The sequence below is a fragment of the Misgurnus anguillicaudatus genome, chromosome 19, assembly GCF_027580225.2.
Source record: "Misgurnus anguillicaudatus chromosome 19, ASM2758022v2, whole genome shotgun sequence".
Taxonomy (NCBI): domain Eukaryota; kingdom Metazoa; phylum Chordata; class Actinopteri; order Cypriniformes; family Cobitidae; genus Misgurnus; species Misgurnus anguillicaudatus.
Genome location: NC_073355.2, coordinates 14,860,829 through 15,146,172, shown reverse-complemented (window position 1 = coordinate 15,146,172; position 285,344 = coordinate 14,860,829). Strand labels below are relative to the sequence as shown.

The following is a 285,344-nucleotide window of genomic DNA, read 5'->3' as shown; positions in this document are numbered from 1 at the left end:
TTTCATGAATTTTATTTTTATTTTTTATAAGTATGCAATGTCATAGGTACATCTTTGACGTTTATAACAAACTAAATCGTTTGAAAATCGATAAAAAATTAAGCAAGTTATGGTCATTTAAAAGTACCTGCATCATTTAAACTCAATGCTACCCTGTGGTAAGATGGCCGCCAAAATGCAGACGTTCCACCCAATTGGCCAGCAGCGCGGGGGAGACATCTAGCCTTTATACATATCTATGGTCACCGCAGTGATGTAACCTTGCGTCCTCACATTTAGTCATTGAATTTTAAGGTATTGGACCTGGAAAGTCCTTGAAAGGTCCTTGAATTTAAGGTTAAGTAAGGTCTGGGAACCCTGTATTAACTCTTTCCCCGCCAGCGTTTTAAAAAACGTTGCTAGCCAGCGCTTTAAAAAACGTTGCTAGCCAGCGCCAGCATTTTGTATGATTTTCACAAAAGTTTAATGCCTTCCAGAAAATTTTCTTCTTTAAATATATAAACAAACAATATATCAAATGAAAGAACAGAAAAAATTGAGGTAGTTTTTTCAAAAATACCAAATTTTGAGCAAAAAGCTAAAGAATATAGCTTAAGAAGATAAAGGACTTAGTTACAGATCAGATTCAGATTGATGATCAAAACATACTGTTTTTACTGTTAAAATTTACTGTTTAAATGAATCAATGCTTCAGTGTTTTATAAGTTGGGTAAGAGCGCCATCAAGTGGATGATAGTGGAAATATGGATTGCCATAAAAACTCGTCATCGCCAGGGAAGTGTTTTCTCTTAATTGACGAGATAACTTGTCCATGGTGGGGAAAGAGTTAAAAGGGCATAGGATGAAAATCAATTTTTTTCTTCCCTCTTTGAAAATATACAGCCGCACAACATGCAAGCTGGTTGGAAGGCTTCTGTCTGTCCTCAGTACACATGCTTCTGTTGCAAAGAATGATGGTCATATCACGATACCTTTTGTACTCTTTCAGGTGCCTCTGACGGAGGTGGTGGAGCCAATAGACTTTGAAGAGTATGTCAGCAGTCATCCACCAGGAGCTGAGTCAGGGTGCTTGAGACAGCTGCTGGAGTTTCCCAGTGATGATCTGGAGCTGGTTCTTCAGGAGAGAGAGTGTGCTACCATAGAGCCGCCTCTACCTGACGAGGAGTGAGTCGACCATCTCACATACTGTATACACACATACACATAGACACCACTGTATAATCAAGCTTGCTCTTCCTCGCACCCTCATTGGTAATCACGTAATCTCATTATCTTGGATAAGTTTGTCTGCTGTGCTACCTGTATGTTGTATAAATGGGCGTTTGACGTAAAAATGTTTTTGTACTCCCTGCTAGCTGTCTGGATGCCAGAGTGAGGGATGCGTTGAGTGTCTACACTGACGACTGGCTCATCATTCAGAGAAAGTAAGTGATCTGCATCTGAATCATATTTTAGATTCCTGAAAAAGATATATTCATACATTTTCTATCTGTGAGGCTTTTGAACGTTGACGTTTTATTGCTACCTTTTTTTTTCACTGTGCCTAAAATTTTTTAGGGTGAGTCTCAATCAGGGGCTGGTTGCATAAACATAGCCAGTAAGTTAAGTAACTAATCAGTCTTAATTTTCAAATTGAAACGAGATCAGACTTGAAACAGTCATGATCAGTTTTGAAGTAAAAAATTGATGACTAACTTGTAAGACTAGTCTAAACAGTTTATGCAACCGGCCACTGCTCCCTTATTCATTAGTCAGGGCACTGATCAGGAAGTCGGACATTTTAAGGGCTGTCTTGCAAAATCCACACAGTGCACTGCAAAGTTCGTTCCATAAAAATTCCCATAATGCAATGCAAGAACAAGGTAGCATCGATGCTCCCTATGTTACCTTACCAGAAATCATCTGTTCTCTTCTGAAGCTTTTCAACCGAAATTGTGTGAGTCAACTCATTAGAAATAATAGCAGTTTCTCAATATTACTGTTCTTGGTCACAAAATGTAGTTTTAGTTTAGACGAGAAAATATATATACAGTACTGTGCATAAGTCTTATGCTGCGTTTACACCAACCGCGGTAGATGCGTGATTTCAATGTTAAGTCAATGTGAAGACGAGTTGACGCGCGTCTTGAGGTCCCGCAGTGCGAAAGAAGCATTTGGCGTGGTGCAGAAGACGCTTTTCCGCCTCATTCGTGCGTCTAGCTCGCGCGAATTGAGCGTTGTGCGCGGTACGCGCGAGTGGTGCTTTTTGTGCATTTTGTGTTTGACGCGGATTGCCGGCTGACGCCCGAGTTGAAAAATTTGAACTTTGGCGGAATTTTGCGCCGCATTAACCAATCAGGAGCCTGCTTGCTGCTGTGGAGGCACCCCCGCCCGGATCATTTAACATGAAGGAACGCTTGATAGTTTCCGTGAGCAGTCACCAGGATACAACACAAGTTCTTATTTCTATAGAGATAGGACCTCTCTTGGAAGAGTGTCAATGAGGACATCGGGCAACCTGGTAAGTTGTAATACACATTTCACTTTTGAGTCACGTGACGTTTATCGACCTGCGCCGTCTATTTTCCAGGTTACCAAAAACAAACCGATAACTCACAATCAACATCAGTCATCTTGCAAACAGACAACCGCATAGCACTTGCCCCTCCCGCAAGAAGCGGATTTTGCCTCTGACGCACGTCAAATGCTTGCTTTTTCGGCGTGTCTACTCTATACACGCGAATGCATTCAAACTGTTCAAGCGGCAAACTAGGCACTTTAGACACGATTTTGACGCATGAACGCGGTTGGTGTAAACGCACCATTAGGCCACCACCACCAGACTTGTTGTTTTAGAAGTTTAATGTCCATCCATATTTATTTTTCAATTTATTTTATTAAGATACAAACAGAAAATACAGGAAATATGTACAAGAAATAAAAAAATTAATTTCAGGACTTCTTTAAAATTAGAAATTAGGAATTAATTTTATTTAGGTTTAAGAGATTCTGCAGTTTCCTGCTATTGCTCAAGTGGAAGGGGAGTTTACCCTAAATACTTGACACATCAGTTTACATTTTTATACAGTTTTTAATACTATATACACATTTCCTGTATTTTCTGGATGTATTCTATTAAAGAGACTGAGAAATAATTATATATGATCACTATAACATTGCAAAAACAACAAATCTAATTGTGGCATGGCGGTCTAAAACTTTAGCACAGTACTATATATATATAAATCTGCTGCCGATACATAAAGATAGCACCTATTTAAAAATTTCCTTCAATGTATTCTAAGATGTGAGTTCCAGGTGTGACCAGTGGACTTTTTTCTTGTCTGTATTAAATGAAACGGAATAATTTGTGTTTTTCATTGTGTACTCTAACCAGTTTATAAAAAGAGAGATGTCGTCTCTGCGCGTTGCTTATGAATATTAGTGGTAACTTCTCTCATCATATTTTTTTATAGTCATGTCATCGGAAAATAAGTCAATTTATAGTGAGCCAGTGTCCTTAACAGTGCCCTATCCTATGTACACAATATACTCATTCACCACCTAGGAAGCTAGGGAACTGTTTGAGACGCACGGTTAGAGAAAATACATCAACATGTTTAGGGATTATTTATATTTGTTTACAAATTAATTTAAATGAATAGTTAATAGTCAAATATGAAAATTCTCTCAGGTCAAATCTGTATGACCTTCCTTTATTTAGTTGAACGCAAACTAATAATTTATATTAAAAACGCCTTTATGTTATCATTATAGTAATACAAATGAGTGTGTTAATCAATAATCAGTGTCTTTTGAAGGGAAACATTAGGTTTGTGAGAGAAATGGAGTTTGCAGTTAATACATTACATATTCATGGTAACATATGAAGAGTTCCAAAACGCAATAAATCCATTTTGACTAATTTGGGTAAAAACGTGTTTTCTATACCAAGAATGTGACAAGATGAAAACCACTATTTTCTGTTACAAACTTTCACATAGCATATTTAGGTTATAAAAATATAAAAATTCAAATCCATAATTTTAAAGATTTATTAGAAAAACGTAGAATTTTTTCCGCAAAATGCAATAAATCCATGAAGTTTTTTTTTTCAAAATGCTATAAATCTATTGAATCAATATATAAATGTGCATTCATCTTTGCCATGTTATATTCATTGACTAGTGGTATACACTGATTAAAAAAAGAAACATTAATGGCATTAATCAAAACACTTACTTTGTCATATTAAGAACACTGTCATTGAACTTTTTTGACATGGATCAGCTGTAAAATGTTATGTTCCTGCTCGATTTTCGTGACTTCGCAGAAAATAATTGAAAGTTTTTCATAAGATCCCCTGAGGTCAATGTGTTAGCATGACAGAAGCTTGATGCTGTTGTGTGAGAACAAGCAACAGCCGGCATTTTTCCTTCCCCCAAATGCCTCTTACGTAAATTATTCGCTTTTGATGGCTTATGTTTCTTCCCCGCCATAGAAAACCACCACAGGTTTAGCAATGCCATCAAAAGTATTATTTCGTTTTTGTTTGTTTGTTGATCACGAAGTAAAAAGTAGATGAGGAAAACTAGGATTATGTTTGTATTCAACGCGCCGCCATTGTTCTTTACAATGCAAGGAATGGTGCACTGTGATTGGTTTATTGCATTCTGCAGAGAAGGAGGACTGGCGTTTGTAGCGGTTTGGAAAAAAGGAGAAAATATGACAGAATAACACGGCGGATATCGGATTTTGCGTTAAATTAAGAATTGACTTTTTAACACTTACCTGATGCAATATTGATTTTTGCGATAACTTTTTTTTATGTGGTTTCACATCGATAACATTGATTCTCATTGGTTCTTGACTGTGACAATATCTAATAGATAATTGTCATGACACACATGTTCAACGAAATAAATAAAGTTCACATATGTACATATGTGATTGCATGAAGATGAATAAATAAGGAGAGAGTTTTTGCATTAAAGCATTAAAATAAAAATCTAGGCATAAGCCATTTGAAGTAATCCGTACACATACATTTGTTTCATAGGGCAAATGTGCCCAGATTTGTTACTGGTTATATGCAGCATAGATGTGTACTAGATGTTTTATGATATTTTAGGTATCAGAGATACAGCACAACTCAGACACCTCACAACTCTGAGCGGCAGCGGGAGAAGCAAAAAGGCCTCGTGAAACAAACCTTTGAGCTCGATGAAGCCTCTACTGACCGCCAGGATGAGCAGGTACTACCTTACTGCAGTAATATTACATCGAATCTCACAAGTTTTCCCTTCCTCTACCAATCATTTCCCTTTATATCAGTAATGACCTGAAAAATAAAATCATCTAGAGGCCAAAAAAACTCTGCTGTCATCGAGTATTTCTAAAAATAGTCAGTTTTGTCTAGCTGTGTGTTTTAACAGTGAGTTTTGTCTGTGTCAGGATGACTCAAAGAGGCAGTCTGTGTCGCTGGATGACACACCGCGGGGCAGCTGGGCCTCCAGTATATTTGACCTAAAAAACTCCACGCCAGACTCACTGCTGCCCTCTGTGCTGGAGCGCACGGCAGCCGAGGACATGGACAGGCGCAACGCTGAGAACCGCCTGCAGGGGCGCCACGCTAATCTGCTGGGGCTTTACCCCGCACCGGATGAGGTCTGAATTGATTCAAACCGGAGTTAAAGTTTGTGCATGAGCAAAAGAAGGAATACAAGGGAAAGTTGAGTTATTATATGTAGGAGACGATGAGTGACATCCAAGAGTCTTTCATGTAGGAGAGCTGTCAAGCTGAAGTTCAGAAGCATAGACGTTTCCTCTCTTATTATCCATCTGTGATGTTGTGTGAACTTTCTTACATGGCATGTTCTTTGTCTCTTCTCCTCCGCATTGCTCGTCCTCTCGCTTTATGTCTGTGTACACATTGTTTCTGATGACTGTGCAAACGTTTCCATGGCGTTGGCTGAACCGTAGTCTTAATGACAGTGCTGTGTGTTTGGCAGGATGAAGCCGTGGAGAGATGTGTCATCCCGGAGGTGCCCAAAGAGCACAGCGGCCAGAGGATCATGGTCAAGTGTTTGTCACTCAAGTGAGTCACAGAAACATCTGATCCAAGTCATTGTTCAGTAAGAGATAGGGCTGGGTGAAAATATAGTTTATCGGATTAATCACTTTTCTTGGTCTAATAATGATCCCCAAGTCAGACTTTTAGCTAAGCAAGAGGTCACAGTCCTAGATGTGTGCTCAGTTTCATCACTGATTTATTGTTCTGTCTAATCAGATTCACTTAAAATTCGGGGCAAATTCATCTGTCCCTTTTGCCAAAAAATAAAATAAAAATTTTCCCCCTGTTTGCTTATGTCCTTATGTTAAAAAAGTCACTTTTTGCACATGCATGTCAAAAGGGATGGAAGAAAGGATGTTGTGGACACATTGGGTCACGTCCTACCCTGTTTTTATGCAAATCCGTATTGAATCATGAAATGAGTGCCAGTGCCCACCCTAGTGTCTAACTAGATTTATTTTAACCTTAACACGCCCTCTGATTTTACATCCACCCTGAAGATCTAAACTAAATGCAATGTGTTCTGACTTGCTCTTGCTGTTTCTCCAGATTTGAGATTGAAATTGAGCCAATCTTTGGATCAGTGGCTCTGTATGATGTCAAGGAAAAGAAAAAGGTATTACTGTCAACATTGTAACATTTTGACCAATAGCAGTGTTTTAGGCAAATATTTATGTTGATAAACCTTTATGTCAGTATCATCTTTAAAAGTCAGTTTTTAAACCCATCAAGATGCTCAGTCCCTCCAGAAATGTTTGTATCTTGATGTTGTATATTTTTATCCTATTTTGATGTGTTATTTGAGGACTTTTTATTTGTATTAGGCAAGCATTTATGGTTCCCTAATTAGTACAAGCATCACACTTTTCTGTGCAAATTTCTGAAAATTACTGCCACAAAATCAGTTATTTTGATCACAAAATATCATGGATAAATAGCAGTAAAATTAGTAAGATCACCCAACCTTAATTTCGAAACGCAATGAGAAGCTACAGTAGCTGCCACATGACATCGGCCGAGACAACGTGTGGACAATACGCGCTCTATAAAGCAGTTTGTCCATTTAGGGCTACTGTAGAAACATGACGGCGACTTCCGTGTTAGGAGACACATGGTGTATGTAAATAAAAACGACTCATGCCCAGGTAATAAAAACAATGCAGTTCATTTTGTAATGTCTTTATACAGCACTGATAATATAGTTATGTATATTATATTGCATTTCTGTCAAGAGATTCTTCAAAAAGTTACACAACGCATATTTAAAGGTTCAATAAATCTCTCAATAGCAAAACAATGTTGAAAAAATATAAAAACTCTGTCATTTGCTCACCCATTTGTGTCACCAAAAACTATGTGGTGTTTTAGCATTGAATATTACAGAACATATTTAATTAAAGTCAGCATGTGACGTAAGAAAATCATGATAAAAGAATCATGATTGAAGTATCTCATATGACTTACAGTCTGTTTACACCTGGTGTTAAAGGTGCAGTGTGTAAATTTTAGCGGCATCTAGTGGTGAGGTTGCGAATTGCAACCAACGGCTCAATCCACTGCTCACCCCTCGCTTTTGAAACACATAGAAAAGCTATGGTAGCCGCCACATGTCATCAACGGAGACAACTTTGAAAAAAGTTTGTCCGTTAAGGGCTTCTGTGGAAACATGGCGGCACAAATTGGCAACTTCCATGTAAGGGGACCCTCTGTGCATGTAGATAAAAACGTCTCATTCTAAGGTAATAAATACATAACGGTTCATTATAAAAAGGTCTTTATACACCCCTGATCATATAGTTTTGTATATTATTTTGCATTCCTGTCAAGAGATCCTTTTAAAAATTACACACTACACCTTTAAAGGTGCGTTGTGTAACTTTAGAGGGATCTCTTGACATAAATGCAATATAATATATGATCAGTGGTGTATAAAGACCTTACATAATGAACTGTATTGTTTTTATTACCTTAGAATGAGCCGTACACAGTGAGTCCCCTTACATGAAAGTTGCCGTAATGTTTCTACAGTAGCCCTAAACAGACAAACTGTTTTAAAGAGTTTGTCTCAGACGACGACATGTTTGTGCTGTGGCGGCTACCATATGGGTTTTGAAATTCAGGGGTGAGCTTTTGGTTGCAATTTGCAATCTCTCCACTAGATGCCGCAAAAATGTACACACCACCTTTAAGATGCGTTTTGGTTGATCGTATCAAAAGTGAATGAGGCTAAAAACAGGTGTAAAACGCTTTGAGCATGTCGACTTTCGACCACATTTAGAGGTTGTCGAAAACATATTCGAGCGGATTGCTTTTGTTGTGTAGACCAGCGGTTCTCAAACTTTTTTGGGACCTCACGCGAGGGATAATAAGCTAATAATTTCATAAGCTCATATCTCCATCCCCTCGAAATGTAGTAATATTTTTATACAAAGAAAATAATACTGAAAACATGTAATGGTTTCATATGTTTATTATGGTTTGTTCAAATAACTTACAATGTGTTGAATTAGGAAGCTGCTGTAGACTGTTGGACCGCATAAAGCTTGATGTGTCGCCATAAAAACTCACACCAGAGGGACTTTTAAAACATCGCCCAAAAAGTATAAAAGCACAAATTCTTGGTCTATTCCAAGTACAAACACTCGACTGACTTTCCCATTGTAAAGATGGTGGGATGTCTCTGTGGTGCTAGTTGCGCATTGACGACCCGTCACCCAGAGCAACAACATGAAATTATTCAATATATCTTCATATGATATACTGTATCAGGCCACTTCTTCATTTTATCCTCACGCTGGGTCATACATGACAGGTGTAGTAAATATTTACCATAACTGTTTAAATCATGTTTTATACGTGGTCCAACGACACTGTTTTCTACCGGCCGGCTATTTATACGAAGGTCACGCACAAAAAATGGAACTACGTCACATCGCTTACGTTTGCGTTCGAAAATAAGATGATTTAATCGGAAGCACGCCCATTGTCGAGGTTACACGTCTGGACGGAACTTAACTTCGAACAAGGGAAATCTACTTATTTAGCTTGTTATCAGAAATAAACTATTCTAAAAGGACTATATGTTTATTGATTATTAGCCGAAGTTACCGGAAGTTACGTTTGTTCCACAAAAGTCGTTTGTTTATGTTGTTACTGCTAAAATCATCTATAGACCATCCCCTCGAAATAATCAGGACAGAAGCGGTTGAAAGTGGACAAAGGTGTGACACCAGGTGTGAACAGGAATGCTTCTCTCTCATCCATTTTATCCGATCGAGCAAAACACATCTTAAAGCCTTAGGTGCTGTATTTCAATATTCTGAAGCTTTGTGTACAGAACAGATTGAAATTTATGTTCTTTCTCGATGAAAATGTTCCCCTGTGGTGTAACTCTCTAATCTCATTTATGTAAATTCAAACTTCCCTCAAGATGTGCTGCTCAATCTTCAAAGACAAGTGACATTAATATTTGTGATATTTGAGAGCGACGGCTCATACTAAATCATATAGGTTTGGAACGACGTGAAGGTGAGTAAGTGACAGAACTGTCATACCTGCTTGTGGATTTAAACCACCAGAGTTTTTGAGCAAACACTCGACCCCAGGTTGTTACAGAGGGATTATCCGTGTAATAGGAATATTGCAAGTCTTTTAGGATAAAAGCACTAGCAAATTAACAAGTTACTATCACTCGTGTCCACTGTCTGCAAGCTTATATACCACAGAAATATCTAAACAACTCATGAGATCATGTTTTCTCACATCCTGTTTCTTCACCTGCTGCAGTTTTAACAGTGCTTCGTTTCTCTTTCAGATTTCAGAAGATTTTCATTTTGATCTGAACTCGGATCAGATGAAAGGTTTGCTCCGCCCACATAACCCCCATGTAGCCATCTCCACCCTGGCCCGATCTGCCATCTTCTCCATCACGTACCCGTCTCCTGACATCTTCCTTGTCATTAAGGTACGGCCAGCAGAGGGCGCTACACAGCATTGCCTTTAGAGGTCAAAGAAGGTCAGAGTACAGTAAAAATGGGCTAAAATCTGTGTGTGTGTGTGTGTTTGTTTCAGTTGGAGAAAGTTCTTCAGCAGGGGGATATCGGCGAATGTTGCGAGCCGTACATGGTCATGAAGGAGTCTGACTCCACTAAGGTAGAGATGTGTCCTTGTGTGCGTACATAGCGATTTCATCAGGCACACCAGGCGGGATTATGATATGCTCTGAGGATTTCTCAATCTGGTCTCGACTTTTGCAATATTTGTCAATCTTTTCTAAAATGAGCAAGGTCCAGTAGATGCTGGAGTCTGACACTGTATCATTCGGGTGCCAAGTAGCTTTTTTTGGTTGTTTGAAATGGCATGATCAGATTACCTTTACACTGGCGTTGCTCAACCAACCAGATGGTTGCGCTGAAGTAGTTCAGTGGTTTTGACCTTTTGTCTGTGTGTGTGCATGTGCAGCATAAGGAGAAGCTGGAGAAGTTAAAGGGGCAGGCTGAGCAGATGTGCACCAGGTTGGGTCGTTTCCGAATGCCCTTCGCCTGGACAGCCATTCATCTGCTTAACATCGTAAGCAGCGTTGGCGGGCTTGAGCGCTCAGATTCAGACTCGGATACAGGTATTAACCAGTGACATCTGTCACAGCGTTGTTATTTTAAGCACTTCTGCTGAGACAAGCTCTGAATAGACTGTATTTAGCATTTTAGAGATTGCTGATCAAATTTTTGGCACAAATAGTATTAATGCACGCAGTATGGAGAATGTTGGTATTAAAATATCTTAAAGGAATAGGTCATTTCAGAATAGGAATTCTCTCATAATTTACTCACCCTCATGCCATCCCAGATGTATGTGAATAATGAATAATTTTGTTATAAAGTGCCATTATTTTATTGGTATGTCGGAGCCAACATGGCAAAGCACCTTAAAGCTCACATACCCATTATTAAAGTAATTCAAGTGAGTTAATATGTCTTCTGAAGCTATTGTTTTTAAAGGGGACAGATCAAGAAAATCTGACTTTTTCCATGTTTAAGTGCTAATTGAGTCCCCAGTGCTTCTATCAACCTAGAAAATGTGAAAAAGATCAACCCAGTAACTTAGCTTTGGCAAACCATTTTCTGCAAGCATGTGAAAAAAAAGGTCATTCAAATTTGGCTCCCCTTGTGATGTCAGAAAGGGAATAATACCGCCCCCTTAATCTGCACTATCCAACAACGGCACTGCCATTTAGTTCAGAGATCAGCTCATTTGCATTTATAAGGACACACCCAAAAACGACACATATTTGCTCACACCTACAAAGCGGGCCATTTTAACATGTTATAATAAATTATCTATGGGGTATTTTGAGCTAGATCTTCACATACTACCCTGGGGACACCTGATTTATTTTACATCTTAAAAAGTATTTTGAAATTTCCCCTTTATGTCCCCTTTGAAATTATAAACATTTTGAGCTTATTTTGTAATCAATACATTTTTTTGATTCTTGCATGTCTTTTTACGACAGGAACCAATGAAATTCTACATTATAAACATGAAATTACCACATTTCCAATATGCTGATATGTATGTTTCCTTGGATATCCAATTTAACAATCGCTAAATAATCTCAAAATAAGATTTTTTTTCTCACAAATGTTTTATTTCACTTCACACTACAAATATTAACGCACTTGAGTCATCATCACTCCTGACGAAGAGTGTTGACAACTAAAATATGCAATACTAAATAGATATATAGAAAATTATATATATATGACGTAGTGTTGTATGCACTTTTTAATCTCTACAGAACGTAAAGGGACATGGAACGAGAGGAAGAAAAAAGGCTTCGAAAGGATGAGCGTTGGAGACGATGTGTGCAACTTTACCAACTTCCGCCCAGCAACTCTCACCGTCACCAATTTCTTTAAACAGGCTCGTTTGCTATGAACATATCTGTGATGGTAATTTATTATCACGCTGTTATTGTTTCGCCGTGAGTGACTGTTGGTGTTTTGTGTTACTGTTTTAGGAGGGGGACAGGCTGAGCGATGAGGACTTGTATAAGTTCCTGGCAGACATGAGGAGGCCGTCATCCGTCCTGCGTCGACTCAGACCGGTGACAGGTACCAGAATTCACTTGTTATTCACTTAAATAATGTGCATTATAACGAATTGTAAGAGTTGTCTGTTATTATTCTAGCTCAGTTAAAGATCGACATCTCTCCGGCCCCTGAGGCTCCTCACTACTGTCTGTCTCCGGAGCTGCTCCACGTGAAGCCGTACCCTGACCCGCGCGTACGCCCCACTAAAGAAGTGCTGGAGTTTCCTGCTCGTTACGTCTACACACCTCACACCACCTACAGGTCTGTCCGCACACTTACATACATGTATAGATGCAGTTAGGGCTGTCACAATGATTCAATAATAGTCTTATTGCGATGATTTCAGATCACCGCAATGATTGCACATCTCTCTAAAAACACAAGGGGGAGCTGCAGTGCCTGTATAAACGAGACAGTATCATATTACTTTTAAATATGTGTTATGTGTATTAATATTTACTGCCAGGTAAACCTTGGAAAATGTATGAGAATTAACTGTCAAAGCAACAAAAAGACAATTAATCGTCATAACCGTCAAAGCCCTAAAACCGGCAATTAATCTTCATAATCGTCACAGGTTAATTAGACAATTAACCGTCAGCAAAGTTTCATAATCGTGACAAAAAAAGGCACTACCGTAGAGTTAAAGGGATAGTTTACCCAAAAATAAAAATCATTTACTCCCCCTCATGTTGTTACAGACCTGTATAAATTTGTTTTGTGGAACACAAAGTAAGATATTTAAAGCAATGTTTGGCTAAACCGTTTGTGAGCACTATTGACTTCCATAGTAATTTTCTTCCCAACTGTGGAAGTCAGTGGTGCTCCTGTTTCCTGCACAAATATCTTCCTTTGTGTTTAGCAAAACAAATACATTTATACAGGTATGTAACAACTTGAGGGTGAGTGAATTATGACATAATACAAATTTTTGGGTGAACTATTCCTTTATTTTTTATGGCTAAAGATCAAAGTCTCACTATCTAGACAAAAAAGCATAAAAATGTTCAATTATATTCCTAATTATATTTAAGACATTCAAAGACATCCGTTTTTTTAAATAACACTTTTATTTTTGTATAAATAACAAATATATGCACATTATAGATTTTTTTTGTATTTTGTCATAATAATTAGCGTAGTTATCAAAGTAGTATAAAAATAAGGGTTTTAGGACATACTGTCTGGGTTCATGAATTAAGTGAAACCTTTCATCTAGGAATGACTTTACCAGCATTTTACACAGTATATTGCATGAAGAGGCTCAATGTTAAAGTGAAATTATTAGCAAAGACATCATCTGTCTATGTGAGCTATGTTTTTAAAGACACAAATGGAGTGTTGATGAGGGTCACGTTTCCATATCCTCGCAGGTAAGCAGTTGATATTAGGGAATCTCTTTGGCGGTTACACCACATTCTGAAATGAGAAGCAAGTACTGACATGAGCTTATGGTTTTATGAACTGAAGATCACATGTTTATCCATCATCATCATGAGTTTAAATCTGCAAGGTCTTACCTGTTCCTGTAACTGGGCCAGCTGCTGGGTTTGATTCTTTAATTTTATTTTCTGTTCCTCTGCCCACTTCATCAGATCCTTCAGAAGTGCTGTGTTTTTAAATGTCTTATACTGTCAGAAGAGCATACGTCAGTGTAATGTGTACAGTTTTAGTGTAACTGAATGAAGGTGTCATTTTTCTGCATCTTCAGTACCTTGATGATCTCCGGCAAAGAGCTGTTTAAGTCTTCCTCCAAATTTTTTAGTTTTTTCTTTAGCTCCGCCTCTTCCTGCTCCAGCCTAGTAATCTTGCTTCTGCTTTCTTGGGTCTGGGCCTGTAGACTTTCCATTTGAGCCTAAAAACAAAACAGCTGTTTAACACACCAATAAAAAAAACACTAGCTGCGTTTACATTACAGATGTGCGCAAAACTTATCCAATATGTTCAAATGTCGATAAAAATGATAAGTCATTACAAACATCACATACACGGATTTTGGCTATTTTAAGCCATTAAGAAAAGCCCCTTATACTTGGGAGAGGCAACATTTATTAGGTGTTTCTCAGAGGTAATAGTACATTATTTTAAATCAAAGGAGATGTATGATTGTTTTCCAAACAATATTTGCAAAGAAAGCCTGCTTTACTTGGGGCCAAACATGTATGATGTGTTTCTGGGAGATTTTGTTTAAATACTGCGTCATCTTCAAGTAATGATTGTGATTTAACATCAGTTGACCTGAAAATGTGAATAAACTGTTTCCATTGCAGTTTTGCGAAATACAACTTTTCCAAATTGCCTGAAAAACCATCTCATCTAAGCGTAAAAAGTATTTTGTGAAATGTATGTGTTTCCATTAACCGTATTTTAGGGATGCTCCAATCGATCGGCCGCAGATCGATATCGGTCGATATTTGCATTAAGTGACTCGAACGGTACCCGCTAAATTTGCCGATATCATGAATCGATCTTTCTATTTACTTTTGTCTTCAAAACACGTGAACAGAAGGATCTCTCTCACGTCTTAAAGCTACAGTAACCTAATGCATCTCTTAATAAATTCACTCTCTGGTCTTGACTAAAGAACTGATGTACTTCATACGAATGCGTGTATGTTTAATGCATACAGTAAAAACTGTGATGTGTTTTATTTTCATTACATAAACCTTTTTAAAGACAATTTAAATTTCTCTTTGCAGAAGAAATATTTGTTGTGCTAATTTATTTGATTCTCTATTAAAACAATAATTTACCTAATTACTGTAATATAAGTAACATATCAAAGGAAACATCTGTGGTATTACTTTATCTAGAAAAAATGTTAACAGTTACAAAGAGCTTGCATATCAGCTTGAAGAATCGGTGATCGGCATTGGTATCGGTCGATCACGAAGACAACAAATCGGTATCGGCTCAAAAAATCCTGATTGGACCATCCCTACCGTATTTTTAATTTGCAATATCAACTTGTGCAATTTGAAGGCTAATGGAAACGCATCTATTGACTGCTTTCAGATAAAATAGATCTGATTCCTGTGAATCCAGTTTGAGACAATAGTACCTCACTATTGAAACATGGTGCACAGCGTACAACTCGCTAAGTGCGGAAATTATGGTAATGCAGGACTGTCATTCAGTGGCTGTGGGCGGGGCTTTATCAATGTGACCTCACATTAACAAGAGAATCAAAATGTCATGTCTAATGAGACTGTTTTGTAATAATATAATAATGGGGATTAAAAAATTCAGAATATACCAGATTCAGTATTTCAACAAATTCAGGCTAATAGACCTGTTGCTGTCTGTGATGTCATAAGAAGAATTAACACAAAGTTGGTCGACACAAAGATTTCATGTGGCCTTTTATCGTACATATTTTTTGCTTTTTGTTGTAGTTTTGTTTGTTACAGTCTTTTTGCAGCTATAGTTTTGATATAGTTGTTATAGCCATTCATAGGTAAGGTATAATTTACAACAAGCTGTTGAATTATAAGAAAATAATGCACACCCGGGGTGGTAATGTTGCCTCTTTTTAATTATTTTGTGAATTATTTTCAAATTATTTGTTTTGTTAACACACATTTATGCTTTATTTGTTGAAATTAAAGAAATCTGTTATTCCCGTTAAACTTGTCGTAGTAATATGGAACTATAATTCAGTCAACAGACCTAGAACTACCTCATAGGTGTGCGTTTCCTAAAAAATAGAGTGAAGCATTGTAACAGCCCTTTGGGTTTTAAAGCCCCATCATGTTCATCATCTTACTGTATAGAAAACAGCTGCATAAAGATTCTTGAAATATCTCCTTTTGTGTTCCACAAATAGCATAAATGACACAGTAGTTTTACCTGAATAAGCTTGAGCTTCTCTTTAATCTGAAGTTCGGTTTGAGCCGCCTGCTCTGTGTCAAGACCCAGCCTCTTGACCTCACTCTCGGTTCTTCTGATGGCCTTCATCACGCGCTCCAGCTTTGCTTCTGTGCTTTGATACATGTGATGCAGGGACTCGCTGAACTGCAAAACGCCATACATGAGAACGCTCACCTCATCCACAGAAGCCAGATTTCCTTTGCTCTGAATATTTTTCAATGGAGATGAGATGACACAGTTCAGACACAGAGCCGCACACAGCACGCATAAAACTGTCTGCATCCTGGGCTGCAAATTCACACCGTCCTCCTGTGCGTTGCAAGCAAACTGATGGCCGATGATGAAGGAAACAACCTTTTAATGCGTAGATTACATTTCTGGTGCTGCTTTTATAAGCCGTGACTGTGTGTCAAAGCGTGGACATTGGGAAATCAACCGAGATATGGGGTCCTATCAGAGCTGTGCGTGTCTGGAAGAGAGGCAGAGAGAGAGACCTTGAACTTATGACAGTTAGACAGAAGGTTAGTGATATTGAACCAGAGACGTGCAGAGTGCTCGAACGGTTGCCAACACGTTACTCACCTTTAACTTCTCGTGTCATCCTTTATCCACCAAAACTGGTTCGGGTGCCAGAGCTTGTGCTCATTTAGAGGTCTTCTAAGGCTAACCTGCGAACCAGCCCATGCTTTCACTGATCTGTAAGACAAGGCTGACTGTTGCATCATAATCTACCCAAAGACAACTAGGCTACACCATAAATCATAGTTCATAAATTGTCAAGTTTAAATCTTAAAATCTTAATATTCAAAGTGATTTGATTCAGCAAAGATCAAAATGGGCACCAAATCTTTTACTAAATCAACTTCATTATACAGTAAATTTGTAAAAACACTGAAACTTTAAAATGTGACTCAATAACTTAAAAATACAGTATTTAGTATCACATGCAGTCTAAGAGATAAAGGCCTGTGTGTTCATGCCGTTATCACCTCCTCGCTGTTTGATTTGGGCTAAAGTGATGCGTTTCAAATCTATTTTCGTCCACTGTTACTCAAACTTTTCAGGAGTTGGATGCGTGTCATCTCGTGGTCATACGTGCCTGTACCCTGATTTCAACAGCTGGTTCTCTAAGAACGTGTAACCTAAAGTTAACTTGGCAATTTACATGTTGTCTGGTGCTGCTCTTTTACTGTATTGAATAGGTTTCATTATCTTTTTCTAGACCGCTTACAGTAGTACTGTAGTTATAAACTTGCTTTAGTACATTATACTTTACATCAGGCCCCTGCTTTACATAATATATTTACAAATGTGGCATTAAAGGAGCATTTCACCCGTAAAAACATTAATCTTTATTGAAATTGTGTCATATTTGTAGTCGAAATGTAACATACATTTCGAATTTGGTGCCTATTTGACCGAGAAAAGGGGTGTTTTGTAGTCTTACCCCCTCAACAAAGATATTGGACTTCCTTTTTTCAATGATGCAAAATGATGATTTTTACATCATTGAAAGAAGGAAGTCTAACACTGAAATCTGTATTTATCCTGTCTCAGCGGAAACTGAGGAAATGATGCACAACCATTTAAAAACATGACTGGGGTTCTAACTATACAAACCTAATGCAAATGGGGGAAGTGTCCCTTTAAAAACTATTTTAACTGTGATTCCTGTAGCTTAATTCGTACACCATTGCGTTAGCACTGCATAGGTCGTAAGTTAAATCAAAGATACTGGATCAAAAATAAGGCGACCCTGATTATAAGATGCCACCCCCCCCCCCTCCAAGGTGTACCTTGTCTTTTATAAAGTTAATGCTTTAATTACAAAATACTTTTCATAAGTCAAAGGGGACCCATTTGCTACCCCACGTTCTTTATTACTTTTTATATGCCGTACAGTACCATATATAACTTACAGACATCTGGATTTATTTTATAATTTCATTAACAGTAGAAGTCTGCGTTACTATAAACGAGTGTAGTTGACTTGTAATCGTCATAAACACTTCAGCATCTTGCCGGAAGTTTCTACTGTTTTTGGAATACAATACTATGCATTCAGACATACTACTTGCCTCGCCTATTGATTTTCGCCTACTATATAGTATGGAAGTAGTCAGTTTCGAACGTAGCCCTGGTCTAGAGCTCTAATATAAGATGACAATGTTTATTGAGATGCATTTCCGTTAACAAAAATCTTATATTTGGGCAACAAAGTTACAAAATTAAGCACTCCCATTACTATGATTGGGGACAATGCAATGCTCAATATGGCCACTCTGGCGCTTTTCAGTAAAAAAAAAAAAAAACATTATCATTAATCGATAAAAACTGATGATTCTCTAGGGGAGGGGCTTTGTAAAAAGTCACGTGAGGCATTTGCAAAACTGTGTGCATGCGCAGTAGCAGACCTTCAATTAATGTGTTATAGCATAATTTGAGCTTAAAGGGACACTCCACTCCCTTGGCTGATCTCCGGGTCTGGCGCTACCACTTTTAGCATAGCTTAGCACAATCAATTGAATCTGATTAGACCATTAGCATCACGCTCAAAAATAACCAAAGCGTTTCGATATTTTTCCTGTTTATAACTTGACTCTTTTGTAGTTACCTGGTGAAATAAGACAGACGGAAAATTAAAAGTTGCGATTTTCTAGGCAGATATGGCTAGGAACTAAGTGATTTTAGAGATATCTGTCTTTCCCCATTTATGACGATGTGACTTTAGTCTTGCATGACTAAAATAACTGCCGGAGGCGTTGCCAACATGGCTGCCTATTGATGCACTTAAATTCCCAGAAAACCCATACTAATAAAAAATATCACTGGAATTCACTGTTGGTCACTTTGGATAAAAGTATCTGCCAAATGCTGTGAAATTTAGGCAAAATTATTATAATCTGAGTATAAGATCAAGAGCATCAGAGTTTGATTTCAATCATGGATTTCACATTATTTGGTCAATATTAAAGATATCAAGGTTATATTTTCACAGGATGTTCTTTACGTTATGTAGGATGATTTTATGTAGAAAACCGTATATCACAAAAATGACTCTCTTTTTAATACAGATTCACAATTTTTTTATAATTCGGTCTTTACGTATGATACTATAGGATAACCTCTGCACCTGTTCTTTCATTCTACAATTAAAGCATTGGTTTAACTGATTTATCTCACCTTTTCCTCTTTGATAGTTACTTAATACTAAAGCAGTGCTTCTGAACCCTGTACTGGACTTCGGATTGATTGACACACTTGCACTGGTTTACCACATTCATCTTTTGGGAGATGAAGGAGGTTTACCCTGTGATTGCCTGGTACTGTGTTAAATAAGGGAAACATTATTAAAATAGGACAAAGACAGATAGAGCAATGGACGGCCCAGATGCACAACAAGCTGACAAGTACATCAGTCTGTAGTTTGAAAAACAGACCCCTGACAGGCCCTCAGTCGACAGCTAAATGAACAACACATGATAGATTGATTATTGCTGAGGCAGTCAATCTAAATTTGAGGTGTTGTGCTGTTTTGGGAGTTTGATCATAAAAATCTTAGGGTGTGATATAATCCGATAACACCTATGGGAAGTGCTACAGAAAGCAAGATGAAACTTCACCTGAGTGTCTTATTAAATCATTAAAAAGGCCTAAGGTCTGCACAACTGTCAAAAGTGTCAAACTGAACAAAGTTTGAAGACGCTGTCATTCATCATGCCATTTGTACAGGCTTTTTCCAACCGTTTTTGAGGGTTTCTATCATCTCATCCTGTCATCCATCTCTTTCTCCCTACAGGAACCTGCTGTACGTTTATCCCCAGTCTGTGAACTTCAACAGCCGGCAGGGTTCTGTGAGGAACATCGCTGTGAAGGTCCAGTTCATGGCAGGAGAAGACCCCAGTCAGGCCATGCCTGTAAGTCGCCGATCACAACCACACCCTGTCCTCGCTCATGGCAATGGACTAATGTAAACACATCTGATACGATGATTTCATCCATCTGACGAACCTAATTGTGAGCAATAAAAGCTCTCCAGATGTGTGCAAAAACCACGACAGGACCTTACTAAAATCCATCAATCCATCTGGCAGTATTTTGCTTCATCTAAAAGCACAGGTTACGCCAGTCACTTGAACTAATAGCTCGGTCTCCAGAGCTATTAAGCAGCGCTCGGGGAAATTTCGGAGGGTATTTGGGGATTACTCCGAACTGGCAAAACCTTTTACATTTTGGTAATCTAATCGCAGATGTTTCGAAACTCCCTAATTGTGTTAGAGCTGTAGTTCCACACCCTCCGCTCACATTTCATAATTTGTTTAAGGCTCGCGTGAGGCCAAACGTAGAGCAAGTACATTAGAAGCTAAATTCAGTTTGAGATGATTATAAAATCCATGTGAGGTTTTATATTGTTGTAAAGCACCTCGCCGGTGACATCATGTGGACTGATGATGTCTGTCTCCCTCAACAGGTCATCTTTGGAAAGTCAAGCTGTGCAGAGTTTTACAAAGAAGCATACACACCAGTTATCTACCATAACAAGTATGAACTCTTGACTAAATAAAATCCTACTGTTTCAGTTAAAAGTATTTAGCTATTTATTTTAACCATGGTTTAATTATAGTAACTGTGGCAAAACCATAGTTAATTTTTGCAAATAAAAGTTTGACTAAATGTACGATCACTTTTTCTTAGTTGTGTATTTTTTCTCATCTTTGATTCATGCAGGTCCCCAGAGTTCTACGAGGAGGTAAAAATGAAGATTCCTGCCAACCTCACGGATAACCACCACCTGCTCTTCACCTTTTATCACATCAGCTGCCAGCCCAAGCAGAACACCCCATTGGAGACCCCCGTGGGCTACACGGTGAGATACAGGCTATGTTTACATTAATGCGTTTACCCTCTAAAACACATTACTTTTGCCACGTTTACGCCTTTCATTTACACTACGCCACCGTTTTCGACCCTCATAAATGCTGCAGACCCTGTTTTAGTTTGAGAACTCAGACGTTGTGCTGCAGTGTAAATGAACCTAGACGGAGTCTTATGCAAAAGAACAGTTGATGTTAACGTGACAGCACATCATTTTCAAAGTAAAAATTAATTTATTCAGGTAAATGGAGGTATGCAACAGAGGTTTTGCCAAAAATAGTAAACATCTACCAACCAGCTATTAAAAACCCTATATCGGATTGTTTTAACATTATCTATAAGGATACATGTCTATTTTATATTTATGTTTGAGTATTGTTGGGTTTGAAAATTGTTGTAATATTGTTTATGTTTTGTTTAAATTTAGTTAGCTTATTACGAAAGATAGACTGTAGTTTTAAACGCCATATAGGGCGTTATAAAGGCCAATATGAAGGGAGAATTGTAATGGGTCAGACATTATTTTCAAGTTTAATTTAAGTTTTGTTTGCTACTTTAAAATGAATTTCGTTTCATATAATTTGTCTCTTACTTTTAATCCATGTTTTGTTGATAAGTTTTGTGAATATAAATGAATAAAAACTATAAAATCAACGGCATGTTAATATTTAATGCTTATTTAGCCGATTGTGCTTTTTGCTATTTCTGTGTGGCTAGCGGAGGACGTGCACGGACCTCGCACACTTTTAAAAATTAACGTCATATTAATTTTTATTAATTAATTGCACACTGAACAGCGACAGGTAAGGGACGTTTTTCTGAAGAATACAGTCAGTTCGTACGAAAATTTTCAAATGGACTATAAGATCATAAATATGAACTGCGAACAATGAACTATTATAAATATAACAGCGTGAAATGGCTGAAGAGGAACTCCCCATTTCTGTAGGCTAAAGCTATACTTCACATCTTATTATGTTTGATTGAAGTTTCCATTTGCGGAAATTGATTTTTGCTTCAAGTTCGCTACTGTTTAGTACTGTTCACTTGAATGCTTCCTTTTAAAATCATAAAGACCTTTCTGTTTGGTTTATAACATAAACATTAACCTATTAATCATATTAATATGTTGTAGGGGGAGCTAGAACAATATAACATCATTTTTATAGGTTCAAAAATAGTGTTTGTTGTAGTTGCCGGCAAAGGATCCAGGTATGAATTTTTGTCAATATCGCACACCCCTTGGCTGCATAAATGCGCAAAGGTAAGCTATTGTTAGAGTAATAAGTTATTTTACACTTTTATGCGCATACCCAGTTACGTGATTGGTCATGTTTCATGCATTTATGGTCGTGTATAGTGTGGATGAAGATTCTTTTTAAAATGCCAGTATAAACGAGGATCGTTTTCATTTTAAAATGCTGTTTTTAAACGCAAATTCTCTAATGTAAAAAGGGCCACAGACCCTCTCACTTCCCTTTCTTCTCCTGACAGTCACCCTCCCATAGTACTTAAAAAGCGCACCGGGTCACTCCATGAAACAAACACCTCTGTGTGACCACCCCCCATACCATGAAAAGCATGAAACCTCTTCATGCATCATCTTCCCCACACTCACATTCACTGCTGTGATACTTAAGATTCCTTTAAAGTTGTAGGGTCACGTGTACACGCTGCCATGCTGTTGAAATGTGCGCTTCAGGTTAAGGTAAATAATGGTTGATGTTGCTCTTTGCAGTGGATTCCTCTCATGCAGCATGGCCGTCTCCGCACCGGCACCTTCAGTCTGCCTGTGTCTGTGGAGAAACCTCCACCCAGCTACTCTGTTCTCACTCCTGATGTAAGTGATCTTTTTGTATAATAGCTTTCATGAGTCAAAAGTAACTGCACCATAGGCTGTAATGAGAAAAGTTAATTGTGAAAATTAATAATGTGAGACTAGACTTAAATATAAGATAATTATAATAATTAAATACATGAAATCATGATCAAGTGTTATTATCCCCTTGTAATTATACATTACCAAAAAAACTAATGTAAGGGATCTCAGGTTTCGGAAGGAGAACAAAACTGCAATCGTTCCCGGGTTTCGGACACTATATGTCAGAGAGCATTGCTAGAGTATGAATATTGTATTGCAATACAGTAGCATTTGCGTATTACCATCAAATCAAAACTAAACAACAGATTTATGAATGAAAAGGATTAATAACGGTACTGACTTACAGGGTCCGAAATTAACACCCGCCAAGCGCCAAATGCGGGTAGATTTTTCGTTTGGCGACTAAATTCAAAAGGCTACCCGCCACACTGGCGGGTGATTTTCATACCAAAATATTAATGCAATATAATGTGTTTGACACAGTAACTAATCTGGGAACGAGGTGAGCTAGCCACAGAACGTCTCTAGGCTCCAAGTCTCGCACTAGAGACGGTCTGTTTAGTACTGCAGGTAACTTGCGGTCTGCAGCTATCTGCTGCATATTAGCTATCAAAATGCATCCCCGCCCTGCCCGTCGGGCTATCTTGACTTATAGGGAGGAAAAAATATATTTAAATGCTTATGCATTCTTTCACAGATTTGGATGGGTAATAATGGTGTATGAAATTCAGGCATTGGGTATTTAAATTACGTTTGAGCCCGCGCTCAAGTTTTACTTTCACTTTCGCGCGAAAAGACGCAGTACAGGAAGCAATCCGTCATGATTTGTCATTGATTTGTTGGGCCAATCCTCCAACTTCGTCCTGTCAGTCATTATCCTCACATAAGAAAATTAAATCTCTCGCAGCAAGCTTTAAAGTATAGATTGTACGGGCAGTGAAGAGAGTGACTCTTAAAGCGACAGTAGCCCCTGTTTTTCTGATCGAAAATATGATCCAATCTGTAACTGGATGATCCAAACTTTTGTGACCCACTAAACCACTTTTAAATGGTGAGTATATCTGGTGTGGGGATGAGCAGGAAAAGTTGGTTTACATGGAAATACAGTCTTTTTGTTTGTTAAAAAAACAACAGCATCAAAACAACAACAAGAATAGCAGATTAAACATTGTGGTTAGATGCCCTATTGATTTTGAAATTTTGCGAGCCCTGCCATGAATACAGCAAATTACATTAATGTACATGTGACAAAAAAAGGCTGTTTATTATTCTGGCTGGTAAAAAATGTGTTTGGCTGGTGGATTTTTTCATCTACCAGTCCCCGTGGCAGGTGAGCCAAAAAGTTAATTTCGGACCCTGCTGACTTAGTTACAATTGAAATGGTTACACTACAAATGTGTGAAATGGTAAATAATACATAGTACAATTAACTGTTTCCAATGTATGTAAGATATTACCTGATAGTATAATGAATAAAGAAAGAAAGTAAGTCACACTTGAGAAATGGAATCTAGGCCTAAAGGCCTGAACCCAAAAACTCAGGTGGAGAAGAAAAATATAGAGAATCTGTAAATAGTCAATGAGCACAGGAATGCAAACGGTACAGGATAGAATGCAGATGGTACAGGATGGATATAGGGGTTGTGACGGAGTAATAAATTATTAAATTTTCAATCTTACCCTAAGGATTAAATAGAGGCAAAAGAAAAATATTAGAAATAAAAACATATCTCAAAATTAGACATTTTTTGTATTTATTTCAACTACTGAATGTTTGTATTGGGATAATCCGAATGTATTGTATGTATTGACATGACAGGGTGGGGATGACATCTATGGTCTGTATCTATTTCAGGTTCAGCTACCAGGAATGAAATGGGTGGACAACCACAAAGGAGTTTTTAATGTGGAGGTGTCCGCGGCATCTTCAGTACACACACAGGTAATGTTTGTTGTCCACATCTTCAGTACATCATATATTTTCTCATTCATTGCAGTTTTTTGTTGGTAATATAAACTTAAAGGATCATTGTTTTTTTGTTTGTTTTTTGTTCTCTAAGGTATAATTATAACTAATTAATTATAATATTACTAAAGTTAAAATCATTTGACCATTTTCTAATCTTTTTTCATCCTTTGACTAAAATCACCTTGTGTGTTTCCCTTTTAAGAATTAGTTTTTTTGTTGTGGTAAACGCCTGCTTTAATGATTGACAGCACAAATTATCAACACTAAAGATAGAAGTATAGTTCACTTTTCACGCATACGCGAGGATTCGCACACAAAGTGCATGTCGCAAATTTCGTCATCTGGGGCCGGTTGTAAGTTACATCGAAACTAGGCTACGTTGTTAATGGGCACTAAAGCACTATTCGGACAGGATTAGTTTTCCAAACAACGTTTGAGTTTCAACGTGTCCCCCAGGACGTCTGTGATTTTTATGTACCGATTCGGACATGATTAAAATGATGCAGGATATTCCAGAGATGGGAGTGTCTGTTTCATGCATTTGAGCGTTGCAGAAGAGCACGTGCTCTGGATACGCGTGTTTGTAATGTTTAATATTTTGCTTTAAATGTAAAATTATGACAGAACATGTAATTTATTAATTAAATTTTAACAAATCAAAATAGAATATACAAATACTATTAACGTAACGTTAGCCAACATGTTTTATATAAGTGGCTGCTTATAATAAACCCAAAGAAATGAAGAAATAATTGATTAATAACAATTTATTATCTTTATTAATTAACATTACCATTCCGCAGTTGAACAACTTTGAACGGAGTTTCTTATAACTTTAATGATATTACAGTGGCCAGTCTTAACAGTGTTTGATATTCAGCTAATTATTTTACTTTGCCGAATGCAAAAAAAATCCATATTTGAATGAATGGGACTCAGGAAATACAATATACGCCCATTAGTAAGACCTTACGGCAGATCACGTTGACCAAAACATGAAATGAACCGCGTTTTCAAAAGATATTGCGGGAAAACACAGACATGGCCGATTCGGACGGGATTAAAAACACAGAGGACCTCTGAGAAGCACGATTCTCAGAGGTCCCCCTGTAAAACTAATCCCGTCCGAATAGGGCTTTAGTTACTTAAATGGTTTTTGCGTTGCACCATTAAACTTAGTTTAAACGTAACTATATGTTGTATCTAAATATTTACGTAAGCCTCTGTCGATGAATAACGGTCGGAATAAGATGTCAGCCAGAGTTGATCACATTGATGATCTCGTAATTGATTATGAAGAGCCGCAAGTTTGTCAACGAGCTTTCAAGAACTGTTTTGTTTTCTGTGTATCCGTCTATTAAAATAAGAATTTCTTCATGACTGAAATTTTTCTTCCTGTTTATTTTCTCCTCCATGTGTGGGATAGATATTTTCAATTAAAAGTGTAATGTTTGGAGTTTAATTACGTTTGCTTTTTTTCTGTGTATACGTACGAGGTAAATAAACTGCATTCACTGCAAAAAAAATGACTTTCATAGTATATGTTTTCAGTCAAAATATCTAAAAATTCTTCGATCAAAATGTATTTTCTTGATGAGCAAAATTACATAAGAAAAATCTAGTTTTTAGACAAAAAAATATACAATTTAAGTGAATGTGTGCTTAAAACAAGCAAAAAATCTGCCAATTGGGTGAGAAAATCTTTCTTGAATTAATTGTTTAAGAAAAAAGTTAACTTATTTTAAGATTTTTTTCTTACCCCATTGGCAGATTTATTTGCTTGTTTTAAGCACAAATTTACTTCGATTTGATTTTTTTTGTCTACATTTTTTTTTCTTAGGTCATATTGTCCATAAAGAAAATTCATCTTCATTGAAAAAAAAAATTAAAAAAAAAATATTTCTACTGAAATATCTAATTGCATTGTTGTATGGCTTGTGTGTTCGACGGTGTACTTACATTCGTGTACATGTAAAAAATAAACTATACTCGGGCTTATGACGATGTCTTTCTAACACACATACACGTGTATGTGTGTATATATAGTGTTATTAGATCTCCCACTTACATCTTACGTGTTGCATTTCAAAACTCACAAATTAATGGGTCATTGTGGGTTGCAAAATGCACAAGTCAGCATTTTGCATGGATCAAAAAAGTTCATTAAAGTTGTCCTAAGACAAGAACGGGTATTGTTTAGAATGTTTATGACATTTTTTTAAAAAGTTTTGATCCACTTGAAATGTTGACTAGTGTAGTATTTAAATTAAATGCGTTACTTTCTTGTTTTGTCCAAAACCGTTGGCAGATAAGTCAGGCAGCATTAATATGACAAGGACAATTGTTTAAAATAAACAATTCATTACTTTTTTGACATCAGGATCCTTCAGAAGCTTAGCAAAAATGCATGTTTTTCACTGTCTGCCAGCAGCAGCAATGTTTGTCTGATATGGCAATCTTATTAAAATCTTAACGTAATTGCAAACAACTACTCTTTCGGGTTCACACGCTTCTCAGCCTGAACGCACAGGGTGGGGCTAATGATACAATGATGTGGAAATATGTGTTGTTAACTTGCCCTATGACAGGTCATATAAAAATGAGGTCATATTAAAATTCTCCAAACAAGTTTCATTATCAAAGAGTAATAACATTTTTATGTTGAATGTGTTTGTAGGACCCTCATCTGGATAAGTTCTTCACTCTTGTGTATGTTCTGGAGGAGTACTCATTCCCTTTTCGACTGAAAGACGTTATAATCACAGAGGCAAATGTGGAGGCGGAGCTAAAGGCCAGTATGGCTGCTCTGAAGGGGGCACTGCTGGACACGTGTGTGCGCTTTTTGCATCAGCTGATGAGCAAACTTATACTGTTAATCGTCCACCCACCTGTCATAGCAGGACAAATTGGTGAGGAACACTATTCGAGCTTCAGACAATTCTTCAATTTGTTCTCTTCATTTATTTTACATGATATTGCAACATCTTGTTCTTTTATGTAATTGTGTGATGTTTCAGAAAAGCTACAGGAAAGTGCAAATAGTGTACAGATCCAAACTGAACAAATTGTTAATGGAGCCCCATTTTTGGACACTGAGTGCAGTTACATGTACCACATACATTTTTTGATGACACTGAAAAATCAGCTAACTACTAAGTTAACAAATTGCATATATGATCTTTTAGGGGATTTTTTTTATTTAAATACAGTTGTGTAAATATATATTGTGTTAACGATTTTGTCTTTTAATCCATTTTATCACCTCACAAATGTAGTAAATCTTGGCCGAGCTGCTTTTGAAGCCATGGCCCTGCTGGTGAACCAGATCCATAAGAACCTGGAGGGGAACCAGGACCACCAAGGCCATAACAATCTGCTGTCCTCCTACATACACTACTGCTTCCACCTCCCCACAACCGAGCCTGTGGCGCCCCCTGCAGGTTAGTGATCTTTACAGCATATGGATACTTTCTGTTTGGCTAACAGTGTTCATTGTTATGTCACATATCATTTGTTACAACAGTTTGTTAGCTGTTTACAGAATAAATGAAAAGAGGATTTTAGCTTTCTTGTTCAACTTCTAGCTTATATTTCTTTAAAACGGGTAATTCTAGCCTAAACCCACACCGTTGTTTGAGCTAACCCGTTGGTTGACCCAAACATATAGTTCTTTGGTGTTGCTACTGGCCCAAATATTTCAAGCTTTACCTTTTACGGCTAGTAAATACCCACTTGACCTTAGAGAGTCTGTGAATCATTACCAAAACTATAAATGTTACTCAAGTATTCGTATCACACAAGGAACTGATTCTGGTTCACTCTCACTTTCATTTGGTCTTAAGCCTGATGCATGATGTTTATTTACGGTCAAACAGTGGTTTGCTTATCTTGATTCCTTATTAGGAGCTGCACAATACGAGCTCCCCATCCATTATGCAACGCTCTCCAGGGCCACAGGAAGACCCAGCACCCTGCTCCTGTCCCGCTCCAAGAGCATCAGTAACTCCAACCCTGATCTGGCCTCCACCCCTGCCACCCCCGATGAAGAGGTGCAGAGAATTATCGGCAGCAAGGTGGGCTCTGACTTAATCATCTTATTGGTTGTTCAAGTTGGATTGGTCCGTCCAGTGTTGGTATCTTGATAGGCAGCTACAAAGACTTGCATTTGAAATTTCCTACTGTGCTGTTTGCTGGAGCTTCAGAATCAGAGGCCTTATTACACCTGGTACCAAAATCTGTTTAAGCCAGTCTGACTAAAAGTGGACAGTCACAAATATAGCTCTAAATGAGGTTTAAATCTTTTAGAGTTTTAACCATTAAACTGCATATGAAGAGATCAGATGTGAAACCCTTTAAGTGCCTCTGATATGATTCTACCAACAAACCGGTATTTCTAAATGAGGCCGGCATTAAAAGGTTTTGAGGTGAAAATATTAGGTGTATTCTGTGATCTGTCTCGCTCCTGGCTGACCACTTTTTAGCTGATCAACTTAAATAGATATTTTACCATGTGTAAACAGGACCAGAGATTAATGTGTTTATGTCTGTCTGTGTTTAATATTATTTATTTACCAGCTAATAGTGCTATGATGTTCTGTTGTGGTTCTGCTGTCCCCGCTTCCTCCTTGACTGCGTTTCTGACCTCTCACCTCTTTCCCCTGAATGAATTCCCCCGTTCCTGTACTTCCTGCCCCTCCTGTGACACCCATTTATGGATGATCAACTGTTCCTGTGTTGCGCTGTGATGTGTGTTTGTATCGTCATTGAATAAGCAGGGGATAGACCGGTCACATTCCTGGGTAAATTCTGCTTATGCTCCGGGGGGCTCCAGGTCCGTACTTCGTCGGAACCCAAACTCCAGCTGTGAGCTCAAGCAGGTGCTAATTACAACCTACACCCTAATGCCCCTCCCTACTGTCTCAGACCCTACAACCCTAATGCCACTCCATACTGTCTCAAACCCTACAACCCTAATGCCCCTCCCTACTGTCTCAAACCCTTCAACCCTAATGCCCCTTTCTACTGTCTCAAATCTTACTCGCTAATCCTGTTCCCTACTGTCTCAAACCTTACAACTATAATGCCCCTCCCTAATTTTTAAACCCTTCAACCCTAATACCTCTTCCTACTGTCTCAAACCTTACAACTATAATGCCCCTTCCTACTGTCTCAAACCCTAATGCCCCTTCATACTGTCTCAAACCCTACAACCCTAATGCCCCTTTCTACTCTGTCAAATCTTACTCCCTAATGCTGCTCCATATTGTCTCAAACCTTACTCCCTAATGCTGCTCCCTACTGTCTCACACCCTACAACTCTAATGCCCCTCCTACTGTCTCAAACCTTACTCATGTATTCTTCTGCCTACTGTCTCAAACCCTACAACCCTAATGCCCCTCCCTACTGTCTCAAACCTTACTCCTTGATGCTCCTGCCTACTGTCTCAAACCCTAATGCCCCTCCCTACTGTCTCAAACCTTACTCTTTGATGCTCCTGCCTACTGTCTCAAACCCTAATGCCCTCCCTACTGTCTCAAACCTTACTCTCTAATGCTGCTCCCTACTGTCTCAAACCCTACAACCATAATGCCCCTCCCTATTGTCTTAAACCTTACTTAATAATGCTCCTGCCTACTGTCTCAAACCCTACAACCATAATGTCCCTTCCTACTGTCTCAAATCTTACTTCCTAATGCTGCTCCCTACTGTCTCACACCCTACAACCCTAATCCCCCCTACTGTCTCAAAACTTACTCTTTGATGCTTCTGCCTACTGTCTTAAACCCTACAACCCTAATGCCCCTCCCTTAATCCCCCTTCCTACTGTCCCAAACCTTACTCCTTGATGCTCCTGCCTACTGTCTCAAACCTAATTCCCCTTCCTACTGTCTAAGACCATACTCCCTAATGCTGCTCCCTACTGTCTCAAACCCTACAACCATAATGTCCCGTCCTACTGTCTCACACCATACAACCCTAATGTCCCTCCCTACTGTCTCACACCCTACAACCCTAATGTCCCTTTCTACTGTCTCAAACTTTACAACCCTAATGCCCCTCCCTACTGTCTCAAACCTTACTTTTTGATGCTCCTGCCTACTTTCTTAACCTTTAATGCCCCACCTCTAACCTTACCCCCTAATGCTGCTCCCTACTGTCTCAAACCCTACAACCATAATGCCCCTTCCTACTGTCCCACACTCTACAACCCTAATGCCCCTCACTACTGTCACAAACCATACACTTGGATGCTCCTGTCTACTGTCACACACTCTACAACCCTAATTCCCCCCTACTGTCTCAAGCCATACTCTTTAATGCTCCTGTCTACTGTCTCAAACCCCATAACCCTCATCCCCCTTCCCACTATCTCAAACCTTACTCCCTAATGCTCCTGCCTTCTGTCTCACACCCTACAACTCTAATTCCCTTCCATACTGTCTCAAACTCCACAACCCTAATACCCCTTCCTACTGTCTAACACCAAACAACCATAATGCCCCTTTCCACTGTCTCAAACCCCACAACCCTAATGCCCCTTCCCACTGTCTGAAACCCCACAACCCTAATGCCCCTTTCCACTGTCTCAAACCCTACTCCTCTAATGCCCCTCCCTACGGTCTCAAACCTTACTCCATAATGCTCCTGCCTACTGTCTTAAACCCTACAACCCCAATGCCCCTCCCTACTGTCTCAAACCCTACAACCCTAATGCCCCCAAACTGTCTTAAAGCTTACTCCCTAATGCAAATTGTTTACTATCTGAAACCCTACAACCCTAATTCCCCCACACTGTCTTAAAGCTTACTCCCTAATGCTAATTTTTTAATATCTAAAACCCTACAACCCTAATGCTCCTCCCTGGTGTCTCAGACCTTTCACCTGAAATCTTGTCCTTGATTTCTTAAACCCAATACCCTAAAGTCCCTCTGACCCATCTCAAACCATACATCCAAAATGACCCATTACTGTTTTAGCCAAATGTTACACAATACTTCCAATAAATTCACCCCTACCAGTAGCCTACGCATTGTTTTTTACCCATTTTCTTGATAGTTCACCCAAAAATGTAAATTCTGTCATCATTTACTCACTGTCATGTGGTTCTAAACCTGTCTCTTAATTATGTTAAACCAAAAAGAAGATATTTTGATAAATGATGGTAAACACACAAGTGATGATACCCACTGATTTGCATAGAATTTGTTTTTCCTACTAGAACAGTCAATGGGTACTGTCAACTATGTGCTTACCATCATTTATCAAAACATCTCATCATCTCTTATCAACATTCTAATACATCCTAATGTCCCAGCCCTGCACCCTAATATTATATACTCTATGACATTGCCTTCAGTGAAATTGATCTCATCAGCATTGCTTGCCCGTCTTCGGGTGATTTATGTGTGTTTATGTGAATGTTGGTGTGGAAGGTTTCGTGTGTCTTTGCATCATTTACCTCTTCAACCTCACCTCACCCCTCTCTCTCTCTCTCCTTCTGCTGACCAGAAATGTAGATAGCAACTATGCTTCATGTCTCTCACAATAATGGAAAATAAAACCCAGGTTGCATAAATAGATTCAGTTGTACTAAATGCACTAAAGTATTACAAAGTCAAAGCCAGTTGTTGTTTTTTATAATAAAAGCATAATATCGTTGATTATTACACTTTGCATTACTTAATTCTTTACATTTATACATAATTTACTGTATGGAGAATGTTCTGTTATTTTGAGTGTGTTCCTAGTGTAGCTGATTTCAGGACCTGGGTTTGTGAATCCAGCAGACATTCTTTTATCTTTTTTCTCATCTTCCTTTCTTACCTATTCATCTTTCATCATCCTTATCATCATTCTTATGTGTTCACCCACTGGTCTGTAGGCCAGTGAGCGTGGCTGTAACCGCATGTCTGCCTTCATCGAGACCTCCTCCATTATCTGCCCACCCTCCAGGCATATAGCCAAGAAGGTAGAGCCTCATACTCACTCATTCACTCACCTCTTTTTTTTAATTAGTTATTCATTCATTCATCCACACATATATTGTTATAATTTTCAATCTTGAAAGCTAGTTTACCCATTCTGATGGTTTTTGAAAATAGTGTTTTCAATTAAGGTCTGTGGTTAACATTGCTTGACAGTATTTTCACCCATCTGTATTTTTTGTATTAACTTAGAATAAGCCATTTTTATCTACATACATCACGGGTCCCCTTATATGGAAGTAGCCATTTTGTGCCGCCATGTTTCTACAGTAGCCCTAAACGGACAAAATGCTCTACAGGGAGCATTTTGTGTTGTCTCAGATGATGAATGGTTTTAGTCCCTAGATTGCAATTTGTTAGCAACTTAAGGACTGCAATTCTCCTGTGTGGGGACATAAATTGAGGGAATTTCTTTTTTAGTTTTAAAATTCACATTTTGGGGTATGAGTGTGTGATTTATGTCACAAAATAAAATGTGAAGTGCTGTTAACTTCAGACCGCATTTATAAATCAAAAATCCTATTTTGAAAACCCATTAGAAGCCAAGGTGCCTGGTAGGGGTGTGACGAGACGAGACACGAGATAAGGTTCACATAAACAAGACAAGATGAGATGAGAGTTTTGCACTTTAAGAAATCCTCAATGATAAAATATATAAATGGGAAACTCAAATCACATTGTTTTGAAATGCTTAACTAATCTAGAACTGTTCCTAACCGTTATTTTGCAAATTGATAATGGAGTAATTTGATATTTTTTGTTAAAAATGGACCCAAGTGAATAATAACCTTTAAAATTACATAATAATTACGATGCAATAATAATTTGTTTAAATAAGGTATCAAAAACAAGTTAACACATTACATTAAAGGCGTTCTAAGCGAATCTGTGTGAAGTCACTTCTTGTTGACGTTCGAAGTGTTGTCAAACAAAACGGAGCATAGCTAACTCCTCCCCCTCCCTTCCGTGCTTTCTGAAAGAGTCATGAACGCACCCAACCCCCACTCACAAATCGAACACTTTATGTTTCGTGGTGGTAGGTTTGACCACTTTGTTTTTGTTTCAGTCAGGGCCGTGCACAGACCTTTTGAGGGGCACAGACCTTTTGAGATGTTTACTTTATGAAACAAAAAAATGTTTTATGGCCTAAAACGTGTGAATTTGCTTAGAGCGCCTTATGATTCACTACATGTTCATGTCGTTTATATTATGTGCTCTTACACAACGATCTCCAACATTACACAGAAGTCTTACTTACCGCATGCAACTCATGACCTGGTTGGGACTTCCAGCGGTAACGAAATCCAGCGGTAATCAAACACACACGCAGAACTCTGCTGCAACCCAGATAAACAAACTATATCCATTGTTTCCATAATGTTGGCTTACTTCTCCTTACCTCCAAAAACATATTTAATGCCATTGTTAAGTCTTGATATAAATCAAAGCTGTCGTGTGAAGTAATGCCTGTGACTTCTAGCGTCCTCAGTTCTCGCTTTCCCGCTGAATGACGTGTGGCGAAGTGCCCATAAAAATAAATGATACTGGACCCGTATTCGAAAAAACTTTTCAAAACTTGTACGAACCCTGGCGAAGTGCATTTGGCACAGAAATACTCTGTAAGGGGCTGATCACACCAAAAGCGTTTATGGCAGTTGCAGGCGGCTTTTTTGAATGATATTCTATGGGCAGTGAGGGTTTGCGTGCTGTTTATGTGCGCCGAGCGCCTTGCGTTTTTTGCCGCCAGCCACAGCACGCGCTTTTGAAGGAACGCTGAGTGCGGAAAGCAGCCTGCGTCATTTGCATCTTTTCATTGTCCAATCGAATGAGGGGAGAGGCGGGCCTTACGTTGTGGTGAGGGAAGTTTACAGTTGCTTTGAAGAACCGGACTCCACTCGTTTACTCTCTCATGCGTGTTTGTGGACCTCTCACCCTCAAACAAGGTCAAAGCAAACGCCCTCTTGTTAAAGTTTCTGCTAATATGCGTTTCCAAGCATTTAAAGTGTGTTTGGTGTGATTAGCCCCTAATACGTCCAACTGCTTTTTTGACACTTTTACTATGTTTAGCATGAGGAAACAACTCTATAACTGTGTTAATAAGTCAGAATGCATGAAATACCGTTGAACCCCCCCACCCCTTTAATATGTAGCCTATGTAATAAAAACAAGCATTATGTATTATAAAAAATGCCTGCAGAGGGCGCTAGCGGATGCATGTTATTTTTACTTTCACGTTAAAATGAGAAAACGCTTACTTTTAGCCAAACAACATTTAAATACATTTAAATCTTGAATATTGGTCCACATTTTTACAATAGAAATGATACAACCATTGTTGTTCTTGAACATGCAGTCATATTAGGGTTGTTTCCTGGACAGGGATTAGACTAAAATAAATGTACTAAATGTAATAAACTTAAAACAACCTGCACTGGTATATCTTAAAATCAGTGCCCTTAGTTTTGCCTCAAAAGTAATGTTTTTAGTAAGCCATGTTTGTTAAAACTAGTTATATTTCAGGCCTAGTGCAGGTTTAAGATAATCCCTGTTCGGGAAACCACCCCTAAATCATGTAAACTCCGAGTGAGGGTTTAATCTGCTGACACTGATCTCGTCACACCCCTAGTGCCTGATAAATACTAAATCTCCAGACTGAGTGTGTGTGTGTGTCCGTATGTTTTGATAATGCCCTGTGTGTGCAAGTGGTTCATGAAGAACTGTGTGCATGTAACTGTTATCTGTTTTTTGATAATGCTTTGTGTGTTCAGTTGCTTCATGAAGAACTGGCTCTTCAGTGGGTGGTGAGCACCAGCAGCGTCAGGGAAGCCTCTCTGCAGCAGGCCTGGTTCTTCTTTCAACTCATGGTCAGTTCATATCTACACATTATGTACAGCGACAATATAAAGCAGTAGTCCAGTCTAATTTTATATCATAGATCAAATTCTCACGTGATCATGCTTGTGAAATCCAGGCTAACGTGTAATAATCTAATGATGATATTAGGAGCATTAAAGTTTAAGCTTGACTATTGATCTCTTCTATTAATATCACATTGATTTAAATCTTTGACATGACCTTACTCAGCCAATATTAAAGATTGAACAGGTGTTTTGTATGATGTTTTTGAAGCACTCAGATGTTGATATCACTTATTCTTCTGTATGTGCTAACAGGTCAAGAGCATGGCCCATCATCTCTTCCTGTCCTCACGTCTGGACTTGCCCCGACGACAGCGCTTTCCAGACCGCTTTGTGGATGACATCGCCGCCCTAGTGTGTGCCATCAGCGCAGACATAGCCAGCAGATATCACAAGGTAAGACAGGCAGATCTGTGATTTTACTGCTGGAGGAACATAGATCGTCACGAACACATGCAGCAGATAAGATGGTGGCTTCTGCTTCGTTTTATGACTGTTTACTTGAGCTGTTATTTAAGTCGACAGGATACATGCTTATCTGTGTTTGGCTCCGTGTCTTTGTCTTTCAGGATGTCGAGCTAGTGGAAAGGTTAAACAGCAGTCTGGCATTTTTCCTCAATGACCTGCTCTCCCTTGTAGACCGAGGCTTTGTTTTCAACCTCATCCGCTCTTATTATAAACAGGTTCATACACAAATATAGCTACTTGCACGTGTTTTTGTATTGCATGCATTTTACCCAATGCTGTACCAATGGGGCTAGTAAATTTACCCCAGCGCATCAAATTAATGTTTTACTTTCTTATGACTGTGTGTTGTGTCTTCAGATTAATAACAAACTGCACACAGCTCAGAACCCAAGCTCTCTAACAGCACTGAGGATGGACTTCATACGTATCGTCTGCAGTCATGAGCACTACGTCACCCTCAATCTGCCCTGTGCCACACTCAGTCCTCCCGCCTCCCCTTCACCCTCCACATCCTCCACCACCTCTCAGGTACAACCACAGACACAGTCATTCATTAACTCTTTACCCGCCATTGACAAGTTATCTCATCAATTAAGAGAAAACATTTCCCTGCTCTCCTGACAAGTTTTTATTGTAATTTGTAATTCCACTATTAATTATGTTTTGATAATCTGATCAATTATTTTAGCTTTTTGCTCAAAATTTGGTATTTTTGAAGAAACCTACCCATATTTAAGAGGTTATAAAAAGAGAACAAATTAAGATAGCAATGCAACGTTTTTTCCCATTTTTTATTTGTTTATTTGAAAGCAGATGGTCTGTTCTGTCATTTGATTTATTTGAAGAGTTTGGTTCCAAAACGCAATAAAATGCGTTTGGGTAAATTTGGGTACAAATGTGTTTTCTATACCAAGAAAGTGACAAGATGAAAACCACTATTTTCTTTTACAAACATTCATATCTTTAGGTTATAATAACATTAAAAATTCAAATTCATAATTTTATTTTTCTAAAGATTTATTATAAGTTTTTTTTTCAAAATGCTATAAATCTATTGAATCAATATATAAATGTGCATTCATCTTTGTTATGTTCATAGATGGCGCTTTTCCATTGCATAGTACCCCACGGCTTGGTTTAGTTTGGGTCGGGTCAGCTTACTTTTGGGAGCTTTTCCATTGGGTGCACGTGGTACGTAGTACCCAATACTTTTTTTCGTTCCACCTCGGTTGGGGTTCCAAGTGACCCGAGCTGATACCAAACGTGACGCAAAAACACTGTAGATCACTGATTGGTCTGAGAAAATCGCGCCATCATACAGCGTCATCGCTAATAATGTAGATTAGCTTTACCTGTGCTAGCTTGAGCTGTCTCGAGCAAACATGTTGTCATCTGTGCTCTGCTATAAGTTCCCAAAATCCCTTTTAGCGATGAAAAACATCCACAGGTTGAGAATCAGGAACACCATAACAGTTTTTTCCAAACTTGCAGTTTGTTGGCGAAACATTCACATCGAGCACTTCAGCATTATATGCTTAAATGCAACTTCAATGAGGCTCAGCGGAGCGCCGTCGACTGACGCCGCGGTGTTTGAACAGAAACTGTCATGTGAGACAGAGGTAACGTTAGTGATAAATCTATTTGTGGTGGCCAATTTTAATTTTGTGGCGGACTGAGAAATAAATAAATGTATGGGAATGTACAACGACGCTCATTTGTATGATGTCACAGCCGTATGCAGCGCAAATATAACGACACACCTATAATCCCTCCCACTACGAAGTGATACTAAACTCGATGGAAAAGATAACCAAGCCAAAGTGAGGTGAGCTGACCCGACCCAAACTAAACTAAACCATGGGGTACAATGCAATCAAAAAGCGCCAAGAGTTGACTAGTGGTATACACTGATAAAAAAAAATAAACATTAATGGCATTAATGAAAACACTTACTTTGTCATATTAAGAACACTGTTATTGCTGCTGTCATCCTTGGGACATCGTCGCTGAACTTATTTGACAGCGATCAGCTGTAAAATGTTTTGATCCTGCTCGATTTTCATTGACTTCTATTAAAATAATGTAAAGTTTTTCATAAGATCCGCTGTGGTCAATGTGTTAGCATGACAGAAGCTTGATGCTGTCGTGTGAAAACAAGCAACTTTTTTCATCCGCCAGCTCGCATAAATGTTTCGATTTTGATGGCTTACGTTTCTTCCCCCCACAGGTTTATCAGTGCCATCAAAAGTATTATTTTGTTTTTGTTTGTTTGTTGATCACGAAGTACAATGTAGATGAAAACTAGGATTCCGTGTGTATTTAAAGTACCGCCATTGTTGTTTACAATGCGTGAAATAGTGCGCCGTTATTGGTTAAGCGGATTTATTGCATTCTGCAAAGAAGGAGAACTACCGTTTTATTGCGTTTTGGGGATAAAAGGGAGAAAATATGAAAGAATAATGCGGCTTTTTAATACTGACCAGATACAATACTGATTTTGACGGTAACCAATTTTTTTTAAATGCCGTTTATCGCGTTTTGGAACCAAACACTTAATTTGTATGTTTATATATTTATAGAAGAAAATGTTCCTGAAAGGCATTTTGTGAAACTTGTGAAAATCACAAAAAATGCTGGCGGGCAACTTTAGGCTGGCAGTGAATGAGTTAAAAGTGCATAGTTTCATTAATGCACTTACAATGTTAGTAAACTTTTTTTTAAGAAATAGTTAACTCCAAAATGACAATTACCAAATTTCTATTTGATGCAATGCAATGTTTCTATTAGAGTAATGATTACCGGTTTAAAGGTTAACAGCAATAAAAACGTGCAACAGTTAGTATTACCTTGTCTTTGTTTTAACCACTTTTTTAACCAACCTTGTCTATTTACGTTTAACCACTGCTCGAAAACCAATGGCATCAACCAATTTAAGCAATAATGTAAGACAAACACATTCATTCACGTCTGCTTCCATGTATTTGTGATGACAGTGCTTTACTGACTGAATTTAAATCCAACATTTTTTTACATTTAGGGAAATCTAGTTGTACTGACACATGTTAACTTAATATTTATTTAGACAGATCCATCTTTTCTTTTCATTTTCCATTAAATGATGTGATTTTAAAGCTAATTTCTACTCTCTTTGTTTCTTCCGCGATTGTTGTGAGTGCAGATGTCATGCAGCTTTACTCCTGGGTCCTAAAGTACACCTGATTTCTCACAGCATACGCAGACAGATGACTTGTCCTGATTTGTCCTGTATTTATATGAAAATCTTGTGTTTTATCTGAACTTGATGAACATTTATCTCACCACCCCAGATGTGCCATGATTAATGTTACTTATTTGATGCTATGCAAACAAAAGTGCACTTACATGTAAAATCACATTTAAATTGGGTTTGCATCAGTACTTTTTACAATTCTAGAAGTTGTTCACAAAACCATGATAATATTGATAATCGTGGGGATTTTGGTCACTATAACCGTGATGTAAAATTTTCATACCGTTTCATCTCTAGTTTAGATGGCTAAATAAGCTCTAAATACAAATAATTTTCTCTAACAAACATATAGTTTAACTTTTATCATATGTCATCAAATATTTTTGCTTCAAATTCATTTATTTATTTACTTTTTCTCTTTTAAGAGCTGGAATGACATGTTCTCTTGAGAAACAATTTGTAAATGTTTATAAGTGCTGACCTCAGTCCTCAGAAATAAAGTGTTAGTGGTTGAGGTTTTCCTGCTGTGTTTGTAATTGCACAGTGTAAAGTGTTTCCTACAGTCACGCAGGAGTTTAAACTCTGTCATGATAGATGCGTTTTGCTGCTTTCTGGCAGCCAGATAAACATGATTAATCAAACTTACACTTTCAGTTGTAAATCATATGTACTTTGTGCTAAATCAGGTTTTCTCTTTCTCCTTTAGAGTTCAGCTTTCTCCAGTCACGTTCAGGATCAGGGAGTGGTCAGCATGTTTGAACTGTCTGTACCCTTTCGCCAGCAGCACTTTCTTTCTGGTCTACTGCTCTCTGAACTGTCTCTCATCCTCGAACCCGATGGAGAGGGGTGAGCATCACACAACACATTAACTAGTGATAGTTGTATCATAGTCATTTTTGCCTTTTACAGATATCTGGTTAACAATCAGTTCAAGCTAATAAATGAATTTTATATAAAATATTGATGGATTTATGCAGACAGTTTAATCTTAAGTCACTTTAAGTGCATTTTATTTGTGTGTTTTCCCTGGGAATTAAACTTTGCTCATCCAACATAATCGTTCCTGTCCAACAGAAACCTTGCATCTCCTTTTTTGGTCATTTTTCTTTTTTGCATAAATCATTTCTATTAATCAGTGGTGTCAAAAGTATTCATATCTATTACTCAAGTTTAAGTATAGAGACTAGAGTTTAAAAAGACTTTTGTAGAAGTTGAAGTTTCAACGCAAGCTTTTTACTCAAGTAAAAGTGTAAAAGTACTGGTGTTAAAACTACTTAAAGTATAAAAGTAATGTAAGGAAAAAATGTCATTAGGAAAAAGCCTAGGCTGCGCCACAGGGTCCTATTGTGCACTACCCTATCTTCTTAAAAAAACTTTTCTAAATGCCATAACTGTAGTGTTATATTAAAATGTAAATGTAAAAAAATTGGGATGCACTAGGCCAGGGGTAAGAAACATCAGTCCTGGAGTGCCGATGTCCTGCAGATTTTAGCTCCAACCCTTATATAGCCAAGGTTTTATAAGGGTTGGAGCTGAACTCTGCAGGACATCGGCTGACGTTGCTTACCCCTGCACTAGGCTATCTGTTTCAACCGCATACGGTATATGCCCGTTGAACGCATTTTAGTATAATGTAAACAAATACATTTAAGCAGTTCTTCTCAAACTGGGGGCCATGAGATGGTGCCAGGGGCCCCAGTTTTATAATATTTAATAAAATACATTAATTTATCATAAATTCTATGTAATTAAACCTCAGAAATAAGGCTACTAAGAAACAGCATTACATTGTATCATGTAATATATTTTGTTTAATTAAAATGTAAACGTTTTAGATTGTTTTATGTTATATATTTTCTTTGGGGGGTGCGAAGGAATGCACCATACACAAGGGGGGCCCAAAAAAGGTTTGATAACCCCTGCATTAAAGAACCATATGTGTACTACTGAGCATTAACGTATGTTCCATGGAGAGGAAGATAATGATGACTAGTTGCCTATAAGTATTGTAATGGTGCTAAAAGTCTAACTTCAGAGCAGGGCCGCTGCTGGCCAAATGGGGGCCCCAAGCAGACTTTTACAGTGGTGCCCTCTTTAGTTAAAAAAACAAAAAACAAAATCACACACAACTATAGTATGTGTGAGAATAGAACTTTATTAAAAAGCTATTGTTATCATTTATAATTTTATTTTGACACCAAAACAAACTTTAATTATACAAATATGCAGTTATATATTATAGCCTATATTTCTGCATCTGTACTTGTGTAGCTAGTCGACTTTAGCTTAATCTAATGTGACAAAGCTGATCTTACATTTCAGTATAAATTGTGTTAAATAATTTTGGAGATTGACTTAATGTCTTTCTTGTAAGTAAATTGAAAGTCAGCATCTCATCCAACCACAATCCCATTCATCCGGATGACGGATTTATCAAGATAGGTTTTTTTTTAACGATGGCAAGCCGAAATGTAATAGAAGTGGCGAGGCGCTTTTTAAAATGCAATGAGTAAAAAAAGTACAGATAATTGCGTGAAAATGTAAGGAGTAGAAGTAAAAAGTCGTCTGAAAAATAATTACTCCAGTAAAGTATAGATACCCAAAATATCTACTTGAGTAAGGTAACAAAGTATTTGTACTTCATTACTTGACACCTCTGCTATTAATAATCTTTTTGTCCTCCTGTGGGTTTTGCAAACATTTAACAAAAGTATTAAAGGTATCAAAACTTGTTACGTTTATATTCTGTCCTCATCTGCTCATCTGCATGTACATAGTAGCCTATGCTTCATAAGGTATGTACTGAATTTGGTTTATACTGTTTTGATGCACCTACTGCCTCAAATGCACTCTTCTGATGATGGACGTAACATGAAGCTCCACCATCTGCTGGTCAAAAAGTATCTTTGTCTGAGCTTGCGCCTGATTCTGGATAAGCAAGTGTCTAGCCATATAAATATTTAATATATTGTGTTTAATTGTTTAGAAGAAAGTAGCCATTTTGGAGATGAGAGGTTTATATTCGACAGCAATGGAATGCTTTACCATTTGAGCTACAGGAAATCAAAAATGTACAGAAATATACAGAAAAAACTATATATAAAATAAAACATAGTACAAAGTACAATAAATATGTGTTATCTATGCAGTAAGCTTATTGACCAGCCTACAATGCTTACTAGAAAATGAAAAACTGAGAAAACCTGGTGTAGAAGAGTAGGGTTTAGGTTGAATAATAGAAAAATAAAAGTAGTATTATGATCTGGCTGGGTAGGGCTGTTAAACAATTAGTTGATTAGTCGCGATTAATCGCATACAAAATAAAGTTTGTAAAGAATAAAACTTTTATTCTATATATACATAATAATCACACAATAAAATTTAAATTATTATATATTACAATACACACACATTATGCTAACACAAACTTTTATTTTGTATGTGATTAATCATGATTATTTATTTTTTATAGCTCTACTTAATACGGATATGTTGGCACACATGGCATTCGCACCCACAAAAGACTCTCCCTGTTATTGCCACATTCTGCATATTGCTAATTGTACTATTTATAACTATATTTTGAAAGGTTGCTTTGTTTAACACTTTTTGCAATGTTTAAATCCAGTTCGCAGATCCCTCCCAGAAGGTAATTCCCTAAAATAAACGGCACTAACACCTCAGCTAACACCTTGCTATATTTCTCCTCTCTTGCAGCTTGTTTTTCCTACACAAGAAAGCTATCAGCGCGCTGCATTCACTGCTGTGCAGTCACGACGCGGACCCCCGCTACACCGACCCCCAGGTCCGCTCGCACATCGCCCAACTCTACCTGCCACTCCTTCCCATCGTTATGGAGACGCTGCCCCAGCTTTACGACTTCACCGGTCAGTTAGTCTCTTAAAGCCGAGCACCCACAATAGAACGGCCCGGTTATCTCTCGCGTTATTTATATGAACTCTTTGTTTATGAGTTAAACAGTCTTTCAAAGGTCAGAGCTCCAGAGAGCCATTCAAAGAACTGAACAAAAGTGACATTTCAACTGAGATGTGTATCTCTCTGCTTTTGTTTGTCACAGACACATCCGCTCAGCGTGCACGTCACGCCGCTGCGCTCGTCGACGATAGCGACTCGGACAACGGCACCATCAGCCAGTCTGTTGCTATGGCGATAGCCGGCTCCCCACTCCCTCATTCCAAAGCCAACCCATTCACTTTACCTACAGTGGTGAGTACCTGCTGAGAGGTTTCCTTTTGTAAATATTTAATACATGTTGCAGATATTAAATGATTGTAGCTCATTATGCAGCCTATGCAGGTTCAATAATAGCCTACAACAGATATTTATACCACTGTACACCATCAGAAGTGTTAGACTTTTAACACTTTTTGCCACAAGGGGGCTCTGCCATGTCATTTTCCTTCATTGGCGAATATTAATGGCTTGTGTATTGCAGAGGAAATGAGAGTCGTTTGTGTTTGAGTGTTTATTGGTCATTCGGGTGTGTAAGGACATCCTTTGTTTATGACAGCTCCTAACAGGCTGCCGGTTATACCGTCTAATGTTGCGTGTCAGTGTATGTTGGGTGTAAAGCTTTGTTTGTCTCTCCTCAGACAGCGCGCCCATGCAGCGCCCTCTCCGCTGAGTGCAGCCGGACTCTGTTGGTGTGTTTCTTGTGGGTGTGGAGGAACGCAGATGCAGGTCTGCTGGAGCGCTGGGTGTCAGACCTCTCAGTCCCTCAGATCAACCGTTTGCTTGATCTTCTGCACCTGTGTCTGTCCTGTTTTGAATACAAGGTACATTCGTTGTTCTCACACATCGACTGATGTGTATTATTAACAGTCAGTGGCGATATCTGGAGGATAGCAGTGTCTAAGATTAATTAATTGACCTGTGCCCATAATCTAAAAAATGGTTGGCATGTTATTCAGATTTCAATAAATGTTTCAATACTGCTACATTAAAGGGCAACTATAATGGCCTTTTTACAAGATGTAATATAAGTCTCAGTTGTGCCCAGACTGTGTCTGTGTTTCAGCTCAAAATACCCCACAGATCGTTTATTATAGCCTATCAAAATTGCCCCTATTTGGGTGGGAGCAAAAACGTGCTGTTTCTTTAAATGCAAATGAGCTACAGCTCCTCACTCCCTTACAAACAGATAGTGAGTGCTTTCAGTTAAAACAGATCTGATTAATACAGTCTGAGACAATAGTATCTAGTGGACAGGGTACAACTCGCTGAGGGTGGAAACTATGGTAATGCAGGACTGTAATTGGGCGGGGCTTTATCAATGTGACCTCACATTGATAAGAGAATCAAAACAGCATATCTAATTAGACTGTTTTGGTTTAATGGATATTAAAAAACAAGGAGCGGGTGGATTTTATTCATCGTAGGGTTGTTGTGTTCACATACTGCTAGCACACATTGTGTCCAAACACCTTGTAAAAGTCTTTTTTTTCGTAATAGGTGCCCTTTAAGTTTTTTTCAATATGTTATGTCTTTTTTATACAGTTAAGATGTTTTTATCTAAATCTTTTTACTCTTGACTTTCCTGTTCCCAGGGAAAGAAAGCCCTGGAGCGGATCAACAGCCTGACCTTTAAGAAATCTCAAGACATGAAGGCTCGTCTGGAGGAGGCCATACTGGGCACCATCGGAGCCAGACAGGAGATGGTCCGCCGCTGCAGAGGTACAACCAAGGCTCTTTCTCTCTGTGTGTGTGTTTTGTGAATTTAGCAACACTGGGCTTCATACCTCTCTCTCCGTGTTTTTCAGAGCGAAGTCCTTATGGAGGTCAAGAAAACGTCCGGTGGAGAAAAAACGTCACCCACTGGAGACAGAACGCAGACAGAGTGGACAAGTACGTTTCTCAATTTTTTTATGTCTTTCCATTACTCTTCCCTTTCACTTGATGTCTGTATTGCTGCTTTTTAGCTGTCTGTGGACCTAATAAAGCACATAATCACAGGGTGCACGTCAGGCTGAGTGTGTGTGTCGGGTGGGCACTATGAATAGCTTACTGTAAACACCATCTCTATGCAGAAGTAAAGCAGAGGTGGAGCAGGAGTCTGTAGTGGATGGAAACTTGGCGACAGAAGCTGCTCTAATAGTCTTGGACACGCTGGAGATTATAGTGAAAGTAATGGATGCTTTGTCTCTCTCTCTCCCTCTCTCTGGCTCTTTCTCATTAATGTGTTTAAATGCATTTTCAACAAACACGTGTTTTACAATATCCATGCCAGTTTCATGCTGGTAAACAGTGTTTTGTTGTTTGTGTCAGACCGTGGTGATGTCCGAGCTGAAGGAAAGTGTTTTGGGTGGAGTATTGAGAGCGCTGCTCCACAGTATGGCAGGAAACCAGAGCGCCCTCTTCCTGCAGCACTGCTTCAGCACACAGAGAGCTTTGGTCTATAAGGTTTGTGTCTCCTGATTTGTCATTAAGGTTGTCCACTTATTGCTCATACTCACACACAATCGTGAGGATATTAAAGAGAGATGTGCTGTTATTCTGTGTATGTAGTAAATCAGAAGTCTTCAACCTTTTTCAGGCCAAGGACCCCTTAATGGATAGAGAGAAAGACCAGGGACCCCCGGTACATTAATCAAATTACGAATGGATTTACATTATTATGTTTACATAACAGAGATATCAAAATTGTTTTGGATATACACAGTCACATACTGTTAACATACTACATAAAACATAATTTACATACTTTTAACCTTAATTTTAATCAAGTTTTTTATTATTTAATAAATATGTTAATATTAGTCTATTAATACATTTTCTTGCTTTTTCATCTCCGCAAAATAATAATTACAATAATTTTATTTTGAATTTAAACAATATTTGGAGGACACCTGGTAACACCACCAGGGGCCCCCGGACCCCCTTGCATAAAATCAGGGCTTATTCAACAATTTTGTTTACATTTTATTTGCAATTATTACATTATTTATAAAATATTAACATATAATGTGAATATATCAGCCACCCTGCTCTATAGATATCTTAAAGGTGCCTTTATTTTGCATTGTTCCCACGGGTCCTTGAAAGTTTGTGAATCTGGGGGGGAATCAAGGCCCTGGGAAGTTTTTGAAAATATACATGCATAGATACAGGTCATTGAAAGTGCTTGAATCTATTTTATTCAAGAAGTTTTCTGGAAAAAATCCATATTATTCGCTGTGTTGTGTAGGATAATATTATAAAAATTCTAGCCTTTTTAAGCACATGTGCTAAAATGTTTGCTTTAAATGCTTACATCTTCTGTTTGCGAATGTTGATTCATATCAAAATGCTTTTTTGCATAGTTGTGTTTGACACATGAAAACGTCTCGGGTTACGTATGTAACTGTTGTTCCCTGAGAAGGGAACGAGACGCTGCGTCTCCCTTGCCATACTTCCTGCGTCCCTGTAATGCCGTCTTTGGCAATATTTCAGAGAGCGATATATTTCCTGGCTCCCACGTCACCCTGTCTTTTTCATGAAGCCTCACCATTGGTTGAATTTGATATACACATTCAGACACACTTACCCCTGGACATGTCCCCAAAGTGTCACCGAAGTGGCGCAGCGTGAGTTCCCTCGAAAGGGAACCGTAACAATGTATCTTTAAAGGTAACACAATGTAACCTTGCTCAGTCACCGAAGTGGCGCAGCGTGAGTTCCCTCGAAAGGGAACCGTAACAATGTATCTTTAAAGGTAACACAATGTAACCTTGCTCTCACTTGAAATGTGTCCCCACATTTAGTCCTTGAATTTGATGGTATTGGACCTGGAAAGTCCTTGAAAGTTCCTTGAATTTGAAGTTAACTAAGGTGTGGGAACCTTGATTTTGACACTGTCCACGTCCTCATTCCTTGACGTAACTTCCATCTATATTTGCGTCAAAGAGCACATTTTTGTTTATTTTTCGTCTGCAAGTGAGCAAAGTTTATTTTTTCTACTCAGTCACTGTTGCACATTTTGGCACAAAATACTGAAAGACTTTGACTGTTGCCATCATAAGCTTGATTTTATGTGACATTTTTCCCTCATTATTTTTGTTTGTATTAGTTGTTGTTAATGTTCCAACTGGAAAATGCAACTGCTTAACAAGGCACATAATATAAAAATATTGATAAATGAATCAAATCACATCGAATTATTGTAAATTACCACAGAGAAAAATCTATATTGTGTATGTGAAGCAGGTGTATGTGAGCAGTAGGATGTTATACTATCTGTGCCTGTCTTTTTATCAGGGATTTTTTCAGAGATTCATACTTTTAAGTTTATTTATTAAAGATGTTCAGGTTTAGTCACCTGTATGTATTTAACAGATTCTTGTACTGTATTCAGTTGTAAGGAGAGGCTTAACTCCTGCATGTGTTTGTAGTTTCCAGAGATGTTGTTTGAAGAGGACACAGAGCTGTGTGCAGACCTGTGTCTGCGGTTACTGCGTCACTGCAGCAGCAGCGTGAGCACCGTACGCAGCCACGCCAGCGCCTCCCTTTACCTGCTCATGAGACAGAACTTTGAGATCGGAAACGTAAGCCTCAACTCCACCTTAAACCGCTGGGTTGGATACCTGTGGTTACTGTAAACGCTTGTTTAGAGATTGTGTAGTAAACTTGGTTTATTTTTTGTATTCTCTAGAATTTCGCCCGTGTGAAGATGCAGGTGACCATGTCTCTGTCTTCACTTGTGGGAACCTTTCAGACCTTCAACGAAGAGCATCTGCGTCGCTCCTTAAAGACCATTCTTACCTACGCTGAGGATGACCTGGAGCTCAGAGATTCGCCCTTTCCTGAGCAGGTACGTAAAGATCTCGAGGCATAACTCAAAGGTTGTTGCTTTAAAATCCACATGGTGTTCCATTTAATAAAAATAGCCAAATAAAAATATTTAAAGGTATAGTTCACCAAAAACTAAAAATCTGTCATTATTTACTTACTTTCAAGTTGTTTCAAACCCATATTAATGACTTCTGGTAAACAAACAGGAAGATATGTTGAAGAATGTTTGTATCAAAACAGATCTGGGGTACCATTGACTTCCATAGTAGAAAAAAATAATATGCCTTAAATTATCTGTAATTTCACCTCTACAGGTGCAGGATCTGGTCTTCAACCTCCACATGATTCTCACCGACACCGTGAAGATGAAGGAACACCAGCAGGACCCAGAGATGCTCATAGACCTCATGTACAGGTCAGCATTCTTCTTTCTTAAAAACCTCAGGAGCTGCGTTGATCCCGTGACGTGCTTACAAATCCTTATTTTCCTTATTTAGGATCGCTAAGGGTTATCAGAACTCTCCAGATCTGAGACTCACCTGGCTGCAGAACATGGCAGGGAAGCATTCAGAAAGAGGGAACCACGCCGAGGCAGCACACTGCCTGGTTCATAGCGCCGCCCTGGTGGCCGAGTACCTCAACATGCTCGAAGATTGCCGCTATCTTCCCATCGGCTGTGTGACCTTCCAGGTAAACCATGTGTTAGGCTAGTGTTAAGTATTGTGCTTGGTATGAAATCGTATTGTTTGAAACGTAATGAATCAAACAATAAGCTTGTATACAAATAATGTTTCATTAAATGCTTTTAATATATTAAAAGAATTGTTAAAGGAATAGTCCATTTTCTTTAAAAAAATCCAGATAATTTACTCACCACCATGCCATCCAAAATGTTGATGTCTTTCTTTGTTCAGTCGAGAAAAAATTATGTTTTTTGAGGAAAACATTCCAGGATTTTTCTTATTTTAAAGGACTTTAATGGACCCCAACATTTAACAGTTTTAATGCAGTTTAAAATTGCAGTTTCAAAGGACTCTAAATGAGGTCTTATCTAGCGAAACGATTGTGATTTTTGGCAAGAAAAATAAAAATATGCGCTTTTGGACCACAACTTCTCGTCTTCCTCCGGTCCTGTGACGCGCCAGCACGACCTCACGCAATACGTCATCACGTCAAGTGTGGAGAAAGAGGACCGTTCCAACATTGTTGTATGTGGAATGATACTAATTAATGTCTTTGTGTCAGTTTATTGTTTAAAATGGTCCGCAAATGTGTGTTTCAGACCTTTCGACGTCATCACGCAATTACGTGAGGTCGCGCTGGCTCGTCACACAGCTGAAGGAAGACGAGAAGTTGTGGTTTAAAAGTGCATATTTAAATTTCTTGCCAAAAATGACAATCGTTTCGCTAGATAAGACCCTTATGCCTCGTTTGAGATTGTTTATAGTCCTTTGAAACTGCAATTTTAAACTGCATTAAAACACTTAAATGTTGGGGTCCATTAAAGTCCATGTAAATGAGAAAAATCCTGGAATGTTTCCTCAAAAAAAACAAAAAAACATAATATCTTCTTGTCTGAACAAAGAAAGACATCAACATTTTGGATGACATGGTGGTGAGTAAATTATCTGGATTTTTTTTAGAAAATTGACTAATCCTTTAAGAAGTATGACACTGTTTTTTAGCACCTTTGACACTCAAGTTACATTTCACAGAGTATCTCGTCAAATGTGTTGGAAGAGTCAGCGGTGTCCGATGATATCCTGTCCCCAGAGGAGGAGGGCATCTGTTCTGGGAAGTACTTCAGTGAGTCGGGGCTCGTCGGGCTTTTGGAGCAAGCAGCTGCCTCTTTCAACATGGTGAGAGCTTCCCTTTTTCCAAAATCACTTTAAATGCACTGGTATCCAAGCGAGTCAACGGGATTTAGACACGTATCCATATTTTAGTGTATTAACTCTTAAATCAGTGGTGACCTGACCACAGCCTCTGTCTCTCCTCCAGGCCGCCATGTATGAAGCCATAAATGAGGTTTATAAGATCCTCTGTCCTATTCACGAGGCCAACCGAGATTTTAAGAAGCTCGCCTCCGTCCACGGCAAACTGCAGGATGCGTTTAACAAAGTATACAATCAGAAACCTTTCAATGTGTGTGGTTTACCGAGATGTTGGATGTTTGATTGATATCCTTCTCTGTTTTGGTGACGATGCGTTCCCTGCTGTGTTCACGCACAGAGTTCAGGATGGGAGGTAGGGCTTACCGATCTAACTGTGCTTTTGGATTTATCAGTACCATGTGTTGCACAGTTTGTTTTAGCAGATGATTTCTCTCCTCCACTAAAAACTTGTTTTTCATCTTGTTTCATTTCTCTTTGGGCTCCCCCTTTCGTCTCCGTGTGGCCTGGCCCGTGATGTCTGGATGTTTTTCTGGTGAGTGCACAGAGATGAACTTTGCTTAGCCAAGCTGTTTCATTTCACTGTCTGACACACTTAAATAAGTAAGGCCATTTCACAAGGATGCAGTCAGTGTTGTTGCAGGGCACATGTGTACAGATTTGCATATGAAAACCCATCAGTGCTGTTCCCTTAGGCATGAAGTGTCAGAGTAAAGTGATGTCAGTTTAGCTTTTATGTGTCATTTAGTACTCAGTGCCTCTGATCTGTCTTTGTGTCGTCAATGTTTAGGTCACAGAGGATGTTTGGCACCTACTTTCGCGTGGGCTTCTACGGTTGCCGCTTTGGAGATCTGGATGAGCAGGAGTTTGTTTATAAAGAGCCTTCGATCACCAAACTGTCCGAGATCTCGCACAGACTGGAGGTATGTCTTCAGTTATCGGTGATTCAGTGATGATCATGACAACAAATATGTGACCCTGGACCACAAACCAGTCATAAGTAGCAAGGTATTTTTGTAGCAATAGCCAACAATACATTTTATGAGGGAAATTATAGATTTTTTTATGCAAAAAATCATTAGGATATTAAAGGGGACATATCATGAAAATCTGACATTTTCCATGTTTAAGTGCTATAATTGTGTCCCCAGTGCTTCTATCAATCTACTAAATTTGAGAAAGATCAAGCCAGTAACTTAGTTTTGGTAAACCATTCTCTGCAAGCATGTGTAAATAAATAGGTCATTGAAATTTGTCTTCCCTTGTGATGTCAGAAGGGGATAATATTGCCCCTTAATCTGCACTATCCAACCACAGCACTGCCATTTAGTGCAGCTATCAGCTCATTTGCATTTAAAAGGACACACACCTAAACGGCAAATTTTTGCTCACACCTACAAAGTGGCAATTTTAACATGTTATAATAAATTATATATTATCTATATGATATTTTGAGCTAAAACTTCACATATGTACTCTGGAGACACCAAAGATTTATTTTACATTTTTAAAAAAAGTTGTGAAATGTCCCCTTTAAGTAAAGGTCACATTCAATGAATATATTTTGTAAATTTCCTACCTTAAATATATAAAAAATGTATTTATCATTAGTAATATGTGTTGCCAAGGACTTGTTTCGAATAACTTTAATGGCGATTTTCTTAATATTTTGATATTTTTGCACCCTCAGAATTCCAGATTTTCAAATTGTTGTATTTCGGCAAAATATTGTCCTATTCTAACAAACCATGCATCAATGGAAAGCTTTTTTCAGCTTTAAGATGATGTATACATTTCAATTTCAAAAAATTTACCCTTATGACTGGTTTTGTGGTCCAGGGTTACATATGAAGAATAATGCTTTGTGTGCGCACACTGGTACATTTTCATGACCCAATTTTAAATGTGCAGATTTTAGACCGGACCATTATTAGGCCAAATGGTACTCCTAGTGGGTCAGACATGTCTGTCTCATATGATCATTTGTTTCTGTTGTAGGAATTTTACTCTGAGCGATTCGGTGATGATGTGGTGGCGATCATTAAGGACTCCAACCCTGTTGACAAGAACAAGCTGGACCCCAATAAGGTAAGATACTAATGGCATACAGCCTTACCAAACAAGGACACCAATGTGATCATGTCTGTAAAAACCTAGCAAAAATCAGTTTTCTGCATAAAATCATCCAACATAAAGGACATTCTGTGAAAATATAACCTTGATATCTTTAAAGGGGACATATCGTGAAAATCTCACTTTTTGTATGTTTAAGTGCTATAATTGGATCCCCAGTGCTTCGATCAACCTAGAAAATGTGAAAAAGATCAACCCAGTAACTTAGTTTTGGTAAACCATTCTCTGCAAGCATGTGAAAAAATAGTTGAAATTTGACTCCCCTTGTGATGTCAAAATGGGATCTTACTGCCCCTTAATCTGCACTATCCAACCCCGGCACTGCAATTTAGTGCAGAGACAGAGAGAAAATAATTGACAGCACAATTGAGTTTTAATTTCAACAAACCACCATCATGGCGATCAGTGTTTGCATTTCATCAGCTCCTTTGCATTTAAAAGGACACAACCAAAAACAAAAATTTTTTTGCTTACACCTAAAGTCAATGGCAAATTCAACATGTTAAAAAAAGGATCTATATGGTATTTTGAGCTAAAACTTCACATACCTACTCGGCAGTGTTGGGAACGTTACTTTAAAAAAGTAAGTAGTTATAATTACTAATTACTTCTCACAAATAGTAACTGAGTTAGTAACTGCGTTACATTATTATAAAAGTAAATGTTAAATGACTAAATTGGATACTATAGAGAAACCACTATTTTGTGGCAGCATGTGACGATGTGAGGTGCTTTATTAGATCAGAATTACTTGCCACAGACGTGGAAAGACTTTTTCTTCATGGGCATTAGTTGCACATTACCAGAGTTGGGGCTAGTTACTCAAAAAAGTAATATATTACGTATTACATATTACTCTCAAAAATAGTAATGCCTTACTTTACTTTATTACTCCCTGGAGAAAGTAACTAGTTATATTACTAGTTATATTACTAGTTGCATTTTCTTTTCTGGACAAGAATGTTTATTTGGGCAAGCCACGGCCAAGAAAATGCTGGCTTCCTTACCCGCTACCGGACGCGGGGCACAGCGTTCGGAGAAACATTAAAGAGTGTGCACTTCACCGTCAAGTTATTTTCCTTCCGTTGAATATAATAAAATATGACTGAATCTCCACCCGTCGAAACTAGCTTTCTGTTGCTGGGAACCTTCCTCTGAAAAAGAGCTGTTGTTGACGCTTCCATTTTACCGATCTGTCTTTGAGTGTGCCGCTCTGTGCTGCTGGCTGCCGGGTGTCGACCAATCGGTGATGGTAAATGATACCTTGTGCCAAACTTAGACCAATCACTGTTCCATTCACGCCCTCCTCCCCTTCCCCTTTGTTCTCTGTGTTTTGTGCCTTGTGTGATGAAGGTGCTACTGGCGAATGTAACTCAAGTAACTAGCTCGGGAAAACTTTAATAATATTACCATTTTCAGACGGGTAATGCCTTACACTACTAGTTAATGAAAAAAGTAATATTATTACAGTAACTAGTTACTTTGTAACTAGTTACACCCAACACTGCACATTACACAAACATTCTTGCCTTTCACCTCAACAATGGAAAAGTAGTGCTTTATACTTCGTGTTTGCGACTGCTACCTTTGAGCTTGTTGTACTTGCCATCGCCCTGTCACCGGTGTTTTCGGAGTAATTGATGCGCGATGACCGGGCTGCATGCCAGTGCTTTGAGATGGGGCACAGCAGCAGCACCGCTGCTCGTTAAGAAGAGAAAAATTACGTATTTTCATGTCAGTCTACAAAAGTCTCCAACCACGCCAGAAAAGATCGCTAGATTTGTCCTAGTCGCTTTTTTCAAATAAAGTCGCTAAAGTGATAGAAAGTTGCTAAATCTAGCGACAAAGTGATCAAGTTGCTCAGACTTTTTAACACTGCTCGCGCTCGGACTGTGCGAGTGGGCGTGCCTGTGTGTGAACTCTGCCTCTGGTTGGCTAACGATGGAAATTAAGCCAATCATCATCAGCTATGTAGTTGTCCCACCCTCTCTAACACACATGCTGCCTTCACGTGCTATGGGAAAGATGATATTTTCCATTTGTGAACTAGAATTTACCAGTTTGCTGCGTTCAAGTGCATTTTCCATTTGTGAACTGGTATTTACCATTGCTTTTGTTGTCATTAGGAAAATGAAAGATGGACATCCGGACCTGTTATTTTGGTATTTTTAAAACTGACACTGAGTGTTAACCTATTATATTACAATTGTCAATGACACAACATTGTATAGGCTATAAAAAACTATCCGCTAACAGTAGCAAAAAGCGTTTAAAAGTGTACAATGCTTACCATTCACGACGTTGCTGCTGCTCTCCGCCATTTTGAAAAGGTCATAGGTAATCTCATCTCGGCAACTCGGCCATCAAAATATTTTACGAGTTGCCCAGTGGAAAATACCACATGAGGGGTGTTCATGTGCATTTTCCAAGTGGGATTTTGGTATTTACCATAATTACGATAGCATGTGAAGGCAGCAACAGTGTTTGGCTGAGAGAGCGAGCCTACGCTGGTGAAAATCACTTCAGTGAGATCAATTTTAGTAACGCGCAGCATTTTAAAGTCAGTAGCGATAACGGCGTTATAACAGGGGAAACAGTAATTTATTTGATTACTCGTTACTGAAAAAAATAACGCAGTTACTAACGCAGATTACTTATAACGCCGTTATTCCCATCACTGCTACTCGGGGACACCAAAGATTTTTTTTTAATCTTTAAAAAAGTATTGTGAAATGTCCCCTTAAATATTGTCTGAGTAAGGTCATATCAATGATTAAAATCAATACGAGTCACAAGTTTGTTTTCATTTCAAATTGTCATGATTCATGACCCTGAAATTAAGATATCAGAATTTTTCAGGGTAAAAAATTTTGTATTTTGTACACATTGTAATATGGTAAACGTATTGACCCTGTGCTATGTTCTCAGGCATACCTTCAGATCACATACGTGGAGCCCTTCTTCGACACTTACGAGCTGAAGGAGCGCATCACGTACTTCGACAAGAACTATAACCTGCGCACGTTCATGTATTGCACGCCGTTCACACTGGACGGCCGGGCCCACGGCGACCTGCACGAGCAGTACAAACGCAAAACCATCCTCACCACCTCTCACGCCTTCCCCTACATCAAGACGCGCATCAACGTCATCCACAAAGAGGAGGTATGGGTTGCTTTTAAACTGGAGATTATTATATTGTACAAAATACTGATTTTACAACCTTTGTGCTGTAGATCATTCTGATGCCAATGGAGGTGGCGATTGAAGACATGCAGAAGAAAACACAGGAGTTGGCCTTTGCCACCCATCAGGAACCCTCTGATCCAAAGATGCTCCAGATGGTCCTCCAGGGTTGTGTGGGCACCACTGTTAATCAGGTAATCTTAAAAGTAAATACGTTTTTCCCAATGATGTTGCCTTATCTGTAGACGTGAACCTATCATTGTTGTCACACAGGGTCCGCTGGAGGTGGCTCAGGTCTTCCTGTCTGAAATTCCAGAGGATCCCAAACTCTTCCGGCATCACAATAAATTGCGTCTCTGCTTTAAAGACTTGACCAAAAGGTGCACATATTCTTGAAAACACATTCATGCTTGATAATTATATAATGAGACCTCTTTCTTAAAATCTCAGATTTTTTTGTTTTGTTTTAATATTGGTCTTATTTTTTGGCGCCTAATGGTCTTGTCTTTGGTTTGGTCTTGGTCTCAGTTTGACTCCCACTGCATCTGTTATGCGAGGCTCTCTTCATGCATTTAACCAACTAACTACAATATTATGTATTCAGGTGTGAGGATGCCCTCAGGAAGAACAAGTCTTTGATCGGTCCAGATCAGAAGGAATACCATCGAGAGCTGGAGCGCAACTATACTAAACTGAAAGAAGCTCTGTTTCCTCTTATCAACCGCAAGATCCCTCAACTCTACAGACCACTTCCTTTACCAACCCCACCAACACAGAGGTAACACAACACGCATACACCTTACATGACCACTAAACTGTTTTCCATCTACATAATACCTCCATCATGCAAGTTGGGAAGGAAATCAGATTTTTAAAAAGCTGTGTTTTTTGTGATTGCATGAAATGGCCCGTGGTCGTGCCGTTTGTGGCTAAAACAAAACACCAAGGCTGTGTCCGAAATAGCCCTCTATACCATTGTTCACTAATATAGTCCACTTGAATCAATTTGGCATGTACCGTTAAGTAGTTACGGGTAGCTAAGTGTATGTCACAGTACATTATGGGATTGAATAAGTGCACTCGATGATGTCCACTATCATTTCGGACACCACTTCAAAATGGAGAGCATCACCCAAGTGGATTTATTGTTTTTTTGCCCTTCTTCACAGGAATTCTCTCAGCCGATCCAGTTTTCGTCGGGTGGAGTGCTGAGGTGTGGCAGATTGGAACGCGGGTGGATGTGGAGCCAGACGTGATCTCTCACTCCACCATGTCACCCCTGCACCCACCACACACTAACAAACTGCACATTCCTCTCATGCTCTCTCTCTCTCTCTTCCTGGGCGAGTAAAGGAGCACGAGTGTGTTTATTCTGAGGAGTCATCTACTGTAAACATAGTCATTATAATCTTCATGGGCAAAGCAGCTTAGCTGGTCAGAGTAGTCATTAGTAGGGAAGTCAACTCTTACTCGACTTCTTCAGAGATAATTTTAGGCTCTGGCCAGCACACGGCATACTCCTTTACACTTCCTCCTCTTGTTTGTTTGTTTGTGTTGTTGTTGTTGTTCTGTGCGAGTGCAAGAAGGGAAAGCCACAGTCCTTCCAGGAATTGTTCTGTGAATGTGTTGTTGTAGAAATCCTCGTTATGCTGTTTGATTTATTAAATCATTCATGATGTCTTTTTGAAGACTGACCACTGACAGACTCGCTTTGAGATGAACTACCAATTTAATCTAGTTAGCATCCTTTGTTAAAACTTGTTCTGCTAAATTTAATACTAAATTTGTTTTCAAGACTAGACGTAGCAGAAGAAGAAAAGAAAAGCATATTTAGTCATTAACTATGGAAGTTTCCAAAGCGCACTAACTAGCAGATGAGCACACTAACTTAGTTTCTGCACTGACTGCTATGAATATTTACTTTAGCCAACGCTGCACAGAATCACACATTTAGACGAATGTTTTAGTGTTAATGTTATGTTATTATTTACGTTATGCACAAGTATTGAAACTGGAAAAAGATTAATGATTTACATAAGAGCATTTTGTAAAGATAAAGGATTTGGTTTTTGAATGTAGCTACTGCCTTGAATTAGCAATACTACTTTAGTCTAATATACACTGCTGTGTTGATCTGTCTTGCACTATTTTAATGTTTTTGTGACTTCTCCTGTTTGACTGTGTACTTTGCAAATTGCTGGACGAAATACTGTATTTTTAATATCCAAAATGTTTTTTTTATTTATTCTGATATGTTCGTCTCTTTTCTACATTTACTTTTTGTATTAAAAGAGATTTCTTCTAAATTCGTGTGTTCAGTAGCAGCATGCTGTTAAAATGTTGTCTATGTCAAAATAGTAACATTGCACATTTTTCATTACTTTTTAATCAAGTCCAGTATACGAGAGGTATGCTAAAAATCAAAGGACCAATGTCATTGTGTTGATACATAACGAATGAATTCGGTTGTCTGGCTAGAAATAATTTACAGGCCGGCTTACAACCGGTTTTTACTAATTGACTATAATAAGGCGGGCTTTTAGGTTTTTTATTTAAAACAGATGCTTGAAACAGATGCTTTAACGATCGTACCCTCGTTTACATATATACATCACGTGTCTGCTACGCACAGCACCTAACTCCATATGGACGATGCTTTTTTCACATAAACGAAACGCATGTCCATCTGCGACCTGATAACACATTAACCTTAGCCATATGGAAGACGAACAACCCCTTTATTACTTGTCTGTAGCCGCCGGACTTTTGTATCGGAGCATGACGTAAGGGCGCAATGACATCATGGCTCAAGGGTATCACTAAATGTGTTTGATTGCGTGCTGCGCTGCGCAGTGTGACATCAAAGTACTGCGAGAGCGATTCGATGGCTGTGCTTTCCAATAGCTCTCGCGGTATTTTGATGCCCCACGCCAACGGTCTGCGTTAACACACCTTATAAAGTTAACACACCTTATAAAAACCTGTGCATTATTATTATCAAATTGCATATTATTGTGCGGTATAGTTTTTGAAACAAACATTTTCAGTACATAGTAATATTATTTGGATTACATTTTTATTTTTTATTTTTATTAAAATTGCATATTTATTTAACAACATGTTGACCAAGCATATACATTTTTGTGATACTGAAATATACGTCGCTTAAATTGTGAAGATAAAAAAGCAAATATTTTATGAGGATTATGGAGAATAAAGTGTATGGATTTGTTGGCTCTTTAAGAGCGGGGGGAGGAGGAGAATGGGGTTTAGTGCATGATTTGGCTGCAGTGTTTTTGTCTCGCTCGCTGTCAGTGAGACTGCTGGCCTTAACCGTTGAGGGGACTGGACGGGGGTAGGTAAGATTACGTGCATGGTTTATGGTTAATCTTTTGTTTTTAATCCATTTGTTTAATCTAAAATTATTAATTTAGATATACATTGTGGGGTTCAATTTGCTTTCAATGATGCTTCAGTCTTTGTGCTGCACGGTTTTACCTTGAGTTTCAAAGTAACGGGTCAACGGTGGGGATTCACCATTTAAAGCGGACTTCTTTTAACCTTTGTTATTGTATGACGTATTACTGGAGGTAATATGGTGTTTATTTGAAAGGCAGTAACGTTATCTGTTTTGCATTAGTCGATATATGACTGTTATTGCCATGGTATTTATATGGCATCTGCTAATGGGAAGCGCGCACAATGCTTTTGGTAATGTGGCGCAAGTGTAAAACTAGTTTAGATAAAAGGGTGCAGAATTTGGTTCATATTCGATAGTATAACTAAAGTGATATTGTAGAAAGGATGTTTCATGTGCTGAGGTAAGTTGCGGTCTTGGAAATAGCCGCTCGGTCGCTTTTTTGTCAAATCATGTGTGAAAACACCTTTTGCATTATCTGTAAAATTTTCTTGTAACGTTTAGTCTTAATGGGGTTGATCATAAAGACGGTTAAACGAGTACTAATGGCGGTTAGGGGTAAATTCTTCATTAAATAAAAACCCCGTGACTGCTGTGACTCTGGGGAGAGGGTGGGACTGCTCGAGCTCTTCATGACTTCCAGATGTTCATCACTTTGAAATCATTGGCTTCGTCCTTTTTTAATTTGGCCGGCCAGAAATGGTTTGGTTAAACACATGCCCTTGGTTGTTTATTCGTGTTGTCTTACACTGTTTGTGCAGCTATTTTAATTGCCATGCTGAAGATTATCACCTCGAATGTGTTGACAACTTGTTGTGAAAATGCAGGGGAATATAAATATACAGCTTAATTTAAGGTCTTCATTGTACTTAAAATACTTATTACCTCATTGTGAGGGAATTAATTTAAGCAAATTCACGTTTTTTCTTAGTAGTAGTACTATTTAATTTGTTGTGTGCCTTCAAACTTTAATACATGCAACTTTCTGTTGTGGGTACTTGAATCGTTTTCTCGCGCATCGTATGTTTACGTTAACTAAACTAATAGCTAGTATATGTTGTAAAGCGGTCACATCGTTGTGCCAGTGAGAAGAAGCGCGAGGCGGTGGAATGCGTGTCGTTTGGCGCGCGCGGAGTGAGCTCGTGGAATTCCTCGCGCAGGAATGCTCGGCTAAAAAGCCCATTTGTACGAAGGACCACACGCTGGGCGTCAAAGTGTTTGCAAGACTAATGAAATTAGCCACATGGCTACGAGAGTCAGACGTGATTTGTTGTCGTTGTTTACACTTTTCAGTGTGTACTGTGTACCTTTATGACGGACATCCTCAAGATATCAATTGTTTCTAGACACTAATGAGATTAAATGGAGACCAGCTGGAGACCTCTGCATATATTTCCTGCAGCTTAGATTTTTGTGCTGAGGAAAAAAAACGGTCACATCAGGTACTGAGATCTCAAATGTTTTAAACTTTGTTTAGATTTACCAAGATAAGTCTACAAAGTCAGAGATTTCAATTTCCCTACTGAAAAGTCAGATTTTAGCTTAAGCTGGTGTAGCAGGCTGGTTTTGAAAGGGTTTAGACAATTTTTTAGTCAAGCTGATCTTACCGTGTCAGGTTGGGAGACCAGCTGACCCACCAGCTTGAGCAGGCTGGCAGACCAGCTTACCATCTTTGCAAGGCTCGGAGGACCATCTTAAACCAGCTACTTCCATCTTAAACCAGCTAGCCAGCTTAGCCAAGCTTTCAGCCGGGTCAAGTTGGTTTAAAGGAATACTACACTTTTATAAAAAAATCCCGATAATTTACTCACCCCCATGTCATCCAAGATTTTTGTCTTTCTTTGTTCAGTCGAGAAAAAAAATCATTTTTTTGAGGAAAACATTCAAGGATATTTCTCCATATAGACCGTTTCATCGGGCGCACGTGCGGTGACGCGATAAGCGTCTGGTCCGAACTTTACTTCCGGTTTTTGTTTGTTTAATGGTCTTGACTAGTTGCTGAAACTGAACTCTTAAAAAATACCTAGTCGAAAATAACAAATGTTTTGGGTTCCTATGTAATCTACGTGTTGTTTATTTATAAATAAACTACTTTAAAAGGGTTTTTATTTATTCCTTGCAGAGTTTACCGGAAGTTACGTGATGACCACGAAAGCCACGTGTTAATGTTGTTACTGCTGAAACCGTCTATAGTGGACTCAACAGTTTACAGTTTCAATGCAGCCTTAGGGGCTGTTCACATGTCGCACCTAACCGTGGGTTCACACCAGCCACGCTTGAGGCGTCAAAATCGCGTCTTCCGTGCCTAGTTTGCTGCTTGAACAGTTTGAATTTACTCGCTTCATTTGTGCGTGAACGTTGCAGGTGAAATTCTAGTCATCGAGACATTCACGCGAAGATTTGCGTCATGGGAGGGACTTCTGCGACTCCGCTTGTTTCCTGTAATCACGTCACTACTAGAGCATTCAAATATTTTACTCATGCGTTTGCCGCGGCAACGCTCAATTTGTGCCATTTGCGCGAACTAGACACCCGAATGAGGCGGATTCGCGTCTACAGTGCCGCACTAAACGTCTCAATGTAAATGCAGCATAAAATGTGTGCAAAACGCTAGGTGCGTACTAGGTTCTTGTCACATGATGTGCGGTGCGCTTGCAGCGTTCTGGAAAGTTGAAATCTTTTAACTCGATGTGGTGCGGACATGCCTGGAAAAAACTAACGCAGCGCACCGCGTGCGCATCGCGACTGCATTACTTCCATTATGAACGCGCATACATTTGAAATAACGAACTTGAGCTCGCAAAAGACGCAATATGTAAATCACCCCTTAAAGGGTTTTAAACGATCCCAACTGAGGCATAAGGGTCTTATCTAGCGAAATGATTGTAATTTTCACCAGAGAAAATAAAAAATAGTGAAATTTGTAATATAGTTTTAAACCCCAAGTGGAATATTCCTTTAAGCTGGTGGGTCAGTTGGCCTCCCTGCTAAGTGTCCAAAACTTCTCAGCTTAACCAACTAAAACCAGGCTGGGAGATCAGCTAAAACCAACGAACCAGTTTATGCTGGTTTTATCTGGTCTTTTTAGTAGAGAACCCCAATATTTTTTGTATTTCTTCTAAATCCAAATTGTTTGGACTGTGCTGTCCACTTTATTTGACAGCTTTAAAACTCTATACTGTACGCCAGCAATTGTCTTGTGTCTTTATTTCACCTAATGTAAAAACTAGTATCGTAAAAACAATGTTATTAATTTCAGGTTGCATAACTGAGATCACTATTTCTTATGAGCTACCACATGAAAAACGAAATGTTCCTCTGGACCTGTATGACAGTGGGAAGATTTCTCTCCAAATAAGCACTTTCTCAGCACTTTTATGGCATGTCATGTTCACTCTCCTGTACACTGAGTATTATTCGGTTTGATAGGTGTGTAACTCTGATTGTCACTTCTTCAGTTCAGCCTGTAACTAATGTACAAAACTAAAATCTAGGACACAAAGAGTCATTCTGTTCATTCAGCAACAGGTTTAGCTTATTGTACTGAATCATTATAATGTCCTTAAAGTATCATGCTTATTATAAGGCATGCATGCTATTGCTAGCTCTATGTTCCTTGCTTTGCCATTTGGTGAGACAAGAATGCAGGGAGCTATTATCTTCCATAAAGATCATTCTCATCCGGTTTGGACATAACTGTAGAGGAGGATGGAAATTTTAGTACAGCCACGAGTCCCCCGAGTAAAGGTGTGTCTAAAGACGTGCTTGTTTGCTCCATGTGTGGGACATGTGTTCAGAGGTGTGGGCTGCTGGCTGCCTTGATCGTCTCATGTAAAAATGATCAATGACCTTATTTGCCCAAAATTTAAACTCACGGTTTTTATCAGTTTAGGTGTGCATCTTTTCTTGGTAACTCTGGATTCAGCCCTGTCAGTGTAGTATTTTAGAGTAGGCTATTCTGAAAAAGTTTTGGTTTCCTCACAAAAACTGTACTAGGCTGGAACCTGTGAACGTTCCTGTGCCTTAGTCATGAAATCTGCTTTCTTTACTCTTTGTTTACATTACCAAGCAGAGTCTGACTAAACCCCGATGTCGCCCCTTCACAGCTGCTCCAACCGCAGTGATACATTGGCACCCTTTGAACACTCGTGACCTTACCGCTATTCCATGACACTACACTTACAACACGTCTACTATTATATTTCCTCTCTTCCGTTGATCACCCTTAATCCCCGTGCTCTTAGGAATTTGCCTTGAATAATTTTTCGGAGGGGTAAATTTGGATGTCTGTGGTGATTCCTGTTGCCTAACTCCACCCTGCAGGACATTTCCTCTCGGAGGTCGGCACAATGACCAATGGCGTCCGGCGTGTGTTTGTTCTTCTCCTGCTCCGTCCGTAACGTGAGTAGGGAGAAGCCCCTCCCAGGACCTTGAGCTTTGGCTTCATCCCATGCTGTTTCTGTGGATGCAGTGTTTTTCCCCACACCACTCCCTAATGTAAAAAACAGCACCATATGTGCTGGGCATGCTGACTTCAGTGGCAGGACAGTTTCCAGGATTGGTAATAATGTCTGCGGTCTTGTATGAAAGACTGCGACAGCCTGAAGGAAGTTGACAGGTCTGTTACGTAACATCTAAATCAAATCTGGTCAGAGAAGCGCTAAGCCCCGTCATGGCCCATAGTGTAGATCACTCATTCGTCCGCGATTGGATATCGACAAGATCTGTTATCACTACAACAGCTTTGGACCACCAATGGAGATGTTACCACCAGAGCAGCTTTCTAGCATGGAATAGCCGCCATTTCACCGTCTAGGTTAACTATAGACCTAATGCAGTCCGGCTAACCCACTTCTAGCCAAAATAAACTTGAGATGTATGATGGAAGTGAAGTCAACAGTGACAGGGTGTTTGGTTTTATTTATTTATTTGATGTATTTATGGTAAGACATCAATTAACTTTTTTAACTTCCTGCCCAAACTTCACCTTGTTTTAACTTAGACTTCTGAGCTGTGTTTGGACAGCTATCAGACGTCTTTTAAACGCAAAATTGCTTGTTGTGTTCTTTCCCACAGTGACACATTTTCACCATATGTTGTATTTTTATGTAGACTAGACATGCATATACACACAATCTGTGTAAATTTATTAGGCTAGCATGAATTATTTAAACCCTCAGGACCGAGAATTATTAAACATCCTTACTTCAAAGGCACGACACAGTTTCCGCTTTGTCTGTTGGTTTTCCTGAGTGCGATGCAGAAAAAAGGATCTCAAACTTTGCAGGCAAATCACAGTATTATTCAACACACAGGCCTGAGATTTAGCTAAGATTTTTTAAGCCTCATCTTGTCCTGCTGTGCTTATTTTGCAGCATATGGTCAGCAAGAAGCGCAAAACCTAAAGCCAATGGCATTTGCTATGACTCACACTAGGATTTTCTTACTTTAAAAGCAGTCTGGATCACTGTTTCACTGTGAAAGTATTTTTGTTCTAGACATTTCCAGAGATTTCACCCTTTGCTTGCTTCTAGACCTACACTCCCCTTCACTTCTTCCCTCATCTTCCTGACAAATTTGCTTTGTTTTTACTCTCTCTATTTTTCTTTGTCTCTTTTTCTCTTGTTCCCTCCATAATCCCTTCCTAATTTTTGGTCTGTCTTTCTCCCAGGCATGGAGGAAGTGACCAACTCGTTTCGAAGCCTTTGGGGAATTGCTTTCCTGTAACTCTTTCTGAGGCTGAACTCATACACTGTACAGTATGCATGCACGCAGTTGTTTTCAGTCAACCATTACCCCCGTAACTACCCTTGTGTAGTTATCATTCATCTCGCAATAGCTTGAAACCTTTGTTTAGTAATTGCTTTGCTCTACAGTATACGTGTTCATTTGTGGTGGGAAATGCGCAGTGGTATGGTTGATCTATGATGTTCTGTAGTCTTAAATGGAAAAATGACGTGGCTGTGTGTATCTATACAGTATATATGGGTATTGTATGTGACCCAGAACCACAAAACCAGTCGCAAGTTGCACGGGTATATTTGTAGAAAAAGCCAAAAATACATTGCGTGGATCAAAATTATAGACATTTCTTTTATGCCAAAAAACATGTATAGATCATGTTCCATGAAGATAATTTGTAAATTTCCTACTATAAATAAATCAAAACTTTATTTTTGTGAGTGGACGCAACTAAATTGGCCAGAAATTTACCTACAAACTTGCTCTTGTCGCTACCTTCTCTTTGGGGATTTTTCAATCAAGTTTGGTTTTTATGTATCCCCATTCAGTCCACAAGGTCATTACAGTGGGAAGCTGATAGAAAGCGCTAAAACAAATCTTTTAATTAGTAATATACGTTGCTAAGCAGGGTTTCCCGCGTGGCAATCAAAGGAGCGGGGTGTACGTGTCATGATGAAAATGTAAATATTTTTATTAAAATCATTAAAATAAAATAAAAATTTGAAGAAACTATGACAGAAAATGAACACATACTAGATTATTAGTGAATTAAATGTTTTTAACATATACCTCGGGAATAGCTGCGTGATGAAGTGAAACTAAAGGGTTAATAAACGCAAACTGAAGCAGATGTTGTAGAACGTCTGGCAAATGATAATAGATAGCGCAAAGATTGTAAAAACTGAATATTTCCCACTATTAATTACATTATTTTATAGGAGTGTAACTACTGTAGCATATAAATAATGCACATAAATAACGTGAGCAAGAGCGCTCAACAATTATATCGAATCAACAGGCACGTGAAACCTAGCTAGCAGGTTGCTCAAACAACAAAATCACCAGCTTACTTACTTGAAATTTGCAAGAACTATAGACTAATACAATAACAGGCTTAAATAAACCCAAAACATAAGTCCACTTACAGTTCTCACGGACACGCGTTTTATCAACTGGTTATCCTCCAGACAGTGACAGACCATGTCTTTCTCTCATTTCAGCCGTGTGGCGTGTGCGCTGGCTATTTTCCAAGATGCACTTGATGGCCTTTTGTGCAGCAAATTTTTTCTTTTTTGGACGACCTAGTTAAGTTGGTAGGGTTTCCCAGCTTAGGAGGGCCGCCCGAACTGCAAAGTGCTGCGGGAAACCCTGCTAAGCACTTTGAACTTTAAATGCGATGTTCTCAATATTTTTATTTTTCCCCCTCATATTCCAGATTTTCAAATCGTTGTATCTCGGCTAAATATTGTCCTATCCTAACAAACCATACATTACTGGAAAGCTTATTTATAAATTGACCCTTATGACTGGTTCTGTGGTCCAGGGTCAAATGCTGTAAATAAATGGTTCACCTGTGTTTAAGTAGTCAATTTCTTTCTAGTTTCTAGATAAGGATGAGTTTATGTGTGTCTGTAATGTTATGTGTGTGAAAAAAGATGAAAACTATATATAAAGTTGGCACACCAACAGTATCAAAAATGATACTTTCACATAGTGTGTGATGTTTCAAGCATACAGTTTGATGAAGAAATAAAAATGCAGCACACTGAAAAACATGATTCATTCATACTCAATTTTTTTAAGGTAAGTGGTCGCAATCAATTTATTTAAGCTACATTTAAACAAAACAATTAGAAAAACAAAACAAAACAAAAACTTTTTTTAAATGTAGCTTAATTAAATTGATTAAATTGAGTAATTTGAATGAATCATTTTTTCAGTGCATCATCGTCAAATCAACATATATTATTATGCAACTTTAACTTAGAAAATTAAGTTAAACAATTTAAACCTGTTTGTCTTAGGTTATGTCAACTATTCACAGGTCAAAACTTAAAAAAGTAGGTTGAATTGACTTGCAAAACAAAGTTGTTTTAACTTCATGGTTCGTTTTTTTTTACAGTTTTACTTTTTTGTCGTTTGTTTTGTTTTTGTCGAGCACCCACTTTAAGTTGATGTGCGTGCTTTTGTTTAGTTTTTTTGTGAAAATGAATCGCATCCATTCACTACATGTCCTACACCAGTGGTAAATGTATTCATAAAACGTAACCGCTTATGATTACGGTAAGTCCTGTCCCCTTTTTGTTTTCCAAAAAAGAATAGAACTCTCGGCAGTGGACAAGCGAGAACTTACTGTGTTTTAAAGGCAGTCTCTCTTTCTTTCTTTCTTTCTTTCTTTCTTTCTTTCTTTCTCTCTCTCATTCTTTCGCTCTCTTCTGTCTGCTCCTCCCAGCTCTGTATTAGAACCAGCTGTGGAGTTTTGGGTTGAATGAATGGCTCTTTGTGATTTGGCCGTCACTCCTGTATAAAGCTCTGTTTCGTTCTGCCTCTAGATATTGCCATGACAAAAGTGTTAGAACAATGTAGCCTAATGTTCCCACTTTGACATTGTTACCCAATAAACATATTCACCACAGTCTGCAGAAATGGTGGACGGTCAGATTACATGGTTACATTTTTGAGGAGAATTTTCAGGTCGTGGATATTTTAAACACACAGCTGGTTGGTTAGTGAAGTGAGTTCTGGTTTTGAGGAAGTCATTGAACTGTAGTAGTGTTTGTGGAGCTCTATGATGGCCTGGAATGTTCCGAGGGTTCTGGGTGTCGTATGTTACTGGTGTCCAGTAGGGGTGTGTCTGTTTCTCGGGATTGGGGCGGGTTACTCGGGGAACTCGGAACCAACACACATTGCTCACAGTGCAGAGGTGTCCCAGGATTTGCCAAGTAACATGTTGTTGGGGTGTTGGAGTGGTAAGCAATGATGAAAGCGAGCCAAGATGAGCAGCAGTCACGAGAAGCGGACTTTCTAAAATGAAGGGTGTGGCCAAAGTCTTAGTCATAATTTGAGCGGTTGTGTAAACAGATCATAATTTTTTCCCCTTTAGGATTTAGGTGGCACCTTTAAGACGCAGGAATTGAAAGAGGAGGGAGGGGAACCTGAGCGAGGAGACCATCGTTGCAGCACAGTGAGTTATTTATTTATTCGAGGCTGACAGCTATCTTTAGACAAGGAACAAATCACAGAATTGGTAGTTCTGCGTTTAAGGAGTCCATTTATTTTCTAGCATGTATAGATAAGGACCTCAAATTCCATGATGTAGGATGGTTTTCATTATGGACCTTGAGTTTCACACAGTGATAAACTGACCTTTGAACATGCCACAAATCAAAACTAACCAGCCAACATTTATCAGTCCCACACATGCAAACTAATGATCAGACATTCTCCTTGATATGTTTTCATAATATGACAAAATTACAAAACATTTTAATCTTGCCTCCTCCAAAAAAAAGTGGGAAATGATTCGTACAAGTTACTAAATGTGCTACAAAGTTTAAGCAGCAGTGTAAGGTACTCCACATCCTCGTTTCCCTTGATTGCTAATCTTAATAATTTGGCCGTGGGTGGGGGAGACCCTGGAGGCAGGAGATGTCAACTTCCTCCGCTCTGGAATGTAAAGCAAGGGACGTTTGGAGAGAGGTACCGAGAGAGGGGCATGAGTTTAGGGCAACGCATTCCTTCCAGAGGGTTAGGGTAGAGATTGGCCGTGCTGGAAAGGTCTGCAGGCATGCCAATAAGAAATGGCAGAGGGAGGGCACACTGTGCTCTGTTCACTGTCAACTCAATGAAGCACTGTTTATGAGCAGACAAAGAGGGTGGAAGGTCACAACCACACATGCAGACATGCCTTTGCCCAGTAGTAGCCAGTCCTGCCCTGTTCTTGATCAGGAGAGGGTGGACATGGTGGGCTGGGGAAGGGGATTGTCCTGGAGCGCAAAGCACGGTGTTGAAAAGAGGAGAAGATTCAGTCTGAACCCTCGAGGGATAAGTTTACAGGTAATGTGTACATTAGCCTTAAAACTAGGATTAGGTGTATTATTTCAGAGTAAGTTATGTTTAGGTTTTATGGATTTGAAAAGGGTTTTCTACGGTCAACAAGCTACAGTTTGTCTCTTACTTGGCAAAATCAGGCTGAGCTTAAAACAATGTGGGACTTACTGATGTTTCTGCAAGGATTGATTTTGAAGGTCAAGAGATTGTTAAACTACTTATTAGTGTTGGGCGATATGCACCATTTTGATCGTTCTGTCGTCAGCCTGTAAGATTGCCGATACACGATAGTATCAGGGGCGGGGAAGTCGTTTACTCAATTATTTATTTGTTAATTTTTGACTCTTTTATGACTAGTCATTTGATTGGTGGACAAAAAATAAGCAAGGGCAACACTGTCATGACCAACCTTCTTAAAACTGATGCCATTAATTCGAGCGCGTTATTAAATTCCTGCGTGCCAGGGAGTGGGAACAACACAATTTGACCTTTTTTGTGATGTGACACTGAATTTGAAAACAGCACATATTTTCCGCATCTATCCTTAAAGTATTTATTAGTAATACAGTGGAAATTAGTAGAAATATGAATATTTGGTTAGCCTGTTGATTTTTGGTGTGTGCCCCTAAATTTTCTCGTTGCGCCCCTAAAATTTAGTTGGGGGGCCACTGTGCTCCTAGTGAAAAAAGTTAGTCTGGAGCCCTGCTAGTGCAAGGAAATGTCAGAGCATTGAGCAAGAGTCCAAGACGCATGCAATACGTCCATTTGCGTGCAAGAATGAATCTGCACATGTTACAAGCTCTCTCGTGCAAAGTAAAGCCCACAAACCCTCTCATGTGAGGGAAAGCACGCAATGCGCATGTTAATGTGAAACTATAATGATAATAATAATAACTATCGCCAACTATCGTTATGAAAGCCTGCTATTGGCGATATGTCTGACGATCGCCGATACACGATACTAACGTCTATCGGCACAACCCTACTACTTATCCTTGGCAGTATAATTAGAATTTTTGCTGAATTGGGCATGCCTGAATTTAAAGTAAATTGATAAAATTGTCTTATTTAACAGAAAACTTTGAGCTCCACAATTGTACAAAAATGAATTTTTGGACCCGCTGGTGGGTCCGCAGAGTTAAAGGGGTTTTAAATCGCTATATCTAGGTATGAGCAATAGTAATAGTGATGCTTGCCTTAGTAAGCCACACTGTTTTAAAGACCTGAACAGTATTGATTTGAAGAGACCTGTTGATAATTTGGGTTGGGTCGTTGCTTTGTAGCTTGTTGCTGTTCTAAATATGGTTCATCAGTGTCCAACTGTCAACACTTTCCAAAGCAATGGTGCTTACTTTTCACACGTACATGCAGAGATATAAGGACATTCAACATTCATCTTAGTGTTTTTAATTCCCGTGCTGCAGCACGAATTAGGATGCATTGGATATGCATTTGGATGTTGATTTAAGCAAAAATAAAAAAATCCCAAAACTCCACAGCTGGTTTTAATATAGAGCTGGGTAAATATCTTTTTTGTGTGTCATTTTTAATTGATGAGAATTATGGGAGGGAAAAGCAAGCTAAAAGCACACAGAATGGATATTGGGCAAGAGAGTTTAGGCCTCTGAAATACCAAATCAGTTCAGTCAGTGTTTCCGTACGCCCTACTTTCCCTCATACAGTCAAGAACATAAACAGACTCAGAGGGTCATGAGATTAGACAGAAAGGAAAAGTTTTTGTGTGAGGCAGCGAGGTATAAACTATTTTGGTTTATCAACCAAAGTGCTGAGAAGTTCTTTTTAAAAAGTGAGGTTAAGCCGAGCCTAAACTTCTTAGGGAATTAACTAAGAATGACTATAATAATAGTGTTGGTTGGTTTTACACGCTGTCTGCTGTTTTAACACCCTGGAGTTATGCAAATTGGGTAAGGGTGCAAACACACCACCAAATGTTGTTCCAAACCCAGTTTGCATGCCCACAATTTCTGATCCTGCCGGCCAGTATAAGTACTATGTTATAAAGGATTTAACAGTCTAGAATTATATATTATACTGTACTGGCGCTGTACAGCATCACTACATCATAGGTCTGTGTGTTATTGAATGAAATAGCAATCTGCGATAGCTAACTTTATAAAATATGTGATACAATAATGCTTTTAGTTTGTGAAATAAATTTGAACTTATTAAGATGTTTAAATATTGAAAATCATATGAGAAATATACGTTTAAATATATAAATAAATATATATATATATTTAACATTTTGTCTGATCATCTTCCACACATCAGGGCACACTCATTCGTGTGTTTGCTAAAACTTTGACTATTCGTGACCTTTGGAAGAATTATTGCTAAATATTTTGATATGCATATTGCCAGATGTGACCTTGGACCACAAAAACAGTCATAAGGGTAATTTTTTTATTATTATTATTGAGATTCATCAGATGAAAGCTGGATAAATAAGCTTTCAGGACTATATTTGGCCAAGATACAACTATTTAAAAGTCTGGAATCTGAGAGTGCAAAAACTCAAAATATTGAGAAAATCGGCTTTAAAATTGTCCAAATGATTAAGTGGCTCTACAACATTTACGAAATTGTATTCAGCTTAAGCATTACCTGTCTAAAAAATTATTTTTCTTTTTGTGCATTCTTCCCTCAATTGTTCTGTTTGTTTTGTTTTAGATTTTTTTCTCTCAGATTTGTTGTCTTTGTTCTGCAAAAAGAAAAAGCACTAAAATAAATGGTTAAAAAAATTGTCCAAATGAAGTCCTTAGCAACACATGTTATTAATGATGAGAACACTTTTTTTGCAACGTGATCTCACAGCAAGTCGTGTTATACTCACGCAAAATTTGATTAATTTATTAGTGTCCATGGTACGAAATTCAGCTTTTTTTCGGGCCTTGAGCACAAATGTTTTTTTCGTGAATTTCTTTAAATAGTTTCTCGTGTCTGCGGCATTGTTGCTTGGGGTTGGATTTGGGGTTTGGGTTAGGATGTTAGGTGTAGGTAAGAAAAAAGGAAAAAACTATGAGAAAACAATACATAAAATGAAACGAAAAAGAAAGTCGTGCACCGGACACAAAAAACTATTTATAGAAATTAGTGCGAGTGTCACGAAAAAGACATTCGTGCTCAAGGCATGAAAAAAGCGAAATTTCACAGACACAAATAAATTAATCACATTTTGCATGACTAAAACACGACTTCCATGAGATCAGTCTGCTTTTTATATATTTACAGTAGGAAATTTTCTAAATATCTTTATGGAACATGATCTTTACTTAATATCCTATAATTTCAACCCATACAATGTATTGTTGGCTATTGCTACAAATATATCTGTGCTCAGGGTTTCCGCGGGGTAGTAAAAGGTAGTAAAAAAAATCTACCAAAATTAAGGCCCTTGAAAGGTAGTAAAAGGTAACAAACGTAAGTTGACTTGGTAGTAAAAGATTTTTGCTTAATATTTGTGTCTCCATGTGTTAATATTTGTGTCATGTGTTCTCTATGTAGCATAGTTTAAATATATATACGGTCGTAACAGGACCTGAGTGAGTCGGAGCAGTCTGTGCAAATTGATCGCACACACTTAACTTCTCATTCAAGGTTACACGCCCATGTCAAGTTGCTGCGCGCTTGTTGACGAAAGCTTAAAGGAACAGTATGTAAGAAATTTATATCAATTAATCGTAAAATGACCCTGATATGTCACTAGACATTAAGAAATCATTTTCAGTTCAAATACTTATATCACTGACAACAGTGGTCTGGCCAGGATATTGTCATTTAAAAAGTGGAGTTGCAGCCCTCAACTGATGTTTATGTTGTCATTTTTTGTATTGGCCACCAGTTGTGTGATTGCAGTACCAGTTTTAGCCACAAGTTTTGTGATTGCAATACCAGTTTTGGCCACAATCCTACATTTGTATACGTATTTACTATTTAAGCACCGCAGTTTTAAATTAAGTGATTTTAAGCCGTTGAAACACAAACAACAGTGCTATATGCGCACGCTGTTTCTGTTTGAAAGGAGCGTGCAAGCCGCGCATCCGCTTCTCATTGTGCTTGTGAGTATTTTTGCCGCTGTATTAGCCTTAAATACGCACATGTGACAAAACTCCCGGCTTTTGCAAGTATCCTCATAAACGCGACCATTTAGATCTAAAGAGAAAGTAAACAGCTATAAGAGAAAACGCATGTGTAACACATGGTATATTATATATATTATATAAAATCTCTTACTGCTCTTAACTAAATCACTTTTCTACCTTTAATAAGATTTGTACGTCGAATTATACATGAGTTTGATTCGAGTTGTTCGTCCAGGGTTCATATTCATACTGTATTAGAACTATGAAACCCTAAATAATTTGTTTATGTGTACTGAATAATATGAAATACAAATTTCTGTAACACAAAGGTTGCAATGTTTACAAAAAGGGTGTATTTGTTCACATTAGTAAATGCATTATTAACAAAAAATGAACAATATTTTGTATATAAGCATTTATTTTATTCTTGTTTGTGTCATTAAAGTAATTGATGTTAGTTTGAGATGCATTATTAACTAATTTTAACAGTTTCAAATTTGATTTAAAAATTAAAATGCTAAAGTAAATAAGATTTACAATAAATAAATAAAATACAAATTATAATTGATATATAAACTGTGATATATTTATGTATGTATGTATGGAGGCTTGTGTCTTTGTCACCTTTTTCACCCCTGATGAGTTTGCACCCCTGGGCTAAGAGCTATGGTTAACTCGAGGGCTAGATTAAGATAAGGACAACTAATACTCAACTTGACACTAAAAAAACACATAATTGACAACGACAATACTTAATGATTACAATTAAACATTACTGTACCTAATATGTATGATGGGTATGACACTTATACCTTATAGTAAGTGGTGCTTTGCATACCCCTCCCACACCCCAAAAAACCGGGCTGCTGCTTGATGTCGTGTTGGTAGTAAAAAATATTTTGGAGGTGGTAAAAAGGTAGTAAAAGGTAGTAAATTCATCTCTATGCTTCCTGCATATACCCTGGTTCTACTTATGACTGTTTTTGTGGTCCAGTCTCACATATGCACATTGCGGTATTTTGCCAATTTCGATATATTGTGCCACCCTTCTACATCTATTATCATAATTTATGGTACAAGCACCTGCTAATTAAAATCATGAAAATGTGCTTAACTAGACTGCATGTTAGCTATGGAAATGGGTATATGTCATGATTAATAAAAATGAACACACATATTATTAGAGCTGATATGATGCATTGCGTTCTCCATTAAAAATACCTGTCTGAAATCGATTCTGTATCGCAAGGCTTCGATTCTGTGTTTAATGCACAGCTTGTGCATGTACTAAAACTCAGTAGGAAGTTCTTATCAATCTAAAATCACTATGAGTTTGAGTCGTTTATAACGTGCATTTAAAAATGCAACACTCGTCAAACACAAAATTCAAAATATTTTTTATTATCATGAAAATACCTGAAACAATCTGAAACAGCGATATTAATATGCTTCTAGACATTTCATGTTATAGCGTTTGTAATGGTTCTTCTTCTGTGGCACAAATGGCGTTTCTGCACGAAAGCACCCTCTGGCGTTTGGATGTGGCGGCATTTCACCGTAATTCATTAAAATGCATTCATTGAGAAAACGAGCATTTGTACGATTATTTGTCACAGCCCTACAAAATGAATGTATTGTTGATCTAATTTAATTACCTCTTATAAGCCTACCCAAAATTTTCGTTCCGCTTATAAATGTCTGCTGCATGATCCACAATGCCGTTACAAGCGTAAGGGTGATTGGGCATTTTCCATTGCCGGGCGATTATGGAACGATCTTCCGTCAGCCCCCTTTTATAAATCTTCAGATTTTCTTTATTGAAGCACTTCTATAACTTAAGGGTTGAATTGGATTGTTGAGGGTATCACCACCAACCGATTAGCCCACTTCGTGTGCTTGATTTTTTTAATTAACATTCAATGTTTTAGTTTTATTGATTTACTTGTATATTTTTAATGGTCTTCTCAGCCTTATCTCCATGTAACAATGTTTTTCCATATTTTAGTATTTTAATGTTTTTCTGTACAGCACTTTGAGCTGTCCTATGTATGTGCTTTATAAATAATAAACCAAACCAAATACTGAAATACGGTGCGAAAAAGTGTTGCAACTGTTGCGTGAATTCATCCTTCTATCTTCTAATATGCTATGAATGTTGGGAACATAGATAACACAGGTCCACTGCCAGACTACAGATTGCTAAAGCACACAGCACTTTCCTCACCCACATTAAGTAATGACCTAGAAAGTTAATCTTTGGCAAAGAGGAACACTAGCTTAGAGAGATGCAGCATGGATTAAAGTGAACATCATGATAAAAACAGCGAAAATACTGTTAGAGAAACATTCACACACACATCGCATTGCTTTCATTTTAACTAATTGATTTAGGGCTGGAATGAATCCTTTCAGCTAAAACAGGCCACTGAGAGAGCGGAAGATGAAGGAGCAGTCAGCTGCTATCTCCTGATCATCAGCTGACATTATGAGAAGAAAAAGGGGAAAGAAAATGAGATAGAAAGCATGGAAAAACTGTTGGAGAGAAGGAGTCAATGATAGTGCCTGTGCCTGTACTTTAATTCTGAGAACCACAGAGAGGGTATTCAGATGATTCCTAATAAGGCTGTAACTAGAGGCTCTTTCTCCTGGAGCTGACTGCCAGGGAACTTTCCACTCTTTTTCTTTTCTTCAAACAAGAGTAACAGAAACAAACCGAAACCGAACAGGCAAACTCTAGAAGGGGTTTGACCACACCTCCACATGTTAATTCGTTATACTGTAAAGTATCAAGAAACACAAAAGTTGCACAGACTATATGTGTGACCCTGGACCACAGAACCAGTCATAAGGGTTAATTTATGGGCTTTCCATTGATGTGTGGTGTGTTAGGATAGGACAATATTTGGCCGAGATACAACTATTTGAAAATCTGGAATCTGAGGGTGCAAAAAATCTAAATAGTAAGAAAATTGCATTTAAAGTTGTCCAAATAAGGTCCGTAGCACTGCATCCACTCACAAATATTGACAGTAGGAAATTTACAAAATATCTTCATGGAACATGATCTTTACATAATATCCTAATGATTTTTGTCATAAAAGAAAAATCAATCATTTTGACCCTTTGGGGGTGTGCACCAGAGTTATGTATAAAGGCTAGATGTGTTACGGCGGAGTCTCTAACGTCATCACCTGGCAGCCATTTTACCACAGGCAGTTCGCTCATTCGGAGCATTGAGTTTTAATGGTGCAGGTACCTTTAAATGACCATAACTTGCTCAATTTTCTACCAATTTTCAAACGGTTTGGTTTTGTATAAGTATGCAGTGTCATAGGTACATCTTTGACGTTTATAAAAAACCAAACCGTTTGAAAATTGGTAGAATATTAAGCAACTTATGGTCATTTAAAAGTACCTGCATCATTAAAACTCAATGCTACGAGTAAGCGAGCTGCCTGTGGTAAAGATGGCCACCAAATGCGGACGTTCCATTCAATTGGCCAGCAGCGCGGGGGAGACATCTAGCCTTTATATCTATGGCGTGCACACCAAAGCTTTTACGTTGGTGGCCAGCGTATGTTCTCAATAGTTTCCAATGCAAGCATTCTTTTTACTCTATCCCCGCCAGCGTTTTAAAAAAAAGCTGCCAGCCAGCGCCAGCATTTTTCATGATTTTTACAAAAGTCTAATGCCTTCCAGAAAATGTTCTTCTTTAAATATATAAACAAACAATATATCAAATGAAAGAACAGACCCTCTGCTTTAAAAAAAGCTTCTCTTTTATCACCTCTCAATTATGGGTAGGTTTCTTCAAAAACAACCAATTTTGAGCTAAAAGCTAATTTGAGATAATTAAATTTTTATGAAGGACTTTTGATAGTGATTAGATGCAGAGCGATCTTTAAAACAAACATGGAGTTCTTTCTCTTTCACGTGAGGCGCTACTTCCGGGTTGTATGAGTTGTGGAAGTGCGGTGGATAATAGCGGTATTGCGAAATTCTCGTCATTGGCAGGGAAGCGTTTTCTCTTAATTGACGAGTTATCTCGTTAATGGCGGCGAAAGGGTTAAAAAGCCAGCAGCTGGCGGGTTTTTTTCGCGCTAAAAGCTGGGATTCTGTGATTTTTCTGCGCTGAGCGTCGAGAATTGAAAAATATTCAACTCTGGGTAAAAAGCTCAGCTCGTCAATGTCACAGTGGAGGAGGGGCGGGACAAATATCACAACAACCAACCGGCACATCGTCAAAGACTGATTAACAAAGCAGAAGTATCACAGCAACTAAAGCATTCAGCTGAAGAAAGCTATAGCAGTCAGCGTCCACCGGGCATTTTCAGCCACATAAAAAAGCTTTGGTGTGCACTTCCCCTTACAATGCATTTTTCCCTATTGCTTGTGACTTATGACTTATGGATTGTGGTCCACATTCACATATGGTTTATTGCTGCAAATTGGTAAACTTTGGGCGGCCAAACTTATTTTGAATTGATTTAGATCAGGGTTTGTTTGTTTTTTGCCAGCTGAACCCTCTTGACCTAAATTATTTACTTGAAGTACCCCCTGAGATTTTAATGTATATTTTTCAGTAATCTAGCTTATATAGTTGCATTTGATTGTTAAACTTCAAAAACATGTATATTTTATCCATTCTTAAGTTTTTACCTTAAGTATTTTACATAGTAATTATTATTACCTGACTGTTATTAAACCTTTCTTTTATTAGTGCATAAATCGTATCTGTCCGTTTTGCATTTTGAGTTCTCATTTTTCTGATATATTGTAATGTTAATGGTCACATGACATGCAGATTAAACAAAAAATATATATTTTTCTTATTAAAGGAATAGTTCACACAAAAATGAAAATTCGAATGAAAATATTTTTTTTTGTTTTGAGGAACCCAAAGGAAGATATTTTGAGGAATGTTCGTAATCAAACCGTTTGTGAGCCCCATTCACTTCCATAGTACTCTATTTTTCTACTAAGGAAGTGAATGTGGCTCACAAACTGTAGGTTACAAACATTTCTCATACTATCTTCCTTTGTGTTTATTTGATCAAAGCAATTTATGGTAAATAATGAGAGAATTTTGGTTTTTGGGACTATCCCTTTAGGTGTTTATGTAGATTTTTAATTTCGAATTATTTATTTACATTTTATGATTTATTTACCACATGTAGTTGATACATTTTGTTTATCGACTTATGAACCCCTGCTATTCCTATGCGAACCACCAGGGGTTCACAAACCCCAATTGTACAATTACTTACATTATCACTATTTTCTAGGAGAGATTGGCTGGTGAATGACAATCATGGCTCAGGTGCTACATATGGACTCCAGTTTTCCAGGTACCATTCCCGTTTTAATTTGTCAACTACACCTACTGTAAAGCTCACATAGTGTGTTTACATTCTGTTATCCTTTACCTATTACATCTCCACTAAAAGTCAATGATCCAAAGTCAATTATTTTCGCTCTTGTCTGATTCAGAGATTAGACTGAGATTTCCTGCAGTTTAAAATGGTTTCCTCTGCCCTTAGGGAAGATTAATGCTCCGGCTCCCCCAGTACATGGAAAGGAACAAGAGGCTCCGTACTCGGTAGAGACCCCATATGGCTATCGTCTGGACCTGGACTTTCTCAAGTACGTCAATGATATTGAAAAAGGCAACACTATTAAGAAGGTGCCGGTACAGCGCCGCCCTCGGTATGGCTCACTTCCACGTGGCTACAGCTACACTGGATCCTGGTGGACTTCCACTGAGTCGCTGTGCTCCAATGCCAGCGTGGACAGCCGTCACTCATCGTACTCCTACTGCGCGCCAGGCTTCCACAGCACACATCGGCCCAACTTCAGTACAGCACGCGTGGAGAAAACCTTGTTGGATGCTCGCCGTAAGTTGGAAGAGGAAAAAGATGGCCGTCAGTTCTCTAACCTCGGCAGCATGCACAACAGCATGGCCGGCTCCAACACCTCCTTGTCCAGTGCGCACAGTTTCAATCGCGCTCAGGGTAGCTCCTACACACCAATAAGCTCTGGCTTGTCAACACCCGTCTCACCCACACCCGCCCATTTGCAGCACGTACGGGAGCAGATGGCTGTCGCCCTACGGAAGATCCGAGAGTTGGAGGAGCAGGTGAAGACAATCCCGGTGCTTCAAGTGAAGATCTCAGTGCTTCAGGAGGAGAAGAGGCAGCTTAGTGTACAGCTCAAAAGCCAGAAGTTCCTGGGTCACACGCTGGGGTTCGGCCGGAGCCGTCCGCGTGGAGAGCTCTACATTGACATACCAGAGGAGGAGGTGGCAAATGGTGGCCCAAACAAAGCTGCAGGAAGTCTTTCACCTACTACCCCAGGGTCTCTTCAGGACTCTGGCTGTGAAATCGAGGAGACGGTAATTGTTGGTGGAGCGCGTCCAGGTGCAAAAAAAGAAGTGCGAACCGTAGGTGTGGGGCCGGAGGTGGGGGACAGGAGCTGTCGTCATGTAGGTGTGGAGGTTCGGGAGGAGGACTTGGGGTTGCTTCCTGAAACTGAAGCCCTAAAGACTAAGGTGGGGTTATTGGAAGTTCAGCTAAGGAAAACTGTGCAGGAGCTACAGAGTGCTCAGCAGCAAGTGGAAGCTTCTAAGAAAGAAAAGCAGGCTCTTCACCCTCAGGTTGACCATGCAGTGAAAGCCACCAGTCTGGGCTGGCAGGAGCAGCATGGTCAGGCTGGTGCAGGCTTGCACACTGTTGTCAGTTTTACCCAGCAGCCACATCAGCAGAGGACAGTGGGGATTCAAGTGTACACTTTGGAGCAGCCCACAGTGGTGGGTGTGGGGTCACTGCTGAAAGCCCAGAGCTGCAGTTCTCCTGCTCAACCTGTGTCTGTAGGCACACTGGAGGGTTCCCGTCGGAGACCTGTAGAGTCCCTAATAACAGAAGGTGTGTTTGAAACGGCATCAAAGAGTCTCTAAGAAAGTTATGTTTCATAGTTTACTTAACCTTATGTATTTTCAAGTCTGTCTTATTTGTTTCAGCAGTAACAACATAAACAAGCGGCTTTCGTGGAAAACACGTAACTTCCGGTAAACTCCGCAAAGGATAAATAACAACAAAATCTGTTTAAAGTAGTTTATTTATATAACAAGCAAAATAAACAACACGTAGATTACCTAGTAAACCAAAACATTTGATATTTTTTTTGCGGCGAGGTATTTGTTTACGAGTTCAGTTTCAGCAGCTCCCTTACGAAAATTAACCATGGTGTTATTGTATTTTTTGGGAAATGGATTACTATCAGCAAAACTATGGTTTTACCACACTAACCATGGTTATTTTGTGGTTACCATGGTTTTACTACAGTAACCATGGTTTTTTGGTTTTAACTGTAGTAGAACCATGGTTAATTTTCGTAAGGGCTAGTCAGACCATTAAAAAAACAGAAACCGGAAGTAAAGTTCGGACCAGACACGTGGGTCCGATGAAACGGTCTATATAACACTAGGGGAGATGTTAGGTAGAACATTCCCACTTCATGTCCATGGATACTGGCACAAAAAGCAGCATAGCCACCCTAAAAAAGTCCACAGGATTTTTTTAATTATACTTCTGCCAATTTTTTAATACTTCTCCTCTTCAAATCTGGTTTGACAGCCTCAACATTCAAAATGATTTTTTGGAGTTTGACAGCATTCTTCCACATTGACTTTAATTATATAATTATAGCTTAAGTTGCTCCTGTTTGTGTTCCACCTACTATATTTCAGAAATTCATATGCATGTACATAAAGATAATTAAATAATGGTAGATTTTTTCACTTAAATAATTACATTTAGGTATTTAGGAAACACTTTTATCCAAAGCAACTCACAAAAGTAAGGAAAATAGCATAGCGATTCATCATTGACAATCAATAATATGAGATGTGCTATACAAAGTTTCTGCATTCTTTAGAGACACAACCTGTTTATAAAGAGAGAAATATTAGAAGAATGTTTTTTGAATGTTGTGAGAGATAAGTTTGACCAGACAGATAATTTTGTTTGTTTGCTTTGTTTTTTCCATTAGAATCACCACGCGAGTTTCCGATTGCAATAAGCTCCAAGCAGGTGCGAGAGGTATTGAGGAGTGAGGTTTCCAAATCAGTTCCAGTGACCAACCAGGCAACTGCCATGGAGACAAAGTGCAACCAAGTGCCTCCTGTCTGCCAGCGGCTAAAAGAGGGAGAGATTAACCAGAAACCAGCCGAAGACGACGTCCAAAAAGATGCAACGAAACCAGGTTTTCTATTTGAATGTTCAATATTTGAGGAAAACATATACAGCCGTAAAAAATTTAGAGACCACTTTAAGATTATTTTCAGTTCTTCTAAATTTACTATTTATAAGTTTGGATTTAAAAATGTAAAACTGTATTTATCTAGGCATAGATGAATAATAAGAGATCTGTACATGGTAATGACATATTGTGGCCCTCAAGACCACTGAAAATCTCAACATAATACTAAATTTTCTTTTACAATTAAAATTACATTAAAGGTTTAGCGGAAGATTTTCACTAATTTTTAAAAAGAACCGCCCCTCCACTTATAAAAAATATGCACGTGGGCAACACTCTAACTCCTCCCGAGAGGGAACGCCTATTAAACGTGTGCACGAGAGAGAGCATGCAGGAGCTCAGTTCTTCTCTTCGCTCTGTTTACAAGTTGCTGTCGGCATGTTTACAGTGACTGCGCGGTTCGTGATTTGTGCTAGGGCTAGCATCGCTAATCATAGCTTACATCAACTTTTACTAGCAGTGATTTTAAATGGATTTCTCCAAATATCATGCCAAACTTTACCTGTCGAGTAGATACTTTGCGTGGGAAGCCCAACCTGTGCTTTTAGCGCATGCCAGCGTGTGAAATAAAACTCCCAAAAACACTCTGGTCTTGTTTCTTTCTTCAGAGGCCTTTTTTTTGTCATACAATTCGTAGACACTTTTTCTCTTGCGACCCTCAGACATTTAGAAAAACACAGTGTAAACGCGAGCTTCAATGAATGGATGAAACCGTAGCCCACCACACATATACACCTGAAAGTGCGCATGTGCAGAAAGCGAACCTAGGGACGAGCACGTATGACGGCCTTACGTCAAAATATCATCAGAATCCCTGCTGAAAAAACTAGCATGGACCACCATGGGAATTATGCTGGTCTATGCTGGTTTAGCTGGTGGTCACCAGCATACCAGCACCAAAACACAACATATGCTGGTCTTGCTGGTATGACCAACATGGGATGCTGGTACTAGTGCTGGTTTAGCTGGTGCTGATGCTGGGGCTGATGCTGGTTTTGTGCTGGTTTAGCTGGTGTTCACTAGCAAACCAGCACCAAAACACAACATATGCTGGTCTTGCTGGTATGCTGTTTTTTTCAGCAGGGATGATTGACAACTGGGATGACCAATAGTCTTGATGATCCACCCGGAAAAAGAAAATCTTCCGTTGTACCTTAAACCTTCACTTTTACAATGTTTTTGACTGCTGAGTTAGCGCCATAGATATATACACTAGATGTCGCCTTGGGGATCTGAGCATGCGTCAAAACCGCTGCCATCTTACAACAGGGGTCTTATCATAGGAAGTATCTAGGTAAAGCTGCTATCTTCGCCTGTACTTCGAATTCATGAACGATGCCGGACTTTTGCGCTGCTTATGGATGTAAGCACTATGCATTACAGTTAGAAAAAGAAAATTTTCATAAAATCAAAACTTTTATTTTTTCCTGTACTAAATGCTAAATACATGTCTGACTGTTGAACGAACCAAAAGAAAACCATCATGACGATTTATGGTGATTTTATTTCGGTTACACCATTGCCTACAATGACGCTGATGCGGGATCCCGTTTCAAGATGGCGGCTCTAGTTGACGCATTCGGTCCAATGAACTGCCGTAGCCAAGGGGACATCTAGTGTACATATCTATGAGTTAGCGCTACATGCTAATTAAACCTATATGCTAGCATAGCATTTAGGCTGAAGTTCTACTATTGACTTTAGAGTTAGGTTTTGCAGGTCCATACTAAAAAACACACACACTTACCATTCAGAAATGTCCTGTAACAATCTCCAAACAATTGATTATTTTTCAAAATCTGTATTTTTGTCTGATACAGACTCAAACATAAGGTCTGTTTGCTTTGAGAGCTAGTAAAGCTCTTTTCACACAGACATTCCGGAAAATACACGGAAAATGCATCCTGGAGTTTTCCGGGATCGTTAGATTTTTTGTTCATTCACACTGCCATGATTAGCCGGCAGTAAGTAACGAGTTAACTTACCTGATATCTGCTTCAGTCCAGTTTGCTGACATTTCTCGTCGTGAATGTTGTAAGTCCCTCATTTTAAAGAGTTAAACCAACTTCATCTTGCCATGACACACGCGTCCTCACTACAGCACGTGCGTCATTGTTTATGCGTCTCATTTATCATTTTCTGATTACTGCTTCAATCTAGTTTGCAACATTTCTCGTGGTGAATGTTTATATGCATGTTATCTCTCGTTTTAAGGAGCTGAACCATAACTTTTGTTGTGATGACGTGTGCATCATTTCATTCTTAGGGAAATCCTAGGGTTGTAAGTGGACATGTAAAACTGTTTCTGGATAATTTTTGCATTTAAATAAGTCACATACCTTCTAGCCCAGTCTCCTGAAAATGCGTATAAATAGCACGAATTGTAAAACTCGTGCAATACATACGCCAAATTCCACTTTGGCGTGCATATGATAGGCAAGTCCTTCCCATTCACTTAAACGGGGCACCTTTTTTGTCGTTTTATTTATTGGTTTCTCAATTTTTTTGCTATTTTTTACCATTTTCGCTTGGGTTTAGGGTTAGAACAACTTTTTGTTATATAAAAATGACATCCTAACCCAAACGCCAACTCTAACCCCAACTCCAAGCGACCATGGCTTAAATATGGACAAAAACATTAAGAAACCTGTATATTAAATAACCACATTAAGCAAATCTAAAATCTAACCCTAAACCCAAACGAAAAGGGTTTAAAAACAGAAAAAAATTGAGAAACCAATAAATAAAACGACAAAAAAGATGCCCCGTTTAAGTGAATGGGAAGGACTTGCGTATCATATGCACGCCAAAGTGGAATTTGGCGTATGCATTGCACGAGTTTTACACTTCGTGCTATTTATACGCAACCTCAGGAGACTGGGTAGTACCTTCTATGTAGTTTCAACATATTGTGTCAATGCATTCTTTGGCACCTTTAAGTAAAATTATATATATTTTTAATTCTGTCAACTACCGACAACATTTCTGCCAAATTCCTAATAAAAAGTTTAACTGAATCCAGACAAACTAACAAAAAGATGCAATGTTTTTAGATCTTGAAAACCACAAAGAAAACATTTTTAAACAACACAATGCTAATGTTTTACATGTATTGAGGAACAATTCAAAAATGAATATTTGATGGAATAACCATAATTTTTAATCACATATATCATGGGTCTTGGCATGCGCTCAGTGACCTCACTCCCGAGGTTTGCTTTTGTTGGAATTCAATGGACTGAAATAGTCACAATGATGATCATTAAAGGCAAAACTGAAAGGGTCTCTTTATTTTTTTCTGTGGCTGTATTTCATCATATATTGTTTTATTTTTTCAGACATTAATTTTTGTGCTATAATAACTTTGTTTTCAATTTCTATCTGGTAGCCTCCCCTCAATCCACCCTGAGGTCAATCATGAAGAGAAAGGCAGATGGAGAACCCGGCTCGCCCTACACCAAAAAGAACCTGCAGTTCATAGGAGTCAATGGAGGGTAAATCATACAATAAAATATCATATAATATGCAACGCAATAAATACAAAAGGGGAATCATTCTTTATCATTCACTTGTCAAATTTTTAACTGAGACAAGAAGATTTTTTTATGACAAAAAACGGATCACTTTAATGCTAAGCATTGTTATAATGTGCATATGCAGTTCGTCTCCCTAACCACTAGGGGTCCCTTTTTATTTTATGTGGTGCGAGAGTAATTACAAAGCATACTTTGATGTCATATGACAATCGCTCTGTGCAAGTGCTGCATGCAGTTGAACACTAATGCATCTTGATATAATGTGACTATATTGAAATATTCTGGTAAATATTGTGCCCTGCAGTTACGAGTCGACATCTTCCGAAGAGAGCAGTTCGGAAAGTTCAGAAGAGGAAAGCGATGCGAGCGAGTACCACGAGGCTACAGAGAAACTCCCTGAATCTGCAGCACAGGTGAACTCCTGTAGCATTGCTACAACAGCTACCCTAACATCTCAACACAGCACTGCCCAGTCACCAGCCAATGAAACTGCACCACAACAGAGCACCAGCCAATCGCATTCCACGGATGCTGCCAACCAGCAACAGGTTACCCAATCACCAGCAACAGAGTTGAACACACAGCACTGTGTAAGCCAATCACCCGTTACTGCCGGGGCTCATCCGGAGAGTGCCGTTCGGTCCACTGCCACTTCTCTTCAGCAGAACTCTGCCCAGTTACCAGCCACCAGCAATGTAGCCAAACAAGCCGTTGTTCAATCTAAAGCCACTGATTCAAACGTTCAGCAAAGGCCCGCCCAGCAAGAGGTGTCAGGCTTTGCTGGTCCGCAGGTAACCACTCAATCGCAATTCACTGATGCCAAACCTCAGCAAGACCCAAGCCAATCAAAAACCACTGACCTCACTGCCCAGCAAACAGCTACACGATCCACTGATGCCTCGACGAAACAGGAAACAGCCATATCCTCCACCACTGATGCGGCTGGGAAACCCTGCGCTATTCCAGCTAGCAAGTAAGTTCATGCTCGAACAAATCAGTTACACAAGCTATAAAGGTTTTGTAATGATATGTTGATAAATAAGCATTGTCATTTTATTTTCAGACCGGAGTTGAGCAGCAGTCTCATGGCAGTTCTTCGTATTTTGCAGAAAGCTCTCAGTGAACCAAATGCATTTAGCCATCAAGACGCGGTATGTTCATTTTGGTTCAATATATCCAATTGTAACTCTGACACAAAAAGAATATTTAGGATAAATAAAATTGAGAGCGTCGTTGTACATTCCCATACATTTATTTATTTCTCAGTCTGCCACAAAATTAAAATTGACGACCACAAATAGATTTTAGTTTGCGCATTAAGTTTATCACTAACTATGTCTCACATGACAGTTTCTGTACAAACACCAGTGCCGTCAGTCGACACGCTGCGCTGAGCCTCAATTATGTTGCATTATAGCATATATGCGGACGTGCGCGTCGCAAATGTCCCGCCACAAACTGCAAGTCTGGAAAAAAACTGGTATGGTGTCCCTGATTCTCAACCTGTTGATGTTTTTCATCGCTTAAAGGGAGTTTGGGAACTTACAGCAAAGCACAGATGACAGCATGTTTACTCAAGACAGCGCAAGCTAGCACGAAGATTATATCGATGACACTGGTAGTGACGATACTCTCAGACCAATCAGTGATCTACAGTGTTTTCCCGTCACTTTTTGATATCAGCTCAAGTCGCTTTGAACCGCGACTGAGGTGGAACTAAACAAAGTATCAGTACTACGGACTGGAAAAGCCCTCAAAAGTAAACTTAAATGACCCAAACCGTGGGGTATTATGCAATGGGAAAGCGCCATTAAAGAGGAAATATCGTGAAAATCTGACTTTTTCCATGTTTAAGTGCTATAATTGGGTCCCCAGTGCGTCTGTCAACCTAGAAAATGTGTCAACCCAGTAACTTAGTTTTGGTTAACCATTCTCTGCAAGCATGTGAAAAAATGTAAATTTGGCTCCCCTTGTGATGTCAGAAGGGAATAATACCGACCCTTTATCTGCACTATCCAACAGCACTGCCATTTAGTGCAGAGATTGACTCATTTGCATATAAAGGACACACCCAAAAACAGCACATTTTTGCTCACACCTACAAAGTGGAAATTTTATCATGCAATAATAAATTATATGTGGGGTATTTTGAGCTAAAACTTCACATAAGTACTCTGGGGACACCAAAGATTTATTTGACATCTTAAAAAAGTTTTTGAAATTTTTTGGGAACCCCTTGGAACAAACTCCAATTGAAAACCCCTGATAGTGTACACTAAACTAAGGACAACATATGCAAATCTATAAACAATCCAATTATTATTTAAAATCTTTCTTGGTATTTTTTCTTGTTTCCACTACAAATATAGAGGAATTCTTGGATCAAGATGCATTTTCTTGGTGAGCAAAAGGACCTATGAAAATAAGTCTAGTTTTTAGACAAAATAATCAAATTTAGGTGCTTAAAACAAGCAAAAATCTACCGAGCCCCTAAGGTGACATTGGAGTAAAAAAATCGAAAGTTTAGTTTCATGTGCTAATTTAAAACTTTCATGTGCTCACGCGAAACCTTCAGATGCAGAATTCTTTAAAAGTTTAGTTTCGCGTGCTCACGTAAAACTTTTGTGCGCACACAATTGTTTCACGTGAGCACGCGATAGTTTCATGTCCGCACATGAAACTAAACTTTATTTAATTTTTGCTCCATGTCCCCTTAGGGGAAAAAAATCTGCCAATAGAGTAAGGAAAAAAACTTGAAATAAGTTTACTTTTCCCTTAACCTGATAAGGAACACTGTGCTGTACACGCTACACCCCCTCCCTTGCACGTGAGGCTGCATTACGTCATTGTAACTTTGAAGCATTAAATCTTCAAAATATACGGTCATGCGGCACATCGTTGGAAAGCTTAGACTTTCGGGATTCCATTAAGCGCACACACAAAGCATAATATGATTTTTAGCAGTCATAAAACTGTAATCTAGTTGTTAGTTACCTGAACCGGGCGGCGCCGATTTAGGATATTTACTTACCTTCAAAATCTTCCCTTTATCTGCTTCGGAGAAATTGTCCAAAACAAATTGTTCATAAATCCCCAAGGAAATGGAATATCCAAGCCTTTTAATCCAAAACTATTTGTTCATCTCACAATCTTGACGTTTCTGACCGAATTACGATATAAATAGTGTATACAATTAGTTCACTAACGGACATTCGTTCGAATCTCACTTTTCATTCACGATTTATAATGAATATATTCGGATGTCACGTTTATTGTGCAACGTCTGAGGAACAAATACGCCCCCTTGTGGAATTTCAGCCGTTCCATAAGAGGTTAAAATTTTCTTACCCCATTGGGGGATTTATTTATTTTTTGCTTGTTTGAAGCACAAATTCACTCACATTTTATATTTTTTTACTTAGGTCATGTTGCTTATCATGTTGCTGCATCTTGTTTTAAGAATTTTTTTTATATTTTGTACTGAAAACGAGACAAAAATACTAAGAAAGAAACTCTTCTTTTGCAGTGTTCACTTTAAAGTCACAATGAAATTTGAAACCTTTTTTTGTGGGCTTCATTATTTAAAAAAATATCATCAAAAACACAAATCTCCTCTCCTCCTCGAATTGATCTCTTTTTACTACTAGTCACAGGGTATGGCTGGTTGGCGGGCCTGGGAAAAGCGCAGTGGTTTTCAAATAGCAACATGACCCAACTTCCAACAATCCGATCAGTTCTCGATGGACAAATTCAAGTCCAGGCCTACCTTTTTTCATTTCAGAAGATTTTCAGATTTCACTCGAAAATACGCCATGACAAAAAAACAAGACAATCGCTACTTCCATTTCATTGTGCCTTTTAAATTTAATAAATTGTTCATATTAATGATCTGTAAGTAGTTCAACGTGACTGTCTGTTCATTGCTAATACAGTACTAAAAATACATGTCTGTGTCTGACAGAGGACGGCCTACACGACAGTGTTACAGGAGTGGCTGAGAGTGTCCTGTCATAAAGCTGCTGACACTGCGGTGGTCAAGGCGCACATGGACACCTTTGCCTCCATTTCCCCACAGCTACTGGAGTTTGTTATTAACATGGCAGACGGCAATGGAAACACAGCCCTGCATTATACTGTCTCGCACTCGAACTTTCCTGTAGTCAAACTGCTGCTGGATACTGGTTAGTTCCCTCATGCTCATAGCTGCCATATTATATTTATATGAGCAATAATAGACATGCATCTGCTTGATGAACAATATTTATCATATGAGGGTGCCTGTGAAATTACACGTATTTGTGTTACAAAAATAGCCTTCATTTAGCATGTGACAGTGCTATATCTGTATGGTGTATTTATTAGTGGTGTCCTTGTCTCACAGGTCTCTGTAATGCTGATAAGCAGAACAAGGCGGGTTACACAGCAATCATGTTGACAGCACTGGCTGCCTTTAATTCCGACAGTGACCTTCAAACCGTCCTACAGCTCCTCCGCACCGGAGACGTCAATGCCAAAGCCAGCCAGGTGCGCCCCCTACTGGTCAGTCAGTGTAGAGTTGAGCTACAGGATCACTGTATAACCTTTGGCGTCTTTGTGTTGTAGGCAGGACAGACGGCGCTGATGCTGGCGGTCAGTCATGGCAGAGGTGATATGGTGAAAGCTCTGCTGTCCTGTGGAGCGCAGGTGAACCTGCGTGATGATGATGGATCCACAGCGCTCATGTGTGCCTGTGAACATGGACATGTGGATATCGTACGCCAGCTGCTCTCGGTGCCGGGCTGTGACGCCACGCTCACTGATAATGTGATTATTTCATGTTCATTTTTACCTCCTTTTTGTATTTGACACCATCATTATTTACAGTGACAGATGTGATGCAATTAATTACTGTAATTAAATTCTCACCTAATGACAATAATGGTTATTTGAAAAATGTAGTGGCATTAAATATTGTATACACTGCAAAAAATGAAATTCTTAGTATTTTTGTCTTGTTTTCAGTAAAAATATCTAAAAATTCTTAAATTAAGATGCTTTTTCTTGATAAGCAAAACGACCCAAGAAAAAAGTCTTGTTTTTAGACCAAAAAATTAAATTTAAGTGATTTTGTGCATAAAACAAGCAAAAAAAGCTGCCAATTGGGGTAAGCTAATTTTTCTTACATTTTTTGCTTACCCCATTTGCAGATTTTTTTGCTTGTTTTATGCACAAAATCACTTAGATTTGATATTTTTGGTCTAAGAGCTGGACTTGTTTTCTTCTGTTGTTTTGCTCGTCAAGAAAGGGCGTCTTGGTTTAAGAATTTTTGGATATTTTTGCTGAGAACAAGACAAAAATAATAAGAATTTTTTTCTTGAAAATTATTTTTTGCAGTGTATACTTTCAATAATTTTAGGTTAAGGTTATTTTTCATTACAAATGAGTTAGAAATGCTTTATTAATAGTTCTGTTAAAAATTCTTATGAGGCATGTATGACCCTGGACCACAAAACCAGTAATTAGGGTCGATTTGTGATATTGAGATTTATCTGAAAGCTGTATAAATATATCCAATGATGTATGGTTTGTTAGAATAGGACAATATTTGGTCGAGATACAACTACGGTATTTGAAAATCTGGAATCTGAGGGTGAAAAAAATCTAAATATTGAGAAAATCGCCTATAGAGTTGTCCCAATGAAGTCCTTAGTGACACATATTATTAATGATAAATACATTTTTGATATATTTATGGTAAGAAATTTCATGGAACATGACCTAATGACTTTTGGCATTAAAAGAACAACATTTTGACCCATATAATGTATTTTTGGCTATTGCTACAAATATACCTGTGCTGCTTATGACTGGTTTTGTGATCCAGGGTCACATTTTGTGAAAATATGACCTCGATATTTTTAATACTGACTAAGTTCATGTAATCCATGAATGAAGTCAACGCCAAAATCTCAAAATGTTATGAAATATGTTTTGGAGTATTTTCTTTGTTAACTAAAGAGAGATACATTTCTCATATTATTAGACATGTTTAAGCATATCAGTTAAGATGTTGTTAAGTCATGTTAAAATCAGCTCGGTTGATACAGATTTCAGAGTCATTTGTAACGAGTATTACAATTACGTACTGTGACGGTGTAAGACTACTTAGACTACATAAACAGTGAATAATTTGAATACAATGTTAAAGGAATAGTCTACTCATTTTTAATATTAAAATATGTTATTACCTTAACTAAGAACTGTTGATACATCCCTCTATCATCTGTGTGCGTGCACGTAAGCGCTGGAGCGCGCTGCGACACTTCGATGGCATGTGGCTTGGCCCCATTCATTCAATGCTACCATTTAGAGATAAAGTTAGAAGTGACCAAACACATCAACGTTTTTCCTATTTAAGACGAGTAGTTATACGAGCAAGTTTGGTGGTACAAAATAAAACGTAGCGCTTTTCTAAGCGGATTTAAAAGAGGAACTATATTTTATGGCGTAAAAGCACTTTTGGGAGTACTTCGACTCGTCTGAAAAGTCTGCTCCCCTTCTCACTCTCATAATAGGAGAGGGAGGGTGTTACTGCGCCGAGTCGAAGTACTCCCAAAAGTGCTATTACGCCATAAAATGTAGTTCCTCTTTTAAATCCGCTTAGAAAAGCGCTACTTTTATTTTGTACCACCAAACTTGCTCGTATATCTACTCGTCTTAAATAGAAAAAACGTTGATGTGTTTGGTCACTTCTAACTTTATCTCTGATTGGTACCATTGAATGAATGGGGCTAAGCTAAATGCTATCGAAGTGTCGCAGCGCACTCCAGCGCTTATGTGCATGCACACAGATGATAGAGGGATGTATCAACAATTCTTAGTTAAGGTAATAACATATTTTAATATTGAAAATGAGTAGACTATTCCTTTAAAGATGTTATTCGTAATCTAACCAAAATTTTACATTTTTTGAATTTTCTGGTTTCAGGAATTTTCTCAATTCCTGAATCTAATTTTTAATATTAAATGTGGAAGTAAAAGTATAGGATGCTAAATTGTGATTAAACTGAAGTTTTTATTATGTTTTTTTTTATTATGGTTTGTGACACTGGTGTGCTTTGCTGTTCCACAGGATGGCAGCACGGCTCTATCTATTGCACTGGAGGCCAGTCAGAATGACATCGCTGTGCTTCTGTACGCACACCTCAATTTTGCTAAGCCGCCTTCCCCTGTAAGTGCTCTTACTGTTTGAAACACTTCACCTTAAAGGGACACTCCACTTTTTTGAAAATATTCTAATTTTCCAGCTCCCCTAGAGTTCCATTGAGCTGATCTCCGGGTCTGGCGCTACCACTTTTAGCATAGCTTAGCATAATCCATTGAATCTGATTAGACCATAAGCATCACGCTAAAAATGACCAAAGAGTTTGGATATTTTTCGTATGTTTCCTTATCTTCTGTAGTTACATTGCGCCTCCTGCAGCCATGTAAACAATGTTATTACGCAGTGCCCGAAAATAGTCCCCTTGGTAACTTTCAATTGCGCCTGAAGACCCGAAGATCAGCTAAATGAATTCCAAAACGGTAAAAATCAAATGTTTAACTGTAGGGGAGCTGAAAAATGAGCCTATTTTCAAAAAAGGTGGAGTGTCCCTTTAAATATACACACAGTTGCAGTTTCTAATATGGTTATCATATTCAACAGGTGTCACCAAAGTCTCCAATGTTGGGATCTTCTCCTCCCTCTTCATAAATGAAGTGACCCTTTCATTAAATGGATGTCATAAATTTGATGTCACCTCTTCCAGCGGATTTCTTCATCCATTCCTGTGTGTGTGTGTGTGTGTGTGTGTGTGTGTGTGTCCATATACATATGTGTAATATGTATATCATGTTACTTTTTTGCATATTTTAAGCTTGCGTGCCATTAGAAGTGCACTCTTAACAAGAATCTTAAGACTTGTCTAAAAATTAGCACTTGACACCGTTGTTTTTTTATTGTTGTTTTCTGTGTTCTTCTCATCTGAATAGATGAGTTTTAAATTATAACAACAAGCGTGTAACAGCAATATCATTTATCTATCAATCTATTTCTTGCGATGAAACGTTAAGTGTCACATTACATAGTAAAATGATGCAAATGCATTTACTGTACTTTAGACAATCCATCAACGTTTGAAACTGAAATCATCATCCAGTGTCACACAGTAACCGATTACGTACCTTGATCAAGTGTCCTTTCGTGGTTTTTACTGTTCACAATTAAATAAGGTTTTTAATTTCCAATCTGTATAGACATCATAGTGCATATAAGTGCACTCACACCAGCTGTTTTTGATAGACTTTACATCCTAATTTTTAGTATGTGATTGTATACTAGGTTTGATTATACTGTGCAGTTGTCTCTTCTCTTGGAGATTTTTAATGTTAACTTTCACAAGCAGTAAAACACTTACTTTGCTTTGTTTTTACTGAATAGCTGTATATTGTCAGACATCAACCTGCTTCAGAAAGTGTTTATATTTAAATGCCCGGCTTGTTTTTTTGTGTAAATTGTATAGATTTTATAGGTATCAAAAGATAGCATAGATTATTTCACAGTCAATGTAGTTTTTTGAGGGTGTTCTTTGTGTATCCTGACTGGTATAGAGGACTGCGTAGTTTTGCCATTTGTGATGATTTTAAAACAGCATTTACAGTAATTTAGTGTACTTCAGAGTAAAAACAATGACATACATTGGACTTTGGTCGAACAAGGGCTCTCAGAAGACATTATACACTAGTCAACATTTGAAGTCTTAAAAGTTTGATTTGTCTTTGATTCACTTTTTTGATCCACTTCAGTTGTTGACTAGTGAATAAACATGAGAGCATTTTAATCTCACTGTTTTTTTGTGTGTGTGTGTGTGATTACCAGTTGCAATGATACATAGCCATTAAAGGTAAAATGAAGGTACGTGAATCCTGAAGTTTCTTTGGTGAATGAGACCAGACGTCGTCTATCAAGTGGACTTAGCTTGGTATAACTGATATGCACAGTTTGGTACGGGTTCACTGAGTGCGGAAAATCATTTGATTTGGTTATTTTATGCTCGGTAGCTAGTGGTTTTAAGGTCCAGAATGTGTGTGGAAAGGTCTATGACGAATGTAAGATGTTTTCCAAAATGAAAATAATATATAAATGTATCATCTCCAAAGGTTTGGTGCAAAGACTATAGAATTTTCTAGCTATTTTAACTGCACAAGTTTTAACATTTTAAATGGAAGAGCTTTTTTAATTTGAATTTGAGTTTTTTCACTTTATACACATGCTTTCTTATAACCAGTTTAGTAACAAATTAATTTGATACTCTTTTGTATTTGATTTATTTAACTCTCTTTGAATATCTTTGTAATATCTGTTCACAGCGTATGTATATCTTTTGGCACATTTGCCTGCCTTGTACCTTACAACATGTACAGAGCTCACATTGAAAGTTGGTTGTTTGTTCCTTCCATTTTTAAAAAAAATAAACAGAAAAACAATTAAAGAATATGTGTCACTTGGATTATTTACAGTCCAGTTCAAACAACATCTGAATTCAATGAAATATTAGTATTTGTTAACCAATTATTTTAAAAAATATTAATAGACATACACTCGTTAATTTTTTACACATCTTTTTGTGGTATGCTTTTAACACGTTATGTGTAATGTTAACACATTATATTGTGTTAAAATAAAACGCCAGTTGTGTTAAAAGTAACACAAAATGTGTTGTTTCAATAATAACACAGAAATGTGCGGATTCTGGAACAATGCATTTAGTGTTGTATTTAACACAAGAGTGTATATAGAGAAAATATTGTTATCCAGGATAATAAATGCTGTAAGTATTGGTCTTTATTAACGTGTTATTTAAACCTTTGCCTAATGTTAAGGTAAATCTGCAAGGTGAAAGGTTCACGTTTCAGTGCATGCGCCAGGGGGCGCAAAAATACAAAAACTGCAACATCCAGTCTTTGCCCATACACTATGGGGTGATTTCCCGGACAGGGAAAGACTAAAATACATGTTTGAGCTGCCTTAATTTAAAAAAAATCTTGCACTGACATAGCTTAACATATATCAGTGCCATTGTTTAACTCAGGATGCACACCAGTATTGTTTTGCGTATGTTTATACACTGCAAAAAATAATTTTCAAGAAAAAATTCTTTGTTTTCAGTAAAAATATCTAAATTTTCTTAAATTAAGATGCTTTTTCTTGATGAGCAAAACGACCCAAGAAAATAAGTCTAGTTTTTAGACCAAAAATATCAAATTTATGTGATTTTGTGCATAAAACAAGCAAAAAAATCTGCCAATGGGGTAAGAAATCTTAATTTAAGAATAGAAGGATTTATCTAAAACCTTTCTGGGACACTGCCCCTTTATATTTTGGGTCATCATCAGTAGACCTAGTGATGAATGAAGGTCTAATGGCTCATTTATAAATCAAAGCTGATTTGAGAAATGATATGTTGAAACGGCAAATATGGTAGCAAACAAATAATATTTTGGCTAGCAATGTTTAAATATATAGTTGTAGGAAATAAATATAACAACATTTAGTGCTACAGTTGTTTTATTGTATTCACTTGTTCAAATAGATATTGCAAAATATACTGAAAATGTATTTAAGGATATTGCATTTTAACATGTAAACCCATTTGTAAGCAAACGCATCTGTTTAATTGGATAACTGAATCCAAACCTTGAGGTCCTGAGAAGCACTTTCATGTGACAGCTAATAGTCTCCCTTATATATCAATAGTTTATAAACGTTAAGCCCAAAGTACACTGCAAAAAATTACTTTCTTACTTAGTATTTTTGTCTTGTTTTCAGTAAAAATAAATAAAAATTCTTAAATTAAGATGTATTTTCTTGATTAGCAAAATGACCTAGGAAAATAAGTCTCATTTTAAGACAAAAAATATAAAATTTAAGCGAATTTGTGCTTAAAACAAGCAAAAAAAAAGTGCCAATGGAATAAGAGTGTTTATGAAAAAAGTAAACTTATTTCAATAAAAAAATACTAATTTACTTAAACTTTTCCTAGGTCATTTTGCTCATCAAGAAAATACATCTTAATTTAAGAATTTTTTGATATTTTTACTGAAAACATGACAAAAATACAAAGTAAGAAAGTCAATTTAACAGTGTACCATTGTTATCCTACTGGCAGATTAACTTGGGATTCGGTATGTTTACCACATACCCTGCATTCTTCATAAAACATATCAACACTTTGTGTTCTCAGAAAGAAACCTTCACAGCATGGTTCAGCTGAAAGATCTCTACATCAGCCAGTTCTTTGTAATCAAGATCAGTGTAGTATGGGTGTAACTCCTGCTTCCAGACGATAAGACTTGAAACCCAGCCAAACCCCTTCTCTAGAAAACCTAAAGACTAAATTCATCAAATATTAATGTGAGGGCTTTTATCACTCTTGGACAGTCTGTAAAATCTCTAATTTAATGTCAATACTGGCAATGTGGTTACAAATCGCTGTTTTTTAATAAGTGATTGCAGTACTATCAGTTTTTACTGAAACTTACTCATACTCTTAAAGGGATAGTTCACTTTAAAATGAAAATTCTGTCATCATTTACCCATCCTCATGTTGTTCTAAACCTGTATGAATTTCTTTTTTCTGATGAACACAAAAGAAGATATTTTGAGAAAGGAGGGTAAACACACAGCAGTAAGTTACCATAGACTTCCATAGTAGGAATAAAAAAATATGATGGAATTTAATGGGTATTGTCAACTGTATGCTTAACATTATTTATCAAAATATTTTCTTAGTCATTTATCACAGTACTTCCAAAATATTTTTATCCTACTATGGAAGTCAATGGACACTTACTGCTGTGTGTTTACCATCATTTCTCAAAATATCTTTATTTGTGTTCATCAGAAAAAGAAATTCATACAGGTTTAGAACAACATGAAGATGAGTAAATGATGACAGAGTATTCATTTTAAAGTGAACTATCCCTTTAACATGCTTATTTCGTTAACATGCTTAGCCAAGTTTCAGATACCTCTGCTATAAAACAAATGAATGCAAATAATTTTCATATTCAGTTTTTTATGTAATAGTACACTTTTGATTATTTTAATTTTGTCATTTTTTTTATTATTTTTCAAGGTGTTCATGTTGGGTTACACTGCAAAAATTATTTTAATAAAAAAAAATCTTAGTATATTTGTCTTAAAAATATCTAAACATTTTAAATTAAGATGCCTTTTCTTGACGAGCAAAACGATCCAAGAAAATAAGTCTAGTTTTCAGACCAACATTATTTAGTTTAAGTGATTTTGTGCATAAAACAAGCAAAAAAATCTGCCAATGAATTTTCTTGAATTTTTCTTGAATTTAGTGTTTAAGAAAAATTTTCAAGATTTTTTGCTTACCCCATTGGCAGATTTATTTTGCTGGTTTTATGCACAAAATCACTTAAATTTGATATTTTTGGTCTAAAAACTAGACTTATTTTCTTGGGTCGTTTTGCTCATCAAGAAAAGCATCTTAATTTTAGAATTTTTAGGTTTTTTTTACTTAAAACAAGACAAAAATACTAAGATTTTTTTTCTTGAAAATCATTTTTTTTGCAGTGTAAATAGACCAAAACACAAATAGAGTAAGCTGCTAGAATGGCACAATTTCTGTTATTTATTAATAATAAAAAAAATAAAACAATTATAGCCAAACAGTGGGTGAAAGCTTCAGTAATATTTGTCACATAAACATTCATCTTCAAAGGTTTGAAGATAAACAGATTGATTTCTAATTTTATCAGATATACTATTTAGTGGTTGCCTGCACAGAGTCTGGGTGCCTGCCAAAGCACATTCTATTAATAGTCTCAATTGTAATATTTATTTATTACATATTTTTATATTGGCTTCTTTTATGTAGGGGAGAGCGGGGTATGTTGTCACACTTTTCACACTGTCTAACATTTACTGAGCACCATACATCAAAATGGTATAAATCTCATACCAAATGAAAGAAGGAAGTCTTGGGCACATATGTTGTATTCATAACATCTTTATATCTTATCTCATTACAGAGTTGTAGACTGTTGAATAGTGACTGTGCACTTGTGACAATTTGCCCCATCGGAGGGTAAGTTGTCACACTAGGGCGGGTAAGTTGTCACACTAGATTATCTAAAAATAAGAACACAACTACTTAATTGTGAATATTGATTTTAATTTTTAAACTCAAACCAAACTGGAAATATAAACATCCGTGCCTGGAGAATCTGGAAAAACAATTATTTCAATCCAAATAATGCACATTTCAATTAAGTGGCAAGACCACTTTACTTTGAACTTTGGTTCAAATGTTCTATGGCTTTCACATAAAACCAGATAACTGAATGGAACGCTGCAGATAACTTGCTTAACTTAACATGTTTAACCTCTGAACAAAACAGATGCCCTGTATGACTAATAGGACTCATCTCCAGAATCACAATTCTGACACACATAAATTGCCTGGCCTGAGGTGCAAGCATCATGGGCCCAGTTGTTGCATTTTGCACATTTTGCCCAGGTCTCCTTTGGACGACTCTTTGAAAATGGCTCTACACAGACGAGGCAGAAGCACTCTTCATCATCTGATGATGACTCTTGCATGATTTTTCTTCTTTTAGCTGCCTTGTTTTTCATAGGTCCAGATTTCTGCTTCCCTTTCTTTTGAGGCAGCTTTTTGCTGGATTGAGGCTTGTTCTTTTCTGTGTCATGTTTTCTGGGCATGTTCGATGTGTTTGTTTGTGCAGGGGCGGGTTGTCGGATGTGGCGGCTTGCCCCAAAGTCATTGAGACAACTTGCCCCATACTTACTTGTGTGCTAATGTTGTCTAAATCTCAAGTTTAGCTCATCATATCACTTTAGCTAAAGTATCAAAAGACACTTTACGGTCTCCTCTATTTTGTGCAAAATAATCATTTTAAACATTCACACCTAACAAAGTTGTATTGCATAAAATGTAAAGTGATTTTTTTTTACTTTTTAAGCAGAAAAATAAGAAAATTGTGCTAACCTCAGATTACAGTGATCTTGACCACATGTGAACAGGATCTGTTTCGACCTCACTCTGACCGTCACTACGGTCTAAAAAGGGAATGATCACCTTCGTTCTGCCTATCACCGAGACCATATGTCAACAAAGTCATGTCCATGACCTCCGGAAGCAGAACGACCCGCGTCTATAAATAGCAGAGAATGCTCCCGGTTCAGTCTCTCACCTTGATCGCCTCATACGAGACCGTGAGTAAGAGAATACGTATTCAGGTAAGAAATTCCTGACTGTTTTCTTGTTGCATTCCACTAATTCGCTACCTAAACGGTGCGGGTGCCTTGTGCCCCCGAGAATTGTTGTGGTTTGTGTATTGACTTATTATTTTTAGGTATATACCTTTCATTTAAACTTATATGCACTAGATTTCCGGGTAATTTAAGTTGTTTATCCGTGTGCCTCTACTGCTGTTCGCAGCCGTGGGCTTTGTGCGAGCCCACTAAGTGCGTTCGCGCGCTGGTGTGGGCCGCCATTTTTACCTGTGTTTGTATTTACTGCTGTTTTCAGCTGGTATATTGTGTCTGCTGCTAGTGCTATTTTTTGTTGAATTATTTGGTTGGGGGCTGTTTTTTCCAGTACATTATAAACAGCCCTGTTATTATTGTGTTTTTTGTTCACTATTTCAGTCTGTTAGGTGCGTTTACGTGCTGGTGCGGGCTGTGGCAGTATTTCCCCACACCCTATACCCCTGTTCACAGCTGGTAAGGGGTTAGTGTGTGCCTGCTAAGTGCATTCGTGCGCCGGTGCGGGCCATCATAATACTGTGTGTTGTGCTTTTCTGCTCTTAGGTGCTTTTTTTCGCCTTGAGTGGCGGCTACAATCACACTTTTTCCTGCAATACTCCCCTCTGACACACCCTATACCCCTGTTTGCAGCTGGTGGGGCTAGTGTGCGACCGCTAAGTGCATTCGTGCGCTGGTGCGGCCCACCGTATTACCTTGGCGGATTGCTGGAGGAGGACTCCACGCATTATATTGGGATTCTGTGTTGCTGCAATGGCTTCCCACTACTGCAGGATCTGCAACGCCTCCATGAGTTCCAGGGATGGGCACAGGGAGTGCCCCACATGCCTTGGAGCTGCCCACGTGCTGGAAGACGTGGACAATCCCTGTAGTGCAGCCTGCGATCTCTCCAGGGACGAGCGACGGCGCCGGGCCAGCCAGGTGCGCGGCCATGTGCGTGAGGAAGGGAGCGGGAAGCGGCGCTCCCCTGACCAGCCGTCCCTCTCCAGTAGGCATGGGCATAAACACAAGCGCAAGCGTTCACGTTCGCGTGATCGACAGCGGGATTTCCCCCATGGAGTTACCCAGGTTGAGCCACCCAAATCTGTTAAGCCCCCTGCCTCAGCTGCGGTGGCAGAAAGCAGCAACACGGGGTCACTCGAGATCCTTGCGGCTCTCCAGGCTCTGTCACGGAGGTTGGACAAGTTAGAAGGTAACCAACAGGACTTATTACATGAGGATCCCCTCTCAGCCAGGCCTGAGAGCTTCGGCGAGGAGGAACATCAAGACAATGTAGATGTGTTATCCCTATGCGCTTCACACACAGTGGTGGACGACACCACAGGTGGCGACGACCTCGAAGGGGAGCTATGTTCCAGCTCTGCTGAGCCAGCTGACGGCTCCACGGAGACAGGAGAGGCCCCTGTCAGTTCCCTGATGTCACGGGTGCTGAGCGCTGCCAAGGTTTTGGGCCTTCAGGGGCCTACATCTGCCCCGGCTCCCGCTGGAGGTGTTTGGGAGGGCATCTCCCGACCTGAACCACGGCCTTCTATACCTGTAGCAGATGACTATACTGCAATGCTGAGGTCATCATGGGGTACAAATTCGAAACGGCCCCAGTTTAATGCAGGTTGTCGCCAGCTGGCAAATGCTAGTTATCCGGTTGAAACTGGACTGGGGAACATGCCACCAGTTGAGTCGCCTATGGCTGCATTGACGTCTCTGGGGTTTTCCCGTGTATCCTCCGATCCACGGTGCCCTCGCAAGGAGTGTGCCAAGACGGACCGTCTGGTCACTAATTCCTTCAACGCATCAGCTCGAGCGGCCCGTATGGGTAACGCTCTAGCCATCACCCTGGCGGCTCTACGGAAGACACTGGGCCCAGACGATCATGATTCCAGGGCCCTGGTCGACGCGGCTCTGTCTTCCCACTCCCAGCTGACACGTGACGTGGGGGATGCTATGGCCTCTGCAGTGCTGTGTCGCAGACAAGTTTGGCTGGCACAAACCTCCCTGCCAGATGCCATCAGACAGGAGCTACTCAACCTCCCTGTGGTACCAGGACACGTCTTTTACCCTGGATTCCAGGAGGTGCTTGATCGGATTGAACGGACTGCAGCATCTAGGGAAGCTGTCCAGAGGGTTTGCTCTAGGTCTGCTTCAACTGCCGGCCGCCCACCTGTCAGTAGGTATAGGCTGCGGCAGCCTACCCGGCCTCCATCAGCAGGTGACAACCCAGAGGCACGGGACTGGCGATTTCGTGCACCTGACCGACGTACAGCCTCAAATTCCAGAATTAAGGGACGACGAGGACCACAGCGGGGCACAGGCAGGGGTGCAGGCCGCGGTGGCGGTCCTGCATAGGAGTTCCGGGTCGCCCGTCGATTGTCCTTCCCAGCTGTCACGGACCTCCTGGGAAGGCATTGTGCCAGACCCTTGGGTCGTGGCTACGGTGGCTCGCGGCTACCGATTACAATTTCGGCGGCGACCCCCAACGTTTTCAGGGATCAAGATAACGTCCGTAAAAGACCCTGTTTTAATGTCCGTCCTCGTCAAAGAGGTCCAGGAGTTACTTCTGAAAGGGGCCATCTCAGAAGTACCGCCCAGCGCACAGCTCACTGGGTTTTACTCCAAATACTTTATTGTTCCAAAAAAAGATGGCGGTCATCGGCCTGTTCTCGACCTCAGGCCCTTGAACCGATATCTCAAGGTGCTACCCTTCAAAATGGTCCACACAAGGGTGGTGATGCAGTCTATCCAGCAGGGGGAGTGGTTCACGTCCCTGGATCTGAAAGACGCCTACTTCCACGTCCCAATCTGTCCAGAACACCGGCCCTTCCTGCGCTTTGCCTTTCAAGGCAGGGTATTCCAGTTTCAGGTCCTTCCCTTTGGTCTTTCTCTGGCCCCAAGGGTCTTTACTCGCGTGGTGTCAGCTGTGCTGTCCCCCCTCCAGGCTCGAGGGTTGAAGATCTTGCCCTACCTGGACGATTGGCTCATGTGCGCCCCCTCTCAGGAGCAGGTAGTACGAGACACGAGCACAGTTCTGGCCCACATTCAAATGCTAGGCTTCACGGTCAACCACAGAAAGAGCAACCTGCAACCCCGCCAACAGACAGAGTTCCTCGGCATCTTTCTGGACTCGGTAAGCATGACTGCATCTCTCACTTCACAAAGAGCAGACAGCTTGATCAACATGACGAAGCAGTTCCACTTGGGCAGCCTTGTCACAGCTCACAGAGTTCAAAAGCTACTGGGCTTGGTGGCCGCAGCAGCAGCAGTGATTCCTCTGGGCCTGCTGAGGGCACGCCCCCTGCAGTGCTGGTTCAATGCTTTCCATCTTCACCCCAGAGACGACAGGCAGAGGAAACTGCGTATATCTCAAACCTTCATCAAAGCCCTACGCCCTTGGAGCAACCGGGAGTTCATTTTACAAGGTGTCCCACTGGGGGGCCTTCCCCACAGGAGGCAGGTCATCTCAACGGACGCGTCCCTGACAGGCTGGGGGGCTGTCTGGGAAGGAAGGGCAGTGAGGGGCACATGGCAGCCGCTGTGGATGAAGGAGCACATAAATGTCCTCGAGTTGAAGGCCATTCATCTTGCTCTTCAGAAATTCCTGCCAGAGTTGCAAGGCCAACATGTTCTGGTGAGGACAGACAGCACTTCGGCAGTGTATCATATCAATCACCAGGGAGGCACGAGGTCCCAGCGATGCCTCCAGGTGGCAGAGGAGTTGCTGATATGGGCATGGCCTCGATTTTCCTCACTGAGGGCAGTGCACATCCCAGGTGTGGAGAACAGAGCGGCCGACATTCTCTCCAGGACAGGGCCACTCCCGGGAGAGTGGAGGTTGAACACCGACGTAGTTGTTCAGATCTTGATGCGTTACGGTGTGGCCCAGATGGACCTCTTTGCTTCAGCGGAGACAACACACTGCCCAGAATGGTACTCCCTTATGGGGCAGGAGGGCAGTTCGGGCCTGGATGCTCTGTCGCAAGACTGGCCAACAGGCTTGTTATACGCTTTTCCTCCACTCCCTCTCATAGCTCAGGTTCTCCGACGGATCAGAGAGGGCCAACACTCAGTCCTGTTGGTCGCGCCACGGTGGCCGGCGAGGCCATGGTTCCCAGAACTCCTCCGGATGCTGCAGGGTCAGCCATGGCAGTTGCCGTGCAGAGCAGATCTCCTGACGCAAGCAGACGGGCGGATTTGGCATCCGAACCCGGGAGCCCTGCGTCTATGGGTTTGGCCCCTGCAGAGCCCATCGATGGACAGCTAGATAAGGCTGTACAGGAGACACTTAATAATGCCAGGGCCCCATCTACCAGAGCTGGCTACGCACTCAGATGGAGGATCTTTTCGGAGTGGTGTTTTGGCTTGGGCATCGAGCCAACGGTTTGTCCCGTGCCACAAGTATTATGCTTCTTGCAGTCCCATTTTGATCTGGGCAAAGCAGCCAGTACGATTAAGGTCTATGCTTCGGCCATTTCAGCTTTTCACCAGGGGGCAGATAACACATCCCTGGGTAGGCACCCTCTGATTAGCCGGTTCTTAAGGGGAGCCCGCCGGTTACGTCCAGGTCGCACTTTGCGGGCACCAAGCTGGGACCTGCCTACAGTTCTGACATCTCTCACTGAAGGTCCTTATGAGCCTATTGCAGACGCAGATCTACGGTCTTTGTCTCTTAAGACAGCATTTCTCTTGGCTCTCTGTTCAACCAAACGAGTCGGGGAGCTGTGTGCTCTCTCCGTTAGTGATGACTGTTTGAGGTGGCAGGCAGGGGGCACTGGCGTGTCACTCTGGCCGAATCCAGCTTTCCTGCCAAAAGTGCTTGATCAGCAGTCCATGAACAAGGTGTTGGAGCTGGCCCAATTCCAGCCTTCCGCTGCCTCACAGGCAGAGCATGACAAGCTTAGCACATTGTGTCCAGTCAGGGCCTTGAAAGCCTATCTGATCCGTACACAGGCTTTAAGAAGAACGCACTCTCAACTGTTTGTCTGTTATGGGGCGGCAAGGCAGGGACTGCCGCTTTCCAAACAGAGGTTATCTCATTGGCTGGTGGAGGTTATTTCCCATGCCTATAAGGCTCAGGGGATACCAGTTCCAACAGGTACAAGGGCTCATTCTACTAGGGGTATGGCTACATCTTGGGCTGCCCTCAAGGGTGTGGCAGCAAGCGACATCTGTGCAGCGGCTTCGTGGTCTACGCCATGCACTTTTACAAGATTTTACCGGGTGGATGTGACTCGACCAGCTCCGGTCGGCGACGCTGCCCTCATGTCTGTGACTGAGCGAGGTTCTAATTGATCCTGGGTTCCTCGCGACTCTGTTGGTATGTGTCATCCCTTTTTAGACCGTAGTGACGGTCAGAGTGAGGTCGAAACAGATCGTAGGTTACGCATGTAACCATGGATCTGTGAGACCGAGGGATGACCGTCACTATCCTTGTCGCTCGGACCATTCTGAGGCGCTCAAGGTAGGAGACTGAACCGGGAGCATTCTCTGCTATTTATAGACGCGGGTCGTTCTGCTTCCGGAGGTCATGGACATGACTTTGTTGACATATGGTCTCGGTGATAGGCAGAACGAAGGTGATCATTCCCTTTTTAGACCGTAGTGACGGTCATCCCTCGGTCTCACAGATCCATGGTTACATGCGTAACCTACGAAGTTCACTATAGAAGAAGAAGTCACATAAAGTGGCTATTTGATTTTTGAGATAGAGCCTCTAGTGTTGGAGTTATTAACAGTGTGACAACTTACCCGTGTGACAACTTACCCCGCTCTCCCCTATTAACATTTTGAACAATGATGAAACAATTCAACAAGTAAAATAAAAAAATGTTTTGATTGGACCATATCGCAAAGTAGTCCTCCAGAATGTTTTATCCATTTTGGTAGCCCTTGAAGGTTGGAGACCCCTGATTTATAAACTGTAAAAATGATTTTGTTTAATCAACTCGGATTTACAACTTATTTCCACTTACTATTATTTATCTTGACTAGAGTTGACTAGCTTATAAAATTGAAACATGTCATTTGAAGCACCTCATCTCAATAAATAATAGTAAGTTAAACTTCTAAATCTGAGTTGATTCAGAAATAAAAAAAAAGACAGCAATTTTTTACAATGTAAACTATAGGTCTTCAGAAAATGATGTTTAACTGAATGTTTTGGATACTGGCCAAATTAAAACAAGATAAATGTTCACAACATTGTAAAACAATAATAATAAAAAAAACAATAGTTTGTTTGTTATTAAAAGTCCTGGAAATACAATCTAACAAAGGCACTGAAACAGAGTGTTTTCTGTGTTGCCTTGTAATTTAAAAATAATAATCCTAAAGTGCTCTTTTTACACTTAAACTACCATTTGTAGCTGTATCTTATCAAGATGGATAGCATATCACCCCTTTTCAGAAAAAAAGAGGTGGAGTCCAAATTGATATTGACAACAATGTTCTGCGTGGCTTTAAAAAGCCTTGCCAAAAAGCAAGGGATTGTTTAGGTTTTTTAGCAGCCTGTCCACAGCTTACTGAACAACAATGAGTCTTACAGCAAAAGACAAAGCCACAGTGAAGGCCTTCTTCGGCCAAGTTGCCTCTAAGGCTGATGACATTGGCAGGGAGGCTTTCGCAAGGTACTGTCACATTTCACATTTGTATGTTTGTCGGTAAATTAATGGACTTATAGACTACCATTTCATCTCGTTTGTTTTCCATTCTAGGACTCTGTACGTGTACCCTCAGACGAAGACATACTTCTCCCATTGGGCAGACTTGAGCCCTGAATCAGCTCAGGTGAAGAAACATGGACAGACAGTGATGAAGGGAGTTCTCAGTGCTGTTGAAGTGATCGATGATCTCAGCGGTGGCCTGATTAACCTCAGCGAGCTGCACGCTTTCATGCTGCGCGTGGACCCTGCTAACTTCAAGGTACGTTTTGTCATGGTCGGAAGATCTTGACTTATTAACCTTTAATTCTGAGCTATTGCTTTTAATAAAAGCATTTATTAATTTGACTTTTTTGTAACTTTTTTTTAGATCATCAATCATAACCTGCTTGTGGCGCTCGCTATGTTGTTTCCTGAGGACTTCACCCCTGAGGTGCACGTGTCTGTTGACAAGTTTTTGGCTCAGGTCAGCCTGGCCCTGTCTGAGAAATACCGATAATGTGTTCATCTTCAACGCGACACTGTTTTTGTTTTAAAGATGATGAAATTAAAAATAAAAAAATCATGAAACCAAGCAATTTCTTTTTTATGTCTCACACAAAACCCACAGTACATCAATAAGAAATGTAAGCTATGTGTTGGTATAAGTCTATACGTTTTGGACGTTTAGTGACCCTTATTGAATTAAATAAAAAATTATGAAACGATCAATCTTTTTTAATAACTAGCTGTTTATCAAATTCGGATTCTTCGCAGTAAAAATGCTTTAACTGAAATGTACCATTCTGGAGGTTGCTTCTCCACAACTTCAATTTTTAAAATGTTTAAATTGAATTAACATTAAGCTCAATGGGTCACAGAGAGGAAACAATTATTTTGTGGAGTAAGTTTTTATGTATTCTAAAAAAACATTTAGCTTGTTATAAACAGCCATACCACATAGAACGCTATAGATTATTATGACTTAACGTACTACATTTAAATTAAACCGAATATGAAAAAAAAACATTTTACCAGGATTGCAACTAGAAGAAATTTATTTTTGTAAGGTAATAATTGCACGTTACCTTGCAAAGCTGGGGTATTCTGCAGTATTATCTTGACACTTGAATGAAACCGCCCATAGTCAAGAATTTCTTTTGATAAGCATTGCAGTTGTAAAGATATACACCCATTTCCCCGCAAGGCGTGGTAAGACTGAAAGAGCTCAGTAAATTTTAAACCAAGCTTAATAATGTATATTTTATAAAAAAAGACAGATATATAAGATACAAAAGTCCTTTGAAAGATATACACGTGTTTATATTTAACGATACAGCTATTTGAAAATATGTGCATTAAACGTGTAATCAATTAAATGTCGTACAACAAAAACAACAAGAAAACACATTCCCGCTTAATGTCATATTTCACTGCTTGAAATGTGATGTCCCAGTGGCATTCGACCAAATTTGGACAGGTCATTTTTAGAGTCAGTATAAAAATCAAACCCACTTACTTTCAGTTTACAGATGTTTGCTGCAAAATACTAAAGGTTTCGATTTCTGGTGGTGTCTTGAGAGCGAACCTTGAGCTTACATTACATAAAAAATTATGTTATTTACCAAATTATTGTGTTAGCGTTATAGTGTATTGACCGTTAACAATTACTGATAAAGTAATTATAGTTTTACTATAAATTATACTATTATATTCATTCAAATATTATTATTATTTACCTTATTTTAAGCAAATGAAAAGCTATCTAGTTATGAGTGTTAACCCTGTTGCCAACATCCCTTTTTAATATAATCCAATATTTCATATAAGCTTTTAGTATATCATTATTTTCTAATTATTAATTTAGCTGTTTTCTAGTTATTCTTATCTAGAGTACATCAATCACGTTTTACTAAACCAATCAAATTTGTGCAGGATGTTACGAAATAAAACTGTTTAAAGAATTCTTTTTAATAAGAGTTTCGTTGCAAAATGAGATAAACACCGTTTTTTTTAATTGTTCATAAATCGCGTTTTTTGGTTGTGCATTCCAATTAACATCAGTTCAACTGCAGTTGGTTTGTTTTGATTTAAACCTTCATAACTTAAAAAATACAGCTAAGTAGCACCATAAAACAAAATAATAACATGATGAGATAATAATAAACATGTTTTGACAAAAATGTAAAAAAATGGATTTATCTCGTTTTGCAACGAAACTCTTCATATTATGGAATTTATTCGTGTAAACATGACAACAATAATTTTAAGAGGACATAATCAAACTTATACCATAAGACTTAGAAAAGTGTTTGAATTTTTTTTCATATAACTACATATTTTATTTTATTTTTAGTAGTGCAGACATTATTTTCTGAAAATGTACAATGTAGAAAGTTTAAGGAATAGTATATTATTGAAATTTTAAAAAACATTCTTCAGTTGACTGTTTAAAATATTGTCGAAATATACTCTAAAATATTGATTATTTATATTTATGCCTTTTAAAGAGGCTTTTATCCATACTTCATTCAATGTATACAATGTATACAATCGGTGCGTGCATTTTATTTTACCATTTTAAGTCTTCCTCTAGTTTAACCTATAAACTTTGCGCTTTATTACAGCGGCATTCATTGATAAAATATTTGAGCCCATATGAGAAGGGTAATGTAATTGTGTTGGGCTGTGCCTAATAAACATGATCTATTAAAAATAGCTTGTTTTATGTTTTGTTTTAAAATGTCTGCAGAGGCAGCAAACCCATAAAGTTAAAAGACAACAGAATGCACTAAATATTGAATATTTAAACATTTATTTGCTTTAACACAGAAGAACGAAATGTTTTGTTGAAACATCAGATGTCAGATTCTCTGTTTATCAGTCAAAGCATTGTTGGTCTCTAGTGGTATTGTCTCCTAAGAGAGGCGTTCACAACAGCGAGGAACTTCTGTAAAGCAGCCTGGACTTCAGGGGTGAATGCAGCTCCCAGTTGTGCAGCCACAACAATGGTAATGCAGTCAGCCAACAGCTGTTGATGGACACAGATGATGTTATATAGAAATACAAGTTTATAAGTGACTGTTATGAAATAATGTATGATTTAATAAATATTAAATTACCCTGAAGTTGTCAGGATCTACGTGGAGTTTCTCAGAGTGCAGCACACTTAATTCGGCATATGTCTCTTTGACGTTGTCCAAGTTGTTCAAAGCTTTCACCAATCCACCAACGACAACTTTACCGTGAGCAGCAACCATTGGGTTTCCCAGGATGGCAGCAGCGTTGTACAGGTTTCCAAACTTACCGAAGTAACGCTGGGTCCAGGGGTAAACCACAAGGCATCTAAAAGACACAAAGGAGAAGCACTCAATTATAATGTTAGAAGTTCAAAAGTTATAAGTTTGGTTTTGTAAGTGTCGTGGTTTGATACCTTGCCAAGGCCTGATGACCAAGGGCATCGAGGTCTACTTTAGAGAAGATGTCCTGAAGAGTGGTGCGCTCAAAGTCTGTCCACTGAACCATGTTTGCGACTGTGGAGTTTCAGACAAGTGTCTTTAACACAAGCTTAGAAGTCCTGTGAACAGATGGTTTCTCCGAGAAACTTTTAAATGCCCATCGCAACCACGCCTCTTGTCGTGTGCAATCCAAGATATGCTTATCAGATATGTGGATTATGATGCGTGTTGTGTTTATTACTTTACATTTAAACCCACTAGAATACAAAAACTGCTATTTTTAATTATTTTAAAGAAACCACGTTTTTTTATTTATTTGGAAACACAAGGAATTCTAAAGAGAGGCACTGATTTTGAAATTTTAGATATACTATCAAGGCGTCAAAAATTAATTAAATAAATAAAATCGTTAACATTTTATTTAACTAGTACATCAAATATAAAAAATAAAGAAAGATGTTGTTGTTAAAAATTGCTTAAACATTTTCAAATGCAACCAAATAAATAGTTTAAGCGACTGTTCCTTCATGTCATTCATTAAATTCAATGATATTAATAAAGTGAAAGATGATAATGGCAAACGACCAAAATTTGATGAGTCAAGTCTAGGAGGGACTTGAGTTTATCTTTTGCCTTTCAACAGTATAAAAAGCCAAACCCTCTTACTGTCAACTCACAGAAGTTTGCTGCAAAGTCATCCTTCCACAATGAGCCTCACTGCCAAAGACAAAGCTGCCGTCAAGGACCTCTGGGCCAAGGTCTCAGGAAAGGCTGATGACATTGGTCACGACGCTCTTTCTAGGTAAATTAATTTATAATGGCTCTCGTTTTTTATTATAAAATGCTCTGTCCAGGCATTAGAATTGAGTGCATTGTGTCTCTGCAGGATGCTGGTGGTTTATCCCCAGACCAAAACCTACTTTTCTCACTGGAAGGACCTGAGCCCCGGTTCAGCACCCGTGAGGAATCACGGAAAGGTTGTGATGTCTGGCGTTGCTCAGGCTGTCGAGAAAATCGATGACCTGACTGCTGGACTCCTGAGCCTCAGTGAGCTTCATGCTTTCCAGCTTCGTGTTGATCCTGCCAACTTCAAGGCAAGTGCAATAAAAATGAATCCAAATTATTATGCTACGATTTCTGTTATATGCTCGTAGCAAGACTAAATTAATTTGTTCTCGTTTTTCTTGTAGATTTTGTCCCACAACATTCTCGTGGTTTTGGCCCTCTTGTTCCCCACTGAATTCACCCCTGATGCTCATGTGGCTATGGACAAGTTCCTCTCTGCTGTGGCTCTGGCTCTGTCCGAAAAGTACCGATAAGCACTTGATAGTGTGTTCACTTCAGGCGCGTCAAAAGAATGCTAGCATGAATTTTCTGTCTTTCTGTGATGCAAAATAAATGCTTGTTAAATTTTATCTTGACTAAATGTCTTATTTAATGCTTTGAACAAATGCAAAACAAACAACAAAACACATGGGTAGGCCTATTAAAAAATACCTTTGTGTTGTCATAAACAAAATGTGACAGTCTGAATACAAAATTCGCAATGGTATATTCACAGCACATGTTGAGAAAATGATCAATAATTTTGCACAGCTTAAAATGTGGTGTTTAAATTACAAAAACATAAACGTGCAAATCAAAACGAAAAGTTTGTATTAAATTTCGTGAGTTACTACTACTTTAATTTTTCAAAGTCAAATAATAAATAATTAATACATACAGTACACACTTTACTTTATTGACTACCTACTTTCAGGGTTTTAATGGAGTATACTTTAGTAATTTGTTTGTAATGTTCAGGTATTTTGTGGATCTGGAAGAATTTCTGCTGGTGTTTTCTGAAAACGAACCTACATGAAAACAGATATGTTGCCATCAAAAAGATCGTGTTAAAGTTATAATAAATTAACAGTTGAAAATTACTATTAAATTAATTATAGTATTATAAATAGCTTTATATTATTACAATATCTAAATTTTGAGCGGATGATCTTGGTTAGGAGAGTTAACATTGTTGCCAAAGTTCCTTTTAAAAAATAATCCTGCATATAAGCTTTTTGTATATTATTCTTTATTTGTTAATATAAAACACATCAACCAACTTTTACTAAACCTACACTGTAACCGATGGACTAATTTTGGACAACTTAAAATGTGGTGTTCAAATGAACAATAAATAAATAAATGAGTAATTAAAAACAAAAAGTTTTATTACATTTGGCGAGTTACTTCTCAAAATTTTCATACTAAAATAATAAATAAATAATTGTATATTATAAATAGCGTTATATTATTAATATTTAACTTTTTTGAGGCAAATAAACTTATCTCTTTAAAAGTGTTAAACCTGTTGACAAAATACTTTTAGAAATAATCCACTATTGCACATAAGCTTTTGTATATTTTTCTTTATTTGCTTATCTGAAACACATCAACCAACTTTTACTAAACCTATGAAATATAAACAAGATGTTAATAAATAAATGTGTTTTTATATAATTACTACTAAAACATGGTATATGTTGTTTACCTAATGCTTACAGTGTAGTGTTGACCGTTGACATTTTTTGCAAAAAAATAAAAAATAAACATTTTCCTTTTCTTTCTAATAACAAAACTACATCAAGGCATATTTACGTTATTTGAGGTAAAGAAAAGTAATGCTCTTTTAAAAACAATCCAGTATTGCATGCGTTTAGCTTATTTTTTTATTTGCTTAAGTATACATCAACTTTTAACAATAACATTAAAAAAATTGGTTTATATCTCATTTTCATTTATTAAATGATTTTAAGCATGACAAAAACGTTTTAAAGGTTTTAAATAGTACATTTAGAAAGCACTCTATTTGTCAGTAGTGAACAGTCTTATAATTTTAACTCTGTCATCATGAAACTGAAAATTTATTTTACATATAGTTTAAGAATACAATTGAAATTGAAATACATTTTCACCTAGGTGTTTACAATCTCGCAAAATTATACTTTAACAGTGGTTTCATTTACATTTATATATTTAAAAGATGCTTTTATCCAAACTGCGTTAAAGACATTTAATCGGTAAGTGTTCCCCAACTTTGCGCTTTTTTAAAGTTGCATAAATTCATGAAATGATGAGCCCGCATAATGTTATTGTTTGGTGCTGTGTCTAATAAATCTGATATATTATAAATAACTTGTTTTAGGTTATGTGTAGCGGGTATTAACTCACTTTATGGACCAGGCAAATAAGATCAGATGACTGCACGGTACGAAGGAGGAGGTAGCGTGATAGTGAGCAAGCAGACAGAAACAGTAGGCTATATGAAATGTATCCTCTCACTTGTCTGATGAAAAATATTTAAAATAGAAAATTGTACTTTCCTCTAGATTTGTGATCCAATCAGGGTCGAAGTGGGAGGCTCGCCATCAATTTGGGAAATCCAGCTCAAAGCATGTTCATACAAAAGGAAAAAACTAGCCTGTCCATTCACGTCTTTCTCTCTCTACTTCACGTCTCCGTTTTCAGCTCCTCCCCGCGGAGATGGCGGTAATGCACACTGGCTGCGTCCGAAACCGCATACTGTATAGTAGGTACTGAATTAGATGAAGTACCTACTTACTTGGCGTTAAAACAGTAGGTACTGTATAGTATGAATCCTGGTAGTATGAATGAGATTCGGACGTCCCAGCTAACAGAAAAAAGTTCTAAGAACGTTCCCTGAAAGTTTTTTACGTTCCCAAAAACGTTCTGCCAACGTTAAAAGTGTCCAGTTTTCTTGACGTTCTAAGAACGTTTTTGTGTTGTCTCAACGTTAGAGGAATGTTACATTTTACCATTTTTAAACGTTATGACAATGTCATGTTTTAATGTTCACACAATGTTTAAAACAACAACTGTTTATTATATTGACTTGTTTAATTGTTATGTAAATGATAGAGAAACATTGCATTTTATTATATTTATGTTTTATATTTATATTATTTTATTATATTTATTATATATTATATATTTATTATATATTATATATCTATTATATATAAGTTTAGATGTTGATGTTTTGTTTCATTTTAAGTCACCATTATTGTGATTAGTGTTCGTTTTAGTTGGGCTCTTGAGCCTTGTCTTTTGCTTGCTAGTTTTTTCCCTGGCTGTATTAACCTTTTGTTAATACACCACATTTGTTCTGGTTGTATTGACTTTTTGTTGATACACCGCATTTGTTGTGAACATGTTGGGTTGGTGGTGTGGTTCTGTGGTGTGGTGGTTGGTGCATGGTGGTGGAGGATCATCCCTAATTAATTTACTAATCAAAGGTTTGTTTTCTGTCAATAATGTAAATGAGATCCAGTGCTTTCACAGCAGTTTGTCATTAAGGCGTTTTAGAAACTTTGGGCAAAAAATATCTGCTGTATAACTGGGATGCACAAACATCAAGAATCAGACTATGAATCTCAACCATGGTGACAATTAAATGAAAAACTTCATGCTGCAATGCATGCTGGGTATTAACAAATTACAAATCTCATTCAGGACTCCCAGCATGCACTGCAGCATGGATAAATAATGATTTTTTTCCAATTTTCTTTGTCACCATGGTTGAGATTCGTGGTCTGGTTCTTGATGTTTGTGCGTCCCAGTTGTGCAGCGGATGTTTTTTGTCCAAAGTTTCTTAAACTCCTTAATGACAAACTGCTGTGAAAGTGCTGGATCTCGTTTGCATTGTTGACAGAAAGTAAACTTTAATTGGTTAGGGATGATTTTTTTCCTTTATGTACCAACCACCACACCACAGAATTACACTACTAACTTAACATGCTTATAACAAATGTGGTGTATCAACAAAAAGTCAACACAACCAGGGAAAAAACCAGCAAGCAAAAGACAAGGCTCAAGAGCCCAACCAAAACAAACACCAATCACAACAATGGTGACCCAAAATGAAACAAAACATCAACATCCAAACCCATATACAACAGATATATAATATATAATAAATATATAATATATAATAAATATAATAAAATAATATAAATATAAAAAATAAATATAATAAAATGCAATGTTTCTCTATCATTTACATAACAATTAAACAAGTCAATATAATAAACAGTTGTTGTTTTAAACATTGTGTGAACATTAAAACATGACATTGTCATAACGTTTAAAAATGGTAAAATGTAACATTACTCTAACGTTGAGACAACACAAAAACGTTCTTAGAACGTCAAGAAAACTGGACACTTTTTACGTTGGCAGAACGTTTTTGGGAACGTAAAAAACTTTCAGGGAACGTTCTTAGAACTTTTTTCTGTTAGCTGGGGTACTACATCCGCCATGTTGCTACATCACGTGACATACGTCGTCATCACGTCGTGTCATTTCAGCGCGAAAACAGCCGCGTGCATCTTCTTCTTCGTTGGATAACTCCTCGTCCGGGGCATCATGGGATAGTGTAGCGTCCATCGTATGCACACTGCAAAATCTAACCGGAAGTAGTAGGTCATCCGGGTACTTTTCGCATACTGTTTTTCGAATACTATGTATTCGGACATACTACTCGCTTCGCCTACTGCTTTTCGCGTACTATATAGTATGTAGTAGGCAGTTTCGGACGCAGCAACTGTTTGCAAACTGCCAGTAAAAACTACCGAAGAAGAAGAAGAAGTCCTCCCCACCTGCACGCGGCTAATCTCGCCGATCGGCTACATCCAGCCACAGCCGATGTCGAACACACCTTTTTGTCCTTCAATGGCACGTGCAACCAAAATGGCGTCAGCGAAGAGCAGTGAACACTCAACACACTATCCGTGTGTCTCAATCAGCTCCCTTGTTCAGTAGTCAGGGCACTGATCAGGGAGTCGGCCATTTTAAGGGCTGTCTCAATCGCAAAATCCGTTCAGTGCACTGGAACGTTCGTTCCCTAAAAATTCCCACAATGCAACGCAAAAACCAGTGAGCATCGATGATCCCTATGTTCCCTAACCGGAAATCACGTGACCTTTTCTAAAGCTCGCCAACCGAACATCACGTGATCCAACTCAATACATTTTTTGAAATGTGACAGAACTTTTATAAAGACAAACGTTTGTTTTAGTTTTAAATACAAACACACATTGCTACACAGTAAGGGACCACAATCTACTCAATATTTAAAAAAATAATATTTATTTAAAATTGTAAATATATTTATTACATTTAAAATGTAATTATATGCCTCAAATTTTATGCACAGATATGTAAGATAATAATGACAGCATTTTTCACAATGTACTGGTTTTAAAATTAAGTCAGAGAGATGTTGGTTTTGCCGGTTGTTGATGAGTTAGGGCTCAGTCACACCAAAAGCGTTTATGGCAGTTGCAGGCGCCTTTTTTGAATGATATTCTATGGGCAGGGCGCGTTTGCGCGCTGTTTATGCGCGCCGAGCGCCTTGCGGTTTTCTGCCGCCTGCCGCGCACGCGTTTTTGAAGGAGCGCTGAGAGCGGAGGAGCGCCTGACGTCATTCGCGTCTTCCATTGTCCAATCGAATGAGGTGAGAGGCGGGCCTTACATTGTGGCGAGGGAAGTTTACAGTTGCTTTGAAGAACCGGACTCCACTCGCTCACTCTCTCCTGCGTGTTTGTGCTCCTCTTATCCTCAAACAAGGTCAGAGCAAGCGCCCTCTTTTTAAAGTTTCTGCTAATATGACAGTTAACAGCAAAAGAGCGCTCACGCTTCAATATTTGATTGACAAGACAGCTGACTCGGTGGTTGCTTAGCAATATGAAAAGCCGTGCTGCACTGCTCTTTTTTAAAAAAGGCAGTGCGTCGCGCCTTGCGTTTGCAAGCGTTTAAAGCGCTTTTGGTGTGACTGAGCCCTAACAGCTGCGAGTGATTACAACGCGCTTAAGCAGCTGTGACAGAAAAATAAGTGAACATCGTCCCAATGTGAAGTGAGCTAGGGTCCTTACCAGTGCCCGAACCTGTGTACACGATATACTGATTCACGACCTCGGGAGCTAGGGAACGAATTGAGACACACGGTATGTAATCATGCAGGTCAAAATGAAAGCTCAAAAGTACTCAATGTGTCCACACAATCACGCTGGATCATTGAATATGTTCAAGTTAAACTCTGATTTGTTCAGTTTATATGAACTTTAAGCAGTTTAAGAGTCATATTTTTAGTGATGGTCGTTTTCGAAGCACTGCTTCATGAGGCTTCGAAACATTTACGAATCTTTTGTTTCGAATCAGTGGTTCGAGCGTGTTTCAAACTGGCCCAAGTCACGTGATTTTAGCAAACAGGTGTGTTCGACTTCATGCGGCGCTGCGCAGACCGATCGGTGGCTGACTTGAAGCAGTGCATTCCGGTTAGTAATTTTGTCCGACTTAAGCTGGCGCTGCAGGCACGTGACTGTGTCATGTGGTTTTTAAGTACCGCGAGAGCGATTCGAGATCAGCCGCCGGAGTCAGCCAGCGCAGCTTGCGAAGAGGAGCTGCACGGGCTGTAATGAAGACACAGCTGTTTCACCATTGGTCGGATTCACCACATGACAACAATCACGTGTGTTTCGTGCTTATTTTCACGCCCTCAGTTCCACAAATGCTCACAAATCTGTATTTTTATCACAGTTAAAGCTATGTTCATGTAGTCGCGATGTTATATTGTTTCATCCTCATCAAAATAAAATAGATAAAAAACGTAGACTCAACTACATTGGTATTTAAATAATTTATGCTTATTTTGAACTTTATTCTTGTAAAAACAGATGCTGTAAGCCTCTTCAGTTCCACTCATGCTCATACACGGACATTCAAAACAGTATAATTCACTTTTTATGTAGTTTACATCTTAACAATCATGTTTAATGCGATTAAGCAAGCAAACGGCACGTGATCAGCCATGCCTGACGTAAATGCAGCAAGCTACGGGAACCACAGCGCGTCCGACTTCACGTCTCCGTTTTCAGCTCCTCCCCGCCTGCACGCGGCTAATCTCGCCGATCGGTTACATCCAGCCACAGCCGATGTCGAACACACCTAACGTTTCGAAAATCCGATGGTTCACCACTACGGGGAGTTGATCACATGACCAGTGTCTAATATGTTTCGGTGAACTTGGGTCAGATTTATTATAAAAGTTCATAAAACATTTATCCTTCTGACTAATAACACTGCCATTTTGTCTATTTTTTGTTTATAGACAGATTTAATGACAAAAATGTGCATAATTAAAAGTTAGTTTTAATGATTTTTTTGCCCTAAATAAAGCTAAAAACACATAATACACTTTTAACTGTCTTAATTAAGTAAAATAATTTTTAATACATTTTAATAAAAATCTTGCTATTATTTTGTAAAAAAAAGTGTAAAATGTTTGGCCATATCTGCTTTTACTCTATTTTGAACAGCAGGGTCGCCAGCGTGTGTTTCGAACTGAATCAATATTCGAAGCAATTGGTTCAATTGATTCGAAGCTTCGAAAAGCTTCGTTTCTCCCATCACTACATATTTTATCAGATTAAAAACACTCTCATTAGATCAGAGGGGTATTGCACAAAAGCAAGATAAGGGATTAAGCTGGGATTTTCCAGTTATCCTGGCTGAATTTAGCCCTGATTCGGTTGCATGAAGGGAGGCTAAATTAATCTTGATGAAGTTACTATGGAGATTTACTCTTTGCAGCTAGCCTGCTCCAGAGCAGGCTAACAACCAGGCTAAGATTAATCCTAGTGATTAATTTAATTCAAAGAACTTTATTAATCCCAGGGGGAAATTGCTTTAATGTTACAATTATAGAAAAGAAAGAAATTAAAGAAAAAAGAAATAAAAACATAACTGCCCATCCATGATTTAAAAATTAATAGATAAGAAAAAAAACTATAACTTTTCCCGTATAAAAAAAGGTAATTTACTTCAATAGTGCATTGTCCCAGCACTTACAAAGTGGAGTTAAACAGCCTCATGACCACAGGTATAAAGGATCTGCTAAAACGCTCAGTAGAACACTTAGCAGTGATCAGTCTCTGACTAAATGTACTTCTCTGTTCGGCCAGCACCCTATGTGGGTGAAAGGGATTGCTCAGAATTGAATATAGTTTTACAGTTTTCTTTTCTCAGCCACAACAGAACAGAGTGAACAGAGTTCAGCTCCATACCAAGTACAGTCCAGCGCCTCTAATGAATTTGTCCAGTTTATTTCTGTCCGCCACTTTCATACCTCACCCAACAGACCCCCAGACACCACAGACTCATAAAACATCCACAGCATGGTATAGCAGACTATACCATTTCAGATAAATCACTTCTACAAGATTGCAAGTAACAGGAACAGATTACTCCATAAAGTGTTACATAAGGGCAGTCAACAGGCATTATTTTGTGTAACAGCTTTCCCTATTTTCTTTGGATGCAGTGGATGGCACCCACCCCTGTGACAGATATATAAGACTTTTTTAATGTTAAACTTAGTACAGACAATAAAATATGTCAGCAGATACTACCTTATGTGTAGATTTATTTCTGCAATCAAGTCATCAGCATTGCAAAATGTCCTTGATCTTGATTTTCTGAAAGTGATGGATGGTCCAAATTATTATGCACATGCTATTTTTGTTTGTTTTTTAAAATAAAGTCAGTAATTTTACAAATTGTATTTTAATCTCAATAGTTATATGACATTGTGCATGTTATTCTATTTAAATACATAATTTGACGTATTTAAAATCTCAAACGATACTTTATTACTTAAAAAATATGCAAATTATGCTTTTCCAAATTTTTATGCAAAATGCACTTTATCAAAATTCAGTGTGTTAAAATAATCCACAAAACAGATATGTGTCAAATGTGCTGCATAGACAGATAATAAAAAAATCATTGTAAATCAAATAATGTATTTAAGACAGGTTACATAATAATATATGAGCATGTTTTTGACATGACTTTTACTGTCCCATTTATTAAACTTGTAAGTCTACAGTTTTTGTCTTTATTTCACTTGAAGATGCTAGTATTGTGTTGAGTTTATGTTTGAATATGAATTATAGTGCTGTCCACCTCACAGATCTTTCATATAATGATAGTCCATAAAGAGGTCAGCGGATAGTATTCATACTGTACCTTAATTTTTTTCTTATTTCATGGCCATATTAAAATAGTCAGTGTTGCTTTTTTGCAGCATGCTATAGTGTATTATCCTGCATGAAAGTAAATTAATTTCAGAAGACATGATTCATTTTTTTCCCATGCCCATCTTTAGGGTACTCTACATATCTTCCAGATGTCCTTTTGGCCCCCTCAAGGGACCTACCATCTTACTTCCCAATATTCCAGTCCAAACCAGCCTTGTTTGAACATGGTGGCTATTTACCAACAATCCAGAATATACTATTCAGTGTTTTATAGCATGTCAATGAATACAACTGTTTGAAAACTTTATGAAGCTCACAGTAAATGTAGTATTTTTGGAAGCTTTAGTTTGGGGGTGGGGTTGAAATCCACTTGTATGCACTGAAGGATCCCATATTGAGGGCTTCTTGGTATTACAGAGACACCAGCATGTTTGCTTTTTAGCAGTGGCATTTTTTATTGTTGCCTTTTCCTAATATTTTCCTTAAAAAATTCTTCATATGGTCAAATCCTGTACATAAATCTTATAATAATTCAATGATTTCTGTTTAGTTCCACCAAATATAAATTGTTATAGGAAATAAATAGCTTTTTTAAAAGAATGCACACTTTTTGCATCAAATGCTGTAGATACACATAGTAGTAGTTAAGTGTCATTAGTTTCATTATTAATTTTTATGAGTTTTATCAATTTTTGCATCAGTGATTCTGTGATCAATCCCGTGGTCTGTTTAAGAATGCCGTGAACGTGCACTTATCTTAGCTAGCTACACCTGGCTTGACATAGCTGAACGTTCTCATCCTGGCTTAGCAATTGTGCAACAGACTAAGCCAGGGTGCGCTGATTAAACTAGGTCAAGCTGGGCCTCGTCTGTTATCCTGGCTTTCTTAATTCTACTTTTGTGCAATACCCCCCAGGTGTCTCCATAGATATGTATAAAGGCTAGATGGCTCAAGGCGGAGTCAGCTGTGTCGTCACTTGGCGGCCATCTTAGGTCAGTGCTGCCATAGTGCTGCTCCCTGCCAGGGCCGGAGTGGGGCCACTTTTCAGCCCGGGAGTTTCAGGCCCAAGATCGGCCCACTTTTTCCATAGTGTTATTCCAAATTAGCACTTTTTTCAAATTGGATAAATAAAGCAACAGTCCAGCTCTTACTATAGTTTCTATTAATATCATGGTTAAACAAATAAGGTAAAAGTTAAATAATATTTCACTTAAGATGAGAAGTTAACAAAAATATTCCTCTACACTCTAAAAAAGGCTGTGTTATTTTTTAACCATAATAGGTAAATATTGGACAGAACACATGCTGGGTTAAAAATAACCCAATGCTGGATTGTTGTTATGCAATCATGGATTATAATAACCCAACAGTTGGGTTAAAACAACCCAGCATTGGGTCAATTTTAACCCAGCAGCGTGTTCTGTCCAATATTTACCCATTATGGGTCAAAAATAATCCAGCCCTTTTTGGAGTCTATTCCACAAGGAAAGGTTGATAAATTATTAGCATTGCTAATGCTATGAGGGCTATGATTAATCAGATGCAAAATGAAATATAAAACCCAGTCCTAATTAAAAAAGAAAACAATTTGACAAAAATATTGAATCCAATATTGGGTAAATATATAGCATAACAAGTGATTTATAAGCTTTTTTTTCAGCTGGTCATTTTTGACTGGGAACACAAAAGGTGTTATATGGTTCTGAACACAACCTGAGGGTTAAATAACTTTAATTCATATTGTTTTCTCATGGCCTCCTCATTTTCAGCGGGGAACTGGCTTATCTACTGCTCAGAAGCTGCTTGCATAATATTTGCAAAGTCTATGAATCGCCATGTATACACAAAAGGCTAATATTTTAACTAACAAAAAAAAGTTGGCTTGTAAATAGTTTGACAACGGTATTAGCCGAATAATTACATTGCTAATGCTAATCATTACTAGGCTTATTTCTCTTTAAGTTACCTGTTGTTGTCCTCTTGAAAATAAATCTGTAAGTTTGGCACAATTGGCAGCAACAATCTACAATTGATTTTTCTTCAAACAGTTTTTTAAGCCCTCCTCCACTCAGACGCGGATTGTTACGGTTGGGCCGGCCCAGCCTACCCAAGAAAAGTTTACTTGGAAGTGCTATGGACCGAACCAACTCTATGGGAGGGGAGGGGGAAACTCCCTCACATGGTACAACCTATGCAGAGGCTGCGCGCTGCAGTGTCAATGTAAAACGTGTGAAGTGTCATTTAAGAGAAGATAGACTTACTAACGTGACAAATGTAAAAAAAAAAAAACCTCGACTGGCACAAAAGTGAAGCGGCCCACCGGGAATTCTCCCGGTTCTCCCGATTACCCACCCCGGGCCTGCTCCCTGCTGCTGTGGACGGAAGGTGAGTGACATACGCCAACTAAAATGCTCGTAACTTGCTGAATTCTTGACGGATTTACAAACGGTTTGGTGTATTACAAACCTTATTAACGTGGCTATGATTTGTGCTGATGCCGATGTTTCGATGTATAATTTTTCACAAGTATGCAGTTAAATAGCCGCATCCCTGACGTTTATGACACACCAAGCCGGTTGAAAATTGAGCAAAATATAGTTATTTCAGCACTACATGCACAATAGACTTTAATGTTATAACTGGACGAGCGGTCCTGTCCTAAGATGGCCGCCGTGTGACGTCATCGGGTCCCATTGGCTCTCAGCGCCGGTAAGCCATCTAGCCTGTATACATATCTATGGGTGTCTCGCTCTGCATCTCTCATCTGAACTCTGAACTGAGGCGATCCAAATGCAAAAAAGGGGTGGAACTTACAATTAAACACTCTGATTGGTTGTTACCGCGTGTGCCTCATAAGCCTTGAAAAGTGAAGGCTCTGGCCCTTTGATCGCCCCCTGGTGGCTGGCTGCAGTAACCCCGCCCTCTCCAAACGAATGGGCCTCTGCTCTAAATAAAAAAATATTTACACTTCCAATAAAAGTTTCCGAAAGATGGTTTTGGTCCTTTCAAGTAGTTGTTATCACGCTGATATATGTTCAAGTGTTTATTATTGTGGTAAGTTTCATTTTAGCTTGTAATTTGATGCTAAACGGGGCGTGTCGTTATGATTGGCGTGGTTGAATTGGTCGCGCGAGCGTTTGGCCGGAAGTTTGATGCCCTCCGCCTCTGGCTCCACGGACAATTCCTTCTGCGCACGCCTTGGCTCCAAACTGACGTTTTTACGTAACATGGACATTTTTTGGCTTCAATTCATTACAATGGTGCAGGGACGGACTGGGGCTAAAAACCGTCCTGGACTTTCCCCCAAATAGGCCCATCATCCGGCCATTCGCCCCTAGTCATGCACAACAGACACAAGGATGTCCTGATACTATGCCACAATACTGTCAGATTTATAATAGGATATAATTGTATGAATAAATAATAATTAATATGCATTCCTGGGGGATCATGTAAAAATGTCACTACATTATATCAGATGACCTTGAAATATGAAAACTACATTCTGAGAGCTTTCCAGTGATATATAGTTTGTCATGATTTTTTAGGTTTAGAGTAGGGTTTTAGTCTTATAAATATGTAAAAACAAATTTGGCCTACCTGTGGCCCCTTGACATTTTAGAAACTGACTCTCACTACGTCATAATTATCAGAGGTGTAAAAAGTACTCAAAAATGTTACTCAAGTGAAAGTACAAGTACTGAGTGTAAATTTTACTCAATTAAAAGTAAAAGTATCTGGCCAGAATTATACTTGAGTAAAAGTAAAAAAATCCGCTTAGAAAAGCGCTACGTTTTATTTTGTACCACCAAACTTGCTCGTATAACTACTCATCTTAAATAGGAAAAACGTTGATGTGTTTGGTCACTTCTAACTAAATGGTACCATTGAATGAATGGGGCTAAGCTAAATGCTATCGAAGCGTCGCAGCGCGCTCCAGCGCTTACGTGCACGCACACAGATGATAGAGGGATGTATCAACAATTCTTAGTTAAGGTAATAACATATTTTAATATTGAAAATGAGTAGACTATTCCTTTAAGTATTAAAAAAGTAAAAGTAACAGGAAGAATGAAAATGATAGATTCATGTTTAAGCTTTCAATCTCTAAAAACATGACGTGAATGAACCACATACAACAACTGTTTGTATTTAATTGGATTTCATTATCAAACTAGTATAAGACTACTACCTAATTTCCAACATGATCTCACAAAGTTCTGTGGTATAGTTACAGAATATTTTGCTCATTTATCCGTTTCATTGTCACGGATCTCTGCATTTTCCGTGTCTGTACCACAGACTTTCTTTTCCGTGTCAGTTTCACATATAGATTACTCAATTGTTTTTCCTATTTTTAAACCATTCTGGGTGGGTATGGGCAGGGCTGGTTCTAGATATTTGGAGGCCCTAGGCAAAATTTATGTTGGAGGCCCCTCACACTTCTTTAATTTTCAGAGTAATTGGAGAAAGTGGTTTTTTTTCTACCCTGTAAGAATTCATTTGACCACTACAGCAATTAAACATGTTTTCCCCATTACTTTTCTGTTTTATAAAGTTAACAAATTGATTAAATTTATGTTAAAATTTAATTCGAAATTATGCAAAACCACATGTGTTAATAATTTTAAGACAGGTCAAATTTGTTGTTGTGGATTCAGTAGGTAGGCTACTTTAATAATGCAAGTTTTGTTTGCTATTTGACTTTAAATACAAACTTTTTTAACCTGACTACACTCTAAAAAAACAAACGGTGCTATATAGCACCAAAACAATTGCTTTGGATCGTGACGATAGAGGAACCATTTTGGTGCCATGTGGCACCGGTGGGGAGCCAGTGGGGAACCAGTGGGGCACCGGTGGGGCACCAGTGTAGAACCAGGTAGGGGCCATATAGCACCACATACGGTTCTACGTAGCACTGTGTGGTTCTGCACGGGTGCTTCACTGGTGCTTCGCTGGTTCTTCACTGGTTCTTCACCGGTGCTGTATGGCACTGAGGATGGTTCTTCTGTCGTTGCGATCCAGGGCAGTTGTTTTGGTGCTATATAGCACCGTTTGTTTTTTAGAGTGTATTTTGATAGTCAGCTCTCCACGCAATGCTATTGTGCACATGCACTCAAAGTGTCTAAACAGAATCAACAGCGCTCAAGTTTGATCTGTCCTGAAATGATGTTGATACACAGAACAAAGCTAAGATTTTTTTATTTAATACCTGCATCATGTGCTGAACTGTCTTTGCATGCTGCTTTTGCTAAGCAGGAATCAAAGGACATGATAGCCACTTTCAGCATCACTCAAAGTCGGTCAGCTGCAGAGATTTGAATGCTGTTCATCTAGGCTTCTTTAACTTCATGAGGCACTGCAAGAACCGGCAGGTGGATTATATCAAATCACCGCGAGAGCGAATCAAGAAATCATACAGAGGAGTCTGCTTATCAGTCATTCTCTTGATGTCATCCGCCTGCGTTTCCTGCAGCGGAAGCTCCGCATAAAGTCGAACTCACCTTAAAACTTTACTTAATGCTCTCAGTAGTGATTGTCGAGCGCACATGGATTTAGCAGTTATGGAGGCACCCCCTCCAAGCTTGAGGCCCTAGGCATTTGCCTACTCTGCCAGCTAGCGTCGGCCCTGGGTATGGGGTTAGACGTCGAGGCAGATTGTCGTGCCAGCTCGACGTCATTGCCATAGAAACGGTGCAGATAATCCGGAAAATGGCTACAGGACGCACAGATCTGAACAGTTGTGATACACAATGTGGACAGTGAGTCTGTCAAATTGGATATGCACCAAAATCAGATTTGGACTGACAGTGTGAACAAGTTATTAGTCTTGATAGAGAGGCTGCAAACAGCAGGGAACGTGTCACACTTCATGTGTTGTCGGTTTCAAAGAAGCGAAAAAATCATAGATCAACTGTTGGCCAATTCCTTAATGTGGTCCAAAGGCTCCAGAATAAATAACATAACTGGCCATCAGTGCAATTCAATTAGTTTGATAGAGCAAGGGAAAATATATCTCTAAAATAGAAGTACTTTTTGACTGTAAATAAAATTGTAAGGAGTAAAAAGTACTTTTTTTTCTTAAAAAAATGTAATTAAGTAAAAGTAAAAGTACTGATTTTTAATTGTACTCAAGTAAAGTAAAAATCCCCAAAAATAATACTTAAGTACAGTAATCAAGTAAAATTACTCAAGTACTTTACACCTCTGATAATTATCCCAAAATGGTGATGAAATATGAAAACTACACACTTAGAGCTTTCCAACAATATATAGTTTGTCAAGATTTTTCAGGTTTAGAACAGGGTATTAGTGTTACAAATAAATAATAACAACGTGGGCCCACCTGTATACCTGTGGCATTTTAGAAAATGGCTCTCACTATGTAATTCCTTTACCAAAATGGTGATGATATAAATAAAAAACTACACTCTTAGAGCTTTCAAACAATATATAGTTGGTCATGATTGGATAAGATTTCACATGCAAAACACTGAAGTAAATGTAGGCGTCCCGTCCCGCTGGCGGGACAGTGACATTTCGCAGGATATAAATGTTTGAGGCACACTCTCTTCATAAATAAATAAATTACTCTCCCTACATAATTTATTTTATAAAACACGGTTGAAATATATATTCTAATCTAAAGGCTTAGACCTTTCCAACAATATATAGTTTGTTGTAAGACATGATCTTGCATACCCCTCAGCAAATGTACAGTTGCGCCCCTGGTTGCAACAACATGCAAAATTGTAATTTGATGTATGTATTGCACGACTTTTCAAGGTTCTTTTATCCAAAGTGCATTTAAGACATGATTTATATCTGTAAGTGTTTCCATGGGAGTTGAACATTTTAAACCTGAATAAATTGGTAAAATATTGAGCCCACATGAGAGAGGTAATGTAAATATGTTATGCTCTGCCTTATTAACATGATCTATTAAAAATAACTTCAACCAAGCTTTAAGTTTTGTTTAAATGTCTGAAACATAAATGTAAAAGATCACAGAATGCACTGAATATTAATATTAAAATTTAAAACATTTATTTGTTTTAACACAGAAGAACAAAATGTTTTGTTGAAACATCAGATGTCAGATTCTCTGTTTATCAGTCAAAGCATTGTTGATCTCTAGTGGTATTGTCTTCTGAGAGAGGCGTTCACAACAGCGAGGAACTTCTGTAAAGCAGCCTGGACATCAGGGGTGAATGCAGCTCCCAGTTGTGCAGCGACAACAATGGTAATGCAGTCAGCCAACAGCTGTGGATAGACACAGATGATGTTATATAGAAATACAAGTTTATAAGTGATAAGACTGTTATGAAATAATGTATGATTTAATGGATGTTAAATTACCCTGAAGTTGTCAGGATCTACGTTGAGTTTCTCAGAGTGCAGCACACTTAATTCGGCATATGTCTCTTTGATGTCGTCCAAGTTCTTCAAAGCTTTCACCAATCCACCAACGACAACTTTACCGTGAGCAGCAACCATTGGGTTTCCCAGGATGGCAGCGGCGTTGTACAGGTTTCCAAACTTACCGAAGTAACGCTGGGTCCAGGGATAGACAACAAGGCATCTGAAAGACACAAAGTAGAAGCACTTAATTATAATGTTAGAAGTTTAAAAGTTAGTTGTATAAGTTTGGTTTTGTAAGTTTCATTGTTTGATACCTTGCCAAGGCCTGATGACCAAGGGCATCGAGGTCTACTTTAGAGAAGATGTTCTGAAGAGTGGTGCGCTCAAAGTCTGTCCACTGAACCATGTTTGCGACTGTGTAGTTTCAGACAAGTGTCTTTAACACAAGCTTAGAAGTCCTGTGAACAGATAGTTTCTCTGAGAAACTTTTAAATGTGCATAATCACCACACCTCTTAGCAGGCTATTGGATGTCCAGTTTGTGGGCTGGTTCAGTCGTGTGCAATCCAAGATATGCTTATCAGATGTATGTGTTAGTTTGCCTTGTAGCCTAATATAAGATTACTTCACACTCATTTTAAAATAAAATTACATGTATAATAAAATACAACATTGATATCTTTAATATTGACTCAGTAAGATTAAGTCAAAGATTGAAATCAAAGTGAAATTAATGAGTGAAATCAAACTTTGATGCTCTTAATTTCATAATTATGAGACTTTAGCCTTCATATCAGGGGCAGGGTCACATTTGTGTGAGGGGTGTGCATTTGATTGAAACACAATTAATAATTGTAACCGTGTACGAGAAAGAAAGAAAGAAGAAAGAAAGAAAGAAAGAAAGAAAGAAAGAAAGAGAATGAATTTCAACACACAGAAATTAGTTTGAATGAGTCATTTTGGGACTACATGCATTTGGAAAGTAATTTAGAATTAAGTTTTATGTTATGTAAACTTCAGCAACTTTCACATTCACCTTTCTAAAAGAAATTCTGTTTTTTGTAAGCGTATAATAAAAACTTTAATGTTGTCTCTAAAAATAACTTGAATTGATTAAAATGTAACCAAATAAATTGTTTAGAAGAGCTGCTTTATGTCATTCATTAAATTCAACGCTATAAGTTGGCACACGACCAAAATTTGATGAGTCAACTTTGGTGTTTCTAGGAGGAACTTGGGTTTATCTTTTGCCTGACAGCAGTATAAAAAGCCAAACCCTCTTACTGTCAACTCACAGAAGTTTGCTGCAAAGTCATCCTTCCACAATGAGCCTCACTGCCAAAGACAAAGCTGCCGTCAAAGATCTCTGGGCCAAAGTCTCAGGAAAGGCTGATGACATTGGTCACGAAGCTCTTTCTAGGTAAACTGATTTATAATGGCTTTCGTTTTTTATTATAAAAATGCTCTATCCCGACATCTATTTAGAATTGAATGCATTTTGTCTCTGCAGGATGCTGGTGGTTTATCCCCAGACCAAAAGTTACTTTTCTCACTGGAAGGACCTGAGTCCCGGTTCAGCCCCCGTGAGGAATCACGGAAAGGTTGTGATGTCTGGCGTTGCTCAGGCTGTTGAGAAAATCGATGACCTGACTGCTGGACTCCTGAGCCTCAGTGAGCTTCATGCTTTCCAGCTTCGTGTTGATCCTGCCAACTTCAAAGCAAGTGCAATAAAATGAATTTAAATTATGCTACAATTTCTGATATGTGCTGGTAGAGTAATCTCATTTGTTTCTTGTTTTGTAGATTTTGTCCCACAACATACTTGTGGTTTTGGCCCTCTTGTTCCCCACTGAATTCACCCCTGATGCTCATGTGGCTATGGACAAGTTCCTCTCTGCTGTGGCTCTGGCTCTGTCCGAAAAGTACCGATAAGCACTTAATAGAGTGTTCAATTCAGACGCGTCAGACGAATGCCAGCATGAATTTTCTGTCTTTCTGTGATGCAAAATAAATGCTTGTTAAATTTTATCTCGACTAAATGTCTTATTTAATGCTTTGAACAAAACAAAACAACGAAACAAACAACAAAACACATGTGTAAACCTATTAATAAAAATAGCTCTGTGTTGTCAAAATGTGACAATCTGAATACAAAACTTGCATGGTATTTTTGGTAATATTGGTAATATTCACTGCACATGTTGAGAAAATGATCACTAATTTTGGACAACTTAAAATGTGGTGCTTAAATGACAATAAATAAATATACCTGCAACTCAAAAAGAAAAGTTTGTATTACATTTTGTGAGTTACTTCTTAAATTTGAAAACATACTTTAAGGGTTTTATTGGAGTTTACTTTACTAGTTAATTTGTTGCACGCGTTTAACTGTGTCTGACAACGAACAAGTCACGCGTACACGTGTGAAGTTTTGCTTTTAGTTAAAAGATTAGTAAGTTCATATCCACGTAACGCTGTTTATGTTCTGCGTGCTTCTACATAGGCTATGACGACGAGTAGTAAAACAGCATCAGACGATTCAGTTTTTGCAGCGATCTAAACAATTAATTTAAACTAATTTGCGAACCAATTCAAAACCAATTTGGCCCATTTGCTTTGTAAAGAATCGACTCAAAAGACTCATTTAATTGCAATACTTTGTAAAGAATCGACTCAAAAGACTCATTTAATTGCAATACTTTGTAAGGAATCGTCTCAAACGAGTCATTAATTCGCGAATGCCCCATAAACACGAAACGGCAATTTAAAAATAAAATTTCACACATTTCATAGGCCTATAAGCTTTTATACATTTGTCTTTATTTGTATAATAATATAAGTAATATAAAACACATCAACCAACTTTTACCAAACCTACACTGTAACTGATGGACTAATTTTGGACAACTTAAAATATGGTGTTTACAGTTTTTCTTGAATGCTTTGACCTGGTTAAAGAAACTAGTATTCACTCAGTTTTCATCATCACTATCTCAGGAGAGCAGAAGACATGTCTTGCAAATGTGTTAACGCTTTTTTCATTGGATTGACAGATTTCCCTCACCCTTTTGCAAAACAGTTAACACACGGATGTCATTCAAGCAGTCCAAACTCCCATTGTTTTACCTGTGATGACCAAAGAGAAACCATCTATTCCTAACTATTAGAAACTAGATCAGAATAAAATCGCTGAAGAACCTGTTTGACACTCTTTCACACAAATCTTCCAAGAGCAATCAGTCTGTAGGCCTTATAAAAAAGTGCAACATCTGTGTTGTTCTTTGCCAGCATGGATGGAGGAGGTCATGTAATCAATAAAAAATGCATCAAAGTGTTTCTTATTCTGGATCTAATTCTTTGCAAATTTGACACAGCCAATATAGAAAGACAACAAATGGCACTGGCACTGGCAATAGGCTACATGGACTGGCAATGGTGCACTGATTCGCACTGAGTATTTGTATTTTGTTGTACACTGTGTAATGATTGACTGAAAAAGCTCATATACTTGTGTGCAAGTTGTGTTGTTTGAAGGCAAATTTTGCTTTTGTTGCATATTTTAAATGTTTGGCGCGGCAAGAGTCTTTTGCAAACAAAATGTGTCACTTTGACCATGAGTGCCACTGTTTAGGCCTGTGTGTTGTTAACTCTTTTGAAAATGTGGAGTTTGAGTTGACGGCTGCGTCAAAGCAATCAAGAAAAACTGTAAATGACAAAAAAATAAAAAATAAATGTGCAACTCAAAACAAAAAGTTTGTATTCCATTTCGCCAGTTACTTCTCAAAATTTTCAAACTAAAATAATAAATAAATAATTATATATTATAAATAGCGTTATATTATTACTATTAGTATTAAAATTTAACTTTTTTGAGATAAATAAACTTATCTCGTTATAATTGTTAATCCTGTTGCCAAAATCCCTTTTAGAAATAATCCACTATTGCAAATAAGAGTTGGTTTATTATTCTTTATTTGCTCATCTAAAACACATCAACCAACTTTTACTTAACCTATAAAATGTAAACAAGATTTTAATAAATACATTTGTTTAATATATTTACTACTAAAACACTGTGTATATTGTTTACCCAATGCTTATAGTGTAGTGTTAACCGTTGACATTTTTTGCGAAGAATTTAATAGTGTGAAAATATTTTTCTTTTCTTTTTAATAACAAAATTACATTGAGGCATATACGTTATTTGAGGTAAAGGAAAGATTTCAATGTATGAGTGTTAATGCTCTTTTTAAAACAATCCTGTATTGCATGCTTTTAGCTTATTTTCTTTATTTGTTTAACTAACGTATACAGCAACTTTTAACAAACATTTAATAACATTTAAACATTTTAAAAGTTTTTTTAATATTTACTTTTTGAATTATTGAATGATTGTAAACATGACAAAAACCTTTTAAAAGTTTTAAATAGTAAAGCACAAGAGCTAACAAATATTTGTTCTTTAACATTTTTCTTATATAATTGTCAGTAGTGAACAGTCTTATAATTTTAAATCTGTCATCATGAAACTGAAAATTTATTTTACATATAGTTTAAGACTACAATTGAAATTGAAAGACATTTGCAGCTGTTTACAATCTGGCAAAATTACACTCTAACAGTGGTTTCATTTACATTTATATATTAACAAGATGCTTTTATCCAAAGTGCGTTAAAGACATTTAATCGATAAGTGTTCCCTTCAGAGTCAAACATAAACTTTGCGCTTTTTTAATGTTGCATAAATTCATAAAATGATGAGCCCGCATGAGAAGAGTAACTGTGTTGTACTGTGTCCAATAAACCTGATCTATTATAAATACCTTAGGCCTACCAAGATTTGAGTTTTGTTTAAAAATGAAGTGGAAGCAAATAAATGCAAAAAATGAACTGAATATTAAATATTGAAACATTTATTTGTTTTAACACAGATGAACAAAATGTTTTGTTGTAACATCAGATGTCAGATTCTCTGTTTATCAGTCAAAGCATTGTTGATCTCTAGTGGTATTGTCTCCTGAGAGAGGCGTTCACAACAGCGAGGAACTTCTGTAAAGCAGCCTGGACATCAGGGGTGAATGCAGCTCCCAGTTGTGCAGCGACAACAATGGTAATGCAGTCAGCCAACAGCTGTGGATGAACACAGATGATGTTATATAGAAATACAAGTTTATAAGTGACTGTTATGAAATAATGTATGATTTAATGGATGTTAAATTACCCTGAAGTTGTCAGGATCTACGTGGAGTTTCTCAGAGTGCAGCACACTTAATTCGGCATATGTCTCTTTGATGTCGTCCAAGTTCTTCAAAGCTTTCACCAATCCACCAACGACAACTTTACCGTGAGCAGCAACCATTGGGTTTCCCAGGATGGCAGCGGCGTTGTACAGGTTTCCAAACTTACCGAAGTAACGCTGGGTCCAGGGATAAACGACAAGGCATCTAAAAGACACAAATAACTCAGTTACAATGTTAGAAGTTAGTTAGTTAGTTGTATAAGTTTGGTTTTGTAAGTGTCAGGGTTTGATACCTTGCCAAGGCCTGATGACCAAGGGCATCGAGGTCTACTTTAGAGAAGATGTTCTGAAGAGTGGTGCGCTCAAAGTCTGTCCACTGAACCATGTTTGCGACTGTGTAGTTTCTGACAAGTGTCTTTAACACAAGCTTAGAAGTCCTGTGAACAGATGGTTCCTCTGAGAAACTTTTAAATGCCCATCGCAACCACGCCTCTTAGCAGGCTATTGGATGTCCAGTTTGTGGGCTGGTTCAGTCGTGTGCAGTCCAAGATATGCTTATCAGATGTGTGTGTTAGACTGCCTTAATTTTAAAATAACATTCCATATATAATAAAACACAACATTGATATCTTTAATATTGACTCAGTAAGATTAAGTCAAAGATTGAAATCAAAGTGAAATTAATGAATGAAATCAAACTGTGATGCTCCTAATTTCATAATTATGAGACTTATGCCTTGATATCAGGGGCAGGGTCACATTTTTGTGAGGGGTGTGCATTTGATTGAAACAACGAATAATTGTAACCATGCACTCTAAAACATTTGCTGTAATTTGGCAGCTGGTTGCCAGTAACTTACTGTAGAAGATAAAGTAAAAAAATGTTTCATATTCATTTAACGTTGAACAAAATGTTGCCAGTAAATAACATAAATGTAAAATCTACAGTAAGTTACTGGCAGCTAGTTGCCAGTAATACCCTTAATACTGTAATTTCTACAGACATTTTTTACAGTGTGTGAAAGAAAGAAAGAATTTCAACGCACAGAAATTAGTTTGAATGAGTCATTTTGGGACTGCATGCATTTGGAGAGTAATTTTTAGAATTAAGTTTTATTTTATGTAAACTTCAGCAACTTTTACATTCACCTTTCTAAAAGCAATTCTGTTTTTTTGTAAACCTATAATAAACACTTCAATGTCGTCTCTAAAAATAACTTGAATTGATTAAAATGTAACCGAATAAATTGTTTAGAGGAGTGCTGCTTTATGTCATTCATTAAATTCAACACTATTGCTATTAATAAACCTAAGTTGGCAAATGACCAAAATTTGATGAGTCAACTTTGGTGTTTCTAGGAGGGACTTGAGTTTATCTTTTGCCTGACAGCAGTATAAAAAGCCAAACCCTCTTACTGTCAACTCACAGAAGTTTGCTGCAAAGTCATCCTTCCACAATGAGCCTCACTGCCAAAGACAAAGCTGCCGTCAAAGACCTCTGGGCCAAAGTCTCAGGAAAGGCTGATGACATTGGTCACGAAGCTCTTTCTAGGTAAATTGATTTATAATGGCTCTCGTTTTTTGTTTTAAAAATGCTCTATCCCGACATATATTTAGAATTGAATGCATTTATTATCTGCAGGATGTTGGTGGCTTATCCCCAGACCAAAAGTTACTTTTCCCACTGGAAAGACCTGAGTCCCGGTTCAGCCCCCGTGAGGAATCACGGAAAAGTTGTGATGTCTGGCGTTGCTCAGGCTGTCGAGAAAATCGATGACCTGACTGCTGGACTCCTGAGCCTCAGTGAGCTTCATGCTTTCCAGCTTCGTGTTGATCCTGCCAACTTCAAGGCAAGTGCAATGAAAACGTTTTTACATGAGACTGGGTTGCATAAAATGAATTTAAATTATGCTACAATTTCTGATATGTGCTCATAGAGTAACCTCATTTGTTTCTGGTTTTTTTTTCTGTAGATTTTGTCCCACAACATTCTCGTGGTTTTGGCCCTCTTGTTCCCGACTGAATTCACCCCTGATGCTCATGTGGCTATGGACAAGTTCCTCTCTGCTGTGGCTCTGGCTCTGTCCGAAAAGTACAGATAAGCACTTGATAGTGTGTTCACTTCAGATGCGTCAGGCGAATGCCAGCATGAATGTTCTGTCTTTCTGTGATGCAAAATAAATGCTTGTTAAATTTGATCTTGACTAAATGTCTTATTTAATGTTTTGAACAAATGAAAAACAAACACAAAACACATGGGTAGGCCTATTAATAAAAATAGCTCTGTGTTGTCATAGACAAAATGTGACAGTCTCAATACAAAATTCGCAATGATAATATTCACTGCACATGTTGAGAAAATGATCACTAATTTTGGACAACTTAAAATGTGGTGTTTAAATGACAGAAAAATAAATGTGCACCTCAAAATAAAAAAAAGCTACTTATCAAAATTTTCAAACTAAAATAATAATATTAATAAAAAAATGAATAAATTACACAGTTTACTGAAAACATAATTTTCAGTGTTTTATTAAAGTATTCTTTAGTATTTAGTGTGTAATGTTTAGCTATGTTGTAGATATGGAAGATTTTCTGGTGTTCTTTTTCTGAGAGTGAACCTCGTGCTTAGATTACATGCAACCATATATGTTGTTATTGCAATGATTGTGTTAACGTTATTATAAATTGACAGTTGACAATTAAACCACCATCATTGTGATTGGTGTTTGCACTTCATCCACTCATTTGCATTTTAAAGTACACACCCAAAATGGCACTTTTTTTGCACACCCAAAGTGGCAATTTTAACATGCTATAATAAATTATTTATATGACATTTTGAGCTAAAACATCACATATGTGCTCTGGGGACACCAAAGATTTATTTGACATCTTAAAAAAGTCTTGTGACATGGCCCCTTTAACATTTCTTTGTAAACCAGCAATGCTGTGTAGAGTAAGCCAACGTTACAAACAATCCTTCAAACAATTTAAAACATCATTTAAGAAGTCATTTTTGATTAATTAATCAGTAATAATGATTTCCATGCAATCATTATATGAATTCATTAGTTATTTCAAAAAAATATCCAGAAGTTGCAAAAATACATACTTAAGAAATGATCTCAATATATTTAATAAGAAATAACAATAGCTGTGTCATATTCATAGCTGTGAATGATCAGAAATTTATAATTCATAGCAAATAGTACATTCTGACTGCAGAAATGGATGATCTGAAAACATTACCTTAGCTTTTCTACATTTACCATTAAGTGACAAATCAACCGTTCGGTTGAGCATGTTTTTGAAAAATTATTCAAAACATACGAAAGTTTTTTCATGGCACCAAGTAACATAATTTTGTAAAGTTAGGGCTCTTACAGTGTAATATGTCAAAAAATATGATTTCCTTGCAAAATTTCAACAAGAACAGTTCATATAACAGAAGTGATTTTTTTCTTTCTAAAATTCACATAACAAGATGTGTTGTGACAAGTGCTGTTGATTGACACATCTCCGCATTTTTCCGTGGCCCTGCTACGGACTGTCTTTTTCCGTGGCATTCTCACGGATTTGTTACTCAACTGCTTTTTCCTATTTTCAAACCATTTTCGCTTCGGTTTAGGGTTAGATTTGGTGTTTGCGTTAGTATGTCACTTTAACTATTGGTTTTTAACTATATTTTCTGATTTATTCTTTTATACTTTCTAAACTTTAAACAATTGTCACCTGGCGTTGGGGTTAGAGTTGGGTTTGGGTAGGGATGTCATTTCATGTAAATCTAACCCTAAACCGAAACAAAAATGGTAAGAAAATAGGACAAAACAGTTGAGTAACCAATCCCCCAGCTAGAAATAAAAAGTTCCAAGAACGTTCCCTGAAAGTTCCCAAAAACATTCTGCCAACGCTAAAAGCGTCCAGTTTTTTTAAAGTTCTAGGAACGTTTCTGTTGTCTGAACGTTAGAGTAATGTTACATTTTACCATTTTTAAATGTTTAAAGACTTTAGACTTGTTTAATTGTTATGTAAATGATAGAGAAACATTGCATTTTATTATTTTAGAAAACATTATTTCTGAATGTTCAGTAAATATATTGCTGTAGAAAACTCAATTCACTACTAGGTTTAGATGTTGATGTTTTGTTTTATTTTAAGTCACCATTATTGTGATTAGTGTTTGTTTTAGTTGGTCTCTTGACACTTGACTTTTTGCTTGCTAGTTTTTTCCTGGTTGTGTTAACTTTTTGATAATGCACCACATTTGTTATGAAAAGTTAGTAGTGTAGTTCTGTGGTGCATGGTGCATAATGGTAAAGATCATCACCTAGTTAATTTACTAATCAAACGTTTATTTTCTGTCAAAAATGTAAATGAGATCCAGTGCTTTCACAGCAGTTTGTCATTAAGGAGTTTTAGAAACTTTGGACAAAAATATCTGCTGTATAATTGGGATGCACAAACATCAAGAATCAGAGTATGAATCACAATGATGGTGACAATTAAATGAAAAACTTCATGCTGCAATGCATGCTGAGTATTAACAAATTACAAATCTCATTCAGGACTCGCAGCATGCACTGCAGCATGGATAAATAAGAATTTTTTAAACAATTTTATTTGTCACCATGGTTGAGATTCATGGTCTGATTCTTGATGTTTGTCCATCCCAATTATAAAGCGGATATTTTTGTCCAAAGTTTCTAAAAACTCCTTAATGACAAACTGCTGTGAAAGAGCTGGATCTAATATACATTATTGGCAGTAAATAAAGTTTTGATTAGTAAATGAATTAGGTGATGATCTTTACCATTATGTACCAACAACCACAGAATTACACTATTAACTTTGCATGTTCATAACAAATGTGGTGCATTAAAACAACCAGGGAAAAAATTAGCAAGCAAAAAGTCAAGTGCCAAGAGTCCAACCAAAACAAACACCAATCACAACAAGGGTGACTCCAAATGAAACAAAACATCAACATCCAAACCTGAATTGTGTTTTCTACAGCAATATATTTACTGAACATTCAGAAATAATGTTTTATAAAATAATAAAATGCAATGTTTCTCTATCATTTACATAACAGTCAAACAAGTCAATATAATAAACAGCTGTTGTTTTAAACATTGTGTGAACATTAAAAACATGACATTGTCATAACGTTTAAAAATGGTAAAATGTAACATTACTCTAACGTTCAGACAACAGAAACGTTCCTAGAACTTAAAAAAAACTGGACACTTTTAACGTTGGCAGAATGTTTTTGGGAACATTGGGAACTTTCAGGGAACGTTCTTAGAACTTTTTATTTCTAGCTGGGCCGTGAGAATGCCACGGAAAAAGACAGTCCGTAACAGGGCCACGGAAAAATGCGGAGATCCGTGAGAATGCCATGGAAAAATGAGCACAAAATTCCGTGACTATGCCACGGAAATTCGTGAGAGGTTGATGAAAACGCTATAAGAAACGAACAGACTTCGATGGGTAATAAACTTCGACACAACACCGGCGTCAAATGCATAAATAGTCCTGTATCCATTGCAAACATATTATATTATTAGTCTTAAAATGTCCATAACATAAAATCATTGTTAACATACCATAGTTTGACTTGTACTGCGCTGCGCTGATTTCTAAAGACTGCTGCACAGTGGCGGCGACTAGCGTCTTGCGCTCAGAGCGCTTAATTCAATTTCAATTCAATTTATTTATATAGCGCTTTTCACAAGTGTTAATTGTTGCAAAGCAGCTTTACATGAGGAAGCAGCTTACTTACAGAAGATATACTTAGCGTACGAACGTGTCGGGAATCGTGCCATTGGGTTAAGAGAGAGGTTACGGAATAGGTTAAGAACTACTTAGCGATAAGAACGTTTTGGGGAACCGGGCCAAGGCCCTGATCTATTAAAAATAACTTGTACAAGATTTGAGGTTTTTTTATTGTCTACAGCGGCAGCAAACCCATAAATGTAAAAAACAAACACAGAAGGCACTGAATATTAAATATTGAAACATTTATTTGCTTTAACACAAAAGAACAAAATGTTTTGTTGAAACATCAGATGTCAAATTCTCAGTTTATCAGTCAAAGCATTGTTGATCTCTAGTGGTATTGTCTTCTGAGAGAGGCGTTCACAACAGCAAGGAACTTTTGTAAAGCAGCCTGGACTTCAGGGGTGAATGCAGCTCCCAGTTGTGCAGCGACAACAATGGTAATGCAGTCAGCCAACAGCTGTGGATGGACACAGATGATGTTATATAGAAATACAAGTTTATAAGTGACTGTTATGAAATAATGTATGATTTAATAAATGTTAAATTACCCTGAAGTTGTCAGGATCTACGTGGAGTTTCTCAGAGTGCAGCACACTTAATTCGGCATATGTCTCTTTGACGTTGTCCAAGTTGTTCAAAGCTTTCACCAATCCACCAACGACAACTTTACCGTGAGCAGCAACCATTGGGTTTCCCAGGATGGCAGCAGCGTTGTACAGGTTTCCAAACTTACCGAAGTAACGCTGGGTCCAGGGGTAGACGACAAGACATCTGAAAGACACAAAGGAGAAGTAATCAGTTATAACGTTAGAAGTTTAGAAGTTAGTTGAATACGTTAGGTTTTGTAAGTGTCAGGGTTTGATACCTTGCCAAGGCCTGATGACCAAGGGCATCGAGGTCTATTTTAGAGAAGATGTTCTGAAGAGTGGTGCGCTCAAAGTCTGTCCACTGAACCATGTTTGCGACTGTGTAATTTCTGACAAGTGTCTTTAACACAAGCTTAGAAGTCCTGTGAACAGATGGTTTCTCAGAGAAACTTTTAAATGTGCATCATCACCACACCTCTTAGCAGGCTATTGGATGTCCAGTTTGTGGGCTGGTTCAGTCGTGTGCAATCTAAGATATGCTTATCAGACACGTGTTAGCCTGCCTTGTAGCCTAATATAAGATTACTTCACATTCAAACTCATTTAAAAAAAAATATTACATATATAACAAAATACAACATTGATATATTTAAAATTAACATTGACTCAGTAAGATCATGTCAAAGATTGAAATCATAGTGAAATTAAACTTTGAGGCTCCTAATTTCATATTTATAAAGAACAAGCATCAATTATTCATGAGTGTGCATATTGAAACACAATGAATAGTTGTAATAGTGTACATTAAATACAAAAGAAACAAAGAACGAATTCTAACGCACTGAAATTTGTTTGAAGGAATCTTTTTGCATTAGGAATTAAGTTTTATTTTAGTTGAACTTCAGTAACTTTTACATTCACCTTTTTTTAAAAGCAATTCTGTTTTTTTGTAAACGTATAATAAACACTTCAATGTCGTCGCTTTCTTAAAATAACTTTAATTTATTAAAATGTAACCACCAAATAAATAGTTTAGAAGAGTGCCGTTTTATGTCATTCATTAAATTCACTGCTATTAATAAAGCGGAAGATGTGATTGCAACCGACCAAAATTTGATAAGTCAACTTAGGAGGGACTTGGGTTTATCTTCTGTCTGACAGCAGTATAAAAAGCCAAACCCTCTTACTGTCAGCTCACAGAAGTTTGCTGCAAAGTCATCCTTCCACAATGAGCCTCACTGCCAAAGACAAAGCTGCCGTCAAAGACCTCTGGGCCAAGGTCTCAGGAAAGGCTGATGACATTGGTCACGATGCTCTTTCTAGGTAAGCCGATTTACAATTGATCTCGATTATTATTATGAAATGCTCTGTCCAGACATTTAGGATTGAGTGCATTGTGTCTCTGCAGGATGCTGGTGGTTTATCCCCAGACCAAAACCTATTTTTCTCACTGGAAGGACCTGAGCCCCGGTTCAGCACCCGTGAGGAATCACGGAAAGGTTGTGATGTCTGGCGTTGCTCAGGCTGTCGAGAAAATCGATGACCTGACTGCTGGACTCCTGAGCCTCAGTGAGCTTCATGCTTTCCAGCTTCGTGTTGATCCTGCCAACTTCAAGGCAAGTGCAATGAAAATGAATCCAAATTATTATGCTACGATTTCTGTTATATGCTCTTAGCCAGACTAAATTAATTTGTTCTTGTTTTACCTGTAGATTTTGTCTCACAACATTCTCGTGGTTTTGGCCCTCTTGTTCCCCACTGAATTCACTCCTGATGCTCATGTGGCTATGGACAAGTTCCTCTCTGCTGTGGCTCTGGCTCTCTCCGAAAAGTACCGATAAGCACTTAATAGTGTGTTCACGTTAGACGAATGCCAGCATGAATGTTCTGTCTTTCTGTGATGCAATAAATGCTTGTTAAATTTGATCTTGACTAAATGTCTTATTTTATCTTTGACAATCAAAAAACAAACAAAGATAAAACAAAAAAATCTTAAGTGTGTCAGTTAACTTTGTTTTAAAACATGACGTTGTCATAAAAAAATCGCAACGTTATTATACATTGAACATGTTAGCTTTTCGAAAACACTCTTGGGGCAATTTAAATTGTGGTGTTTAAAAGAAAAATAAAATAAAGCAAAACAAATGTACAAAGGCAAAATGAAATATATATATATATATATATATATATATATATATATATATATATATATATATATATATATATATATATATATATATATATATATATATATATATATATATATATATATATATGAAAATTATATATTTTATTTACCCAATAACTGTGTTACTGCTATAGTGTCTTAAACATATTTTTTTCACTGTAGTTAAATTCGGAATGGTAATATTTGTATATTGTTGTGTTTATTTTTTTAAATGAATAGAACATGTTTGCAGGATATAAAGCACACTAGTTCATTTATCACTTCCTGTTTTAGTTTTTTACCACTGAACAAAAATTGAATATTAATTAATATATAACAGAATACAATCAACAAAAAGTTAGAACTGAATAAAAATGTAAAATAAATGTTAACTAAAAAACCTAAAAACAACGGGAAGTGCTTCTGGACCAATATTGTTTACATCTTGCAAAATGGTCTATATTTAATTGACTGACTTTGTCCTAAATAGTGGTATTTTACCGACAAAATGTATTCTTGGCTTGACACAATTCATTTAAGTTTGTTTACCAAACCAGAACTCAGATCAGTTAAATTAATTTGTTTTTGCTAGAAAAAAAATGCTTGCAAATGTTTTCCTAAAATATTGCATCAAGGCATATTTACCTTATTTGAGGCACTTCGAAACTGAAAAGTTATTAGGTTAACAATTAACTTGCGGTTGCCAACACAGCATCGCGTTTTTAAAATATAATCCACTATTATGCATTTTGGTCATTTTTTATGTTGTAGGCTATAACTAACTTTTTACGTAACCTATTAAATTTGTACATGTTTTTACAAAATTTGTTTTTTTTTTCAAACGGATTTTTTATATCTGTAACCTGACAAAAAATGTTGTGATATAAGTTGCCGTAATCAAAATATCACACTATGTTAAGAAAATACTTTGAAAGAACAAAATATATTTTTACTTGATATCATTTTATAATATAATTCTTAATTAAAAGTCTTAAAATATTAACTGTGTCATCATGGAACTGGACATTAATAGTACAGATAAACTTTGATAAATATTGATAAATATTGTTCAAATATTGAGCCCATTTGAGAAGGGTAATGCATTTATTTTGTGTTGTATCTAATAAACTTGATTAGTAAAAATAACTTATTCCAAGATTTGAGTTTTCTTTTTAAAAGTCTGAAGTGGAAGCGAACCCATAAATGTAAAAAAACACAGAATGCACTGAATATTAAATATTGAAACATTTATTTGCTTTAACACAGAAGAACAAAATGTTTGGTTGAAACATCAGATGTCAGATTCTCTGTTTATCAGTCAAAGCATTGTTGATTTCTAGTGGTATTGTCTCCTGAGAGAGGCGTTCACAACAGCGAGGAACTTCTGTAAAGCAGCCTGGACATCAGGGGTGAATGCAGCTCCCAGTTGTGCAGCGACAACAATGGTAATGCAGTCAGCCAACAGCTGTGGATGGACACAGATGATGTTATAAAGAAATACAAGTTTATAAGTGACTGTTATGAAATAATGTATGATTTAATAAATGTTAAATTACCCTGAAGTTGTCAGGGTCTACGTGGAGTTTCTCAGAGTGCAGAACACTTAATTCGGCATATGTCTCTTTGACGTTGTCCAAGTTCTTCAAAGCTTTCACCAATCCACCAACGACAACTTTACCGTGAGCAGCAACCATTGGGTTTCCCAGGATGGCAGCGGCGTTGTACAGGTTTCCAAACTTACCGAAGTAACGCTGGGTCCAGGGGTAGACGACAAGGCATCTGAAAGACACAAAGTAGAAGCACTCAATTATAATGTTAGAAGTTTAAAAGTTAGTTGTATAAGTTTGGTTTTGTAAGTGTCATTGTTTGATACCTTGCCAAGGCCTGATGACCAAGGGCATCGAGGTCTACTTTAGAGAAGATGTTCTGAAGAGTGGTGCGCTCAAAGTCTGTCCACTGAACCATGTTTGCGACTGTGGAGTTTCTGACAAGTGTCTTTAACACAAGCTTAGAAGTCCTGTGAACAGATGGTTTCTCCGAGAAACTTTTAAATGCCCATCGCAACCACGCCTCTTGTCGTGTGCAATCCAAGATATGCTTATCAGATATCTGGGTTATGTTGCCTCGAAGTGTCTATTATTCACATTTAAACCCATTTTAATACAATACGTCTATTTTTAAATTATTTTAAAGAATACCCGTTTTTCTATTCATCTGAAAGCAAAGGACATTATAAAGAGGGGAACTGATTTTATATTGTCAATACATTATCATGGCGTATAAATTAATTCAATTTTGAATTAATAAATTGTTAAAAAAATTTTAACGAGTGCATAAAATACAACAAACAAGAAAGAAAAAAAAGAAAGAAAGAAAGAAAGAAAGAAAGAAAGAAATATAGCATGTGGTAAAAGTAAGCATGTTGTTGTTAAAAAAGCACTTAAACTGGCAACTTCTTAAATTGTAACCAAATAAATCTGCTTATGTCATTCATTAAATTCACTGCGATTAATAAATTGAAAGATGTGATGGCAATCGACCAAAATTTGATGAGTCAACTTTGTGGTTTCAAGGAGGGACTTGGGACTATCTTTTGCCTGACAGCAGTATAAAAAACCAAACCCTCTTACTGTCAACTCACAGAAGTTTGCTGCAAAGTCATCCTTCCACAATGAGCCTCACTGCCAAAGACAAAGCTGCCGTCAAAGACCTTTGGGCCAAGGTCTCAGGAAAGGCTGATGACATTGGTCACGATGCTCTTTCTAGGTAAGCCGATTTACAATAGATCTCGTTTATTATTATGAAATGCACTGTCCAGACATATATTTAGGATTGAGTGCATTGTGTCTCTGCAGGATGCTGGTGGTTTATCCCCAGACCAAAACCTACTTTTCTCACTGGAAGGACCTGAGCCCCGGTTCAGCCCCCGTGAGGAATCACGGAAAGGTGGTGATGTCTGGCGTTGCTCAGGCTGTCGAGAAAATCGATGACCTGACTGCTGGACTCCTGAGCCTCAGTGAGCTTCATGCTTTCCAGCTTCGTGTTGATCCTGCCAACTTCAAGGCAAGTGCAATAAAATTAATTTAAAAGGGTTGCACGATTTATGATTTGTGCTCGTAGAGTAACCTCGTTTGTTTCTTGTTTTTTTTCCTGTAGATTTTGTCCCACAACATACTTGTGGTTTTGGCCCTCTTGTTCCCCACTGAATTCACCCCTGATGCTCATGTGGCTATGGACAAGTTCCTCTCTGCTGTGGCTCTGGGTCTGTCCGAAAAGTACCGATAAGCACTTAATAGAGTGTTCACTTCAGACGCGTCATACGAATGCCGACATGAATGTTCTGTCTTTCTGTGATGCAATAAATGCTTGTTAAATTTTATCTCGACTAAATGTTTTATTCCAGTCTTAAAAACAAAACAACCACACCAAAACAAACAAACAAACAAACAAACAAACAAACAAACAAACAAACAAACAAACAAACAAACACAAAAAAACTCATGTGTGTCAATAAACTGTTTTTAAACACCATATTGTCAAAAAAGATCAAAGAAAAAAAAGGAAATAAAACAAATGTGCAAAGTAAAATTGAAAAGCTTTTGTTTATTTTGTTGGTTATTACTCAATTTCTCAAATTAAAAAAATACTAAAATATATTCTTCCAGCTTACACAATTTACCTAACAAAAATTCTACTTTTTATATTTTTTAATAGATGGACTTTTTAGTTGAAGATTTTGAAAAGTTTTTTATTATGGTAGAGTTTAGAAATCGAAAACTATTAATTTTATTTATCCAATAATTGTGTTAATGCTATGTTGTATTGACAATTATTTTTGTCTCTGTAGTTAAATTCACAATTATTTAACATTGTTGTATTTAGTTCTTAAATTAAATATATTAAATTGACTGACTCTGGCATGTATAGTATTTTAACGACAAAATTTAATCTTGACGTTACATAATTAATTTAAGTTTGTTTGCCAAGACAAAAACTCAGATAATTGTTTTGTAAGAAAATATTGCGTAAAAGCTTCCCAAATTCCTAATAAAATAATAAATCGTGACATATTTACCTTATTTCGAAACTGAAAAGTTATTAGACTACCAGTTAACTTATCCTAAGATAACATCCCTTAAAAACATAATCCACTATTACAAAAAAATATAATCCTCTATTACAAATATGCATTTTGTGTATAATTTTTTATTTGCCAATGAAAGTCACTCAATTTTCACTAAACTGGATGTTACGATTTTTTTTCTTTTTGATTTATTATAGAAGTGTAAACATGACCAAAATTTTTTTTAAGGGGCCATAATTAAAATGATATCAAAGTATATTTAGAAAAGACTTACAGAACAAAATATATATTTACGTGACCCTTTTTCTAATATAATTCTCAGTAGTGCAGTAATGTCTTAAAATAATAACTCATTATGAAACTGATAAATAGTAATACATTTAAACTTTGCGCTTATAGCTGCATGACTTGATAAAATATTGTACCGAAATGGTAATGTGATTATGTTGTTTTGTGTGCCTAATAAATATGATATTAGCAATAACTTATACCAAGATTTGAGTTTTCTGTTTAAATGTCTGAAGCAACAGCGAACCCATGAATGTAAAAAAACACAAAATGCAATGAATATTAAATATTGAAACGTTTATTTGCTTTAACACAGAAGAACAAAATGTTTTGTTGTAACATCAGATGTCAGATTCTCTGTTTATCAGTCAAAGCATTGTTGATCTCTAGTGGTATTGTCTCCTGAGAGAGGCGTTCACAACAGCGAGGAACTTCTGTAAAGCAGCCTGGACTTCAGGGGTGAATGCAGCTCCCAGTTGTGCAGCGACAACAATGGTAATGCAGTCAGCCAACAGCTGTGGATGAACACAGATGATATATAGAAATTCAATTTTATAAGTGATAAGATTGTTATGAAATAATGTATGATTTAATGGATGTTAAATTACCCTGAAGTTGTCAGGGTCTACGTGGAGTTTCTCAGAGTGCAGAACACTTAATTCGGCATATGTCTCTTTGATGTTGTCCAAGTTCTTCAAAGCTTTCCCCAATCCACCAACGACAACTTTACCGTGAGCAGCAACCATTGGGTTTCCCAGGATGGCAGCGGCGTTGTACAGGTTTCCAAACTTACCGAAGTAACGCTGGGTCCAGGGGTAGACGACAAGGCATCTGAAAGACACAAAGCAGAAGCACTCAATTATAATGTTAGAAGTTTATAATTTAGTTGTATAAGTTAGGTTTTGTAAGTGTGATGGTTTGATACCTTGCCAAGGCCTGATGACCAAGGGCATCGAGGTCTACTTTAGAGAAGATGTCCTGAAGAGTGGTGCGCTCAAAGTCTGTCCACTGAACCATGTTTGCGACTGTGGAGTTTCAGACAAGTGTCTTTAACACAAGCTTAGAAGTCCTGTGAACAGATGGTTTCTCTTAGAAACTTTTAAATGCGCAAAATCACCACGCCTCTTAGTAGGCTGTCCAGTTTGTGGGCTGGATCTGTCGTGTGCAATCCAAGATAAATTACAGATACAGACATGAGTGTACATTTGCATTATACACTAACAAATTTAGACATATTTGGACCAGACGTCAGTAAACATTAGACAAACATTTGAGGTTTAATTAGAATCCTATATTCGGTTGATAATTGACAATAACAGCGTTTCGTTAAAAAATAGTTACATTGTCTTAAGATGCCTGATTACTCATTTGAGTGTAAGTGATTGAAACGAAAAATTTAAAATGTTTATTTTAATACACGAGGAAAATAAAGATATTGAATTGAAGACATTGGATTTCATGTTGTTAATGTAAAACCTTTAAACAATGTGAATTGTGAAAAACGCATAATATGTGAAGCTGCCCTGAAATGTCAGTAATCGAAATAATCGAAAGGCTACATAATGGCTTATAAACACACCGAAATTCCTTAAAGGGAAATTCCATGCAAGTAAAATAGAAATTTCTTAACAGTAAAAATGTTAAAGTTGTAGAACATTTTGCATAATGTTTTTTTCAATATGTTATTAGTACAATTATTTTTATGTTCAGTAAAGCTGTAGCAAGCCATGGCTATAATATATACCTTACAGTGATTGCTATACTCTACTGTCAGTCTTATGGCGTCCCTTGTTGTCGGGGAAAATTCATGTCACTGGCAGTACACGGCCATATTTCAAATAACCTAACTCTCACTTTAAGCAGTAGAGGACACTCTCTAATTTTATGCAGCAGGGGACGCTCTCTATTATCAACCAGCAGAGGACGCACTTTCGTTTTAACCAACAATGGACGCTCTCATTTTAAACAAGAAAGGGACATTCTCACCCTAATTTTATCCAATGCACACACTCTAATTTTAACCAGCAACGGACACAATCTAATTTAAACCAGCAATGATCGCACTTTTATTTAAACCAACACAGGGCATAATTTTATTTTAACCAGTGTGTTGAATGCATCAGTGATGCATGTCTTAGAAATGCTCTCAGTTTGTAGGACAGAGGTTTCCGCCTCCCTTATTATTACCACAAAACGTATAAAGGCCGTGTGCTGCTGTCTTGGTTTTCTTAGTATTCATAAACTTCACTTGTTAACATTTGAAGTGGATCAAAACCTTTCATAAAAGTTGTATTGAAACCAATACCCAATAGGTTACCCAGCTAGCAGAAAAAAGTTGTAAGAACGCTCCCTGAAAGTTCCCAAGGTTCCCAAAAACATTCTGCCAACGTTAAAAGTGTCCAGTTTTCTTTAAGTTCTAAGAATGTTTCTGGGTTGTCTGGACGTTAGAGTAATGTTACATTTTACCATTTTTAAACGTTATGACAATGTCATGTTTTAATGTTCACACAATGTTTAAAACAACAACTGTTTATTATATTGACTTGTTTGATTGTTATGTAAATGATAGAGAAACATTGAATTTTATTATTTTATAAAACATTATTTCTGAATGTTCAGTAAATATATTGCTGTAGAAAACACAATTCACTTATTAGGTTTAGATGTTGATGTTTTCTTTCATTTAAAGTCAACATTATTGTGATTAGTGTTTGTTTTAGTTGGACTCTTAACACTTAACTTTTTGCTTGCTAGTTTTTCCCTGGTTGTGTCAGCTTTGTGTTAATGCACCACAATTGTTATGAACATGTAAAGTTAATAGTGTAATTCTGTGGTTGTTGGTACATAATGGTAAAAATCATCATCTAATTAATAAACTCCTTAATGATAAACTGCTGTGAAAGTGCTGGATCTCATATACATTATTGACAGAAAATAAACTTTTGATTAGTTAATTAATTAGGTGATGATTTTTATCATTATGTACCAACCACCACAGAATTACACTATTAACTTTTCATAACAAATGTGGTGTATTAACAAAAAGTTGACACGACCAGGAAAAAAACTAGCTAGCAAAAAGTCAAGGGTCAAGAGTCCTGCTAAAACAAACACTAATCACAACAATGATGGCTATAAATAAAACAAAACATCAACATCTAAACCTAATAAGTGAATTGTGTTTTCTACAGCAATATATTTACTGAACATTCAGAAATAATGTTTTATTAAATAATAAAATGCAATGTTTCTCTATCATTTACATAACACTATAATAAGTCAATATAATAAACAGTTGTTGTTTTAAACATTGTGTGAACATTAAAACACAACATTGTCATAACGTTTAAAAATGGTAAAATGTAACATTCCTCTAATGTTCAGACAACACAGAAACGTTACTTAAAGAAACCTGGACACTTTTTACGTTGGCAGAACGTTTTTGGGATCCTTGGGAACTTTCAGGGAACGTTCTAAGAACTTTTTTCTGCACTGTGTATATTCTAACATGTTCAGTTTACTTAAAGGGGACATATTATGAAAATCTGACTTTTTCCATGTTTAAGTGCTATAATTGTGTCCCCAGTGCTTCTATCAACCTAGAAAATGTTAAAAAGATCAACCCAATAACTTAGTTTTGGTAAACCATCTTCTGCAAGCATGTGAAAAAATAGGTCATTGTAATTTGGCCCTTATTGTGATGTCAGAATAAGGTAATACCGCCCACTTTATCTTCACTATCCAACCACAGCACAACCATTTAGTATGGAGAGAAAGAGAGAGATAAAATATTTCACAGCACAATTGAGCTTCAATTGCAACAACCACCATCATTGTGATCAGTGGTTGCACTTCATCCGCTCATTTGCATTTTAAATTACACACCCAAAACGGCACACTTTTGCTCAGACCTATTTTTGACTTAGTTTACATCTTAAAAAAAATGTCATAATATGTCCCCTTTAAAGGAGCATTTCACCCATAGAAACATGAATCTTTATTGAAAGTGCGTCATGTTTGTAGTCAAAATGTAACATACATTTCGAATTTGGTGCTTATTTGACAGAGAAAAGGGGTGTTTGTAGTCTCACTCCCTCAACAAAGATATAGCACTTCCTTCTTTCAATGATGCAAAATGATGATTTTTACATCATTGAAAGAAGAAAGTGTAACACTGAAATCTGTATTTCTCCTGTCTCAAACGGCAACTGGGGAAATGATGCACGACCATTCAAAAACATGACTGGGGTTCTAATTATACAAAGATTAATGCAAATGGGTGAAATGTCCCTTTAAAAAAATGAAGGAAACCGATTGCCCTTATTTTTCCAAAGCAAACTTAAAAGGAAAATTAAGGTTAACTTACTAATTAGCTATTGTTTACTCAACTCATTCATAACTCATGTGCATTGTAAATGGACAAAATTGTGAAACTTTCTTACCATTTACCTTCACCATCATTGAGATTTGTATCAGAAATCATGATATCTCTCTTTAGCAATAAAAAACCCTAAAGCATTACAGCAGGTTTTTTTCAGAAAGTGCCATATTAGCAACATTATCATGTGCTTTATTTTCTTTACCATTTATTTATATACAAATGTTTTATTAACAATTTAGCACAATATAATATTTATAACAACCCCAGATGATCTTAAAGGCTTATCTCCTACATCAAGCAATAAACAAGTGGTCTTATTAAAACACTGTAACAATTGCTATAAGAGGAGAGTTAGTTCACAGAAAGTCAAGGGACAAATGTCTAACTAAAGGCAACAGTAATCACGAAAATGGTGACTTCAAATGAACCCATAACAAAAACACAAACTGGAGATTTAATGTGATACATTTTGTGGTAAATGTCCATTTGACTTTTGATTACGTGTTACTTAAACAGTGGGATTTTGCTGTTTTCATAATATTTTGCCTTTCTTCTTCATTTTAGTATTACTTTCTCCAGAAAAAAATCTCATCAAAATCAAAAATTAGAAACAGGTGTGGGAAACATGAAGCATGGGAAACGCGAATCAGATGAACGCAGACGTAGGCCTAATTGTGGACATGTTATAAATCAACCCAGTCTCACGGCAAGTCGTGTTATAGTAACGAAAATTTTGATTTCGTGTTTGATGACACGAATTTCCGCTGTTTTTCGTGTCTCTGGAGGCGAGTGTCTTTTTCGTCCTTTCTAGCACAAATTTCTATCAATGTCTGTGGCACGGCTTTCTTTATCGTGTCATTTTGTATTTTGTTTTCTCATCGTTGTTTTCTATTTTTTGACCATTGTCGCTTGGGGTTTGGGTTAGAATCACTTTCTGCGACTTCCTAACCCAAACCCCAGCTCTAACCCCAACTCCAGGCGAGAATAGTTTTAAAAGTGAATGAAAAACAGGTAGAAACCAATGCAAAAAATAACATCCTAACGCAAACCCCGGATCTAACCCTATACCCCCAAGCGACAATGATTTAAAAATAGGAAACAACGATGAGAAAACAAAATATTAAATGACACGATAAAGAAAGTCGTGCCACAGACACGAACAGCAATTGATAGAAATTCGTGCTGTGAAGGACGGAAAAGACATTCGTCTCCAGAGACACGAAAAACAGCGGAAATTCGTGTCATCAAACACGAATAAATTAATCAAAATTTTTCGTTACTATAACACGACTTCCCGTTAGACTGTGTTGCATAAATCGTTCTGTTTAAAAATATAAACTTTAAATAAACAAATAAGAAGAAATATAAAAAAATAAAATACAAAATTATGTTTTGTAATATTTTATGTTATTATATTTAAACAATACTGATGCAAAAATTTAGCTGAATACAGAAAGACGAGTGCAAAATATGTTTAAATTAGCACGCCGTAAACGGACATAGACTTTGAAGCGATCTTGACCAATGTGAGAGAAAACCTTAACAAAAAATATGAAGAAATATTTAGTGAAATAGCTTGATTAATAAGGGTCACACTTATGCGCAATTTGTAATTAATTTTTTGATAAAATGTTCCCTTAAACCTATATACTTCACAAAATGTTCACTTATGTTTGAAGTTACTGTTAGGCTACACTCTAAAAAAACAAACGGTGCTATATAGCACCAAAACTGTTGATTTGAATCGTAACCATAGAAGAACCGTTTTTAGTGCCATATAGCACCGGTGAAGCACCGGTGAAGCACCTGTGTAGAACCATATAGGTGCCATATAGCACCACTATAGCACCACATTTGGTTCTACATAGCACTATATGGTTCTACACAGGTGCTTCACCGGTGCTATATATGGCACTAAAAACGGTTCTTCTATGATTACGAGCAAAGAACCACTGTTGGTGCTATATAGCACCGTTTGTTTTTAGAGTGTATAGTTAGAATAGAACTGCCTGATTCATTATTTATTTATTCACTATTCGTTCTCAAAAGGTAAAACAATATTGTGAGTTATTTCAAAAAAGCTGTATTTTTCAAACTCAAACACAAGTATCTTACATAGGTCAAGCTAGAATGATACTGCACATGGACACCGGGTAAAACGTGCATTTTTCTATTTATTTTTGATGGTAGGATGTAATGTAATAAAAAAAATTGCCGATTAACCCTTAATATTTTATGTAGCATGATATAACATTATTGTATTATTAAATATAACATGATAATAAACACTTTTAAATAGAAACCATTTGCCAAAATAATTAATAACTCAGTAAGAATAACTTTTAAGATATATTTGCCAGTGCAGGGATTTGGGAACACTTGATTAGGAATAAACCAAAAGACAAATCAATAATGTAGTTCTGTGCTTTTTATTGAGAAATGTTATTCAGGCATTAGACACACGTTGGTTAGAGATGAGGTGCTGCTCAGAGTTGCCTGTTGACATTAAATCCCGATTGTAAGTTTAGCGGTATTTCTCAGAGAGAGCCAGGGCCAAGTTCTGGAAAAACTTGTCAACTGACACGTGAACCTCGGGGGAGAAATCTCCAGGGAAGAGCATGCCAATGACCACTATAAGGTTGGTTGCAAGGATCTAGAAAAGATGAATAGTAAACATATGACACTTTTACCACATCCATGACAAGATTTAAATATGCTATCACACTGATCAGTTGTAGTGATTTTGTGGGATCTACCTTGAAGTTGGCCGGGTCAATACGGAGCTTGAAAGCATGAAGTTCGCTGAGAGCTGCCAGAGATCCCGTAAGGTCGTCAATCTTTGACACGGCCTCACCAACTGCACCCATGATAGTCTTGCCGTGCTTCTTCACAGGAGCAGAGCCAGGGCTCAGGTCAGCCCAGTGAGAGAAGTAGGTCTTGGTCTGGGGGTAGACGGTAAGCATTCTGCCAAAAACAGCAATACGGAAAATAAGTGTTCACATATATGTATCAAAGCAAGATAATAAAAACCACTTTGTTACAAAGTAACCATATATTTGGTCAGTATTACCTGCCAAGAGCTTCAGCACCGATATCATCGGCCCTGGAAGAGATCTTGCCCCAGAGGGCCTTCACGACAGACTTGTCCTTGTCAGAGAGACTCATCGCTGCTTTCTTCTTTTTCTCAAGTTAGACTGACTTTGGGAAAAGATATTGGCGTACAGATGAATTCGTCCCACTTTTTATATTAAACTAGAGAAGGGCACACCCAGGTAATCTGTACAAACCACACCTCTTCAACACATTACGGTTGATCTCAAATACTTGGCAAACGTAGCGATTTCGTGCATCTTGTTTAATTGAGATAACAAAATATATATTTTATCTAAATATGCCCACTTCACGAGCTATGTATGCTACTACGTTTGAGTATTTTATTATTCTGACTTAAAGTAGCCTACAATTAAATAGGTACACTGAAAAACGAACTTTTTGGTGTAGTAAAATATATAAGATTATCCCACATAATTAGCTATATTAACATTTGTTAATAAATGTCATAAAGGTTTAAGCTCTTATATTATTGATGTTGTTTTGTTGTAATGATAATTTTGTGAAGTCACCGTTTAGGTGAGCAGTGTTTCCTTACATAAACTCTGTTAAAACGTTTTATTGTATTTCTCTCCACAGTACTGAGAATGCATGTCAAACACGCAATTCTGTGTTTGTTATACGTGGAGATTCAAGTTTATTTAATGACTGACTTACAGTCATTCGTGAATTTTGTGTTATAATGCCTTTTATAACACTTAGAATAACTAAGACAACTATGTTTTTAACAACTATGTTAAAAAGATAGTAAATACAATCTATCATAGAATAATAAATACGATTTATTTAATATTTTTAGGACAGCAATGCTTCAATATTCAAAAAGTCATTGACTTTACCTAAACAATTCAAATAAATGTAACTTCTAAAAGTGACATACTTAATTATTTAACAAATGTTTCATGCATTCTTAAGTAGATTTGATTTGAGTTTGGTCGGTAAGTTGCACTTAAAAAGTAGCAAATTTGACTTGTAAAATCCTCAAAAAAAGTTTGTGCAAATTGTTACAAGTTGTTTTTTCAGTGTATTATACAAGTTAACGTGTGGACAAATTTTAAAATAGTAACCTGAAATCACCTGCAAAGCAAATCTGATTTTCTAGGTACATTTAAACCAACCATTGGGTTTGTCGTGTGCTTTAAAGAACCCAGCGTTTAAACTGAACTATACGTTAATATACGTATACTCTACACATTATTTTGCACTCAAAGCATTTCGTGGTATAGTCAATAAATATTTAATTTATTTATTCATGTTAATGAACATGATTTTCCTTTTTTTCGTGTCATTGAGCACGAATGTCTTTTTTGTGTCACTTAACACGAATTTCTACACTGTCAAAAATAAAGGTACGAAGCTGTCACTGGGGCAGTACCCTTTAAAAATGGTCCTAATATGTACCATTTAGGTACAAATATGTACCTTTAAAGGTACATTTTGGCAGTTCAAAGTACTAATATTCACTCTTTGGGTACAAAGTTGTACCTTTTAGAAAGGGTACTGTCCCAGTGACAACTTTTGTACCTTTATTTCTGAGAGTGTACACAGTAAAAAATGCATCATGAAGTTAAAACAACTTGATTATGCAAGTCAATTCAAGCTACTTTTTAAAGTTTTGACAAGTTGAAATTGTTTCACTTTATCCGTTAAAGTAACATAAAATATAGGTTGATTTAATTTAATTTCTACAGGGAATAAATTGTTTTCCTGTTCCCGAGCACGACTTAATTTGTTCGTGTCATTTTATGTATTGGCTATATTTTTCTATTTTTAAACCATTGTTACTTGGGGTTGGATTTGGGTTAGGATGTAACTTTATGTATTTTTTTCCTATTTTTAACATTTATTTTTGCCCCATTGTATGTTTTTTAAGAAGGGTTAGTATTTTTTTTAATTTTTTAAAGAAATTATCATGCAACTAATTTCCCCTATCATGCAAATTTATGCCCCGTTGTGTTTTTGTGTTTTTATGCCTTTTCAAAACTGAAATGCAACAGAAAGTCGTTCTAACCCGGCAGCCCCAATCGACAATTGTAAAATAAATAGACAGATATGTTTAATATAAACACTTTTTGAAGAGTTTTGAAAAGGTATAAAAACACATACATTTGCATGATAGGGGAAATTAGTTAGCATAATAATTTATTTAATCTGTTTAAAAGTTAATTGATGATCAACAACATAAAAATTTAATATATATATATATATATATATATTCATGCTAATAATCTCTTACAAAAATAAGTTTTTAATCTCATCAGTAAAGTCCAGACACGTAGGCATAATTAAAGCGTGCCAGAAAAATCATCCAATAAGATTTTGTATTTGTTGATGGGCGGAGACATCACGCGTCAATAAATTGTGCACCGGTTTCCTAATTGTTACAAGTGATTTCTGGTAGACAGCTTTAAGCAAGTACCTGTGAAAATCCTAAAGCGTCAACATGGTTGAATGGACAGATGCTGAACGCAGTGCCATTACTGGTGTGTGGGGGAAAATCTCCGTCGATGAAATCGGACCTCAGGCCCTGGCCAGGTATCAAACTTATTAAACGTTATTAAAACATTGTTTTGTGATATCAAACGCACAGTTTAGTTACTACAGTTGTTAACAATTCTATTATAATTCTGCATTTCAGATGTCTGATCGTGTATCCTTGGACTCAGAGGTATTTTGCCTCCTTTGGAAACCTTTCAAGCCCTGCTGCCATCATGGGTAACCCGAAGGTGTCAGCTCACGGCAAAGTCGTGATGGGTGGTCTGGAGAGAGCCATAAAGAACTTGGATAACATCAAGGCCACCTATGCCCCGCTGAGTATAATGCACTCTGAAAAACTGCATGTGGATCCAGACAATTTCAGGGTAAGTTAAATCCGACCCAGGATGTGCATTAATAAAACACGGGCGTCTTTCCAAAATAAACTAAGCGCAAATGAATCTGTAAAATAAGTGCCCGGAATTATTGTTGTGCTGATATTATGGGGACATATTTTAAATAATGAAGAATAACTAATTGGTCTGCTCTTTTACAGCTTCTCGGGGATTGCATCACCGTATGCGTAGCCATGAAGCTCGGTGCCTCAGTTTTCAATCCTGATGTCCATGAGGCCTGGCAGAAGTTTCTGTCTGTTGTTGTGTCTGCCCTGTTAAGACAGTACCACTAGAGCCTCATCGCAAATGACTACCAGCTACATTGCAGAAGTTCGCATGGAGCAGATAACACAAAGATCAGAATCTTATAAAACAAGATAAATAAAAATATGTTAAAAGCACTTTATTGTTGTTTGCTTTTTTCCCAAAACAATATTTAAATTGATCTTTGTCGCAACTTTTTGGGTAACAGGAATTGTGCACTCTAAAATGGTTGTTTCAATCGTTTGTCGGGTTATAGGGAAAACCCTGGATGGGTTAAATTAACCTATTATTTTCTTTAAATGAGCCAAATCTATAAAACCTTTATTACAAGTCATCTGGGGATGTCCTCATTTTTAAAAGCAATATATAAATGTAGGTTCTTTTTTTGCAAAATATTCCATCAAAAAATATAACATGGTGTATTATCATTAATTTTTTTACAATTAGCTGTACCAAAACAAACGTGTCTGTATTCTCCACAAGCCAAAGTGATTAATAAACAAACAAAATTATGTTTATTTGAAAATGTACCATTGAGCAAACACTGTGTGCAGGTTCGACCTCACGAAGCGATGTGTTTGACGTCATAATGCCGATAGGTCTGCCCACGCATTTTCATGGAAATGACTGTGTTACTTGTCACTGCTAAAATCCACCTGCATTTAAATAATAAATAATTGCGCGGGTGACATGTTGTGAAATATAGGTAGAATTATGCAGGGGTTTTCGCTTAATTCGTCTTACTAAAACAGACAATATATAGGCCTATATTTTTTATCTTTACAATGTCAGCAAAACGCAGTTGATGATGAAAAGGATATATGTTAGGGATTGTATTATGGTATACAACAATTATAGAAAACAATAGAAAAATAGTTTTTATTTACAAACTGAATGATGCGCTGTGTCCCATAACCTTATTCTCAGTGAATAAGTTTGTTGGCATTTCTTACGACTAATAGGCCATTAAAATAAAGACAAATTCCGCATTGGCGAAATAGGCTTTTATGCCAACACACGCAGTGTACTTACGCGTTTAAGGCTTCGATTTCTACAAATAAGAAGTATTTGTTATTTTGTATGCATATCCCACAGGCACCCCCCCCCTTCGGATATGTTTTTGGAGAGTTAATTTAGGAGACCAAGAAGCTCCCTATTGGTTAGGGGGGGAAATGAAAATATGTACCTCGGTTTGTCCCTGGGGCAGTACAATTTAAAAATGTCCTATTATGTACCATTAGATATGCATTTCGTACACTGTACCTTTAAAGATACTAATACTGTATGTATCTTTGGGTACTAATAAGCGCTTCTTGGTACCAATATCTCATGAACTCTATAGAAGGTATACTTTTTAAAGGTACCGCCCCAGTGGCACCTGGGTATATTTCAACAATTTTTTCCTGACAATATAAAAATACGTAGAATTATGCATCACTTTATGCAGGACTTTATGCATCACCAATAGGCTACTTTCTAATTTCTATGAGTCAGTCAGTTATGGTGTGATAGATTTGCACACTGTGGGTGTTCACCGCTTGAATTCAGTGATAAAAAAATTACATTTATCACAACCTCCAGTGGCTGGACGGACTAATTTCAACGTAAGATGTTGAACTTCTTATCTATTTAATTTGCTATGAACATAACAGTCATGTTTAATGTCGGAATAGTTAATATTGTAAGCTTAATGTTGGAATAATTAATATAAAAATGTTAATATTTGGAAATCCTTTATCGGCCAGAAATGATTATTCCTCAAAAGGGTCATTATTAAATTAAAATGTTTGCAATGCTTTTCAAATACAACAACGAGAAGTTGGCTTATTTTTCAGCTTTTATCATGGATTCATTGTATGTTCCAGATAATAATGCATTTGCATTTACACATTTGGAAGACGCTTTAATAGGCTACAAAGTGTAATTATAATAATAATAAATCCCAAGAAATGTTGGTGCTGGGAATTCAATACATCTAACCTCCTCGTTTCTATAGTCCAGTGAGGCGTATTAGACAAAATGGCTTTAGATGTTCTTTAGATGTATGGTTAACATACATAGTTTAATGTTTTAACTCAATTCACAGAACATAAATCACTGTATCATTGGTAAGACTTAGTTCACACTTTTTTAGAATGGGCCCCAGGAAGACTAGCTAATGCATAGACTTTCAGCTAATGGGATCCATAATCAACTATGAGTTTTGCAGTGATTCCATCTATATTTTTATGCACATTTGAATTAACACACAAAAATAGCTGTATGGAAACATGACTTGTCCATGTTATATTGAGATGTTATGTTGAGAATTTATATTATGCCAATTTAAATTTCAAATTGTTCATACTGTTAAAATAAATTGACATTGGCATAAACAATTCAAGTTTGTATTGTCGGGTTCCTTTTTTAAACTTTTGATGAAACTAAATTAGCATTGTGTAATTATATTTGCAAAGACAAAGGACAAAATAAGTTTGCAGTTACATATTAATGTTGAACACTACAGACAGTCTATAAAAACCGCCAGATCTAACCAGAGTTAAGAATTAATTTGTGAAGCACAGTTTCTACTTTAACACGGATGTTTAAACAAATGTATCCAACAACACATAAGACCCTGTGCCATGGTTCAAAACGCAGCAGGGAATAAATGAATTTAAATTATGACATAAATTGACATTGCCTGTTTTATTTTTATGTTTTTATTTATTGTGATGTGATTTATATTATTATATAACATTTTTCTCAGTATGTACACTGCGTACTCTGTGTATAGCGACTGTACATCGAGACAAACTAATTTAAATCTAGGCCTATAAAGCTGAAAGAATAAACAAACCCGCTGCCGAGTGTGTTCTGTCACATAGCTAGTTATTCAGACTGTGCTCATGCCTACTTAACCACTAGCCCAATACCGGAAACATATCATGAAAATATGCATGTGTGGTTACAGGGTTGGTGGGTCTTGAAGCAGGCGAGTAGCTGTCCGCATTTGAGGTGCTGAAATCTGACTATTCATGGTTTTAGGCACGTTATGTTGTGCCGCCATCTTTATGACCAGCGCTCTAAAACGCAGTTTAAAAATGCACTGAAATAAAAATGAAAGTATATGTTATATATTTTAATTTTTTCAAGGTAGTCTAAATAAGCATGCAATCAATCGCATGAAATCATGTTACAGTTGCAAATGCACAGAATATAATGTATCTTAAAATCAATGTATAATTAATTTCATAATAATTTCCGCTTATTTCTGTTGTTATTTTAAGTCCCTTGGTTCTAAAATGTTTGTTCGTTTGTCTGTAGGCTTTCTCCCTTTGCAATATGGGACAGTTTTTGTTAACCTGACTTGATACGTTAATATATACGTAACATGTGGTAAAATTGAGTGGTCTTTCTGTTTTAATGCCCTGTTTTCCCAAACAGATTAATCTAGGGCTACTTTAACTTGCCGTCTAAGCTGAAGTCAGTATTTATATATTGTATTATCAGTCATGTCAGGACACATTTAGGCTATGTAGCTGCTGGAAAGTATACTAACGTTTTTGAAGCAACATAATTCAGACATACAGGCTAACTAACTACAACCAGCTTCTCTTGATAGCAGCAATTCATTGTCACATAAAATAGAAAATTGAAAATTGTACCATTGACTTCAATAGTAGGAAAAACAAACAAACTCTGAGAGTGTTTGAAGGTGAGTAAAACATGACATAATTAAATTTTTTGTGTGAACTGTCCCTTTAATGCAGTGGTTCTCAATCCTGGTCCTGCATGGGGGCCCACTGCTCAGCACATTTACTATGTCTCTTTTATCTGACAGACTCAGTTTAATTCAATGAAATATCTGCTAATGAGTGGATGATTTAAATAAGGGAGACATACAAAATGTGCATAGCAGTGGGGCTTCAGGGCCAGGATTGAGAACCACTGCTTTAAAGGAAGTAGTGGAATCACTCAAATGAAATTAATAGAAAATTACTCATTTTAAATATTAATGCATCACTGTACATTTGATGATGTTGACTGTAAAGTCATTTTTGTTCTTATAGAGCATGTTTGATTTGGGTTACCCAAAGTGTTTATAACTGTCACTGTCCCACAGGTGGGACGTTTGGCATTACATATTTAAAACAATAATTACATAGTCTAAACCTACACCAATCTTGACAAACTATATACCGTTGGAACGCTCTAAGAATGTAGTTTTAATATATCAACACCATTTTGAAAAAAAAAGTATGTAGTAAGAGTCATTTTCTAAAATGTCGCAAACCAACAGGTGGGCCCAAAATGTTATTAAATATTTATTTGTAAATGTCCCATTAACCTGAAATAACCTCGACAAACTATATATTGTTGGAAAACTACATTCCCCGAGCTTTCATATTTCAAGGCCATTTGATGATAGAATTTGTATAGGGACAGGTATTTTGTTAAATGTCACTCATAGGAATACATATAAATGATTATTTATAACACTAATACCCTATAAACTTGAAATAATCTTGACAAACTATATATTGTTGGAAAGCTCTAGGTAGGTAGTTTTCAAATTTCAAGGCCATTTGATGATGGAAATTTAGTAGAGACAGTCATTTTGTTATTTGTCACTGACCCTGTAGGAGTCCATATGAATTCGTATATATTCATAATTCTAATATTCTTCAAAATGAATATATGAATCTTCAAAAATCTTGACAAACTATATATCGTTGGAAAGCTCTAAGAATGTAGTTTTCATATTTCAAAACCTTTTTGCATTAAACAAAATGCAGAGACAGTAATTTATTAACTTGTGACAAGATATTCCAACTAACCGTTGACGCCTTGGTTGGTAAAACCACTAAAAGTGTGACAAACTTCATTTTTTGTTATTTTCACCTAAAATTTGGTTCAGAACTAGTTGAGACTTGTGTCTTTATTGGTGTGGTGTTTTGAGAGTAAAACATTTTAATTTTTATATACATTTGATCAGAGAGTATATACTTTATTGCATTATTTTAATTATTTAAAATAAATTTAAACGGGTATAACTTTTTTGTCATTTAATATTTACAACTTCAAACACCTCAGTGTAAAACTATAAATTGTCTTCTTAAAAAAGAGACCATGATTTTGCTTCTAAACCAAAGAATGCCAGAGTTATAGTAATTTTAACGTGCAGATCACCTTTTCACTCCCCCCCACTCAAAAGGGGCGGTTACAGTTATAGGGTTAATACATCAACAAACATGTACTAACGTTAATGTTGTTATTATTCATGCATAAATTCTTATGACTCATTACATAGTTAGGTCTTGTTTAGTACATTGCTTTCATTAGGTTACAACTCATTAGGTTAAATTAAAGTGATTATTTAATTTACACGATTATCCATGTACTATTATTTTGCACATTTTAAGGAAACTTGTTTGTCTGATTGTTTCTTAACTCACCCCACTGGCTTGGTTAAAAGTCGACCAAATAAACACTTGAGACGTTTTTAATTGTTATGGATTTTATTAAATGCATCAATTGACATTATATTCAGAGATATTCTTTTAAGTGCCCGATTTGCAGATAAGAGGGTTGCTGACTTATGTGCTTATCTGTATTTATCTGCAAGGGCGGAAGAGACAGCGGCCAGAAACTTGTCCATGGCTACATGCACCTCGGGAGTGAAATCACCAGGGAAATGAACAGCAAGAGACACAAGGATGTTATGAGACAAAATCTGAAAAGAGAGAACATTGTATTAAGTAATTATCCAACATTTAACATCATTACCAAATTAATTTTTCTACCTAAAATCATTCTGCATAATGAAAAAAACTTTTGTGAAAATATAACATTGATATCTTTATGTCAAACATTGCAAAAACTAAACTCAATGAGTGAAATCAAACTTTGCTCCTAATATAATAATTAGATTGTGAGACTTTAACATGGTTACAAATCGGCACGGGTTGGTGTCTCTTACCTTGAAGTTTCCAGGATCTACACGAATCTGAGTGGCATGGATGTCACTCAGCTTGCTCAATCCACCAACAAGATCATCCATTTTACCCACAGCATCACCGACGGCTCCAATCACAACTTTGCCGTGCTTCTTCACTTGGGCAGAGTTGGGAGAGAGGTCAGGCCATTGAGAAAAATATGTTTTGGTCTGAGGGTAGGCCTGAAGCATTCTGCGAAAAAGTTAAGAATTAGTATTATTATATTTAACACAGTATGCTGTTGTTGGTGAAAGTAGTTTTATGACAGTTCCACTTACCTAACTAGAGCGTCATGGCCTACGGCGTCGGCCTTTCCAGCGACTTTGCCCCAGAATGCCTTGACCAAGGCTTTGTCTTTAGCTGTCAAACTCATTTTCGATTCTTTCCACTTAGAAGGAAGAGTTTTAGGGGTAAAAGAAGGGGGCATTTTTATAACGCGCTGTACTGCCACACCCATCACCGAAGTGGGCTCCTCCTAATAAACTTCAGCCAACAACTACTGATGAATTTGATACACGTTAATTATTCAAACATTACCAACAAAAATGTATCAAAAGTCAATAATACAACGATCAAAAAGAAGTTTGTTTAAACCACTTTTTTATTTAGTCAAAATAAAATGATGGCAGTGAATCATTTAAATAGAGCCATTGCTATGTCTACAATTATTATCTTAACCTCATAAGACCCGAGCTTTCCAGCTATTTGGGGTTAGGAAGAACCAATAAATATAATAACCAAATATTTTTCTAAGAACATGAAGCAGTCTAACTGTCCAAGTTTGTGTACAACATGTTCCAATTACACAGAAGTGTTATGATGCAAACAACAAAACATTTATGTCCACGCATCTAGACACACCAGCTCTTAGGAGGTTAAGGATTTTGCAACACTTCTCATTGAGTAGATACACTAAGATGACAAATTTTTAACTCTTATATTGTTGGCAAAAACAAATAAGTTTACTTTGCGCTTCTTGTTCGAAAGAGGTTTTGGGGTCAACTTAGGACAGCTAATTATGCCAAAAGAGTAAGCCAGATTTTAAGTATCACAACTGAACATTCATCGTTATCAAAACTGTACCAAATCGGGAACATTCTGAAACGGGAGGAGCAGGTCTGAACATCTAGATAAAAAGCTGGCAATTATTCAATTTTAAAACTGCAAACAAATGTTTAATGTGTTAAGAATGTTTATAATTTTGCCTGAAACAAATGACAGCTTCAAACATGTTGACATTGGTGAGACTGTCCGTTATAATTTACCTCAAAAGTGCCTGAGTCAGTCAAAATTATTATTAAAGGGTCAATCAGTCTACTTAGGTTTTCTCGCGGTTCATAAAGGCTTTATTTCTGTTGAACACAATGTAATATGTTTACGGCTTTAAGCACATTTAATAAACTCTTGATTAAAATCTAAAATCTAAATTTTTGACAATTCTCTCTTAACAGTTTCTAATGAAATTGTAACATTGTAAAATTGGATCGTATCCACGTACCAGGGAGCCAATCATTCTCAACGTCTGATGTAGGGCGGGGAGGGCAAGTATAAATAAAACTGAGTAGCACCTTCATCTGTCTTCAAAATTCTCACTTGTTGAAGAAAATACACGATAATCACAATGGTGGAGTGGTCACCTGCCGAGCGCAAAGTTATTGCTGATGTCTGGGGCAAAATCAATCCTGACGAAGTCGGACACGCGGCGTTGGTCAGGTAATTTGATATCAAAGTATATGAGGATGTATATCAAATTCGATTTTAAGTTTTAAATACATTTTAAAAGAACTAAGACTTAATGAATATGTTTTCATTGTTCGATTTCTTGCATGCAAAGGTTGTTCATCGTATATCCCTGGACTCAGAGATATTTCGGCTCTTTTGGAAACCTGTCCAACGCAGCTGCAATCCATGGCAATCCTAAAGTGGCTGAACATGGCAAAACTGTGCTAGGTGCGCTGGACAAGGCCGTGAAGCACATGGACGACATTAAAGGCATCTACGCCAAACTAAGTAAACTGCATTGTGAAAAACTCAACGTTGATCCTGACAACTTCAAGGTACGTTTCTGATTAATTTTCAAGTGACGTGCTTCTAGGATATCACATTTTTATATTGCCTGGGGTTAAATGCAAATATTTTTGATTTCCACAGCTGTTGGCCGATTGCATAACCATTGTTGTTGCACTCAAATTCGGAACCGCTTTCACCCCTGAAGTTCAGGCCACCTGGCAGAAATTCCTGTGTGTCGTTGTGGCCGCTCTCTCCAGCCGCTATTTCTGAAGATCCGGTGAAGATTTACAAAGGACCACACTATTTCTGTGCATCAGTTCAGTGATGGTTCAAAGCATCAAACTTATTAATAAAGTATTAAATTCATATACATAATTCAAATATTTTGTGTCTTTTTTCATGAAGTGGGTGGTCTATATATTCTTGCAATGATAATTAAACACAAATTTGTTATTAAATATCAGCACAATAAGCGTGCAACCTTTACATGCATTTACATAATGTGGCAGTTTTATTCTTGATGAGTAAATGTTACATATAGGAAATAGTTTAAAACGTTATAAAACAATAATGACTTACAATATTTACCTGCATAAATACAGTATACCGGTGTTGATGCATGCAAACAATTAACACACACAACATGAAAATAGATTCCCACAAAGCTGTAACATACATTCCTTTTTAAAATATTTTAGCATCTCTGAGCTACGGGAACTGTCCGTTCCAAAAGTGCTGAAATTAGGCAAACATTCCACTTTCAAGTTATAGCAAAAACAGTAAAAAACACAACGGCAAATAAACGGTTTCATAAAAGTTAATGATCTAATAATATTTTCTAAATAAATTCCTTTAGTTGATACAATATAATGTAAAAATGTGCTTTCACTAGAATGCCACTTCACAAATACTATAGTTTGTTTTATAATAATAAAAATTGTGGAAACTCGCATTGGTAGCCGAGTAATTAAGGGGATACACTGTAAAAAAAAATCCGTAGTTTTTACGAAGAAATGCTGGCAGCTGTAGTTACCAGAACAATTATGAATACAACTTAAAACCGTAAAAACAACACACCACAAAGGCATTACAGCGAACTTTGTAAATTGTACAAATCTTACCTGTATACAGAATTTATTTATAACTTATATATTTATAACTGTTTAGAAACTCTTATTTTTTACGGTTAAATGCAGATGTGATTGCCAGAAAACCGCCTTAAAAATACATGAACATGTAAACAACTTTTTGAATTTCATTAACTAATATAATTTTATTCATATTTTAATATATGCAGAAAACCACTATAATCCAGGTGATGGAATAGACAGCTGCACAAGGAAACAAAGTTTGTTGTAAAATTATTACAAATTGTTTTCTTATTACTTGCCAACAATTTTAAAAGAGACCATGCAGATTGTATCATACAAAACAAATACAAAACAACATCAGGGTAAGTTATTAAATGGCTCAGTGTCTACATGAGTCCATTTTACAGAGTAAAAAGTGACACTTAAATAATGACATCATGAATGAACATTAATGATGAAATAGAGGTCAAAACACAAGTACAACTGAACTACAGACAAAATGAGACAAGATCTTCCCAAAAACAAGTCTCCAAAATGTCTTTACTGTTAAGTGGTTTGATTTATCCAAATGAAAATCATGTCATTAATTAAGTGTAACTTTCCAACCCTGCAAAATGGACTCATGCAGACACTAAGCGATTCAACAACTCACCCTGATGTTGCTCTGCACCCGCCTGTATGACACAATCTTTGTGTATGTCCACTGACTCTTTAAGTTGTTGGCAAATAATTAGAAAACAATTTGTAATGGTTTCACAGCAGACTTTGTTTCTTTGTGCAGCTGTCTATTCCATCACCTGGATTATAGTGGCTTTCTGCATATTTTAAGAAATGAATAAAATTCTATTAGTTAATAAAATACAAAAGTTGTTTACATGTTCATATATTTTTAGGGTGGTTATCTGGCAATCACATCTGCATTTAACCATTAAAAAAAGAAGAGTTTCTAAATAGTTAATAAATCAAAGAAATTCTGTATACAGGTAAGATTTGTAAAATTTACAAAAGTTTGCTTTAATGCATACAACTGGTGGTGTTGTTTTTACAGTTTTAAGTTGTATTTTTTACAGAATTGTTCTGGTAACCGCAGCTGCCAGTATTTCTTCTTAAAAACTATGAATTTTTTTTACAGTGCACAGCAGATAGTGTCCATTGACTTAGTAGGAAAAAATATTTTGGAAGTACTGTAAAAAATGAAGAAAATATTTTAATAAATGATGGAAAGCATGCATTGACGGTACCCATTAAATTCCATTATATTTTTTATTCCTACTATGGAAGTCAATGGACACCATAATTTCTCAAATCATCATCTTTTCTGTTCATCAGAAAAAATAAATTTATACAGGTTTAGAACCACATGAGGTTAAGTAAACGACAGAACTTTCTTTTTTGGGTAAAATATCCCGTTCACTTATTCCCTAGATGCCGTTTTGAGTGACTTTTGAACTTAACATATTTGGTCATTTTGGCAGAGGTGTAAAGAGTGGCTGAAAGCCATACTTGAGTAAAAGTACAGATACCTCACTGTAAAAATTACTCCACTACAAGTTACAAGTCACCAATTTAAATATGACTTGAGTGATAGTATTAAAGTAACCCAATTTAAAAGTACTTTAGTATTTTTACTAGTACTGAATGTTGGCTCAAAGATGCACTATCAACACAAAGAGACATTGTAGGTCAGTGAAAAACAAAAAAAGTTTATTTATGAGGTTTTACTTCCTAATATAGAAATCAAACACCTAAAAATTTTGACCTGGCAGAACAAACACATTGTCATAGTCTTTTAACTAAAATTTTATTTCGTTTTAGTCATATTTTTGTCATCTGAATTTATTTTGTTTTTGTCTAATTTTATTCAACTAAATGCGCTGAGATTTTAGTCTAAATTAAATTTAATTTAAACCCATTTAATTTTAGTCTAGTGTCATTGTGTACTTGAATGTGCCATGCTGAAAAATATATAGCCTAACTTTGTGATATAAATATGGTAACACTTTACAAGGTTCATTAGTTAGCTATATAGTTAACATGAACTAATAATGAACTGCACTTATACAGCATTTATTAATCTTTGTTAATGTTAATTTCAACAATTACTAATACTTTATTAAAATCTTGTTAACATTAGTTAATGCACTCTGAACTAACATGAACAAACAATTAAATCTTACATTTTTATTAACTAACTTTAACAAAGATGAATAAATACTGATATAAATGTATTGCTCATGGTTTGTTCAAGTTAGTCAATACATTAACTAATGTTTACTAATGTACCTTATTGTAAAGTGTTACCAAATATTCTTATAGGCCTATCCTAAAAAAAATATATAATCTTAATATTTAAAAAATTATTAGAGTCCAGTAGGTTGTTACAGTTAATATACAGTAACAAAAATATGATGCATATTAAAAACGTGAAGTTGTTCATTTGAAAGATTAATTGAAAACACGTGTAGTAGACGTAACACCACTATCTCACATTAAGTGCACTACATTTCTCCAGTCATGCATCCCTCTTTACAGTAAATACATTACAGCATACTTGATTAAATGTGAGGACAGTGAAATTGTACACTTATCATCAATCTTATAACGTACTCACCCCATGTCGTCAATATTTGACGACACTTGACCATTCGTCAATATGTGACGCGGAGGGTATACCTTTCGCGTCATTTTTTGACGAACTGGGGACTTCAATACTATTACGTCCGTTGCATTCTCTTCTCCTATTTTCTTACCATTTTCGCGTGGGTTTAGGGTTAGATTTACATAATGACATCCCTACCCAAACCTAACTCTAACCCCAACGCCAGGTGACAACTGTTTCTAACCCCAACGCCAGGTGACAACTGTTTAATTTCGCGTACACTGTTTAATTTCGCGTAATCTAACCCTAAACCGACGCGAAAATGGTAAGAAAATAGGAGAAGAGAATGCAACGGACGTAATAGTATTGAAGTCCCCAGTTCGTCAAAAAATGAAAGGTATACCCTCCGCGTCACATGATGTTTTATATAAACAAGGTTTGGGAGGAGCTGATCAGTCAATGAACTCGGCTGGCTTTCAATCACTAATCAATGAACTTGGCTGGCTCTCAACGAACACGGCTGGCTCTCGATGATTAAGCAATGAACACGGCTGGTTATCAATCACTAATCAACACAACAACTTAGTACCAGCTCTATAAATAATCATAGAGTCCTTACCCTCAATTCTCTGGGACATTATTGCAAGATGTCCAGTCAAACAAACCCAGCACAGGAAATTCACCATACCACACAGGATTATCTCGGGCCTTCCGACAGCGGTCGGGATGTTTCAATCAAGCCCGAGGCCTCCCCACAGGCCGGGCGATCTTCCCGCATTGCTACACGAATCCCGAGGAGAAAAGGACCGTCTTCTCACACCCCGCAGAGGCGCTCCCCACCATCACCTTCATACGCTTCTGCTTCTCCAGGAATCCCCGACATCAAGAAATGGTCCATCCTAGGCCTCGAACTAGCTCTTGAAAATGCAGATATTCCATTCTCACGTAAACAAACAAAGGCGCAACTGTTCAGCCTACTCCGCGATAGCCGGAGGGCTACTCAACCCCCGCAAACAGCCGTGACAGCAAGCTCTGACTCCTCGTCTCTGCAAGCACGGAAAACACGGAGGTCTCAAAGACACCACATGAAGCTATCAGCTAGCCTGGGTCGCCCGCCGATGTCTCCAGAAGCCAGCTCACAAGCGAGTCAGCTAGCAAGCCAGCCAGACAGCGCGAACATGCTTCCGCTCACGGCAACGGCTTCGCTCCTCCCACTGCCCCTTCTTTCTCCCGGCCAATGGCCTGCTGCCCCTCCGTCTCTCTATCACACGGGGTTGCGTTCGACAGCAGCGCCGGCCGCATCTATTTTTTCCTTCTCACATTTCTCCCATTTTTTCCGCAGGAGCTGACACGAGCGCGGCAACGGCTTCGCTCCTCCCACTGCTGCTTCCTCCTCCCGGCCAAGGGCCTGCTGCCCCTCCGTCTCTCTATCACACGGGGTTGCGTTCAGCAGCAGCGCCGGCCACATCTATTTTTCTTTTTCACATTTCTCCCACTTTTTCCGCAGGAGCCGACACGAGCTCAGCAAAGGCTTCACTCATCCCACTGCCCCTTCCTTCTCCCGGCCAATGGCCTGCTGCCCCTCCGTCTCTCTATCACACGGGGTTGCGTTCAGCAGCAGCGCCGGCCACATCTATTTTTCCTTCTCACATTTCTCCCACTTTTGCAGCAGGAGCCGACTCGAGCGTGAGGATGCCTCCGCTAACGAGTCAGGCCCCGGTTTTCGCTGCAGGAGCCGACACGAGCGTGAGGATGCCTCCGCTAACGAGTCAGGCCCGGTTTTTGCCGCAGGAGCCGACACGAGCGTGAGGATGCCTCCGCTAACGAGTCAGGCCCCGGCACCCTCTATGACTTTTCAACCTGATATTTTCGCCCACGGATCGACCCAAAGCGTGAGGCTGCCTCCGCAAGCGGCTCCAGCGGCTTCTTTTTCTGTTGATTCTGTTCCCCAGACCCGTCAGCCTTTCACGCTGGCTACCGCAGCACCAATGCCCATCCCACCCAACGCATTGGCCTTGGAACCTCCCCCTGTCATCAATTCCATCAGGCAACAGATCCTCGCAGAAATTGAGGCAGCCGGCATCAGAAGCGGATCTTCACCCAACACTAGTGCCTCCCTATTCAACTATAATATTCCTTTAAATCATCCACTCAAAGACCTTCTCCTAAGACCTACCGCCTCTCTAGATACTATACTCCAAGCAGTCTCAATGGGAACTCTTCAAACCTATCTGACAGCTTGGAGAAGCTTCAGAACTTTCCATCATTTACACCAGATCCCTTTAGCCAACTTCTCTCTACTTACCATAACATCATTCATATCGTACCTGCATAAAGTCAAACACCTTCGAATCAGCACAATTAAAGGGTATATGAGCGGAATCCAATTTTTTCACAAACTAATGTTAGGTTCACCCTCAACTGCTATCACTAATCCCCAGACCGCCATGCTTTTAAAAGGTATTGAAAAAACCCAACCCAAGAGTCCAGATCCCAGGTTACCCATAACCATAGAAATCCTTTCAAAATGTCTAGCCACTCTTCGCAAAGGCTACTCCTCAGTACATACTGCCCGAACCCTAGATGCCATGTTCGTGTTAGCCTTTTTTGGTTTCCTCCGCTGTTCAGAATTCACTGTTTCAGCCACCTTTGACCCAAACCTACACCCAACCATCTCTGATCTAGCCATAATAGATGACGAAACCATCTCATTTTTTATCAAACACAGCAAGACGGACCAAATGAGAAAAGGACACCACATATACATTTTCAAAATTCAAACTCCCATCCAACCATACCAAGTTCTCAAAGCTTACACTTCCTACCGTTGCCACCAGATTAAATCCTCTTCCGACCCACTTTTTGGGGATGAATTCAACCGCCCAGTAACCCGCTTTTGGTTTCAGAAGCACCTAAAACAAGTTTTGCTAACATCTGGCTTCCCCCCCCATGAATTTGCAAGTCATTCCTTCCGCATTGGAGCAGCCACAACAGCTGCTCAAAACGGACTCCCAGACTCCCAGATACAAACCCTAGGCCGCTGGTCTTCGGAAGCTTTCAAAAAATTACATCAGGGCAGATCGTGCTTCCATCAAAGAAGCCCACCAAACACTCACGGCCCAGCAAACGGACATAAGATCACACCGTCACACATAAACCCATCATCACCCTCGATCCACTTCCCTGCCTCCGCAGAAGCTAGTACCGGCAACTCAAGCTGACACCCTCATCAAAATCTTACACAGCCCTACCGCAACAGATTCCTTCTCAGATAACAACAACTGTCGCAGCGCGACCGCTCTTGCAGAAGCCCAAGCTTTTATTTCACTCTCTGCCACAGCAGATGCCTTTTTTAAGCCAGTATCGCAGCAGCGACCGCCCCCACAGGGGCCCGTGCTTCTTTCACTTCCTCTGTCAATAAAACCTTCCCTTTCCAACTCAGGCCAGTATCGCAGCAGCGACCGCCCCCGCAGGGGCCCGTGCCTTTTCCTCGATCTGCCGCAGCAGTCGACTTCTGAAGCCAGTATCGCAGCTGCGACCGCCCCCGCAGGGGCCCGTGCTTCTTTCACTTCCTCTGCGAATAAAACCTTCCCTTTCCAACTCAGGCCAGTATCGCAGCAGCGACCGCCCCCGCAGGGGCCCGTGCCTTTTCCTCGATCTGCCGCAGCAGTCGACTTCTGAAGCCAGTATCGCCGCTGCGACCGCCCCCGCAGGGGCCCGTGCTTCTTTCACATGCTCTGCCAATAAAACCTTCCCTTTCCAACTCAGGCCAGTATCGCAGCAGCGACCGCCCCCGCAGGGGCCCGTGCCTTTTCCTCGATCTGCCGCAGCAGTCGACTTCTGAAGCCAGTATCGCCGCTGCGACCGCCCCCACAGGGGCCCGTGCTTCTTTCACATGCTCTGCTAATAAAACCTTCCCTTTCCAACTCAGGCCAGTATCGCAGCAGCGACCGCCCCCGCAGGGGCCCGTGCCTTTTCCTCGATCTGCCGCAGCAGATCATTTCAACCTCGAAGCCCGTATCGCAGCGCGACCGCCCCCGCAGGGGCCAGTGCTTCCTTCTCATTTTCTGCCCAGCAGAATCTATGCATCTATCGCTGCCTAAGCAGTACTGCTCCCTCTGGAGTTTTCTTCTTCCCCAACTACCTCATGTCTGGCTCCTCTAGAGCACAGCCCCATCTCAGGGCACAAACTGCTTCCTTCGCTCCCTTGGAGTCCTACCTTGCTCCTTACAGCACTACCTCACCTATTACCTTTAAAAACTCCCCGCTCTTCTTCAGAGTACAATTTTCTCCCTTCCCTACATATTGGCAGCAGCAGATTTTGCTCCCCCGGAGCCCCCTATATTCTTCAAACTACAGCCTTTGGGTCCAGGCCTCTGCCCCACCTCATATATCCTTCTCAACCTCTTCACAGCACTTCTCAACAGTGCCCACTCTCCAGAGCTGCCTTTTTCAATTCTACTCTCTACTTCAGCATTTTCCCCAATGAGGGCCAGCACCTCGCCTTCTCAAGCCAGCCTTCTTTGGGGAATTGTTGTTCAGGCGGCTGTCCTGCACCACCTGCTCTTTTTGGGGATAACCCGGGTCAGGGCACGCCCCAGTCCCGGGGCTCCTTCCCCGGTCAAGGGACGAACGTTCCGAACTCGGGGGGTATTTCCCGAGCTCGGAACCTTCGCCCCGGGACAGCACACCACTCACGCATATTAGCAGTCCCTCTTTATTGTCAGTGAGGCGAACTCGTAAAATGATGTTTTATATAAACAAGGTTTGGGAGGAGCTGATCAGTCAATGAACTCGGCTGGCTTTCAATCACTAATCAATGAACTTGGCTGGCTCTCAACGAACACGGCTGGCTCTCGATGATTAAGCAATGAACATGGCTGGTTATCAATCACTAATCAACACAACAACTTAGTACCAGCTCTATAAATAATCATAGAGTCCTTACCCTCAATTCTCTGGGACATTATTGCAAACCCACCTCCACCCCTTCGCCTCACTACGTACATTTAGCTCAGCACCGGGGATAACCCGGGTCAGGGCACGCCCCAGGCCCGGGGCTCCTTCCCCGGTCAAGGGACGAACGTTCCGAACTCGGGGGGTATTTCCCGAGCTCGGAACCTTCGCCCCGGGACAGCACGCCACTCACGCATATTAGCAGTCCCTCTTTATTGTCAGTGAGGCGAACTCGTAAAATATTGACGAATGGTCAAGTGTCGTCAAATATTGACGACATGGGGTGAGACTGTGTTAACTTAAGTTACTCAGGCAATCAGTACAGGACATCGCTGGTTTATTTAAGCTTATATAGTAAGTTATATCAAGTTATGTAGCTGATAAACATCAGTATATAAAACATTTGTGCTTGCCTTCGAGTTGCGGGATGACCCTCCTGCGATCACGCTTCACTTTTGTTTAACGAAGGGTCCCTTGACATAATCAAATGTGATATGCATCCATATGTCTGCTCTTTATCTCTTCTCTCAGACCATGCGCAAACATTTGTGTCTACAGTTTATGACACAAATTACAAATTTAGATATTTTGTACCAAGCAACTGAAAGGACATACAGTAACAGAACATGAAATCCATTTTGTGAAGGATTATTTATGCTTATACATATGAAGAAACATTATATAATATACTTGATAACACTATTTTGTTTAATAAAACAAATATTTACACTAATTTCTTTAGTCTGGCGAAAGCTGTCAATTTATGTTTTTACGTGCAGTACATGTCCGGACCTCGGCTGGTGCGGAGGTTTCATTTACTGGACCTCCACCAATTTTAGTTGAAGACCCCTGGAGTAGAGAGTAAAAGTTGCTTATATTTTTGATACTCAGTACAACTACAAAGTAGCCCAAAAAATACTTAAAGGAACAGTATGCAAGAAATTTATGTCAATTAATCATGAAATAACCCTGATATGTCACTAGACATTAAGAAATCATTTTCATTCCAAATACTTATGTCACTCACAACAGTGGTCTGGCCAGGATATCATCATTTAAAAAGTGGAGTTGCAGCCCTCAACCGATGTTTATGTTGTCATTTTGTGTATTGGCCACCAGTTGTGTGATTGCAGTACCAGTTTTAGCCACAAGTTTTGTTATTGCAATACCAGTTTTGGCCACAATCCTACATACTGTTCCTTTATGTACAGTAACGAAGTACATTTACTTAAGTACTTTACACCTCTGCAATTTGGATTGCAATCTCACTTAAAGGTGTAGTGGATGATTTTCTCGAATTTAGAAAAGAACCGCCTTCTCCACTGACATTGTCACGTTGGTCCACACGCGCCCACAGGTACGCAATCTCCTGATATAGTTGCACTACAGCAATTGGTATATGTTTTACTGTAGTAAATATTAATGTTTTTTCTATGGAGAAAAAGGACCAGAAACCTCTGTGTCTTCCCAGCCAACATTGATTTGTGGGCCCCACGTGGGTCTTGCATGTGGGCATGCAATATGGGTTTCACTATGTGGGTCACATATAGGTATGCCCACGTTGGATGATAATAAGGGACACTCATAGGCCTATATGTGGATAAAATAATTTTATGCTTAAAATAAATTTATACATTTAAACTTAAATGATTACTTTGATTGTCACTTTTACACAGAGCAAATATCACATGATCTGATCAGTATAACACTTTAAATTAAAAAGGCATTATTTTCTATTGTTACATTTAATTGATAATGTTAATGTTCGCCTGTCTATTAATTTATCAAATATTAATTTTATTGTAGTTTACTTTGCACAGTTGGGAATGAGGGAAAATTTCAGAAAATTCATCAGCTTGTTAGTGCGTGCAATTTATTCCCAGTTTTGTTTTTAGAAAATGGAAAACTATGGTGCAAGTTCACATACGTCACAGCGATGAATCAAAGCAAACGTGCAAGGACATTTGATGAGCTTGGCTGTGAAGTTCTTCAACTGTTGAGCAAAGATTGAATGATGATTAGAATTAAGACAAACTCCAGAACAGCGAGCAATGTTTGTGTTGTTTTTGAGTCTCAAGTATTTTAAGAGTTTGACTTCTTTCAGTGCTTGTTTTAAGTGTTACACTGCAAAACATTTTTGTAGAAATTACAGTATTACAGATTTTACATTTAGGTTACTGACTGACAACAGTTGTTCAAAGTTAAATGAACATGAAACATTTTTAGTCTTTATCTTCTACAGTAAGTTACTGGCAACCAGCTGCATTACAACAAATTTGTGTTAAATTGTTAGTCATTACCTGCTGTAATGATGGGTAGGAAGGCAGACAGGAGCAGCCGATCCAAATGCAGTTTTTTATTAAATTAACATAAAACAAGATAAACAAACCAAAATAATCCCAGACAGTTAAACCATAACAAGAAGCCAAAGACCAATCCATTTCAGTCAACATAGATACAACAACCAACAACAGACAACTGAAACACTGGGGTTATATACACATGGGTAAGGTAACAAGACACACCTGGGAAACAATCAACACAAGGACCAATCAACAAAAGAACTACGAAGGACTCTAGACATGGTAGACAGAACAGAACTTCAAAATAAGAGACATGACAGGGGAGACACAGAACAGATCATGACACCTGCATTAGCCATTTTTAATTGTTGTTGATTATTTTATTATTGAAAGTGTAATAAAATGACAAATAGAGTAGTTTGATATACTGAACCTCTACAGTTTTTTTTATTGGATTTCTCAAATTGCACCTCCTTCATGTTTCGATGAATTAACAGTTCACGAATATTCACAATGAAAACTTATATTTATCAAACTGAAATTATATTGCTTTTATCAGTTGTCAATCAGTTTTAATCAAATGTGTTATTTAAATAAATATAAGGTAAATTTCAATTAAGCATTAAAAGTATAATAATTACATAATGAGGGACCAGTCAACCATACTGGGCCCTGGTATATAACATGTGGGCTTCATTAATGTTTATGTAAGTTGCCCAGCTTGGCCCCACATAAGCTACAGTCAGATTCTATATCAAATTCATGTGGGCTAATCAAGGTGGGGCCATTGTGGAACCAGTGGACAAACCCATATCAAACCCACATGGGGCCCACCTTGCAATGTTGGCTGGGAACTCCTGACTCGACTCAGCCCTGGTAACCTCTATACTGGACTACTGCAATGCTCTCTTCTTGTCAGCCTTCCTGCACGGTCTATAAACCACTCAAACTGGTTCAGAATGCAGCAGCTCGGCTCATTTTCCAGGAGCTCAAAAGGGCTCATGTAATGCCGCTCTTCATCTCTCTCCACTGGCTACTGATTAAATCCCGTGCCAGGTATAAATCACCACTGCTTACCTACAGAAGTTTCACTGGTGCAATGGCATACAACCCATCCAGAACGTTACAAATGAGTGGCGCATATCACAAAAGGACATTATTAAAAAAAGCGTCTGCTAAATGACTAAATGTACATCACGTTCCCGCTCATTTTCCTTCACTTCTTAATCTTAGTTATCATTGTGCACATCAGATCACTATTTTTCTATTAAGACAATTTTTATGTGCCTCCTTCAACATATTATCATAATGATTATCTTAACTTTGCTGTATACTTTAATAAGTTTTACTGCAGTTTTTTACTGTACTCGGTTTTGTGCTGTTGCATTTAATTTAAATGTTTAAGTTAAACAACTTAAATTAATAAGTCATTTGAACTTTTTTGACTAGTTGGAAGTTATAAATTATGCAAATAAAGTTGTAATAACTTAAGCCCATTATTAGAATTTTTTTATTCTACCAACTCCTCACTAGTCAAAAAAAGTTTAAATGACTTGTTAATTCAAGTTGTTTAAACTAGCAAAATTTTTTTTTACAGTGGACATTTTTAAAGTTCATTTAAACTGCCTCCAAAGATGGTAGCATCCATAAATAGGCGTTTATCTTTACTGGGGCAAAGGACCCTTATACTTTTTCTATCACTTTCTTAAAAGACTACTGTTGTGCAATATAACATTAAGTTAAATATTTTGCATTCTTATTTTTGTAAGCCATATTTACAATTAATGGTGCTTACTGTAGTGTAGGCTGAGTTTCAGATGAAAGAAATGCAATATTAAGACACTGATGCAAAAAACCATTTATTGTATGGTTTATAGACCTTACAAAATGTTGCTGAACATCTACACAATAGACCTATGATAAATATTCTGAGTTGCATTGGTGGATAATTATTAATTAATATCCATCATCACCATGAAAGTGTTGAAAACAGAGAAAAAACAGACGGTCGTGGACATACCTTTCTGAAAGCACGTGTCTTTTGGTTAAAGTTTCCGGGACTGCGTCGTTTCGTTTATATTTTTTATTAATTTCCAGATTATAAACGTACATGAATACATTGACAGCAGATTTACATTTGGGCACGTCCAGAAAAAAAACGGGTCTATTAAAGAGTTAATGGACCGAAATGACAATGAGAAAACATCCGGAACCATTATTCGCTGAGATTTGAATTCTCACGGACCGCATATGGTGTAACAACAAAACAATAGCCCGTGCTGTGTTTCAGTATATTCATCATTTAGGTATTTTGAATGGTAAACTTTGCTGTCGGTTAGATGAAAATTTCCAAAGACAACGTCTGATGACCGCTGGGTAAAATGGGTTTGCTGTCTAGTAAATAATACGAGATTTTGCATCAGTGTTTTTGATGTAGCTAGCAAACTGAAAGCACTGTTTCCCAGCGAGAAATAAAGTTATAAAAGATGCTCTGTACTCTATATCATATAATGATTTAAAGTTAGTCAACGTTTTAGCTCCCCATCTATTCAAATATTTAAGTAGCTGCAGCAGTTCAGGCACAAACTGCAGCAGTAAGTTACCGCTCGATTATTTACATATGTTTCTGAGAAGAAAGCGTTAGGATGTACAAACAGTGGTCTGTAGATTCAGACGTAGACCCGAAAGTGACGTGGAAACGGTCACAATCCAATCTGCAGCAAAATGGAGAAAAAACAAGTCCCATTAGCGTCATATTAGTTAGTTCTGGGAGCAGAGGAAACAAATTGCTCTTCCGATACCCATTCCAGAAAGTATCTGAAAGCACCTCATCGGCAACGTGTAAGTGTAACAGTTTACGTATTTGTTGCATTTTATTTCACACCTAATTTCATTAACTTTATTTCAACTGTTAACTTTTGACATCTATCAACCTGTCTCTGCCACGCCTTCAGATTCTGTGATTGACACATTACATTCCACCACTGCCAGTTATATTGCACTATATATTACATAACATAACTGATACAAAGAAAACATGTTTCTTTTCTATTAAAGCCAAACAGCGAAGTCCATACGTGTTGAATACCTCAGGTGATTCTACAGAGGATCAGGATGGTGATTCAAGGTATGCATGGAAATGCTTTAAAGATTTGGTGGTTTTCTTTGACGCAGCCAAAAGAAACAAATTCAAAATTCATTGGTGTAAGTTGCTATTTAACTGAGCAGGATGTTGTTGTTTGATTAGGGACGGTTTCCCGGACCAGGATTAGCTTAATCCAGGACTAGGCCTTAGTTTAATTAGGAAATATAACTAGGTTTAACAAACATGCCTTACTAAAAACATTGCCTGTGTGCATTTTGAGGTAAAACAGGACACTGATGTATTTTAGGCTATGTTAGTGAAAGAAGTTTGGAGAGCTCTTAAAAGTGTTTAAGTCTAGGACTTTTCTAATCCCTGTCCGGGAAACCGCCCCTTAGAGTTTTTTTGAGGTTGCCATGTTTAATATACTTCATGGTCTACTACAGTGGTCACATTTGAACTAAAGGAATTTTTATTTACATTGTGCAGTTAGGTCAGACGAGCATCTTACAGTGACATTTATGTAGTCCACCGATATGTTTTTTTTATGGCAGATACAGATATTGAGAAAGTAGTTTTGCCGATATAACACAAATACAGTAAATAAGAGACAAAATGAAAGAAAATATTTAAACATTTGTTATGCATTTATTTATAAACCTACAGTACTGTGCAAAAGTCTTAGGCCACCATGCCAGAATTAGATTTGTTGTTTTTGCAATGTTATAGTGAACACTGATCATATATAATTATTTCTCAGTCCCTTTAATGGAATACATCCAGAAAATACAGGAAATGTGTATATAGTATTAAAAAACTGTATAAAATGTAAATGTGTCAAGTTTTTAGCGTTAACTTCCCTTCCACTTGAGCAATAGCAGGAAACTGCAGGATCTCTTAAACCTAAATGAAATGAAATCCTACATTTCTAACTTTAAAGAAATAAGTATTTTTACTTCATTTTGCTCAAAAATGCGCACAAGATTTTTTTGTACATATTTCTTGTATTTTCTGTTTGTATTTTATTGAGATAGATTGAAAAATAAATATGGATGGACATTAAAACTTCTTAAATAACAAGTCTGGTGGTGGTGGCCTAAGACCTTTGCACAGTACTGTACCCTTTTTAAGTACATATGTACAGTGGATGACAGATATTGTGTGAAACACAACTAACTTCACATTAAAAAGTGAATAAGATTTGTTATTTTACTGTTTGTCAAACAACAAATTTAAGGAACATAAAGATTTGTTGGCCGATTGAAAAAATTATCAGTCGATGTCTTGGCCACTGCAGTGTATCGGTCCATCACTAATCGTTTTTCAAACAAAAATACAACATTAAGAAAGTGTTGCTTTTTTAAAATAACACTTAATTCAACCACAGCTCTTCAGACATTTTAAATACAGCTACACACAGGTCTTGTTATTGTGCATGTGATATGGGGTGGCCATTTGTGCCGGTTCCGCCGGACATGTCCCGGGCATGTTTTCGGGTTCGTTCTCCGGAGGTCGCGTGGGTCGACCGCATACGTCGTCAAGGTTTAATATTTCGGGTTTAATTTCAGAAAAGAAACCCTTACATTTCAAGGTAAGAATGAAACTACAATGATTGTATGTCTTAAAAGAAATAAATCTTAATTTTCGAATGTATTTTAACTGAAGTGTGAGAACCTCGGTGACGTGTGCGGTCGAGCAGCGCGGCTTCCGGGGGGCGAGCCGGGGGGCGGGTTCGGGACGTGTCCGGCGGAGCTGGCACGAATGGCCACCCTAATGTGATAGGCTGTTTGGGATGTTAAGAGAACACCAGTGAAGATGTTGCGGTGGGTTTTACTATATGTGGGTTTAATACCTGCCCTCAGTGCCCTGCCTAGCAGTTTGGAAAGATTGCTGTCGGCATATAATGAGTCTAGAGTGTATAATATCATAACATGATCCAGACTGTTGCTGTAAAAAAAGAGTTTGAATGTTTTTAGTTTCCATTTTTGGTTTGATATGATTATGGGTAAGCAGCAGTCATGCAGCACTTAACAAATTTATTACCAAATTTATCTTACCTCAACTTTTTTCAATGCTTGCATGCACTTTTAATCTTGTGAATGTGTTGGCATTTGGCCTGGCCCTATTCATTCTTATGGCTCCAAACAGGGATGAAATTAGAAGCCACCAAACACCATATTTACAGTATTTAAAGACAATTACATGAGTAGTTACACGAGTAAGTATGGTGGCACAAAATAAAACTTTAGTTTGGAGCCATGGGAATTAGTGCGGCTGGGCTGAATGCTAACACATTCACGAGGCGCTGTACAAAGATTAAGTGCAGGCATTGAAAAAAGATAGCTATGTTTTAATTTATCTAAGTTGAGGTAAGAACATAGTAAAATATAGAAAAACGGTGGTGTTTTCCTTTAATAGAATAATGTCTTGGTTTCACAGACTTAGCTAAAGCTAGGACCAGGTCTTTGCTATATTAAGATGTTTAAGCAAACATGCCCGAAAAAAGTTGTTATGGTGTGTTTCTTGAGACAAATCAATGACATTGGCATATTTATAATCTGTCAGGTCAAGTTATATTCAGTTGAGACAGCTCAAACATGTGTCTTAGTCTAGGACTAGCCTTAAGCCTAGATTAAGTTTTAATGGTTGAATGTTACACTTGATTTATTTCTGACTTCTGAGAGAAATGTAATTTGACATTCCTCATGTTGACAATTGCGAAACGTTGAGAACTCTAAAAAAAAAAGGAAAGAGTCCTCATTAAAGGGCTTCACCATGCTATATGATCTTAAGACAAATAGACCGGTGGTTTAAAAAATTATTTAAGAACTGTATCTCTTGTAGTTCTGTTTAAATCTGTGCCACTGTATAAAATAAATTTATCTGCATAATGGCAAACTAACTGTACCTATACTGACTTTACATATTGTCACAGAGAACACCCAACAAACAACAGAATGTAAATAAATAGGTACAGTTAATGTATAACAACTAAGATTAACTAAGGACTAACGCAAGATTTGCATGTAACAAACACCACCAGAAATGTAATATTGTTGCCAGATTTTTGAAAAGCCCACAAAAATTATACTGTTATTTATGCTGACAAAATTAAACGTCTAGGTTTGGTTAGTACTTTTTCAGATTCAGATAAATCTGTGATATTATTTCTTTATTATTTGGTTTGTTTTTGACCATCCTGTCTTATGCGCTCTGCCATCCATTCCTGTCTGCTGCATTTTGCTTTTTGTTGTTTTGTTTTTTCTTTCTCTGACCATATTCCAGTTTCAGAGAACACACTCCACTAACTGATGAACAGTTGGTAGCAGGGTAAGATAAAACGACCACTCTAAACCACTTCTTTTCCAGAACACCCAATTTTTGTTTTCCTTTCCTCCCTGATATTTTGTCTGTTGTATATGTTCTGTTTTGTTGTTCAAATATGCATTCAAATTAAATATATAATCTGATGAATCGTGGGTAATTGTGATGGTTCGTATAATTTGTGTCTTTAATTTTTTTTATAAGCTGAAATTGTGGATCACATTTCGATCAATAGGATCAGAACTACAATAAGTTTAGTTTTTACATCACTATAAGAATGTTTTGTCAATTGAGAGAATCTGCTAGATTAAAAAATTTGCAATCAAGAGAAAATAAAATGAAATGCAGTATGTGATGGGCCTGCATTAAAATAAATTCACACTTTTCCAAGACCTTATTTTCTATTCTATTTCTATTGAAACAATTATTTCACCACTGATCGAAATTAAAGGTTTTAAATCAAACCACTGTTTTTTGCTCCATAATAGGCTTTTTCTGGGGTCTGACTCACTGTAAAGGCTTTATCTGTGTTGGCTATAGCACAAAAATGTATACCATCACGACTTGGTCACTTCTTGTTTTACGGTCCATCACTCTGCCAGAGGGATCCAATACCACCTATTATCATTTATGTGTCATCATAGGTATTCTTGTAATAATACGATCAGAAAGAACAAAATCATTTGCCTAAAATGCCCCCCATCTCTTAGAAACCAGAAAGCTGGTTTTGTGTATAATTCTTATTACTCAGTAGATAGATGCCTGTAATCCAACCAGATCTTCAATTTTAATCACACCAACTAATTTTGGTATTTAATCTATTTTTCTGTTTTATTCCTTCTCATCAAAAAGATTTTCTGATATCATTCTTGCTACCATCTTGGCTACCAAGTCTGATATGTGCGGCAAGAAGTTTGAACTAAAAATTGACAATGTGCGCTTCGTCGGTCATCCAACTCTACTACAGCACCCACAAAATATTCAGGTGAGAGCTAAAGAAATGTCATATATGTCCTTGAATTCAGATATTTACATGTGCTTTCATATTACTGCATGAATACCCAGATGTTAATAGACACCAGAGAATGCTATGATACCAGGCCAAGAGCTCCACCTTCTGTCAGAGATAAAATATTTTAGGCTGTCACTAAACAAATGTTCTCCTATTAGCAAAGTTTTAGCTTTGTATTCAGGCCTGAACATTTTTAAAAAGCTAGATGGATGGAGAAATGTCAGTTTTTCTTTTGCTATATCTTAAACTAATTAAGTTTATTAAACTACAACATATTTGCCTTTTTATTGCATTGTAAAAATAAAACTTTGCACAAAGATATTAATATTATTATTATTAGGTTTTTAGTATAGAAAACAGCTCCTTGATTTTTCAGGATCTGATCTAAAGACATTGTATGCAGCATAAAGTTTTAAAAATAAAACATATTAACCACATTAAAACGAACTATACAAACTATTGCTCTAATATTATTAGAGATGTTAATTTGTTATAATTTGTGCCTTCTGTTTCAAAGACACACACAATGAGCATAATTTAATTATAGTTATTAATGGCATTTCCTTCTGCAGGTCTCCAAAACCGACCCCTCCCCCAAAAGAGAGCTACCCACCATGATCCTGTTTAGTGTTGTCTTTGCTTTAAGGGTAAGGAAAACAGAATATACATTATTTCATATCTTAATAAAGTATAAATGTATCATTTGAAATCCAATTTGTTATTTTTTAAAGTATATAATAAAATGTACTGAATAAATTGATCAGTTACAGCACTACAATATCATCCCCCACATAAATAAGTAAGACATACATGATTGGAGTTTACATCCTGACTTTTTTTTTACAAGAAATAGTTTTTCACATTATCATTTTAAATACAGTGCCTTCAAAATTATTATTTTTTAAGTTTTGAATGAATATCATTGCATTATATTAAAATAAAATAAAAACTAAATAAAATATCACATTTTTACATTTAAGAAGGTGTTTTAAACAAAATGTAAGAAAATTGGGCAAAAATTGACTTCCAGCTGGTTTAAACATCAGATACTGTTTATATGAAATGAATAATGTAATATATCTTTACATTTTCTGTAGTGTTGTCAAAAGATTAATCGCGATTAATTGCATACAAAATAAAAGTTTGTGTTTGCATAATATATATGTGTGTGTGTACTGTGTTACTGTGTGTATATATTGTGTATATAAAAATACACACATACATGTATGAATTTAAGAAAAATGTTATTTAGGAATATTTTTATTTATAATATAAAATATATCAAACTATATATAAATTTACATGTAAATGTTTCTTAAATACAATTGTGTGTGTGATATATATATATATATATATATATATATATATATATATATATATATATATATATATATATATTATGCAATTAATCTTTTGACAGCCCTAATTTTCTGGTTATGTAACTTAGTGATCAATAATTTATGTAAACAATTGTTATTTTGTTTGGACACCTGTATAAAATTAAGGGGGACTGGATAAGTGGATAAAAGCAACTGTAAAAATGGTTAAGAAAATTTGTTTTGATTCCACTTCATTTTATATTTTACATTTATCTCATGCAATAACATTTATGGGCCTTAGGTGTCCAAGACCTTCATGTTGGCAGTCTGTGAATCAGCTGTTATGGGGATATCTGGGAGAGTTTGTCTTAGTTTCTCAGAAAAGGGTGCGAATTGTGATAAACTTCCAGTATGCTGTCTGTATCACACAGACCGACAGGGGTGGGACCATCTTACCTCCATTATCAAAATGACCACGATCACACCCACCCCTGTGCCAGCATGACTTAGCAGGACAGAGTGCTGAGTAATGGCTTGAGATGCTGAAAATGCACACTCATGCTGCTATCAGTTCTGCAGCATGCACACTCCCTTTCCCTGGTACACACTCGGGCCACATGCCCACCGTTACTCGGCAAATTATGTGTACATATTAAACTTTCATCTTAAACTTTATTAAACCTAGGTTGTTACTTGTATTTTGGATGGTTAAATATAATCATAATTTTAAAAAAAAATTACATTTTACTTTATACATTAAAATTTAGTCTGACAGGCACATTTTTACTATGTTTAATACAGTAGTTGGCACATAAAATAAATGCTTTATGCCCATTATAATCTTATAAGTATAGTACATTGCACATAATTATTGGGGGAATAAAACTAATCGAAAAATATCTGAATTAAAAAGTGCTTTAGTTCTTGAGGAAGACTTTGTTGGAAGAAAAACAAGAAAAGTTAGAAAAGATTAGACAATAATATAGTAAAATAGTAAAACAAATTAAAGAACAACCATATGATAGCTTTACAAAAGACTTAATAAGTTCATTTTAGTTAATACTGTTTGTTAGGTGTTATAAACTACAAAAACAGCATTTGTTAATCTCATCATTAATTCTGCACAACAACCTTTAAAAAACAGCCGAATACATGCTTTTCTATACATTCCACTGCTTAACTTCCTGTTTAACATTAAATACATCTCTTTTACTTGTTCTCTTCTCCTATATACGGTGTTTATTGTTGCATTAATTTGTTATTGTTGTATTAATGTGAAATGTTAAATGCTAGTCTCACTAAATTAATAAATGTAAATCAATCTAGGACACTGATTAATATACTATTCATTATTGTTAATTTATATTCATAATATTTTAACTAAAATAATAAGCTAAGAAATTTGTATATGTGAACTCTGTACCAAAAAAAAAAAAAAAAAAAAAAAAAAAAAAAAAACTAGTCTCATTATTTTATACATCATCTGAAAGTTAAACAAATTAATTCATTAATTTAAAATTTGAATACATTTCTATTGATTCATGGGTTGGACAATATTTGGCTGAGATGCAACTATTTGAAGATCTGGAATAAAAAAATCTAAATATTGAGAAAATTTGCCTTTAGAGTTGTCCTTAGCGACACATATTACTAATGATACATAAATAATTTATATATTTGCGATATAAAATGTATAAAATATATTTATGGATCTTCACTTAATATCCTAATGATTTTTGGCATAAAAATAATAAATAAATAATTTTGACCCATACAATGTTTTGTTGGCTATTGTTACAAATATACTTGTGCTACTTATGACCAGTTTTGTGGTCCAGGGTCACATGTATAAATAAACATTCACCAACATTAGTAAATGATGTAAAAGTAATGTTCATTGTTATTTATTGTTAGCTATTGGATTAACATTAAATGAATTAACTTATATACTAAGCTAAACCTTACTGAAATTTAATCGTACTGTTTGCAATAATGCTGTACTCATCAAAAGAACAACAATAGTTTGTATTTCTCTCTGTTACAGGCCAATGCAGATGACTCAGTCATCAACTGTATGCATAACTTATCTCGCCGCATTGCCATAGCCCTGCAGCATGAGGAGCGTAGATGTCAGTATCTCACCAGAGAAGCCAAGCTAATGCTGGCAGTACAGGATGAGGTCACCACCATGACCGAGAGTAATCATCTTATTCCCCTACAATATGCATTGTCCTGTAAAAATCATCCCTAAAGCTTTTACATGATGTTCACGCTGTTTACTGCTATTATAGCGGATGACGCCCCACAGTCGCCTTTTCGCCAGATCCTTCCCAAGTGTAAATTAGCAAGAGACCTTAAAGAGGCCTATGACAGGTGAGTGTTACTCATATTTACCCAGAGAGGACGTGTTCACAATGAAACAATATTCCTAACATCCTAACAGATCGTAATAGTCTTAGGTTTGCTGAAATAATTTCAAGTCACAAACTTTTTCAGTGTACGGCCCCTTTGTGTACGGCACATTCTTTTGCCCCCCCCAAAGAAAATGTATGACATAAAAGAGTTCTAAAACTTAAGATTTTAATTAAACAAAACATATTAAACTATACAAAGTAGTGCTGTTGGTTGGTAGCCTTTTTTTTAGGTTTAATTACAAAGAATTCATGATAAATTAATGTATTTTATAAAATGCCCCTGGCTCCATTTCGCTTGAGAACCACTGCCTTACAGGACCTTAGTTGGCACCCCTTATAACAGGGCTTGGGACGGGGGTTTAGGGTTCTAATTTGGGGGGGGGGCAGTGTCAGGATTAGGGTAAGAATTGAGGTTTGGCCTAGGGCAGAAATATAATAATAATCTTATTCTGTAGTTAAGGGCTTCTCATTTATTCTTTTCAACCTGTTTTCATTTGATTTTAGGGGTAAAGCTATATCATTTATTATATTTATAATCTATTATATTGTTTATTATCAATATTTTTTTTATAACCTAGAAGAGATACTAATCCAGTTCAGCTAAATTACATTTTGTCATGTCCTGCAGTTTACAAATACACAGTACTGTGCAAAAGTCTCAGGCCAACATACCACCATTAAATTTGTTTTTCTTGTGATGGTAATGACCATATATAAATATTTCTTAGTCTCTTTATTAGAATACAACCATAAAATACAGGACATTTGTATGTTGTATTAAAAAACTGAATAAAATTATAAGATAAATTATAATTATAAAATGATGTGTAATCTCCATTTCACATCAGCAACAGCAAGAACATGCAGGCTTTTTTAAACCTAAATTAAATTAATCCCTAATTTCTAATCTAATGACTTCAGTTTCTTCAAAAGAGTTTTAAGATAAATACACAATAAATACTGACTTTTGTCACAAGAATATTTTTTCTTTAAATATTTTGTACAGCTGTACTGTTTGTATCTTAATAAAGAGACTGAAAAAATATATTTATGTTCATTAAAGGTTTGCTAAACCAACAAAGCTGGTGGTGGCCTAACACATTTTGCACAGTACTTAATTTTATTCAGTTTGATATTTTTATTAATCCTCTTTCAAATGTTTCCAACGCTATCTTACTAGAATACATATTTTACGAGTTGGCTAACTTAAGTCCTTATGCATAACATGTACATCTTGATATCTATAATATTTCTTTTCACAATCTTTAATCCAGGACTAGGCCTTAGTTATAATGGGACATTTAAGTGTTTTTTACAAACATACCGCACAAAAAACAATACATGCGTGCATCTGGAGAAAAACAATGATATATGTTAAGATATGTCTTTTAAATGAAGGCAGCTCAAACATGCATTTTAATCTGGGACTAAACCGCCTCTGTATCTGAAAGTGGATTGTTTTTCTTGTCATGACAATGTTGTTCATTGTGTAAAATTTTTAGCCTCTGCACAACTGGAATTGTGCGCCTACACATTAATAACTGGTTGGAGGTCAGTTTCTGCCTTCCCCATAAAATCCACCGGGTGTGCGGAAAACACATCCCACCGGAAGCTCTGGAGCGCAGTCTAAAAGCAATTCGGTGAGATAATTCAGTGCCATAACACTGTGAGACATCATGACTATTCAAACTTGAAAGCATTTTAAATGTAACTTTAAAAAAGCAGCATAATGCATATTTGTCTTGATGATTTGCCTTAATTCATGTCTGTATTGTTTTAGTGCATGAAGAGAGAACAACTGGTGCATGATGCTCTAAGCTTTGACAATGCATTCATTTATCTGTCTTTGTTTTTGCTGCATTGTAAAGGACAGATTGTATTTTACTCCGAGTGTCATTTTGAATGCGTGGTGTGTCCTCTGCAGGCCGTATCATGCATTGCTGCTGCTGGATGATGAGAAAGCTTTGCTGGCTCAGCTCCCTCTGGACTGCTCTCCTGCTTTGGTGCGACTCATCAAAACCTGTTCAGCTGTAAAGAACCTGCAGCAGTTAGCTCAGGACGCTGATCTAGCTCTCCTACAGGTGAACTGTGATCAGTTATTATGTCTGACACAGAAATTAGAAATATATAGTGCTTTTTGGCTTGAACAGTCTGTGTGGAAAATGTGATGCCGTACCGACACCTACAGGGCATAGTGTGAGTAGTCTGTGAAATACAAGTTAAAGTCTCATAATCCAAGTATGCGATTTGGAGAATCAAAGTTTGATTTCAATCTTCGACATGGTCTTACTCAGTCAGTATGAAAGATATCAAGGTTATATTTTCACAGAATGTTCTTTACATTATATAGGAAGATTTAATGTAAAAATTACAAAAAATGACCTTAACTACATTTTTACAGACTGGGTCACATTTAATAGTGCTGTCTCTCATTATCTTTAAGCAGTTGTGTTATATATTTAGCATTATTTTTACTTCTTGACTAAAAAATGCAATGTGTTTAAATTAAAGTAGATTCAAGCTTTCATCTTTAAAGCGATAGTTGTCATCATCTACTCACCCTCAAGTTGTTTCAAACCTGTATAAATCTCTTTTTTCTGCTGAACACAAAGGGAGATATTTTGAGCTTTGTTTGTAACCGAGCAGATCTGGGGCACTATTCATTTCCATTGTAGTAAAATAATAATCCTATGGAAGTGAATGGTGCCCCAGATCTGCATGGTTACAAACATTCTTCAAAATATCTTTCTCTGTGTTTAGTAAAACAAAGAAATCTATACAGGTTTAAAACAACTTGAGGGCAAGTAAATGATGACACAATTTTCATTTTTCGGTGAACTGTCCCTTTAAGTAGTTGTAACGCACACTCCTGATATACAGTAATTAGTCTCAAACTGCCATCTAGTGGACAGAATCGATTAACTCCAAATGAGGAAGGAGAGCATTTAGGTCAGGAGAAGATAAGCCTGTCTATAGCATTATTGTTGAATAACACATTATTTTGATGTTTTTGACTTTATACATGTAGAGACTCGGAAGTGCACAGGAAATTAACAGTAAAAACATTTGTATTAATGTGGACCTGAGAAATATTATATAAAATTATATCCAATCTTTTAACTTTAATTACCAGTGGACTCTATTAAAGCCAGTAATTTTACTCACTATACATGCATAGATGTAACAGAAATATTTAAACACTGCAAATAGGAATATCATCAGTAATGCAATAAATATAAAGTTAATCTTCCTTTAAATATACATTGTATAGACATGTACAGCCTGTAATGGGTTTAACATGATATAAGATATATGTTATTTCTTTTAAACTCGCCCAGTTTGCTTATCATCTAAATATTTTACAGATTTTTATGTAAAAAAATCAAATAAAAATAATTGACACATTGACACAGATATTGATTCAGAATGCACTCAGAACATTTCTTTACTCTTTAAATAATGAAGTGATCTGTGGATAAAATGTAATTTTATTTAATGCATGGATCTCTGCACTCACACTATACAAAGTTTTTATAACTGACCTGCCGAGTCTTTTTTTAATGTTATACTGCCCTCCTACAGGTCTTTCAGATAGCTGCACATTTGGTGTACTGGGGTAAAGCCATCATTATCTATCCACTCTGTGAGAACAACGTCTATATGCTCTCTCCTCATGCAAACATCTGCATCTAAGTGGTCTCCTGAGAACTGCTAAAAGTTCAAAGTTTTTATTTTGGTAACATTTTACAAGAAAGTTGCATATGTTAAAGGGATAGTGCACCCAAAAAATTTTTACTCGTCACCCTCATGTTGTTACAAACATGTATAAATTTCTTTGTTCAGCTGAACACTAGATATTTTTTGAATGTCATAGAAGTATTTTTTCAGTCAATGGTGCTTCTGTTTTTCTACTTTATTACAAATATCTTTGTGTTTTGCAAAACAAAGAAATTGATACAGGTTTGTTACAACATGAGGGTGAGTAAATGATGATAGAAGCTTCCTTCTTGAGTAAACTGTCCCTTTAAAATGAGTTAATGCATGATATAACAATGAAATATTTTTTAAATCAAAAGTTGTAACTCTTAACTTTATTAAATGCAAAATGCATAAACACAATAAACACAAACACTTGTATTGGCATTATCAAAAATTAAAACCATACTGCATATTATTAGTGAATCTTAGCTAATACATTTACTAAATACACTTACTTAGTATTTCTGTCTTGTTTTTAGTAAAAATATCTAAAAATTCTTAAATTAAGATGTATTTTCTTAATGAGCAAAATGACCTAGGAAATAAGTCTTGTTTTTAGACAAAAAAAAAATATATATATAAAATTTAACCGAATTTGTGCTTAAAACAAGCAAAAAAAAAAAAAAAAAATCTGCCAATGGAAAACTGTAAGAAAAATTTTCTTAAAGTGTTTATGAAAAGAGTAAACTTATTTCAAGAATTTTTTTTCTTATTCCATTGGCAGATTTTTTTTGCTTTTTTTGAAGTACTAATTTGCTTAAAGTTTATATTTGTCTAAAAACAGACTTATTTTACTAGGTCATTTTGCTCATCAAGAAAATACATCTTAATTTAAGAATTTTTAGATATTTGAAAACAAGACAAAAATACCAAGTAAGAAAGTGTTTTTTTTTTTTGCAGTGTACAACCTTATTGCACTGCAAAAAATTATTTTCAAGAAATACATTTTGTATTATTTTTGTCTTGTTTTCAGTAAAAAGATCAAAAAATTCCCAAACCAAGATGCCCCTTCTCGATGAGCAAAACAACCCAAGAAAACAAGTCCAGTTTTTAGACCAAAAATATTAAATGTAAGTGATTTTGTGCATAAAACAAGCAAAAAAAAATTGTGAAATTTTTTTCCTAAACACTAAATTCAAGAAAAAAATCAAGAAAAATTTTCCTTGTTTTATGCACAAAATCACATTTTATATTTTTGGTCTAAAACTAGACTTATTTTCTTGGGTCGTTTTGCTCAAGAAAAAGCATTTAAATTTAAAAATTTGTAGATATTTTTACTGAAAACAAGACAAAAATACTAAGAAATTTATTTCTTGAAAATTCTTTTTTTGCAGTGTGTAAAGTGTAGTTAAAACTAGTGGATTGTTTAAACTCTGTTCGGACATTAAGATGAAACTATGTGCATCTCTTTCTTTCCCAGCTACTCTCCTCTTGCTGAGCAGTTCTCTCTCCAGTTTCCAGGTCATGACCTGCCCTCCATGTTAGCCAAATTCTCACTTCCTGTGTCTCTATCTGAATTCAGGAACCCACTGGATGCCCCTGTTCATGAGGTTATTGTCCTAAAGAAATCCTATATATATGTGCTCATGAGGCATTATAAATGTTTGGGAAATGATTTACTTTGTCACTGGGGCACTACCTTTTCAAAAAGTACACTTTTGTACCTAAAAGATGCATATTGGTACCTCAAAAGGTACATATTAGGACCTATTAAAAAGGAACCATCCCAGTGGCTACTTTTGTACCTTTTTTTTTGAGAGTGTTGGAGGTATGATGTGTTAGACCCGCTATGTGTGTGTCTGAACAGGCCCAGCTCATTCAGATGGTGGTGTGGATGCTCCAGCATCGGCAGTTGTATCAGCTCCACACATATGTTTGTCTGATGGTTCCACCCATGGAGGAGGAGCCTGGTCTGCAGGAGGAGGAGCCACCCTTGTTCACACGCGTTACATGCCGAAGTCTGAGTACGCCCAGTGCCCTGAGCTTCGGTTCTCCTAGTATGCAGCCCAATGTACTCCAAACAGTATTGCAGTGAGGTTTTGAAACACTCGTATCATTACATAAAGTTTCAGTAGTTTCTCTCAATGTCTCCCTGCAGCCAGTAGCGATGACATGACTTTGACAAGTCCCAGTATGGATAACTCGAGTGCTGAGCTGCAGACTGGCGGAGACTCTCCTCTTAATAAGGGGATGACAGAAACTTTTCTGGCTAGCCTGACTGAACACGAGCGGCAGGCCATCCTCCGCGTGCCAGCCGCACAGAACCCAGAGGACCTGCGGTTGTTCGCCAGGTGATTGAAGTTCTGTTTATAACATGTTTAATAATCTGAACTATAGATATGTGCTTGCACGTGAAAGGTTACCTGGCCCAGATCCCATGCATGATTTATTAATGTGATGTATTCACATGCATTTCCGATTACCATCAAAACGCTTTGGATCCACATTTATTTTGTTTACTAAATTAGATCACTGGGATGAATGTTACTACTAGTTGTCTGTAGTAAATTATAATGTTGTTGTTTCCATAGGCTGCTGCATTACTTCAGAGGACGGCACCACCTGGAGGAGATCATGTACAACGAGAACATGCGTCGTTCCCAGCTAAAGACTTTATTTGACAAGTTTCGGAGCGTTTTAGTGATAACCAACCATGAAGACCCCATTATCTCTCTCTTCCAATCACCACCAGAGTAAAAGCACTCGGCTCACTTAACCCACGATGGACCATGTGATGGGTTTCAGCAATGGTATTGGTAATGATAATGATTTAGGCTGGGAGTAATTTATCCAACTTAAAGCAGTATTCAAAAGTTTCAGCCAAAGGAAAATAAGGAATGTTTCAGTTTTGAAAGAGGCCTATGTGTATGCAATATATCGTGAATAATGTACTGTATACATTTATATTGCTGTGTGGTTCGTACTTGGACAGCCATAAAACAGATCTTTTAATTATTCCACCCAAGCGCCTCCTATTTTTGGTGGCTATTCTCCAATGTGATTAGTCCAACAAACACGACAAATAACCTGCCATAATGATCATTCCAGACCACTTGGCTGAATGTCCTGGAGAGAAAGAAAGTAAAGAGGTTGTAACTTCCTCAAGGTGCGTATTTAAAATGAATAAGCACAAGATGCAAAACATGTTTTTATTAAGCTGTTAACAAACACACATGATACTCATTCGCATAAAAGACTTAATTGGTGAACGTGGTAATTAGACTAGTCTTTACTCTATTATGTGTGGTCCCAAAATGGAAAAGTCAGTGCAGGACTGTGTGCTCATCTGACGCTCTGCGTCTCTGTTCAGCACGCTCACACATGGGTGGCCTCTCGAATAAAAGCGCAGTGGTTTGGTAGCCCATTCCCCATGAGACTCGACTCCGATCCTGGGGGCAGACACCACCTCTCCGGCATGAATCGTGTCTCCTTGGTCCGTCTCAAGCCATACCTCCATATCGGTTGCCAGATCCCTACGGTCAAAGCAGCGCTGTATATCTAGTGCTTGGCACAACTTGGATGGACCATTGCAGAGTTCTTTATCTTTAAGGATTTTGGCTCCTTCCCTGCGTTTGGCTGCTCGCAGGCCCCTCATGACGTCCTGACCGCTCAGAGGCTCCAGTGAGCGCAGAAGCACTGCCGCCCCCTCCCCTGCAATCACAAACACATATGGTAGTAAGTCTAACTGTTTCCTGCCTGTAGGCTTGTGTCTATTTGCATATGTTCCTTTCTATTGTCTGGAAATGCAAAGTTGCCTTATAATGAGAACCAGTATGAGAAAACAGGACGAAACAGCTCACCTTGGCTTGAGACGTTCATGCAGAGATAGATGCCGTAGATGGGATAGACATAGATGGTTCCAGGCTTCATGAACATTGCAGCGTTCCTCTCTGTACGTTTTCCTCCCGCCGAGTGGGACGCCTTGTCCTCTCCACCTAAATATGCCTCGGTTTCCACAACCCTTCCCCTGAGTTCGGTGCCATCGGTTAGCTTCCTCACCAACACCTAATGCAAAGAAATACCAGGTATTGATGAACTTTCCTGCAGGCTCACTTGAATCTTAAAGGAATAGTCTACTCATTTTCAATATTAAACTATGTTATTACCTTAACTAAGAAGAGTTGATACATCCCTCTATCATCTGTGTGCGTGCACGTAAGCACTGGAGCGCACTGCGACACTTCGATAGCATTTAGCTTAGCCCCATTCATTCAATGGTACCAATCAGAGATAAAGTTAGAAGTGACCAAACACATCAACGTTTTTCCTATTTAAGACGAGTAGTTATACGAGCAAGTTTGGTGGTACAAAATAAAACCTAGCGCTTTTCTAAGCGGATTTAAAAGAGGAACTATATTTTATGGCGTAATAGCACTTTTGGGAGTACTCGGCGCAGTAACACCCTCTCTCTTCCATTATGAGAGTGAGAAGGGGAGCGGACTTTTCAGGCGAGTCGAAGTACTCCCAACAGTGCTATTACGCCATAAAATATAGTTCCTCTTTTAAATCCGCTTAGAAAAGCGATACGTTTTATTTTGTACCACCAAACTTGCTCATATAACTACTCGTCTTAAATAGGAAAAACGTTGAAAATGATATTAATATTGAGTAGACTATTCCTTTAACAGATTTATGTCACACTGGGTTGTACACTGGTGGTGCAAATGTGCCACATTTACTTAAATTACATTTATGCATATGCTTTGCTTACATTAAATTAAAACTATACATTTCATCTATATTTGTGTGTCCTGGGTATCGAACCCATGACTGGGCTACAGGAACAAGCACAAATGATGCACTTCACTATGACTATTGCTCATACTTTAGATTTAAAGAAATATAGACAAGTAACTGGTGCGTCACAGTTTGTGCTACAAACTAATTCCTATTGCGTGCTTAGTTGAGAAGAGACAGACTATGACTGCAAGTAAAATTCCTTGCGGACCCTAAAACATAATGCAAATGAGCAGTACTATGAAATAAATTTGAAATGCAATGCCCATGTAAATTATGTTTATTTTATGAGCAGAATTTGAAAGCCACAGGTTGCTTTTCCAACAGGGTTGGGTGCAGACTTCCACTGTAGCAATGCCTGGTCACACGCAAGGAAAGAAACTAGCTGTTATGAGTGAGACCAGATGCCCTTTATGACATCTGATTTTAGGCTTATCATTACATCATTTCTTCTTTCCTATACACACCAGCTAATTGGCAATATGCAAAGCTGAGTTTTATTTAGTTTTATGTAAAGTTAATGGCTTTAGCAGCCTTCTTTCTGTTTTAAAGCTCAGTGTGTTTGAGTTTCTGGATGCTGGAAGCCTATCACGAATGTTTCACAGGGTTAAGCTTAACTGGATATAGCTTTTACAGTGTGTACTGAATCAAAATGCAGATATGGTCTCTACATTCAAAATGAAGGTCATTAAAATACTCGGGACTGGAAGTCAGATCTATTCACAATATTACATATTTTACATTACATTTTATAAATATGTATTATATTCAAAATATTTTCTTCTAGTAATAAAGTCAGAATTGAGTTGCACAAGGCGTTTGACATGGACTGAGTTCAGTGTTTATGTTATGTTACTTATGTCTGGGTGTCACTACATGACTTTAACACACAGTTCCTGTGACTAATTCATCACAGGCTCAATGTTTCTGTGTCTTGACAGGAAAGCGGTCTGGACTTTGACTTCTTCAGACATTAATATTCATTGCATTTCTAGCAATATGAATGTACTTTAATGAGGAAACAAAACCATATGTTTCTCAATGATTTACTGATAAGAAAAACAAGAAAAATCCCAAAGGTTTAATCTTTCATAGACTGAATTTATGCAAATATTTTACCTAAAACAATTGTATTTTATTTTATTGAAATTAAAATATGATGTTATAAAAATATTATGTGTGCATACTATATTTGTAAGGCACATAGAAATTAAATTAGTTTATTGTAAAATGTATGAAATTCAACAGAATTAATGTAACACTTCAGGGTCGTAATACCCATTTAACTGATATCAACCATGCTAACAATACTTTAAGCTGAACACCCAGCCTGGTTTTATCCACTATTTAAGCTGGTTTAAGATTGACATCCCAGCTTGGCAATTCAGGTCATCCATCCTGGTCAAGCTATACGGTCAATCACATTTTAAAACAAATGTCCATTATCCACTCAATTTACAATAGTGCCCGCGGTTCCCATCTCACCTTTCCCAAAAAAGCTTTAGCCAGCTGAACACAGGGCTGGTTGAAGAAGCTGTAATCCAACCTGACAGCATCTTTCGTTGAGAAATAAGGGCTCAAACTCTCATCTTTACCCACATTTTGATGAACGACCTGTAATGAATGATCCGGCTGACACTGAATTTGTATCTTGACAGCTTCACCATCTGTTTGATCCTCTGAATTTGGTAATAGCGATTTCTTTCTTTTTCGCGTTGTCATGATTAAACATATAACCAAAGAACCCGGAAACAAAAAAAGTTTATGGACTTTCTGTGCAAGATGTTACGATTCCCAAATTTAACACGTCTCAGTGCTTACAGTGAAGCTGTAGTGTGTGTCATGTAATGTTAGCTTAGCAAAACTTGACATTTCTTCTTTGTAAAGGGACGAGTTGTTTGGATGAACTCAAACTCACTCATTTCACATTTTAGTCTATGTAATAATTCAGAAACTAAAGTTAGCTATAAAATGTATATATTTCGATTTTGCAACGCTTAGCATAGGTTTGTTTACCTTTAGCACACGCAAAGTATTCTGGGACTGGGATGGGGTCTTAAAGGGCCAGTGTAAAAAAACATTCTGAGCATATTTTTTGTCAACGTTTTGCATTTGCAAATATTGGTAGTATTTTATGTACAGTTTTCACTATCATTTGTTTATTTATTTTCGTGTCATTAATTCAATTTATTTTGGACCATATACTTTTTATAAGGTATTTTGGTTTAACATTGAATATAAAATGAGTAATTGCAAATGGCAATGTCATAACGGTTTCCCACAGCCTTTGCACAAAAACCTTGGAAAGTAAAAGATGACCAACTTTATAAAATCTTAACTTTCCATTGACGCAGTCCAGTGAATGAGAATCAACTGTCTGTGGTCTCCCGGTGCTTAAAGTTTAGCATTATGTGATAATTTACATGAAAAGAAACAAAAGTCTATATTTCTGAGTTGGCTAAATCATAGGCCTGCACATAATTCATTGAAAGACAAATAGGGATTACAATTATGGGTGAGACAATTGCATAATAAGCCTCAATCACAGCTATCACAAGATGTAGATAGGTTCGAAAAATGAATCTGTACAGTTATTCTGAATTGCTAAAACAAATTTGAAAGCATCACTCATTTTCTCAAAACCTTAACCACAAATCCAAATTGTCAAACTAAATGCACAGAACCCCTGACTCTTCTAGCAGAATAGAACAATTTCTTCAAAACCATTTCACCAGAACTCAAATCAAACAAAGCTTTCAAATAAGTCTAGAATATAAAACACTAGAGAGCATCCATTAGACACTACCTTAAAATGGAAAACATAACACCCAAACCGTTTGCTTACAGAAAAAATAGATGTTTATATAACAACACATTTGACAAATACTAAAATTTCTTGTACTGTAATCACAAGTTTAGTTCAGTGAATAGTGAATACTTTACTGTAAATACTGCAAGTAATAGTAAGTTTTCGATATTACTGTAAGAAGCACTTGTATTTTGTAAAAAGTCAGCAATTACAGTTTTTCTGAATTGCTAAAACACATTTTTTGAAACCATCACTCATTTTCTCAAAACCTAAAACACAAAACCCAATTTCAAACACAATTCACAGAACCTCTGACTCTTCCAGCAAAATCAAACAATTCCTTCAAAACCATTTCACTTGTACTCAAAATCAAACTAAGCTTTCAAATCATACACACATAAGTCCATAATATAAAACACTACAGAGCATCCATTAGACACTACCTTAAAAAATGGAAAACACAACATTCAGACATCTGCTTACAGAAAAATACATGTTTATTGTACATAACAACACATTTGACAAATACTGTTAAAAATCTATATTACTGTTAATCACAAGTTTAGTTCACTGAATATAGTGAATACTTTACCGTAAGTACTGCAAGTAATAGTAAGTTTTCAATATTACTGTAAGCAGCACTTGTATTTTGTAAAAAGTCAGCAATCCAACTGAACATTTTTGCCAATTGCATCGTCTCTGGTGTCTTTTTCTTCCTCATACTCTTCATCTGCCTCTCAGATTGTTTCCAATCCACACAATTGGTAAAAAATGCCATTAGAAAAAAGTTTGTGGAATTTTGAGTTGTTTTGTTTACTGGACGATAACTGTGTTGTAATTGTGTTCAACTTTTGCCTGCCTGTGTTTAGCATTTATAACACAAGTGCATTGCATTGTAAAATGTGTGTTTTAGTGAGAAGTTTGTGTTTAGAGTTTTGTTAAAAGAGTGCATGATGACAAATGGGTTTAGGCTACTATGAATTAGGTTCAGAGATTGGGGTTTAGTGTTTTAGCAAATCAGAAAAACTGTAATATAAGGAATTGTGAAATACCATTAATTGTGTCTGTTATTCATTTAAAGCCACTAGATGCCACTGTTTTAAGTGATGTTAAAGTGCCCATATTATGAAAAACTCACTTTTTCTGGGTTTTGGGGTTTTATTTTGTGTCTCTGATGTTTCCACACGCATACAAACTTGGAAAAAAATCCATCCATGCTGTTTTGAGTGAGATACAGGTTTCTGAATGTCCTCTGCCTTGAGTCTCAGATTGCGCGAGTTCAAACTCAGCTCCGTTCGTCACATTACGTTTGAATTTTCCCGCCCACCACCCCACTCGCAGGTCTCCACCCACCAGGTAGCTAGAGAGAGCACAGAGCAGTCACTTCGATGATACCCTCTGTGCAGGGCTGCGTTCAGCTCCGACAAAACGTTGCACAACGTTTATTAAACAGAAACGGTGATGCGTTGAACGCCCTGTTGTGATGACGTAAGAGTTGCAACTACTGTAGCTGAGAGGCCATTCTTTGTGTTCTTTTTAAAATGTTTCGAAAGCCTGATGAAATCCTTATAAATGTGTGTTTAATACTGCAAAAGGCCCTCAATGTTACAGTCACTGACCTCGCCGTCCAGAATGAAAGACAACATTCCAACTTGAACCCATTGAGCGAGCTGTCTCTTTACTACCGCGTGCTTTTTTACATCTTGCCGCTGATTGGGCCGACATTTCTGACACAACCACCAAACAAGAGAAAACGCATCTAAAACCTGTTGCACACCGTTGCACACCATTTCCAGGAAACATGTCGTTCAACCCGGAAACCGTAGCAAAATGTTGTGCACCGGTGTGAGCTTGAACGTGCCCCTGTTATTATGTCTCACGGAAATAACAGCGCTATTTGGATATTTTGGATTATACTCCCGCCTACTTTTAAAAACAAAGTTTAAACAAGTGCTTATTTAAACCTAAAATGTGTTCTCATATACAGTGTGTTACGACGCAAATTGTCCTCAGATTGTAGTCGATAAGACGTTCATGCGAAATCTGATGTAAACAACAGACTATGTAGCTTTCATGGATTATACGCATTTGTGGACAAAAATGGTCATTGGATGTATTTTATTGGACTTTCATGGATTATTCACACATCTGAAACAGACTGGATTCGATTCGCGATCGCTATATCAAAACAAAAGGTAAGAAGTCTTATATTTTGCATGTTGTAATCTTCTGTCACAAAATACTACATTTATGATGCTAGGCCATCTGTATCTCAAAACAGAGATCATACATTGATGCTAATCCCGTAAATTATACCATATATATGCTATTGTTTGTAGATAGTAGGATATATAGATATTTTTTGCAGGCTAGATAGTTTGCAGCGTGGTTTCGAAAGTTTAAAAAAATAACAGCTTTATTTTACAATTCTACATGAACTAAGTAATAGTGCTTTGCCAAACTAAGTGTTTTGCCAAACTAACTGAGACCGGGCCTTACCAATCCGGCTTTTCTGACGAGGCCAACGTACCCCCGAGTCTCTTATAACTTTACCGTCCGGACCTCCCGCTAGCTTCTAGCAATTAGCACGCAGCCCACAAGCAGTATACATCCCCTGCCGGGTCTTAATTTCTGTCATTTGCGAAAATAATGCGTTTGAAAATGTTTTATAACGTGAATATGTTAGCATTGTCCAGGGAAAAGGAGTGTATTGTTGAAACTGCTACATCACAATTTACTCTGGAATCATTGTGTGTCATGATGAGTTTCTTCTCCTGTAGTGTACTTATTAGTGATACTTTTCTGCTTGATTTGTCTGTTGGCAACATAAACCATTATAATAATATATAAAAATAACACAGTATGGTCTGTATTGCTTACGATACCACTGAGCACGCGCACGGGCACATGACGTTAGAAGTGGGGCGTGATCAAAGGAGCAGCAGCTCATAAATATGTAATGACTAGCTCAAAACGGCACAATCTGAAATGCACTGAAACAGAGGCTACTAGAGATGGGTAACAATCTTTTCCTACAAGCTATTTCAAGCAAACAACTTTTGAAACATGCTTTATGGAACTCATACATCTATTTAACTTGTGGAAAAGCAGTCATAATATGGGCACTTTAAGCATAACCACAGCTGAAGTGTTTGCTGAGAATAAAACACACGTGCATTTAGGCATTTAGCAAATCCCTTTATACAAATCGGCTTACAAAAGCAAGGAAAAAATCAATAATCATTAGAACACAACCTGTATAGAGAGATATTTTTTTTAATAGGCAGTGGTTTTAACATGGACATGCTAAGAATGTACAGAGAAGCTTTTAATCTGAATCATACACCAAAGGTAACATTATTTAATGTACATGACATTAAAAAAGAAGTTTGTTTAAATATGGAAATAGATTTCTCTGTCATCACCTCCTTGTTTTGTGCTGCAGGTCAGAACTCATGCATGAGCGCTTTGAAACAATGAAAATCAAATAAAAAGTATAAAAGCCTACATATATATACTTTAAATCAGACACGATAAAAGATAATCCCTGATGGTTAAAAGTTACAGCAGTTATGTGATATGGTAATACTATACCTGCTTAAAAACCAGCATACCAGAAAGTGTGTTTAGTGAACACCTGCTAAACCAGCACCAAACCAGCATCAGCACCAGCTAAACCAGCACTAGTACCAGCATGCTGGTCATACCATCAAGATCCATCATATGTTGTGTTTTGCTGCTGACCATCAGCATCAAATCAGCATAGGTTTTTTCAGCACGGTATTACAGTACTTTGTTTTTGTACCCCACACAGGTCATAATTAATTGAGAAATGTATGCGTTAGGGGCCGATCACACAAAACGCGATTATGGCAGTTGCAGGCACCTTATATATAGTAAAATTAAGTGGATCTGCGTAGCACACTTTTGAGGCTTTAACTGTGCGGTCACACTGGCTAGAGTGCCAAAGTGGCTGGAAGTCATTGGCCCTGTCCCAAATGGCACACTCCAGACTTCCTCAGAGTCCACACTTTCATGACATCATGTAGTGCAGACCTTAGAGACCCTTGACACAAATCCACGAGGGCGGACCAGAGTCGTATTTTGGGACAGACTTGAGCGTCAAGCCGGAAATAGGAAGAGAAGTTGCCCATCCATCGTCTGTTTCGTTTGACTGCTCTTTCACAAGGACTTCTGGGTTGGTAAAGTAGTGAAGCATGCAGCAGTGCGGGTTTCGCCGAAGACCGCATTAAGGGTGCAAAGGGGGAGCTGATGAGCACACTTCAGAGCATACAAATGACAGATGGACCCTATGGACTCATAGACTAAGGGAGCATGTGCAATTTAAGGCCATCAATGAGAGCCGTTGGCGAGCTCTGGCGAGCAGTGGTGCGTCTTGGAGGGTTGAGGAGAGTTTAAATCAGCTCAACTTTATGGTAATGAGCTATGACGCGTTTCTGAGGCAACCAATTGGAAGGCGGAATCGTTCGGCATCAACCATTCGGAAGGCGGAAACAAGAGAATGCATTCGAGCGTCCACTACACTTTTTCTATAGCGTCGTTGGCAGGGCAGCCAGAGCATTTTTTGATGCTCTCACTAACAGCGGTGTGAACGTACAGTTATGGGTGCAACATCTCAGTGTAGGTGAACGTTTCAGTTTGTAACTGTTGTTAAAGGTTTGAGCGAACCTCATCAATATTTTTATTTACACTACAGAAGCGAATTGTTTTCACTTCATTTGTTCTGGCATCAATATTTCTCCATAGATACTCAGGTGAGAGCACCTTAGTGGGTTTATTGTAAAGAAAATACTTGTTTAAGTGAGACTCATCGTGCCATATTGCCTCAAAGGATTTGGCAGCATCAATATTTTGCTGCTCATTGCAGGTTTTGGTGAGCTTATGCACTTCCTGAATTGAGCCACCAAACGCACCACCAGCGTAATAAAAATCACCTTCTTCAGCTGGAATAAATGCTTGCGACTCTGGTCTACGTTCATAGGTAAATTGATCCCGTCGATAATTATAGAACCAAGGATGAATCACTCCTACAAGACTGCCTAAAGCCTCCACACTCCAGCGGGCATAAAACTTTGTATCCACATCAAGGCAGAAAATGTAGTCAGCCTCATTAACCAGTTCACTCTCAGTTAGTTTTGCCACCATTCCCATCCTTCCCATACTGATGTCCTGCCACCTATCCATTCTTGGGACTGTCCGCACTCTCAACTGACGTTCATTGCCGAGCTTTACATCAGGAACTGCTTCTGGTTGATCTGTAAACAAGTAATAATGTACCCGAAATCCAACAAAATAATGCTGCTCAGCTGACTCCAGAAAATCTCTGAGAAAACGTGTATATCTGAAAAAGAAAGAGAGTTTTAGGTTTTATGAAAACATAAAAGCCATTTTTTGGTGCTGATGCTTTGAGGAAAACTCCACATTGGTTCCCTTACCAAAAGACAATTCATTTTAACCATAGAGTTTTGGAGTATTGCAATAAATAAGCTTTGTGTTGAACAAAAGTTTATGACACTTACACAATTTGTCCAACAAGATAATATTCACAGATGAACACAAATGTATGATTTTTGATGTCTAAATGCATTTACTTGAAGTAAAAACCTAACCCCACAGCACAATCTTTTGACATTAACTTCATCACAACCAAACTTCCGACACCCAAACTTTATTAAACACACATTAATATATAGTCCCAAGTAGCAACTTGTTGGCAACCACCCTTTAAAGGTGCCAAAGAATGCATTAAAATAATATGTTAAATAGTTTTTTGATATTTACATAGAAGGTATGCAACTTTATTAAGTGCAAAAATTATCCAGAAATGTTTTTACATGTTCATGTTTTTACATGTTCAACCTAGTATTTGTCCTTTGACACATGACCACCTTAGTAAACATTTTACAACTTTGTACCTAATTTACTGTGTAATGTAATGTTGGGGGGCATACATCTCGACTGTGACATAAAAGTCTGTGTTAGGTCTTTTGCTTGCACAAGGTTTACTTATTGATGATTACTTATTGTAATCATATTCCTGCTGCCCATATACTGTGGGCTTGAAGCCTTTGTCATTTGAAATTTTTGGTCCTTCTAAGCTACTGATGTGAAAACTTTCCATCTCACAGTTTTCTTTCAATAAAAAATAAATACATAAAACAAATCATGAAGATCAGCTTAAGCGAAGCCATGTAAGTAGTTGTAGCGGACCGGTATATGTCAAAATTTGATTGATTTATGACCCCCTTTGACAGGGGGCGGGACTATCAATCAAAAGCTGTACAATCTGTCTAGGTTTGAGAATCGTATATCACGGGATTTAGACAGCGAGTACCCGGACCGTGCGTGTTTTACGATGTGTCAATCAGCTCGTTGTTATTCCTGTGTGTGTGTTTTATGTCAAGCCTATGCTGTCATGTTTATTGCTGTCAAAAATAAAGTTTATTGTTTTAGACTGTCCAGTTTCTGGCAGGTTTTATGACCGGAGTTTCTCCGTCCTGTGTGCGCTCCTCTCCCGGGCGCGCTTCTCGACCCCCACTGCGTGTCTCACAGCGGTGTCGGTGTTCAGCGGACCTGTGTGCTGATTTAGACGAAAACCTGTTTATTATAAACTAAATAAAAATTTAACCGTGAGTCTTTTCATCACCCGCTCTCTATGTTCACGCGCATTAAAACTCGCTCACTGGTGCACGCGCCGGGTGTATGGGCATATCTGCAGTTTTAAAATAAACTTAATAAATGTAATGATGGCCACTCTGACAAAAAGTAAAGGTTTATTTTAGATTTAGGGATTTCTTTAATCAAGTCTCTGATTAAAACATGTGAATGCGCGCACCGACGGCGATCTTACGCTGACGCGCACTTATATCTGACCTTAATAAACTTTTAAATGTTTTAAGACGTTTTCATCCCATCTTCAGGGTTTTTTATTATTGACTTCTTAAAACCATATATGTATATTATTATACAACGAATCTTATCATGTATGCTCTGACAAAAGTATGATTGTAGATTTTAGGTGGAGCGGTGTCATGTTTATTGCTGTCAAAAATAAGTTTATTGTTTTAGACTGTCCAGTTTCTGGCAGGTTTTATGACCGGAGTTTCTCCGTCCTCTGTGCGCTCCTCTCCCGGGCGCGCTTCTCGACCCCCACTGCGTGTCTCACAGCGGGGTCGGTGTTCAGCGGACCTGTGTGGTTCTTTAGACGAAAACCTGTTATTATAAACTAAATAAAAATTTAACCGTGAGTCTTTTCATCACCCGCTCTCTATGTTCACGCGCATTAAAACTCGCTCACCGGTGCACGCGCCGGGTGTATGGACATATCTGCAGTTTTAAAATAAACTTAATAAATGTAATGCTGGCCACTCTGACAAAAAGTAAATGTTTATTTTAGATTTAGGGATTTCTTTAATCAAGTCTCTGATTAAAACATGTGAATGCGCGCACCGACGGCGACCTTACGCTGACGCGCACTTATATCTGACCTTAATAAACTTTTAAATGTTTTAAGACGTTTTCATCCCATCTTCAGGGTTTTTTTATTATTGACTTCTTAAAACCATGTATGTATATTATTATACAACGAATCTTATCATGTATGCTCTGACAAAATAAAGCATTAGATTTTAGGTGGTGCGGACACATATTTATGCCAAATACTGTTGAATATAAACGTTCGTTTTGTCAAAAGTTTCTTTAAAGTCAATAAGGAATCAAACATTTTAGATGTATCTGGTTAAACTTAAATCTGATATTTTCTATTGGTCTATTTCTTTAGTATCTAATCAGACACAATGTTTCAGAAGCTGATTTGTGAGGGTCTGTGTGCGTGTGAGATAATTCACAGCAGGGGCGGATTGTAAACTAGTTAGAGACTTTTAAAACCGTGATGGTAAAATGTAATACGGTCCACTCTGAAGAAGGGTAGGGTTTTGTTTTAGATTTGGGGAATTCTTGGGCCAGGTCTCTGATTGAAGCTTTTGAGTGTAACATCACAAATATTTAATATATTCCGTATACGTGTATAGTTTAACCATTCCCTTATGCCATAACCTTAGGCGCCGTCAATACTTCTTTCTTTAGACTAAAGGAAATTTATTTTAACCTAAATAAAAGTTTATTCGCATCACGAAGTCCGTGAGTCTTTTCTAAAGGTCGATCACCGGCGGTGACAGAGAACGCGTCGGATGTACGTTCATATATTTCGTTAAGAAACTTTTAAACGATTAAAGACATATTCATAGCATCTTCAGGGTTTGTTTTTATTATTGGCTTCTTAAAACCATGTGTGAATATGTGTATATTATAACGAATCTTATATTGTCTGCTCTGACAAAAATAAAGTATTATTTTAGACTTTAAGTGAAGTGGCAGCGCGTATTTTATAGCCTACTGTTTAATATAAACGTTTGTTTTGTCAAAAGTTTCTTTAAAGTCACGCAAAAATCAAACATTTTAGATGTATATGGTTAAACTTAAATCTGATATTATCTATTTAACTATTTTTCTGATCAGTCAACGTTCACAAGCTGCTCTCATGACCGTGTGTGTGTGTGTGTGTGTGTGTGTGTGTGTGTGTGTGTGTGTGTGTGTGTGTCAGCGAGGCAATTCACAGCAGGGGTGGATTGTATAGTTAGAGTCTTTTAAAACCATGGTGGTAATAATGTAATACTGTCACTCTGACAAAAAGTAAAAGATTTATTTTAGATTTTATAGCAAACACTGCAGGATCTAAAAGTTTGTAACATCACAAATTTATTTAATGAAATATTCAGTACATGTATAGCAATGAATTGTACCAAAACCACCAGAGGCCGACAATTCTTTAGACCAAAGTCTATTTATTTTAAACTAAATAAAAGTTTAATCGAGATCCGTGTATCTGTTCATGTACAGCATACTGTTCATGCATTAAAGATCGAGTCCCCGGTGGGTATAACAGAGAACACCCGTGGATGCGCGTTCATATCTGCCGTTTTAAAATAAACTTAATAAATATAATTCTGTCCGCTCTGACAAAATAAGGTTTTATTTTAGATTTAGGGGTTTCTTTAAACAAGTCTGTGATTAAAACATGTTCAGCAATGCGCGCACCGACGGCGACAGAGAACTTACGCTGATGCGCTCTTATATCTGTCGTTAAGAAACTTTTAAACGTTTTAAGACATTTAAGCCCCTCTTGTGGTTTGAGTTCATTGGTGTCACCTGGCATCCGGGTGTGTGCATGTGTATTTACGATAAATGTAACACGATACGCATTGTCAAAATAAAAGGTTTCCTGAACATGGTATTCCAGTGCGTGTTTTTTGTCTCGCGAGTGCTCGTCATATTTGTTGATGTGGGGGAAGTTTGGTGTCTGGGGCGTTCGGTTTCTGGACGGTTGGTTTTTGCCGGCGGTCTCTCGTTCTCACCACCCGTTATCACCCACCCAGTAGACCCTAGTGTGTCTGAACAGCGGTGGTGTTCAGCGGCCCGTATTGTTCCTAAAACTCCGTGTTGGTAAAATAAGTGTAATACAGCCGTTGACAAAAAGTAAAAGGTTTATTTTAGATTTAAGGTGGTCCACCAGCGCCTTTATGGCAAACACTTCAGGTTCTAAAAGTTTGTAACACCAAGAATTTGTTTAATGAAATATACAGTACATGTATAAGCAATGCCCCCGAGTCCATAATCTCCGGACGGGATCGCCAATACTCTTTTCTTTAGACTAAAGGGTATTTATTTTAACATAAATAAAAGTTTATTTGCATCACGAACGCCGAGAAACTGTTCATGCACCGCAATCTATTGTTCACACGCATTAAAGGTCGATCACCGGTGATGACCAGAGAACGAACCGGGTGTGTGTTCATATAAACTTAATAAATGCTGTCCGCTCTGGCAAAATAAAAGTTTATTTTAGATTTAGCCATTTCTTTAACCAAGTCTCTGATTAAAACAAGTTACTTTTGCTTAGGGCAATAGGCACATGCACACACATATCTGTGGTATTAAAAATAAGGTTTTTAAAGTTTAAGAAATTTAAACATTTGAAAAAAATCTAACATTTTAGAGGTGTCTGAGTAAACTTATATCTAATGTCATATGAGCCGTACCGTGTAGCGTTCGTGTCTGTGTGCGTGTCCGTGTCAGTTTATGTATGTGTGTGTTATGCAATCGTAGAGTAGGGCGTGGGATGTGAGAGACTGTGAGGGTGTGTGTATGTGTGTGTATGTGTGTGTGTGTGTGTGTGTGTGTGTGTGTGTGTGTGTGTGTGTGTGTGTGTGTGTGTGTGTGTGTGTGTGTGGTGTGTGTGTGTGTGTGTGTGTGTGTGTGTGGTTATCACGTGGTGGGGGTCCCAAATGATCAATGGCAGGATTTTTATGTGACGGACAGGCCCTAGGTCAGCCTGTGGGGTTAGATACAACATAGGTTAACATCTATCAACGCATAATAAGCAAACATGAAATTATATTATACCTATGCATTGTTACTGATGTTCCTAGTTTTGTGTATTTTTCTTAAACAAACTTTTGCTTTTCAAACATAGTCAGTCTTCAGACTTTTGTCTTTTCATACATTTGTTCATAGTTTTTCTTCGCTAGCGTCAATTTGTGTTTGAGATTTTTTTTTTTGTAAACTCATCAGATGTACATACTTGTGTATTTTTCTTAAACTTTTGCTTTTCAAACTTAGTCTTCAGACTTTTGTCTCTTCACACATTTGTTCAAAGTTTTTCTTCGCTAGGGCCAAATCCTGTTTGAGATTTTTTTTTGTAAACTCATGCACACGCTTGTGTATTTTTCTTAAACTTTTGCTTTTCAAAATTAGTCAGACTTCACACTTATGCATACATATGTTCAAAGTTTTTTTCCTCGCTAGTGTCAAATCCTGTTTGAGATTTTTTTGTAAACTCATGTACACGATTGTGTATTTTTCTTAAACAAACTATTGCTTTTCAAACTTAGTCAGTCTTCAGACTTTTGTCTCTTCATACATTTGTTCAAAGTTTTTCTTCGCTAGTGTCAACCCGTGTCTGAGATTTTGTAAACTCATGTACATACTTGTGTATTTTTCTTAAACTTTTGCTTTTCAAACTTAGTCAGTCTTCAGACTTTTGCATACATTTGTTCAAAATTTTTCCTCGCTTGGGTCAAATCCTGTTTGAGATTTTTTTTTGTAAACTCATGTACATACTTGTGTATTTTTCTTAAACTTTTGCTTTGCAAACTTAGACACTCTTCAGACTTTTGCCTACATTTGTTCAAAGTTTTTTCTTCGCTAGTGTCAAATCCTGTTTGAGATTTTTTTGTAAACTCATGTACATACTTGTGTATTTTTCTTAAACTTTTGCTTTTCAAACTTAGTCTTCAGACTTTTGCATACATTTGTTCAAAGTTTTTCCTCGCTAGTGTCAAATCCTGTTTGAGATTTTTTGTAAACTCATATACACACTTGTGTATTTTTCTTAAACTTTTGCTTTTCAAACTTAGTCTTCAGACTTTTGTCTTTTCACACATTTGTTCAAAGTTTTTCTTCGCTAGGGCCAAATCCTGTTTGAGATTTTTTTTTTGTAAACTCATGCACACGCTTGTGTATTTTTCTTAAACTTTTGCTTTTCAAAATTAGTCAGACTTCAGACTTATGCATACATATGTTCAAAGTTTTTTTCCTCGCTAGTGTCAAATCCTGTTTGAGATTTTTTTGTAAACTCATGTACACGATTGTGTATTTTTCTTAAACAAACTATTGCTTTTCAAACTTAGTCAGTCTTCAGACTTTTGTCTCTTCATACATTTGTTCAAAGTTTTTCTTCGCTAGTGTCAACCCGTGTCTGAGATTTTGTAAACTCATGTACATACTTGTGTATTTTTCTTAAACTTTTGCTTTTCAAACTTAGTCAGTCTTCAGACTCTTGTCTCTTCACACATTTGTTCAAAGTTTTTCTTCGCTAGTGTCAAATCCTGTTTGAGATTTTTTTGTAAACTCATGTACACGCTTGTGTATTTTTCTTAAACTTTTGCTTTTCAAACTTAGTCAGTCTTCATACTTATGCATACATTTGTTCAAAGTTTTTCCTCGCTAGTGTCAAATCCTGTTTGAGATTTTTTTGTAAACTCATGTACACGCTTGTGTATTTTTCTTAAACTTTTGCTTTTCAAACTTGGGCAGTCTTCAGACTTGTTCTTAGTTCTATCTGCTCAGACAATATTTTGCTTTCATCAATCGTCTTGCTTTCTTTGTAAGCGACATCATATATCTGTGATGGTTTTTGTGAATACAGATTGTTTCATTTCTATAGTTTATGCAACATTTTGGCAAACTCTTAAAATTAGTGCTAGATGATTAAAACAACAACGCAAAGTATGTTTTAGATTTACTTACTAAATCTTTCACGACGAAACAGCGATGATGTACATAACGAAGACTGCAAAATAATAAAGAGTGATTAAATTAAGATGCAAACATCTACAAATTGGCAATGTTTTTAATCTATTGGTACCATTTTTAAGGCTACATGTCCAAACTATTTCAAACATTGCCAATTTGTAGATGTTTGCATCTTAATTTAATCACTCTTTATTATTTTGCAGTCTTCGTTATGTACATCATCGCTGTTTCGTCGTGAAAGATTTAGTAAGTAAATCTAAAACATACTTTGCGTTGTTGTTTTAATCATCTAGCACTAATTTTAAGAGTTTGCCAAAATGTTGCATAAACTATAGAAATGAAACAATCTGTATTCACAAAAACCATCACAGATATATGATGTCGCTTACAAAGAAAGCAAGACGACCGACGAAAGCAAAATACCGTCCGAGCAGACAGAACCAAGAACAAGTCCGAAGACCGCCCAAGCCCGAAAAGCAAAAGTTCAAGAAAAACACACAAGCGTGTACATGAGTTTACAAAAAAATCTCAAACAGGATTTGACACTAGCGAGGAAAAACTTTGAACAAATGTATGCATAAGTATGAAGACTGACTAAGTTTGAAAAGCAAAAGTTTAAGAAAAATACACAAGCGTGTACATGAGTTTACAAAAAAATCCCAAACAGGACCCGACACGAGCGAAGAAAAACCCCGAACAAATGTGTGAAGAGACAAAAGTCTGAAGACTGACCAAGTTCGAAAAGCAAAAGTCCAAGAAAAATACACAAGTGTGTACATGAGTTTACAAAAAATCTCAAACAGGATTTGACACTAGTGAAGAAAAACTTTGAACAAATGTATGCAAAAGTATGAAGACTGACTAAGTTTGAAAAGCAAAAGTTTAAGAAAAATATGCAAGTGTGTACATGAGTTTACAAAATCTCAGACACGGGTTGACACTAGCGAAGAAAAACTTTGAACAAATGTATGCAAAAGTCTGAAGACTGACTAAGTTTGAAAAGCAAAAGTTTAAGAAAAATACACACGTATGTACATGAGTTTACAAAAAAAAATCTCAAACAGGATTTGACCCAAGCGGAGGAAAAAACTTTGAACAAATGTATGCAAAAGTATGAAGACTGACTAAGTTTGCAAAGCAAAAGTTTAAGAAAAATACACAAGTGTGTATATGAGTTTACAAAAAATCTCAAACAGGATTTGACACTAGCGAAGAAAAACTTTGAACAAATGTATGCATAAGTCTGAAGTCTGACTAAGTTTGAAAAGCAAAAGTTTAAGAAAAATACACAAGCGTGTGCATGAGTTTACAAAAAAAAATCTCAAACAGGATTTGGCCCTAGCGAAGAAAAACTCCGAACAAACGTGTGAAGAGACAAAAGTCCGAAGACCAAGCCCGAAAAGCAAAAGTCCAAGAAAAACACACAAGTGTGTATATGAGTCCACCAAAAATCCCAAACAGGATTTGACACTAGCGAGGAAAAACTTTGAACAAATGTAGGCAAAAGTCTGAAGACTAAGCCTGAAAAGCAAAAGTTCAAGAAAAACACACAAGTATGTACATGAGTTCACAAAAAATCTCAAACAGGATTTGACACTAGCGAAGAAAAAACCCCGAACAAATGTAGGCAAAAGTCTGAAGAGTGTCCAAGCCCGCAAAGCAAAAGTTCAAGAAAAACACACAAGCATGTACATGAGTTTACAAAAAAAAAATCTCAAACAGGATTTGACCCAAGCGAGGAAAAATTTTGAACAAATGTATGCAAAAGTCTGAAGACTGACTAAGTTTGAAAAGCAAAAGTTTAAGAAAAATACACAAGTATGTACATGAGTTTACAAAATCTCAGACACGGGTTGACACTAGCGAAGAAAAACTTTGAACAAATGTATGAAGAGACAAAAGTCTGAAGACTGACTAAGTTTGAAAAGCAATAGTTTGTTTAAGAAAAATACACAATCGTGTACATGAGTTTACAAAAAAATCTCAAACAGGATTTGACACTAGCGAGGAAAAAAACTTTGAACATATGTATGCATAAGTGTGAAGTCTGACTAATTTTGAAAAGCAAAAGTTTAAGAAAAATACACAAGCGTGTGCATGAGTTTACAAAAAAAAATCTCAAACAGGATTTGGCCCTAGCGAAGAAAAACTTTGAACAAATGTGTGAAGAGACAAAAGTCTGAAGACTAAGTTTGAAAAGCAAAAGTTTAAGAAAAATACACAAGTATGTACATCTGATGAGTTTACAAAAAAAAAAATCTCAAACACAAATTGACGCTAGCGAAGAAAAACTATGAACAAATGTATGAAAAGACAAAAGTCTGAAGACTGACTATGTTTGAAAAGCAAAAGTTTGTTTAAGAAAAATACACAAAACTAGGAACATCAGTAACAATGCATAGGTATAATATAATTTCATGTTTGCTTATTATGCGTTGATAGATGTTAACCTATGTTGTATCTAACCCCACAGGCTGACCTAGGGCCTGTCCGTCACATAAAAATCCTGCCATTGATCATTTGGGACCCCCACCACGTGATAACCACACACACACACACACACACACACACCACACACACACACACACACTCACTGCACACACACACACACACACACACACACACACCACACACACACACCACACACACACACACATACACACACATACACACACCCTCACAGTCTCTCACATCCCACGCCCTACTCTACGATTGCATAACACACACATACATAAACTGACACGGACACGCACACAGACACGAACGCTACACGGTACGGCTCATATGACATTAGATATAAGTTTACTCAGACACCTCTAAAATGTTAGATTTTTTTCAAATGTTTAAATTTCTTAAACTTTAAAAACCTTATTTTTAATACCACAGATATGTGTGTGCATGTGCCTATTGCCCTAAGCAAAAGTAACTTGTTTTAATCAGAGACTTGGTTAAAGAAATGGCTAAATCTAAAATAAACTTTTATTTTGCCAGAGCGGACAGCATTTATTAAGTTTATATGAACACACACCCGGTTCGTTCTCTGGTCATCACCGGTGATCGACCTTTAATGCGTGTGAACAATAGATTGCGGTGCATGAACAGTTTCTCGGCGTTCGTGATGCAAATAAACTTTTATTTATGTTAAAATAAATACCCTTTAGTCTAAAGAAAAGAGTATTGGCGATCCCGTCCGGAGATTATGGACTCGGGGGCATTGCTTATACATGTACTGTATATTTCATTAAACAAATTCTTGGTGTTACAAACTTTTAGAACCTGAAGTGTTTGCCATAAAGGCGCTGGTGGACCACCTTAAATCTAAAATAAACCTTTTACTTTTTGTCAACGGCTGTATTACACTTATTTTACCAACACGGAGTTTTAGGAACAATACGGGCCGCTGAACACCACCGCCGCCCAGACACACCAGGGCCCACCGGGCGGGCGACAACGGGCGGTGAGAACGAGAGACCGCCGGCAAAAACCAACCGTCCAGAAACTGAACGTCCCAGACACCAAACCTCCCCCACATCAACAAATATGACGAGCACCCGCGAGACAAAAAACACGCACCGGAACACCATGCCCAGGAAACCTTTTATTTTGACAATGCGTATCGTGTTACATTTATCGTAAATACACATGCACACACCCGGATGCCAGGTGACACCAATGAACTCAAACCACAAGAGGGGCTTAAATGTCTTAAAACGTTTAAAAGTTTCTTAACGACAGATATAAGAGCGCATCAGCGTAAGTTCTCTGTCGCCGTCGGTGCGCGCATTGCTGAACATGTTTTAATCACAGACTTGTTTAAAGAAACCCCTAAATCTAAAATAAAACCTTATTTTGTCAGAGCGGACAGAATTATATTTATTAAGTTTATTTTAAAACGGCAGATATGAACGCGCATCCACGGGTGTTCTCTGTTATACCCACCGGGGACTCGATCTTTAATGCATGAACAGTATGCTGTACATGAACAGATACACGGATCTCGATTAAACTTTTATTTAGTTTAAAATAAATAGACTTTGGTCTAAAGAATTGTCGGCCTCTGGTGGTTTTGGTACAATTCATTGCTATACATGTACTGAATATTTCATTAAATAAATTTGTGATGTTACAAACTTTTAGATCCTGCAGTGTTTGCTATAAAATCTAAAATAAATCTTTTACTTTTTGTCAGAGTGACAGTATTACATTATTACCACCATGGTTTTAAAAGACTCTAACTACTTTACAATCCACCCCTGCTGTGAATTGCCTCGCTGACACACACACACACACACACACACACACACACACACGGTCATGAGAGCAGCTTGTGAACGTTGACTGATCAGAAAAATAGTTAAATAGATAATATCAGATTTAAGTTTAACCATATACATCTAAAATGTTTGATTTTTGCGTGACTTTAAAGAAACTTTTGACAAAACAAACGTTTATATTAAACAGTAGGCTATAAAATACGCGCTGCCACTTCACTTAAAGTCTAAAATAATACTTTATTTTTGTCAGAGCAGACAATATAAGATTCGTTATAATATACACATATTCACACATGGTTTTAAGAAGCCAATAATAAAAACAAACCCTGAAGATGCTATGAATATGTCTTTAATCGTTTAAAAGTTTCTTAACGAAATATATGAACGTACATCCGACGCGTTCTCTGTCACCGCCGGTGATCGACCTTTAGAAAAGACTCACGGACTTCGTGATGCGAATAAACTTTTATTTAGGTTAAAATAAATTTCCTTTAGTCTAAAGAAAGAAGTATTGACGGCGCCTAAGGTTATGGCATAAGGGAATGGTTAAACTATACACGTATACGGAATATATTAAATATTTGTGATGTTACACTCAAAAGTTTTAATCAGAGACTTGGTTCAAGAATTCCCTAAATCTAAAATAAAACTTTACTTTTCTTCAGAGTGGACCGTATTACATTTTACCATCACGGTTTTAAAAGTCTCTAACTAGTTTACAATCCGCCCCTGCTGTGAATTATCTCACACGCACACAGACCCTCACAAATCAGCTTCTGAAACATTGTGTCTGATTAGATACTAAAGAAATAGACCAATAGAAAATATCAGATTTAAGTTTAACCAGATACATCTAAAATGTTTGATTCCTTATTGACTTTAAAGAAACTTTTGACAAAACGAACGTTTATATTCAACAGTATTTGGCATAAATATGTGTCCGCACCACCTAAAATCTAATGCTTTATTTTGTCAGAGCATACATGATAAGATTCGTTGTATAATAATATACATACATGGTTTTAAGAAGTCAATAATAAAAAACCCTGAAGATGGGATGAAAACGTCTTAAAACATTTAAAAGTTTATTAAGGTCAGATATAAGTGCGCGTCAGCGTAAGGTCGCCGTCGGTGCGCGCATTCACATGTTTTAATCAGAGACTTGATTAAAGAAATCCCTAAATCTAAAATAAACATTTACTTTTTGTCAGAGTGGCCAGCATTACATTTATTAAGTTTATTTTAAAACTGCAGATATGTCCATACACCCGGCGCGTGCACCGGTGAGCGAGTTTTAATGCGCGTGAACATAGAGAGCGGGTGATGAAAAGACTCACGGTTAAATTTTTATTTAGTTTATAATAACAGGTTTTCGTCTAAAGAACCACACAGGTCCGCTGAACACCGACCCCGCTGTGAGACACGCAGTGGGGGTCGAGAAGCGCGCCCGGGAGAGGAGCGCACAGAGGACGGAGAAACTCCGGTCATAAAACCTGCCAGAAACTGGACAGTCTAAAACAATAAACTTATTTTTGACAGCAATAAACATGACACCGCTCCACCTAAAATCTACAATCATACTTTTGTCAGAGCATACATGATAAGATTCGTTGTATAATAATATACATATATGGTTTTAAGAAGTCAATAATAAAAAACCCTGAAGATGGGATGAAAACGTCTTAAAACATTTAAAAGTTTATTAAGGTCAGATATAAGTGCGCGTCAGCGTAAGATCGCCGTCGGTGCGCGCATTCACATGTTTTAATCAGAGACTTGATTAAAGAAATCCCTAAATCTAAAATAAACCTTTACTTTTTGTCAGAGTGGCCATCATTACATTTATTAAGTTTATTTTAAAACTGCAGATATGCCCATACACCCGGCGCGTGCACCGGTGAGCGAGTTTTAATGCGCGTGAACATAGAGAGCGGGTGATGAAAAGACTCACGGTTAAATTTTTATTTAGTTTATAATAAACAGGTTTTCGTCTAAATCAGCACACAGGTCCGCTGAACACCGACACCGCTGTGAGACACGCAGTGGGGGTCGAGAAGCGCGCCCGGGAGAGGAGCGCACACAGGACGGAGAAACTCCGGTCATAAAACCTGCCAGAAACTGGACAGTCTAAAACAATAAACTTTATTTTTGACAGCAATAAACATGACAGCATAGGCTTGACATAAAACACACACACAGGAATAACAACGAGCTGATTGACACATCGTAAAACACGCACGGTCCGGGTACTCGCTGTCTAAATCCCGTGATATACGATTCTCAAACCTAGACAGATTGTACAGCTTTTGATTGATAGTCCCGCCCCCTGTCAAAGGGGGTCATAAATCAATCAAATTTTGACATATACCGGTCCGCTACAACTACTCATGTACTGCTTTCATAAATTACAGATTGGTAATAACATTTACATTTAGTAATATAGCAGACGCTTTTGTCCAAAGCGACTTACAAATGAGGTAAACAATAGAAGCAATTATAGCAACACAAGAACAGCAATACATAAGTGCCCCAGCTAGAAGAAAAAAGTTCTAAGAACGTTCCATGAAAGTTCCCAAGGTTCCCAAAAACATTCTGCCAACGTTAAAAGTGTCCAGTTTTTTTAAGTTCTAAGAACGTTTCTGGGTTGTCTGAACGTTAGAGGAATGTTACATTTTACCATTTTTAAATGTTATGTTTTAATGTTCACACAATGTCTAAAACAACAACTGTTTATTATATTGACTTGTTTAATTGATCTGTAAATGATAGAGAAACATTGCATTTTATTATTTTATAAAACATTATTTCTGAATGTTCAGTAAATATATTGCTGAATCAGAGTATGAATCTCAACCATGGTGACAAATAAAATTGTTTAAAAAAATCCTTATTTATCCATGCTGCAGTGCATGTTGGAAATCCTGAATGAGATTTATAATTTGTTAATACCCAGCATGCACTGCAACATGAAGTTTTTCATTTAATTGTCACCATGATTGAGATTCATACTCTGATTCTTGATGTTTGTGCATCCCAATTATACAGCGGATATTTTTTGTCCAAAGTTTCTTAAACTCCTTAATGACAAACTGCTGTGAAAGCACTGATCTCATTTACATTTTTGACAGAAAATAAACTTTTGATTAGTAAATGAATTAGGTGATGATCTTTACCATTATGTACCAAGCACCACAGAATTACACTATTAACTTTTCATAACAAATGTGGTGTATTAACAAAAAGTTAACACAACCAGGATAAAACTAGCAAGCATAAAGTCAAGGGTCAAGAGTCCAACTAAAACAAACAATAATCACAATAATGGTGACTATAAATTAAACAAAACATCAACATCTAAACCTAGTAAGTGAATTGTGTTTTCTACAGCAATATATTTACTGAACATTCAGAAATAATGTTTGATAAAATAATAAAATGCAATGTTTCTCTATCACTTACATAACAATTAAACAAGTCAATATAATAAACAGTTGTTGTTTTAAACATTGTTTGAACATTAAAACATGACATTTTCATAACGTTTAAAAATGGTAAAATGTAACATTCCTCTAACGTTCAGACAACACAGAAACGTTCTTAGAACTTTAAAAAAAAACTGGAAACTTTTAACGTAGGCAGAATGTTTTTGGGAACATTGGGAACTTTCAGGGAACGTTCTTAGAACTTTTTTCTTCTAGCTGGGGCATTGGAAATAGTCTCATCAAGTCCAACACAGTATACATAGCCAAGGGTTGGTTAGTAGGGGTGTGCAGCAGAATCAGTTTTTGTATCTGTATTTGTAACAATCTCAAAATTATTTGTATCTCTATTTGTATTCGGATGGAACCGGAAGTGGGTGGGTCTTAACCCGGAAGTTTGTCATAATACATGAAAATGGCATTTTAAATGAATTTAGCTTTTATTATAATTATAACTTAAATAACTGTAAATATTTATTAAAAATAATATTACAAAATTTTAATCAAAAAGACAAATAACTTGATTCTCATGAATAATAGGCATGGAAAACAAACTTCTCATTTTCAAAGCCTCATACAGCATGTGCCTATGTGCGTTGAACTTGAGAGCGCATTGACTGTACATCACCTTTAAGCGTTTATTGTGTCTTTCAGCACAGTTACATATGTGACCCATTCTGTCTAAATGAGTGGGAGTTTTTTTTTGAAAAAATAAGTAGCCTACATTAATCCCTTATAGCGAATCAAATACTCTATTAATTAAACATCTAATACGTTTTCTGACAGTGAAATGATTAACCTAATATACTAAGATGCGTGTCATGTCATGTCTGACATGCAGGGATTTGAAAATAAAATGCAGGACTTGCTTGATGTTTAAAGAGTTATTAAGAGAGATAAATTCGGGACTGATTTAAGTTATTAGGATCGACAAGACTCGCGCTGACTGACAGATCTGAAACGCAACGCACAGAGGAGAAGAAGGTGCATTGACAGAATAGTTTAAAAACAACGGTTTTGACAAGAATTTATGAAAACATAATAAGTATTACAACAAACTTGCTGAGCACATTATTATCTATGTCCATACAGCGTTTGCGCAATTGTTCAAAAAAAAATTCTCATTAATCTTCATCTAAATTAATAAATAATCAGATATTTGTTTAAAATTTCAAATTACAGTTTACTTTATTATTTAAAATCTGTTTTGACTTAGTTCAAAACAAGCAACATGATTTTAAACAATAAGGTAATTAGAAAGATTTAATTCAAATGTTTGAGTTGTTATTTACTTCCCAGCTAGCAGAAAAAAGTTTTAAGAACGTTCCCTGAAAGTTCCCAAGATTCCCAAAAACATTCTGCCAACGTAAAAAGTGTCCAGTTTTTTTTTTACAATTTTTAAACGTTATGACAATGTCATTTTTGAAACCTTGGGAACTTTCAGGGAATGTTCTTAGAACTTTTTTCTGCTAGCTGGGTTACTTTATTTTTATGTTAATTGCAATTCATGTCATAGTAATTTTCAGTTTAAATTTTGCTTTAAAATGTTACATTTTCATATTTGTATTTACTTATTTATTTTATATTCATCTAGATTGACAATGAAGCTTGCTTAACTTGAAGTAATTAAAACATCATGACACTGAGTTATTAACAAATATTTTATTATCAGAGTGCAGCATTTTATCAAGGTTTTCTGGTCTTGTGTAATTAAATCAAATAAATAAAAAAAACAAACTAAAAGTTGGGTTACAGTTGGGTTAAAAGAAGTTTGATATTAGCAGCATTTTTAAACTAATTCCAAAACAGCTCGCATTTCTAAATAAGGGACACGCAGAAAATGTCATTCATGTCATTTTATAGATTGCACTCATTCACTTCACACACATATTATTCGTGCTTTATAATTCCAGCACATGATTATGTCTGGCCGAATATTTTCTCTGTTATTCGGATTAATTTGTTATTCGTTTTGAAGCCATTATCCGTGCCCTTCCGAATAACGTATTCGGCTTCGGGCACATCCCTATTGGTTAGTAATTTTTGAGAAATGTACAGATAAAGAGAAAGTAAAATTAGAGAAAGATGATGGAAGGCGTGATGGTCGAGGAACCTAGCTGAATGGAAAGGTTGTGCTGAATCTTTGGTACAGATAATATGACAATCGCAATGTTAAGCTGGAGATGGTGATCCTTCATCCAGAGTGAGATTTCCCTCAGGCATGCCGAGATGCCGGCAGAAACCGTGGGATCATCAGGGTGGAACGAAAAGTGGAGTTTAGTGTCGTCTGCATAGTAGTGGTAGGAAAAGCCATGTTTTCGAATGACAAAGCCCAGGGATGTCATGTATATTGAAAAGAGCAGTGGTCCAAGCACAGAGCCTTGAGGCACCCCGGTATCAAGACGTTGGGTTTCGGAGACGTCACCTCCCCAGGATACCCGAAATGACCTACCTGAGAGGTATGACTTGAACCATAAAAGCGCTGTTTCAGAGACACCCATAGCCATGAGGGTTGACAGGAGAATGTGGTGACTGACAGTGTCAAAAGCGGCAGAACGATTGAGTTAGATAGATCTGCACAGAAGATTTAGAGGCTGCCCTTGCCTGCCTTATGGCTGGGTATGGCTGAGAGCAGCGCAGTCTCAGTGGAGTGACCGCTTTTGAAACCAGACTGATTGCTCTCCAGGAGGTTATTTTGTGTGAAGAAAGAGGAGAGCTGGTTGAACACCACGCATTCAAGAGTCTTGGAAATGAAGGGAAGAAGAGAAACGTGTCTGTAGTTCTCTAGCATAGCAGGATTGAGTGTGGGTTTCTTTAGCAGCTGGGTTATCTGAGCCTCTTTAAATGCTACGGGGAAGGTGCCAGTGGACAGGAATGAATTGATAATGTGGGTGAGAGAAGGGATAACTGATGGAGAGATGGCCTGAAGGAAATGGGTGGGTATGGGATCTAGCGGGCAGGTAGTCGGATGGTTAGAAGCCAAGACCTTGGAAACATCTGCTTCAGATAGCAGAGAGAAGGAGGGGAGGGAACATGTTTCAGAGGTTTTAGCCTGCGCAAGAAGCAGCAGTTCGGAGAACTGACTGCTGATAGTATTAGTTTTTGCAAAATCATCTACCATCAAGTAGAATGAAGGTGGGGGGCAGGGGGACAAAGAAGAATAGAGAAGGTCTAGAAGAGAGTGTGAGAGTCAGGGGAGTTTTTAATCTTTGAATGATAGTATAGGGTCTTAGCAGAGGTGATATCCATGGAGAAGGAAGGAAGAAGAGACTGATAGAGAAAGGGTCAGAAGGATCTTCAATCTGCGCCACTTCCTCTCTGCAGCCCTGAGTCTGGAGCAATGCTCACAGAGAACCTCAGATAGCCAAGGGGCAGGTGGTGTGGCCCAGGCCGGTCCAGATGTCAGAGGGCATATGTCTAAGCAGGATGTAAGAGTGGAACAAAGTGTGTCGGTTGTCAGTGAGCGTTGTCAGTATCTAACAGAGAGAGTTGGTTGGAAGGGGGGGGGGGCATGGAACCGACCACAGAGGATAAGCGGGAGGGAGAGACAACGACACTGCCTTTACACGTAGTGGTCTGTAGACTCCTGTTGATATGTTACACAAACACATACAAATGAGCAAAATAAAACAGTGGGGAACTGGCATCTTATGCCAGGGATGCAGGGAGCAAACCAGAGAAACTCAGTGGCCTTGTGCAAAGTAAGATTAACGTACTACATCTCCTTTGCCTAACATGTCCTGCATAAATGACGTGAAAGATTTGCATGTGATTTTGTTAGACAATGGTATTTTCTTCTCCCTGAGAAAGGGAAAGATTTCAAGGACTGCTCAACAGGCACCACTACTCACTGTTGTGAGATTCATGGAGGGCATGGGCAGGGCACCATCCTTCCCACTTCTTCGTGATGATCTGCAGGATGTGTGCAAATGCACCGCAGAGAACCCAAACATTTCATGGCCGACTGTGGTAGCAGAGGCTGCAAGGGTAAACAACTGCTCAGAGCAAAGCAGGCATAGAGAGAGTTGCATCCAATATTTTCATACCTGTAGCTCCTGAAAGAAGGTCAAATTAAAGGTTCATTCTTCTAGGTGGAATTTAACCTGATATTGCTGTTAAAACCAGAAAAGTTCCAAGATAAATGATGGAACATACTTATAAGGCGGTCGCTCACTTGCTTTATCCACAACAAATTACAAGGTAAACATTTTATCAATATGTGTTTTGCCTGCGTTTGAACCCATGACCTTTTGTGCTGCTATGCAATGCTTTACCACTGAGCTACAGGAGCACACCCACTGTTGTTTTCCAGGCAAAAATTATGTGGAGCGATACCAGCCATTTAAATCTAAGAGCAACACGTACAGGTGGTTTTAGAGACGATATTAATAGCTCCATGCTGGCCTTAAAAACACTAACTAGTAGAAATCTTACATGTTATACAAAGAGCCATGGACTCTTTGCCTATGCAGAGATCTGCTGGCATGCAAACGGGAAAAGATTATTCATCTGCATCCAGTGCACCTGGCACTATAGGCTTGGTCAAAAGGTTTAATTTGAATGCAACTGCTTTGCCTGACAGTGTTGATGTGATGTCAAGTGTTACAGAATGTTATAGAGCCTTGTCTCCTAAGTCTTTGTTTGAATGTAAATAAAGCATGTTTAAGCAATGGTGCAGTTCAGCACAAAATTACTTTTCAGTGTACAGTGGTGGTAGCACTGCATTTCTTCAGGATATGATAGATCAATGGAAAGTGTTTTCAATGGTATACCAACATGTCACATAGGCTTTAATGATAAAGGGTGTTGGCTCTGGCATTAGCAAAGCCTGTAAGCAAATTCATGCATTTTCTATGCATTCTGCATGCATGCAAAACATTTAAATTTACATCATTAATTATGTGGTTCAATCCCTCATCTTTTACCTAGACCGGTCGGCAAGACTGATCACAAAACAACGATTATCGCACTGGATGGTGGAAGCAATTTCCTTGGCCTGTTCCAGTAAGAGTCTTACAAACCGATCTGGTTTACATACATACTCAACAAGGGGAATGTCAACATTGTGGACTGTTTTTACAGTGGTCATAAAACATGATGTTGTGAAGTAGCCAACTGGTCACCACACATACTTTCAAGGTTTTATAAACTGGATGTTACAGCGCAGATGCTATCACATGCTGCACTAAGTGCAGAATAGCTTGCTTTGAATGTCATGCTGTGCGACATTTCTTTAATACTAATGTAGGGAGCCACTCCCCAGACACAAATGTCATGTCTGCCAGCCAAAGGGGATCCGGTGTATTGTAGTAGGGCTTCTAATGTATTCACGGTAGGAGCATGTCCCATAGTGAGATACCTAATTTAATATTATCAGAGAACCGCGGTTATGCAAGTAACCTACTGTATAGTTTTCCCTACTGATGCAGTGTTGATTGAACTGTACTCAAAAGGGAACTACAGTAATTTTCTGTATTCTGTCAGAAAAAGGTAATACCTACATAGGATTGTCATTGCCAAGACGCTTGAGAGTGTGGTTTTTTACCAGCTATCCTCCTTTTTTCACACAAAACAACCTCCTGGACAGCAACTAGTCTGGTTTCAAGAGCGGTCACTCAACTGAAACCCTAAGGCAGGCAAGGGTAGCTTCTATCTACCCTCAAGGCTATGGCTGTCTCTTGAACGGCACTACTGTGGTTCAGGTCTTACCTCTCAGGTAGGTCATTTAGAGTATCCTGAGGCCTCATTTATAAAATGCTGCGTAAAAACCATCCTACATTTGATCTTACGATCATTTAACAAAAATGCATACGTGTGATTCATAAACCGAACGTACACGCAGAAAACGGGCGTACCTCTTTCAAATCTATAAATCGCAAATTAACTTGAACTTGTGCGCGCAGCTGAGCAATTTCAGATCTCCGCCTTTAAACGATTCCCTTATTAATGTCATAGACATATAAAAGAGCACTTGTCAATGTTTAAACACAATTTCGAGCAGCAAGAATGGCTTATATTTCCAAAAACCTGCACTAATCAGACAAGCAAAAGTGCGTACGTCTGCTCAGACCCTGACGTGGCGCTAAGCACTTTTCCACGTCAAAGACAGTTTTTATAAATGTGGACTTTGCCATAGATTTTTGCGAACGCTCACTTTACGATCAAATCTGTGCGTACGCACGCTTTATAAATGAGGCCCCTGGAGAGGTGTCTCTGAACCCCAATGTCTCAGTACCAGGGTACACCAAGGTTCAGTGCTCGGACCACTGCTCTTTTCTATATACATGACATCCTTTGGTTCTGTCATTCAGAAACATGGCTTTTCTTAACATTGCTATGCGGATGACACACAATGGCTGACCCTAAGAATCATCACAGTCTTTCCATTAAACTAGATTTTTCAACCATTATGCCTTCCAGGACAGCCAGAAACCTGGGAGTGGTCATTGATGATCAGCTTAGTTTCAGAGCATGTTGCCAGCACCGCCCGCTCTTGTAAATTCATCCTCTTCAACATTAGGAAAATTAGACCTTTACTAGCATGCTACACAAATCCTAGTCCAGGCTCTTGACCTGTCCAGACTGTACTATTGCAATGCATCCGGCCTGCACAACCAAACCCCTACAGATGATCCAAAATGCTGCCGAAATAGTGGTCTTCACTGAGCAAAAGAGTGCGCACGTCACTGCTCTCTTTGTCAGGTTACACTGGCTTCCTATAGCAGATCGCATCAAATTCAAAGCTCTGCTCCTGGCCTTTAAAACCACCACTGGGTCATCACCTCCTAACCTTAATCGCTTATACAGACTTATGTACCCTCTAGATCCCAGCATTCTGCCACAGAGCGACACTTGTAGTGCCATCCCAAAAACTTATCTGGTTCTGTTTCTCATCTGTGGAATGATCTGCCGGTTGTGACAAGATCTGCTCACTCTGTAGCAGTCTCTAAGAATTGTCTAAAAACCAATCTTTTCCGCCACTTGCTAATATCTTTTCTTTTTTCTATCTTTATCTTTACAAAAAATATAAAAAATTCTAACCTTGTTGAATAACTGTATACTGTGTTAGACATGATGAGACTAGTTCTAGTGCACTTATGCATTGCTGTTCTTGTGTTGCTCTAATTTCTTCTATTGTTACTTCATTTGTAAGTTGCTTTGCACAAAAGCGTCTGCTAAATGACTAAATGTAATGTAAATGTTTAAATACTGCAAACAGTCCAAAGGTGTATTGCACAACCAAGTTTGGGTGAACTGACATTTAAATTAACTGACTCTTAAAGAAATAGTACGAAATTCTGACCTCTGCTTCTTTTTTCCACAAACATTTCATTCTATTATTATTTATTTACAGTAAGAATTATGCTTTGATGACATTATAACAAACTGAATAATTTTTAACAGTGTAAAAATACAAGAGATAAAGGAAAATAATAGTAGTATGTAGAACTCACTTTCCCAAAGCAAAAACTGTGGTGGCTATAGTGATGTTCTGTTGTTTGTAGATAGAGTCGATCAGTGTAGGATTAAAGGTTCCCTCCCAAACAATTGGCGCCAACCATGGTGTCATATAAGCAACATCTGATCGACTGTTTTAAACACACAAACAACACTGTTATCATTTAACATGACATGAAATGTGTACTGCTGCATTTTATACGTACCCATTAAGGGCACTGGGCTGCGTATACACCAACCTGTACAAAGATTAAAGAAAATTAAAAACAGACATCCCTTACTGGTTCATAGACCTAGCTGTTGATACATATTTAACACATTTAAACTATAAGCTTTGCTTTTTATCTGGTGAATCCAATGCATGCATATCGAACACAAAGATATAAACCTAATAATAATAAAATTATTGTGTAGTTGTACACCAACCCAGGAACTGAGTGCAATCCCAAGTCTTTATGCTGCTCCTCTCTCCTGGCAAAAAAATATTTTTATTATATGTAGTATTATGATCATGTGGCATTTGAATGTTTTTTATGAACACTGACAACAATAGCTGTAAATTGCAAAAACTTGTATTTTGAAATGCATGTGTTTACTGTTATGAAATGAATTAAATTTTATTGCATTAAACAGTGAATTCTAGTAGTTGCTGGTTTGTCCATGTACAATATGATTATATTGTAAAATTACAGTAAAAATACATGTGTGTACATCCACATATTCAGGAAAGAAAAAGAAACACTTGTAGTTTTACACACCCATGGTGCAATTCCAAGTCATTATGCTCCTCTTCTGTCCTGTTAATAAAAAAATCTTTATTATATGTGTAATCACGTGCCATCTAAGTTTTGTTGTGCACACTGACAACAATAGTTGATAAACGCAAAATCTTGTATTCTGAAATTGTGATTATGGTAATAAAATTCATTAAATTAAATACTGTATTTAACTGTAAATTCTAGAAGTTGATGTTATTTCACAAGGACTTTTTAATTAAAATTAAATAAACAAAAATGTATTGTACTAGGTGTGTGCATAAGGTTGTATGTTGGATAAGAGAATGCACATGTGCACACCTAGTCTACACTATAAAAAAATTGCTGTGATTATGCAGCTGGTTGCCAGTACCTTACTGTAGAAGATAAAGACTGAAAATGTTTCATGTTCATTTAATTTTGAACAAACTGTTGCCAGTAAATAACATAAATGTAAAATCTACAGTAAGTTACTGGCAGCTAGTTTCCAGTAATACCCAGTAATAATTTCTACAGAATTTTTTACAGTGGATATTCAGGATCAAAGAAACATTTGAAATGCTATTTGTAAATCTTTTACAGTGTAGATGTATGGGTAGTTTTACACACCTATTTTGCAATTCCAAGTCTTTATCCTGCTCCTCTGTCCTGATAATAAAATAATTTATTATAATAATTAATTATATGTATTATGATCATATGGCACCCAAGTGTTATTGTGTGCACTAACAACAATAGCTCAGCAAAAACTAGATATGTGTGAATATTTACAGTACATACAGTATGTGTGTGCATTAGGTTGTTTATGCATTACACGACCACTTACCTGACGTCATCTATTTGTTGAGTTTTACAGCTAAAATCACAAATCACATTTTTTTAAGAACAGACACACCATCTCTCTTTCCTCCTCTTCACAAAATACATTCTAGTATGTTCTACATAAGTACACTATAAAAAGTGAAAGTTACTGCAGTTAGTAACACTTAAAAATAAGTTTTGTCAACTTTAAGTGAAAAATTTAAGGTGAAAAACTTTTTCATAATAGTTAACACCTAAAACATGTACTGTTCAATGTAATGTATTGTTCAAACTAAATTTTTCACTTAAAGTAAAAAAAGGTGTATTGGTCTTATGATTGGTTTGGTTAAAAACATTCCTCAAAATATCTTCCATCGTGTTCATTAGAAAAAAGAAATGTATACAGGTTTGCAACAACGTGAGGGTAAGAAAATCATTTCATTTTTGGGTGAACTATGCCTTTATGTTAATGCAACTTTCACATTTTCACTTTTTTACTTTCATGGTGTATACATGTAACTCACCTTTGGAGTTGCCAGTTAGAGGTGTAGCCCAAATAAGAGAGCCTGTGGGTGAAGACAGGATATTTAAAAAACATGTTTTCCCATATACCAGTGGTGGGCCGTCAGGGCCATCAAAGCCTTCTCTGTTGGCCAATCTGAATCACTGATTTAAATGTTAATATATTTTTCCATGAATGTGTATTAAATGAATCACATGATACACTGTAAAACATTTCTGTAGAAATTACAGTACTGGGTATTACTGGCAACTAGCTGCCAGTAACTTACTGTAGATTTTACATTTATGTTATTTACTGGCAACAGTTAAATGAACATAAAACATTTTCAGTCTTTATCTTCTACAGTAAGTTACTGGCAACCAGCTGCATAATTATAGCAATTTTTTTACAGTGTAGTCTATTATCTTCATTTCATAGCTTTCTCTTGTTATGTATGGAAGCATATGGGTAGCTAAATTCAATTTAGAATGTAATATGCAATATGACAATGCAATATGTAAAATAACAATGCATTTCTGTATTTAAGTTTACATTTTCCATGCTTTTATGTGCAATCCTTGGTGCAAAATAGAAATGAAAATGTAATACTTTAATTTACATTTTCCATTTTCTACAGTCCTGTTTTAAATACATATTTTAATGCTTTAAAAGTTGCAAAATTAAAATGGAAATGTATTACCCGAACTGATATAATGTGTTTCACATTGTCAAGCAAAAACTGTAGCAAAATTATCATTTAAATGTAAATTTCCCTAAATGCATTTACATTTACGGGTGGGAAACTTGGGATTGCATTTTCATTTACAATGCATGCAATGGATGTAGCAAAATTAAATTGGAAATGTATTAGCTGGATTGATTAGATGTGCTTTACATGGTCAAGCAAAAACTGTATCAAAATGATCGTATAAATGTAATTTTCTCTAAATGCATTTACATTTACGGGTGGGAAACATGGGATTGCATTTTCATTTACATAGCGCGCAACGGATGTAGCAAAATTCAATTGAAAATGCATTCCGAGTTGACCACGCCCCCTCCCTGTGAATCACTGCGTCAAGGCGGGGCCAACAACTCCCATTGCCTGGCCTCTCACGTGGGAAACATGGCGGCAGCGGGGCTGATTGAGAGTGTTATATTCGCTGACCGATTAAGTGAAGCATAAACAGAGAAATATTAGTGTTTATGGAGATTATTACGTGTCTGTAGGTGACAGAACTACAGCGTTGTTGTATCCTCTCACTGAGTTGTCTGGATTATCAGACGCTAGTTAACCTTAAGCCTTTGCATTCAAGTAGCCTACGGATGTTTCTATTTCATCACAGTTCAAATAAACACTGACTGTTACATGTATGTGAATGTATTTTTACGTTGAAAACATTGTTACATTTTTTAAAGATTTTAAAATACAGATAATGGTGTTACCTCAGAAGGAGCGAATGATAAAAGGTATATAGGCTATATAACAGACTATTCTTAATTTAGTTTGATATGTTTTTGTAGAAGAGGAATAAACATTCTGTTCCAGTGAAAGTCTTTAACAATTATGCAATAATAGATTATCATCTAACAAGAATAACCATGGTTTTACTACAGTAAGGTTTAAGGTTTTTTAAGCTATTGGGTGGTTGGTTTTCCAAACGATCTTGTTGTAACCATGATTTTGGCTTTAACTATAGTAAAACTATGATTAATTTTCGTAAGGGTCCAAGACGGAGTCATTGCTTGTTTTACTGTTTGCATCTCCAGCAATCCGGTTCATAACCAGAGCACCGCAAATAATATTTTTTTTCTAAGTTTTGTTTCATTCTCCATGTCTGTCTCGGTTAGCTCTTCTGTTTTATCGGTAAAAAGAGGCTAATTTCTCATGATGCGGAGCACGTCTAAATAACACGCGATTAAGTGAAATCAGAAAACCCGGTGTTAAATCTCGAAATAGGTTACTGCGAACCGAATGGCCAAAACAATTAGAAATACATACAAAATAATTTTCATGTATACTTCTTTACATAAAATAACACAGATCAAGTGATAACGCATTAAATGACCATTCTATATTACAATGCCTTAAACCTGTGACACGTTAAAAAAAAATTAATAGATTTTTTTCTTTTCTAATAATTATTGCAGATCGACTAGTCTTACACACCCGGACATCAGCATATTGACCCGATCAGACCAAACATACATTTAACGTATGTACCTTTATACACTTTCATAGCAGAAGCGTAGCTAACAGAAAAAAGTTCTAAGAACGTTCCCTGAAAGTTTTTAACGTTCCCAAAAACGTTCTGCCAACGTTGGAGGTGTCCAGTTTTCTTGACGTTCTGGGAACGTTTTTTTTGTTGTCTCGACGTTTGTGGAGTGTTGCATTTTGCCATTTTTGGACGTTGTGACAATGTCATGTTTTAATGTTCACAGTCACACGATGTTTGAAACAACGGCTGTTTGTTGTATTGACTTCTTTGATTGTTATGTAAATGATAGAGAAACATTGCATTTTATTATATTTATTTTTTATATTTATATTATTTTATTATATTTATTATATATTATATATTTATTATATATTATATATCTATTATATGTAAGTTTAGATGTTGATGTTTTGTTTCATTTTAAGTCACCATTATTGTGATTAGTGTTCATTTTAGTTGGGCTCTTGAGCCTTGTCCTTTGCTTGCTAGTTTTTTCCCTGGTTGTGTTAACTTTTTGTTAATACACCACATTTGTTATGAACATGTTAAGTTAGTAGTGTAATTCTGTGGTGTGGTGGTTGGTACATAATGGCAAAAAATCACTCCTAACTAACCTACCAATCAAAAGTGTACTTTCTGTCAACAATGTAAATGAGATCCAGCACTTTCAGAGCAGTTTGTCATTAAAGAGTTTTAGAAACTTTGGACAAAAAACATCAGCTATCCAATTGGGACGCACAAACATCAAGAACCAGACCACGAATCTCAACCACGGCGACAAACAAATGAAAAACTTCATGCTGCAATGCATGCTGGGTATTAACAAATTACAAATCTCATTCAGGACTCCCAGCATGCACTGCAGCATGGATAAATAAAGATTTTTTTTCCAATTTTAATTGTCACCATGGTTGAGATTCATAGTCTGATTCTTGATGTTTGTACGTCCCAATTATACAGCAGATATTTTTTGTCCAAAGTTTCTAAAACTCCTTAATGACAAACTGCTGTGAAAGAACTGGATCTCATTTACATTATTGACAGAAAATAAACTTTTGATTAGTAAATTAATTAGGAATGATTTTTTACCATTATGTACCAACCACCACACCACAGAATTACACTACTAACTTAACATGTTCATAACAAATGTGGTGTATTCACAAAAAGTTAACACAACCAGGGAAAAAACTAGCAAGCAAAAGACAAGGCTCAAGAGCCCAACTAAAACGAACACTAATCACAATAATGGTGACTTAAAATGAAACAAAACATCAACATCTAAACTTACATATAATATATATATATAATATATAATAAATATATAATATTTAATAAATATAATAAAATAATATAAATATAAAAAATAAATATAATAAAATGCAATGTTTCTCTATCATTTACATAACAATCAAACAAGTCAATATATAATAAACAGCTGTTGTTTTAAACATTGTGTGAACATTAAAACATGACATTGTCATAACGTTTAAAAATGGTAAAATGTAACATTCCTCTAACGTTCAGACAACACAGAAACGTTCTTAGAACGTCAAGAAAACTGGACACTTTTAACGTTGGCAGAACGTTTTTGGGAACGTTAAAAACTTTCAGGGAACGTTCTTAGAACTTTTTTCTGTTAGCTGGGGAATAGGCTACTGACCTGTGGCCAGTGACGTCGTCTTATCTTATTCACTATTTTTAATCTTCTTATTTATTTATATCCACAAAAGTTAGTAACAAAACATAAATTAAAATTAAGAAACAAATTAAATTAAATTAAATTCGTTTTAATGAAGCAAACAAAACATGTGAAGTAAAATTACGTTTAATTGTGGTAGTCGTAACAGCAAACAGTAAAACAATTAATGACCCTTACCAAAATGAACCGTTTTACCTTAAAGCAAAATAAAAAAAACATGTTTACTACAGATTTTCTACAACCATTTAAACCTTACTGTAGTAAAACCATGGTTATTCTTGTTAAATGATAATCCATGCATTATTGTTAAAGAACAGAATTTTACCGGAACGGTTCTTCTTCTTCACAAAACATGTCAAAAGGTATTTATGTCGAAGTTCAGTCTTCTACCTTTTTTCACTCCGTGAGGGGGTTTAACGCTGTTTTCTGTATTTTAAAATAATTAAAAAAGATTTGGACAATGTTTTCAACGTATAAATACATACATGTAACAGTCAGGGTTTATTTGAACTGTGATGAAATGTTCGCGGAAGAAACATCTGTAGGCCCTCGGTGGTAAAAAAACAAAAAACAAGAGTAATACAAACCGTAATCAATTTTTTTCACAATAATAAAATCATGGCTAATTTTAAGGATTAACTATACAAAATGATACCTGTTTGGAAGACAGGGATGCGCACCTGTCAATATTAAAGTCGCCATGAAACGGAAGTAGCGATTGCCTTATTTTCCCCGTGGTGACGTATATCCGAATGAAACGGCTTTTGAGATGAAATAAGGCAGGGCTGGATTTGAATTTGTCCATTGAGATCTGATTGGATCGTTTGAAGTTGGGTCGTGTTGCTAATTGCTAATCGCTGCGATCCTCTCCCGGACCCCGCCCGCCATACTTTTGACCGGAAGTGAAGAGAGATCGTTTTGAGGAGGGGAGGAGATTTACATTTTTGATTAATGATTATGAGCACACACGAATTTTTAAAAAATAATGAAGCTCACAGATAAGTCATTTGTTAATAATCCCACAATATTAAAATATATATATATAGTTTTTCATTTCAATTTCATTGCGACTTTAACAGAGCGAGGCCAGAGACAACAGTAATAAATAGATTTTATGTGTGCATCTTTGAATACTGTAAGAATATTTCCATTAAATATATTATTTGTCATATAAAGTGTTGAGAGATAATAATGTTTTTTCCACTTTCATTGCTTATTTTGACCTGTAAGTGTGGTTAAAAGCGTGTTTGGCGCATTTACCTTAAGAGTTTATTTCAGTAATATTGCTTATTGTTTTATAATAATACAATTTATATCAATCCTGCTTCCTTCTCTGTTTATTCATTTCATGATGCTGTTATGTTAAGTCTAATATTCAAATCATATGCGGAATAATGTGTGCATCTCTGAATAACTTTGAAAATAATTTTGTCAACGTTTTAGAAACAATAATGTTGTGAAGATATTTATTGCCATATGAGACGTTTATTGCCGTTGAATACTCTCGTCTATAATATGGAAATCATATATACGTAGGAAATATAATGTGGTATACTGCAAAGTTACACTGCTAATTTTTATTAATGATATATGTGGAGATAAATAAACATTTGCAAATCTGCTGATTTGATCCATTAATTTCCTGACCACCAGGCTAGAGATTTTAAACATCATTAATCCACACTTACTAGTCTATCAAATAATATCTAAAGTATATTGTTTTGTGAAAAAAATGATGATGTTATATTGTTTTTGCGCTTTTCCGCAGGAAGTGTCAATCACACGATATTTTTATAGTCAAAAGCAGCGGTCAGCAGCTGCAGCGCACTGCAAACGGAGTGTGAAAGCACAAGGCGGCTGCTTGACAAATCTAACCGCATACATACTGCAATAAACACATCAAAGGCCAACAGGCTATGCCATTTGTTGAGGGGTCGTTCATTGATCCCCGTATTTTTGTAAATCCTAGACATGGTGGACCTGCCGAACGGGTTGAGCACTTTACTGTTGTGAGCAGAAAGGCTGCACAGTTTGACCAGCGGGAATCGGCCGCACATCAGGCTGCCAGATTGTGTTGCTAACTCGCAATGTATAACTATTATCAGACCGGCGTTCGCAGCCTCAAAACACTGCCGGTCCACCGGCAAAAGTCCCGACTCTCCCGATTGCCGCTCCGCTACTTGAATGCGAAGGCACGAAAGGCAGCCACAGGACAGTGCGAGGTGAACTAGCGTCTGATAATGCAGACAATTCGGTGAGAGGATCAAACAACGCTGTAGTTCTGTCACCTACAGCCACGTAATAATCTCCATAAACACTAATATTTCTCTGTTTATGCTTCACTTAATCGGTCAGCGAAGATATAACACTTCTTCTTCTTCTTCTTCTTCCCTTTTTATGGCGGATGGCAAACAACTTTTGGAAGCATTACCGCCACCTACCGAAATGGAGTGTGAGTCTGGATATGTTTAACACTAGCTATGTTAAAAAAAAAAAAAAAAAAAACTATTATATACATATGACCTACTCTATATTCTCCTAATCAGACCCGTTTCTTCCAAAAAATTAAACAAATACCTATAACAAACTTCACTTGATCTTTTCTGAAGAATTACTTTTGTTTTTAAATGTTCACTTTCTATCTCCATCTCTTGAATTAATTGCTGTCTCTCCTGGTTAAACTTAATACAATGTTCTATAACATGTTCTACAGTCTCATCAGCATCACAAACACTACACTTTCCATCAGCATGCTTTTTTAAAAGAAATAAAGTACTAGCCAAACCAGTGTGTCCAAACCTCATCCTAGAGATAATGTTTTCTTCATGAGTAGATCTATTAGTTGGTCTTGCTTCGCCCACAAACGTTTGAATACTGTAATATTTTCTACCAGAAATATCATTATCCCATTCACTTTGCCATTTTCCCTTATACTTTAATTTGATTATGGTTTTAATTTCAGACTTACTATGACTTATATTCATTGTAATTTCAAGAGATTCACATGCCTCCTTTGCATTCTTATCAGCTAATTCATTCCCCCGCACTCCTAAATGAGCTGGAACCCATAGAAAACTGACAATTATTTCAGAATTTAATAGTCTACTTATTAACTGTTCAATTTCTAAAACAATATCTTGTCTGGATTGAGACATGGCACCTTGAATGCTCATCAATGCAGATACTGAATCTGAAGCAACCACAACCCCATTCCTAGGTCTATTACTCTCAACCCAGGACAAAGCATTAAAAATTGCTAGTAACTCTGCTGTATAAACTGAAAGATCATTACTCAGTCTTTCTTTTTTACAAATATTGAGACTAGGAATCACAAACGCAACACCAACTTTACCTTCTATTGACTTTGATGCATCAGTAAATATCAACATTTTGTCTCTATAAACATCTCTAACATAATGTTCTACTATTCCACTGTTGATTTCCTCACTCAATTTTAACTCTAAAAGATCTAAATTAATTTCAGGATTTCTCAATATCCACAATGGAACTGTTGGATATGACACTGTTGGACACACATTAATCAACTGAAGACCAATTTCACTTATCTTTTGAAATATAATCCACCCAAAACTTCCACTTTTGGACTTCTCTCTCTCTTGACAATGACTTAAAGATGTTTTACTTATATGATCTTCATTTTGCCCTCTAAGATTAGCCCAATAAACCAGCGTTAACTGATCCCTCCTGATATACAGAGGCATTTCACCCATCTCGACCTGAATTGCATTAACTGGGGTAGTCTTCATAGCACCACAGCATAGCCTCAATGCTTTATGTTGAATTACATCCAATCTCATTAAAAGAGACTTAGCTGCAGATCTATAAGCTACACATCCATAGTCAGATACAGACCTAATGAGGCCAATGTAAATAGCTCTTAAGGCTGGTCTATTTGCCCCCCAATCCACCCCACGCAAGCATCGCATCACATTTAACACTTTTTTACATTTTTCTATCATTTTCTGTATATGTACAGACCAGGTAAGCCTTTTATCAAACCATAAACCTAAATATTTAAAACAATCAACTCTTTCTAAATCTGCACCATATATCTTCAGTTTTAAATCTTGAGGAATATTTCTCCTGGTAAAAAATACTGTTTTAGTCTTATCTATGGATATTCTAAATCCCCATTCAAGGGCCCACTTTTGGACCACATCCACTGATTGTTGCATCTTCTTCACAATAAAGTTAACCATGGGCGAGGCTAGCCCCTTTTTAGGGGTGCTTCAGCACCCCTAAAAAGGAGCTCAGCACCCCTAAAACTTGGGGCAAGAAATTTAATTATTCTAAAATGTTCGTTCGTCTTTGACCAGGTTAAATAATGTCCAAAACATACTCCGTAGTTTGTGGTTTAAAATGTATAATAAGGTAGAAAATGAAAATCTCCCCGCTTAGCAAATGGTGTCATCCTCTTCTTCTACTTCTCTGTACCTGCATCGCTTTAGCCCGTCCGTCATTCAGCGCGAAACACACGCAGAGTGAGAATCAGTTGTGTTGTGATGCAACTTTTTTGTTCAAATCTTACAAAATGTTTACGTTATGTTTATAATGAGCGAGTACATCACGAATCAATCTTTCAAGCCGTGTTTTTGTCTTATAATGAATCACCATGGTACACGTATTATAAGTGTTTATTTTCGGATTATTTTAGTCCGGCGGGTACCCGCGGGCTGCGGAGTAGTACAGTACCTGGGTGACTCGTCCATATACTTAAACGGAGAGAAGTAGCGCCGGTTACAATGTTCTTCCGCAAGACGCATGCAGTGCGTCTCAGTGGGTGGTTGCATACGTGTGTCTCCGTTGTTAAAGTTTATTGTATGATTTATCGTTAATTTGAGACTTATTTTAACTATCGGGAGTCATGTAAACATGACATCACGTGCGTCTTTTCTGGTCAGTCTTCATGAAAACATGGCGTTTGGAACAGAGTGAAAACAAACTACATATCACTGTATACCACCAGTAGGATACCGGTAAGTTGTGTGTGAAATCACTAACTGTCTGACTATCAAACTAGACAATAAATATTTTTTTAGTTTGTCACATGTAGACTAATATGAAGGGGATAACGTTTTTAACCCTTAGTGCAGGAGTCACAAGTGTTTTGTTTTAGACATATAGTAAAGGTAATGGTTCAATTAAAGGACTGTTAAAAGAAAAGCTGCAAATTAACAAACTATTAATAAACCTACCATATGTTGTAGGCATAAATGTTATAAATTAGGAGATTTGTCATTTTGACAAAGGCTTAAAACGATACACTGTATATTCACATAAAACCATGCTCACACTGCTACTGTAGCCCACCTTTTGTCCTGAGACTTTAATATGGCATTAATGGCAAAAATGTGCTAGCTCGCCATTAATTAGAAATAAAAAGGTTGGCAAAAAAAATGCATCTGAAAACTCATCAGATTGATGCTTTAAAATATGTTATTTTAAAAAAATTCTAAGGGGGAGCATGCTCCCGGACCCTAGAGGGGTAATATTCTTCTCATCTTTTTCACCCCTGACCCATTTTTATGCCTGAAAGGTCTCCAAAAAAAATCTTTATTTTGGAGTTAGTTGAACCAATGTTAAAATGATAGCTATTTTACTTACAATAGACATATTATTGGTTTCTGTAGGAAAAAAGAGCGAGTGGTGGCAGCGGAGCTCATTGGGTGCTCAGCACCCCTAAAGCTCTAACCCTAGAATCGCCTCTGAAGTTAACATTTTTACCCCTCTTCCACATAGCCCCATCATCTGCAAACAATGCCACATTAATTGATCTCTCTACGCTTTTAAAAACATCATTAATCATAATCAAGAATAATATTGGACTGATAATACTACCCTGAGGTGTACCATTTTCAACTACATATTCAGTACTATATTCCTCATTAATTTGAACTATAATTCGTCTACCAGATAAAAAGTTACTAACCCATTGGAACATTCTTCCCTTAATTCCCATCTGTCTTAGTTTAATAAGAAGACCTTCCCTCCATACCATATCATAGGCCTTTTCAACATCAAAAAATATGGCCAAAACTGTTTCCCTATTAGCCTGCGCTTTCCTTATTGAATCTTCCAAAGCAATTATTGGATCCATAGTCCCCCTCCCTTTCCTAAAACCACTCTGATAACTATGTAAAAGGTTTCTTGTTTCTAACCAGTAAACCAGTCTGTCATTGACCATTCTTTCCATTATTTTACAAGATATAACACTCTCAATCAGCCCTGCTGCCGCCATGTTTCCCACGTGAGAGGCCAGGCAATGGGAGTTGTTGGCCCCGCCTTGACGCAGTGATTCACAGGGAGGGGGCGTGGTCAACTCGGAATGCATTTTCAATTGAATTTTGCTACATCCGTTGCGCGCTATGTAAATGAAAATGCAATCCCATGTCTCCCACCCGTAAATGTAAATGCATTTAGAGAAAATTACATTTAAACGATCATTTTGCTACAGTTTTTGCTTGACCATGTAAAGCACATCTAATCAATCCAGCTAATACATTTCCAATTTAATTTTGCTACATCCATTGCATGCATTGTAATTGAAAATGCAATCCCAAGTTTCCCACCCGTAAATGTAAATGCATTTAGGGAAATTTACATTTAAATGATAATTTTGCTACAGTTTTTGCTTGACAATGTGAAACACATTATATCAGTTTGGGTAATACATTTCCATTTTAATTTTGCAACTTTTAAAGCATTAAAATATGTATTTAAAACAGGACTGTAGAAAATGGAAAATGTAAATTAAAGTATTACATTTTCATTTCTATTTTGCACCAAGGATTGCACATAAAAGCATGGAAAATGTAAACTTAAATACAGAAATGCATTGTCATTTTACATATTGCATTGTCATATTGCATATTACATTCTAAATTGAATTTAGCTACCCATATGCTTCCATAGTTATGCTGTTTCCAGTAGTGTATATTTATGATAGAGCATTTATCCAATCATATTTCAGCCAGCGGCGGACATCATGTGTTGCCAGGGTCAAAGAAATCTGCCTAGGCCTTCAAAGCGAACAGTGCTGGTGCCTTCAGCGTAAGGTAAATGGCAATTAAATTATTACATTAACCAATCAGATGTCAAGTTGGTGTCCACGGAGCCTTCTAGAAGGCATACAATGATGTCAGCGTTTTTGCGTCATTTGATTGGATTGACCCTCTGTTTCAAAAATACTGGGAACAATTCCCAACTGACTGTAATGTATGATTGATTTTGAAGGCAAAAATCCTGTTGAAATCCTTGATTTCCTTCATTATAAAAATCTGGCAGCTGTGTTTATTGACATGTTTAGCAGATATTATTCCTGCTTCGGGTGAACGGAACTTCCCAGTCCTAAAACTAATTAAAACTTATGCAAGAAATACTACTGGACAGTCTCAACTTTCAGCATTAGCCTCATAATGAATTTGGTGAGTTTAACCCTTGTGCATTGTTCTAATACCCTTTCGTGTTAGTGGCCAAAAAAGGCCACTAAATTAAAGAGTAACTAAACCCTTAACCAACTTTTTTTAGTTAATGATCTGTAAGAATGATGCTTTATTAGTGCTGTTCATTGATTTTGGTGAGTTTTTGACATTTGGATATAAAGTGTTTCAATAGTACAATATATGGTGTAAAAACGTCTGAGTGCTGCCCTCTTCAGGTTGAACGGTGGCTACTGCAGTTGAATTTTCCTGTTGGATGTTGGGTCCAAGGGGTGGCTCTTGACGTGGGCAGGTTCGGGCTCGCCGCGCCCTTGTTGCGATCTCACCACATGCTTGGTACGAGCTTAGTTCGTCCCCTCTATCTCCGTTGGGGTCTGCCCACTTTTCTCGCATTTTTCAAATATTGCCAGTGGGTGGAGTCAGGCTCTGACCAGGGGTTTAGTTACGCTTTAAATGGCTATAAAAATGTATCGGATTAATATTTTTTTTACTTTTTTGCATAATCAACAGATTAACAGTACATCAGTACTGATCAAAACTACCAAATGTTTACAAAAATTCCATGATTTTAACTCTTTAATTGCCAAGTTCATAAGTGATGTCACTTATTTGATGGAAAAAAACACAAATGACTGATTTTCAATATAAAAAGTGATTGTTGACTGGATTTTTTTCACCTTTTTCAGTCTTGGGCATGTCAAAGATTAGTAAAACATTGGTTTTGATGCATTTTTAGTTTTTGTGCAGCATTGGATTTTATTTTTTTCTCCCTCATACAGGATATGGTTTGTGGCCATTTTGCCCCATTGACTTCCATTTTAACAATGTTTATTGATTGCAGACCCAGCTAGCAGAAAAAAGTTCTAAGAAGGTTCCCTGAAAGTTCCCAAGGTTCCCAAAAATGTTCTACCAACGTAAAAAGTGTCCAGTTTTCTTTAAGTTCTAGGAACGTTTCTGTGTTGTCTGAACGTTAGAGGAATGTTACATTTGACCATTTTTAAACGTTATGACAATGTTATGTTTTAATGTTCACACAATGTTTAAAACAACAACTGTTTATTATATTGACTTGTTTAATTGTTATGTAAATGATAGAGAAACATTGCATTTTATTATTTTATAAAACATTATTTCTGAATGTTCAGTAAATATATTGCTGTAGAAAACACAATTCACTTATTAGGTTTAGATGTTGATGTTTTGTTTCATTTATAGTCACCATTATTGTGATTAGTATTTGTTTTAGTTGGACTCTTGACCCTTGACTTTTTGCTTGCTAGTTTTTTCCTTTTTAAGTATTTGCTTTTTCATTTAAAGCTCACGTAACACACGCTGTTTCTGCATTTCTGATATTAATCTGGAGTACCTATAGAGTAGTATGACATCCTCTATATCTCCGAAGAGTCTTTAGTTTAATCAGATTTATAAAAGAGATCAAATGTGCTTCAACAGTAGACAAGATTAAAAAAACAACTGTTTAACTGAATGAGCAAAGTGCTGCTTTATATTTTTACATTTTTTAACACATTTTAAACTTATAAATTACATTTATTTTATTTTATTTTATTTGAATTGTTATTTAAAATTCCAGCATATCCTTGTTTTTATTGTGATTTTATATGTCTCTTATTTTTTCTCTTAGATTGTTTTCTCATTTCTATATAAAACACTTTGAATTACCTCTGTGTATGAAATGTGCTATAGAAACAAATTTGCCTTGCCTTGGTATTTTGATAAATGATGGGAAGCACACAGTAGACTGTACCCACTGACTTTCATAGTATTTCCCAGATAGCATGGAACCATTGAAACAATGTTAAAAATCATTGATTTGTCAATGTTAATACGATTGAATCAATATCAGGTTTGCACCCTCCGTTAATATTGAAAAAATATTGGAATTTCAACAAACCACCATTATCGTGATCAGTGTTTACTTTAGTTGGGCCCTTTACTCTTGTGTTTTAATGTCAAGTTTTCTTTGGCTGTTGAAGCAGTGTTTTAAAGTACATCTGCTATTGCAAATAAAAAAGATGTAATGTTATCAAGTTGTTTAATTCTTGTAGACATACAAGTTATATCAATGAAATACTGTTAAAGTTTTGCAAAAGTTGATATTATGGTACTAGTTGGAAACAGTGGCAGGTCTGTTATTTTGAGAATTATAAAAACACATTAAGAAGATTAAACTACTGAATCTATCTCTGACATCATGAATGACGATCAACAAAAGAAAGCTTCATGCTGCAATGCATGCTGGGTATCATGGTAGTACTAAACTAATTTATAACTCCCAGCATGCATTGCAGTTGATCGTTTTATATGAATTTGTTTGATGATTATTGAGATTTGTAGGATGAGTAATGATATCTGAATGTGTCAGCAGTTTTTCTGCTTATCTTGTCACAGTGGATTTACAAACCAGAATAATTGTAATAGTCAAAAATAGATCAACATAGTCATGTTAAGCAGCTTAATTTAATATAATCTTGACATCTTCAAAGAAAGCAATCAGTTTCAACCTAACTTTGAAACACATCTTTCATTTCCGATACACATGTGTTACTACACAACCGAGTAGAAGAAAATAAAGATTTAACTTAGTGAATATCCAGAGTCAAGACTCAACTAAAGCAAAGACTGATCACAATAATGGTGGTTTGTTGAAATTTCTATATTTTTTCAATATTAATGGAGGGTGCAAACCTGATGTTGATTCAATGCAGTTAACATTGACAAATCAACTGTTTTTAACATTGTTTCAATGGTTTGCATGCTATCTGGGTTGTTATTCTTACTATGGAAGTCAATAGATACAGTCTACTACTGTGTGCTTCCCATCATTTATCAAAATACCAAGGCAAGGCAAGTTCGTTTCTATAGCACATTTCATACACATCATTTATCAAAATTCCTTTTTTGGTGTTCAACAGAATAAAAAAAACATTCAGGTTTCAGGGGCAGCTCGTGACTTCTTTTCTGAGGAAGTATGCATGTAAAACTCATACATGAATTGTCATGTCAAAATATGTGTTCCGTGCTTCATTTTAACCTATGTGCATTGTGCGTCATGTCAAAATATGTGCCTGCTACAGACACTTCGTAAGGGTTTATGATAAAAGAGACGCTCGCATTTGCTAGATAGCTTACCCTGCAAGTAAGCCTATGAAGGCCCTGAATGGGCATAGCCTAAAGGCCCAGCGCAGGTTTGCTCACTGGCGAAATGTTGGCCCCTTAGCGCTGGCCCTGCATAAGGGACCATCGTAGGCTTGCTTGCAGGGCAATCTCATGTGTAATCAGAGTTTAGTGTTAAGTGAGTGTCCTGCGAGTTGTGAGCATCTCTTTTATCATGAACCCTTTTGATGCGTACACTCTAAAAAAACAAACGGTTCTATATAGCACCAAAACTGTTGATTTGAAATCGTAATCATAGAAGAACCGTTTTTAGTGCCATATAGCACCGGTGAAGCACCGGTGAAGCACCTGTGTAGAACCATATAGGTGCCATATAGCACCACTATAGCACCACATTTGGTTCTACATAGCACTATATGGTTCTACACAGGTGCTTTACCGGTGCTTCACCGGTGCCACATGGCACCAAAAACGGCTCCTCCATGATTACGAGCAAATACCCACTTTTGGTGCTATATAGCACCGTTTGTTTTTAGAGTGTATAGCAGGCACATATTTTGACATGATACATAGGTTCTCATGACGCACTAAACACAAATAAGGCACAGGCTGCCACTGACCGGTTTAGAACAACATGTGGCTGAGTAAATGATAACAGCATTTACATTTCTGGGTGAACTATCACTTTAAATATATAAAATTGAATAACTTAAATCATTTAAAATGTACGTGACATTATTTTTTCCATGGAACCTACAAAATCAAACTCTGGGGACTGATAGCATAAATTAACATTTGCTTTAATTGTATGGAAAAAATATCAGAGGGTATAATTTGAGACATAATAACAATAAGAGTGAATGGTGAGTCTAATGACAAACCAACACACCTAGATAGTCACAGATAAACCAGTCAGTAGTCTGTTTACTTGGATGTTCAGCAGAAGAGAGGAGTGCCTTTTCTTTTTCAAAAGTTCCATCATTGTTGAGATATTTGGTTTCCTCAGGAAAAAAACTTTTTGCATTGTAACCTTTGTAACCTAGGTTGGGAAAAGCTGTTGGGTTTGTCTGGTCTGTTGCTGGTTGAGAACTTCAAAGAACTGCACTACAGAGAATCAGAGAATTACTCTGTCATGAATGCATAACATGGTTTTCTTTTCTCTTCATAATGCCATTTCACATTTGTTCAACAATAACCAACTCCAACAAACCCTAAAATTCTACAGACTCATTTACTGTGATCCAACAAATGCCATTATTGGTTTCGCACTGACCCAACATACGCCAAAAAACGCGTCATTTGGAGTTTGTTGGATCAGTGTGATTTATAGACTGTAAAAAAAGATGGACGACGCCCATTCGCCCTCTTTCATTGGTGAAAAGTGAAGCCACCAGTGTCCCGATATGCGCTGACATCTTGGGTCTTGAGTCTGTGCAGTAGGGATTTAGGGACCAGTCCTGCATTGAAAAAACAAACTTTTTGGTGTAGTAATATTTATTAGATTAACTCTCATAATTTCTACATAATAATATTAACATTTATTGAGAACTAGATTTTCCTAAGTAAAATGATGATAAATACACAATTAATTCATGTTCAAAATGAACTGTGTGGGAATAGTAATTTGTATTATCTTGTATTAACTGTTTTATAGTCACTGCACATAGTCCTAAAATAATTAAGTACATTTTAGTCAAAAACTTTAGCAGATTCAAGTAAAAAATCTTAGTTAATTTTACCATTTATTTGCACATGTTGTAAGGAATACCCACAATTCTTTGCGCCTGAATATTTTTATTTTTTAAGCTTTATCACAGAATAAGAACTGATAAGAACTTTAACTACTTAAATATTTGTTAGCAAAATGTCATAAATGTTTAAGCTCTTATATTATTGATGTTGTTTTGTTGTAAATAATAATTTTGTGAAGTTACCGTTCAGGTGATCAGTGTTTCTTTACATGAACCCTGTTCAGAACATTGTTGTCATGACTCGGGAAGTGAGACAGGACGCAAACGCAAGGTTCAAAATAAATAACATTTAATAATAAAAACACGAGGCAGACATGGTGAATGCAGGAACACAGGAACAGCAACACAGAAAACAGACAGGGTATCAATGACAATAATCCGGCAACCGGTGTGACAGAACAAAGGCATATAAATACAAAGACAATTAAACAAATGACAGGTGTGGTGTATTGGCGTAATGAGTCAATGAAAGTCCAGGTGAGACGGATCAGTGCCATACACAAAACATGTCATGGACTAGCCGTGACAATTGTATTGTAATTCTCTCCACAGAGCTGATAATGCATGTCAGAAACACAGTTTGTGTGCGTTTCTGTTCCGAATCAAGTTTATTTAATGACTGACTTGTTGTCAGTCATGAATTTTGTGTTATAATGCCATTTATAACACTAAAAATAACTAGGTCCATAGGAATGTGTTAAAGAAAATAACAATCAGAAAATACGATTTATTTAATATTATTAGGACAGCAATGCTTCAATTAAAAAAAAACAACGTAATAGACTTTACCTAAACGATTAAAATAAATCTAACTTTTAAATAAAATAATTAAGTAACATTTAATTAATTATTTAACATATGTTTTATCATGCAATTTTAAGTACATTTTATTTGATTTTAGTAGGTAAGTTTTACTTATAAAAAGCAGTAAATTTTACTTAAAAAAAGTTTGTGCAAACTGTTACAAGGATTTTTTAAAGTAAATTTTACAAGTTGTTTTTTTCAGTGTGCGCAGTTGTGAGCAGGAAGTAAAGCCGCGAAAGCAAGGCCCCGCCCTCGCAGAATGCGCATATCATAGCTGTCAATCATGAAGTGACACCACGCATTAAATAGCATTAAATAAATAACTAACTGAAAACAAACTTATTTTAAAAACAAACACTTGAATTTACACCAGCGTGATAAAAACTACAATAAATGACAGAAACCAGCTTTGGAAAAAAGATAATTGAAGTGTAATTATATTGTTTATTTGGTCTCAAGTCCCATTGAATAACACGGGGAGGCGGGGTTTATAACCTATACTGGAACCAGTTACTGGGGGGCGATCAAGACGTTTTGCCTTCACTTTTCAGGGCTTGTGAGGCACATTTGGCCTATAAAGGGTATGCATTGACGTCACTTTTCCATGAGATCACTAAATTGCTAAATTCACGGAGCTCGCCCATTTAGTTGGACTTGATAGTAACCCTAGCAACTTGTCAACCCCCCTGCGTTTAGTAGACGTTGGCATGTGACCAGACATTGCCTTTTCCAACATTTATACATACCTCATTATCTGTTAGTACAGTCTATTGCACAACAGCCTTTTCCCATTTAGACGCACTTCCCCCACGTTTTTGCTGATTTCACACTGTACACAAATTCGGACTCTTTTGCCACTCAGTGAGCGGACCCAACGGGAACTTGATCCGGACCTGCGTCCACTTCATTTTACAAGTGCATTAATTTCTATGTGATTGCTAAATGTGTGCATATGCTACTTTACAAATGCATATTAAACTTGTAAACCATTTGTTTCATTTATTTCTTTTTAGATTTAAGAGTATTCCTGGTCCGAAAATAAAACAAGTTATTTAAAAATGTCCTGTGTGACGCTGTATCCATCACACCCAGATATTATGCACAGCTACTTCATGTACTACGGCTTTTGATCAGTAAGTCCATATCAATCTGAAATCACTGTTGGTTTGAGTCGTTTATGCATTTGAAAAAGCAACACTCGTCAAACATAATCACTATACATATTCTTTATTATCATGAAAATACCTGAAAAGGTTTGAAGAACAGCAATATAAAGATATCCTTAAGACATTTCCTGGAGCTGCGTGTGTCTGGTTCTTCGTCTGCAGCGCATATTAAGTTTCTGCCCGAGAGCGCCCCCTGGCTTTTGGATGTAGCGGCATTTCACCGTAATTCATTGAGAAGCATAGTAAGCATTATCAGCCAATATATATATGTGCACCCCTAATTTTGGCCAGTGTCTCTGCCTACCAACCACACCTTTTTGCCATGGTTTATGCATCTGATGGAGAACAAACTGTGCCATTTCTCTAATTAGGTTGCTCTGTATTTTGCACCTGGTTACTTTTGGCATATTTCTTGTGTTTATTTATTTATTTTTTTAACTTTAAATGCAAAATACACTTATGTTTTTCCCAAACTATTTGTGTTGATTTGTTATATAAACAAATGATTTACATAAAGTTTTTCCGGACCTATGTAAATGATGAGAATTCAGATTTGGACCTTTGAATGTAAACTCTGAGAACCCCTGCCATTTAGGCTTTCTAGTTTAATCTAACAGGGCTGAAAAATGATGACTTTCCTCAAATGAAGTGAGCACTACAAACACAAGCCTCTTTGATATTTGCATTGTTCCAGTCTGCACGTTAATTGCTTGCAGCCGCATATGTTGTATTTTTTTGTTTTTGAGATTCTGCATGAATCGCGAAAACTTAACGGAAGACCTGGTGCGATTTTCATGGCCCACGACGTAAGTAGGCATTTTTGACGATAGCGAATAATACGCAACTCAATCTGCTGTAATGGCTTTTCTGACCCCGACATGCGCAGTGGGAACCGCCTGTGACATGAACCGTGAAGGGGTCTATATTTTCTTAGAAATAAAAAATGTCTTAGCCCACAAATAAGGGTATTTCAAAGACATTATGTTTGTCAGGATCCTGTCAGACTCTTGTCTTGTATTATATCTACTCTTTGTGGCAGAGTTCTGACAGTACCATGTTTTGTGTGGGAAATGTGTGGCCTCTGTATTAGTTATATTTGAACATGTATATCCCGTGTCGCGTCACTTTTTACCCGCTCCCTTAATTGTTATAATTTTCACCTGTTCCCCTCATTAGTTCTCTCTATTTAAAGTCCTTGTGCTCTTTGTTCTGTCTACATTCGTTTTGCTCTGTTCCTGTTGTGTAGAGTTCCTGTTTTTTGCTCCTGTCAAGATAAGTCTAAATAGTTTAGTCCAGTGTTTTTGTTTAGTGTTACATAGTATAGTCCTGTTCGTGTTTCGTTTTCTTGTTGTTTGCCCCCTCGTGGGCTTTTGTTTCTTGTTGTTAATGAATATAAGTGTTTCTTCTATTTGTGACTGCACTTGAGTTCGTTCATTAAAAATTCTTGACAATGTGGTGTTGATAGAGAAAAGCACTAAACAAACAAAGTTGCTTCAGGAGTCCAGTTTGTCACTGAATCAATAGAATCTGAGGTTCAGTTTATGCCTTTTACTTTTAACATCTGTTGTTGTTCGATTAATTCAGTGTAGTGGATGTAGAAAGTGTATTGAGAATTAACAATACTGATATTGATAGTCAACCTAAAATCAGATTTGTATAGAGCCCATCACATCTCATTTCCTAAACAGCCTTAATGCCAATAAAGTATCTATCGGTATAACATTTACTATTCATCAAACGTGTAAATTAGATCAATATTTTCAAAAAGGATTTACATACCCAATCAGTAACACGCCAACAAACACAAAATGATAGAAATTAAGTCGCATGGTAGTTGGATCTTGCGTCTGTTTTCATATGAACTGGAGGAGGATGGAGAATACATATAAGGAGAGGAATTTAAAAGTCAAATGCAGCCTTACTAAACTTTGCATTTACATCATACACATTAAGTATCCCTAAACCATCCTGAAAACCATGGTGATAACACATTACTTCTGGTTTTGCTAGAGAAACCACAGTAAAATCATGATTTACAAATGGTAATCATTATGCTAAAATAATATGGTTACTACACTTTTACTATAATATAATCGTTGTGTGTGTGTGTGTGTGTGTGTGTGTGTGTGTGTGTGTGTGTGTGTGTGTGTGTGGTTTAAGAATAGGTGTTAGCATAAACCAGCTAAATTTATTACACTGTAAAACGTAAAGGTTGGATCTTTACTTAAATTACTTCAATCGGTAACGCCTAAAATTTGAAGTTTTTTTTCAACTTAAATGTTCTCACTTTATAAGTGTTACTATTTAAAGATTTAAATGTTTAAATATTTTAGGTGTTACCAATTGAAGTCAGATTTTTAAGTGGAGCAGCTTATTCTTTTTACAGTGTAATTACATTAAAGAAATTATCAACCGAAAAAACCCAATGGTCATTATTTAGGCTACATATATTTAGAATTGAACATTTAATATTGAAAAGTCCAGCTATTTAAATGTCATTACTGTTAAAGCAGTTACCTATATTAGTGTTAGACCTGATTGCTGTCCAGCTTTGACCTTGTGGTAGAAATTTTCCCCTACGCAGCTGACTTCCAGACCGTGTCTATCCTTGAACGTCTGTCATCCATAGCTATGACGCTTTTCATCAGCTTTTTCTGTCACCTCGGAGTGCGTGCACATACAAGCGTGACGTCGCGTTCAACCAATCGCGTTCAACATTTATAGAGCAAGAGTAAACGATACAAAAAAGTATTACAGACATGGGATATTAAACAGTTTCTCCTTTGTCAAAGCAAGAGATAACTGTTGGAGAAAGACTGATGACATTTGCTTATTTATCACTTTATCTGTTTTATACGCTAAATAATATAACCTAACCCTAAAAGAAAACTTTCTGCATTTTTTACAGTTTAAAAAAACGTTATTTGCTATATTCTATAGTATTTTTTTTTTTTACAAATGATGACGTCGGTATTGTCAGATTTCTATCAGTTTTGTGAACAAAATTGTCTCTAAAATATAGAAAAGGAGACAGAAGACAGTCAAGGGACAAGATTAATTTATTTATTCCCTTTACATACATTTACATAAAAACAGTCAGCCCTTTGTTTATATAGGTAACCATATCCTTCGTATTTGTAGTAAAACTAGGGTAGGCTAATAAAAATCGAAATCTACCTGCCAATAAACATTTTCGCAATAATAAAATCATTGCAAATTTTCCTAAGGGAGTAATTATACAAAATGATACCTGCTTGAAAGACGGGGATGCGCACCTGCAATCAGGTATTACATAACAGAGCGAGGCCGGAGACAAACGTGCTCTTAAACAGGAAATAACCCAGCTAACAATTTTTGGTTCCCAAAACGTTTTTCTAATGTTAGTTATTTTTTAAGGATTGTTTTTGATTAACAAGGAAAGTTTTCTTTACAAAAATAGAACGTTATTTTTTGGTTAGTTATTGTTCCCCTAACATTATTTTAAATTAGAATAGCGTTAGGAAAACATTATTTTTAGGTTAGTTTAATGTTTCAAATAAACAATTTACCTCAGATTTAATTTGAGTAATATTGCTGTTTTTCCAGTAATAATAATATAATTTACATGTCAATCCTGCTTTCTTGTCTGTTTATTAATTTCACACACACGCACGCACCACGTCCCGTAAACCACATTTGCAAACCCACGCGCACACACACACGCGCAAACAAGTTTGTGATCTATTAGTAAAATCTTTGGTTGCATATATAAATAATAATATGGCACGCAAGCTACACAACTTGATGTGATGAGATTATTTAAAGGGATAGTTCACCCAAACATGAAAATCCTGTCATCATTTTCTCATTCTCATGTTGTTTTAGGTGAATTGTCTGTGTGAATTTAAGTTATTTTGTTATGATGGTAAGTACACACAGCTGATCGTAACCACTGACTTCAGTGATAAGAAAAACAAATACCATGGAATTCAAGGGGTACAATCAACTGTGAGCTTATCATCATTTGTCAAAATATCTTCTTTATCATTTATCACAATACTTTCACAATATTTGTTTTCCTACCAAAATTATACTGTTTAATAAAGACATATTAAACAGTATAATCAATTGAACGTGGCAGTGGTTTAGTGGTTTTCTACAAATCGGAAGGTTGGTGGTTCAATCCCCAGTTCCACCTGACCAAGTGTCGTTTCCTTGAGCAAGACACCTAACCCCAGCTGCTCCCGACGAGCTGGCTGGCGCCTTGCATGGCTGACACTGCTGTCGGTGTATGAATGTGTGAGTGAATGGGTGAATGTGAGGCAATATGTAAAGCACTTTGGCTGGCCATGGGTCTATGAAAGTGCTATATAAATGCAGTCTATTTACCATATTTAAGAAATGTATGTTTTATTACTTTTCTGATTTTTATATATCAAGCTTTGATGTAACAAGTACCAGGGTTGTTCCAGTGAACTACTTCTTCATCCTCTTCTTTGTGTTGGTTTTGGACTCAATTGCTGGAGTCACCAGCTGTCGTTTCAAAGAATAGCGCAACAGTGAGCACGTCAACTATGAAACTGCGGTCAAGCCAGCCGCCACTCCGAAAAAGACGGTCAAACTAGCCCCCCGTTTTTTTTCTGTGTGCACATAAATTAGACATTACGGTAAACGCACGAGAGGAATGATTTCAAAATAAAAGTTTCTCACTTAATCTGTTGATATTTCTGTTGCATTATGTGTCTGTTTTAAGTCATTGCTAGGGTATTATGGGTGGTTGCTAGGCTGTTTCTCTTGCATTCTGTGTGGTTGCTAGGGTTCTATAAGTGGTTGCTAGGCTGTTTCTGTTGCATTCTGTTTGGTTGCTAGGCTGTTTCTGTTGCATTATGTGTCTGTTTTAAGTTGTTGCTAGGGTACTACGGGTGGTCGCCAGGTGGCCTCTCCTGCATTCTGTGTGGTTGCCAGGCCGTTGCTAGGGTTCTCTAAGCCGTTGCTAGGGTATTATGGGTGGTTGCTAGGCGGTTTCTCTTGCATTCTGTGTTGTTGCTAGGCTGTTGCTAGGGTTCTTTAAGTTGTTGCTAGGTTATTGTGGGTGGTTGCTAGGCGGTTCATGATGCATTCTGTGTGGTTGCTAGGCTGTTTCTTTTGAAAACTGTTTAGTTGCTAGGCCGTTTCTGTTGCATTATGTGTCTGTTTTAAGTCATTGCTATGGTATTATGGGTGGTTGCTAGGCGGATTCTCTTGCATTCTGTGTGGTTGCTAGGCTGTTGCTAGGGTTCTTTAAGTTGTTGCTAGGGTATTGTGGGTGGTTGCTAGGCGGTTCCCCCTGCATTCTGTGTGGTTGCCAGGCTGTTGCTATGGTTCTCTAAGTCATTGCTAAGGTATTATGGGTGGTTGCTAGGCGGTTTATGATGCATTCTGTGTGGTTGCTAGGCTGTTTCTTTTGCATACTGTTGCTAGGCTGTTTCTGTTGCACACTGCAAGTCGTTGCAAGGGTATTATGGGTGGTTTCTAGGCTGGTTTCTTTGCTTCCTGTGTGTGTTTTAAGTCGTTGCTAGGGTATTATGGGTGGTTGCTAGGTTGTTTCATTTGCATTCTGTGTGGTTGCTAGGCTGTTACTAGGGTTTTATGCGTGGTTGCTATGCCGTCTTTGTTGCATTCTGGTTGCTTCCTAGGCTATTGCTAGGGCTTTTTAAGTGGTTGCTAGGGTATAGATTTGGTTTTCTATGTAATTGCTAGACTGTTGCTAGGGTATATGGGTGGTTGCTAGTCTGTTTCTGTTGCATTCTGTGTGGTTGCTGGGCTGTTTCTGTTGCGTTCTGTTTGGTTGCTGGGCTATTTCTACTGCATTCTGTGTCAGTTTAAAGTCATTGCTAGGGTATTGTGGGTGCTTGCTAGGCTGTTTCTATTACATTCTGTGTCAGTTTAAAGTCATTGCTAGGGTATTATGGGTGGTTGCTAGGGTATTATGGGTGGTTGCTAGGCTGTTTCTATTGCATTCTGTGTCTGTTTTAAATCGTAGCTAGGGATTTATGGGTGGTTGCTAGGGTATTATGGGTGGTTGCTAGGCTGTTTCTGTTGCATTCTGTGTCTGTTTTAAATCATTGCTAAGGTATTGTCGTTGTTTGCTAGGCTATTTCTATTGCATTGTGTGGTTGCTAGGCTGTTACTACGTTTTTTTTAAATGGTAGCTAGGTCATGGCTTTGGTTTTCTCTGTGATTGCTGGACTGTTGCTGTGCTGTGTGGGTGGTTGCTGGGCTGTTGTTCTGGCGTTCTTTGTGGTTGCTGGGGAGTTGTGGCGGTTGCTGGGCTGTTGCTCTGGGGTTCTGTGTGGTTGCTGGGTTGTTGTTGTGGAGTTCTGGTTGGTTGCTGTGCTGTTGCTCTTGTTTTCTGGGTGGTTGCTGGACTGTTGGTGGGGTTTTGTTGGTTGTTGCTGGGCTTTTGTTGAGATGTTGTGGTGGACTGCTATGAAGTTGCCGGCATATTAAGGTGGTTGTTAGGCTGTTGTAAAATACAGCTTTCCAAAATAACCTAAATACATATTTACAAGATCAAATACATGTTTATTTCTATAAGATCAAATACATGTGCAAAGGAAACTACCTGTTGGCGCAGAATAATTTCACCTCAGAATGACAGTATACCACCTCAATGTATCACTCACACTGTATCAGCCTAATCTGATATGGAGTTTGTAAAATGCAGCTCTCCAAAATAACCTAAATACATGTTTATTTCTATAAGATCAAATAGGTGCTTAAAGGAAACTACCTGTTTGCACAGAATGATTTTACCTCAGAGTGACAGTATACCACCTCAATGTGTCACTCAAACCATATCAGGCCAATCTGATATGGAGTTTGTAGAGTACAGCTCTCCAGGGTATCATGGATATTTGATTGTTTCTATAAGATCAAATAGGTGCTTAAAGTTAACTACCTGTTTGCACGGGGTGGTTTTGCCTCGGAGTGGCAGTGTACCATCTCAGGGTGTCACTCACACCGTATCGGGCCAATCTGATATGGAGTTTGTAAAATACAGCTCTCCAAAATAACCTAAATACATGTTATTTCTATAAGATCAAATACATGTTTAAAGGAAACTACCTGTTTGCACAGAATAATTTCACCTCAGATTGACAGTATACCAACTCAATGTGTCACTCAAATCACATCAGGCCAATCTGATATGGAGTTTGTAAAATACAGCTCTCCAAAATATCATAAATACTTGATTGTTTCTATAAGATCAAATAGGTGCTTAAAGGAAACTACCTGTTTGCACAGAATGATTTTACCTCAGAGTGACAGTATACCATCTCAGGGTGTCACTCACACCGTATCAGGCCAATCTGATATGGAATTTGTAAAATACAGCTCTCCAAAATAACCTAAATACATGTTATTTCTATAAGATCAAATACATGCCCAAAGGAAACCGCCTGTTTGCACAAAGTAATTTCACTTCAGAGTGACAGTATACCATCTGAGGGTGTCACTTACATCATATCGGGCCAATCTGGTGTGGAGTTTGTAAAATATAGCTCTCCAAAATAACCTAAATACACGTTTATTTCTATAAAATCAAATAGATGTTTAAAGGAAACTACCTGTTTGCACAGAATAATTTCACCTCAGATTGACAATGTACCACCTCAAGGTGTCACTCACACAATATCAAGTCAATATGATATGGAGTTTGTAAAATACAGCTCTCCAAAATAGCATGAATACTCAATTATTTCTATAAAATCAAATAGATGTTTAGAGGAAGCTGCCTGTTTGCACGGAATGATTTTGCCTCGGGGTGACGGTGTGCCACCTCAATGTGTCACTCACACAGTATCGGGTCGGTCTGATATGGAGTTTGTGGAGTGCAGCCCTCCAAAATATCATAAATACTTGATTGTTTCTATAAGATCAAATAGGTGCTTAAAGGAAACTACCTGTTTGCACAGAATGATTTTACCTCAGAGTGACAGTATACCATCTCAGGGGGTCACTCACACCGTATCAGGCCAATCTGATATAGAGTTTGTAAAATACAGCTCTCCAAAATAACCTAATTACATGTTATTTTATAAGATCAAATACATGTTTAAAGGAAACTACCTGTTTGCACAGAATAATTTCACCTCAGATTGACAGTATACCACCTCAATGTGTCACTCAAACCATATCAGGCCAATCTGATATGGAGTTTGTAAAATACAGCTCTCCAAAATATCATAAATACTTGATTGTTTCTATGGGATCAAATAGGTGCTTGGAGGAAGCTGCCTGTTTGCGCGGAGTGATTTTGCCTCGGAGTGGCAGTGTGCCATCTCGGGGTGTCACTCGCACCGTGTCGGGCCGGTCTGATGTGGAGTTTGTAAAATGCAGCTCTCCAAAATAACCTAAATACATGTTATTTCTATAAAATCAAATAGATGTTTAAAGGAAACTACCTGTTTGCACAGAATGATTTTACCTCAAAGTGACAATATACCACCTCAATGTGTCACTCACACAATATCAAGTCAATCTGATATAGAGTTTGTAAAATACAGCCCTCCAAAATATCATAAATACTTGATTGTTTCTATAAGATCAAATAGGTGCTTAAAGGAAACTACCTGTTTGCACAGAATGATTTTACCTCAGAGTGACAGTATACCATCTCAGGGGGTCACTCACACCGTATCAGGCCAATCTGATATAGAGTTTGTAAAATACAGCTCTCCAAAATAACCTAATTACATGTTATTTTATAAGATCAAATACATGTTTAAAGGAAACTACCTGTTTGCACAGAATAATTTCACCTCAGATTGACAGTATACCACCTCAATGTGTCACTCAAACCATATCAGGCCAATCTGATATGGAGTTTGTAAAATACAGCTCTCCAAAATATCATAAATACTTGATTGTTTCTATAAGATCAAATAGGTGCTTAAAGGAAACTACCTGTTTGCACAGAGTGGTTTTGCCTCGGAGTGGCAGTGTATCATCTCGGGGTGTCGCTCACACCGTGTCGGGCCGATCTGGTGTGGAGTTTGTAGAATACAGCTCTCCAAAAAAATCCTAAATACATGTTATTTCTATAAAATCAGGTAGATGTTTGGGGGAAGCTGCCTGTTTGCACGGAGTGATTTCGCCTCGGATTGGCAGTGTACCACCCCAAGGCGTCACCCACACAACACCAAGCCAATCCGACACGGAGTCCGCAAAATACAGCTCTCCAAAATAGCATGAAAACTCAATTATTTCTCCAAAATCAAATAGATGCCTAAAGGAAACTACCTGTTTGCACAGAATAATTTCACCTCAGATTGACAGTATACCACCTCAAGGCGCCACCCACACAACACCGAGTCAATCCTACATGGAGCCTGCAAATTACAGCCCTCCAAAACATCACAAACACTTGACCGTTTTTATAAGATCAAACAGGTGCCCAAAGGAAACCACCCGTTCGCACAGAACGACCCCACCCCAAAGTGACAATACACCACCTCAATGTGTCACTCACACAGTGTCAAGTCAATCTGATGTGGAGTTTGTGGATTGCAGCCCTCCAGAATGTCACGAATGCTTGATTGTTTCTGTAGGATCAAATAGGTGCTTGAGAGAAGCTACTTGTTTGCACGGAGTGATTTTGCCTCGGAGTGGCGGTGTATCATCTGAAGGTGTCACTCACACAAAATCAGGCCAATCTGACATGGAGCCTGCAAAACACAGCTCTCCAAAACAGCACAAATACTCAATCACTTCTACAAGATCAAACAGATGCCCAAAGGAAACTACCTGTTTGCACAGAACAATGTAACCCCATATGGACAGTATCCCATCTCAGGATATCACTCACAACATGTCGGGCCAATCTGATATGGAATTTGTCAAACACAGCTCTTCAAAAGAATTTAAATACACATTTTATTTTACAGACTCTGTATCGGATTGGCTTGGTGTTGTGTGGGTGGCACCTTGGGGTGGTGTGCTGTCGGTCTGGGTTGAAATTGTTCTGTGCAGACAGGTAGTTTCCTTTGGGAATCTTTTTGATCTTTTAGAGATAGACATGTGTTTGGTTTTTTTTGGAGAGCTGTATTTTACAAACTCCATATCAGATTGGCCTGATAAGATGTATGTGACACCCTCAGATGGTATACTGTCACTCTGAGGTAAAATCATTCTGTGCAAACAGGTAGTTTCCTTTGGGAACCTATGTGATCTTATAGAAATAAACATGCATTTGGTTTATTTTGGAGAGCTGTGTTTTGCAGGCTCTGTATCAGATTGGCCTGATACGGTGTGGGTGACGCCTTGGGGTGGTATACTGTCAATCTGAGGTAAAATCATTCTGTGCGGACACGTGGTTTCCTTTGGACGTCTATTTGATTTTATAGAAATAAGCGTGTGTTTGGGTTATTTTGGAGAGCTATACTTTACAAACTCCACATCAGACCGGCCTGATATGGTGTGATTGACACCCCGAGGTGGTGCACTGTCACACCGAAGCGAAATTTCCCTGTGCAAACAGGCAGTTTCCTTTAAACATCTATTTGATCTTAAAAAAAAACTATTTGATTTTATAGAAACAATCAAGCACCTATGATGTTTTGGAGAGCTGTATTTTACAAACTCCATATCAGATTGACTTGATATTGTGTGAGTGACACCTTGAGGTGGTATACTGTCACTCTTAGGTAAAATCATTCTGTGCAAACAGGTAGTTTCCTTTGGGCGCCTGTTTGATCTTGTAGAGATAAACATGTGTTTGGGTTGTTTTGGAGAGCTGTATTCCACAAACTCCACATCAGACTGGCCCGACATGCCGTGAGTGACACCCTGAGGTGGGACACTGCCACTGTGAGGCAAAACCACTCCGTGCAAACAGGTAGTTTCCTTTAAACATCTATTTTATCTTAAAAAAACTATTTGATTTTGTAGAAACAATCAAGTATTTATGATATTTTGGAGAGCTGTATTTTACCAACTTGATATCAGATTGACTTGATATTATGTGAGTGACACCTTGAGGTGGTATACTGTCACTCTTAGGTAAAATCATTCTGTGCAAACAGGTAGTTTCCTTTTAACATCTATTTGATCTTATAAAAATAAACATGTATTTAGGTTATTTTGGAGAGCTGTAATTTACAAACTCCATATCAGATTGACCTGATATGTTGTGAGTGACACCTTGAGGTGGTATACTGTCACTCTGAGGTAAAATCATTCTGTGCAAACAGGTAGTTTCCTTTTAACATCTATTTGATCTTATAAAAATAAACATGTATTTAGGTTATTTTGGAGAGCTGTAATTTACAAACTCCATATCAGATTGACCTGATATTTTGTGAGTGACACCTTGAGGCGGGATACTGTCACTCTGAGGTAAAATCATTCTGTGCAAACAGGTAGTTTCCTTTAAACATCTATTTGATCTTAAAAAAAACTATTTGATCTTATAGAAACAATCAAGTATTTATGATATTTTGGAGGGCTGTATTTTACAAACTTCATATCAGATTGACTTGATATTGTGTGAGTGACACCTTGAGGTGGTACATTGTCACTCTGAGGTGGGATCGTTCTGTGCGGACAGGTAGTTTCCTTTAAGCACCTATTTGATCTTGTAGAAATGGACATGTGTTTGGGTTGTTTTGGAGAGCTGTGGTTTGCAGGCTCCATGTCAGATTGGCCTGGTGTGTTGTGGGTGATAACTTGGGGTGGGGTGCTGTCGCACTGAGGTAAAATCATTCTGTGCAAACAGGTAGTTTCCTTTAAACATCTATTTGATCTTATAAAAATAAACATGTATTTAGGTTATTTTGGAGAGCTGTATTTTACAAACTCCATATCAGATTGACCTGATATGTTGTGAGTGACACCTTGAGGTGGGATACTGTCACTCTGAGGTAAAATCATTCTGTGCAAGCGGGTAGTTTCCTTTAAAGATCTATTTTATCTTAAAAAAACTATTTGATCTTGTAGAAACGATCAAGTGTTTATGATGTTTTGGAGGGCTGTATTTTACAAACTTCATATCAGATTGACTTGATATTGTGTGAGTGACAAATTGAGGTGGTATACTGTCACTCTGAGGTAAAATCATTCTGTGCAAACAGGTAGTTTCCTTTAAGCACCTATTTGATCTTATAGAAATAAACATCTATTTAGGTTATTTTGGAGAGCTGTATTTTACAAACTCCATATCAGATTGGCCTGATACAGTGTGAGTGACACATTGAGGTGGTATACTGTCACTCTGAGGTAAAATCATTCTGTGCAAACAGGTAGTTTCCTTTAAGCACCTATTTGATCTTATAGAAATAAACATGTATTTAGGTTATTTTGGAGAGCTGTATTTTACAAACTCCATATCAGATTGGCCTGATATGTTGTGAGTGACACCTTGAGGTGGTATACTGTCACTCTTAGGTAAAATCATTCTGTGCAAACAGGTAGTTTCCTTTTAACATCTATTTGATCTTATAAAAATAAACATGTTTTAGGTTATTTTGGAGAGCTGTAATTTACAAACTCCATATCAGATTGACCTGATATGTTGTGAGTGACACCTTGAGGTGGGATACTGTCACTCTGAGGCAAAATCATTCCGTGCAAACAGGCAGCCTCCATTAAACATCTAATTGATCTTAAAAAAAACTATTTGATCCTATAGAAACAATCAAGTATTTATGATACTTTGGAGGGCCGTATTCCACAAACTTCATATCAGATTGACTTGATATTGTGTGAGTGACAAATTGAGGTGGTATACTGTCACTTTGAGGTAAAATCATTCTGTGCAAACAGGTAGTTTCCTTTAAGCACCTATTTGATCTTATAGAAATAAACATGTATTTAGGTTATTTTGGAAAGCTGTATTTTACAAACTCCATATCAGATTGGCCTGATATGTTGTGAGTGACACCTTGAGGTGGGATACTGTCACTCTGAGGTAAAATCATTCTGTGCAAACAGGTAGTTTCCTTTAAACATCTATTTGATCATAAAAAAAACAATTTGATCTTATAGAAACAACCAAGTATTCATGATATTTTGGAGAGCTGTATTTTACAAACTCCATATCAGATTGGCCTGATACAGTGTGAGTGACACATTGAGGTGGTATACTGTCACTCTGAGGTAAAATCATTCTGTGCAAACAGGTAGTTTCCTTTAAGCACCTATTTGATCTTATAGAAATAAACATGTATTTAGGTTATTTTGGAGAGCTGTATTTTACAAACTCCATATCAGATTGGCCTGATATGTTGTGAGTGACACCTTGAGGTGGTATACTGTCACTCTTAGGTAAAATCATTCTGCGCAAACAGGTAGTTTCCTTTTAACATCTATTTGATCTTATAAAAATAAACATGTATTTAGGTTATTTTGGAGAGCTGTAATTTACAAACTCCATATCAAATTGACCTGATATGTTGTGAGTGACACCTTGAGGTGGGATACTGTCACTCTGAGTTAAAATCATTCTGTGCAAACAGGTAGTTTCCTTTAAACATCTATTTGATCCTAAAAAAACTATTTGATCTTATAGAAACAATCAAGTATTTATGATATTTTGGAGGGCTGTATTTTACAAACTTCATATCAGATTGACTTGATATTGTGTGAGTGACAAATTGAGATGGTATACTGTCACTTTGAGGTAAAATCATTCTGTGCAAACAGGTAGTTTCCTTTAAGCACCTATTTGATCTTATAGAAATAAACATGTATTTAGGTTATTTTGGAAAGCTGTATTTTACAAACTCCATATCAGATTGGCCTGATATGTTGTGAGTGACACCTTGAGGTGGGATACTGTCACTCTGAGGTAAAATCATTCTGTGCAAACAGGTAGTTTCCTTTAAACATCTATTTGATCTTAAAAAAAACAATTTGATCTTATAGAAACAACCAAGTATTCATGATATTTTGGAGAGCTGTATTTTACAAACTCCATATCAGATTGACTTGATATTGTGTGAGTGACACCTTGAGGTGGTATACTGTCACTCTTAGGTAAAATCATTCTGTGCAAACAGGTAGTTTCCTTTTAACATCTATTTGATTTTATAGAAATAGACGTGTATTTAGGTTATTTTGGAGAGCTATATTTTACAAATTCCATATCAGATTGGCCTAATACGGTGTAAGTGACACCCTCAGATGATACACTGTCACTTTGAGGCAAAATCATTCCCTGCAAACAGGTAGTTTCCTTTAAGCACCTATTTGATCTTATAGAAACAATCAAGTATTACTTATATTTTGGAGAGCTGTATTTTACAAAATCTATATCAGATTGGCCTGGTATGGTGTGAGTGACACATCGAGGTGGTACACCGTCACTTTGAGGCAAAATCATTCCGTGCAAACAGGTAGTTTCCTTTAGGCACCTATTTGATCTTATAGAAACAATCAAGTATGTATGATATTTTGGAGGGCTGTATTTTACAAACTCCATATCAGATTTACTTGATACTGTGTGAGTGACACATTGAGGTGGTATACTGTCAATCTGAGGTGAAATTATTCTGTGCAAACAGATAGTTTCCTTTAAACATCTATTTGATTTTATAGAAATAAACGTGTATTTAGATTATTTTGGAGAGCTATATTTTACAAATTCCATATCAGAATGGCCTGATACGGTGTAAGTGACACCTTCAGATGGTATACTGTCACTCTGAAGTGAAATTATTTTGTGCAAACAGGTAGTTTCCTTTAAACATGTATTTGATCTTATAGAAATAAACATATATTTAGGTTATTTTGGAGAGCTGTATTTTACAAACTCCATATCAGATTGACTTGATATTGTGTGAGTGACATATTGAGGTGGTATACTGTCACTCTGAGGTAAAATCATTCTGTGCAAACAAGTAGTTTCTTTTAAACATAGATTTGATTTTATAGAAATAAACGTGTATTTAGGTTATTTTGAAGAGTTATATTTTACGAACTCCATATCAGATTGGCCTGATATGGTGTAAGTGACATCCTCAGATGGTATACTGTCACTCTGAGGTAAAACCATTCTGTGCAAACAGGTAGTTTTCTTTGGGCACCTATTTGATCTTATAGAAACAATCAATTGTTTGTGATATTTTGGAGTGCTGTATTTTACAAACTCCATATCAGATTGACTTGATATTGTGTGAGTGACAAATTGAGGTGGTATACTGCCACTCCGAGGCAAAATCATTCCGCGCAAACAGGAAGCCTCCCCCAAGCACCCATTTGATCTCACAGAAACAATCAAGTATTTATGATATTTTGGAGGGCTGTATTTTACAAACTCTATGTCAGATTAACTTGATATTGTGTGACACCTTGAGGTGGGACACTGCCACTCCCAGATGAAACCACTCCGCGCAAACAGGCCGCCCCCTTAAATAAATAGCAAACCTGCACTGGACCTTTAGGCTATGCCTATACAGGGCCTTCGTAGGCTTACTTGCAGGAAATATCCTAGCAACCAATTTAAATACTGTAGCCTAGCAACAGCCCAACAATCACATAGAATGTCACAGCAACAGCCTAACAACCACCCTTAACATGCTAGCAACTCCACAGCAATCCACCGCAACATCTCAACAAAAGCCTAGCAATAACCAATAAAACCCTATCAACAGTCTAGCAATCACCCAGAAAACAAGAGCAATAGCATAGCAACCAACCAGAATTCCACAACAACAACCTAGCAACCACACAGAGCCCCGGAGCGACAGCCTAGCAACCGCCATAGTTCCCTGGCAGCCACAAAGAACGCCAGATCAACAGCCTAGCAACCACCCATATAGCCTAGCAACAGTTTAGCAATCACAGAGAAAACCAAAGCTATACCCTAGCTACCATTTAAAAAAAATTTGTAACAGCCTAGCAACCACACATAATGCAATAGAAATAGCCTAGCAAACAACGACAATACCTTAACAATGATTTAAAACAGACACAGAATGCAACAGAAACAGCCTAGCAACCACCCATAATACCCTAGCAATGACTTTAAACTGACACAGAATGCAATAGAAATAGCCTAGCAACCACCTACAATACCCTAGCAACGACTTAGAATGCAATAGAAATAGCCTAGCAACCACCCACAATACCCTAGCAATGATTTAAAACAGACACAGAATGCAACAGAAACATCATAGCAACCCCCCATAATACCCTAGCAACGACTTAAACAGACACATACTGCAACAGAAATAGCCTAGCAATCACCCATAATACCCTAGCATTGAATTAAAACAGACATAGAATGCAATAGAAACAGCCTAGCAACCATGCAGAATGCAACAGAAACAGCCTAGCAACCACCCATAATACCCTAGCAATGACTTTTAACTGACAGAATGCAATAGAAACAGCCTATCAGCCACCAATAATACCCTAGCAACGACTTAAACAGACACAGAATGCAACAGAAACAGACTAGCAACCACCCATAAACCCTAGCAACAGTCTAGCGATCACAGAAAACCAAAGCTATACCCTGGCAACCACTTAAAGGGCCCTAGCAATAGCATAGCGGGCAACCGGAATGCAACACAAACAACCTAGCAACCACGCATAAAACCCTAGTAACAGCCTAGCAACCACACAGAATGCAAGAGAAACAACCTAGCAACCACCCATAATACCCTAGCAACAACTTAAAGAACCCTAGCAACAGCCTAGCAACCACACAGAATGCAAGAGAGACCGCCTAGCAACCACCCATAATACCATAGCAACAACTTAAAGAACCCTAGCAACAGCCTAGCAACCACACAGAATGCAAGAGAGACCGCCTAGCAACCACCCATAATACCATAGCAATGACTTAAAACAGACACAAAATGCAACAGAAACAGCCTAGCAACCAAACAGAATGCAACAGAAACAGCCTAGCAACCACTTATATAACCCTAGCAACCACAGAATGCAAGAGAAACAGCCTAGCAACCACCCATAATACCCTAGCAATGACAACAGACACATAATGCAACAGAAACAGCCTAGCAACCAAACAGAATGCAACAGAAACAGCCTAGCAACCACTTATAGAACCCTAGCAACCACACTGAATGCAAGAGAAACAGCCTAGCAACCACCCATAATACCCTAGCAATGACTTTTAACAGACAGAATGCAATAGAAACAGCCTTTCAGCCACCAATAATACCCTAGCAACGACTTAAACAGACACAGAATGCAACAGAAACAGACTAGCAACCACCCATAAACCCTAGCAACAGTCTAGCAATCACAGAAAAACAAAGCTATACCCTAGCAACCACTTAAAAAGCCCTAGCAATAGCATAGCAAGCAACCAGAATGCAACACAAACAACCTAGCAACCACGCATAAAACCCTAGTAACAGCCTAGCAACCACACAGAATGCAAGAGAAACAACCTAGCAACCACCCATAATACCCTAGCAACAACTTAAAGAACCCTAGCAACAGCCCAGCAACCACACAGAACGCAAGAGAGACCGCCCAGCAACCACCCACAACACCACAGCAACGACTCAAAACAGACACAAAATGCAACAGAAACAGCCCAGCAACCAAACAGAACGCAACAGAAACAGCCCAGCAACCACTTATATAACCCTAGCAACCACACCGAATGCAAGAGAAACTGCCTAGCAACCACCCATAATCCCCCAGCAATGACAACAGACACACCATGCACCAGAAACAGCCTAGCAAGTAGCAACCAAACAGAATGCAACAGAAACAGCCCAGCAACCACTTATAGAACCCTAGCAACCACACTGAATGCAAGAGAAACAGCCTAGCAACCACCCATAATACCCTAGCAATGACTTAAAACAGACACATAATGCAACAGAAATATCAACAGATTAAGTGAGAAACTTTTATTTTGAAATCATTCCTCTCGTGCGTTTACCGTAATGTCTAATTTATGTGCACACAGAAAAAAAACGGGGGGCTAGTTTGACCGTCTTTTTCGGAGTGGCGGCTGGCTTGACCGCAGTACTATGAACCCCTGTAACTGTTTGTTGAGATGTGCGTGGGATTAGCGGAGGTTCGTGTTGCAGAGCAAAGTGTACACAAAGCTTATACTATTTATATAAACCTATAACGAAGTTTAAGCGTGCTTGCCGCATGGCTACATTCAAACTAACAAAAGACGTGAAATGGGAATTACTCAAAGTGTTCCTTTACACAGTACATTAAGTGTAAATAGACATCCATCATTGTCACCTTGCTCCTTCGCCTCCACTGGATCACCTGAAACACATAAAGACTCAGGACATTTCCACCATTAGCATACTCACCCCGGATATCAACACCATTGCTGCATCTGCCATGTGTTAAATAAACTTACATTTACATCACTTACCTCTGTGTTCTGGTCTGTTTGCTAAGTGTCAGCTGGCTCTGTTGATTTTCATGGGAATGCTCCTTTAGCTCGCAGGCAGATGATTTTTTGTACATTGCTTTGTATTGCATTTATATGCACGATTTATTTGCATGTGTTGTGTTTATAGGAACATAGCACCTATTTGTTTAAGATTGTGTTCAACCTGTACTTGGAAAACTTAAATCTATTGGCCAAATGATGCTACTGCTGGAATATGTTTGTGCACCTGTAACGCTTCTCATCCGACAGCACATAAATCACAGGCAGACACGGAGAACTGCATTTCATGCTTTGTTTACTGTAACAACATTGAGACAAGAAGAAACATCATAGACTGTAACAAAAGATGGACGTAATGTGACGTAACGTCACCCAAAGGTTTCTGAAAATCGTTTTGGAAGCTTAAAGTAGGCGGTGCCTGCCATCGCCATCTTTCCCGCGCTTCACCGAGCATCACTCGCGGATATCCGAAAATGAGTGAAGAGGTGGGACGTGGGTGAAGCTGAGGTGACTGGTTGCTGAAAGCACGCCCGCCTAGCTCGACTCTAGCGACGGCAGTGGATGTTCAACCGTCACTCAAGTGGCCACGCCCTTAATTATGCAAAACTTTAAGGCTTAATATCATTTAAATGGATGAGTTACTAAAAATTCACCCCCTCACAGTTGTCATGAAGGGCAAAATTAGCTATACAGACCAAAAACCCATTTTGTACCAGGCTGTAAACATATTATTTTCTACTGTAAAGTTGGCCATTTTAACATGGAGATCTATGTGAATTGACTCCCTTTTGGAGCCAGCTTCTAGCGGCCAGTCGATGAATTGCAGTTTAAATCACTTCCGTATTGGCTTCATCAGAGTGATCAGTTCACATTTATTTCAATATAACAGTCAATATTCAAACCAATAAAAATACCTGTAACAACATGGAGACAATAGACCTTTTGCGAGTAGACGTCACAGTTACGTCACTCAGGCTGCGCGTGCAATGAGGTTGAAGAAAAACTGTGGAAATGAATTACACACAAGTGAAACGAGCAAGATAACTCACTTGAAAATTTCTTGTTGCACTGTCGAGTGTCAGAATAGGAATACCAAAAAAAGATGACCTTCATTTTTATAGAATACTGTCGTCGAAGACACCATTTGAAGATAAACGTAGGCGTTTATGGTTGCAATAAGCCGGACAGACTGGAGTAATGAAATCATCTGGAAATCAATTAATAATTAGAATAGAAAGTAATTAGAGAAGATGTCCGGTGTTCTGTCGAAGTCTGATCCCTCTATGGCCCTGTTTACACGAACATGGTTATTTTGAAAAACTGAGACATTTCCCTTCATTTGCGCCCTTCGTTTACACCCTAACGGAGATCTCGCCTCTAAATCAGATTTTTTTCTAAAAACTCCGGCCAGAGTGGAGATTTGGAAAATCTTCGAGTACACGTTTGCATGTCAACTGAGACAAACAGATGTTTAAGCAGCCAATGTCACAGTATGCGCAGAGCTCACACCTACGGCAAAAGTGCGACCTTGTTCAAAAGAGGAACAAGTGATTGTTGCTGTTTTCGGGATTCTGATTGGCTTACTTGGGCTTGAGCTTCTCGTTACACCATATACACGGGTATGTATCAATAAACATTTTTCTGAAAAAATGTGTGCACAAAGTTATTTTTGAAACCGTAGAGGTTAAAATGTCCGTTTATGAAAATAGCAGCCCACGTGTAAACGTAGTATATGTGTTTCTTATAGCGTTTTCATCACATAACATTTATAATTTATTTAGATTTTTTTATTTGAATGGGTTATACTGAAAAAGCAATAATATCACCATTTATTAAATATTTCATATTTTTTCCATTTTCTATTTTTTCTTTTTAACTTATATCTTGTCTTCTTCCTCTTTGTTCTAAAAGTATTATGTTTACATACTTAATAAATATATAAATATAGCACACACACACATGATGTAAAGTGTTATTAATATGTAAACAAGCCTATTTGTAACAATACATTGAACAATACATTGCATACATGCACATATATCTGTAGCCAAGCCATTTAAACTTTTAATTTATCTAAAACCCTATAAAATACATTACACTAAAAAGAAACATAAGCCCTTTTCACACAGACATTCCGGAAAATACACGGAAAATGCATCCTGGATTTTTTTTCCGGGATTGTTTGATTTTTTTGTTCATTCACACTGCCAATGATTTGCCGGCATCTGCAAGGTCCTGCACTGAAAAAACGAACTTTTTGGTGTAGTAATATTTTTAGATTAACTCTCATAATTTCTACATAATAATATTAACATTTATTGAGAACTAGATTTTCCTAAGTAAAATGATGATAAATACACAATTAATTCATGTAAAAAATGAACTGTGTGGGAATAGTAAGTCTTATTAGATATTTTCTTGTATTATTTAACTGTTTTATAGTCACTGCACATAGTCCTAAAATAATTAAGTAAATTTTAATCAAAAACTTTAGCTTATCTTAGTTCATTTTACTTAAAAATATTAAATCCATTACACTAAAAAAATCTAAGTAAAATTTACTTACATTTATTTGCACATGTTGTAAGGAATACCCACAATTCTTTGCGCCTGAATATTTTTATTTTTTAAGCTTTATCACAGAATAAGAACTGATAAGAACTTTAACTACTTAAACATTTGTTAGCAAAATGTCATAAAGGTTTAAGCTCTTATATTATTGATGTTGTTTTGTTGTAAATAATAATTTTGTGAAGTCACCGTTCAGGTGATCAGTGTTTCTTTACATGAACCCTGTTCAGAACAGTGTATTGTAATTCTTTCCACAGTACTGATAATGCATGTCAGAAACACAGTTTGTGTGCGTTTCTGTTCCGAATCAAGTTTATTCAATGACTGACTTGTTGTCAGTCATGAATTGTGTGTTATAATGCCATTTATAACACTTAAAAGAACTATGTCCATATTAATATGTTAAAGGAAATAACAAACAGAAAATACGATTTATTTAATATTATTAGGACAGCAATGCTTCAATTTGAAAAAAAAACCTAATAGACTTTACCTAAACGATTAAAATAAATCTAACTTCTAAATAAAATAATTAAGTAACATTTAATTAATTATTTAACATATGTTTTATCATGCAATTTTAAGTAAATTTTATTTGATTTTAGTAGGTAAGTTTTACTTATAAAAAAGCAGTAAATTTTACTTAAAAAAAGTTCGTGCAAATTGTTACGAGGATTTTTTTAAGTAAATTTTACTAGTTGTTTTTTTCAGTGTGGAAAGACACGTGACCTGTTGAAAGTCCTGCATCTTCTATGCAGTGTCTGAAGTTTGCATATTGTTTATTATTTCTCTCTCACGAAACCAAGAGGGACCGTCCACGTGCAGCCCAAAATTTGAGACCGCGCGGACAGTGCGCGTTCAGTTCGCGTACAACAGCGCATGCGCGTGAAAATATTTAGACAGGACACTCCAAACACTTATACAAAGGAAATAGACAGCATTTGCACACACACTATCGTTTTTCTTCTTTAACTTTGACTTCTTCCAAGAATATTAAGCTGTGGCATGTGAGTAGAGGTGGGTAGAGTACCCAAAATCTGTACTCAAGTAAAAGTACAAGTACTTATACAAAAATTTACTCAAGTAAAAGTAAAAGTAACAATCTAATTATTTACTTGAGTAAGAGTAAAAAAGTATTAGATGAAAAAACTACTCAAGTAGTTAGTTACTCGTTACTTCCGATCTGATTGAAAAGAAGCGTAAAATCCCTGCATTTCAGACTACTTGGAGGGCTTTCACAAACCTCTCCTTAAAAGTCTCATTGTTCTGCTTATATACTACTTATAAACCTAGGTTAAAGTAAAGCAGTCAATCTCAGTCCTCCAACACCACATAACGTGTCATTAAAAAAAATCTTTAACACACACTGACTGTTTTCTGACAGTTAACTGTGTCTTTATTTTCACGTTCACAACAAAATTTGGCTGCATCTGCCTTTAAACAAGCTTACAGTAAGAAAAAAAGAATGTGTGTGTCTGTTTGTTATCATGTTTTTATATGAATAGGTTATTTTCATTGCCATTAATGTGCAATTAATGAACATAAGGAGCTTGATAAAATGCTTATTTTAGAATTTCAAATGGAACTCATCTGTTTTTGCAAATCAACTCTACATTTATTATAATATATTAAACATGTTTCTTTAAAAACATACTTTATTCTTTTATTTTTATAAGTATATAGATTCTTTAGAAAGGAATTAAATAAAATACAATCCAGTTTTTATTCGTATGTATTTTCTACATTTAAGTAAGGTGTCCGGTTATGTGTAGGGGAGAACAGGCGAAAAGTACAATTTTTCAGAATTTTTTTTTTTAAGTTTTTTAAATTTTTAAAGATAATGTTTCAGACAGAGATATATTTTTGCTGTGGTCAGTAACTATCAATACCAGGTGGAATTTTGAACAAATGTAAAATGACTAGTATAATTTCGCTTTGAACATAAGTGGTGAATTGTTTTTTTTACAACAAAACAATGTAGATTTTCGTGTTACACTTGTTTTTATTAACTATACATGACTATGACCTCTTTAATATGTAACTGCAAACATATTTTGTAATTTATCTTTGTAAAAAGTAATGAAATTGTATTTTCATTTTAAATTTCAGTTTTATCAAATGTTTCAAAAGCAACCAACAGAACTTAAATTCAACAGTTTGAACACTATGAAAATTAAATGAAATAAAATTAGACTAATATAAATGGTACAAAAGTACGTGTTACTTTCGTCCCAACAGGATCTCCTCACATTTAAACCCGATTTACTTTTATTTTGAAAAACTCTTGAGAAGTCAAACTTCAGGATGTGTTAGAGCACTAAATAACCTGAAGATTGATGAAACGGGAAACACAACGCGTTATAAGAAAACAATGACCGCTTTTGGAATTTACTTATGGTTGAAAACACCTTTCTGGATCTACACCCGGAAAATGGTGAGTAAATAACGCGATATTTGTCAGCTCTGTCAAGGGTTGCGAAGATGCTGTCATAGTTTGGGATGCAAATGTTATCAGTCCTCTGAGAAAATCGCTTTGTTACTTTCGTCCAGCGTTTTGCCCCGGTTCTCCCGTATTATTAATGAAAGACTTAACATTATGCTGTTCAATTTGTTTAGTTTTATGAGGAAAGGATATGGAAATGTGCAGATGTGAACGTGTGTTGTTTGTAAGGTTAGAGTAATTCTCATTGCTTGCACAAGAGCGCATATGACAAAAACAGTGCGTGAAATAATATTATAATAAGGCACTGCACAAAGTGACACTTACCGCGCCGTGATGTTTCAGGTTGGAGCTTGAATTCCTGTACGCTGAGATGTCAGTTTGTTTTGGTGCACAAAGCATACATCGCATTATGAAACTATTCTTTTTGACCTTTTGTAGTGTAAACATAGACCAAACTTGAGGCCACGCGTGATCTGCCTCCGATAGCTTGCATAGGTCATCCTCTGCTTCAGTCATCTCCTTTCATCTACGCGCGCTAAAGGGTGATACGTAGCCACCCCTCGCTACGCACGCAGCCTCTCTAACGTCTCGCGAGACTTTCGAACAAGACATATAAACTTAAAAAATAAAATATATTCATTAATTATTACCATTTGAAAGTAGCGTAGTAACGCCACCGAATGTAGCGAAGTAAAAGTACAGTTTTTTCATTAGAAATGTACTTGAGTAAGAGTAAAAAGTACCCATCCTTAAATTTACTCTAAAAGTACTAGTTACCCAAAAAATGTACTCAAGTAAATGTAACGAAGTAAATGTAATTCGTTACTACCCACCTCTGCATGTGAGTTACCATAATGTTTGATTCCTGTTCTTTGTTGTCTTGTTGTTTGTTCTAAACTGTGTTTGCAGGGCTGGATCAGTTACTTTTCTTCACCTATCCTAATGTTTTAATGTACTGTAAATGTCGCCAAATCAGTGCTGCCCTGACGGCCTGTTAGAGTAATTATTTAAATAAGAAATAATTTGTATTGCGTATAGTGTCGAACGCGGCCATTCGCGTGTAGCCGCGGGGAGTATACTTGAAAAGCTGGGCGGACGTGTGCGCGCGTGAGCCAGACGCGGAAAAAAGGTATACCCCGGCCTTCAGAGTGGATATTTGACAAGCTCCCTGATCTCTGCTTTAATCCAGTTTTCTCATCGTGATTGTTAATATGCATTTAAAACCCCCGTTTTGAGGAGCTTGTTGGGATGAAGTGCAGTCAGTTTTGTTTATTATAAGCTTAAATGAGCATGTGACGCGATATTCTTTTGTGCTGCCGAGAGCAGTAAGTGACAAGCTAACTTACCTGATATCTGCGTCAGTCCAGTTTGCTGACAATACTCGTCGTGAAAGTTGTATTACATGTAAATCCCTCATATTAAAGAGCTGAACCAACATCGTGTTGCCATGACATGCGCGTCCTATGGCACACGCGTCATTGTTTATGCATCTCATTTATTAATTCCTGATAACTGCATCTGTTTCGACCTCACTCTGACTGTCACTACGGTCTAATAGAATGATAACCTTCGTTGCGCCTCTTCTCAAGACCTTTTGTAAACAAAGTCATGCCCATGACCCCGGGAGCAGAATGTTAAGCGCTCTAAAAGGCTTAACTTCTGGCTCGTTCTCTTCTTGCCTTAGATACTTGGTACAGGTAGGAACCGAATTAATATTTTCATCATTCAATTCATCACCCAAGTGGTGCAGGTGTAGCTTGGGTGCCAGCCCATCTTAGCCCCGCCCACAAGATTTTGTAAACGGAAAGATGGGTCTGGGGTTTCTGCGTTGAGGAGCTACTATTTTAGGACAAATGCTGTTCGAACCAATCAAATTGTCAGGGCGGGCTTTATATGATGATGGACAGATAATCAACAGTAACGTAATGAACCACGTCACCAAAGCGCGCGTGTGTTGAATGGCTGCCGCTGTAGAGTTCAGATGTGTGGATTCTGACATTGAGTCTGTACTAAAAGATATCGACAGAGCATTGATTTTAAAAGAGGAACAGAGAAACGCGAGCAGGGCATTTGTTGATGTCCTATTCGGCAAAAGTTGGTCGCAACTGAAATGGCTAACGTTATCACGGCGATGCAACTCAGCGTGCACAACGAGATGGATATAATTAGCGGTCGTTGCCAGCTTCTTTTCGGAAGCCCGGAATCGTGGTTGCTGAATAAGTCAAGGGACATGCTAGGCTCCAATATTTTCAAGCAAACGTAATGGGTATCGTCGTGGATGAAGTTCACCTAATGTACAAATGGTAAGATAGTCTTACTCTATGACTTAGTAAATACTTCATGATGTAATATAAACGAAATGTTGTAAACATAATAGGTGTTGATGTACATTCGCTAACTCGGTATAATCACAATGTTAGTGTCATTGTAGCGAAATAACTACCAGTTCGGTCAGGCTGCAAAGACGTAATTTCAACATACGTTACACACTCGGTTGCTCTGATTGGTCGTAGGTCTATCCAATTGAGTGCAGAGGCATTTTTCGGTTGAGACACGCCTCATAATTATAGCTCAATGGAGCAGTATCAGACTCAAATTCTGACTAGAATTGAGTATGGCAACGTCAGGCTAGTGCAGGTGCCTTGTGCCCATGTAAATTGTGGTGTTATATTTGTATGTATATTTGTATTATATGTACCAATCACTTAGTTCATGCTGTTTGTACTTGAATTGTGAAGTTTATTATTTGATATTTGAGGCTAGTTTCTACATACTAGCCATTCAATATTTCAATACAAATTCCTGCTATATGTGCTTATGAGTTGAGAGTTTTATTGTATTATTCAGATATGCTAAGGCTAGTTTATAAACGTCACTATGCCGACTCCAGGTAGCAATGAACCTACTGACATGATCATGGCCACAGCTGTCCTCACTGAGAAGCAATATACATTCAAGGTGTGACAAACAGAGCAGCTGACATTTTGTCCAGAACAGGACCTCTCCCAGGAGAGTGGCAGTTGCACACAAAGGTAATAGCCCAAATTTGGACCAGATATGGGACAGCTCATGTAGATCTCTTTGCTTCCAGGGAGAAGACCCATTGCCGGGGATGGTACTCCCTCATGGTACAAGAGTGGCCGACAGGTTTATTATACGCTTTCCCCCCTTTCCCCTGATTTGCCAAGTCCTCCAGAGGATCAGGAAGAGTCACTGCACAGTTCTACTAGTTGCTCCACTGTGGCCGGGAAGACCATGGTTCCCAGACCAAGTTCAGCTGATTCAGAGTTCCCCGTGGCAACTCCTGCAACAGTTGGATCTCCTATCAAATAGATGGGCAAATTTTGCATCCAAATCCAATGGCACTACGATTGTGGGTATGGCCTCCCCTCCATCCCTCAACAACTAGATGAAACAGTACGCGAGACACTGAATAATGCCAGAGCTCCATCTACCATAAAGTGGAGATTTTTTTCTGAATGGTGTGTAGGCATTAATGTTGATCCACTAACCTGCTTTGTGCCACTTGTCCTTAGATTCCTACAGGCTCAACTGGATAAGGGCAAAACAGCCAGTACAATCAGGGTTTATGCTTCATCTATTTCAGCATCTCATGGGGGAGTGGATGGCTAACCAATTAGCCGGCAATTGGCTCGTCGCTTTTGTCCAAATCACTCCTTGCGGGCACCCAATTGGGATTTGCCTTTTGTAGTAGAGTCTCTCACTAGGCCCCGTACGAGCCAATGGCTGATACAGATTTAAAAGTTTTGTCTCTCAAGACCGCTTTTCTTTTGGCTATATGCTCTGCTAAAAGGGTAGGAGAATTGTGTGCACTATCTATTAGTGATGATTGTTTATGTTGGAGGCCGGATGGCACAGGGGTGACGCTCTAGCCCAACCCTGCCTTTTTACCTAAAGTACTTAATCCTCAGTTCAAGAATCAGGTTCTGGAGGTAGTTCAATTTCAACCCCCTTCACAGGCAGATTAGCAGAATTTGCTCACCCTGTGTCCAGTAAGAGCATTACACTGTTATGTAAATTTTACTCAGACCTTTAGGAAGTCTCATTCTCAGCTTTTTGTTAGCTATGGAAAGGCCAGATTAGGGTTGCCACTTTCTAAGCAACGTTTGTCACATTGGTTGGTTAAGGTTATTTCCCAGGCATATACTGAAAGAGGGTTACCAGTTCCTATGGGAACACGGGCCCACTCAACCAGAAGTGTAGCTACTTCATGGGCTGCACTAAAAGGAGTCCCGGTGCGGGAGATTTGTGCTGCAGCATCATGGCCTACACAAATGTACATTTGCAAAATTGTACAGAGTTGACCTAACTGCCACTAAGCCTGTCAGCACTGCAGTTTGGATGTCTGTTGCCCAGCGAGGTTTGAATCATTCAGAGTCTGTAGTTCCTTGCGATCCTGTTGACATGAGTCATCCTATTGGACTGTAGTGACGGTCAGAGTGAGGTCGAAACAGATGGTAGGTCGAAAAATATAACTATGGATCTGTGAGACTGAAGGATGACTGTCACTATCCCTGACACTAGGCGTTCAAGGTAAGTGAACAAGCCAGGGGTTTAATGTGCCTTTTATACTGCTTGACGTTCCGCTTCCACGGTCATGGGCATGACTTTGTTTACGGAAAGAAAGTTATCATTCTATTGGACCATAGTGACGGTCATCCTTCGGTCTCACGGATCCATAGTTATATTCACAACTTACGTGCAATCTAGTTTGCGACATTTCTCGTCGTGAATGTTGATATGTTTTAAAGAGCTGAACCATAACTTTACAACACGCCCCATTACGGCATTGTTTCAGCTTCTTGTTCACACAGAGGGTTTTACGTGTATCTTACTAGGTCCCAGAAGGTTTACGGGACGTGTTTGCGTTCACACAAAAGCTTGTCTGATCATCTAAGTGTACTTCACTGTGCTATTTTGAGACACCATAAATATGAACATGGGAAAACACTTCACACCGCTCAAAAAAAGCTCAAAAACAAAATACACACAAAGGTTTAACAAGACATAAGGACTGCCAACTAAGTATCCCATAAGGATGGAATGGAAAGAGACTGGTGTCAACATCTCAACCCAACAATTGGTTGTTGTAATGGTTGTGTTCTGTTTGGTTTATTGTTAAGGTCTTTTATTTTGATATTATGTTCTGTTTCTATTCTTTTATTTTGTAATTATGCCATGTCTCACTTCACCATTCACGTACATTTGCATTTACATATAGTCAGTTAGCATACGCTTTTGTCCAAAGAGACTTACAAATGAGGTAAACAATAGAAGCAATTATAGCAACACAAGAACAGCAATACATAAGTGCACTGGAAATGGTCTCATCAAGCCCAACACAGTATACATAGCCAAGGGTTGGTTAGTACTAGTGATGCAACAATACACTTAGTTTACGGTTCAATACAATTTTCGGTTCTTGTCCACGGTTTTCGATTCGGTTTCGGTTTTGATGCCTTGGCCTATTAAAGTGTTTTTTAATTATTCTATGCTTAGGTAACAGGAACAGTGAGATTTTAAGAAGAAATTTAATTACAGTTCTCTTTATTTTATGTAAATGCAAAAATCATCTTACATATTTCTAGTGTACTGATACAATAATATAAGATATAATTAAATAAAGTTAGGGTTAGGGTTAGGGTTAGGCACAATCTCTTCTTGAGTTGAACTTTTTCAACTTGCGTGGAAGACGTGTTTGAGACAAATAACGCGCATTTGCATCAATAACAAGCCCAAATTGTGTCATTCGCATTGCCCCACGCGAATTTGCATCTTTACATTGATGTTGTATGTAATCTACACGCGCAAATAATTGCAAGCAGAGTTTAAGCAAAGTTAACGCAGCTAGCGCACACGAATATCAACTCGCTGTGGCGTTTATAAGCGTGCAGATCACGCGGACGGGCACATTAACAAAAGTGTAAGGAATATAAAACTGACAGATTTGGACGGATAAACCGAAAAACTGCAATTCACGTGCGCGTATTGCACCGTGGGGGTCGAACCGAACAGTTCAATAATGTATTGAGAATTGTGGCATCCCTAGTTAGTACATTTTTTAAGAATGTACAGGTAAAGAAAAAGAAAAAATAGAGAAAGATAGTAAGTCCTATATTAGGAAGTGAGGTATCCAGCACCCAAATCACCATGTAGCCCAAGACAGCTTGCCCGCAGAAGCTAAGTAGGGTTGAGCCCGGTCAGTACTTGGATTGTAGACCTCTTGGGAAAACTAGGTTGCTGCTGGTAGATGTGTTAGTGAGACCAACAGGGGGGTGCTCACCCTGTGGTCTGTGTGGGTCCTAACACCCCTGGATAGTGACGGGGACACTAGTGTTGTAGTCAAGACCACCTAAATTGAGACCAAGTCATGACCAAGACAGGCCGAGACCAAGACTTTAAAGGGTCGAGACCAAGGCAAGAACAAGACCAAAAAAGACTGAGACCAAGTCAAGACCAAGACCAGTGCAAGTCACTGCATTAAAACACTTATGATAAATAGTGGAATATGCATATGATTAGGCACTTCTTGTCTGTGCGTGTGTGTGTGTATGCCATCAGAGAAGTTGATAAAACAATTAAAGGCATTGCAGATATGTGGGAATTTATATTTGTCTATGAGCAAATAAAAGTGAGCAAACACTAAAGAGCTGAAATGAACTTAACCATTTATTCTGAACTGTCTTTCCATGGCTTGCCATCCACTTAACACAATGCAGGTGTTTTTAGTAATAAAATTAGAAAAATTGTCATTGGGAGAAACTTAAACAATGATTAAACAATGCCAACATCATATGCCAAACCTGAATAAACTGCAAAACAGTTAATGATAAAGAGTAAATTTGTGATGTGCCATCAGTTGTGGTCTTGCCTGGTCTTGAAATAAAATTCTGAGTCCTGTTTGTCTGAGACGAGACGAGTAAAAATGCGGTCGATTCTAAGACGAGATCGAGACCTTTAAAAAGTGGTCTTGAGGCCGGTCTCGAGAACTACAACACTAGGGGACACTATACTGTCAAAAAGCACAGTCTTTCGGATGAGACGTTAAACCAAGATCCTTACTCGCCGTGGTCATTAAAAATACCAGGATGTCATTTGAAAAAGAGTAGGGGTCAAACTTGCCCATTGGCCTACTAATCATCTCAATATATACTAATTGGCAATATTACTCTCTCTCTTCTCCACTAATAAGCTGGTGTGTGGTGGGCATTCTGGTGCAATATGGTTGCCGTTGCATCATCCAGGTGAAAGCACTTTGAGGTCTGCAGAAAAGCGCTATAATGTAACAAATTCTAATTATTATAATGGCGGAAGAGCTGGGTTTTTAGCCGATTCTTAAAGACAGCTACAGAGTAAACAGATCGTGTTGCGACTGACAGATCATTTCACAGTTGTGGAACAGCTCATGAGAAGGTATGCGCTAATGTTTTTTCCCTTTCTGAGATGGCACCACAAGCCATCGCTCAGTGACAGTGCGCAGGGATCGAGAGGGTACATAAGGCTGTATAAGCAAGTGAAGGTAAGAGAGTGCCGACCCAGACCTGGTTTTAAAGCCAGGAGCAGTGCTTTAAATTTGATGCAAGCTGCTATAGGAAGCCATCCTGACAAAGAGAGGAGTGACGTGCGCCCCCTTTTGCTCATTGAAGACCACTCTTGCCCCTACATTTTGAATCATCTATAGGGGTTTGGTTGTGCAGGCTGGACGTCCAGCCAGTGGCACATTGCAGTAGTCCAGCCTGGACAGGACATGAGCTTGGACTAGGACCTGCGTTGCGTGCACATTTAGGAAAGGTCTAATATTTAGAGGATGAATCTACAAAAGCGAGTGTTGTTGGCAACATGCTCCGTAAAGCTAAGCTGATCATCGATTACCCCTCCCAGGTTTTTGGCTGTCCTGGAAGGCATGCTGGTCTAGGAACCTAGCTGAGTGGAAAGGTTGTGCTGAATCTTTGGTTCAGATGATATGACAAGCAGTTCTGTCTTTGCAAGGTTAAGCTAGAGATGATGATTTTTCATCCAGAGTGAGATGTCCCTCAGGCATGCTGAGATGCGGCAGAAACTATGGGATCATCAGGGTGAAACGATAAGTGGAGTTGAATGTCGTCTGCATAGCAGTGTTAGGAAAAGCCATGTTTTTGAATGACAGAGCCCAGGGATGTCATGTATATCGAAAAGAGCAGTGGTCCAAGCACAGAGCCTTGAGGCACCCCGGTATCGAGACATTGGGGTTCGGAGATGTCACCTCTCCAGGATACCCGAAATGACCTACCTGAGAGGTATGAGTTGAATCATAGAAGCGCTGTGTAAGAGACACCCATAACCATGAGGGTCACAGGAGGTGTGGTGATTGACCGTGTTAAAAGCGGCAGATAGAACCAGTAAGATCAGCACAGAAGATTTGGAGGCTGCTCTTGCCTGCCTTAGGGCTTCTCAGTGGAGTGACTGCTTTTGAAACCAGACTGATTGCTATCCAGGAGGTTATTTTGTGTGAAGAAAGAGGAAAGCTGGTCAAACACTATACGTTCAAGAGTCTTGGCAATGAAGGGAAGAAGAGAAATAGGTCTGTAGTTCTCTAGCATAGCAGAATTGAGTGTGGGTTTCTTCAGCAGCTGGGTTATCCTGCCCTCTTTAAATGCTACGGGCAAGGAACCAGTGGAAAGAGATGAATTGATAATGTGGGTGAGAGCAGGGATAACCAATGGAGAGATAGCCTGAAGGAGATGGGTAAGTATGGGATCTAGCAGGCAGGTAGTTGGATGGTTAGAAGCAAAGACCTTGGAAATGTCCAACTGAACCCTGGATTAATCGCTTATTTTCCAGTTTGGTGGATATCCAGATAATGTCCATTTGTGCGGCCAGCATCCCTACATCATGTGTTATCTCGACCAAAACATGCGAGTTAGTCGGGTCGACCGAATTGTTTGATTCAACCAAGCCAAGTGAGTTATAGGATTCAACCGAGCCAAGCAAGTCACCCAATTCATCTGAGTCACCCGATTCTCCTGAACCAACAGAACAACCCAAGTCACTTTCTGTTTCGGCTGAGAAGTCTGAACCTGAATCCTCTGTTACGTCAGATGTGGCCAAAAGGTATGAATTTGAGTCCCTTGAGCTTTATGTGTCGACCAAGCTAATTGAGCCTACGTTTCCTGATGTTTCTGTCCAGACCATAAAGCCTGTATCTGAGTTCCCTGAGTTTCCTGTTAAGGCTCAGATGGTTACTCCAGAGTTCCCTGTGCCCAGTAGGTTAGCTGATATGGTCACTCCCAAGCTTCAAAGATTTTCTACCCTTGCCAAAATAACTGTGCATGACTCCCAAAGATTTTTTGCCCTCACCAAAATGGCCACGCATGATTCAAGTCTCTCTGCCCTGCCCAAGATGGCGGACTCTGAACTCTGAACATTAAGCCTGTTTCCCTGCATTTTTTTACTGTTTATTGTTTTACCTTGTGTTTTTGGGATTGAATGGCATTTGGATCCCCACCTCACCTCGTCTCGTTGCTCCACGTAACATTGTAGGAGGAACCAGGGGAGGCATGGAGGGCCAGGACCATGTGGTGGCCAAAGGGCAGGAAGCCAGGGCGGAGCCGCCAGGGCAGGAAGCCAGGACAGAGCCGGCAGGGCAGGAAGCCAGGGCGGAGCTGGCAGGGCAGGAAGCCGGATCCAGGGTGGATCCCGAAACCATAGTGGTGCTGGTGGTTTCAGGAACCTAGGAGGAACTGGAGACCAGGGTGGTGCCGCAAGTGGAGCCAGAGACCAGGGCGGAACTCGAAACCAGGGTGGTGCTGCAGGAGGAACCAGAGACCAGGGTGGATCTGGACCCATGGTGGTGCTGGCGGCAATAGGAACCTAGGCAGAGAGCAGAAAGAGACCCTCTGGGCCAGTTAAGATAGGGCACAGAGTTCAGTGACCTCAGGGATGGCCATCTTGGGCCAGGCAGAGAGTTCGGGGAGTTCAGAGATGACCATCTTAGGCCAGGCAGAGAGTTCATGGAGCTCAGGAATGGCTATCTTGGGCCAGGCAGAGTTCAGGGAGCTCGGGGGACTCAAATTCAGACCCTTCAGTCAAAACGAAGAGTGTAGAGGACTCAGAGTCAAACCTTTCAGCTGTGACAGGAGGTTCAGGAGACTCAGGTTCAGACCTCTCAGGCATGACAGGAAGTTCAAGAGAATCAGGTTTGGACCTCTCAGCCGTGACAGGAAGTTCAGGAGACTCCAGTTCGGACCTCTCAGGTGTGACGGGAAGTTCAGGAGACTCAGGTTCATGGGCTTGAGACACCTCTTGTGGAACAGAGGAGCAGAAAGCAGACCACACACACCACAGAGCCATGGTAAATACAGGGAACACAGAAGTCAAAAGACATACCTCAGGCACCACAGGTTCCATGGATCTGGAGACCACTGTACTTGAGACCACCCCTCTAGGAACACCAGTCGTCCGCACTGACACCAGTGGAGTGTCCACCAGACTTGAGACTAGCCGTCTGGTTCAGAAATTCACCAGAAACACTGTAGAGGTGGCCATCTTGTTAACTGGCTCAGGTGCGGCAGCAGCCATCTTGTGAACTGGCTCGGGTGCGGCGGCAGCCATCTTGTGAACTGGCTAGGGTGTGGCGGCAGCCATCTTGTGAAGTGGCTCGAGTGTGACAGCCATCTTGTGAAGTAGCTTGAGTGTGGCAGCCATCTGGTGAATTGGCTCGGATGCAGGCATACAAAGGACATGACTGGACTGATTTAATATAGTGCATTCAGGCATCCGTAGCTGATCTGGCTCCTCAGCCCAGGGAGTCTGATGCCTACTGCCCCTCATAAAAACATTTAGAAGCGGAGTCCACCTCTACCCTACTCACGGTGAGAGAGGACCCGCTCAACAGCAATGTCAAGTTCACAAACTCAGTGAAGGACCCCGCTTCACGGCCATGGGGCATTAAACAACGTATATTGCCCTCTAGTCCATGGTGGAAAATGTCCTTAAAAGCTACCTCTCCGAAATCCACCTGGTTACACAGGCTTAGAAAATCGTCCACATACTCTTGAATGGAGCTATCCTCCTGGTGCAAACGAAACAATATATCTGCTGGATCCATAGTGGTCGTGATTCTGTAATGGTGTAGTTTTAAGCAAGCGGCAGAGGATCCAAATGCAGTATTTTATTAAAAGGTAAATCCAAACAGGTTGAGACAAACAGGAACAGGTAAACACCAACTAGAACAGAGCATTACATAAACCATACAGTTAACAATCAACGACATGAGACAATGCACACACTGGGCTTAAATACACTGGGTAATGGGAAACACCTGGGGGAACAATCAGCATGCAAACAAGGAAACAAAAGAACTACAAAGAACTACAAAACATGGCAGACACAGACAGAACTTCAAAATAAGAGACATACACAGGGGAACACAGAACAGAGTTCATGACAATATGTCACTACTGTGTTAAGTGCCCACATCAGCAAATCATATTTCATTGTATTATTCATGCTGATACAGGAGACCTAATAAAAAGAAACATGATATGATGTTGTGGCCACTTGTGGGTTTTTAGACGATTAACCATAAAGTGGCCCATGTTAGCTGACTTAATCCTAATGCATTTCATGTAGTTGTCTTGTTAGTAAAAATAAACTTGTTAAGCTAACAGAGAAATATGTTTTCCGTGATCATGGGCTGAGTGTAAACATGCTTATGAACATGAGCAGAGAGCACAATGCAGTGCACATGATCCATTTGTCCATATTTGTCCATTATGTTTTATTAGTCTAAACTAAAGACCCATCTCTTTAACAAAGCATTCACTTAAATTCAAATCCTAAACATATTTAGGCAGCAGAAGTTAGCGTGTCTGGAACCAAGCACAGACATATCCATTTTTATGTATGACTTTAAAGGTGTGGTAAATCTGGCATTTTTATTGTTTTATATATACTGTTGTCGGAGGTCTAGTTATGACATTTGGCTGCTTTTTACATTCAAAAACATCAAAAGCAATAAGTAATAGGCAATTTTGTACCTTGGTTTTGAGCCTGGCTCGAGAAACGCTCTGTTTTGATGGGTGGGCTGCATTGAAGACTTGGAAGTAAACTGCTATGGTTGGATAAGCTTTCAACTCCTCCTTATTGTGGGGAATTGTTTTGAAAACTTCCAATGTGGAAAAAGTTGCAGCCGGATGGATTAACCCATATATGTTCGAGCTGTAAGATGTTCTATGCACAAGACAATACATATAAGCGACAATGCAGCAAACAAGTAGGAAACAAATCTTCAAACGTAACTTGCCTAAAAATAACATAAACAACCTGGTAACCGTGGATCAGAATCTAAATCTCGGATGGCTTGATCATGTTTGTAAACCGTGGTTGTCTTGACAACAAACACAATAATATCAAGGATGCTTCAGCATGTGATAACGTGGTAAGTCCTCATTACTAACATTGTGGTTAGACACAGATGTTACACACAGTCAGGACACATCAAGCGATCTCTAACAAGCCACGGCAGCTACTTATGTGTGTGCATAGGGTACATGATTATTGGGAGCTGTCTCTGTCTATCCCATAGGTGGATCTCGAGATCTTTTTCTGAACCCTGGTTCTCTGAAAAATCGAGTGGAGAGATCCACCAGGTTTGCCCCGCTTGGTGCACGAAAAGCGAATACACTTACCGTGCATTCACACCGCCACCGGCGAGAGCGTCAATAAAAGCTCTGGCTGCCCCACTATCAACGCTATTGAAAAGGTGTAGTGGACCTCTGATGCTCGAATGCATTCTCTGGAATCCTCTCAAGCGGAGGTTTCCCCCTTTATGATTGGTTGCCGTCGAACGTTTTCGCCTTCCAATTGGTTGCCTCCGAACCACGTCATAGCTCATTACCATAAAGTTAAGCTGATTTGAACTCCCCTCGACGCTCACACCGTACATGACGCTCTTACTGAAAATGAAACACAATATTTTTCAAAAATAATTACAAAAAATGCAAACAGGCCAAAAGTACTCCTTAAAACCATTAATTCGGTTCTCAACCCTGTGGCTTTTCAGTTCCTGTTGCTAATCTTGAGACATGCACAAAATTTTCTTTTTTTTTGATTGACTGATAAGCGGCACGTTCGACTAGAACTCCAGGGGAGACGGGCTTGATAGAGAGAACGGTGCGGCCAGATACATTTTGAGCGCTGCAGGATATTAAATATATGATAAATAGTTTTTAGTGTGGCGGGAGTGCATGACTAAAGACTGAAAGCACGGCTAATATCAGACCGGCTCTCAAACACTACCGGCCCACCGGGAAAAGTCCCGACTCTCCCGATTGCCACTCCGCCACTGCCATCTTCCACGGTTAAGAACTTAGGTGTGGTGTTCGGCAGCAATTTATCCTTCGATAGTCATATCTCCAACGTCTGCCGCACAGCATTCTTTCATCTTAGAAATATCTCAAAAATACACCATATTCTGTCTGCATCAGATGCAGAAAACCTTTTCCATGCTTTTATGACCTCTAGAATAGACTATTGTAACTTGTTACTCAGGGGATGCCATACAAATCAGGTAAACAAAGATCAGCTAGTTCAAAATGCCGCTGCAAGAGTGCTTACTCGATCTAAGAAGTATGACCACATAAGCCCAATTCTGGCATCTTAACACTGGCTACCAGTTAAATATCGCATGCAATTTAAAATACTACTAATCACCTACAAAGCCTTAAATGGCCTAGCACCCTCGTATCTTAGAGAATTACTATCAGAATACAATCCATCACGTACACTTCGGTCGCAAAATTCTGGTCTCTTAACTATCCCTAGAATATCAAAAGTGTCTAAACGTTGTAGATCCTTTTCCTACTCAGACCCTAATCTCTGGAATGATTTGCCAACTGATGTCTGAGAATCAGACACAGTCGATCACTTTACATCTAAACTTAAGACTTTTCTCTTTAAAAAAGCATTCACATAATTTTTCTAGTAAATGTACTTATCTCGCAATAGTTAGCTTTTACAGAACAAAGCATTCACATAAATCGTCTGGGTACTATACTAATGCCACAATAGCTGGCCTGTCTGGAACCGAGCAGATATTAAACCACAACACCAAAATCTTCCAAGGGCTTTTCTTCTCCTAGGGCTTTTTTCCTTCCTGGCTAAAAAAGTCAGGAGGTTTTTCTCCTAGGGGGGTTTCAACCCGGGGAGTCAGCTGACTTTGGCTTAAACTCAATTGTAAAATACATAGCCGCTGTATGTTGCTACTTATGTTGTCTGTCGATTTTTCTGTGTTTCCCCTGCTTCTATTAATGTAAAGCTGCTTTGAAACAATTATCAATTGTGAAAAGCGCTATATAAATAAAATTGAATTGAATATCTGAACTCTGGACAATATGACTTTTCCCATGCAATGTTCTGCTGTCTGCAACCTCCGCTGGTCCCACTCAGCTTTCCCTCTTCCTGCTGGTCCCGCCCAGCTGTCGTTTGCCCCCCACCCGGCCTCCCACTCCCTCCTCCACTATCATTGTTAGCCAACGTATCATGCCATAAGACAACACTCCAGCTCATCCTCAGCATGCCAGCAACCTAGGGTGGAAGTAGCTGGGGCATAACAATCTGCCAGCTGTCTCAGAGAAGTTTCCCAAGTCTCCACCTCCATCCTCTGAGACCCTGACTCTGCCTCAGCCCTCTGACCCATTGGCCTCCAATCCATCAGCTCCACCTAGGCTCAAGACTCCCTCATCTCATAGCCCATCTTTCCTCTTGGTCGTTGTCCCACCTCCACCTCTGGATTCTACTCCTCTGGCTGCACCTCATCAATCCATCCCACCGGCTCTGTTGGGCTCCTCCCTCTCTCCAGCTCTACCTCAGTCCTTGGTTGCTCTGGTTCCACCGCGGGCTTTCGGATCCCCGCCCCGCATCCGTCGCCTGAGCCATTGGCTCCGCCTTGGCCCACCAGTACCTCAGCCTCCCCCGGGCTCTCAATCTGCTCAGCTCCACCCAGGTCTCCTTCTCTAGAGCCAAGACAACATCACTCATCCCTAGGGTGTCGAGCATCCAAACTCCACCTTGACTCCTTCCTCTGGCAACTCCACCCTGGGGCTTCATCTTGATGGTCTTTGGACCTCCATCAGGCTCCTTTTGCTTTGGGCTCCTCCCTGGCTCCTCCCTCCATCATCACCGCCCTGCTTTTTTACTGTTTCTTCATCATCTATTGTCTGCCCCCCTTCCACCACCTCGGTGTAGCTTTATTTACGAAGCAGGACCTAGGGGGAGGGGGGAGTACTGTTACATCCTTATCTGTTTCACTGTCTGTTATCCCCAACCGAACTTGAATTCACATTATCTTCATATTAAAGTTTAAATGTTTTTGAATGTCCTCGTCATCCTCATCTCTCTTCACCAGCAACAGTAACACATTCATTTTCTCAGTGTACCTTTGCTATGCACTTCTCTTAAAAATGAAATTATTTAATGACTAATTCAGTTGATTTTTTTAGCCTATTTTATCTGATAATGGAATGGTTGTATGCTAGGAGGGATTTTGACAAAACTGTAGAACAAAAACATTATTGTTTAATACATGCATTATATAGGCCAACTGTAAAGTATAAATGTCACTACTGTGTTAAGTGCTCACATCAGCAAATCATGTTTCATTGTATTATTTATGCTGATACACAAGACCTAATAAAAAGAAACATGACATGTGGCCACTTGTTTTGTGGGTTTTTAGACAATTAACTAGGGGTGCAATGGATCACAAAACTCACGGTTCGGATCACATTACGATTTTTGAGGCATGGATCAGATAATTTTTGGATCAGCAAAAAAAAGTATGGGAAAATTCTATTAACAAATCAAGAAATTACAAACATTTATAAAAAAGAACAAAGTTGCACATTAAGTAAGGTCTAAAATCATTAGGAACAGAAATCAAATGAATAATAACACTGCATTTATTGTATTTATTAAATGTAATTATTATTTTTCTCTTTGTCTTGGGTTGTTTGATTAACACTAATGACACAGACTTAAGTAAGTTAAATAAGCTTACTGTCTCTTTAAGACCAAATATGCACAGACTGCATATCTTTCCCTATGTGCACTACTGAATCTCCTTAAATGAGCGCACACACACAGACAGGAGGTGAATTACAAACGGCACAGCATAACAGTCGTCCCACATAAAAACGTTACGTTGTTTTTCATTGGTCTATTAGCCAACTGTATTTTAATACACTACAGTATGAGAGAGAGTAGCGCAACTCTCTGAAGTTTACACATCAAGAGTTCTGATCTTTGATGGTTGATACGTCTGACTCGAGCTGGACCGAACACATTCAACCGCACATGCATTTGTGCGTAAAGTAAACTGCTCACTTTAGTGCCTTTTTGCAGTTAAACTGTTTAAAATCACTTGAATGTTAACATTTGCAAACCTTTGAAACACTTACAAATTATAAACTTTACCTATTTAAATTTGCGTATTAATCCACGGATCAACTGCAATCCGTTACACCACTACAATTAACAATAAAGTGGGCCGTGTTAGGTATCTTAATCCTAATGCATTTCTATAATGACCAAGTAGTTGTCTTGTTAATAAAAATAAACTTGTTAAACTAATAGAGAAATATATTTTCGTGATCATTGGCTAAGTGTAAACATATGCTTAAGAACATGAGCAGAGAGCACACTGCAGTGCACATGATCCACTAATATTTGTCCTTTATTTTTTATTAGTCTAAACTAAACACCTATCTCTTTAACAAAGCATTCACTTAAATTCAGCTCCTAAACATTGCTGTGCTATTTTGTCCTATTTTGCTTTTTAATCATAGTGCTTCTGCGAATCCAGTGTCGACCTATGGCTTGTTTGCTTAATGTGTTTTACCCACGTTAGTGGAACTTCAACCACGCATTCGTAATATCGGATTTGAGGGAAGGAACTCCACAATATACTGCAGTCTTCAATTACATGTTTGTTGTTTCAATGCTATTCATTTTGTGTGCACCAATGGGCAGAGCTACCGAAGTAGGCGTTAAGTGAAAGGGGTGTTTAACCCTTGTGTGGTGTTCGTATTTTTGTTACTTAGACGATGTTTGTGGGTCTGGTGGACCCAGAGCATAATTAGTATCTTAAACCAATGCATTCATACAAATTTATGTAATATTGTTTACAGATGTTTACTTTAGGCTTATTGCAAGTAATATAGACGGAATTTATGGTTAATATTTGTCATTTACCACTGGTAGAGGACCATTTATAAACTAAAGTGCCATTCGTTTTTTGTGGTAATATGAAACAAAAGAAGAAAATTCTATTCTGAACCAGATATTGGGGGAAAATCATGTTTATCTTAAATAAGTATAAATGAAACAAAGGTTTTCATCACTGTTGATTTTTAATTATTTGAACTTTTTGAAATTGTACACCTTTGGGTCCGTCTACACAGCACAGGCCCCAACTGAACAGATGTCGTATCATAAGACATCATCCACACTGAA

General features: G+C 37.6%; 22 protein-coding genes and 1 pseudogene across 30 annotated transcripts in view; 12 read left to right on the top strand and 11 right to left on the bottom strand.

Moving 5' to 3' along the window:
- Positions 1-57,645, top strand: part of dock6 (dedicator of cytokinesis 6) — a 65,678-nt gene extending 8,033 nt beyond the window's left edge. The window contains exons 3-50 of one of the 3 annotated variants that reach the window (XM_073857006.1): positions 989-1,164; positions 1,356-1,424; positions 5,111-5,234; positions 5,434-5,646; positions 5,991-6,076; positions 6,602-6,668; positions 9,867-10,016; positions 10,124-10,204; positions 10,514-10,670; positions 11,850-11,974; positions 12,072-12,165; positions 12,243-12,405; positions 19,814-19,931; positions 20,486-20,556; positions 20,743-20,881; positions 22,628-22,729; positions 24,627-24,713; positions 27,418-27,649; positions 28,016-28,180; positions 28,644-28,813; positions 29,516-29,617; positions 32,624-32,710; positions 35,495-35,590; positions 35,900-36,040; positions 36,214-36,327; positions 36,470-36,640; positions 40,048-40,187; positions 43,059-43,228; positions 43,420-43,568; positions 43,955-44,137; positions 44,909-45,035; positions 45,122-45,206; positions 45,389-45,485; positions 45,627-45,761; positions 47,729-47,881; positions 47,989-48,147; positions 48,443-48,543; positions 48,626-48,818; positions 49,844-49,987; positions 50,130-50,262; positions 50,362-50,375; positions 50,818-50,943; positions 52,019-52,108; positions 55,082-55,318; positions 55,390-55,533; positions 55,613-55,719; positions 55,944-56,117; positions 56,509-57,645. In XM_073857006.1, the coding sequence (XP_073713107.1) occupies positions 989-1,164; positions 1,356-1,424; positions 5,111-5,234; positions 5,434-5,646; positions 5,991-6,076; positions 6,602-6,668; positions 9,867-10,016; positions 10,124-10,204; positions 10,514-10,670; positions 11,850-11,974; positions 12,072-12,165; positions 12,243-12,405; positions 19,814-19,931; positions 20,486-20,556; positions 20,743-20,881; positions 22,628-22,729; positions 24,627-24,713; positions 27,418-27,649; positions 28,016-28,180; positions 28,644-28,813; positions 29,516-29,617; positions 32,624-32,710; positions 35,495-35,590; positions 35,900-36,040; positions 36,214-36,327; positions 36,470-36,640; positions 40,048-40,187; positions 43,059-43,228; positions 43,420-43,568; positions 43,955-44,137; positions 44,909-45,035; positions 45,122-45,206; positions 45,389-45,485; positions 45,627-45,761; positions 47,729-47,881; positions 47,989-48,147; positions 48,443-48,543; positions 48,626-48,818; positions 49,844-49,987; positions 50,130-50,262; positions 50,362-50,375; positions 50,818-50,943; positions 52,019-52,108; positions 55,082-55,318; positions 55,390-55,533; positions 55,613-55,719; positions 55,944-56,117; positions 56,509-56,551 (6,204 nt within the window). In that variant the 3' untranslated portion in view covers positions 56,552-57,645. The remainder of the gene's footprint in view (positions 1-988; positions 1,165-1,355; positions 1,425-5,110; positions 5,235-5,433; positions 5,647-5,990; positions 6,077-6,601; positions 6,669-9,866; positions 10,017-10,123; positions 10,205-10,513; positions 10,671-11,849; positions 11,975-12,071; positions 12,166-12,242; positions 12,406-19,813; positions 19,932-20,485; positions 20,557-20,742; positions 20,882-22,627; positions 22,730-24,626; positions 24,714-27,417; positions 27,650-28,015; positions 28,181-28,643; positions 28,814-29,515; positions 29,618-32,623; positions 32,711-35,494; positions 35,591-35,899; positions 36,041-36,213; positions 36,328-36,469; positions 36,641-40,047; positions 40,188-43,058; positions 43,229-43,419; positions 43,569-43,954; positions 44,138-44,908; positions 45,036-45,121; positions 45,207-45,388; positions 45,486-45,626; positions 45,762-47,728; positions 47,882-47,988; positions 48,148-48,442; positions 48,544-48,625; positions 48,819-49,843; positions 49,988-50,129; positions 50,263-50,361; positions 50,376-50,817; positions 50,944-52,018; positions 52,109-55,081; positions 55,319-55,389; positions 55,534-55,612; positions 55,720-55,943; positions 56,118-56,508) is intronic. The other 2 variants (XM_073857008.1, XM_073857007.1) reach the window with 2 other exon arrangements.
- On the bottom strand, positions 13,192-16,382 carry angptl8 (angiopoietin like 8). The gene is made up of 4 exons (XM_055189289.2): positions 15,994-16,382; positions 13,859-13,999; positions 13,665-13,775; positions 13,192-13,563 (listed from the first exon to the last, which is right to left on the bottom strand). The coding sequence occupies exons 1-4, from the start codon at positions 16,294-16,296 to the stop codon at positions 13,552-13,554; spliced, it is 567 nt and encodes a 188-aa protein (XP_055045264.2). The 5' UTR covers positions 16,297-16,382; the 3' UTR covers positions 13,192-13,551.
- Positions 57,646-58,603: 958 nt separating the features above from the next.
- Positions 58,604-94,018, top strand: kank2 (KN motif and ankyrin repeat domains 2). 5 transcript variants are annotated; one of them, XM_055189229.2, is made up of 13 exons: positions 58,625-58,698; positions 67,603-67,683; positions 77,938-78,000; positions 78,193-79,572; positions 80,699-80,911; positions 84,357-84,462; positions 84,809-85,477; positions 85,568-85,655; positions 88,466-88,685; positions 88,886-89,028; positions 89,107-89,307; positions 91,616-91,714; positions 92,189-94,018. In XM_055189229.2, the coding sequence occupies exons 3-13, from the start codon at positions 77,955-77,957 to the stop codon at positions 92,234-92,236; spliced, it is 3,213 nt and encodes a 1,070-aa protein (XP_055045204.2). In that variant the 5' UTR covers positions 58,625-58,698; positions 67,603-67,683; positions 77,938-77,954; the 3' UTR covers positions 92,237-94,018. The 5 variants fall into 5 exon arrangements, with proteins under 5 accessions (XP_055045212.2, XP_055045229.2, XP_055045204.2 ...); XM_055189235.2 differs by having other exon boundaries at positions 58,640-58,694; XM_055189237.2 differs by lacking the exon at positions 67,603-67,683 and having other exon boundaries at positions 58,604-58,698.
- Positions 94,019-105,282: 11,264 nt separating this feature from the next.
- Positions 105,283-106,063, top strand: hbae3 (hemoglobin alpha embryonic-3). Its single transcript, XM_055180115.2, has 3 exons — positions 105,283-105,456; positions 105,544-105,751; positions 105,860-106,063. The coding sequence occupies exons 1-3, from the start codon at positions 105,362-105,364 to the stop codon at positions 105,986-105,988; spliced, it is 432 nt and encodes a 143-aa protein (XP_055036090.1). The 5' UTR covers positions 105,283-105,361; the 3' UTR covers positions 105,989-106,063.
- A 2,205-nt stretch (positions 106,064-108,268) lies between these two features.
- LOC129431353 (hemoglobin subunit beta) lies at positions 108,269-109,161 on the bottom strand. Its single transcript, XM_055189208.2, has 3 exons — positions 108,902-109,161; positions 108,591-108,813; positions 108,269-108,499 (listed from the first exon to the last, which is right to left on the bottom strand). The coding sequence occupies exons 1-3, from the start codon at positions 108,991-108,993 to the stop codon at positions 108,371-108,373; spliced, it is 444 nt and encodes a 147-aa protein (XP_055045183.1). The 5' UTR covers positions 108,994-109,161; the 3' UTR covers positions 108,269-108,370.
- A 387-nt stretch (positions 109,162-109,548) lies between these two features.
- On the top strand, positions 109,549-110,341 carry LOC129431362 (hemoglobin embryonic subunit alpha-like). Its single transcript, XM_055189215.2, has 3 exons — positions 109,549-109,728; positions 109,813-110,020; positions 110,117-110,341. Exons 1-3 carry the CDS (start codon positions 109,634-109,636, stop codon positions 110,243-110,245), a joined length of 432 nt encoding a protein of 143 aa, XP_055045190.1. The 5' UTR covers positions 109,549-109,633; the 3' UTR covers positions 110,246-110,341.
- Positions 110,342-126,068: 15,727 nt separating this feature from the next.
- LOC129431336 (hemoglobin subunit beta) lies at positions 126,069-126,950 on the bottom strand. Its single transcript, XM_055189186.2, has 3 exons — positions 126,707-126,950; positions 126,390-126,612; positions 126,069-126,293 (listed from the first exon to the last, which is right to left on the bottom strand). Exons 1-3 carry the CDS (start codon positions 126,796-126,798, stop codon positions 126,165-126,167), a joined length of 444 nt encoding a protein of 147 aa, XP_055045161.2. The 5' UTR covers positions 126,799-126,950; the 3' UTR covers positions 126,069-126,164.
- A 666-nt stretch (positions 126,951-127,616) lies between these two features.
- On the top strand, positions 127,617-128,417 carry LOC129431344 (hemoglobin embryonic subunit alpha-like). The gene is made up of 3 exons (XM_055189197.2): positions 127,617-127,811; positions 127,902-128,109; positions 128,195-128,417. The coding sequence occupies exons 1-3, from the start codon at positions 127,717-127,719 to the stop codon at positions 128,321-128,323; spliced, it is 432 nt and encodes a 143-aa protein (XP_055045172.2). The 5' UTR covers positions 127,617-127,716; the 3' UTR covers positions 128,324-128,417.
- Positions 128,418-131,282: 2,865 nt separating this feature from the next.
- On the bottom strand, positions 131,283-132,382 carry LOC129431327 (hemoglobin subunit beta-like). The gene is made up of 3 exons (XM_055189174.2): positions 131,924-132,382; positions 131,613-131,835; positions 131,283-131,521 (listed from the first exon to the last, which is right to left on the bottom strand). The coding sequence occupies exons 1-3, from the start codon at positions 132,013-132,015 to the stop codon at positions 131,393-131,395; spliced, it is 444 nt and encodes a 147-aa protein (XP_055045149.2). The 5' UTR covers positions 132,016-132,382; the 3' UTR covers positions 131,283-131,392.
- Positions 131,423-133,971, top strand: LOC129431317 (hemoglobin embryonic subunit alpha). Its single transcript, XM_055189162.2, has 4 exons — positions 131,423-131,559; positions 132,990-133,182; positions 133,273-133,480; positions 133,604-133,971. Exons 2-4 carry the CDS (start codon positions 133,088-133,090, stop codon positions 133,730-133,732), a joined length of 432 nt encoding a protein of 143 aa, XP_055045137.2. The 5' UTR covers positions 131,423-131,559; positions 132,990-133,087; the 3' UTR covers positions 133,733-133,971.
- Positions 133,972-137,608: 3,637 nt separating this feature from the next.
- On the bottom strand, positions 137,609-138,739 carry LOC129431284 (hemoglobin subunit beta-like). The gene is made up of 3 exons (XM_055189116.2): positions 138,280-138,739; positions 137,963-138,185; positions 137,609-137,871 (listed from the first exon to the last, which is right to left on the bottom strand). The coding sequence occupies exons 1-3, from the start codon at positions 138,369-138,371 to the stop codon at positions 137,743-137,745; spliced, it is 444 nt and encodes a 147-aa protein (XP_055045091.2). The 5' UTR covers positions 138,372-138,739; the 3' UTR covers positions 137,609-137,742.
- Positions 137,717-139,927, top strand: LOC129431293 (hemoglobin embryonic subunit alpha-like). Of its 2 annotated transcripts, XM_073857004.1 has the most exons (4): positions 137,717-137,851; positions 139,195-139,324; positions 139,410-139,617; positions 139,714-139,927. In XM_073857004.1, exons 2-4 carry the CDS (start codon positions 139,230-139,232, stop codon positions 139,840-139,842), a joined length of 432 nt encoding a protein of 143 aa, XP_073713105.1. In that variant the 5' UTR covers positions 137,717-137,851; positions 139,195-139,229; the 3' UTR covers positions 139,843-139,927. The 2 variants fall into 2 exon arrangements, with proteins under 2 accessions (XP_073713105.1, XP_055045101.1); XM_055189126.2 differs by lacking the exon at positions 137,717-137,851 and having other exon boundaries at positions 139,177-139,324.
- A 1,471-nt stretch (positions 139,928-141,398) lies between these two features.
- LOC129431281 (hemoglobin subunit beta-like) lies at positions 141,399-142,351 on the bottom strand. The gene is made up of 3 exons (XM_055189109.2): positions 142,042-142,351; positions 141,725-141,947; positions 141,399-141,633 (listed from the first exon to the last, which is right to left on the bottom strand). Exons 1-3 carry the CDS (start codon positions 142,131-142,133, stop codon positions 141,505-141,507), a joined length of 444 nt encoding a protein of 147 aa, XP_055045084.2. The 5' UTR covers positions 142,134-142,351; the 3' UTR covers positions 141,399-141,504.
- Positions 142,352-142,531: 180 nt separating this feature from the next.
- Positions 142,532-143,547, top strand: LOC129431274 (hemoglobin embryonic subunit alpha-like). The gene is made up of 3 exons (XM_055189101.2): positions 142,532-142,934; positions 143,024-143,231; positions 143,325-143,547. The coding sequence occupies exons 1-3, from the start codon at positions 142,840-142,842 to the stop codon at positions 143,451-143,453; spliced, it is 432 nt and encodes a 143-aa protein (XP_055045076.2). The 5' UTR covers positions 142,532-142,839; the 3' UTR covers positions 143,454-143,547.
- A 1,275-nt stretch (positions 143,548-144,822) lies between these two features.
- LOC129431269 (hemoglobin subunit beta) lies at positions 144,823-145,643 on the bottom strand. The gene is made up of 3 exons (XM_055189087.2): positions 145,466-145,643; positions 145,149-145,371; positions 144,823-145,055 (listed from the first exon to the last, which is right to left on the bottom strand). Exons 1-3 carry the CDS (start codon positions 145,555-145,557, stop codon positions 144,927-144,929), a joined length of 444 nt encoding a protein of 147 aa, XP_055045062.1. The 5' UTR covers positions 145,558-145,643; the 3' UTR covers positions 144,823-144,926.
- A 5,688-nt stretch (positions 145,644-151,331) lies between these two features.
- LOC129431266 (hemoglobin subunit alpha) lies at positions 151,332-152,153 on the bottom strand. The gene is made up of 3 exons (XM_055189078.2): positions 151,992-152,153; positions 151,678-151,885; positions 151,332-151,574 (listed from the first exon to the last, which is right to left on the bottom strand). Exons 1-3 carry the CDS (start codon positions 152,084-152,086, stop codon positions 151,446-151,448), a joined length of 432 nt encoding a protein of 143 aa, XP_055045053.1. The 5' UTR covers positions 152,087-152,153; the 3' UTR covers positions 151,332-151,445.
- A 2,253-nt stretch (positions 152,154-154,406) lies between these two features.
- hbba1 (hemoglobin, beta adult 1) lies at positions 154,407-155,303 on the top strand. The gene is made up of 3 exons (XM_055189069.1): positions 154,407-154,567; positions 154,671-154,893; positions 155,064-155,303. Exons 1-3 carry the CDS (start codon positions 154,476-154,478, stop codon positions 155,193-155,195), a joined length of 447 nt encoding a protein of 148 aa, XP_055045044.1. The 5' UTR covers positions 154,407-154,475; the 3' UTR covers positions 155,196-155,303.
- Positions 155,304-160,648: 5,345 nt separating this feature from the next.
- LOC129431246 (hemoglobin cathodic subunit alpha) lies at positions 160,649-161,584 on the bottom strand. Its single transcript, XM_055189041.1, has 3 exons — positions 161,423-161,584; positions 161,129-161,336; positions 160,649-160,882 (listed from the first exon to the last, which is right to left on the bottom strand). Exons 1-3 carry the CDS (start codon positions 161,569-161,571, stop codon positions 160,754-160,756), a joined length of 486 nt encoding a protein of 161 aa, XP_055045016.1. The 5' UTR covers positions 161,572-161,584; the 3' UTR covers positions 160,649-160,753.
- A 1,114-nt stretch (positions 161,585-162,698) lies between these two features.
- On the top strand, positions 162,699-163,529 carry LOC129431252 (hemoglobin cathodic subunit beta). Its single transcript, XM_055189057.2, has 3 exons — positions 162,699-162,857; positions 162,979-163,201; positions 163,296-163,529. Exons 1-3 carry the CDS (start codon positions 162,766-162,768, stop codon positions 163,422-163,424), a joined length of 444 nt encoding a protein of 147 aa, XP_055045032.1. The 5' UTR covers positions 162,699-162,765; the 3' UTR covers positions 163,425-163,529.
- A 3,962-nt stretch (positions 163,530-167,491) lies between these two features.
- LOC141350827 (uncharacterized) lies at positions 167,492-171,269 on the top strand (annotated as a pseudogene).
- A 5,061-nt stretch (positions 171,270-176,330) lies between these two features.
- nprl3 (NPR3-like, GATOR1 complex subunit) lies at positions 176,331-191,973 on the top strand. Of its 2 annotated transcripts, XM_073857002.1 has the most exons (14): positions 176,331-176,944; positions 177,161-177,230; positions 180,471-180,515; positions 181,362-181,494; positions 182,094-182,168; positions 184,885-185,038; positions 185,132-185,213; positions 186,757-186,894; positions 187,179-187,335; positions 188,837-188,946; positions 190,437-190,563; positions 190,821-191,010; positions 191,112-191,304; positions 191,545-191,973. In XM_073857002.1, exons 1-14 carry the CDS (start codon positions 176,749-176,751, stop codon positions 191,708-191,710), a joined length of 1,836 nt encoding a protein of 611 aa, XP_073713103.1. In that variant the 5' UTR covers positions 176,331-176,748; the 3' UTR covers positions 191,711-191,973. The 2 variants fall into 2 exon arrangements, with proteins under 2 accessions (XP_073713103.1, XP_073713104.1); XM_073857003.1 differs by lacking the exon at positions 180,471-180,515 and having other exon boundaries at positions 176,332-176,944.
- Positions 191,974-192,148: 175 nt separating this feature from the next.
- Positions 192,149-195,760, bottom strand: mpg (N-methylpurine DNA glycosylase). The gene is made up of 3 exons (XM_055189028.2): positions 195,236-195,760; positions 192,814-193,018; positions 192,149-192,664 (listed from the first exon to the last, which is right to left on the bottom strand). Exons 1-3 carry the CDS (start codon positions 195,470-195,472, stop codon positions 192,243-192,245), a joined length of 864 nt encoding a protein of 287 aa, XP_055045003.1. The 5' UTR covers positions 195,473-195,760; the 3' UTR covers positions 192,149-192,242.
- Positions 195,761-199,851: 4,091 nt separating this feature from the next.
- LOC129431223 (histo-blood group ABO system transferase 1-like) lies at positions 199,852-247,154 on the bottom strand. The gene is made up of 10 exons (XM_055189001.2): positions 246,976-247,154; positions 246,238-246,320; positions 226,244-226,285; positions 225,745-225,774; positions 225,528-225,566; positions 224,922-224,960; positions 224,590-224,634; positions 224,370-224,402; positions 224,160-224,294; positions 199,852-201,921 (listed from the first exon to the last, which is right to left on the bottom strand). The coding sequence occupies exons 2-10, from the start codon at positions 246,285-246,287 to the stop codon at positions 201,231-201,233; spliced, it is 1,104 nt and encodes a 367-aa protein (XP_055044976.2). The 5' UTR covers positions 246,288-246,320; positions 246,976-247,154; the 3' UTR covers positions 199,852-201,230.
- Between the last annotated feature and the right edge of the window lie 38,190 nt (positions 247,155-285,344).

Bases quoted from the DNA above. Each gene is read 5' to 3' on its own strand.
- LOC129431317 (XM_055189162.2), top strand. From the start codon at position 133,088: ATGAGCCTCACTGCCAAAGACAAAGCTGCCGTCAAAGACCTCTGGGCC. The intron at 133,183-133,272 runs GTAAATTGATTT...TATTATCTGCAG, and splicing joins GGTCACGAAGCTCTTTCTAG to GATGTTGGTGGCTTATCCCC. The intron at 133,481-133,603 runs GCAAGTGCAATG...TTTTTTCTGTAG, and splicing joins TTGATCCTGCCAACTTCAAG to ATTTTGTCCCACAACATTCT.
- nprl3 (XM_073857002.1), top strand. From the start codon at position 176,749: ATGTACAAACAGTGGTCTGTAGATTCAGACGTAGACCCGAAAGTGACG. The intron at 181,495-182,093 runs GTGAGAGCTAAA...TTCCTTCTGCAG, and splicing joins AGCACCCACAAAATATTCAG to GTCTCCAAAACCGACCCCTC. The intron at 191,011-191,111 runs GTATGCAGCCCA...GTCTCCCTGCAG, and splicing joins CCTGAGCTTCGGTTCTCCTA to CCAGTAGCGATGACATGACT.
- LOC129431344 (XM_055189197.2), top strand. From the start codon at position 127,717: ATGAGCCTCACTGCCAAAGACAAAGCTGCCGTCAAAGATCTCTGGGCC. The intron at 127,812-127,901 runs GTAAACTGATTT...TTGTCTCTGCAG, and splicing joins GGTCACGAAGCTCTTTCTAG to GATGCTGGTGGTTTATCCCC. The intron at 128,110-128,194 runs GCAAGTGCAATA...CTTGTTTTGTAG, and splicing joins TTGATCCTGCCAACTTCAAA to ATTTTGTCCCACAACATACT.
- LOC129431274 (XM_055189101.2), top strand. From the start codon at position 142,840: ATGAGCCTCACTGCCAAAGACAAAGCTGCCGTCAAAGACCTTTGGGCC. The intron at 142,935-143,023 runs GTAAGCCGATTT...GTGTCTCTGCAG, and splicing joins GGTCACGATGCTCTTTCTAG to GATGCTGGTGGTTTATCCCC. The intron at 143,232-143,324 runs GCAAGTGCAATA...TTTTTCCTGTAG, and splicing joins TTGATCCTGCCAACTTCAAG to ATTTTGTCCCACAACATACT.
- angptl8 (XM_055189289.2), bottom strand. From the start codon at position 16,296: ATGCAGACAGTTTTATGCGTGCTGTGTGCGGCTCTGTGTCTGAACTGT. The intron at 14,000-15,993 runs GTAAAACTACTG...TTTTGTTTTTAG, and splicing joins AGAAGCTCAAGCTTATTCAG to GCTCAAATGGAAAGTCTACA. The intron at 13,776-13,858 runs GTACTGAAGATG...CTCTTCTGACAG, and splicing joins CTTTGCCGGAGATCATCAAG to TATAAGACATTTAAAAACAC.
- LOC129431281 (XM_055189109.2), bottom strand. From the start codon at position 142,133: ATGGTTCAGTGGACAGACTTTGAGCGCACCACTCTTCAGAACATCTTC. The intron at 141,948-142,041 runs GTATCAAACAAT...TGTGTCTTTCAG, and splicing joins GGTCATCAGGCCTTGGCAAG to ATGCCTTGTCGTCTACCCCT. The intron at 141,634-141,724 runs GTAATTTAACAT...GTCCATCCACAG, and splicing joins TAGACCCTGACAACTTCAGG to CTGTTGGCTGACTGCATTAC.
- LOC129431284 (XM_055189116.2), bottom strand. From the start codon at position 138,371: ATGGTTCAGTGGACAGACTTTGAGCGCACCACTCTTCAGAACATCTTC. The intron at 138,186-138,279 runs GTATCAAACCCT...TGTGTCTTTCAG, and splicing joins GGTCATCAGGCCTTGGCAAG to ATGTCTTGTCGTCTACCCCT. The intron at 137,872-137,962 runs GTAATTTAACAT...GTCCATCCACAG, and splicing joins TAGATCCTGACAACTTCAGG to CTGTTGGCTGACTGCATTAC.
- LOC129431252 (XM_055189057.2), top strand. From the start codon at position 162,766: ATGGTGGAGTGGTCACCTGCCGAGCGCAAAGTTATTGCTGATGTCTGG. The intron at 162,858-162,978 runs GTAATTTGATAT...TTGCATGCAAAG, and splicing joins GGACACGCGGCGTTGGTCAG to GTTGTTCATCGTATATCCCT. The intron at 163,202-163,295 runs GTACGTTTCTGA...TGATTTCCACAG, and splicing joins TTGATCCTGACAACTTCAAG to CTGTTGGCCGATTGCATAAC.
- LOC129431266 (XM_055189078.2), bottom strand. From the start codon at position 152,086: ATGAGTCTCTCTGACAAGGACAAGTCTGTCGTGAAGGCCCTCTGGGGC. The intron at 151,886-151,991 runs GTAATACTGACC...TGTTTTTGGCAG, and splicing joins GGTGCTGAAGCTCTTGGCAG to AATGCTTACCGTCTACCCCC. The intron at 151,575-151,677 runs GTAGATCCCACA...CATCTTTTCTAG, and splicing joins TTGACCCGGCCAACTTCAAG to ATCCTTGCAACCAACCTTAT.
- LOC129431293 (XM_073857004.1), top strand. From the start codon at position 139,230: ATGAGCCTCACTGCCAAAGACAAAGCTGCCGTCAAAGACCTCTGGGCC. The intron at 139,325-139,409 runs GTAAGCCGATTT...GTGTCTCTGCAG, and splicing joins GGTCACGATGCTCTTTCTAG to GATGCTGGTGGTTTATCCCC. The intron at 139,618-139,713 runs GCAAGTGCAATG...TTTTACCTGTAG, and splicing joins TTGATCCTGCCAACTTCAAG to ATTTTGTCTCACAACATTCT.
- LOC129431362 (XM_055189215.2), top strand. From the start codon at position 109,634: ATGAGCCTCACTGCCAAAGACAAAGCTGCCGTCAAGGACCTCTGGGCC. The intron at 109,729-109,812 runs GTAAATTAATTT...GTGTCTCTGCAG, and splicing joins GGTCACGACGCTCTTTCTAG to GATGCTGGTGGTTTATCCCC. The intron at 110,021-110,116 runs GCAAGTGCAATA...TTTTTCTTGTAG, and splicing joins TTGATCCTGCCAACTTCAAG to ATTTTGTCCCACAACATTCT.
- LOC129431336 (XM_055189186.2), bottom strand. From the start codon at position 126,798: ATGGTTCAGTGGACAGACTTTGAGCGCACCACTCTTCAGAACATCTTC. The intron at 126,613-126,706 runs GTATCAAACAAT...TGTGTCTTTCAG, and splicing joins GGTCATCAGGCCTTGGCAAG to ATGCCTTGTTGTCTATCCCT. The intron at 126,294-126,389 runs GTAATTTAACAT...GTCTATCCACAG, and splicing joins TAGATCCTGACAACTTCAGG to CTGTTGGCTGACTGCATTAC.
- LOC129431327 (XM_055189174.2), bottom strand. From the start codon at position 132,015: ATGGTTCAGTGGACAGACTTTGAGCGCACCACTCTTCAGAACATCTTC. The intron at 131,836-131,923 runs GTATCAAACCCT...TGTGTCTTTTAG, and splicing joins GGTCATCAGGCCTTGGCAAG to ATGCCTTGTCGTTTATCCCT. The intron at 131,522-131,612 runs GTAATTTAACAT...GTTCATCCACAG, and splicing joins TAGATCCTGACAACTTCAGG to CTGTTGGCTGACTGCATTAC.
- kank2 (XM_055189237.2), top strand. From the start codon at position 77,955: ATGACAATCATGGCTCAGGTGCTACATATGGACTCCAGTTTTCCAG. The intron at 85,478-85,567 runs GTAAGTTCATGC...TTTTATTTTCAG, and splicing joins TGCGCTATTCCAGCTAGCAA to ACCGGAGTTGAGCAGCAGTC. The intron at 88,686-88,885 runs GTTAGTTCCCTC...CTTGTCTCACAG, and splicing joins CAAACTGCTGCTGGATACTG to GTCTCTGTAATGCTGATAAG.
- LOC129431353 (XM_055189208.2), bottom strand. From the start codon at position 108,993: ATGGTTCAGTGGACAGACTTTGAGCGCACCACTCTTCAGGACATCTTC. The intron at 108,814-108,901 runs GTATCAAACCAC...TGTGTCTTTTAG, and splicing joins GGTCATCAGGCCTTGGCAAG to ATGCCTTGTGGTTTACCCCT. The intron at 108,500-108,590 runs GTAATTTAATAT...GTCCATCAACAG, and splicing joins TAGATCCTGACAACTTCAGG to CTGTTGGCTGACTGCATTAC.
- LOC129431269 (XM_055189087.2), bottom strand. From the start codon at position 145,557: ATGGTTCAGTGGACAGACTTTGAGCGCACCACTCTTCAGGACATCTTC. The intron at 145,372-145,465 runs GTATCAAACCAT...TGTGTCTTTCAG, and splicing joins GGTCATCAGGCCTTGGCAAG to ATGCCTTGTCGTCTACCCCT. The intron at 145,056-145,148 runs GTAATTTAACAT...GTTCATCCACAG, and splicing joins TAGACCCTGACAACTTCAGG to CTGTTGGCTGACTGCATTAC.
- LOC129431223 (XM_055189001.2), bottom strand. From the start codon at position 246,287: ATGCGACTTAATTTCTATCATTTTGTGTTTGTTGGCGTGTTACTGATT. The intron at 225,775-226,243 runs GTGAGTTACATG...TTGTGATTTTAG, and splicing joins TCTAACTGGCAACTCCAAAG to CTGTAAAACTCAACAAATAG. The intron at 201,922-224,159 runs GTGAGTTCTACA...TTTCTTTTTCAG, and splicing joins ACAGTTTTTGCTTTGGGAAA to ATATACACGTTTTCTCAGAG.
- hbba1 (XM_055189069.1), top strand. From the start codon at position 154,476: ATGGTTGAATGGACAGATGCTGAACGCAGTGCCATTACTGGTGTGTGG. The intron at 154,568-154,670 runs GTATCAAACTTA...TCTGCATTTCAG, and splicing joins GGACCTCAGGCCCTGGCCAG to ATGTCTGATCGTGTATCCTT. The intron at 154,894-155,063 runs GTAAGTTAAATC...GCTCTTTTACAG, and splicing joins TGGATCCAGACAATTTCAGG to CTTCTCGGGGATTGCATCAC.
- hbae3 (XM_055180115.2), top strand. From the start codon at position 105,362: ATGAGTCTTACAGCAAAAGACAAAGCCACAGTGAAGGCCTTCTTCGGC. The intron at 105,457-105,543 runs GTACTGTCACAT...TTTCCATTCTAG, and splicing joins GGCAGGGAGGCTTTCGCAAG to GACTCTGTACGTGTACCCTC. The intron at 105,752-105,859 runs GTACGTTTTGTC...ACTTTTTTTTAG, and splicing joins TGGACCCTGCTAACTTCAAG to ATCATCAATCATAACCTGCT.
- mpg (XM_055189028.2), bottom strand. From the start codon at position 195,472: ATGACAACGCGAAAAAGAAAGAAATCGCTATTACCAAATTCAGAGGAT. The intron at 193,019-195,235 runs GTGAGATGGGAA...TCTTTGCATTAG, and splicing joins CTAAAGCTTTTTTGGGAAAG to GTGTTGGTGAGGAAGCTAAC. The intron at 192,665-192,813 runs GTGAGCTGTTTC...TTGTGATTGCAG, and splicing joins CATGAACGTCTCAAGCCAAG to GGGAGGGGGCGGCAGTGCTT.
- LOC129431246 (XM_055189041.1), bottom strand. From the start codon at position 161,571: ATGCCCCCTTCTTTTACCCCTAAAACTCTTCCTTCTAAGTGGAAAGAA. The intron at 161,337-161,422 runs GTAAGTGGAACT...ACTTTTTCGCAG, and splicing joins GGCCATGACGCTCTAGTTAG to AATGCTTCAGGCCTACCCTC. The intron at 160,883-161,128 runs GTAAGAGACACC...CTCTCTTTTCAG, and splicing joins TAGATCCTGGAAACTTCAAG to ATTTTGTCTCATAACATCCT.